Source organism: Chelonia mydas, chromosome 6, assembly GCF_015237465.2.
Source record: "Chelonia mydas isolate rCheMyd1 chromosome 6, rCheMyd1.pri.v2, whole genome shotgun sequence".
NCBI lineage: Eukaryota > Metazoa > Chordata > Testudines > Cheloniidae > Chelonia > Chelonia mydas.
Genome location: NC_051246.2, coordinates 45,937,266 through 46,225,623, shown reverse-complemented (window position 1 = coordinate 46,225,623; position 288,358 = coordinate 45,937,266). Strand labels below are relative to the sequence as shown.

The 288,358-nt window shown below is 41.2% G+C and overlaps 3 protein-coding genes across 7 annotated transcripts; all 3 read right to left on the bottom strand.

Moving 5' to 3' along the window:
• Positions 1–64,748: 64,748 nt before the first annotated feature.
• Positions 64,749–90,754, bottom strand: CCDC34 (coiled-coil domain containing 34). Of its 3 annotated transcripts, none has more exons than XM_037899931.2 (7): positions 90,657–90,754; positions 89,890–90,131; positions 81,627–81,756; positions 77,820–77,927; positions 70,164–70,322; positions 67,597–67,738; positions 64,749–65,686 (listed from the first exon to the last, which is right to left on the bottom strand). In XM_037899931.2, exons 2-7 carry the CDS (start codon positions 90,114–90,116, stop codon positions 65,472–65,474), a joined length of 981 nt encoding a protein of 326 aa, XP_037755859.1. In that variant the 5' UTR covers positions 90,117–90,131; positions 90,657–90,754; the 3' UTR covers positions 64,749–65,471. The 3 variants fall into 3 exon arrangements, with proteins under 3 accessions (XP_037755859.1, XP_043404100.1, XP_037755858.1); XM_043548165.1 differs by lacking the exon at positions 90,657–90,754 and adding an exon at positions 90,590–90,652; XM_037899930.2 differs by lacking the exon at positions 90,657–90,754 and adding an exon at positions 90,584–90,639.
• Positions 90,755–101,594: 10,840 nt separating this feature from the next.
• Positions 101,595–221,174, bottom strand: LGR4 (leucine rich repeat containing G protein-coupled receptor 4). Of its 3 annotated transcripts, none has more exons than XM_027830103.3 (18): positions 220,333–221,174; positions 165,164–165,235; positions 141,992–142,063; positions 139,702–139,773; positions 123,285–123,500; positions 122,249–122,320; positions 120,034–120,102; positions 119,375–119,446; positions 119,211–119,282; positions 118,102–118,170; positions 117,218–117,289; positions 114,971–115,036; positions 112,951–113,022; positions 111,430–111,501; positions 111,021–111,146; positions 108,721–108,842; positions 107,537–107,611; positions 101,595–104,383 (listed from the first exon to the last, which is right to left on the bottom strand). In XM_027830103.3, exons 1-18 carry the CDS (start codon positions 220,515–220,517, stop codon positions 103,107–103,109), a joined length of 2,853 nt encoding a protein of 950 aa, XP_027685904.1. In that variant the 5' UTR covers positions 220,518–221,174; the 3' UTR covers positions 101,595–103,106. The 3 variants fall into 3 exon arrangements, with proteins under 3 accessions (XP_027685904.1, XP_007067979.1, XP_043405509.1); XM_007067917.4 differs by having other exon boundaries at positions 107,537–107,617; positions 220,333–221,173; XM_043549574.1 differs by lacking the exon at positions 220,333–221,174 and adding an exon at positions 208,858–212,576 and having other exon boundaries at positions 107,537–107,617.
• Positions 221,175–238,001: 16,827 nt separating this feature from the next.
• Positions 238,002–257,750, bottom strand: LIN7C (lin-7 homolog C, crumbs cell polarity complex component). The gene is made up of 5 exons (XM_037899928.2): positions 257,587–257,750; positions 246,570–246,688; positions 245,040–245,111; positions 244,502–244,711; positions 238,002–240,783 (listed from the first exon to the last, which is right to left on the bottom strand). The coding sequence occupies exons 1-5, from the start codon at positions 257,621–257,623 to the stop codon at positions 240,628–240,630; spliced, it is 594 nt and encodes a 197-aa protein (XP_037755856.1). The 5' UTR covers positions 257,624–257,750; the 3' UTR covers positions 238,002–240,627.
• Between the last annotated feature and the right edge of the window lie 30,608 nt (positions 257,751–288,358).

Genomic DNA, 288,358 nt, shown 5'->3' with positions numbered 1-288,358 from the left:
CCTACCGCAATGTATGTGGGAGTTCCTGATGGTTGTTTTTTAGATCACTTACACACTAGTTCTTTGTCTTGTAGATGCCTTAATTCCACAGCCTAACACACTGTTCCCTCTTCCCATGAGTCAACCAGTCCACTTCTCTATTACAGGCTATGAAGCTCAATCTTTCTAATTGTCTTATAATTATGGTTATGACTTTGCCATGACAAAAAAAAAAATCATCACAGGAAAGTCAAAGTGAAAATAGCAAAAGTTACAGAAAATAGTGAATAAAATAATAATCCCAGGCCCTATTTGGACTTTGGTGGAAATTGTAGGTAATCAGCACCTCGCAAGCCCCAAAATAAACTTTATTTTTTGCTATTTTTAATGAAAACCGTAGTTAAGAGCTGTCCACCTCTTTACAAATATTGGGTGGGACTTATCAGGATCTAGTGGCAAGAATCACGTATAAAGGAAAGTGTTAGGCAACCTTAATATAAGAGTGACTGCCAGCCCCTACCCCCACCCCCCTGGTTTCTTATGAAATGTAAGCAATAAAACAGGAGGAAGTTAAAAGTTACAATAGGGGCACTGTACCTTTATGAAAACAGGATGGAGGTCTGCTCCAAGAGCCCAACAATGCAAAATAGCGAGCACACCCAACAACTCTTGAAGCCTGTGGGTGTGGGAGTTTTAAGCAATCAGCACCTCACAGGATCAGTCCTCAAGTGAGTACTCTTTATCTTTTGTAACATGCCCTTCTTCTCCCTGCTCCCTGGAGGTGTCAACATAACTAATGTGAGCAACAATAACTCATCTAGAGGGACAGATCAGCTAAACAAAGAAATGAAGCAAAGGGAAAAGAATAAATAGAGCATTGCAGCCCAAAATTGAAATCTTGTAGGTATTTATTTTATACAGATCACCATGCAGAAAATTGTGACTTTTGGAGTTGGGATAAAACTAAAAATTCACTGCATCTGTTCCCCCTCCCTCCCCCGGACAAACCCTGAGTCCCACTTGTAACAAACAGGTAAATGCACGTTATGATACAAACCTCTCACCTCCCTAACTTGTATTTCAGATTCCTGGCATATTCCCAGCAAAAATAGACAGTTTCCTTTCATGGTTACAACAAGGGATGGCAATGCTTAAATGGAACTAATTATAGGCAGAGTCTGTAATACTGCTAAAGTTGCCCAACACTTCCCATTGTAAGGGCCTGTTTTCAGTTGCTTATATCTTTGCTGAACTTTATCTGTCTGGGCTGATATTTCCCATGGCAGGTGTCCACCTCATGCTGAATTTTTTATTTTGTTTTGTTTTTTGTTGAATGATTAAGCTAAAATTGTTCAGCCAATTCTGAGAACAAGCTGAGGGAAAAATACATTGTTCAGCTCATGTTAAAAAAAATCTTACAATCATTTCATTGAGACGCTCTAGCATCTACTCTTTGGATTTGGAATTTGGCAGAAGGTCACTTTGGTATCAAGGCTAATGACTTGCTGTTGCCATGAAAATTTGGCTAAGTAAAAAACTTCTGAATAAAAGCAGTTTGCAAAGCTCAGTAGAGACTTGTTCAACCTTTGCAGAAATTCTCCAAAGATTTCATCTGCACTCGGCATGCTCCGGCCCACAGCTGCATGGGGTGAGTGGGGTTTTCCCTGCAATTATTCTTTCTGATAAGCAGAAGCTGCTGTTGGGCTGTTTACAGGCACTGAGAGTAGTGAGAGTCTCTCTCCTGTGCACTCAATGCCTCCCCTCCAGTGGAGCTCAGGCTGCAAGGAAAAAGAAAAAGCACCCTGATTAATGCAGAGGGATGAGGAGGAAGAAGGGCTGGGAGAGATGTGCCAAGTGGGAGCTGAGTGGGTTGCAGGACCCAGAGAGTGGGGAGGAGCAAAAACGGATGAAAGGCAGGTGCTTATGGGGGCTAGGCAAGGACTGGAGCAGAGTGGAGGGTGGGGAGGAAGGCAGTGGGAGCCTATGTAGGCACAGAAGTGAATGAGGTGAATAGAAACAGAGGGGGAAGGGGACAGAAGCCCAGGGGTGGAGGTGGTGGATAGGAAGAGAGGGACACTGGAATGCGTTACCTAGGGAGGTGGTAGAATCTCCTTCCTTGGAAGTTTTTAAGGTCAGGCTTGACAAAGCCCTGGCTGGGATGATTTGATTGGGGATTGGTCCTGCTTTGAACAGGGGGTTGGACTAGATGACCTCCTGAGGTCCCTTCCAACCCTGATATTCTATGAATCTATGATTCTATGACACAGGAGATGAGGAGGATTGGATTGGAACAGAAGGACAGGGAGGCCAGAGTTCAGTGGGACATACAGGACTGGATAGTAGCAGGGCAGGAGAGATGGGATCCAAAATGGGAGGGCTGGATAGATGCGGGGGTCGGGGGATGAAGGCTGGTTAGACGGGGGTGAGGGCTAGATAGAAGCGGGGAAGGAGGCAAGAGCCAGAGGTGAGGGCTGGATAGCAACAGAGGTTGTAGGGGCAGGAACTATGGGGGAGGGCTGGATAGGAGCAGAAGAGGGCAAAAGCCTAGGGGTAAGGGGTGGTTGGGGCAAAGTGGGAAGAGGGCAGAAGTCAGGGACAGGGTGGTGGGCAGAACAAGGTGGCGAAGTGGGCAGGAGCTGAGCCATGAGAGGTTGTATGTTCATTTTGTGGTTCCCAACATGATCTTGAAATACCTGGGACCAGATTTGCAAGAGTGCCGAGCACTATCACTGCAACTGACGTTGATTGAAGTTGTTCTTTGAACATATAATACGCTATAAAAATGCTAAATACTTTGGAAAATCAGGCATGGGATGTTTAAAGTTACGGATCCAAAATTAGTGGTCACTTTAGGCAATTTCAGCCTTAATTTCTCTGAGCCTCAGTTCCTCATCTGTAAAATGGGGATGAGAATAATAATTTCATTTTACCTCACAGGGGTATTGTGAAGATAGATTAATTCATGTTTGTGAAGCACTCAGTTACTATTGTGATGAGCACCATAAAACTACCTATGAGAATATTAATAATTCTATATTCAGTGAAGGGTTTGAATGGTGTGCTGGAAATAAGGTCTAGAGCCGCATGTTAAATGAGGAGGATAAAGGGAAAGAGTGAATAACTACCCCTTCACTAAATGAGGTAGGGGTCTTGTGGAAAAATAGTATTTGATCACGTAATGAAAGACTGTATCATAATGCGCACTCACAAGGGAATTGGATTAAAGTTGCAGGGACAGCCTTACTTCTGGCATATGCTAACTGTTGGGTGCTTGGTTTTGCAACCTTAATTAACTGTTTGGACGTAATAGTGATATAGAGTGTATTCCATATATAGACACACGCACAGTCACACAGATAAAAAGTGTGGGTGGATGTATAAAGTAAAGGATTGCATGTGCACAAGGGTGGCTGTGATTTTTCTGAAGGGGATAATAAGCCTGCTGTGAATAAATACACTAGTCTTTTGAGTGGCATCTCTGAAAACTGCCAAAACCTGGGATACACATTAAATGTATCTCACCTGTCTCAGACATATTGTACTGTAGTCCCAATCTACTGGTTTAGAAAGTGCCTTTGGGAATGACTAAAACAGTTTTATGCCCTATATGTGAAAACATAGCATGTTGCCACAGATAGTCATCAGTAAATACCTGAAATTTGACTTACAAAGTGCCATCCACATTCCCTAACGTCCCAATTCTGGGTATGTTGTGCATGAGGGAGATATCTAAATAATCACAACCAAGCTTTCAGTTTTTCCTTCTAACTAAAATTAAGCAAAGTCTTGTTTAAAACTGAGATCACAATGTCCACAAAGACTCTTGCGTGTGTTCTTTGATTGGCCTATTGATAATTTGCAGGTCCTTAGATATTGGGTGCAACATACATACTCACAACAGAGCTATCCTACTACTTTAATCATTCAGCAATCTCTGTATATGGAGGGCCTTATTCTACCATACCTATAGATACCTCTCACTCACCTTCTGCCATTCCATGTGCATTGGGGAGCAACCTTGATTACAAATGTCTTGAAAATTATTCTAGACAAAATTAAACTCCACCACTGGGATAAAACATGAGATCATGAACCAGACCAATCTTTCTAATGAACTGACTTAATTCCTTGCTAAACTCTGATTCTTATAGAGTCGAGAACTGCTGTTTTCCAGTTTAGACTTGAGAGAAGTAGGAACTTGACTTTGTTTTTGGAAGTGAATGCTGTTGGCATGGCATTTCCATCATTATTCTAAAAATAGAATCTACACGTGGGTAGCTAACCAAGATATTTTTCCCCCAAAACAAAATAATAATGTTTGGTTTGGACTCAATACACTTTTGAATGCAGAGCATATATTGATTCCAACTCATACTCTAAATTCATCCCTGTATGTTGTTAGCAGAACTGATACATAACTATGCACAAAAGGTGGTAGTATTTGCCCCTTCTCTCAAAATGAAATTAGCAACATAAAAAAAAAGTTGGGTAATTTTCAAAAATTCCTGTCTTATATGAGAGAGAAAGTTTCAGTAATTTCTGGAACTTGTTATGGACAGTTCATGAAACAATGCCAACAGATTTTGCACTGGCTTGGTTGCAATTTGCAGTCACACTAAATGTGATGGCCCGGGTGCAGATATGCTAATTTTCTGCTTGGCTTTTTACTTGGTTTGAGAGTCCATGTCATCTATTTTTGTCCTCTTTCTTTTTCTTTCTTGATACCCTTTCCCATTTACGTGGGGTCAGAGATATTCACAATCCTTCACTACAGATTCATAGATCTTGGAGTTCTAGTCCTTTTCTCTTCAAACTTCTATTGACGGAGTTGTTCCATCGTATCCTCAGTCTTCCACAGCCTTTTTTTGCTATCCTTTTTCCTCCCATGCTTTCTTTGCTGGTCATTGTTCTCCCATTCTTATCACATGTCCAACCTACCTCAAACATGCACTCTTCCTGCCTATTTATCACAGAGAGCCCCAATTTCATCTCACCCCTAATTTCTTCCATGCACACCCTGTCTACCCTCTGCTTGCCTGTTATTCTCCTCAATATATTATTTTCTAATACCTGTATTTTCTTTTCTTCCATCACCTTAAGACCCACTGTTTCTAAACCACAGAGCAAGTGGGGACAAACATATACAGCATGTATTTTTCCTTTCAGTGTGTTACTTAATTGCCAGTCCCACAGTACTCCTGTCACCATTTTCACTGCTGCCCATGCAGCACTGGGTTCTTCTTTTCATTTCTCCAAATCTCTCTCTGATGGCACTAAGTATACTTCCCAAGTACACAAATTATTTCTTCTGTTTCAGCTTCTCACCTGAAACTTCAATCAATAGCTCTTCTTCCACCTTTCCTATTTGCATAACTTCAGTTTTCTTTGTTTTTACCTTCAAACCATGGTCTTTAAACACAGAACCCCATTCTGATACCATATTTACCTGTTCCTCTTTGCTGTCAGCCAAAAGGCCCAGATCATCAGCATACCTTAATTCTCTCTGTGTCTCCACAGGCTTAGTTCTCTTACTAATTAACTCCATAACTAGGATGAAGAGAAGTGGACTCAACACACTGCCTTGTCTCAATCTCACTGTCACCTCAAAACTCTCTGAAATTCCATATATTGTCATCATCTTAGCTCTTCACCCTCAATACAGATCCTCTATCATCTCCACTTCTTGAAGTCCCCTCCCATCCATCTCACTACTCCAAACACCAGCTCCCACACAACCAAGTTATATGCTTTCTCAAGATCAGTAAATGCTAAAAGGCAATTATGCCCTCCATTTATCATTCTTTCAAACTTCTGTCTCATTACAATTATTGCATCTATAGTACTCCTCTTCTCAAAGCCATGTTGCTCCTCTCCTGTATTTTTGTTCATCTTGCAATTCAGTCTTGCCTCCAAAACTTTCTCAAGGACTTTGAGAGGCTGATTTAACTGGGTGATGCTCTGATAGGTGTTTTGGATCATTTGCATCACCCTTATCCTTCCAAAGAAGCACACTCAATCCCACTCTCCAGTCATCTTGTATGTTCGCTTGATCCCAGCAAATACACAGTAATCTATGAAGCCACTTTATCCCACTATCTCCAAGTGCCTTGATCATACCAACAGTTATCTCATCTTCACCAGTTACTTTACTATTCTTCATCTTATTTGGTGCTTATTCTGCCTCCTCTACTGAGATTGATACCTTTTGAGGCTTCCCCATAATTGCTGGCAGTGCTTATACCCACAACTCTCTTCCCATTTAACAGCACTTGAAAATATTTTTTCCATACTTCCACCACCTCTTAAGGGTTAGTCACCACACTGTTCTCATCCTTCACACAAAGATTTTCTTCATAACTTGTGTTTCATTGCTCCTTTCTTTTGCCAACCCAAAAACCAATTTCCTACCATCCTCTTCCTTCAACCTTCTGTATAATTCCTCTTCACCCTGTACTCTTGCCTTAGCAACTGTCTTCTGGGCCTTTTTTTTTTTTTTTGGTTTTTTTTTTTTTTTGCCTCTTTGTATGAATTTTTGATTGTCTCATTATTAAGACATGCTTTCTAAAACTCTTTGAATAATTCTCTATTTCTTTTTAACTTCTCTTGTACATCAGACTTTTACCACCAGCAGCTTGTTCTCCAAAAGCATCCCATCTTACCATTCTGTCTGCCACATTTTCTCCACTGCCTTAATAAAACATTCTTTAAACTTCCACCATTCTTCCTCTATTGCCTTCACTGTTGTTGGCAAAGCATGAAAGCCTTCCTTTACTTTTTGGCCGAACTCTTCCTTTTTTCCCCCCTTTCATAGCCACCACTGCAATTTCTTCCTCAATTTCATGTTCTTTCCTGTTTTCTCAGGTTGCAGTCAGATTTTAGCTATTAATACCTTATGTAGCTCTCTCATATTCACTCGGTACAACCTTTACATCTTTCACCATTTTCATATGTTCTCATCTTACCAAAATATAATCCACCTGGGCTTTACTTTCCCACTGTAGCATGTCATGAAGTGAGGTTTCTCTTTTTTCAAATACACCACTGGAAACCCATTGAACAAACACCACTCAACCCACATCTCTCTGTCTTGTCTCTTAGTGTAGCCCAGAAGTTATTGGGATGGAGCCAAGGGCTTCTGCACAAATAACCTGAGCCTTCAGTGGGTTCTGCAGCATTCATGAGTTTTAGGGGAATAGCTGCTTTCTGTGTTCTGAATGGCCAGGGCTAACTCTTGCAACAAAACTCTGTGAAGAAATCCCTGAATATTATTCCTCTGCCCAGAGCCTCCTCCTACAGGTACTTTCATGGAGTGGAGTATAGGAAGGGAGTGATCTAGACCATATTAAATAGAGATTGAAAGGTCTTTCAGATAATATTGTCCATCCCTCTTCTAGAGTAGGGTGATGACCCCAGCCTAAAGTTTTCCTGTGCTTTAGTTTTGTCCCATTGTTTATAGCTGTATCTCGGTAGACTCTCTCAAACAATCACTCTCCCTTTTTGACTTGACTTCCAAGTTCCTCAGATACTTGGGGAGTGTTCTCAGTAGTTCTTCAGCCAAGCTATTCACACTGAATTCTTTTCTCATAATTAGTCCTCTGATACCAGTCCTCTTAGTCATATTTATTGCCCATCTCTGAATTCCCTCCACATTTGCCAACATTTTTCTGAGCTGCACAGAGGTAAAATCATAGAATATCAGGGTTGGAAGGGACCTCAGGAGGTCATCAAGTCCAACCCCCTGCTCTAAGCAGGACCAATCCCCAATTAAATCATCCCAGCCAGGGCTTTGTCAAGCCTGACCTTAAAAACTTCTAAGGAAGGAGATTCTACCACCTCCCTAGGTAACGCATTCCAGTCTTTCACCACCTTCCTAGTGAAAAAGTTTTTCCTAATATCCAACCTAAACCTCCCCCACTGCAACTTGAGACCATTACTCCTTGTCCTGTCCTCTTCTACCACTGAGAATAGTCTAGAACCATCCTCTCTGGAACCACCTCTCAGGTAGCTGAAAGCAGCTATCAAATCCCCCCTCATTCTTCTCTTCTGCAGACTAAACAATCCCAGTTCCCTCAGCCTCTCCTCATAAGTCATGTGTTCCAGACCCCTAATCATTTTTGTTGCCCTTCGCTGGACTCTCTCCAATTTATCCACATCCTTCCTGTAGTGTGGGGCCCAAAACTGGACACAGTACTCCAGATGAGGCCTCACCAATGTCGAATAGAGGGGGACGATCATGTCCCTCGATCTGCTCGCTATGCCCCTACTTATACATCCCAAAATGCCATTGGCCTTCTTGGCAACAAGGGCACACTGTTGACTCATATCCAGCTTCTCGTCCACTGTCACCCCTAGGTCCTTTTCCGCAGAACTGCTGCCTAGCCTTTCAGTCCCTAGTTTGTAGCGGTGCATTGGGTTCTTCCGTCCTAAGTGCAGGACCCTGCACTTATCCTTATTGAACCTCATCAGATTTCTTTTGGCCCAATCCTCCAATTTGTCTAGGTCCCTCTGTATCCTATCCCTGCCCTCCAGCGTATCTACCACTTCTCCTAGTTTAGTATCATCCACAAATTTGCTGAGAGTGCAATCCACACCCTCCTCCAGATCATTTATGAAGATATTGAACAAAACCGGCCCCAGGACCGACCCCTGGGGCACTCCACTTGACACCGGCTGCCAACTAGACATGGAGCCATTGATCACTACCCGTTGAGCCCGACAATCTAGCCAACTTTCTACCCACCTTATAGTGCATTCATCCAGCTCATACTTCTTTAACTTGCTGACAAGAATACTGTGGGAGACAGTGTCAAAAGCTTTGCTAAAGTCAAGAAACAATACATCCACTGCTTTCCCTTCATCCACAGAACCAGTAAAGGCAAAGGCAGCATAAAGGGTGTGGACTCACCAGTCAAAGACAAAGGGAATAGCTCAGCGGCATGGCATGCTTCTGGATTAGCAGCCCAGTTGTGCACTGCAAGCTCGTATCTAATGTGTTGATAGCCATGACATGTTGGTGACTTTCAGCATTACTGCTTTTCAAATCTCTCCCCTACCTAGTGAATATTTCTGCTTCAGGCCATTTTCTCCCCTTCCTCAGATGTATTAAGTTTTCATTCTTCCATATTTAATCATGCTTTCTTGCTTCTTGCCCATAATTTTTAACCTGTTAGGTAACTTTATATCATTCCTTTGTTTTCACAACTTTCCAGTTTGGTATTAACTGAGAATGTAATTAACGTACCGTTTACCCTCTTTTTCCAGATGAATAATAAATACGAGAGAGGGCCTAATACAAATCTCTATAGCTCTATATACACCTTCCCACAGCTCTATATATTGCTATATAGCATTAGCCTTATTTCACTTTTCTTCAACTACTCTAATCCATGTGACCACAGTCCTAAGCCAATTTGATTTAGGTTTTCAAGGCGCATTTCATGAGGTCATATATCAAATGCTTAACTAAAATGCAGATATTCTGTATGACTTCTACCACATTCCTGTAGTCCACTGATAATACCATCCAGTATGGGCTACTGGAATTTCCTGATGCTTTAGTTCCCTGGACAGTTCTAATAGATTGGGCCTGAGCAAAGCAGCATCTATTCAAAGTTAGAGAATTGGAAAAATTCAGTCTCCAGTGTTTTAGAATGAGTATTAAGGGAAAAGTACATCTGATTTTTAAGAATAAGTATTTGCCACATGCTTCTGAGGACACCAGAGCCATGAGCCACTGTGTTACCTCTCTGCCTCAGTGAGAGTTAGCTTTGCTAGTGATTACACTGTGTGCCAGCTCCCTACCACACCAGTCTGTCTTCTCCACCAGCAAATTCTTCAGGGGTCTCTCTGAAGGTAACAATCACTGATCTCCAGCCCCTGAGCTCTTCTGGGATGTTTCTCTGCAATACACTGCACCTCTCACTGTTTGTTTACAGAAGATATTAAGTGTTACATTACTGTTCATTCACACATCCTTCCCTTCAAACACAGCACTGAATTGGTTTATAGTAAAAGTAAAACAGACTCTTTAAACAAAAGACGTAGTTAAGTAAAACCAAGTAAAAAGGATAAAGATAGAAATGGGTACATGCAAATAAAAGTGAAAATACACATTTAAGAAGAGTAAAACTTAATCTAGAAATATGCAATCTTTGTTCAAGATGGTTTCTCTCACCCACAGTCTCCTCCCCAGCTGTCCACTGGCCGGGACCCATCACAGAGATCAAATCACTTGGTTTCTTTATCTCCTTAATGTAAAGGATAAAGATGGAGTGTCTCTCTGTGTCTCTTATATTCCCAAAGGAATTGTCTTTGCCTTACCAGTCAGGAAGTCCTCCTGGGGATTCAGTCTCCTGTATCTCTCTGGGGCACAGGAGCCATGTTAATTCTCTGTCTCTCAAGTTCAGGTTCAGGATAACCCCCACTGGTTTAGCTTAATGGCTTTGTTTTCTGCTAATATATAATTTGAGGTAAACCCACATTCCTCTGTCTAGGACAGACCTATTTATTACCTTTACCTAGGCTAGGCTGTCTGGTCTTAAACATGTTCTAGTAACATCATACAGAGGGAATTCATAACTTCACATATAAGGTAAACATTTGCATTTTGCAATGATATTAATAACCAGCATGTTATTAGCTTTCACATGATAGATCACAGGGCATATTACGTACAGATATTATTGCAGTAATGTGTAGGGTGTGAATACAGGTACCTAGGGTCACAGTATTCTACTAGCAAAGACCGTATTAAAAAAAACCAAACCACTGAGGACCCAATTCTGATGTCATACTGTGCCTTTGACAGTTACTCCTGATTTACACAAGACACTGACATCTGATCCAAAATTCCTTAAACTCCTTTCTTAAAGCTTCTGTTTTCAAAATCAGTTATCCTGGTAAACAGGCCTTTCTTTTTTTAAAGCCATGCCTTAACTACAGTGGGTATTGCTGGTTTGGCATGGAGCCAAACATCAAACTTTCCTCCTATTGTTCCACCTTATATCCCTAAGGGTGGAGTTACCGTCTCTAACAAACAATTTTTCAGCCATCCATCACTGGGGTGCTGGAGCAAAGCGCCTTTTCAGTTACTGCACCCAACACAAGACCTTGTCTTCATTGTTTGGAAAATTCCAGTTCATGATCTGTACTTTACATAAGTACAAGTTCAACAAAGAACTCTCCGTTTTCTGCTGATCACTGAAAATAGAGATGGAAAGGAAAAAGCCAAGGAAAGGAACCACCAAAATACCATTTTAAAAGACAATATCAATAGGACACAAACATTTCTGATCCCTATATCATTTTATTCATCTCGTTTTACTGGAACAGATGTTTACAAGTTACACCACTGTTCTTTTCTTTTTGAAGGATGATTTTTATTTGTTTATTTTATTTATTTATTTATTTTATCTAATATTGTTTGTGTTTTAGTCAGATACTTTTTGCGGGGCCATATCTTTAGCTAATGTAAATCTGCATAACTCCATTGACTTAATGGAGCTGTGCGAATTTACACCACCTGAGAATCTAGCCCATTGTTCTTGGCCGGGAAGGTGGGGGAAAAGGAGGGTGTTTAAAATGTTTTGCTTCAAACCATAAAAAGTGCTGCATGATGTAGGAGTATATTTTAGCATATGATATGGATCAGTTGGAACAACTACAACCAGTGGAGACCCCCCTCTTTATTTAATACATATATTTGGATATTTCCCACGATTCTGCTACTTTTTCAGACTTCCATCTAAACCAAAATGCATTTGACTTTCCAAACATCAGCTGTCTAGTTTGGGCTTGTTCCCATTACTTCATTTTCTTTTGCACATATAATATATCAACTATGTTAAACAATGAAGACATCCAAGGCTAAGAGGCTTGCTTGCGGGTTATTAAATGGCCATTAATCATTTCCTTACTTTTTGTAAGCTCCATAAATATCTCTCCTGCTGGCTTGAGTCTGAGCAATAGCCAGTTACAGATATGGATGTGAGAGCTGCAATGAAGAGAAAGACTGGAGTGTTAATCAAGAGAGTGTGCCAATCAGAAAGATATTCACATAATGCCAGTGGCAGCCCTACATAGCCTGCTGGAATATATATATTAGGGTAACCTAATTATTTTATATTCCTTTGTCTTATATTTAATGGATAGACAATGACAGAAAGCCAAATAATAGAACAGAAACATGTACACAGAGAAGGATTACAGGCAAAGGAGTGGTGTAAAAGAGTGGACAGATAGACAGACCTCTGGGCTAGGTGATCAGATAAGAAGACCAGTATAGAGAAAATGTATGTCAGTCCACTGACCTTAAGGACTGAGGATGATCCTATAAATGAGGATGATCTTTCCAACCTAGGAATATAAAAATACACACTACAGAGAAACAAAGATGCTTTATACTCTAAGGACCAGATTCTCCCTGGTGTGAATCAGTGCAGTCCCATTGACTCCAAGGGAAGCTGAGGATCTGATCCTTAGTGCTAGGTATGTACAGACTTCACCATGATTAATTACACATCCAGCTATTAATAATATTATGGGTCCAATTCCACAGTCCTTATATTCATGAGGGACAACTGCAAGCTCAGGCCCCAAGTCACAATTTCAGAAGAGTTTTTTAGGCTACTATTTAAATGCTCTGCTTTATTCCCCATCTTTAATTTTTACATCTTTATCTCTGTGGGCCTGATCCTGCTTCCACTGAAGTCAATGACAAAACTCCCATTAACTCCAAGGAGGGAAGGATTGGACCCTCTTTTTGCATTTGCTTATCCTACCATTAGCTTCTAGCAGTACCTAACAATGGAAGCTCTCAAACACTTACTCCTTTTGTTTCTAGAACAGTGTCAGGAAGAAGTAATGAGTGTGAAACAAAACTACAAAACATACCAGAGATGAGATGTTGCAAATTAAAAAACCTGTTATTAAAAAAATAAGTGAGTTTCAACACCACCTAAGGGTTTAGATGCACAATTCCCATGTTCTTCTTCATTTGCTTTGATAAAATGTTGTGTATGTTATTGTGAACTGTCAAATAGCTGCTGCATTCCATCAGGAGGTGTTTGTATTTCAGTGATGGATAAAGTGATTCCTGTATCTATTTTTTAAAAAGAGAATCTAGGGTGAAATCTTGGCTACTCTGAATTCTATGCAAGTTTTGCCACTGACTTAAAAGGGACCAGAATTTTACCCCAGGTTTGTAAAGTGCATTGGCATCCTTTGCAATGAATTATGTTACAAAATTACCACATGAATGCAAGGTATTGTTCATGAAGAGCATTTTCTTCAAATGCACTTTATAACTGAAGTTCATCTTGGCTTGATTTAAAGTACAAGGGCTTGATCCTGCTTTCGTTAATTGCCAATAAACCATGTTGTTTTATTATGATCTCTTGCAGGACACACTATCCCGATCAAGAGTCACATCCATACTGTAGCAGGACCCAGAAAGTTGACCAGATGTAGGAGTGTGATGAAAACAAGTCCAAATAATTTTAAAGCAGAGTGGCTTCCTCCCATTTCAAGCTTTAAGAATACAGTTAACGTAGTATTCCTTACAGGAATTGTTTTGATTTGGGATAGTTAACTCCTTGGAAAGTTGGAGAGACAATGCGGATGAGGTAATATCATTTACTGGACCAACTTCTGTTAATGAGAGAGACAAGCTTTCAAGCTTACACACCACCTCCTGGGGAAAGTTGATGGTTACCACAGGATCAGTCAATTTAGATTCCTGGAAAACTAAAAATATATCTGGTTCAAGAACTTATGGTGGAGAGAGCAATATATGAGAGCTAAACATATGGGGTTAGGGACAGGCTGACCAGGTGTAAAAGAATATGGAGCTCCTTTTTAACACAAAACTATAATAAAATCCTCATTTTCCGTATATTAAGTGGACCCATATGTTCAGGGGTCAAGAAGTGCCAGGAAATAATACTGAGCCCTTGGAGTTTAAATTATATTTATGAAGATCAGCCGGTGTGTTCAGGGAATTTCTTAACATAGCACTTCTCAGCTGCATAGTAAATGTGGACAATATGCATTCCCTTTAATGGGCTTTGTACTCTGCGGCCCTTAAGTCAAAAACAAACTGACCAGCTGAGCTGGTTGAAAACTGAAATTGTTGTGTTGTGGCAAACACAGATGTTTTGACATTTGTTTTTATCCTAAATTGAATTGGAATGTCAAAATATTAAGATTTTTCATCCAACAGAAAGTTTTAGATTTTAAAATTTAGATTTTGAAATGTTGAAATGTTTAATTTTGTGTCAGTTTGACACTGGACGTGTCCACTTGAGCTGCTACAGTGCCTCACTGGAGTTGTAGTCTGGGTGCCTCAGAACCATTATCCTCTAGGGCAGGGCTCCTTGGCCAGACTACATCTCCCATGATGCATCAGAATGCATCATAGTGGCCCAAAAAGTGGGGTAACTGTATTGCATCATGGGAGATGTAGTCTGGCCAGGAAGCCAAGCCCACTGAGGCACCCAAACTTAAAACTCCTTTAGGGCACGATAACAGCTCAGGTGTACACAGATTAATGTCAAACTGACCTGGAATGAACCATTTTTATTTGATTCAAGATGACCCACCCCAAAAAGGCACATTGGTGAATATTTTCAGCAAAATCAAAATTTGAAAGTTTTCAAAGTTTTCATGAAGTTTTTAAGGTCATATTTCCACATGAAAACTTTGATTTTGTGTAAACTGCACTTTCAGTTAAAAAAAAAAAAAAAGAAAGAAAAAAAGAAAAAAAAGAGTGACAAAATTCCTGACCAACCATTTAAAATAACGTAAGAGGCAATATTCTGATCCAGCATCTTCTCAACCATAAAGTGTTTTATGCGATAAACTTGTCAACTTTTAAGTGACAGCTGGAGGTGGGCTAAGCTAGTATTTGAATGGGAGACATCCAAGAATCACTTCAGTGGTGGTGTTCATCAGTAGGTGGTGATTTCTGCAAGGAGCTCTGCCCAGTTAGATCTCTGGCTACAAAATAAATCCAAATATTCAGAAATGGAAAAATACTACACAAGCATCTTTTTATGATGCTTTTCACTTGCAGATCATGAAAATATCATTGCTTTGACTTTACTGAAGCATGCAGCGTCTACATGTAGTTCCTGGTGTAGTCAGGGAGCAAATCAGTATTGATTATAATGCCATCAGGAGATCACTGATGACTCAGTGTGGTGGTTGGAGTCACTGTGCTGCTGGAGAAGATATGAGTCCATAGTCCATTTTGAAAGAAAATCTTAGGTTAGATGTTCAGGCCAAATTCAAGCTTTGGTAACTACCTTCTTCCAACCTAAATCATCCCTGGAGTTGGATAAAATCTTCTTCACTTGCTTTGATAAAATGTTGGGTTGGGTTGCTGTGAGCTGTTAAACAGCTGCTGCAGTCCATCAAGAGGTGGCTGCATTTCAGTGGTGGATAAAGTGATTCTTGTAAGTGGAAGGAAGGAAGGAAGGAAGGAAGGAAATCCTGGCTTTATTGCTGTCTATGGAGTTTTGCCATTGACCTCAAATGGGTCAGGATTTCACTCTAGGTTTCTAAAGTGAAACCTTTGCAATAAAAAATTATGTTACAAATTTCCCACATGAATGTAAGGTGTTGTAAATGAAGAGCACTTTCTTCAAAAGCACTTTAGAACTGAAGTTCACTGTGGGTTAGTTTACAGTACAAGGGCTTGATCAGTACAGTATGACAGTTTGACCGAGTGCTTGATTGGTAGTTTGAAAAGTGTGAATTGGGAGTGCTTTGTTCCAGGTGAGCCTTGAGGGGGCCTGACTGTTATAAAAAGCCAGTCAGCTGCGAACCAGCTGAGCGGCAAACAGCAGAGAGGCTAACAGAGGGAGTTTGCCTGGGAGTTCGCCCGGGGAGAGCCCACTGAGGCTTACATCTTGCCAGTTTCTCTGAGTAGTTACTACAACTCCTGAGGAAGCTGGTAGAAGGAAGGTAATATGGATGGGGAGCATTCAGCTGTTGTGACCTGCACTGGATGTGCCATGTTTGTTTTTCTTCCACAGGACAGAAGCGACTTTGTCTGTACAAAGTGCAAGCTGATCTCCATATTGGAAGAGAAGGTTCAAGGTCTGGAGAAACAAGTATCGACCCTGCGTTGCATAAGAGAAACTGAAGATTTCCTGGACTGATGTCAGGATATGCTTCTACGGGCACAATGTTCTGAAGATTCAGAGCAGGCCGCGCAGCGGGGACAGGAGGACGGTGAAGAAATTTGGCAGCATGTGACCTCCAGAAGAAGAAAGGGGAGCGTCCATGTACCAGCAGCGCAGATACAGGTAAGCAACCGTTTTCATGTTCTCTCCACAGGTACTAATGTGGAGAGTGGACTAGATGATACATCTGAGGGAAGAGAACAGAAGGAGACTCCGCCAATTGGAAGGCATGAGATGCACTGTCCTAGGGATGGGGGTTCCATGACCACCGCTCCCAAGAGGAGGAGGCGGGTGGTGGTGGTCGGGGACTCTCTCCTCAGGGGGACTGAGTCATCTATCTGCCGCCCTGATCGGGAAAACCAAGAAGTCTGCTGCTTGCCAGGAGCTAGGATTCACGATGTGACTGAGAGACTGCCGAGACTCATCAAGCTCTCGGATCGCTACCCCTTCCTGCTTCTCCACGTGGGCACCAATGATTCTGCCAAGAATGACCTTGAATGGATCACTGTGGAGTACGTGGCTCTGGGAAGAAGGATGAAGGAGTTTGAGGCACAAGTGCTGTTCTTGTCCATCCTCCCCGTGGAAGGAAAAGGCCTGGGTAAAGACCGTCAAATCGTGGAAGTCAACGAATGGCTACACAGGTGGTATCAGAGAGAAGGCTTTGGATTCTTTGACCATGGGACGGTGTTCCAAGAAGGAGGAGGGCTAGGCAGAGACAGGCTCCACCTAACGAAGAGAGGGAAGAGCATCTTCGCAAGCATTTAAAGAATCCTTATTGAGGTTACAGGGACAAACCATCCCGATGCGTAGAAAGAATAGTAAATATGGCAGGCGATCAGCTTGGCTTAACAGTGAAATCCTTGCTGATCTTAAACACAAAAAGAAGCTTGCAAGAAGTGGAAGATTGGACAAATGATCAGGGAAGAGTATAAAAATATTGCTCAGGCATGCAGGAGTGAAATCAGGAAGGCCAAATCACACCTGGAGTTGCAGCTAGCAAGAGATGTTAAGAGTAACAAGAAGGGTTTCTTCAGGTATGTTAGCAACAAGAAGAAAATCAAGGAAAGTGTGGGCCCCTTCCTGAATGAGGGAGGCAACCTAGTGACAGAGCATGTGGAAAAAGCTAATGTACTCAATGCTTTTTTTGCCTCTGTCTTCATGAACAAGGTCAGCTCCCAGACTACTGCACTGGGCAGCACAGCATGGGGAGGAAGTGACCAGCCCTCTGTGAAGAAAGAAGTGGTTCGGGACTATTTAGAAAAGCTGGATGAGCACAAGTCCATGGGGCCAGATGCGCTGCATCCGAGAGTGCTATAGGAGTTGGCCGATGTGATTGCAGAGCCATTGGCCATTATCTTTGAAAACTCATGGTGATTGGGGGTGGTCCCGGATGACAGGAAAAAGGCTAATGTAGTGCCCATCTTTAAAAAAGGGAAGAAGGAAGATCCTGGGAACTACAGGCCAGCCAGCCTCACCTCAGTCACTGGAAAAATCATGGAGCAGGTCCTCAAGGAATCAATTCTGAAGCACTTAGAGGAGAGGAAAGTGATCAGGAACAGTCAGCATGAATTCACCAAGGGCAAGTCATGCCTGACTAATCTAATTGCCTTCTGTGATGAGATAACTGGCTCTGTGGATGAGGGGAAAGCAGTGGACGTGTTGTTCCTTGACTTTAGCAAAGCTTTTGACACGGTCTCCCACAGTATTCTTGTCAGCAAGTTAAAGAAGTATGAGCTGGATGAATGGACTATAAGGTGGATAGAAAGCTGGCTAGATTGTCAGGCTCAACGGATAGTGATCAATGGTTCCATGTGTAGTTGGCAGCCGGTATCAAGTGGAGTGCCCCAAGGGCCAGTCCTGGGGCTGGTTTTGTTCAATATCTTCATTAATGATCTGGAGGATGGTGTGGATTGCACCCTCAGCAAGTTTGCAGATGACACTAAACTGGGAGGAGAGGTAGATATGCTGGAGGGTAGGGATAGGATACAGATGGCCTGAGACAAATTAGAGGATTGGGCCAAAAGAAATCTGATGAGGATCAACAAGGACAAATGCAGAGTCCTGCACTTAGGACGGAAGAATCCCATGCACAGCTACAGACTAGGGACGAATGGCTAGACAGCAGTTCTGCAGAAAAGGACCTAGGGATTACAGTGGACGAGAAGCTGGATATGAGTCAACAGTGTGCCCTTCTTGCCAAGAAGGCCAATGGCATTTTGGGATATATAAGTAGGGGCAATGCCAGCAGATCGAGGGACGTGATCATTCCCCTCTATTCGACATTGGTGAGGCCTCATCTGAAGTACTGTGTCCAGTTTTGAGCCCCACACTACAAGAAGGATGTGGAAAAATTGGAAAACGTCCAGCGGAGGGCAACAAAAATGATTAGGGGACTGGAACACATGACTTATGAAGAAAGGCTGAGGGAACTGGGATTGTTTAATCTGCAGAAGAGAAAAATGAGGGGGGATTTGATAGCTGCTTTCAACTACCTGAAAGGGGGTTCCAAAGAGGATGGATCTAGACTGTTCTCAGTGGTAGTAGATGACAGAACAAGGAGTAATGGTCTCAAGTTGCAGTGGGGGAGGTTTAGGTTGGATATTAGGAAAAACTTTTTCACTAGGAGGGTGGTGAAAGACTGGAATGCGTTACCTAGGGAGGTGGTAGAATCTCCTTCCTTAGAAGTTTTTAAGGTCAGGCTTGACAAAGCCCTGGCTGGGATGATTTAGTTGAGGATTGGTCCTGCTTTGAGCAGAGGGTTGGACTAGATGACCTCCTGTGGTCCCTTCCAACCCTGATATTCTATGATTCTATGATCCTGCTCCCACTGAAGTCAATGGCAAAATTCCCATAGACTTTAATAGAAACAGAAACTTGTCTTAAATATGCCCTTTTAAAAAAATTAACACAAAACTAGCTTCTACTGTATTTAGCTCTGTATTCATAATGCACTCATGGCTATGGTATCAAAGTGCCTAAAGCTTTATTTTGAAGGCTTCCACTTAATTTTTAGTATGGGTGAACTAGAATGGTATCTAATATTTACCCAAAAAAAGAGAGTTTGGGAGGTGAATACGTTGCTTTGAGGCAGTTTGGAATTTAACATTTTATACTAGTTGAAGGATAATTGGTACTGGATTAATTCTCTACCATGTGATATTTAGTAACACAACTAAGAAAAACTAAGTAATTAAACATTTCCTTTGCCTGGAGAAGTAAAGCATACACTGTACATTTAAGTCAAAATTTTCAAACTTGGGTGCCTACATTTAGACTCTTAAGTCTATATTTAAGTAGCTAAAAATAAGTGGTCTGATTTTCAGAAGTGCTGAGAACCCACAAACCCCTCTGACATCAGTGGGACTGGCAGTTGCCCAACAACATTGAAAATGAGGTCACTTTTATTTAGATGCCTATATAGGAACTTAGGAGCCTAACTTTAGCCACCCACATTGGGCAATCTTGGCCTAAATGTACAAAGCTACCTGATACTTCTAGAGTAAGTAAATTTATTTGCCTCTTTGTCTTACTGCAGGCCTGATCCAACACCTACTGAGATCAATGACAATCTTTCTACTGGCAATGAAGGAGATCCTGTAAGTGCATAACACTCATTGACATGGGTGAAAATTATACATAAGCAACACAGGGAGAATAAACCTCAAAGTGTTTCACTGAATCATTGTTAGAAACCCTAAGAGGACGTCGTATTAAAACATGGCCTTTGGAAAACAGTGAATAAGAAATCAAACAATGCAACTATCTCCCTTTTAAAATCAAATCTCCAAAGGGTTAATTACAGATCCGGTATAGGACTAACAAAATAAAACAGAAGCATGTGGAAGGCATCAAGCTTACAATTTTCAACATGAGCAGCACTAATAGACCTTTTCTAGTGCCAGGCACAACCCCTGTAATTCTACAAATTAGGCTGAGCCCCGGGGAAATGTGTGCCTGCAGCTGCTACACAGATGTGTGGATGAAAAATGAGGCAGATTCATCCAAATAAAACTGGATGGTTTTGCAGTTAATAAAATTACCACTAATCTAGTGTTAACTGACTGGAGTCCCACATAAAAAAGCCATGCATTTCTTTTTAAGACAAAACATATACAAGGTTGAAAGGCAACGTAACATGAATGGGAAGAGAATTCAATTCTTCTAATTTCCATCTTCTAATTATTGATTCGCTGCTTAACTCCTCTCCTTTGGGAAAGTAAGGAAAGCTGCTGCTTATCATGCTCTTTGGGAATCATGGCCACTTTACAGAAATCCAACTCCTAGCCAGGCAGTGCATGTCTAGTAAGATAAATGCAAACACTTTCCTGAAGTAATTTATTCAAGATCCAAACACAAACATAGATAGATTAGCACTCTTTATCCATGTGTGCTGAACAGAATGTCCCCTGCCAGCCTATGCTGCTAGCTAAGCATAAAGGCCAGTCATTATGCTTTTGATAATGGAAATGATTGCTACACTTTACTGACCACCAGGCAGGGTTTTGTTTTGTTTTTTCTTATAAATTCTGAGCTTTTCACTGGTACACAAGACAAAGCCTTGATCCTGCAGTGCATGCGCGCACACACACACACACACACACACACACACACACACACACACACACACACACACACAGGCTGGAATTTTCAAAGGAGCCATAAGCATCGAAAACCCATTAAATTTCAATAGAATTTCAATGTCTTTTAGGCTCTTTTGAAGAACCCAGTCATGAGGACTGCAGCATGTGACTGTTACACGTACACATTTTTAGCAGGGATTCAAGATAGTGAGTAATCATAGCATCTTTTATTCAGATGGATCCCAAAACAGCTCTCCACACTCTACCAACTGAAAGTGTATATAGGTCAGATAAATGTATACACTGCTGAGGTCCAGGCATCACTAAGATAGAACTAAGAGTTTAGGACATCACGTGAAGAAGACTCCAGTATCCAGTTGTATCTGGAATACTTAGCCCATTCAAATAGGTTATGTTTGAAATTCCCAAACTGAATAGAACATCCCTTCCCTTCTGTAAAGAAGGTAGAATCAAACTAAGACAAGGCAGAAAAAAACAAGACCGGACAATAGTTTAGAAGAAGCAGGGTGGGGATTAAGTTGAGGATGGAGGGGGTAAAGTGATGAGTTCAGAGGTAGCAAGGGAGTTGGAGGACAAAGGGAGCTAGACAGGAGATGAAGTAATGTCTTCTCACTCCCTTTGAAGCATCTGGCACTGGTCACTGTCAGAAGACAGGATGCGGGCCAGATGGACTATTGGTCTGACCAAGTATGGCTGTTCTTATGCTCCTCTTAAGAAACAGGGTGTGGGTATGATTATTTTAATTTTGTTTTCACCTTCTCTGAATACACTGATCTATTCTGTTGAATCAAATCTGATCTTATTTGCACGCCTTGGAGCTTCATCAACATGACTGGTCAAAACAAGCCTCACATGTGTACATCTACACAGCCCAGGACAGTGACTCTCAGTGCCCAGGGCAGCAGACTCAGGTTCACGCTACTGTCCTAAAAGTAGCTTTGTAGACATTGTTTTGGGCCCTGAAGCCCACCTCCCTCCCTAGGTGTCAGAGCCCAAGCTGCAATGTCTACACAGCTATTTTTTTAACTCAGTAGTGTGAGCCCAAGTCTGTCCACCCAGGCTCTGAGATTCACTGCCACTCATTGAATGGACATATCCTTAAAGCTCAAAAGCTATTACCTAGAAGGCTCACTCTTGGTCTTGAAATAATTCTAATGGCCTGCAGACTTATGTTAGGTTGGGATCTTATTAGCTGTCATGAATTAAGCAGTGCCATGCCTGGTATATAGCTGGATGGAAACCTCCAAGAATACCCCAGGGGCTGCAGGGAGAGAGATGGGTGTTTCTGTAGTTGGCACTCCTCCCTGTGAGTTGGTACCGAGTTAATGCTCCTTCAAGCAGTTGGGGGACACTTCTTCTTCTTTCGTATGGCTTGGGTAGGTAGCAACAACTACAAATTTATATCTAAGTTTGATAGCCAGCACATTGCCGCAGCAGTGAGCTGGTGAATGTCCTTCAGGCCCCCGGCAAAAGAACAAAGGGAACATTCAGATATGATGTGCTCTATCGTTTGTGACTGGTGACCATAGTTGCATACAGGTGTTTTCCTCATTTTCCATTTAAAGAGGTTGTGACAGATTCGTCACAGAGACCCCCTTGGGACTGTCACCTGAAGTGCTGAAACTACCTCTGAGCCTGTTTTACTTATCTGTTTGGGACTCCAGAACCCTGTCTTATTGAGCCAGACACACAAGCCTGCTGGAACACAAACCCAAGGTCTAAACCATGTCCCCAAAGCTGCAGGCTTTAACTGAAAACAGCTTAGCAGGTACTCCTGTCTCCAGCATCCAGACACCCAGCTCCCAATGGGATCCAAACCCCAGATAAATCTGTTTTAGTCTGTATAAAGCTTATACAAGGGAAACTCATAAATTGTCCGCCCTTTATAACACTGATAGAGAGTTATGCACAGCTGTTTGCTCCCCCTGGTATTAATTACTTACTCTGGGATAATTAATATGAAAAGTGATTTTAATAAGTATAAAAAGTAGGACTGAAGTGGTTCCAAGTAATAACAGACAGAACAAAGTAAGTTATTTAGATTATTAAGATAATCAAAATCAAACAAAACACGCAAGTCTAAGCCGAATACATTAAGAAACTGAACTCTGAGATGTTCCAATAAGCTTATTTCACAGACTGGACTCCTTCCTAGTGTGGACCCAATCCTTTTCAGACCAAAGTTATAGTTTATGGCCTGGGTCCAGCAATCATTCACACCTCCACAGTTACTGTCCTTTGTTCCAGTTCCTTTCAGGCATCTCTTTGGCGTGGAGAGGCCATCTCTTGAGCCAGCTGAAGACAAAAAGGAGACTCTTCCAGAGCCTTTTAATTCTCTCTCTTGTGGGCAGAAACCTCTTTGTTCTTCTGTGAAAAATCACAGCAACAGGATGGAGTTTGTAGCCACCTGGGCAAGTCACATGTCTGTGAATGATTCAGCTTTTTGCAGGCCGACACCATTGTTTACATGTTAGTTTGAATGTTCCCAGGAAAGCTCAGATGTGGATTGGCATCTCCCAAAGTCCATTGTCAGCTGTTTTCTTGATTGGGCACTTACTTAGAATAGTCCTTTCTCAAGAAGCTGACCAAATGCTTCACTGATGCTACTTAGAATCAAACACACTGAGATACAAGTACATAGCCAATATTCCATAACTTAAAATACAAAAATGATACACACATACAGACAGCATAATCATAACCAGCAAACTACAACCTTTCCATATACACCTTACTTGACCTCCTTTGTACAAGATTTGGTGCAACTATAGAACCTTGGTTGCAACAATGATCTATACGGTCACAGTTCATGTCAATAACATCATAGAGGGTTTGTACACATCTCCCATGAGGTGTCCTGATGTGATTCAATCTGCACCAGTCTTTCCAACATAAATCAAAACCCGGTTCCTCAACAGGATCAACGATGTGCTGCTTGTTTTGAGCAGTCAAAGTGCTGCATGTGACTCTCCATTGAGCCTCAGCATCAAAGTTGGGTGTAAGGTTCCATAGAGGTTCATATGGTTCCATAGAGGGTTGCAGGATTTTAATCTAGTCTTTGGCAGGTTCTGCAGGTCATGGTTCAGTGGGATCCTCATATTTGCATTGACATGTTTAAGAAAGCGAGATGTCTGAGCAGCATTTCTAATCTGTGGAGGCCGGATGTGTGGTAGGACCAGGAGCCAGTCATCTGGAGTAGATTTGAGCATTCCCGACACTATGCACATAGCATTATTGAGTTGAATGTCAAGGAGTTCAGCGTGACTGCTATGAGACCACACTGGTGCAAAATATTCAGCTGCAGAATATACCAAGGCAATTGTTGTGGTTCGTAAGGTCCGTGGACTGGAGCCCCAAGATGTTCCGATTTTCTGATAAGCGCGACACAAGACCTGACCTTATGACACGTGTTCTCGAGGTGTTGTCTAAAGGTCAAACTCCAGTCCAGTGTAACACCAAGATACTTTGGAGTAGCTTCGTGGCTGAAGTTCTCACCACAGAATTGCTCATCAAGTTTGGTATTAGCCATTTTATTGTTCAGTTATTGTTCAGCAAAGCAGTTACCACGTTTGTTTGTTTTGTTTTTTTTTACTAAGCCTAAGTTTCCAGCATTGGAAATAATCAGCCATTGTGCTAGGATCTCAGGTTCGGGTGCAGCTGATGGTATGGAGCTGATGGTAAGCTGAACAGCTAGGGCAATATCATCCGCATAGATGAATTTCCTTGACTCTGTCACTGGTATATCCGTGGTGTATAAATTAAAAAGTACTGGGGCCAGGACAGAGCCCTGAGGGATGCCTGAGTTAAGAGTTCTTGGTCTACTGATCTGGCCATGAAGATATACCTTAAAGTGGTAGTCTCCAGTCATCTCCACCAAGAGGTGGATCTTTGCCGGCACTGAATGTTGCGGAAGACCTTGAAGTGGAGGCCCTGTCTCCAGACTGTGTCGTATGCTGAGGACAGATCAACAAGGGTGATTCCTGTCTTCAACTTACATTGGAATCCTGCCTCAATGTGGCTGGTAAGTGAAGCTACTTGGTCACAGTAGTTCCTCTTCAGGCGAATCCTGCCTGCTCCACTGGAAGGATGTCTTCAATAATATCAGACAGATGGTGGAGCAGCGCCCATTCCATAAGCTTGCTAGTGGTTGAGAAGAGAGAGATGGGGCGGTAGCTGGTTGTGTCCTCTGGGGGTTTCCCAGGCTTCAGTAGGGCAACCACTTTTGCCTGTCGCCAGCTTGTTGGCACTTTTCCGGTTCTATGCACGGCAGTAAAAAGCACCGCCAGCCATTCCCGTCCCCATCTCCCCAGATTCTTGAGAAACTCTGGAGGAATGTCATCAACCCCTGCAGCTTTCCGACTTTTGGTTTCCAACAGTGCAACATTGATCTCCTCAATAGAAAATGGGGAAGAGAGTGGGGATTCCTCTGGGTATTGTTGAAGGTTTCTGTGGAGTTCCCGCTGGACCTCTTGGCATGTAATCTTGTCTGTCGGCATCTTGCTGTTAGAAAGAAGATGAGAGGCAACAGCATTTGCTGTCACCTTTGCTTAGCATTGTGTTACTGGTTGGAATAATTCCAAGTTGCCACAAAAGGGCCCATGCCTTACGGCTCGAATGGGTGAAATCAAGGCTTTCAACGGTCTCTTTCCACCTTTCCAGGTGCACTGAATTCAAGGACTCAAGCAGCGCAGTGGCTTTATCTGGGTTGCCGCTCTTTTCATATTCCCTCAGGAGAGGCTCGGATTCTTTTGTCCAGCAGGGGGTGAAAGTCTTGTGGTGACCACGTGGGATGTACTTCTTAGCAGACGATTTTAGTATGTTTGTAAAATGACTGAAGTTTCTAGGTATCGGTTCGAGCCATGGGATCAGAGATTCTGTTTCTGAAGTGTAGGCGGGCCAGTCAGCCTTGCGGAAACTCCAATGTGGCTTTGGCACAGACTGCAGAAGAGGCACTTCCAGGGCAATCTGGAGGATGATTGGGCGATGTTGGCTATGCGGGAAGTGGCTTAGGATGGTTCTGGTTGTGTCCAGTGGGACACCTGCACTATTACGGGTCACAAAACACAGGTCAGAGTTGTGATCCATTGTCCACCTCGCAGACCAAAAAGATCCAGATTGCTTCGGATCATAGAGCAGGTGGAGGTCTTCAAGGGAGGCCCATTCTGTGATATGCATCCCGGCTGTCTCATTTGAGCAGTATCCCCAGTCTTCATGATGACTGTTAAAGTCACCTATGTAGATGGCCAGTTGAGGAACGGAAGGGAAGATGGGATCAGGCCACATGATGTTAGGTGGCTTGTATATGTTTACTATAATGATGTCTCTAAATCTAACCATGTTGATCTCTCTTCCACTGATCGAGAATTCTTCCAAAACTTCCACATCCTCTAATCCATTTCGCATGTACTCTGCTAGCCCATGTTTTGGATGGTTGACAGCAGCAATTTTGGTATAGCCATAGATTTTATGTCTGTCAGCTTTATCTTCTTCTTTCATGTGTGTTTCTTGGTGGGCCATAATGTCAATGTGATGGTCTTTGAGGATCCTCGAGAGATCATCCGCTTTTTCCCTGGACATCCCTTCTACATTAAGTTGGTATATTCAGAGGACTGGCCCAACTGTTCTCTTTTGGTCCTGGAAAGGGCGATTTGAGGAAGTATAATCATTGCTACGTTCACTGGGAGGTTGGTAAAATGACATCCAGTGGTCAATTGACAACACTGGTATGTTGGTGGATTTGCAGAAAACAAAGCACAAAAAAATCAGCACTTAACAGAAGCACCATGTAAAGATTGTCGCCTTGCTCCCTTGGGGGACACTGGGATGCTAAATGTGACTGCCTTGGGGCTTAGTTGCATGAGTGTAGCTATCCTAACATAGCTACACCACTGCAAGCCCCTAGCATGGTTGCACTGCACCAGAGTGAAATGACCCGCACTAGTACAGGCTTATCCTGGTTTCAGAGATCCCATAGCACCTTTTACTAGTGTCAGATTTTAACTGTGGTGTCCTGGCCACCTCCAAATTTGTATAATTAAATCCTTCCTACCTTCAGTTCCCTGTATTAAGCTGCTGTTGTGCACTGGCATATTCTACCCCAGAGGGGCCACATTCGTTCCATTGATGGGTGAAAGGCAGAGGTGAAAGTAAGCCGGCTGGAGCCCCAGGCCCTTTAAATTGCCTCCAGAGCCCCGCTGCTGGAGCCCTGGGGTGCAGGGCTCCGGCAGCTATTTAAAGGGCCTGGGGCTCCCCTGCTTCTACCTCCCAGGCCCTTTAAATAGCCACTGGAGCCCCACCGCCGCTACTCCTGCACTCCGGCGGCTATTTAAAGGACCAGGGCGGTAGAAGCAGGGGAGCCATGGGCCCTTTAAATAGCCCCCAGAGCCCTGGGGTAGCGGGGGCTCCAGGGGCTATTTAAAGGGCTGCGGCTCCAGCTGCCTCTGCCACCCCAGTCCTTTAAATAGCAGCTGGAGCCCCGCTGCTTCCTCAGGGCTCCCGCGGCTATTTAAAGGGCCAGGGCAGTAGAAGGGGGAGCCCCGGGCCCTTTAAATAGCCCCTGGAGCCCCGGGCTGCTGCTGCTACCCGGGGGGGGAGGGCACTTACCTTACAGGGTGGGCTGTGGCTGGCTCTGACCCCCTCAACTCCACCCCTTCCACCCTAGGCCCCGCCCCTTCCAGGGGCCAGAGCTGGCCCCAGAGTACCGGTAAGTCACGCGACTTACTTTCACCCCTGGTGAAAGTATTCGTATATCACATGTTGGTTGTAAAGCTCTCTGGAATAAATAGAAGACGGGATCATTAATTATTAAACTCTCAAGGAAAGCAAGCCTGAAACCAAAACATTACAAATTCTGACACCTAGCTCATGGGAAATGCATGCACAGCTGAAACCTAAGGCAGTGTTCAGAATGATATTGTAAGAGATGATGCTGTTACTAACCTGAGCCCTGGAGACCACCACAGACACATGTGTATCTGCTTCTGTATGCACTCCACAGCAGGCTTAGGTTTGAAGGAACCTATTATTGTGCTTGTTACCCTACTTTTTATGGCAGACACTTTGGCTTTAAGCTTAGGCCTGGCTGCCACTCCCACTTCTTCTATTTCCTCTCCACAGAAACCACAATCACTAGGCTGACCCAGGCATAAATATGACTCCAAAACACATGGTGCAGCTGTTGATTCTCCACACGCCCAATCCCAGCAGTGCAGGAAGAATGTTGTAGTAGCCACTGCTGGTGTTTCGGCGCTGTCTGCCTCTTTTACGAGAGGAAAGTCTGGAAGGCTAGATGACTTGGGGAAATGGTAATAGGATATAAAACACTGTCTCAAAATCACTTTTCTACATGCTTCTAACTGAGCTTCCCTCTTCCCTTGACATCAGTCCAGGGCTGCAATAATTGCAGAACAAGGCTGGCTGCTTTATTACTATTTGCTTGTAATGTAGTAACATCTAGAAGCCCCAGCCAAAACCAGGACCCAATTGTGGTGGTCACAGTTTTAACACATATTAAGAGACAGCCTCTGCCACCAAAAACTGATCATCTAAATAGAGAAGACTGATGGTGAGATTAAAAATAGAGATAATTTCCTATTATGGGAAATAAGAAACTTGCCCAACATCAGACAAGGAGTCTGTGGAAAAGCCAGGATTTGAATCTGTATCTCCTGCATCCCAGTCCCATGCGTTCATCACAAGCCCCTCCTTCCTTTCAAACCTTTGTATTATGACCTCTACCACAGGTGTCCAGTAGGGTTTGAACCCAAGAACTTCAGCACGAAAACATACGCCTCAAACACTTACACTGAAGAAGTGACTTCATTAGCTTGCAGCAGTAGTGGACTCTTATCCTCTGTGCAAACTAGCCATAGCACAGGGCATATGCTCCATTGGTGCTTCAGCTGAGTGATTTGAGTTAGTTCAATTCCTAAGGTAGCGATATCCACATCACACCTGGCACTCTTATTGGAAGTTTCAGCAAAGACTGAAACTGTACTGGGGCCCAGCCAAAAAATGCAGAGACAGCAGAGCTCAGGTGCAGTCATGAATCAGGCCCTCTATGTCTACACAAGATCCCTAGACAGGACAGAAGGTAACAGCTAAAAACATCATGCCATTTTCTGAGCCAATTCCCCATCAGAATACCCAGTACCACCTTACCAGAATACCAGCCCCAGGGAAAACCCACCAATAGGCTCAACGTCCCAGGGTTATAACACACACTGGGCCAAATTCTGAGAGGCGGTGAGTACTTGTAGCACCTATTGATTTCAGTATGGGTGCTCAGTGCAAAGTTAAGAGAAAGCTCCAACAAAGACATTTATTTTTTTACCACTCCGTAAACAAGACAATACTGGCACTCTAAACAGGTCCCTCTCAAGAGTTCATTCCTACGGTCAGTGCCTTCTCTAGAGAGCTCACACAACTCTCTTCCTAGCCCATATTAAATCAGAGGACCTGACAGCCACAGGGTCCCATTAATCACAACTCCTATGGTATGTAATCTAAAGCAAATCTACACTCGCTTCATTTTAGAGTTTAAGCAAAATAATTAGATATCTGTGCTTCTTTCTAGAAACTGAGAAGAAAGAATGGAATTCCTCTCCCCTTTTTTTTTTCTTTTGAAGGTTAAGAAGAGCTATATCATTTCTTTTACAGTCAATAGGAAGTGATGTCATTTTGCAACAAATGCTGAAGAAAAACTAGGTTGAGTTCTCAGATCTTTCATATAGTCAAGCAGCTCAGGATCATGGTGCAGATGTTATAAAACGAGGACAGTGCTACTTTTGCATCCCAGTTCCCCCTGGAGCCTGTTACATTCTTTTCAGTTTTGTCGAAGATATACTAAATAATAGCTTTCCTCCCATTAGCTACACTGTCTCTCCCCATGTAACTGATTCTGTCCAACAAGTATGGCCCTTAGTGTACAATAGCTCATTTACTGCCGAGCCCAGGCAGTGGCCTGCTGAAAGCACGTAGCAAAATATTTCTTCTGCTCTCTTCCCGGACTTCTTAAACTCTAGGTGACCCAGAGTAAAATCCATTTTAATGGGGCCTCAGTTAAACTACTCAACTGAGTCCTTGTTGAACTGGGCAACATCATGCAGAAATTAAAAGCACACATCTTTGTTTTCTCCTTAGAGTCTGGATTCTTAACTTTACCTTCCTTAGACAGCTAGGAAAGAGGAAATAATTTTATCACCTCTAATCCTCACTTCATAATAGAGCTGCCCAAAGATTATTCAAATAATAATGCCGTTATTCATTAAATAGTATTGCCATTAAATAATGGTTAGTTGTCAGCTTGTCTCATATTCAGTATTCAGCCTATGTCACAGCTGGTCAGATCCTGTTAATCAACTGACTAAATTATTCAACAAATTCCTGTGATATTGGCTGAATAATTTATTTAATGAATAATTTATTCTGATATTGAACCAAATCCAGGTGGCAGCAACTGGGGTTGAGAGATTATTAAACCCTCTCTTCACTCTCGTTTGAACACCAATCATGGCATATTTTAATGTTGTTTTATTACAATGGCTTTCATGCAAGCCGTATCCCAACATGCGTCACAGAGGTGAATGATTCAGTCACAAAGTTAAAGAATATCAGAGGGAGAGAGAAATTCAGAAGTACAAGCAAGGGGGAAGAGATGTTTTAAGCTGAGATGCAGTTTAGAATCAATGAGGAATCTGGGTGGTTGTTCCAGAGAGCAGGAGCCAAGGGGAAGTCACACCGCTGGTGAGGCTGAGGCCTTGTCTACACTAGAAAGTTTTCCAGCTTTAACTACACTGGTGTAGTTAAATAAAATTATCCTAATGCATATGCTGTTACATTGCTATAAAATTGCTTATACCAGTCTAGCTTATGATGGCCTGAAAAACAACAAACTATGTCAATCTAAGGCACAGTTATACCAGTAAAAAGAAAAGGAGTACTTGTGGCACCCTAGAGACTAGCAAATTTATTTGACCATAAGCTTTCATGAGCTACAGCTCACTTCATCGGATGTATGCAGTAGAAAATACAGTGGGGAGATTTATATACGCAGGGAACATGAAACAATGGGTGTTACCATACAGACTGTAATGAGAGTGATCAGGTAAGGTGAGCTATTACCAGCGGGAGAGCTGGGGGTGGGGGAGCGGGAACCTTTTGTAGTGATAATCAAGGTGGGCCATTTCCAGCAGTTAACAAGAACCTCTGAGGAACAGTGTGTGTGTGTGTGGGGATGGCATTGTGTTCTGCACGGCTGAGGTTATGGGGCAAGTGATGCTGCTTTTCCACAATTTCAGCCCGTGCACGTCGGCGGAAGCACTCTGTGTAGAAGTCCACTCTGTTGTTTCGACCTTCAGGAGGAGTCCACCCAGAATCCTTCTTTTTGTAGTCTTGGTAGGAAGGTCTCTGTGAGTTAGTATGTTGTTCAGAGGTGTGTTGGAAATATTCCTTGAGTCAGAGACGTCGAAAATAGGATTCTAGGTCACCACAGAACTGTTTCATGTTCGTGGGGGTGGAGTGGCAGAAGGAGAGGCCCCAAGATAGGGCAGATTCTTCTGCTGGGCTAAGAGTATAGTTGGATAGATTAACAATATTGCTGGGTGAGTTAAGTGAACCACTGTTGTGGCCCCTTGTGGTTTAGTTTAGATAGTTTAGTGTCCTTTTTCTTTTGTAGAGAAGCAAAGTGTGTGTTGTAAATGGCTTGTCTAGTTTTTGTAAAATCCAGCCATGAGGAAGTTTGTGTGGAAGGTTGTTTTTTTATGAGAGTATCCAGTTTTGAGAGCTCATTCTTAATCTTTCCCTGTTTGGTGTAGAGGATGTTGATCAGGTGATTCCGCAGTTTCTTTGAGAGCGTGTGGCACAAACTGTCAGCATAGTCTGTGTGGTATGTAGATTGTAATGGATTTTTTACCTTCAGTCCTTTTGGTATGATGTCCATCTGTTTGCATTTGGAAAGGGAGATGATGTCTGTCTGTATCTGTACGAGTTTTTTCATGAAGTTGATAAATTTCCACTCCATACGGCTAAATTCAGTGCCTTGCATAATGACAGGTTTCAGAGTAGCAGTCGTGTTAGCCTGTATCCATAAAAAGAAAAGGAGAACTTGTGGCACCTTAGAGACTAACACATTTATTTGATCATAAGCTTTTGTGAGCTACAGCTCACTTCATCGGATGCATGCAGTGGAAAATACACATCTACCAATGTGATATATGCCATCATGTGCCAGCAATGCCCCTCTGCCATGTACATTGGTCAAACTGGACACTCTCTACGTAAAAGAATAAATGGACACAAATCAGACGTCAAGAATTATAACATTCAAAAAACAGTCGGAGAACACTTCAGTCTCTTTGGTCACTTGATTACAGACCTAAAAGTGGCAATTCTTCAACAAAAAAACTTCAAAAACAGACTCCAACGAGAGACTGCTGAATTGGAATTAATTTGCAAACTGGTTACAATTAACTTAGGCTTGAATAAAGATTGGGAGTGGATGTGTCATTACACAAAGTAAAACTATTTCCCCACACACACACACACTGTTCCTCAGAGGTTCTTGTCAACTGCTGGAAATGGCCCACCTTGATTATCACTACAAAAGGTTTCCCCCCCGACCCCTTGCTCTCCTGCTGGTAATAGCTCACCTTACCTGATCACTCTTGTTACAGTGTGTATGGTAACACCCATTGTTTCATGTTCTCTGTGTATATAAATCTCCCCACTGTATCTTCCACTGCATGCATCCGATGACGTGAGCTGTAGCTCACGAAAGCTTATGCTCAAATAAATTTGTTAGTCTCTAAAGTGCCACAAGTCCTCCTTTTCTTTTTGCGGATATAGGCTAACACGGCTGCTACTCTGAAACCTGTCATTATGCAAGGCACTGAATTTAGCCATATGGAGTGGAAATTTATCAACTTCATGAAAAAACTCGTACAGATACAGACAGACATCATCTTCCTTTCCAAATGCAAACAGATGGACATCATACCAAAAGGACTGAAGGTGAAAAATCCATTACAATCTACATACCACACAGACTATGCTGACAGTTTGTTCCACACGCTCTCAAAGAAACTGCGGAATCACCTGATCAACATCCTCTACAATAGGGCTTATGCCAGTATATCATTTCGGGGGGAAGGATAGCTCAGTGGTTTGAGGATTGGCCTGCTAAACCCAGGGTTCTGAGCTCAATCCTTGAGGCGGCCATTTCGGGATATGGGGCAAAAATTGGTGATTGGTCCTGCTCTGAGCAGGGGGTTGGACTAGATGACCTCCTGAGGTCCCTTCCAACCCTGATATTCTATGATATCTGTACTGATAAAAAAAATTACCCTCTGATGACATAGCTATATTGTGATACAGCTTTTCTGAGTGAAGAGACAGTGAAAGAAGTAGAAAGACAAGTTCCACGAGGTCAGTTGGAGGACATCCATGAGGATTTTTAAAAACAGGAAGGTCAACATTTAACTGCATTCTCTAATGCGCAGGGAACCATCACCAATTTTCCACAGATTACTGTGAGCTTCATGTTCTATCCATGACCCTTGTGACCCTCCACAGATAGTTAAAGGAGAAAATCTCTCTTCCTGAAAATACAAGAGAGCCTTAACCAGTTCCTCACCCCTTACTTAGACTCAAATCCAATGTGTTTTGTCCATATGATGATAACAAGCATGTCCAAGTTGTTCTTAATACCAGTGGAAAGCAGAAGTTCTCTCTCTGTGCACAGAAGTCCCAGCATCTTTTATTTAATCTCTTATTTCAGCCTGATGTTTTGCTGAGACAAACAAGAGATATTACAGTAGATTAATTTATTGTTTTGTCTAAACTGCGTTTTCCCTGGGCAACTGAGCTAAATCCTGCTCAACCGTATTGCTGATCTAGTAAGTTTGAGGCCAAGCTGTGGGATGAATGTATGTGCGATAGATAAATCCTCTTCAGAAATCTGTAGCATTATTAGGATCATGAGGTCTATCTTCCACAATCAGCTTCCTGTGACTGTGGGGTGTGTAGTACATTGGTGAAAAGCTCTCCTTCCCCTCATCATCTTCTGTAGCTTCTATGAAAATTCTTCAGCCTTTCATCAGTTATTAGACATATTCACATGAGGGGGGTAGATTTGCACGATTGAACTTTAGAATTTCTGTAGACACTAGTCTGTCAGTGGAGTATGAAGAGATTAAATCACTTCTTTTCTATTCATTAGCATGGTCTTTCTTCCAGGGCACCACACCCAATTGCTTACAGGAGGCTGTAGAATTATGGGGTTTAAAGTAATAAATTGCATTGTACGCTGACCAGTCATGCCATGTGGCCCCCCACTCATCTCCTGTGTTTCAAGGAAAGATTAGCAGGTAGATTATGTACCAATTCACAGCTACATAAAACATACTTCCTTTATTCTAAAATGCATATATTTGGCCCCATTTTCAAAAGAATCCAGCTTCCACATAGGCATCTAAATGAAGTGGCCAGATTTTCAAAAGTGCCCAGCAGCTTAGTTTTGAAAATCTGACCACTTTGTTTAGGTGCCTAAATGTCAGGTCAGCTCTTCTGAAAATTTGGCTGCTCTGCATAAGCCCTCAGGCAAATTTTCTATGTATGGACAACAGACACAGAGCTCCCTTTAATAGGACTTGTGAATTTAAACCACCATATATGTTGCTGAAATTTAGTCCTGCTTGGTATCTTTACTGTATGCCCCTGGAGCCACGATCTTAATCACCTTTTACACAGTTATTCTAGATTTGCTGTACAGATTTTACCTAGGGGTCAGAAACTACTTCATAACAACCACCCCAGCAACAAGACAAACACCATTTTGAATGATGAGCTTTAATTGGGGCTTGAAGGGTCAGCATTTTCACCAACAAGGACTCCCTTTCACACTCCTTGTATTTATTTATCAAACTAATTACTGGACTTTGCTTCAACAAAGGGCACTGTGTTCCCCCACTCCTGCCTGTGTTTTGAATCCTGGCCACTATGAAATTTGATGTCATACAGAAACAACTGGCTCCACTTAAGAAAATGCAGGGTTACTGCAACACTAGCTGGGCTGTGTTTTCTGTTTCTTCCCCCCTCTCCACCCCCGCATAACTTAGATTTATTATATTTAGGTTAAACAGCCACAGTCCTTAAAATAAAATAAGACGCTTGTCTCCTTCTACATGCTTTGTCTAAAACTGATCACAGTCCTCCATCTTTGTGAACTTTACAACTTGTTGGATTTTTCTTGAAATGTGTCTTTCTATTCTTAAAAGCCAAAGCCATGAAAAAATAACTGAAACCAAATGCCATGTCATCGGGGCCAACCATAACACATGGGAGCCCTAAAACAACAGGAGAGATACTGCGGTAATGAATGACCTTCTGAACTGTACATATGGGTTGAAGCAGAACAGCCTATATTCATTTCTTAAATGGGGCATACTAATAGTTTATTTGTAATGCAGAAGAACCCAGTTTACAGAGTCATGATTTTAAAACGGCAGGGACTTGCTTTAGGTGCCAGAAATGACATCACCTTTTGGAATAAACTTAAACAGGGTCACAGTTGAACTTTATTAACTTATATGGTCAGAAAGCAAACCTCTTCAGCAGTATGGCAGGCATGTTTAATGGTTCCACTCATCCCCTCTTCCCTCTCTCACATTTTTGCTTCAGAAAGGAAGGTGTATTGACTGACTTGCAACTCTGACCATCTTTGAAAAATGGAGTCATTTTGGCCAGCCTGACTCTACCTGTTCTAGGCTTCCATTTAAACCCACATAAGCAACCCAGTTCCAGCAAAAAATGTCTTCTGCCCTCAACTGTGCTCAAGGCTGTGGACCTAATCCTTACTAGGGAAAACTCCTATTGTTTAAGGGTCTGATCCTCCAGATGGGAGGCAGGTGACTATATCAGGCCAGATGTGTCAATTTGCTTCCAGTGGCTTAAGCAGGAAAATGATATTATTGTTATTGGCAAAGATCACGGTAGCCTTCATTACAGCATGCAAATGATAAAGCAATTAGAAAGCTTACTAATGTGAAACAATGAGGATACAGTAAGAAGGAATGTTGTTGACAAAAATCAACAATTTTAGCCAACAAAAGAATGACAATGTGTCAAAACTATGATCATGGCTTTTTTTTTTGGAAACAGGGAATCAGGCTATGAATTAGATCAATAATAAGGCTCAATAAATGTTACTATAGACTAACAATACTGGGTATGAACACAACCAACAGCTTTCCTTTACACTAAGCACTCAGGGTGAAATTCTGACCCAACTGAAGTCAATAAGAGTTTTGCTATTTTCTTTACCGGGGTTATGATTTCACTCCTTATATAGGATTTGCATCATTATATATTAATTGCTTAAGAGTTTGATACAAAAATCAAACAATGGAAAGTATTCTCTTCACCCAGCACACACACACACACACACGCACAATTGGGCAGATTTGAACCAGCAGAAGCTGACAGACTCGAAAAGTCAATGGCTGAAAGACTCCCAAAGGTGCTCACAACATCTCTGCTACCAGCCAGTCTGCAGCTGAGCATGGGTCTCAGAAGTGAGTGTTGCTGACAGGAGAGAAGATATGACTAGGGCAGCCAAGGGGCAAACTAAGTGCATCTTCCCTGCAGCCTCTGTTGGCAAGGCTCTCAGTCCTAAAATGCCACCTGTAGAAACCCATCTGCCATCCCCAAGAAAGTGAGAGGGCAAGTCCCCTGTGCAGCACTGCAGGCCACACTGACTCAGGAAAGTGCAGCTGAAACCCCACTGTACCAGCACTTATAAGTCTGGCCCCAAACATTTCCCACATTCCATCCACACCCTTTTGCTCTGTAGGTAATGGGTCACTTGTAAATTATACACAGAGGGCCTGATTCCCTTTTACACTAAGGTCCTTTACATCTCTCAGACAGTATAAAGGGGCCTTAACGTGGAGGCCCCTTTACACTGCCAGGGCTGTATAAAGGGGCCTTAGTGTAAATGAAAATCAACCCAAGAAAGAACACCAAAGTTCAAAGGAGCAAAAAGAAAGGACGAAGGGTAAAAAAAAACCCTAATAGGTGCAGGAGTAAAAATGGAAGCACTGTGTATAGGTCAGTGCAGCTAAAGGGCGACAGGAATTTATACAATTCTTCTCTACAGAATATAACAGCTTTCTTTGGCTTGGGATTTTACTTCAACGTACCATTTCCTTCAGCGCCTGGGTGTTGAGGGTCACCGCCAGCCTTAAGTCAAATTACTAGATGGGAGTCAGAGCAACCACCTGACCAGAATAGCCTAGCACAAAAAACCTTTCAAATTGAACTGCAGGCCTCAAGTTTGATTACAGGCTCCATGGGTCTCCTGTGTGGAAGTGAAAGAAATCTCACATGTTACTATGGTTTTGTCAGATACTCATGCTTAGAGGGCCTGATCCAAAACTCACTGAAGTCAAGGACAGGATTCCCATTGACTTGAATGGGCTTTGGATCAGGGCTGTACTGATCAAGCTTTCATTATAAATATACTTTTGCTTTGTTTCATTTTTACTTTCTGGCATCACCATTCAGTAATTTTCATTCTTTTCTTCTGTCTTTTGGGCAAAACCCATGAAGAATTATGGTCAAAACTCACAGCCAACAGCCTGGTTCAGTCTGAAAAGTGGAGTGCTTTTCTACCTCCTAGTACAAATAAGCTGTATGACAGAAAAATATTAACGGGATGATTTCTCTCTTCTAGGCTTTCAAGCATTCTCTGTACCTTATGCCAAACTCTCCTATTCACAGTGCTCCTAATGCATTCAGTATGACTCTGTAAAAGAGAGGAATGACTCAGCAGCAAGAAAAAAAAACAGAGACAGGTGAAAGGTCTCTTCCTTTAGAGTCTGTGATTATAACAATAAAGTGAAATTATTTAATATGACCAAAAGACAAAGGAGAAATCCTCCAGCTTTGGGGGTCTGCCCAATCCTATGAAGCTGTGTGTGGAGCTTGATCTTCACAAAAGCATATTCTCTCCCAGCCCCAATCTGTTCGAGCCCTTCCCCTAAGTACTTGTACAATAAAAACAGAAAAAGTAAGTTGAGGTGATATTAACCTCTTGTTCACTGGGCACCAAGTAATCCCCCTATATCCTGTCATATATTTTTATAAATATATGTAATAAAATAGCTACTTAATTCTTACCAATTATATGTAGTCTATAGCTTCATTCAAAATAACTAGAGTGACTAAGGCCTCTGATTTCAGAACTTCTCATTGTCACCTGCACAAGATTTAAAGATTTCCTTATTTCTAATTTCAGCCAAATCTTTTAGTGTACCTGTATCCCGTATCCCTCTTGTCTCTAGGAACAGCTTCAACTCAGTGCCTCAGAGGTCAGTCACAGAAACAGGGGTGGTTCTGAAAATGTTTTACCTCCTGACCTCACCGCACTCTCAGTCCTTTCTGGTGCTGGAATAGTGCTCAGACAATGGTGAAATTCCTCTTTATGCCCCCAGCATGGTACATCATTACAGATTTTCCACTTTAGAGCACCCATGGTATCTTTGGCTACAGCAGTGTCCTATACTGCAAGATATAACATACACCAGAGTGGTTCAAAGCAGCCTTAGCAAGGACCAGAATGTGATCCTCTATGTTTAAAATAGCTCATCAAGCTCTTTCCCATCACATACTGTACCTACCAGGATGGAAATTAGTATTAAAAAATTATTTATACTTGGTACCTGATCCTGCTGAATACCCTTGCAGCATCATGTCCACCTTTTCTTTTGTTAACTATGCTTCAAGAAATAAACAGGTACCTTAAGAGACTATTAAAAATAGTCTGAGATCATAGTAGCTCATGGGTATGCCAGTGGTATTAGCAATTTTTAGTAAGCTCCTTTTTAAAGCTAGCTCTGCCTGCCTGGTTGACATGTCCATATTTCATGTGGGTTGGCAGAGTTGGCTGTCTATTCTGACCAAAATCAGCTGGGTTTTTTTCTGTAGTTTGTTATTAAACTTCTCAAAAATGGAGCCCAAGCGGGAAACCTACAACAAATAGCCCCACTAAGAGAGGCTGCTGCAGAGCATCTGGTTCTCATAAAATGCAGAGAAGGAGCAAAAGTCTCCTGGCCCTCCCTTACCTGCATCCTACTGCCTCACTAACATAATTTATTCTCAACAAGTCTGTCTTTGTTCCTTGTGAAGAGATTGAGTTGGAGAAATTATTGACAGCTCAGTAATTGGAGATTTTTTTAATCACTCTGTAGAAGTTAAAACATCCCCCCAAGTTTGATACATTAAATGGTGAGAAAGAGGCACTGCTTCCTATTGCTCTTTATATATGTTCAGTAGTGGAGGAGCTATTGTCTGGTCTCTGAGTATCAGGAGTCGGGACTCCTGTCCCGGGTTCTATTTCTGATTCTTCCATTTAGTTGCTGTTTGACCGTGGGCCAGTGCAAATTTTCAAAAGTTTCCATTAATTTTGGGTCCCCAACCTGAGATAGTTGGGAACCTAAAGTTAGACACCTATCTCCATATCTAGGCTCCTGAATAAAAGTAATAAGTCCCTACAACTCAAGTTGATGGGAGCTGCCAGTTTTCAACATCTTTAAAAAACAGGTCAAGTCCCAAAGTGTGGATTTAAGAACCTGCACGCATATGCCCAAGTTTGAATCTGTATACTTGGTCTTTGGCTATAAAAGTAAAATGTTCAGATATGAGATTAGACATTTTCATAGGCATTATACAGATTATATTTCCATATATAACATTTTATCTTATTTAAATTTGGAAAACAAAGCAGGCTTCCTTGCCAGCTACTGAACTCATCTGCTTTTAATTTGTGATACCTCTTTAAAATGTGCAGATGAACTGTTTTGTACGGTACTGTATCCTAGCACCAATATTCAGAACTGCAATGGAAACAAAGGACATTGAGATCAACTCCCCTTTCTTTCTTTTTTTCCTTTCAGCAACAGTTCAAGTTCTTTCAGCATTCAATAAAATATTTTTACCACTGAAAATCTAACGTCTGGGACTCTAATTGGGCAGCGAGCCTTTTGGTCCCCTGCTGTTCACATAGAACTAGGTTAAATCAACGAGATCCATCTTCGTGCTAGTGATGAAAAGAAATAAAAATGCAAAATTGCAGCGTTTGCCTGATTGCTCTGGTAGGTTCAGAGTGTTCAGATATTTTACATATGTCAGTGATACCACCCTCCAATATTGAACATAGCTTAAAAAATACTGCATGACTGTCCAATCTCATATATGGTTTTCATATGTTATAGATATGTATTAAATTGTTTGTTTGAACTGTCTGGATAAATCTAGACTATGAATTCTTTTGGCCAGGGCCACTCAGTTTTGTACCTTGCTTAGGACGCTGATGACTCACCTCAAACAATGTATAAATAAGATATCTAGACCTGTTCAAACACAACTACTGCAAATTCATGAGTCCAGGGCTAGGTACCACACAGTGAGGTTAATTCACAGATACTCCTCTGTGTGGGTTAAGTGTGTTCCTTATACCCAACCCCGCCCTGCTCTACTGTGTGGTAACACAGCTGGGGTCACTCTCTGAGCCTTAGTCACTAGGATCAGTGGAGTTGGGAGGGGGTTAGAATGAGCTCCCCAGGATAAGTGCTGGAAGGCATGCAAACTGGTGCATTTTAAAGGCAAAACATTTGCTCTTCTAAGTATAGTCAGGAGGCAAAGATAAACATCACCACTGACAGAAGATTTTAGAGAGGAATAAGCTTCCCCACATACAGGGAAATCCCACTCATTCCCATCATCACCTTAAGTCCAAACCAATTGTATGAGGAATAAATAAGTTTGGAGCCTTCATTTTCCTATTACATGTTTTCATTTTTATTTTCAATTGACTCGTGTTTTGGAAACACTTTACAAGACAATATCGATATAAATCAGCTCCAAAATGTACAATATATTCACTTCTTCACACTCATGAGCAAAAAGCTATCCATTTTATCCACAGAACATCACCTCTTTTCAGATCATGCACTGACAGATCTTTGAAAAGGATCAAACAAAACACTCACGTTACCTTCTCCAGACCTGGAGCAGAGCTCCATCTAGTTGGAAAACTTGTCCCTTCCACCAATAGAAGTTGGTCCAATGTTACCTCGTCTACCTTGTCTCTTTCATATCCTGGGACCAACACAGCTAAAACAACACTGCAAACAACTAAATATCTACCGACATGAGAAGAGTTAAACCAAAGCAAGAAAGCAATAACCATAGGAGATCATTGGGAGCCTATTCCCAGGCATTTTATCACTCGCTCATGAACACTTGGTGCCAACTACAGTATGTTTTTAGGAGGAACAAATCTAAAGCCATTTTCTTACTCAATGATATTTCTAGCCATGTTTTCTCAGATTGAAAAGACGAGAAATATGTAGCACAATAACCCAATCTAAATATTAGACAATATTAGACTTTTGCTTCCACTTTGTATGACAAATGGGATACATTTTGCAAAATCTTCATCAATAACTAGCAACTACTGCTTCATATTTTCACCAAAAACAGTGCAATTTCTTATAGCAATTTTCAGATTCAAAGTATTCCAAAACCCTGTTAGAAATGCAACATTAGCATAGGTGGTGGGTGCCAGGTGGAATTCCAGTCATCCTTAAACAGGAGGCATTTATTAGGAGGAAACAATGAAACTATACATAACAACCATGTTGCCTACTGTCATGATTTTATTGTGCATCTTGAGACATTTGATGTTTTTCTTAGAGCCCTAGCTTCTGGAAGCATTTGACTAGGTGAGAATCTCAGCACCTATTCTCTCACTCTCTTTTTTCATTATTATTATTATTTATAGAGAAATAGTTATAGAGAAAAGCTAGCCCTCATAATGACTCAAAAACCAGAAGGCAAAAAAAAAATCATGATTTTTAAGCCAATGTTTTTTTGAAGCCTGATTCCTGAATGCTTGGGGTTCGCATTATTTATTGTAATAAACAAATAGGCTTCCACACAACTTGTGTTTCAGTTTTGTCTTCCCTTTTTACCAAGAGCCACACACAGTCTACCAGGAACTGCCCATTGTCTGGAATGGAACATACCACAGAGTTATCTAGTTGCAGAATAATATACTGCAAGTACACAGATCATTGCAATATGTAAATAAACCTAAGTATGATTGTAGCTGAGCATTGGGGTCTAGAATACTATGGTTACACAATATTCTTTTCAAATTGCACCATGCAATCCTTAGCTTTCATGTGGACAAGAAATAAGCAACAAGGACTTGTGCTGAAAGGGACCACGGCTGGATCTCTAACACTGTAATTCATGCTAGCACTGTATTTCAGGCTCAGTGCTAGATATAAAGCCCAAATTCTGCTACAGAAGATAACCATTAACTGGGCACTAATGACATGCTTCTGCAGAATAGTCTTCTCCTACAGCTTGCCTGAAATGGCTACTCCATTCTTCAGTGTCTCTGAATTTTGTTGCATGCCTCGGTCAGGAATGTTCTTTCACTTGGCTTTTTGTTTATATATTCTTCTTGTTGTTTAGCTGAACCTGGCTTCCTTCAAGCCCCTGCTGCTCAAGGATTCAGAGCAATGGTGTTCATTTATGTTTAAGTCAGTACACGAGTATTAAATAGATGATTAGAGGCCCCATCCTCATAGCCCAGATTTGTTTAAACTGAACACAAAAATTAACGTTCAGACAGGGTGGCAATATACCCGACACAGGGCACCTAAAGCCTCCATTCCTCACAGGAAAGAAGTGTTTTCCCAGCCTCAATGGTCATAAAGAGACATAGCAAAAATCCAGACTTTGGGCTTCATTATGATGAAAAGATCAAATTCACTAGTTTCACGTTGGGTCTGTCACACACAGTTCACGCAAGCTACACACTTCAGCAACAGATACACCAAATCATCAGCCACATCAAGGTGCCAATAAAATATTCAACATGCAACAGGATAATTAATCCACAGGTCATAGAAACAGCATCCTCTGTGCACTACAAGCAAGACTAGAGGAACAGGAAGGATTCATGTTAAATCTGCAACGATTAAATATAACCTAATATTGCCAACCCCACATGTTCAAAAATCAGGAGGATTTTTTTAAATGATAATTTTTGGGTTCTTTCTTTTTGTTTCCGAGCTTTTGAGGTGCACTCAGGTACGTTTTCAAGCTTTTCTCTGTAACTATGAGGGCTAGAAACTTACCTTTTTAAAAAAATGAAAGCTGAGATTCTCATGTAACCGTTTGACTCCAGGAGATGGGGCTTTATGAAAAACACCAAATATTGCAAAGTTCACAATAAAATCACAACACTGGCAACCACTGAGAATCATCCAAGCTCTCCATTATTGAAAATTGGGTTATATTCTCTGATTTACATTATTTGCACAGACAAGTCCCTCTTTTATCTATTTATCCCAGTAAATTCCACCTTCCTGTTCAGGTACATAGGAATTTTTCTGTAGATGGCTTCCATGTAGAAAGCATATCCTTTGGCCACAAAACTGTTTCGAAAATATTTTTCCCCAAGGACAAAAAAACTTGAAGCAACATCTTTAAATCTCTCCACTCCACTGGATACCAAACCCTGCTTAACGTTCAGAACAAGCAATCCCAGGAAGGACTTTGTGGGGATCTCTGCCTTATCAGGACTCCCTGATGGGAGAACCCTTCCCTGCTCATTCCTGCACATCAGGCAAAAAGGTCTAGCAGTGCTCAGTTGAGGTGAAGCCTGCCCCCTCACAGCAATGGCCTGAGCCTTGGTTCAGCAATAGGGGTTTGTGACATTCCCCAGGATGCAACCTGGACTGTGTCCCCTTAGTTTACTACTCTGGGATGCTTTTTACACAGCTTTGCTAGTGAACTGGTGCTCAACACTTTCTGAAAACCAGGCCGCTTTAAGATGTGTCAAGCTGGGCACCCAGAAATGGAGGCACTCACAACCCCTAGCTATGTTTGAAAACATTGATTGGTATGGCCAATGCTAGATGTTGCACAAAGCAACTGCCTTGAAATCCAGGACATGGACTTCACTTTACATTAGTTTTTCATCCTTCCCCTCCCTCTGCCAGTAGCAGGACGAACTTGCCTTTCCAAAAAAGCTGGATTTTAAACTACGCCTCAGGTTGCAGTGAGTCAGGTTTTCATACTGTGTTGGTGGTGTTAGGTTTTGTTTGTTTTTTGTTTTTTTCTCTTTCCCTGTCTTGTGGTTTCTTTTCTTTTTGATTTCCTTATGGGATTTTTTTTGGAATTTAAAACAGACAAGTTATCACGATTTTCTCTGGGGTGGGGAGAGCGTGTGGGTAGGAAACTTGAATAAATAATACCTCCATACATACTACATGTTTGTGCAGAAATTACACTTTACAATTGGTTATGGTTTGCCTTGTAATGCCAAAGATTCTTTTTTAAAAAAAAAAAAAGAGGAGACAAGCCCTTTTGGCTTAGAGCACCAGTTCCAAACATTCCTTGGCCTGTTTATGCTCAACAATGAATCAGAAGTATCTTTCCCTATATGTTGTTTCAGTCTTTTAAAAGCCTTGATTGCCAAATTCAAACTAGCTACCTAGCAATACGTCTCTTAAAACTCATTTTTTTTGGAATTATGAACACATATTTCACAGCAAAAGTTAGAAACACAATTAAAGTTCAACCGTGAAGAAGCATTCAATGATCTGGTGTCAGAAATATAAAGGGAAAGGTAACCACCTTTCTGTATACAGTGCTATAAAATCCCTCCTGGCCAGAGGCAACATCCTGTCACCTGTAAAGGGTTAAGAAGCTCAGCTAACCTGGCTGGCACCTGACCCAAAGGACCAATAAGGAGACAAGATACTTTCAAAGCTTGGGAAGGGCGGGGGGGAAGGTTTTTGTTTGTGCTCTTTGTTTAGGTGGTTGATCTCTCTTGGGACTGAGAGAGGCCAGACAGAAATCCATCTTCTCCAACCCATCCTAATCCAAGTCTCCAATATTGCAACCAGCATAGGTAACCCGGCAAGGTGGATTAGTTTATCTTTTGTTTTATGTGAATTTTCCCTGTGTTAAGAGGGAGGTTTATTCCTGTTTTCTGTAACTTTAAGATTTTGCCCAGAGGAGGATCCTCTGTGTTTTGAATCTGAACACCCTGTGAAGTATTTTCCATCCTGATTTTACAGAGATGATTTTTAGCTTTGTTTTAAAAAAAATAAAATAAAATAAAATAAAATCCTTCTTTTAAGAACCTGACTGATTTTTCCATTGTTCCAAGATCCAGGGGTTTGGGTCTTTGATGATTTTGTAACAAATTGGTTAGGATATTATTCTCAAGCCTCCCCAGGAAAGGGGAAGGGCTATTTTGGGGGAAGGTATCTCCAAATGGTCTCTTTCCCTGTTCTTTGTTTAAAACGCTTGGTGGTGGCAGCATACTGTTCAAGGACAAGGCAAAGTTTGTACCTTTGGGAAGTTTTTAACCTAAGCTGGTAAGAATAAGCTTAGGGGGTCTTTCATGCGGGTCCCCACATCTGTACCCTAGAGTTCAGAGTGGGGAAGGAACCCTGACATCTGGTTACTACTAATAATCTGTAATGGCATCTGTGTAAATGTGAGAGTGTACTTCTCACGGTAACATCACTGGAGTTGAAGCAGGTAAGGGAACTCTCTAGGTTACAAGAAACCTAACAAATTGGCCTTTATATTTGAAATTCTCCCTCATCACTCTACTGTTTAACATTCTGAACCCATTATCTGCTCTATCCACTGTGTGGCTTATGTGGTAACCAAAAAAGCGTAGATTTATAAAAGCCACCATCTTTCAGAAATAACTAGGTTCCAGTGTCATCAGCCAATGAGAGCTTGTTTTGTTGATTCAATGCTTCTGTCTTATATTTCACTGGTTGAATTCCTAATCTGTCTATCATCTGACAGTGTGTAGTTCCTGAATTAGCAGGAACTTTCACATTCTATCTTGCGCTCGTAGTTCATAATTTTCTCTTATGAAAATTGTGTTTTTAATTCATTATTCCAAACACACACTTCCAATCAATGAAGAGTAAAATTCTAGAGCTATGGTTAATTTATTCAGTTCTGTATTTTTATTGATATTGGATTTTGCATTAAAGCCATTCTATTTATTATGAGAAAAGAAAATATTAATGCCATTAGAATACTCTGAACTAAAATAGTCCCTTTCATGATGATAAAGCACCTGACAAATATTCAGCCCTAATATCTGGAAGCAAATCCAATTTGTTTCTTCTGTTTTGTGGGCACAAGTTTCTATTGGCACATTTTACAATGTTTAACTATTTAAACTACCAAATTGTGTGAAATTGGTTTTTAAAAAATAGGTTTGTAGCTCATAGGAAGCCAAGTTGTGCATAGTAGATCTGTGGACTGTTTGCATACCAATTATATGTGGGTGCAAAACCTCAGAGATGAAGCTGGAAATCCTTCTGGAAACCATTGCTTAAGTCTTAGAATATCTCTGTAATAGGCGTTATTATTCTTCTCACTTAAAAATGGGTCAGCTTTGGCACAGGGAGTTTAGGCGACCTGTCCAGTGGCAGAGCTGAAAATACAAGCCAGGAATTCTAGAGCCAAGGTCCATGATTTAATCACAAGACAACATTCTTTACCAATTACATTATTCTCTGGAAGTTAATTAAAAAGTACATTCTGTAGTGCGGCAGATTTAGCTTCACAAGCACGAAGCCCAGACACAAGAGTTATTTCTTGAGATGGTCACGCAAACAAGTTTCATAACCACATGCAGTGCTCATGCTTCTTTATTTTCCTCCCCATTTGTTCTGTTTGAGAAACAGAAGCAACATTAAAGCATTGCCAACTGTTTTATTAAAATATATTTTTAGACATTTTTTAAAACTCCTGGAAAAGTAATGTTCCTAGTGTTTACACAATAAAAATTCAGAGTCATATGTACCCTTCAAAAAGGTCATTAAATAAACCAAAACCACGTGTGTCCTGGTACTAGGGGCAGGGGAGAGAAACCTTGATAAACTTTGTTGTAGGCCCAGCTGTTAGAAGAGTCTTTTCTCTATGGTTTGGTTAGGGATTTTTTGAAGGTTGAGCAGTTCAATATTTTAACTGACCATTGTCAATTAGGGCTGCCCAGAGATGTATGTTTGTGTTTAGCGAAAAATGTTGAGGTTTTGAGATTTGTTTCTGTTCAAAACTGCATTAATGTAGGACTCACCAGTGACTGCCTGTAGTCCTTCCTTTACCCTAGCCACCTATCCTGCAACGCAGCCAACCAGAAGGCCCCAATCCCTCAAAACCCACCCACTTTGTACTTGTACAATCATTAGATTGTACACAATTAGCAGTCAATTCAAATTCCACACCTCACCACCAGCAGGCACAAAATCTGAAACTGATCATTCCAACCACCTTGCAGAAAGGGCGCCAGACATGATGGACCCTGGTCATGCTCTTTTAAAGACATAAATAACTTTTTCTCCTCCTGCTAGTAGCCCAATGTGCAGCAAAGCACCCGATGGACTAAGGTCTAAGGTAAGGCTAGTAGCTACAGTGGAAGGTTCTCCATTGTGCTATTGCATTCTTACAACTGCACCATATTGTTTCTTTGTAAATCAGTCAGATTTAATTTAGATAATGGTGTGATCGCTCTAGCAACTGTTAACACTCTGACATTGCTGAGTTACTCATTAATGCAGTGTTTACATTAATCCTAGGACACACAAACTTACATTGTTTAAATTCATTACTTATGAAAGCCAAACATCACCTTCTATTGAATGCACACACAATAGCAACTAGTACTATAACTTTCCAGCTGTAGTAACCACTAATCATAATTTGGCACTAATGATGCTGCAGTCATTCTGGCTGTGACTTCAATCCGAGAGAAAAATCAAGGTATCAGTTCATGTAATTATATCCCCATCATTAACTTAATTCAGTCTTCCATTGATTTGACACCACAGTGTATAAATTCTGAAATTTAAAATCTGTAAGCCTCCCACCTTTTTGAGTCATCCATCTTGTAAATTTGACATATTCATGTATTTGCTTACAATCCAATGTGCAAACTTTTGCTTGACTTGCTGCTTTGTTATATCTTCAAGTGAACATTTAAGTCCAAATATGAAAAAAAAAATTATATACATAGGGGAAATTTTGCAAATGCAAACGTTTACAATTACATAGGATGGTAGATGTCTAACTCATATTTCAAAGCAGAATTAATTACAATCGCAAAAAATGTGGGCACAATTTATATGTACAAAACAGAGGCCATTCTAGCAGCAAATCTGTCCCAAAGCCAGCAAAGCAGGAGCGTACCCATAGTCCTATTGAAGTCAATGAGACTATTCATGTGCTTAAGTGATTTACTAGATCAGGGCCTTAGTTTCCATTTTCTTTAATTGGCATAACACTCATTATTTTGCTCAAGGGAACTCAGACTTGGATTCTCACTTATATTTTGTCCAGCCTCCTGTAATTATATAAAGAATGGAATCATCCATATTTACAAAGAAGAATCTCTTCCTTCAAGTGTATTCAGGACCAAATTTGCTTTAATAAGTTGACTGATTACATACAGAAATTCATACGCAATTATTAAACATTACTTGTTAAGGGCCAGATTCTGACAATCTTATAGACACTGAATGAAATTGTGGCTCCACTGAAGTCAACAGCAAAACTCCCACTGATTTCAACAAGGTCAGGATGTCAAGTATCTTGTATTGCCTTTCTCTGCCTTTTGTGGGACTACTCCCAGGATTAGGATGTCGTAGCCTGCCTGCAAGTTTGGCTTATGAATAATACTTTGTTCTTCTATAGCATTTTTCAAAGTACTTTACAACAGTTGGACTTATTCAACCTTCAGGCAACCGGATGAAACTCCATTATTAAAGACCCTTGTGCAGTCATGCTACCATATTCTGCAGCTAATGAGCAATTTTCAAGAGTAACCAAATAAAAGACAGAGTAATGCATTGGCTTCAGTGGCGTTTGTACCCACTTACAGCAGGATTGAATGTGAGCCCCGTAATTAGGTATCCCCATTTCACAGATACGGAAAAAAAAAAAAAAAAGAGAGAAGTAACAGGACTTGGCCAAGGACACAAAGAGTCAGTGTCCAACATCTTGAAAATTATATATGACCTTAAAAAGAAAAGGAGTACTTGTGGCACCTTAGAGACTAACCAATTTATTTGAGCATAAGCTTTCGTGAGCTACAGCTCACTTCATCGGATGCATACTGTGGAAAGTATAGAAGATCTTATTATATACACACAAAAAGCATGAAAAAATACCTCCTCCCACCCCACTCTCCTGCTGGTAATAACTTACCTAAAGTGACCACTCTCCTTACAATGTGTATGATAATCAAGGTGGGCCATTTCCAGCACAAATCCAGGTTCTCTCACCCCCCCGCCCCACACACACACAAACTCACTCTCCTGCTGTTGTCATATGACCTTAACAAACTTAACGTCAGCAATTCTAGACAAACAAGTAGGTGGGAAAGAGTAAAGGAAGAAGAGGCCTCACATATGGTTATTTTAGTAGCATGTAAATGAAGATGCACACTCCCAGATTGAGCGAGTGCTTCTAAGGGTTCTGCACAATATCTTGCTATGAGATTCCAGGAGCAGAGAACTTTGGAGGGCTGTTAATGAGAAAACACACAACATTCTTTAAAATTATACCAGAGTTTTCTGATTTTATCTTTTTAAAACTTGAGAAAAATGTAGTGAAAAAAAAATTATTTTTCACAGCAGCATGAAATTATAGCTTTCTTCAGTGTACAATCTTAAATTATGCTACAAGGCCAAAGCGTTTTTCTCTGTGGTTTGTATCCTGTTGGAATCAATCCAAGCAATACTTTTCTTCTCAGCTCAGCAAAACCATTATGTTGATTGAATTGAAGCCAACATGCACACTCATGACCTATCTTGCCATAACCTTATTCATAATTTAGTTGGAACAGAACTGAATTTATAACAATATTGATAAACTAGTGCAAGGGCTTTACTTGTAAAACTTCTATTTTCAGGGATTTATAAACCCATTTAAAGTTGTCTCTTTCCAGATTAAACATGTTGTGCGGATTCTTAAAAAATGATAAATTTTCACCCAGAAAATTTGGGGGAGGAAAAACTATATTAAGTCAAACCCTTGTGGTGGGAGAGAAGAGAAAATAAATGTAATGGCTTTTTGATTTTTTTGCATACTGATAAAACCAGAAAGCTGCCAGGTCTTTTAATGCCTACTTTTCAGCTCAATTATTTCAGCTGAGGAATCTGTTTCCAAAGGGTTCAGAATAGCAGCCGTGTTAGTCTGTATTCGCAAAAAGAAAAGGAGTACTTGTGGCACCTTAAAGACTAACCAATTTATTTGAGCATAAGCTTTCGTGAGCTGTAGCTGTAGCTCACGAAAGCTTATGCTCAAATAAATTGGTCAGTCTCTAAGGTGCCACAAGTACTCCTTTTCTTTTTTCCAAAGGGTGCTACTGTACATTTCAACAATCTCAGGTGTATTGAATGAGATCGGCCTGTACCAAAATCTCCTACCCATACACATTCAAATTTCATACATCTCTTCCACTCATGTACACTCTAGAATTGCCTGGATCCAGGATACAACTCCATTTATATTAGTGGAAGAACCCAAAGGAGCAATTTGTTCCATGTTATGTCAATAGGAATTTTGCCATTGACTTCAATGAGAGCAGGATTGAACCCTGAATCTGTTTAGGGAACTGCTAACATATTTCCTATCAACCCATATTCCTGCTTCAGTATATGAGCGATGATGTACTGCTACAGAAGAGTAAACAGTATAGTGAATGCAAGATATTTCTTACAATGTTACACAAGAATTCAAACAGATTGAAACAGATGGTTTTACTAACATCCAGGTGCTATTTCCATAAAATTGCATGGAGAAAAAGCTGCCATTTGGGGTGTATCCCACAGAGTTACATCAATGTCCTAATCAAGATCTGTCTATTAATACAGTTTCAACATCGACTTCAGTGTAAATACCACCTCTTCCCTTAATATGAATGGGGCAGAATTCTACTAGGCCATACAGATGGCAAACAATGTAGCACAGAGACAGTTCTTCCACAAGGTATCTTAGGGGTGAGGAGACACCATTATATCAATGAGTACACTGATCCACCAGCTATCCCTCATATGGGTGCAGCCTAGTGCAGCCCTGAAACTTCATGCAGAGTTTCCTTCTGCCAAGCTCACCTACTCATGCTTGTTAAAAAGAACAAGCACTGACCCTTAATGCGTATGTGTGGAATGCAGATTTCTCCTAACTCTTTATAGCCAAACTAACGTCAGATACACAGCAGGGAATTTTTCAAGACACGAGAGAAGAATCTGGCTTTATAAAACTCACTCGCAACGAACCAAAAGTTTCTCACACCTAAAAATATGAAAACCTACACAAAACATTAAGAGAACATTCTAACAGGTCAGGTCAGTGACATTGTTAGGGCTCCTTACTCCCTTGCAGGAGACCTGGGCTAGACCCCTCAGTTTATTTATTTATTTTTAAATGTTAGTGTGGGTTGCAAAGGAAAGTCTTAATCAGCATTATGTAAAAAGCCTAGCAATTCTCACCCTATGGGTTCTATAACATACATTAAAAAGGCAGAGGGTTGTATTTGCTCAACAGACAAACATTCATTAACATATGGATTAAATACACACCCACACACACACACACGTTAATTAATTTTAGCCGATTTGTTCTGTTTATTACAGTGGTGTCTATGGGCCAACAGGGAACAGTGCCTTCTGGTGAGAGTATGGCCCATATAACCCAATTACAGTAAACATGAATCGTATCAGAGCAACCTATGTGCACAGACTATATCATCAGCTAGTGTACGTACATATATACTTTGCTCATACAAAACAGAGAGGAGCTCAGAGGGAGATGATTGCACTTCCCAGATTCAGGGCTACTTGGCCCCGCAGGAGTATCCCTAATTTATGTCACCTTTCCCCTGGAACGCCGACACAATGCCCTTTCCTCCCCTTTTGCTGGAGATGAAGATGGGAAAGATGCAGAGGAGGTAGTAGAGCAGTCTCTGCCAGCTTTACACCTGGGGAGAGCTCCCCTGTCGGGGAGACATTCTCCACTGGCTGTCTCTGAGGCCACTTTGCACCATACCTCAGTGAACTGGCAAATGCAGCCCGGCAGTGAAATGGTTATTCTACTTCCTAATGTTAGAAAGTTGTAATTGTTAGCCTTTATAAATGCACAGGGCTAAATTCAGAGAGAAGAAGAATCAGAAGCGAGCACACATGCCTGCAGTGAGAGCTCCATGTTTGTAAATGAATGTGTAGATAAGTAGTTGATCTGTCCCTATAACAACCTGTGAGGTAGTGAGTGTGTGCACCCAACTGCAGGTAGACGTCAGCATTTAAAAAAAAGTGTCACAGTTGTATTTAGGGTGCATACTATTAGAGTTGGCATTTGTAACAGTGATATACTTTGTACCATATGCCGATTAAAATTAGGTGAGATTTAAAATAGTAAAGGAATTATATTTTACAAATAGTAAGAGGAAGAAAGCGATTAGCAACTAGGATCGTTGCTTGAGGATTACACAAGTTTAAGAACAGATCATATCTGACTGAATACAAAGACCACATAAGGGGTTTTTACTTCATTCTCCCCCAGACTAATAGGTTTAAATTATATCTTGAGCATAAGTATAGTGCCATGTATCTATATCCCATTAATATCACTAATTGCAATATTTAGTGTGGCTTTTTTATTTCATATAAGGTGCTTTATGGGAGGCAGAGTGTTAGATTGTTAGTGACTACCTTCCTTTTGATTCTCGTCTTTCTTTCCATTATAGATTAAGTGTGACACACTGTACCTCAGAATGGCACCCTGGAATTCCCATATTCACCACTGTTACATGAACATGATACGTTGTGTACAAAGTATGCCTTGTAAGATATCATTTTAAAGTCTTAACCTGTTGAACACAAATATCCTGTTGGATTGTATGTGCTATCATTGTATGTGCAACAGCCATCCCAGAAGACTTCTTGGAGAGAACACATTGACGATAGAGACTACTTAACCAACGGGGACTGCCTGATCCCCAAATCAAAAGATCTTTCCAGCAAGCTGGAAGAAACTATACAATAGAGGAAGTGACATCATGACTTGGCCTCTCCCCCCAAACCTCAACACCTGAAAACGCATCTGGAGGACAAAGACTTTGAACTGGGGAGGGTGTTCTCAACTGGAAAAGAGTCCCAGTCTGTGTACTGAGGAACTATACCATCTGTCAGGGAAAGATATTGCAGGATTCAAATCCTGTTTAGTTTGTAGAACTCAGACAAGAAATAAAAGTAAATTTGTAAAGTAACCAACTTTGATCTCTACATTTGCTACTTATAACCACAAATTATCTTTTGAACTGCTGCTGAGCCATTCGGTCCCTAGTCTGTAGCGGTGCATGGGATTCTTCCATCCTAAGTGCAGGACTCTGCACTTGTCCTTGTTGAACCTCATCAGATTTCTTTTGGCCCAATCCCCTAATTTGTCTAGGGCCCTCTGTATCCTATCCCTACCCTTCAGCATATCTACCTCTCCTCCCCGTTTAGTGTCATCTGCAAACTTGCTGAGGGCGCAATCCACACCATCCTCCAGATCATTTATGAAGATATTGAACAAAACCGGCCCCAGGACCGACCCTTGGGGCACTCCACTTGATACCGGCTGCCAACTAGACATGGAGCCTTGATCACTACCCGTTGAGCCCGACAATCTAGCCAACTTTCTATCCACCTTATAGTCCATTCATCCAGCTCATATTTCTTTAACTTGCTGGCAAGAATACTGTGGGAGACCGTGTCAAAAGCTTTGCTAAAGTCAAGGAACAACACGTCCACTGCTTTCCCCTCATCCACAGAGCCAGTTATCTTGTCATAGAAGGCAATTAGATTAGTCAGGCATGACTTGCCCTTGGTGAATCCATGCTGACTGTTCCTGATCACTTTCCTCTCCAGCCCAATGGACTTGTGCTCGTCCAGCTTTTCTAAATAGTCCCAAACCACTTCTTTCTCCACAGAGGGCTGGTCACCATGGCATAAAGGGGTAGACTGCGTCCCCAAGGATAACTATAGGCATTTCAACATCCCCAATGGTTATTTTCTGGTCTGGAAAGTAAGTCCCTTGCTGAAGCTGTTGAAACAGACCAGAGTTCCTGAAGATGCAAGCGTCATGTACCTTTCCTGGCCATTTCACGTTGATGTTGGTGAAACGTCCCTTGTGATCCACCAGTGCTTGCAGCACCACTGAAAAGTACCCCTTCCGGTTTATGTACTTGCTGCCTTGGTGCTCCGGTGCCAAGATAGAGATATGGGTTCCGTCTATCGCCCCATCACAGTTAGGGAATCTCATTGCAGCAAAGCCATCCACTATGACCTGCACATTTCCCAGAGTCACTACCCTTGCTATTAGCAGCTCAGTGATAGCATTGGCTACTTGTATCACAGCAGCCCCACAGTAGATTTGCCCACTCCAAATTGATTCCCGACTTACCGGTAGCTGTCTGGCGTTTCAAGCTTCCACAGGGCTATCGCCACTCGCTTCTCAACTGTGAGGGCTGCTCTCATCTTGGTATTCTTGCGCTTCAGGACAGGGAAAAGCAAGTCAAAGTTCCATGAAAGTGCCCTTACGCATGCGAAAGTTTCGCAGCCACTGGGAATCATCCCAGACCTGCAACACTATGTGGTCCCACCACTCTGTGCTTGTTTCCCGGGCCCAGAATCGGCATTCCACTCCATGAACCTGCCCAATTGACACTATGATGTGCACATTGCAGGGGCCCGTGCTTTGTGAGAAGTCTATGTCCATGTCCTCATCACTCTTGTCACCACGCTGCAGTCACCTCCTCCTCACTTGGTTTCGCTTTTTTTGCAGGTTATGGTTCTGCATATCCTGCTGGATAACGTGCGCGGTGTTTATAGTGCTCATAATTGCCGCGGTGATCTGAGCAGGCTCCATGTTCCCAGTGCTATGGCGTCTGCGCTGAAAAAAGGCGCGAAACGATTGTCTGCCATTGCTCTGACAGAGGGAGGGGCGACTGACAACATGGCTTACAGGGAATTAAAGTCAACAAAGGGGGGGTTTTGCATCAAGGAGAAACAGAATGGCCCCCTCAAGGATAGAACTCAAAACCCTGAGTTTAGCAGGCCGTTGATTTCATGGAGGGAGGGAGGGAGGGAGGAAAAAAGGAATACAAAACAAATCTGGTCTATTTCTTGTTTTGATCCACTTCATCTATCTTTATACACCTTGCTGGCAGCAGACGGTGCAGTATGACTGCTGGCCATCGTCATCTCCTGGGTGCTCGGCAGAAGACGGTGCAGTAGGACTGCTGGCCATCATTGTCTCCTGGCTGCTCATTAGAAGACAGTGCAGTAGGACTGCCAGCAGGACTGAATCGCCATGAGATGAAACTTAAAAGGGAAATGACCTGGCTGAGTCACTCCCATGTTTGCCCAAGCGCCCCTGACTGACCTCACCGAGGTCGGCTAAAAGAGCACCCTGGAGTACGGCAACGATGGCTACCAGTCATACCACACTGTCGGCTGCCAAAAGGCAATGAGCTGCTGTTGTGTAGCAATGCAGTACTGCGTCTGCCAGCACCCAGGAGACATACGGTGACGGTGAGCTGAGTAGGCTCCATGCTTGCTGTGGTATGGTGTCTGCACGGGTAACCCAGGAAAAAAGGCATGAAATGATTGTCTGCCATTGCTTTCACGGAGGGAGGGAGGGAGGGAAGGGGGTGCCTGACGATATGTACCCAGAACCACAGGCGACAATGTTTTTGCCCCATCAGGCATTGGGATTTCTACCCAGAATTCAAAGGGTGGCGGAGACTGCAGGATAGTTACCCACAGTACAGTGCCTCGGTACTGTGGACGCACTCCGCCGACTAAATGCACTTAGAGCATTTGTGTGGGGACACACACAATTGACTGTATAAAAATGCTTTCTACAAAACCGACTTCTATAAATTCGACCTAATTTCATAGTGTAGACATAGCCTTAGACAGCTCTTTACTTACAAGAAGTGTTTCTCACCTGGGCAGATCTGAGCCTTGAGTAGGAGATCAACTAACGCAACTAGCACATGTATCTTACCCAAGGGACAAGAAGTCTTAGAAATGTAGATACCATGAGACTCGTCTCACCTCAACTTTTCATTAATTGTAACCACAGAAGATAAGACACAGCACAATAGGCTACTCCAGTGTTTTTGTAAGAGAAGCAGACTGCCTGTCCATAGGGGAGGCACTGATTGTCTTCATCAATGTTAGGCCCAGCACCTCCTGGCTCCTCATTGACACACTTTTTATAGCACAAATTAATAAGCATTAATTAACTACAACATATGAACTTGCATTTTTCAGTCTGAACAATGAGTCAAGAGCATTTCTATTCACGATTTTTTTTTTTAAAAGCCATACAGACCAAACTGATAGTTGAGCCAAGTTTCAAGCTCACACGAAATCCATAAAATGCAGTTCCACTTATACAACATTCCTTATATTCAAGCAGGATTAGCAGTGCATAACTATAAATTCAAAAACTTTGGGTTTTTTTTTTTTTTTTAAAAGCACTCAGATTGGTCCTAAATCTGCACCTATTAAAATCAATGGGAGTTTTGGGAACAAAGTTAGGCCAGTGCTGACTGAGTGCTTTTGAAAAATTCCATCCTTCAGTTAAAATTGAAAGCAAAATAATCATGTTTCTTGACTTCCCTGGTCTAATTTTATTCTTCATAAGGGGGTTCATTTTGTTTGCTTGGGATTTTTTAATATTTCTTTGTGCATATGAACACATCAAATCATATGAGCATAAGACACTACATAAGCACATTTTAACATGGCATATAAAGAAATAAATTGCATATGAAATCTGAAACTCAGTTTTACAGAACTCCCATATATTATCCCTGATTCACCTCTCACACTAGTTTCGCACTAGTCTAACACCATTGACTTCTGTGGACTTACACACTTATAATTGGAAAATCAGGTCCAATGTGCTCACAAGCCGGCCTGCTGAGAAAGAGGAGGTTACTCACCCTGTGCAGTAACTGACGTTCTTCGAGAGGGGTGTCCCTGTGGGTGCTCCACTTCAGGTCAAGGTGTGTCCCAGAGCCTTTGATCGGAGATTTCTACAGCAGTACCCCTACGGGCTGTGCATGCGCTGTGCCTGCCTCTCAAGCAGTCAGTGTTCTAATAGCGTGTGCACAGCCCGCGCTCCTAAGTTCCTTCTCTACAACGGAGTGTTACAAATTCTGAAGTAGAGGGGAGGAGGGCAGGCAGTGGAGCATCCACAAGGACACTCATCTCCAAGAATGCCAGTTACTTCACCGGGTGAGTAACCTCCTCTTCTTCGAGAGAGATATCCCTGTGGGTGCTCCACTTCAGGTGACTGAAAAGCTGTATCCCTTAGGGTGGTAGGGACTTCAGATGAGGCAAGAAGGCTGTTGACAAGACAGCTCTACCCAATCTGGTGTCAGACGCTGCAGTGTGATTGGCAAAGGTAAGGTTCGATGCCCAGGTAGCTGCTTTGCATATGTCAGACAGTGGGACACTATGGAGAAAGGCCGTGGAGGTGGAGACAGCTCTGGTAGAGTGTGTTCTAATTGATGTAGGAGGGTGTATTTGCCTGAGTTGGTAACAAAGGCGTATGCAGTCAGCAATCCATTTGGAAAGTCTCTGTGTAGAGATAGCGCTCACAAGGAAATGCTGAGTAGAAGAAACAAAGTCTGGGGTTTTTTTGAAATGGTTTGTTCTATCCAGGTAAAAGGATAATGCTCTGTGAACATCAAGAGTGTGCACTGCTGTTTCAAAGGCGTTAGCATGAGGTTTTGGGAAAAATGTTGGGAGGTGTATAGGCTCATTGAGATGAAAGTGTATCTTAGGTAAGAATTTTGGATGTGTGTGGAGTGTGACTTTGTCGCAGAAGAACGTGGTATATGGAGGGTCCACCATAAGCGCCCCCATTTCTCCTACTTGTCTGGCAGACATGATTGCTATGAGGAAGGTGGTCTTCATGGATAGGTGAAGAAGGGAGCAGGTAGCCATCGGTTCAAAGGGTTTATCCATCAGGGCTTTGAGGACTAGGTGTAAATCGCAAGGTGCAGCAGGCGGTGTCACATCTGGGTATAATGTCTGGATACCTTTCAGGAACCTTTTGGTGATTGGATGGGCAAAGACTGTAACGTTGTCAATCTTATGGTGGAAGGCGGTGACTGCCGCGAGGTGGACCTTGAGTGAGCTCATAGAGAGGCCAGATATTTTAAGATGTAACAGGTAATCCAGTATCAGTGGGAGTGAAGCAGAAACTGGAGAGGTCTGTTTGCCAGCGCACCAAGATGTGAACTACTTCCATTTATGCAGGTAGGTAGTGCACGTGTTGTGCGTTCTCCTGTGTAGCGAGACAGTGCGCACTCAGTCCGAACATGTTAACGCCTCATTACAGAGCCATTGATCAGCCAGGCCCTCAGGTGGAGACGTTGTACGTCGGGGTGAAATAGTTGTCCCCGGCGTTGATAGGAGGTTGCTGAGTGGGGGAAGTGGAATGGGTGACTTGACCGACAGGCGCAGGAGGAAGGGGTACCACGGTTGTCTTGACCATGCTGGGGCTACGAGAATGATGTTGGCTCTGTCTGTTCATATCTTCTGAATGACTGTGTAATAGAGGCATTGGTGGGAAGGCATACGTAAGAGTTTCAGTCCAAGGGAGCATAAAGGCGTCTCCCCCGAGTGTTTTCCCAGGCCTGCTCTGGAGCAGAATGTTAGGCATTTTTTGTTTGTTGCTGGGGCAAACATATCCAGTTGGGGATAACCCCAGGTCTGGAAAATGTTGGAAAGAATGGTGTCATTGAGTTCCCACTTGTGCTGTATGGGGAAGGATCGGCTGAGCTTGTCTGCGGTGGTATTCTGAGAACCTGGCAGGTATGAGGCAGAGATACGTATATTGTGTTGAAGGCACCAGTTCCAAAGTTTTACCGCCTCTGTGCGGAGGGAGTTGGACCGGGCTCCCCCATGTCTATTGACATAAAACATGCACGCGATGTTGTCGGTCATGATTTGAATTCAACGGTTTTGGATGATGGGAAGGAAATGGAGGCAGGCATTGCATACGGCCCTGAGCTCTAGCAAATTTATGTCAAGCTTGGTTGCCGAAGCAGACCAGAGTGTTTCTGAAGCGGTCCTGAGTGGTGAGGTGGCCCATGTGTGCTTCCCATCCTGCGAGGGATGCATCTGTGGTGATGGTAATTGAAGGGGGATCTTGTCAGAAGGGAATCCCTGTGCAGAGGTTGATGGGAGAGGTCCACCACAGAAGTGAGTCCTTGACTTTCTGGGGCATAGTTAGTAACTTGTTTAGCCTGTGCTTGTTTGGTTTGTATACCGTGGCTAGCCAACCCTGAAGGCATTGCATGTACAGGTGAGCATCTGCGACCACAAATGTGCAACTGGCCATATGTCCTAAGAGCTGCAGGGAGTCTCTGACTACAGTCTGTGGGCTGGCACATAATGGGGTAATAAGGTGGCCCATTGTGTGGAATCTGTCCTGGGGAAGAGATGCAAGACCAGTGGTGGAATCGAGGTGGGCACCAATGAAGTCGATTGTTGGGTAGGTTGTAAGGTAGATTTGTTTTTGTTTATTTGCAGGCGCAAGGTGCGGAAGCAGTGAAGGGTTGCAAGAGTTGCGTGGTTCACTTCTAACTGAGTGGGAGACTTGAAGAGGCAATCATCCAGTAAGGAAATATGAGGATCCCTTTTTTTCTGAGATGTGCTATTACAACTGCTAGCACCTTGGAGAAGACACGTGGTATGGTGGAGAGGCCAAATGGGAGTACTCTGTAGTAGTGGTGCGCTCCAACAGCAAACATTAGGAAACGTTGATGGGCAGGGTGGATAGAGACATGAAAATATGCATCTTGGAGATCAAGGGTTGAAAAACCACTCTCCTTGCTCCAGCATCGGAATTATTATTGGGAGAGTAACCATCCAGAATTTCTGTTTCTTGATGAACTTGTTCAAACATCGAAGATCGAGGATAGGGTGCCAACCGCCGTTTTTCTTTTCCGTCAAGAAGTAGTGGGAGTAAAACCCTTTTCCTCTGCGTTGAGGGGGTACCTCCTCTATTACTCCGAGATGTAGGAGATGTTGTACCTCCTGACAGAACAGTTGTTCGTGAGGGGTGTCCCTGAAGAGGGACGGTGTGGGAGGGAGGCAAGGAGAGGAAGGGGATGGCATAACCCGATCTGATAATTTCCAGGACGCATCTGTCCAGGGTGATGGTTTTCTAGTTGGCTGGGAACGGATGCAAATGGTGTCCAAAGAAATGGTTGGTTGGAGTTGGCGCTGGAGAGGGTGCGAGGTTTTCTATACCCTGGACCAAGACTTCAAATTGTTTATTTGGGTTAGGAGGGTGGGTCGCCGTTGCTTGCAGAGGGCGAAGTCATCGGTTCGTGGGCTTATGTCGCTGTTGTTGTTGGGTCTCACATGGTCTTAAAGGTAGATGTTGCGCAAAGGTATGGTAACATGGTCATTGGCATGGCTGATATCTATATTGTCTTTTCTTTGAGGCAGGTGTTTGGATGCCTAAGGATTGGAATGTGGCCTGGGAGTCCTTTATGGAGTGAAGGACCTCATTGGTCGTAGAGGCAAAGAGCTTGTCTCCATCAAAGGGAAGATCTTCGACTGTATTCTGTATCTCCTTTGGAAAGGAGGAAGTAGTAAACCATGAGGCCCACCGCATGACGATGGCCGTGGCTGTGGATCTGGCCACTGCGTCCGCAGCATCGAGGGTGGCTTGAAGAGCTGTCCTGGAGATCAATTGGCCCTCGAACACTACTGCTTTAAAGTGTTGTCGTTTATTGTCCGACACATCATCAATAAATTGCATTACCTTAGCATAATTTTTGTGGTCATATTTTGCTAAGAGCGCCGCATAGTTCGCTACTCTAAATTGCAAAGTGGAAGAAGAATACACTTCGCGGCCCAAGGAGTCCAGTCTCTTGTTATCTTTGTCCGATGGAGTGGACCGGAAGTGCTAATATTTGTTTTTCCGATTGGCCACGTTGACCACTAGCGAATTAGGTGAGGGGTGCATAAATAGAAACTCAGAATCCTTAGATGGGACAAAATATTTGCGGTCCAGTCTCTTGTTAGTGGGGGTTATTGTGGGTGGGGTCTGCCAAATAGTTTTAGCAGGTTCCATAATGGCCCCAATAATTGGTAGGGCTATTCTGGAGAAGATCGTAGCTTGCAGGATGTCCTTAAGCTCGTGGTGTATTTCAGGTACCTCCTCCAGGGTAATCTTGAGCTCCTTTACTACTCTCAAACAACTCTTGAAAGTGAATGAGCTCATCAGTAGTGGGCGGTGGTGGTGGGGTACCATGGCGTCTTGTGCTGTTATGGCCGTAGAGGTGTGCGGTGCAGTATCCTCTGCAGGGGTGGCGACCACTTCAGGTCTTATCTGGGTTTCAGTGTAAACCGGCAGTGTGGAGGGTCTGACAGCTTTCCTCCTGGGAGCCTGCAGAACACCTGAGTATGGCGTGTTGTAGGTCCATGAGCCCCAGTGTGGCCATTGCCCTGGCGGGGTGGTGGGGGGGGCATAGGTAGTCCCATCCAGGGATTGCCATACCAGTGTGGATAGCCATGAGGATATGGAGATCATGCTGTAATGCATCTCCCAGTTGCAGGTAACTGAATCTGGGGAGAGTATTGAGAGGAAAGCATCTGTTCATCGTATTCCTCTTCCTCCCACACTTCACTGGAGGGGCTTGAAGTAGTAGAGGAGTACTGAAGGTAGGATGCTAAAGGTCTCGGTGAGAGACTGGCGCCGAGGAGAGTCAGGAGCATGAGTCACCCTTAATTCCTCTGGCTATAAAAACTGTGGTGGAGTTGACTGACCAGGAGTCAGTGCCGGTGTAGGAGCCCCGGAGGTAGGCACAGCAAGGGAGGCTGGAAAGCTCAGGGCGGTTGGTGCTGAGAGCAGCTGCTGGAAAAGTGGAGCCACAAGATCAAAGGATGGTGCAACAGCCACTTGTACTGTCGGCACCGTAGTAACAGAGGTGGCCGAAAGAGAGCTGAAGAGGCGGGCAACTGGAAGCCCTGAGCCTCGGCACTGTGTAGTGGGGCAGCCGACTCATGGTCGGTACCCGAGATGCCTGCCGCATTGAAGGTGCTGAGCCAGAGTTAGCAGAGACCGGACAGCCAGTTTTAATTTTTTCCCCGAGGAACGGCTGCTGAGGGGAGAGGAAGCTAGCTGTTTTTTTGCTTTCTCTTTGCCTCTGGAGGGTGTCACAGAGGTTTGCTGGCCAAGGTCAGACGCAGGTCTTAGGGAGTTTTCCAGGAGCAACATTTTAAGTCTGAGCTCCCTGTCCTTGAGAGTTCGCACTTTCAATTTGTTACAGTGGACACATTTTGGGGGTACATGAGACTCCCCCAAACAGCGTACACACTGTGAATGCCCGTCAGAGATGGGGATGGCATCCTTACAGGAGATGCTTCTCTTGAAGCCTGGGGAACCAGGCATGTCCGAAACCACAGAGGGTCATCCCCCACCCCCACACCTCCACAAATAAATAAATGTAACAGTTAATGTAACTTATCTAAGTAGTAACTCAAATGACAGACTAAACTGAGAAACAAACAAACTAGCTAATCTCAGAGAGCACTGCTGAACTCCGTCTCTAGCCAGGGACGGTAGAGAAGGAACTTAGGAGCGCGGGCTGTGCACGCGCTATTAGAACACTGACAGCTCGAGAGGCAGGCACAGCGCATGCACAGCCCGTAGGGGTACTGCTGTAGAAATCTCCAGTCGAAGGCACTGGGACGCACCTTGACCTGAAGTGGAGCACCCACAGGGACATCTCTCGAAAAAGAATACTAAGTTTAGTCATAGATCTGTATTGATATTATTAATAATGCTGTTACACAAGGGAAACAGAATTTTTAAAATCTTAGAGGCATGTTCTTTTTAGCTGCCTGGTTAAAAATGGAGTTGGTAAAATAAACCACTGCTGATTTATCAGAAAGAAATATTTTATTTTTAGAAAAATTATTGGGAGGCAGGATAGTCTAGTGCAGAGGTTTCCAAACTTTTCTTATTGTGTATCCCCTTCTGGATCTATCAGCTGCCTGGGTAACCTTACCCTTCTCATCACAGATACTTTGTGTGTTCTTCTTAACACTACCTTCTTAACACCATCTGTTCATATTTCACAGTTACATACAGATGAAGTTATAGTGTGATGTATACAAGCGAAAAAACCACATAAGTTCTGAGCTCAGTTAAACTGGACAGCTGGTGGGCAACTGAACCTGCTCTATATGGTGATTGTACATGAGGGCTTTAGTCAGCATCTCTGTGTTCTCATTGGTACATCTTAAAGTAAATTAACCACCATATTTTATATAACAGTTTTAAAGCTTTGTCTGAGTAGCCTATTATGAAAATGCAATAAATAATAAATAAAATCCACCATTTTACACTTTCTCCCACATACCCCTCAGAGGTACATGTACCACAGTTTGGGAGCCCCTGGTCTAGTGGGCAGAGGTCTGGGCTGGGAGTCAGTCCTGTCTCAGACTCTGTCTGACTTTGGATAAATCACTTCACCTTCTCTGAGCCTTTGTTTCCTTTCTTTTATCTGGTTTGTCAATTTAGATGATAAACCCTCAGGGCAAGGACAGGCTCGTACCATGTGTACAGTGCCTAGCACAAGGGTGCCCCCCCAATCCTCCAGATGCCACGGTAATACAAATATATGTTTCCAGTGTTGTTGTAGCCATGTTGGTCCCAGGATACTAGAGAGACAAGGTAATATCTTTTATTGGACACAATCTAATCCTCAGTTGCCCATTTCATTTCAAATGACCGCCTACAACATGCATTACCCATTATCCTTAACGATCCGTCCCAACATGTATTTAGCTCAGATACTCTGATTTCTTTCCCCAGACTTGAAGAACTCTGTGAAGCTCAAAATATTATCCCTTCCACAAACAGAAACTGTTTCAATAAAAGGTATTACCCTTACCCATCTTGTCTCTCCCATACAAAAAACAGCATTTATTCCCTAAAATAAAAAAGTCATTGCACTCTATAGCAATTCATTTTTAAAATTTTGATTTTTTGTAAAGAAAAACTTATGTCCACGATTCTATTTAAGTTTCACAGACAAATTAAATGGGTTTTCAGGAAAACTTTCCACACTGTTTAAAAAATAAATGAACAAGAAGTAGTTTGTGAACATTTGTTTTAGACATCATACAAAGAAACAAGTTTACACATGTTAAATCATTTGACAAACTGTAACAAAATATCTATTTGCTCTAGCAACAGCTTACTGTCCTAAAGCATGTATCTTTCACAAAGCCATCAGACACCACTCTTTAAGGCTATGGCAACACTAGAAAGCTTACAGTGGTGCAGCTGCACTGCTGTAAGCCCTGTAGTGCAGCCACTCAAAGCCAACAGGAGAGAGCTCTCCTGTCAACTTAATTAATCCACTCCCAATGAGTGGCAGGGCTCTCCTGCCAACATAGTGCTGTCCACACCAGCGCTTAGTCGATGTAACTTATGTCACTGGGGGGCAGGGCACTATTCACACCCCTGAGCACCGTAAGCTATACCGATATAAGTGGCAGTGTAGACATTGCCGACAGTGGAATGCAGCATCTTAGGCTGTTGGCATTATCTAGAAAATATTATCTTACAAGTATACTGTATAAACTAATTTCTTTAAAAGGCAAAAAAACCCAAAACCTCTCAGTTCATTGTAAACTACAACTTGTGTGTTCTCCAAATAAAAGTTTAACAAAGCTTTCTTTCCCTCCATCAGCTAGAAAGGAGCTGAAGTTGACTACTATTCTTACAATTACTATCCACAAAGAATAATTTTACTTTAAAAGAAGCAGAATTATTATGTGGGGGTAGCGCAATCGTTTTATTTTTGGCAATCAAAGAGTCTAGATAAGTATAACTCATAATACATTTACTGGTTAACACAACACTGAATTTGTAATATGTGTAATGGGTCCCATGTTGGTTCTGTAATACTTACTGTTTAGTTTGTAAATAAGTACTGGTATATTTCCTACTGTAGCATAAAGTTTTTGAGTCTGGGAAATGAAGTTTCGTTCCATTCCCCCTTATCTCCCCCCCCCCCCCCCCGCCTACTCCTCCCCCAATAAACCACCTGTCAAAATTTGCTGCACCTGGCATGTTTAAAACAATGAGCATAATAGCCCAGCTAACCACTGAAAACACATTTTAAACAAAAAAACCACCCCACCACACCCTCTATGAAGACTCTCAAAAACTAATCACTAATGTTTTATTGATATCAAAGAGTGGTTTCAATATAACTGGCTACATATATATTTTTTAAAAATAAACTAAAAAAACTGGTTCACAAATTTTTTAAAGATAGTTTTCTAAGTGTTAAAATAACTGAGTTTAAAAGTCTTTGGAAAAGATACTCCTTAGCTAACATTAAATGATCATAACTATTAAAAGATGATAAAATTTTGTCTTTCAACACTGTATTTTTAACATTTAAAGAAACACTTAACCAAGAAATAACTTTTGAACTTTAAAACCTAGTTTAATCAAGCTAATAAACAAAGTTATTTTGCTTCCTACACTATCTTTGTTTTCTGTGCAATGATCCAATACAAAGATTGTTCTTGGGCTTATGGATTACCATAGATGAGGATCTATATGACTGACTGGATATAGGTCTCTTAGATTTTTTCACTGTAACATTCTTGTCTTCCTTAGGAGGTGGCACATGAATTGGTTTCCAGGGAATAGGGTTACAATAGGCTGGAGCTGGATATGAATTTCCATCAGGGTATCCTAAAATATTTAGAAAACACAAACAATTAGAAAAAGAAGAAATATTTATACTGAAAACACAACAAAAAATTGAAGTGTACTGGATAACTTTTGGATTAACCAGAGGCATTTCCTGACTAGCAATTTTTTCTTGGGCTACATTAAATAACTTGATTATAAACAGTATCATTTAGAATAGCTTTAAGATCTTTAAGGGAACATGGCATGTAACAGTTTAGCACAATTTATCAGTCTCTACTGATGGCTATCAGTCATCCACTCCTGAATTCACGCAGTCAGTACATCCCCCGTTTGTATTTTTAAAGAACAGCAACATATATATGTCAAATACTGTATAACGAGAACAATGCTTGTCAAGGCAAACATTAAAGGAGCATGTACACGGTTAGGAAGTTACCATTTGGTATTATTTTCAAACTTAATTTATAAGTGTTTCCCACAGCCTTGTCTCTGGAATTCACCTTTCTATTTCAATCTTTGCTTAACTGTTACCCTTCTTCAAACAAGTGAAAAAACATTCACTATCTGCAATTAATGATCTATGTGCCAAACCATGAAGCCTGAACCATGACAACAGGAATGTATTACCCTTACAATGGCAAGCCACTTTGTCTGTAATGAAATTTCAACACATACTTCACCAGGGTGGTCAAAACAAAGTCTGGAACATGTTCTATTGTGTGAACTAAACTGGGTATAGAATTATTTTTAATAAATCACTTAGACAAGGGATGGCAGCTGTCAGCAAGTTATGAGGTTCCAACACAAAGCTTGAAAGCAGTATGTATTACCATCTAAAAATCAGACTTAGCCAAAAGAGCAACTGGTTGTGTGTCTGGTGTGTGAGCTGTTTTGTGTTCAGATCTTAGAGACCGGTAGTCTCCCTGTCAAAAAATATTTTAAGTTTTAAAATATATCATCAGTGATTTATAATTTAAGGAAAAATGCACACAATTAAGAAAAAGGAAGTATATATTCAATATCCATTAAGGCCTCACATTTATAATACAACATGCCCATTTGTAACAGTTTTCCATTTTGTCCTTCCTCCTGCCCCCACAACCCCACAGAAACTGAAGACAGAGGCCCAGGAAACTCCATGTTGTGATCATCATGGACATTCCTCTTATACTTCCCTCAGAGCAGGAAGACAATGAAGAATAGGGCTGTGGAGGTGGACAAGAGCATGGGCTCCATGTGGATCTCCGGACTTGGAAAGAAGGGCTGGCTGTGCATGGGGATGACCTGCCAGGTTTCTGCCAGACCTCCTTTAGGAGTTATACTCCCACTGGCTCCACCACCTCCACAAAACACCCTTCTCTGAGAAGACTGCATATGCAGTGAGAACATTAAGCTGCTTTTTGCACCATTAACTTTGGGAGGTTGTCCACATAGGATATCTGCCCAGCAGAGCATGCTGGACTGTGGTGATGCCACTCAATGCCTCACAGTCCATCTAGGAACCATGAAGTGGGCACAAAGGGGTACCATCAGGAAGGTTCTCTCAATAAGAAGCCTCAAACTTTTCCTTTTCTGATTTTCATCCCATTACCCTTAATTGTGTCCCACTCTCTTCTCCTTTCTCCATCTCTCATGACATCACTGAATTCCACTATCCAAAGTGGATGAAAATGCACAGTAAACAAAAACAAAAAACCCCACAAGATCCTTGTTGTCTAATAATTCTGAATGAGTATAAAATGCATATTTCAATACAGCCCTCATAGTGCAAAAACGTATTACATTTGCAATATATCTATCTACTCACTAATGTGACAATATTAGATTCAGGATGAGAATGTCAAATTAAACTTCCATTTAAATAAACTGGAAAAAAGACACTATGAAGCCTGACATTGCCACAATATTTAAATAGACATCATGGTATGTGTCTAGTACAAAGTACAAACCTGAAAGTTTCCCATTGGTATAGCCATAACTGTGTAAAACTGGGCGGGGTTTATTTCTGGCATGCTGTAGCCACTCTCTAAAAATCTTCTCTGATTTCTCTTTTTTCTCCTGTAATTCAGCTACCCTTTTTTGTTCCTTTTCCTAAAAGTGAAGAAAATAAAATGTCCAGAGACAGAATTCTGTAGAAAATATGCAAAAGTTCTTTACTACTACAAGTCATTTCCCTACAACCAAACTTCTATCATAATGTCCAGCAGCTACTCGTAACAGATCACTTCACTTTTAAAAGGTTTCAAGTTTTTTGGCTAATGAAGTTATGTGTATTTTGTCATGATTTGCAACAGCATCAGTGTTTGCTACTTAGTCACATTCAGGATAAAACTGTCGTCGTTGTGTAGAAAGATATCTGTTGTGTATTCATTTGCCGTAGCACAGTCAACAAGCAAATACCCTAAGGTTCAGAGACTGAAAAAATGATAATTTCCCAGATGATATGGTCAATGTTAAGTAGCTTTTGTGCAAGTTAAATACTTGTGCAAGTGAAACCTATAGAACATGTCTGCTTTATGACTGTTGTCCAAAAATAAACTTGATCATTGAATGAATATGCACATACACACAAAAACTACTATTTCTATGCAGCTGCTAATAAATCATTGTCCCATGGATATCATTTGGGGTGGGCAAGTGCAAAGGAGGAAAATATGCCATCCAACAAGGCTCACTGTGGTAGAAAGACTAATTTGCTCCATCATTCAGCTGCATAAAATAATTTAACATGAGACCTAGGCCTTGTACTCCCATCCAATTAGAAGTCTCTAATATTTAAAATGATTTAGTATCAAATTACTATTCAGTCTGGGTTCACCGATGACCAAGATACAACAGTAAACATAGCAGTACTGCAAATGGATTGACTTTATTTGTCCACCCCAAAGACAATGAGCAAGTCTTTACTCTAACATGTTAAAGAATGGAAACATTTACCATCAAGTGAGCCAGGGTGAGATCTTTACCTTCCTTCAACTCCTTTACACTGGGTAAAAGGGTTCAGCACTGTAAAGAGATCTTAAAAGCCCATAAGCAGCTGGGGGAGGATTTCCCCCAACGTAAGTATTGTAGAAGAAAGCCATAAACTACCTTCTCAGGACCTTTTTACAAACCCTAGTGTAGCGCGGCATAACTCACAGCACCACAGATATTCTGGATAGTACTGCAGCCCAGAGAGGCTCCCAAACTTAGATCAGTCCCCAGCAATATTTAAGTTACTCCAAGGTACTCTCTAACACCTGGAGAAGTCCAGGATTAGGACAGTGCAAAGATGGCTTCCTACAAGTTCCTTGCTGTGCCTCTGTGTTAAGCCGCTAAGAATCTCACCCACAGCTGCATAGGTTGCTGCCATAAATAGGTCTAGAAGAAATTACTTGGTAGGCAGAGGGTTTACAAGTTTGTTATAATAAAAAACCCACCGCACTCACTAAGTCAAGTGCCTTTTGTTTAAGTATAAATCAAATTTTTATAAACAAATTATTTTTCTCCTTCTTGCTATGAGCTTTCAGTTTTCTCAAGTATCTCTGACATCAATCCTGCAAATCACTAAAAGATTAACTGGAATATTACAAGTTTGCAAAAGTACTTGGCTCTGAAATGGTTATAAAAATCTCCCCCCAAAATACAAAGCATATCAGTGGATCACACTAGATAGCTATTTGCTGGTATTTGCAGTCTGTAGCTTTGCACCTTATTAAAAATGACAGAACCACAAAGCTCTGCCAGCCTTAAGATGTACTCAAGGAGACGGTTGTCCCTGAAAGTAAGGGTGACACCATCTTCCTGAAGGTAGCTTGACTTCATTCCTGCTGGGAACAACTGGAGATGGTGGCCATTTCAAAGAGGGCCCTTTTTTTGTTTGTTTTTTGTTGTTGCTGTTTTTCTAATAAAGATAGTGACAGCTCAGTTGCATTGTTCCCAGTGAGAATAATAGGAAATTGCTGACATTTTGAAAGAGGGCATTTCTTTGTGGAATTTTCTGTAGAAGAACATTTATCAGGCCCTGCTGAAGGAGAAATTTTCAGTTACAAAGAGTGGCAAGAAAATGACCATTTTTCCTTTAAAAAAAAAAAAAAGTCTTGAAACTTTGCCAATGCACAAGATTTCAATGAGTTTTAATTATGTGGGAAGTTGGATGGGGCTGCATTATTAAGATCATTCAGGTCATAAAAGTGCTCTGACACAGGCTATAAAATTTCTTAAAGAACCAATTTTTTAAATTAAGTCAACTAATTAACAGCTTTATTTATAAATTCTCAGAAAATTCATTCAGTGCCAAAGACTAAGTGTTGTAATTTCAAGAATATGTTGTATTAAAGTAGTTAAATTCCTGCTTTAAACTGAAACTCATCTCAGTCTTAAGTGTGGAACCACAAGAAGGGCTTCCATAGTGTGTGTATGCGCATATATACATATGCGCATAAATTTTTTTTTACTAATGTTAATTTAATCAAAACAAGGCCACTCCATGTGTAACAGGCTTAACAAGCTGGTATCAAAGATGAATGATTTCTACCTCCTCTTTCTTCTTCTTCTCAGACTCTTCAGCTCTTTTCTTCTTTAGCCATTCTTTATACTTTCCTTTAGCTTTTTCCTGCAATTGGATTCTCTCTAGATCTCTCACTGCTTTTTCTGCCATCTTTTTGATGAGCTTTCGTTCCTTTTCCCTTCTTTCCTACATGAAACAGGTCAAAGAAACAGTCTTTTCAGTATTTTCAAAAGGTCATTATTGGCTCCTCATTATAACGAAAAGTGGTTAGATAACTGTATAGGAATTAACTCCAAGGAGAATTGGTACAAGCTGGAGAAATCACTGTTGCAACAGTTTAGAATTTTGGTTTGAGAAAAGCAGCTGGACATCACCTTTTGGAGATAAAATAGTGTTAAAGCATAAGGTTGGCATAAAATATAAGTGAAATCCAACTTCAACACTCACTGTAATATTTTATGTTTACTATAAAAGAAAACTAAACAAATAAGACACACATTCCAAACATAACATTACACTGAATAATAAATAAAGAATAAATGGCACATTTAAAACTGTATAATAGTTATTAATGAAGTAGCAATTTTATAAGTGAATCTCCTAGACCCAAATCTTTACCATTTTGACTTGGAGCCACAGAGATTTGTGGTTTGTTTGAACCCGAAATGCCAGAGTGTGAACTGATGTGGAAATCTAATTTCTTTTTTAAAGAACATGGCTCTAATGAGAACAGACTGATATTTCATGACACTTCATGATTTTTCATATGCAAAATTTACTTGTGAACCAGACTGACAATTGATAAGAAATCTATATTCCTTCTAAGGGATCATGAGTTTAAAGAGAGAGAGGCATTCTTTGGTCTGTAAACTGAAGATCGGATTGATCAATGTTAGAAGTATCCATGTATGAAACAGTGAAGGGAAATTTACTTCCCTTGTAATGCTCCTTCTCTGGAGAGACTTTTACTGGATTCTTACTCCCTTCCCACCTCCCCTTAAAGTTTGCAGATTTGGGAGGTTAACACTGATGGGTGATTGTCAGAAACATAAAGGGAAGGGTAACCACCTTTAAATCCCTCCTGGCCAGAGGAAAAACCCTTTCACCTGTAAAGGGTTAAGAAGCTAAGATAACCTCACTGGCACCTGACCAAAATGACCAATGGGGAGACAAGATACTTTCAAAGCTGGAGGGGGGGGAACAAAGGGTCTGTCTGTCTGTGTGATGCTTTTGCCGGGAACAGAGCAGGAATGCAGGTCAGAACTCCTGTAAAAAGTTAGTAAGTAATCTAGCTAGAAATGCATTAGATTTCCTTTTGTTTAATGGCTGGTAAAATAGGCTGTGCTGAATGGAATGTATATTCCTGTTTTTGTGTCTTTTTGTAACTAAAGGTTTTGCCTAGAGGGATTCTCTGTGTTTTGAATCTGATTACCCTGTAAGCTATTTACCATCCTGATTTTACAGAGGTGATTCTTTTACCTTTTCTTACATTAAAATTCTTCTTTTAAGAACCTGATTGCTTTTTCATTGTTCTTAAGATCCAAGGGTTTGGCTCTGTGTTCACCTGTACCAATTGGTGAGGATTTTTATCAAACCTTCCACAGGAAAGGGGGCGTAGTGCTTGGGGAGGTATATTGGGGGAAGACTTCTCCAAATGGGCTCTTTCCCTGTTCTTTGTTTAACACGCTTGGTGGTGGCAGCATAGGGGTCAAGCATAAGACAAAAAGTTTGTACCTTGGGGAAGTTTTTAACCTAAGCTGGTAAGAATAAGCTTAGGGGTTCTTTCATGCAAGTCCCCACATCTGTACCCTAGAGTTCAGAGTGGGGAAGGAACCTTAACAGTGATAAAGAAATAATTAGGAAACTGCATGCTAAAGAGGTCATGAGCCATTGAACAAGATTTAACAGGTTTCCCCATTGAAAATGAATGCAAAGTGCCACAAAGGCAGTATCAGCCTCCAAACTCTTCAGTGTCTGACTTCATATAATCAGCTTTACACATGAAGCACTAGGCCCAAGGATAAGCCATCTACTTTCCCTATCTTATTGCCATAAACATTGACTCTCACTCATCCGAGAGGAGTATTGCGCAAGATGGCATGAAGTTAACTAATGAAAGCATATCAATTACTGAACACTTTATGTTGCATAAGTATCTGATTAAACATCTGATTAAAAGTGTGCTGCTGTGAGTCAATATTCATCAACAAAGTCTAGGTCCAATGTATTTAAATGTAAATGAAAAGTTTAAGTTAAATACAGAGTATGATGGGAAACAGAGAGAATATATAACTTGTTCATACTTGGTGTTGTCAGATTCCTGTCACAGTTTCCTTGGATTCAGGTTTGTGATCAGAGTGTGTCTGTTCAAACTGCTGGGGGGGGGGGGGGGGGGGGGGAGGAGGGGCATGAAAGGTATTTGGTGTGGGTGTCAGACTCATAAAATCCCAGGGGGGTAGGTGCATTTCTTAAATCCCTTCCTCTGCTCCTCGATGAGAACCATCATAACAGAGTCCCCATAAAACCTAGCATCACACACACACCTTAAGCCCTTCCTCCACCAAAAATGATGAATATCAAAAACTAACTAAAAACTATCCTAACACTAAAAATGAACACCATTAGAAATTAATTAAAATCTATCTAGAGATAAAGTCTGACCAATTCAGACCTGAGTACTGCCTGCAGTTATTACACTGTCTATGGAAGTAAGAAAGGAACTGAAGTGGTTAGGGCTGCACCTCTCTTATGTAACAATAAGGACTGGAAAGTTCAGTGTTACAAAACAATAATGCTGCCCCCGCAAGAGATACTGCTTTGTAAAATGTTCTAGAAACACACCATTGATCCCAGTGGGAATATGCAGAGGCCACCTCAAAGAAGTTAAAAACTATTTAAAATATCACTTCTTATACATAAATCAGAAAGTAAAACAAAGAGGAAAAGTGTGTGTTACACACACAGAGATCATGCTCTCAGGTGCTAATTTATGCTTGGTCATAGCAGAATTGATTTGAGAATCTAATCCTTTTGGACAATTTCTGAACATAGTTTTCTCCTCATATTATAAAAAGATGGTTAGCTATGAATGAGAACTTACTCACTAAGTCTTTGTTGATACACATGAACTCCCCAACACAGGCTGGTACTCTCATCTCTGTTGACACAACAAGATCCCTGGAAGGAACTATCCACCAAAGGAGGTGTTCTTGAACTTCCTGAAGCAGTGCCAACCCTATTTGCAGGATACCCCTCCCATAACTGTTAGTTAATCAAGTCTGCGCCTGGTAAGTCACAAACGCAAAATGCCATCTTCTATGCAAGTCACAAAGAAGAATGGAGTCTCTGCATTTATGGAGTGCTTTTCATCTTCAACACACAAATCACTAAAGTGGGTTCATTAATCCTCCAAATAGTCCTGACAGGTAGAACAACAATGGAAATAAACAGTGTACATAGTTGTTAAATCACTACATGCTATTTAAAGAATCTAAAAGTTGGATGTTGGACAGTGACTTCTTAATACATTATATCGACTGTTACAATTTAAGTGAGGGTTGATTTAAGAACAGCGGCATAAACTTGAATGAAAAAAGCTGACAATTATTATAGCAATTTAGAAGCCAATACAATTTACACACACACACTTTATATAAGTTTACCATATCCTTGCTTGAAACTAAATTGAGTCCCAAATTCACTTCATAAAACATGCCTTACTTCTGCAAGTTTTAATAATTTCCTTATATGGATGGTGCAATACGTTCTGAACAAACAGTGGTCTGAGCTACATTGGTTTCAAGCCAAAATAAATTATTCTCTATGCCAGCAAACTTTACCCTTTTAAAAGTTGTTAGAATTATCAGAAAGAATAAAGTTAATAGATTCATAACCTTTAAGATTAAGGAAAAACTTTTTAATAAAAGGGAATTTAAGACCCATGAAAAGGGCCCAACTCAAGTTCTCTATTTACAAAAACAAATTAGATAAAACACAAATAACTGTACAGCAAGGCAAGTTTCCCCACAAATTAACTCTGACGAGGAGAGATAAGACAGTAGTTTGTTTTCCACACCCTGTCAAGTCTTAGGCCTCTCTAATGAGATGGCAAACAAGAATGTCTTAAAAAATGCACATGTCCACTAAGTACTGCCTTCAGAGAGCTCCATGTGAGACTGGGGGTTATATACAGTACTGGACTTGACAAACGCATACCTAACATAAACCAGAAAGAAACTGTAGCAAAAAGTGCTCTCTAATTACCTGCATCAGATTTTAATGGCTCTGTTAACCTATTTCCAATTCCTGTGCCACTCAGTTCCCCCTAAAGTAAAGGCTATTTTAACACTGAAATGGCTTGTTGAGTGTGTACAATCATAACTAATCTGCTTATACATGGAAATCCACAATACCTTATGGTATTTTTATACATAAATCAGAAAGTAAAACAAGAGGAAAAGTGTGTCTGTTACACACACAGAGATCATGCTATTCTCCATTTCAATCAAATGTTTCCACTGGATTCAAAATAGTATTCTGTTGGTTTTTGAGGCTAGTGTGTTTTGATCTGTGTTCTTTTGACTTTGTAAGCAGCAGAGACATACTACAGCTTAACCAACACAAGTTAAATAGATAATCTGTCTGCCCACAAATGACTCAGTACTAACTTGACAGAAAAACAAGTCTCCATTTTAGCTCGATGGAGAGTTTTAGACCCACCCACTGGCCAAGCCCAGAGGGGATCTCAAAGCCCAGGCTCCAACCCAAGCGTTTATACTGCAATTTTATAGCCCAGAAAGCCCCAGTCACCTGACCAGCACCAGCCATGGCCAAGCCGCAGGTCTTTTATCACAGTATCCTACGAGTACTGTATACTAAGCATTTGTTCCTACTGAAATACAAAATTTCATGTCAATATAAATATCTTTCACAACTGAACACAGTGCTTTTTGACAGCTCAGTGCCATAAAGCGTTATTTTTAAACCCACAAACTACCTCTAAAAATTGCAAATTATGTTTACACAGAAGCATGCCAACTGGTGAAGTTAACTTTATTTATTTTCCTATAGTAATTTAAACAAGATGACTAAGAATGTATAGAAGTCTCCATTGAGTAAGGTATTATATATCATTTTAAAACAGGAAAAAAAAATCCCTCACTGCCAGCTAGCAAAAGTCTCCAAATTTCACCTTCTAGCCATTTCACACCTGGGACATCATAACTGATATTTAATATATATGTATTGTATATTAAAATGCAAGAATAAAAACAAACTGTGGTTCTTCGAGATGTGTTATATACATGTATTCCACTTCTGGAGTGTATGTGCTCCATGTGCCTGAGATCAGAATCTTTTGTCCAGCAGTGTCCATTGGGGCGACGCATATGCCACAAGTCCTTCATGCCCAGTACTGAGGGCACAAAGCGGGAGACCAGGCCCAACTAGTTCCTTCACCAACACAAAATTCAGATGTTCTAGGATTCCGTGGTAGCAGGAAAGGAGGACAGGTATTGCAATGTATGTTGACAACACATATTAGAGAGCCACAGTTACAGTAAGGTAAGTAAGTTTTCTTCTAGTCATTGTCAAAATGTATTCTACTTCTGGTGACTCACAAGCACTAACCGGATGTGAAGTAGGTGGGTGTTTGAAGTCTATTTAAAAGATTTCAGGACAGAGGCATCAGACCTCAGTGCCTCACAAAGATATAGACCAGGGGTAGGCACCGATGGCATGCGTGCCAAAGGCAGCACACGAGCTGATTTTCAGTGGCACTCACACTGCCCGGGTCCTGGCCATTGGTCCCGGGGCTCTGCATTTTAATTTAAATTTTAAATGAAGCTTCTTAAACATTTTAAAAACCTTATTTAATTTACATACAATAGTTTAGTTATATATTATAGACTTATAGAAAGAGACCTTCTAAAAACATTAAAATGTATTAATGGCACACGAAACCTTAAATTAGAGTGAATAAATGAAGACTCGACACACCACTTCTGAAAGGTTGCCGACCCCTCATATAGACCAACCCCCACACAGAGCTTTCTCATGCATGTCACAGAAGCTGCCTGAGCCCTTGTGGAGTAAACCCTAATCTGTGCTGGGGAATCTAAACTGGCCTGCTTATAACAGAACTTGATGCAGTTAGACATCAACTTAGTCTCTGGGTTAAAAAAAAAAAAACAAAAACAAAACAATCTGACACTTTAACCTGTCTGTAAATGCCACAATCTTGAAGAGTCTCTAAGTAGAAAGGACATCTAGAGAATGTAGTCTAGCCTCTCCTTGACTGGAGTGTAATAAAGGAAAAAAGTTTGACAAATGATTCATCTAAATGAAAATCAGACTACTTTTAGTAAAAATCTGGGTGGGGGCTTAAGGGTGACTTTATATCCTTAGGTAATATGGCCACAAGTGCTTATATTTCCCTTCTTCTCCAGGATGATGTGACTGCCACCAAAAAAGCCATTTTCATGGATAAGTGATGAAAGGAGCGAGTTGCCAAGAACTCAAGAGTGTGTCCCTCATTAAAAGCACCAGGACTACATTAAAGGTCCCCATGTAGGAGCAGGCTGGGGGAAGAATGCTTCTGGCAGCCTACCTATTGTTGCTTGGGGAGGTGAAGTTCTGACAGCAATAGAAAAACCCCTCTGTTGCTGTAGTCCGCGTCCATGCTATGCGTGTTAAACGGCTATGCCACTGTAGTAGTGTAGACAAGCCATAAATCCTGGTACTGTGGAAAGTTTACTCCCGGAGTCAGAGAAAAAAAAAAATCACACTTAAAATTGCCAACAGGTACACTATACTACACATTACTAATCCTAACATTATTTACCTAAAAAACGTATACACAAAAGTTTTGGAAACATGTTGAAACATGGACATTGCAGTGGCGCCATCTTGCAGCCATGGGCAGCGAGAAGGGACTGTGGGATGGATGGGCCTGATCTGCCCTTTATACCTTCTGTACGGGGCCTCTGGCCATAAGCACATCCACAATGGATGCTGAAGACAATTTAATGGACAAAGACAAAAATATATTTTTAAACTCAGCACTGGCCATACCTGTGGATACCCAGAAGTCCAGAAAAATAAAGTTTAATTACTGGTCACTGGACAAGCTAATAACTCCATCACAAATGGACTTACTGTTGATTCACTTCAAGATTCAGGTCAGGTATAAGTGGCCTCCTATAAATTCCTATAAATTCCACGAGGCAGAACAAACATATGATTTGCCTGGTTGCCCTGATACTTATCTAAATCTTTCTTGGCTCTGCTCTACTAGCTGCACCATATATTGCATATAATTAACGCATATGCTCTCCCGAAGTTCTTTTGTAATGGGGTCCTAGGCACTCAGCAAGTGAGACACTTCACCAAAAAAACAAAACACAGGGACATAGCAGGGTAATGTGCCAGAACAGTCAGGTTAGCCATTAATCTTCTGAGTTTTCAATTACAAATTTCCCTTATCAATTACAGCAAGAGTGAGCCACAGAACATTTTGGGGTACAGTCTTGAACTTCAGGGGGTGTGGCTTTTTTAAGTTTCCTATTAAAATGTGTGCTCACTTAGAGAAAGAAATATGGATGCTTGAAGAGTCTGAGAAAAAAAAAGGACCAATTTAATTAAATTACTGGATATTGGAGTATTTTGAATTAATGCAGTATTTACCTCTTCATTCTTTTGCTGCACCCATTCCTTGTGTTTCTCTTCAGCAATCTTTTTTTTCCTTTCAAGCTCCTGCTTTTCTTTTCTTTTCTCCAGTTGTAAATTCATTTCCTAATTAAAACAAATTTACATACATAAGTTATTTTCAAATATAAGCCAAAGTCATTTGAAATGTATAAAATTCAGATTTAACGAAATCATTAAGCTCCAGTGATTCCCAGAACTAGCTTATCATAAAGAATCTCAGTTCCTTTTATATAATATATAAATTTAAAGTGACAAGCAATTCTTTAAAAAAAAAAAAAAAAGAATTTTTTTTTTTGTAAGGAGGTGCAGAAAATAGTTTTTCAGATATGCACATTATTGGTTGACCATAAGACACTAGTCACTGCTAAGCACCACTTTCTGAAATCAATTCTTTCATATGTATGCCTTGGCACCATTGAAAGTCACTGGTACCAGTTCAAGAGTTCTAGTGATTTTTTCCCCAGTAGAAACTGCTTCAAATTTCTTGCAGTTACAAAGGCTGTCAAATATATAATTTCTACATGACCAATTCCGTAATGTTTACAGAAGACATAGGGCCAATGTAAATCTGCACAAAAATGCACCAGCAGTGGATGGCCTAACGCAGACAGGGTGCTGGTTGATGCTAACATTTTAAACATCATTTCAGTTACAGCTGTTCTGAGCAGAATTAGGTGGGTTAGAATTTAAAACAGCCGTGACAGCCCATTTACACTAGCACTTTCAAAGCTGCTAATGTTGGTGGTGTTAAATATGGTAGGAAATTCCTGAAAGTTTTCCATAGTTCAGAGAGGGTTAAAAGTCAGGGAGGAGGGAGAGCAACCAAAGAAGGAAAAATCCTTGAGGAATATTTCAGTTTCTATGAGCTGAAAATGTTTCCATTAATTTAGAGTCAAACAGCAAAATGAACTCTGCTATCTCAGCTTATTTAACTGCCTCTTCACCCATCTGCACACATTGTGGCAGGACTTTCCTACATAAAAAGGAACATACATGGTAAACCTAACTGCAAAAACCAAGGCCATTCAGAGGTAGATGGCATGTCGCTCAGCAGTTGTGCGTTTCTATCAGTGATAGCATTACAGGAATGTAAGGGCCTCGTGGAAGCCCAAAGCCCACTGAAGTTACTGGAAGGATTTGTTCATTTCAATAGGCTTTGGATCAAGCCCATACTCATGCGGAAGTAGGTGTTCTGAGTCTCTCTCCTCAGGACACAAGTTGGTGGTAGTTACTCATATCCTGCCAGGAGGGCTGAGTAGGAGTAGTGTGGGGACAGGTTGTGGGTGGAAAAGGAGGTTTATAATCAAGTCCAAAGAGTTTATTCTGCAGTCAGATTGTAACAAGTCAGATCAAGAGGTGTGAACAAGATTTCAGTGTAAATTTGTCAAGTCTATTGTCATCGCCAGAAAGGCTAGAATGAAACTTCATGTTTTTAAATGAATTGTTTATATTATGGAAAATATAACAGAGTCTGTATTATTCTTTCAATATAGTTATTTCCCCAACACAAATTTTTATGGTCCATATATTACAATCAATTTTCAAGTGAGAATTTCAATTTCCAGTGGCAATTCTTGGGTTTGAAGTTAATACAGATAAAAAATAATTTGCCCTTAACTTTTGTAAGAGCCCCAAAGAAAAAACACAATATAGTCATTGTTTAAAAAAATTAATTAGCGATGTATTTTAACAAGAGCCAGGCAATTACCACCTCATTAAGGACCCGAGGAATCTGCGCTGCAGGCATGTTCCTCTGTTAGAGTGATACCCAAAAGAGTCCTAGGACAGCGGTTATCAACCAGGGGTCCACACAGCCCCTGGGGGAGCCATAAGGCCACTCGGCGGAAGCCCAGCTCCCTGCGGGACTAAAGCCCTGGTGCCCCCCCGGGGGTCCTGGAGTTTTTATATCATGCTGGGGGGGGGCCTCAGAAAGAAAAAGGCTGAGAACCTCTGTCCTAGAAGATATATGCTGAAAGAAACATCCATTCCAAATCACTTTCTACATATTCCCTTTGTTTAGGATAGTTTTAATGTAACTCATTCTAGAAAAGAAAAGAAAAAAAAACACGGAAGCTTCTCAGGATCTTAGTCTAACACTATTAAAAAAATCTAATGTGAGATTTTAAAAACAGATGTGCTTTTCTCTTCTTACAAAAGAAGTTTTTATCAGAATCATTGCAAGTGTCAGGAAAGTGAAGATTCCTAATGTCTAATATTTATAGAACTATTTTAAATTAATTAAATTCAGAATTTTGTTTTTTCCCGTGCTATTGTTTTCTTTGTTGCTATGTACTATTTTTACCAGGTCACTAATTTTTAAAATCCATTTAAAACACAGTGAGACATTCCAAGTTGTGTACTATATAAACATTCCATTGTTTCAAGCATATAGAAGTAAACTACTTTGGTTCTGATCCAGTCTTGATGAGTAAAGGTTATATATGAATCACAGTTTTCCCACATACTACCAGAAATTAGCTTGGATCAAAATTTTGGGGGGTGGGGGGGTGGGGGGGGGCGAAATGGAGTGGGGAGAAGAGATGAGTGCCAACTTAAAATCTAAAAGGAAGTCCAAAATATGTGCTGAATGTTAGGGAAGTTAGAACACATTCCTGGAGTTTACCAAGTGATTTTAGGTTTCCATTGACCTTTAACACAACATAAAACATAGAACACTTCTCTAGAGCTTTCCAGCTGAAGACTGCAAGTACTTCACAAACACCAATGAGTTAAGCCTCAAAAAACCATCTGTGGTGAATGTTATACTCATTTTACAAAAAGAAAAAGGAGTACTTGTGGCACCTTCGAGACTAACCAATTTATTTGAGCATAAGCTTTCGTGAGCTACAGCTCACTTCATCGGATGCATACTTTCCACAGTATGCATCCGATGAAGTGAGCTGTAGCTCACGAAAGCTTATGCTCAAATAAATTGGTTAGTCTCGAAGGTGCCACAAGTACTCCTTTTTCTTTTTGCGAATACAGACTAACATGGGTGTTACTCTGAAACCACTCATTTTACAGATGGAGAAAATGTAGCACAGAGAGGTTGACATTTGCTCAAGGTACGTGACTAGCCAGTGGCACAGGTTAGAAATGAACCCAGTGATCCAGCTTTGATTCTATTGCTTTAACCATTATGATATGCTTCCCCAACGTGATTGTAAATGCTAATAAAGCTTAACCAACAGGACTGCACATACACCAATTAGGAAAAGGTGGCTCACTTAATTCTGCCACAGTCCTACTATTCAGGAGTAGGTTATTTATAAGAAAACAACAGATGGATAAAGGAAAAGAAATTCTGGGGTGGGAAGCACTTATTGTGAATATTCTGGGAAGAGGTATCAAACAGTTGTATAACAACATACCTAGGTGGCTGTCAACAACATGCCTCATGTCTAACCATGTACCTTGGCGTTCCTATACACAACACACGCCCTGTCGTGTTTTATTGCTTAAATGCAGGCATATGTAACCATGAGGAAAATCAAGGTACCAATTACACAGATATGTTTTAATCCTTTAAACCTGAACCATTACCAGTTGGATAAGCAAAATATATACACCACATTTCCAATTAAGCATAACATTTAGCAAAAGAGAAATGCATGGGACATGAATCACACTGGTTTACCCAAACACAAAAGCTAAGCATGTCTAAAGACATTAAAGATAAAGAACAAATGTATCTTGTTTTCACAATAAATAGAAAAAAACTCTGCAATTCAGTGTCTGTTAATCTGCTGTCAAATCTAAGGGAAAACAGCCAGAAATATTCACCTCTAAAGCTCTGGCTTGTAAGCGGACACGTAGCTCTTTCTCTTTGCAAATGAACCATTCTTCCCATGGTGAGAGATTATCTGTTGGAGGTGACTGCTTTTTCTTTTCTGTTACATTACAGCTTTCAGCACTGCAGAATTAAAAGTGAGAAATATAAAGGGAAGAATGTTTGGTGGATACTATTTTCAAATCAAATTGATTTCAAAATTAACTAGTGCAACTGACATTAAATAATGACATGTATTTATACCGTGGGTATTCATGACAACCATGAAATAAACTCCTTTACTTCCACAACTCTGTGATAACCTGTAGACCCAAGTGATAAATTGTATTTTTTGGCACTTTTGATTATCTCACTTTACTCTGCCTATTAGCCCATCTTCTTAAGGACTAATTTTAATGTTCCAAACTATGGTGCAGATTCAAACAGCTACCATTTAACAATAAAACAAAAACCTGTTCAAGTGTTTCCTTCCTTCTCCTGAAGTAGGGAAAAGCAGGGAGTTAAAATTACATTTGGTATATTCCATCAGTAACAAGTCCAGTATCTCACATCGCTTCACAGCTAGTAACAGATTTTCATGTCCCTTCAGATCCTGGTTTCATAGTACCAAGGCACCTGAACTTTGAGGAGACACACAAACAGTCCTAATAGAAAGGATTTTTTTTTAAAAAAAATCCTTTCTAAAACCTTTAATAGTTTATTAGAACGTATTTGGGATGCTTCATATAACTCATTCATGTTTACTTCCCCACTCATGAGTAAGGTAGCCATCCCAACCTCATGCCAATAAAACCTTTATGATAATACCATCATATAAACACGCTAGCTCATGTGTGAAAATATATGTATGTTAGGTTCCATTTTGATCAAAACTAACTTATAAAATACCAGTGGGCTCATCTGTGAGTTTTCTACATATTTTTCTAATTAATGTGACTGATCCTCAGCTGGTGTCAATCAGTCTAGCTCTGTTGAAGTCAGTGGAGCATGTTTATTTACAACAGCTGATGATCTAGCCCTCTCTTTGGATTCACATTTACTTTGTTTCTAGCATGAAACATGGGAGAATAAAGGCAGAATTACATAAACTAGGATGCATAAATATTGAATAGTACAAGAATGCAAAAAAGTGATCATATAATCATAGAATGTTAGTTCAATAGTACCGGTGCTTTAAATCAACTGAATACTTCTCAAAAAGTCTCTTCCATTCATACATACAAGTCTCTTCCACACATTTGAAAACTTACAGTAACACTATAAGTTTATAAAGAGCTTTGTGTTTTTTTATAAAATAGAAAATATGTAACTGTCTCCCAATTATACAGAAACTTCTCTTCTTTCAGCCAATAAAAAGGGAAAATACCCCTCCCTCCAGCAATTTATGCCAGATTTCTTCGGTGTCTTGCAGTCACTTACCTATATTCTTAACATTACTACTGTGAGCAGTCCCGCTGATTTATTAGAATGGACATCCAGAAATGCATGCTATAGTAACATTATAAAATAAATTTACTCTATTTAAATAAAGTATAAACATAGCATTCCCCCCCCCCCCCCAATATAAAACGCACTGAAGGTTCAGCTACTTCAGTACTTGTTCTTCATATCTAACAGAATCCTGCCTCATTTATCATCATTAATAATCAAATGGTAAACATAAATATCATTCACAGACAATACTAAACTGAGAATTGTTGTAAACATTAGTGAAAGCAGAGAAATATTATAAAGGGAACAGAGTGATTAAACATACGGGTAGAAAATAATGAGAGATTTAACTTGAAAAATGCACGCTAATACAATTGGAAGAAAATCTAAAATTTAACTATTCAGTTGAGGGGGGCAACCTGAGGAGTCATAGTGAAAGAGACCAGGATAATAGTGGCTGTCATTTGATATAGCAGGAAGAGAGTCCAACAAAATTCTGTGCAGACACATTCTGTGGAAGGTGGCAGGGACAATTCTTCAATATAGGATTCTGGTTAGACTGCACCTGCATTATTGCACTCAATATCAGAAAAAGACTGAAAAATTAGAGGAAGTTTAGAGAGGAGCTACAAAACTGAGGTGTCATTAGAGAAGGTTTTAGAACAAATTAATAAACTAAATAGTAATAATTCACCAAGACCAGATGCTATTCACCCAAGAGTTCTGAATGAACTCAAATGTGAAATTGCAGAACTACTAACTGTAGTTTGTAACCTATCATTTAAATCAGCTTCTGTACCAAATGACTGGAGAATAGCTTATGTAACACCAATTTTTGAAAGGGGCTCCAGTGGTGATCCCAGCAATTACAGGTGGTAAGCCTGACTTCAGTACCAGGCAAACTGGTTGAAACTATAGTAAAGAACAAAATTGTCAGACACATAGATGAACATAAATTGTTGGCGGAAGAGTCAACATGTTTTTTGTAAAAGGGAAATCATGCCTCATCAATCTACTAGAATTCTTTGAGGGGGTCAACAAGCATGTAGACAAGGGGGATCCAGTGGATATAGTGTACTTAGATTTCCAGAAAGCCTTTGACAAGATCCCTCACCAAAGGGTCTTAAGTAAAGTAAGCTGCCATGGGATAAGAGGGAAGGTGCTCTCATGGATTGGTAACTGGTTGAAAGACAGGAAACAAAGGGTAGGAATAAATGGTCAGTTTTCAGAATGGAAAGAGGTAAATAGTGGTGTCCCCAAAGGGTCTGTACCGGGCCCAGTCCTATTCAATATATTCATAAATGATCTGGAAAAAGGAGTAAACAATGAAGTGGCAAAATTTGCAGATGATACAAAACTACTCAAGATAGTTAAGTCCCAAGCAGACTGCGAAGAGCTACAAAGGAATCTCACAAAACTGGGTGACTGGCCAACAAAATAGCAAATGAAATTCAATGTTGATAAACGCAAAGTAATGCATTGGAAAACATAATCCCAACTATACATATAAAATGATGGGGTCTAAATTAGCTGTTACCACTCAAGAAAAATCTTGGAGTCATTGTGGATAGTTCTCTGAAAACATCCACTCAATATGCAACAGCAATCAAAAAAGCGAACAGAATGTTGGGAATCATTAAGAAAGGGATAGATAGATAAAGATAATAAGTCAGAAAATATCATATTGCCTCTATATAAATCCATGGTACACTCACATCTTGAATACTGAGTGCAGATGTGGTCGCCTCATCTCAAAAATGATATATTGAAATTGTAAGAGATTCAGAAAAGGGCAACAAAAATGATTAAGGCTATGGAACAGCTGCCGTAACAGGAGAGATAAATAAGACTGGGACTTTTCAGCTTGGAAAAGAGACGACTAAGTGGTGGATATGATACAGGTCTAGAAAATCATGACTGATGTAGAGAAAGTAAATAAGGAAGTGTTATTTACTCATTCTCATAACACAAAAAACTAGGGGTCACCAAATAAAATTAATAGGCAGCAGGTTTAAAAACCAAACAAAAGGAAGTGTTTTTTCACACAACACAGTGTCAACCTGTGGAACTCCTTGCCAGAGGATGTTGTGAAGGCCAAGACTATAACAGGATTCAAAAAAGAACTAGATAAGTTCATGATCCATCAATGGCTATTAGCCAGGATGGGCAAGGAGAGCATCCCTAGCCTCTGTTTGACAGACGCTGGGATTACCTGTTCTGTTCATTCCCTCTGGGGCACGTGGCATTGGCCACTGTCGGAAGAAAGGATACTGAGCTAGATGGACCTTTGGTCTGACCCAGTATGGCCGTTCTTATGTTACAGGAAAAGTAACATGAAGGAAAGATATAGCTTTTGTGAATTAAGGAAATAGATATAAGTATTTAAAGGGTTTAAAAACCAAAACAAAAATTATTTAGGGTGGTAAAAGGGAGACTAACTATGAGTAAATCAGATCAAGTTAAGCACAGGAAAATATAGGCTGAATATGATCATGAGCCATTATACTGGTAGAATAGGACTTTCAAAAGATCTCAAAGGCATTAGCCTAATTCTACTCCTATTGACTTCAACCCCCCGTAGTCTCCCAGGAGATGGGGTGGAAGCCATATCTGGGATATTAAGACTATTATAGACCGGATAAAACATATTGGCTGAAAGACGGGAAGTTTCTCTATAGCCTAGAAAAATACGTAGAAAACTCACAGATGAACCCACTGGAATTTTATAAGTTAGTTTTGATCATAAGCAAGAATAGTTTGGCAAGCACTTTTGCACTGGCAGGACAGAGTCTTTTCCATCTTTTAGATTCACAAACAAAGAATTCCCAAAACTTCAGCCACTAATGTATCAAATCCAGAGCAATTTTGGGTAGTGTATTTTGTTAAATCACAGAGCTTTTGCCTGAAAACATCAGGCTCATCTTACAAAAACACCCTTTAACAAATTGTTGTAATGGAATCTGAAACAGGGATGCGGTAATCTTAAAATTCAATGATTTTTATTTTATATTGCCACCTAAACATGCTGTACTCTGTACTGTCTACCAGTTGCGATTCATTATCAGCTAATGATTTTGTGATACGGATGAGCTGAATACTGCTTGCCGATGTCTGAATAACGTAAACGTTTGGTAGAAAGTCATAGGCCCACTTTCTGAAGTAACAGAACAGTGGTTTTCAACCTGTGGTCTGCAGGCCTATGGGGGTCGGCAGAATTATGTGAAAGGGGTATGCGAACGGTGATTATGAATAAAGTCTCAGATCCCAGAAAAGGCATTCCATTTTCTCTGATCAAAAGTATGTGAATATCCCCACCTATAGGTCAAAACCTGGAAATGTTGTCGTTACTATAAAAGTCCATAGTTTAGCGCCTTTTCTCACATTGCATCAAATGCCATGCTGAGCATGTGCAACTTTTATAGTTGAATTCTATTCAGCCAGTTTTCAGTGTAAGAGTTCTATGGTTGGGGTCCATGGACCACAGGTTGAATTTCCAAAATTTATATTAGATTAATTCCCTAACTCAAGTTATATGTATTGAGTCAGAAGAACTGAAATTTGATTAAATAAAAGTCACTAAGCTTTCTATAACAGTACATTCACTAAGTCAGTATATCAGAGTAAATCTATCAAGATGCATGCAGAGTGTAAGTGGCCCAGGATCATAGGTGGAGCTAGCAGTAACACCTATAACTAAGGTTGCCTAACATTTTCCATTATAAGACCATTTTCAGTTGTTTATAAAACTTTGCCAAGCTTTAATTGTTTCAGCTGAAATTTCCAATGATGAGTGTCTGCCCCCCTTTTTTTAAAAAAAATTCAAAACAAAGATTCACCTGTTAAAGAAATTGAGATTAGAGAAAAATACATTGTTTTACCAATGTTTAAAGATTCTTAAACGTTTCATTCAGAAGTTCCAGAGCCACCATGCTTTGGAGCAGAGATTTGAAATTTGGCCAAGTTGGCAGGAGGCTAAAGAGGTACCTTTTGCAGTTCCTGTGATAATACACCCAAATTTCGTGGAGTTGTAAGTGTCTGAAAATTGTCATATATACATGCTCAGTAGAGGTATGTTAGAGTTTGGCAGCAAAATTATGCAAAAGTTCTGTCAGTAGCAAGTATACTCTATCCCCAGGGAGCTAACCAAGCATATTCCAGAATGGGACTGAACAGGGACTGTGATGGGATGTCTCTGCCCCACACTAACAAGCAGAAGTTGAGGACACAGACAGACCCTTTATGGCAACAAGAGGGTTAAAGAAGCTTGTGGATCCAGCTGACCCCACCCTGCTATATTTGCAGCTATCAGGCATGGAAAGGGGAACTAAAAGAGGGAGAGCTAGGCCACTCCAGGGCTGACCAGGAAGGAGAGAAGAACTATGCTACTTCTTTGACAAGGGAAGCCTGGGTCCAGCCAAGAGCCTAAGGCAGCTTGCTTCCTGGGTGAACCATTTGGTGGATAGGATGACTAAGATCAGGAAGACCAATCAAAAGGGATTAGATACTGTCATAAACATAAAGGGAAGGGTAAACACCTTTAAATCTCTCCTGGCCAGAGGAAAAACCATTTCACCTGTAAAGGGTTAAGAAGCTAAGATAACCTCACTGGCACCTGACCAAAATGACCAATGAGGAGACAAGATATCTTCAAAGCTGGAGGGGGGGGAAACAAAGAGTTCTCTCTGTCTGTGTGTTGCTTTTGCCGGGAACAGAGCAGGAATGCAGGTCAGAACTCCTGTAAAAAGTTAGTAAGTAATCTAGCTAGAAATGCGTTAGATTTCCTTTTGTTTAATGGCTGTAAAATAGGCTGTGCTGAATGGAATGTATATTCCTGTTTTTGTGTCTTTTTGTAACTAAAGGTTTTGCCTAGAGGGATTCTCTATGTTTTGAATCTGATTACCCTGTAAGCTATTTACCATCCTGATTTTACAGAGGTGATTCTTTTACTTTGATTAAAATTCTTCTTTTAAGAACCTGATTGCTTTTTCATTGTTCTTAAGATCCAAGGGTTTGGGTCTGTGTTCACCTACACAAATTGGTGAGGATTTTTATCAAGCCTTCCCCAGGAAAGGGGGTGTAGGGCTTGGGGGGATTTTGGGGGGAAAGACGTTTCCAAGTGGGCTTTTTCCCCATTATTTTTGTTAGACACTTGGTGGTGGCAGCAATAAGGTCCAGGGACAAAAGGTAAAATAGTTTGTACCTTGGGGAAGTTTTAACCTAAGCTGGTAAAAATAAGCCTAGGGGGTTTTTCATGCAGGTCCCCACATTTGTACCCTAGAGTTCAGAGTGGGGAAGGAACCTTGACAGATGCCCAGAAACAAGGTCTGAAGCAGACAAGCAAGAGTCCTTTCAAAAAACCTACAGATGACACTGATTCTGAAGCTTAGGGGTTCTTAAGTTTTTGGACTCTGACACCCTAGAAGGGGCAAGAGCATGCCACAGCCAGAGAGCTAAGGGGCACCAAGCTCCATAATCTGCAAGGGGTGACACACAGGGACCCACAGTGGGGTGAGTCATGCTCTGACCAGCCACAAAAGGGTGCTGCTCAGACAACGTGGTTACAAGGACTTTTTCTGCATCGGCATTCACAGCTACCAGGGATTGCTGTAGTAATGGAGCATCAGAACTGAGACCTATAAAACGGTTTCTTTTGCGCTCTCAGTATTCCCCCAGCTGGTGTTCAGGCAGCATGGAGGAAGAGACAGTAGCTTGACATGAAGGCTGAGGAACAGAGTCCTTGGACAAGCTGGTGGGTGGGTAGTGAAAAGAGGAACAAGGACAGGAGTAAAGTGAAACAGGGACCTGACAACTTCCCTCAGGGCTCTAAAGATGCCTGGAAGGGGGACTGGGCCAAGCTTTATCAAGTAAAGTGCTATGTTTACCATTCTTTTTGGCTCAGTCCTCTTGAACCTGGAGAAGTTTTCCTGGAGTCATCATCTTATAGATAAAGCAGGATGAAAGTTCTATGCAGAAATTCATAATAATGAGATGTTTAATGCTTCCTTGCCAAGTACTTTATATTTTCATCTCTCAAGTGGAAATGCTTATTGGTATCCAAGCAAGCTTTTGAGACCCATGCATAAGAGCTGAAGAGACTCATTTATTTGAAAGAGAGTCCCAAATTTTACAGAACCATGCTGTCTAGCACACACATTTTGACTAGTGTCTTGCTAACTGTGCCTATTCTTAGCCAAGGTGTAGATATGGTATGCTTTTCATTGGAAAGTGTCCTGGCTGCTAGGTCTTCTCAGCCACCTTTTGAGGAATGCATCAGATTATTCAACACAACCCTGTTCCCAACCATTGGAGTGGGGAGAGGAAAGAAAAACAGATGGGGAGGGAAGAATTATTTGAAGAAAGGGAGCAATTAAAGAACGAGAAATGGGAAGTCCAAAACCCTGGAAGCCAACGCTGGTACAATTAATACACCTCAAATCCCTATGTTGAAGTAATTTTATGTATTTGAGAGAAAATAACTTCTAACCCTCAACGCACATTTGAAAAGTAGGCAAGTATTATCGTTCCCTTTTAACAGAGAAGGAAACTGAGGCACATAGAGATTAACAACATTTTCAAATCTTGGATGTTTACAGTCCCAAATCCATTGTCTAGGCACCTACAGTAGTGATCTGATATTCAGAAATGGAAAAACCGAGGACCCGAGATTCCCACTGACCTGAACAAAATGGAAATTATAACTTCTCACTACCTCAAAGTTAGATTGCCTTCATTAGGTGACCACATAAGTATTTAGCTGTCTAACTACCTACTGGGCCCTTCTATTTTAGCAAAGACAGCCAGGGAATGGGAGTGCATGAAGATTACCTATTGTGTTTATTCCTCTTGAAGGTTCTTTTCCCCCTAGCTGATGGTGCCGCTTCCTCCCTATCCTCCTCCTCCTCCTCATTGCAGCTCTGAAAGCTCTGATGGTAAATGGGGGAGAGCAAGGAATAAGTGGAGGAGCTCAAAGGCTGCTCATCCTCAGAGGTGGTTGGGGACGAAGGGGTGGAGCAGGCCACCCTACTCCTACTCCTGGGCCGAGCACTGAGCATGGAGGCAATAAGTACCTGTCAGGAGAAATTAACAGGATAAGGGCAGTACCCTTTCATAGGTTTCTCACCAATGCATCTTACCCTCAAGCTACGCCCCCACCATTAGCCAAAATCCTCAGCCCTTCCATCCTCATCTCCTACTCTGCCAAGCCACAGGCCCCCACCACCCTCTTCCCCCAGCTTCCAACCCACAGGCCCCCCACAACCCCTTAGCCCCCAGCTTCCAACCCACAGGCCACCCCCCCAGACCCCACCCCCTTTCCCCAGCTTCCGACCCACAGGCCCCCCACAACTCCTTAGCCCCCAGACCCCGCCCCCAGCTTCCAACCCACAGGCCACCACCCCCATACCCAGCCCCCCCCCCTTCTAGGCCCGCCCCCAGCTTCCAACCCCTCTGCCCCGCCTCCAGCTTCCAACCCACAGGCCTTCGCCATCCCCGGCCTCTCAAACCACCCCCCAGCCCATACTCCTGCCTCCAGTCCCATCAGCGCCCTCCCCGAGCCCCGCCATAGTCGCGAGGCGAGGACAGGGCCGCTCTACCTAGTTGCCGCTTTGAAACTCGCAGCGTCGGCTCCGCGCTCCCATGGACCCCCGGGGCACCGCCCGCTCCGCCAATCACCGCCCGCAGCGGGTTCCATGGCAACAGGGACGCTTTGACCCTGCGCGACGTCTCCTGCCGCCCTACTTCCCGCCAGCCAATCCCCTTCTCCCGCAGCTCCCCTCCCCCTCCCCCGCGCTGCCTCCTCCCAGCCGTGGTGCCTCCCGGGTGGGCACTGACCCGTGCCAGCGGCAGCCCCCCCGTCCCCATGCGCGCAGGGGCAGGTCGCTCTGTCACGGCGGGGCTGGGTTAGTGGGGACGGAGGCTGGGGCGTGACTGAGCGAGACCAGACACGAGAAGGGCTCAGCATCGTTGCCAGCCCCGCTGGGCGACGAGGGTGCAGGGGGCTCATAACCCGAGCCCAGACAGAACTAGAACTAGGGGCTGGAACCGGACCGGAAACCCCGTGGAAAGTTTTTCCCCACTGCGACAAGAATTAGCCCTTGGAACAGCTGCTGAGGCTTGATGAAATTCTCTTCCCTGTGTTATGCGGGAGGTCCAATTAAATGACCATAATGATCTCGTCAAGCCTTAAAATCCATGACATTATACCCAGCAGTGATCTGACACGGTGCCTGAGATGTAACTCGGTCCTCAAGTACTGCAGTCACCTAGACACCAAAGTCCTGTTTTTAGGCACCAGGGTACACCACAAAACTCAGCTCAGTAGCCATCCAACCAGGCAGGTACCTAAGCTGCCTTGGCACCTAAATTTTTTGCTGCTGGGCATATGCACTGCAGCCTTGCTCTAAGTGCCTGGGCACCTGCTCCTGCTCGATCAGACGTTCTACTGCCTCCTCATATGCAGCTGCCTGCCACCCAAGTCCTGGAGCAATTCACAAATTGCCCACATGTGGGGCCCTAATCCAGTATCTGCCCTCTGAGCATAGCTACCAGATCAGGCCCTTCACCTTACAAGTGGCAGGTCCCTCTTCAAATTCCTTCACCCCTTACATGCTGTGTGAGAACTGTATCCACCAGGCTGAAAGTTATAAGGGAGCTGTTTTCTTTCGGGCCCTACATGAGACTGATGCAGCTGAACACATCTTCATCGACCACTGGCAGAGCTAGGCACCTAGGGGGCAGGGCTTCCTGTGATTTTCTAGGCACTTAAAAGCTAGGTACTTTGACACTCAATATTGCAATGCGTAAGTCCTTTTGTGGATCCCACCCTCTAAGTAGAAGGGTAGGTATTAAATATGTACAAATCACTTTATCCACCACTGAAATGCAGCCAAATCTGGACTGGAATGCTACATCCACTTAACAGCAAACAGCTTTTAATGACAAATGCCCTGATCTTGAAAAAGCTTACTTCACATGTGCATAAATGTTTGCAGGAATAGGGCCGAAGATAGTATTAATCCGAAATAGGGGGAATTTAGAAAAAGTAATTTTCAAAATTAAGAGTTTGACAAAGATACAGGAGTTATGCTGCCAGGATTTACTCCCTCTACCTCTACACAGTCCTGGAATGTGTTCTAGTAGATGCTCCCCTTGTATATCAATTTGTCTGAAGAATCCCACTGGAGTTGGTGGTGCGATTTTGTATATTCAGCGTGACCTGACCCCGTCTCATGACTACCTACAACTGGCAATTGTAAAGCCTGAGATTTTCCTCGAGTCACCCCATCATTATGCTTAGCTTTCCCTTTGCCTTTTGAAAAATAGTTGGCATGTCAAATACATTTTTATATCAGGAAAATAAAACCACTGCTTTCTCAAAAGGAATCTAGACTATAATGAAAACTGTCCCCTTTGGGCCTATCTGGACAGGACCCCTCTCTCTTGCTTCTTTAGTCTATTTCAATGAAAATTCCAGGTTGCAATGCATTTGGACTTTCAACTCATACCGCTTCCAGCCACATCATTTTAAATTCTGAGATTTTGGGGTAGTTGTGAAATCCCTTAGAAGCCCAATTCTTAAACCAAAACCCTTCCTGCCTGAAGATTCCCATCACTGCCCGGCACAGAACTCTCCAAGGGGGCCCGGATTACCTCAGAGGCAACTCATCTCCCTTCCACATTGGCATGGGCAGATCAGGGCACAGAGAACCCCCTCCATGTATGGATCTGTGGAACCTGAACTGTTTTCTCTCTCTTTTAAATGTTCATACCCCTTTCTAGTGTCATTTGATCTCAAAATGAAAGAGAAGGTGCAGGAAAAAAATGAAGTAATTCCTTACCAATTTCTTTAGACATATTTCTGCATTAGTACTGCTTTGCCATGTGCTTGCCAGAGAATTGGAAACTGAGTAACAGTTGCAGGATAATGGTATTCTTTGCAGTCTGTTTAGTCCACGGGTGATACAAAAGAGCCAGAATCTTCAGCTGATGTAAATCAGCACAGCTCTGCTGAAGTCAGTGATGATCTGGTCCAAGATATTCATTATGGGTGGGGCAGAGTTGAATGGCCTAATAGTGATGGTTCCAAGGGTACCCAGGACTGAAAGTCGCCTTGTTAGGTACCTGCCTTCAGTAAGAGGGAGATTTAACTGGGTGTCAGCAACCTAACACCACCAGCCTTTTACCCACCAAAAACATCTCCTCTGGACTCTGCCAGCCCTTAGTTTTCTTTGCAGGTTAACAATATAGTTACATCCCATTCCCCAAGCCCCTTTGAAGTGTCCTTGTGACAGGGGACACTTCACCTCTTGTGAGTGTCTCCGGTGGGCAGGGTGTGATACTGCACTCTTACCTGGTCCTGGCACCGGTTGTAGGTTGTTGATCCTGCTAGGTGGGTCTTGGGTGCTTTTCCCTTAATTTGCTCATAAAACTTACCTCCATTGTCTTAATGCAGAGCTGCAATTAAATCTCATGCTTCAGGGCTACAGCCAGCATTCTGCAGGGATCAGGAAGGAATCTTTTCCCCCAAAGCACAATTGACCAGATGTATTGTGGATTGTGCTTTGGTGTTTTTTCACCTTCCTCTGAAGCATCAGAGATTTGCCACAGCTGGAGATGGGACATTGGACAGGGTGGGCCACTTGTCTGAAATGGTGGTGAGAATTCTCTTTTTTAGAAGCTTGGCTGATATATCTTGCTCACAAGTCAGGATCAAACTGGTTGCCCAGTTTGGGATTGTGAAGGAATTTTCCTTCAAGTCAGATTGGCTAGGACCTTGGGGGGTTTTTCCACCATCTGCTGCAGCATGCGGTGAGAATCACATGCTAGGATCATCCAGACATTTTACCTTATCTATTCTCTGCCATTGCAGGGGACTTGGGTATTGGTGGCACCTTGGTCTCTCCTGTTCTCTGCCTATGGCACACAGCAGTTTAGACTCCTGAGGACTGAAATGCTTTAGTCTACCTAAAGTCATTGGGCTCAATATAGAGATATTTGGTGAAATTTAATGGCCTGTGATATAAAAGGTGGCCAGACTAGAATCATAGAAGATTAGGGTTGAAACAGACCTCAGGAGGTCATTTAGTCCAACCCCCTGCTCAAAGAAGGACGAACACCAACTAAATCATCCCAGCCAAGGCTTTGTCAAGCCATGCCTTAAAAACCTCTAAGGATGGAGATTCCACCACCTCCCTAGATAACCCCAGTGCTTCACCACCCTCCTAGTGAAATAGTATTTCCTAATATCCAACCTAGACCTCGCACACTGCAACTTGACACCATTGCTTCTTGTTCTATTTTCTACACCACTGAGAACAGCCGAGCTCCATCCTCTTTAGAGCCCCCCACTTCAGGTAGTTGAAGGTTGCTATCAAATCCCCCCTCACTCTTCTCTTCTGCAGACTAAATAACACCAGTTCCCTCAGCCTCTCCTCGTAAGTCATGTGCCCCAGCCCCCTAATCATTTTCGTTGCCCTCTGCTGGACTCTCTCCACTTTGTCCACATCCCTTCTGTAGTAGGGGGACCAAAACTGGACACAATACTCCACATGTGGCCTCACCAATGCCGATTAGAGGGGAATAATCATTTCCCTTGATCTGCTGGCAATGCTCCTACTAATACAGCCCAATATGCCATTGGCCTTCTTGACAATGAGCGCACACTGCTGAATCATATCCAGCTTCTGGTCCACTGTAATCCCCAAGTCCTTTTCTGCAGAACTGCTGCTCAGCCAGTCAGTCTGCAGCCTGTAGCAGTGCATGGGATTCTTCCTTCCTAAGTGCAGGACTCTGCACTTGTCCTTATTGAACCTCATCAGATTTCTTTTGGCCCAATCCTCCAATTTGTCTAGGTCACTCTGGACCCTATCCCTACCCTCCAGCATATCCACCTCTCCTCCCAGTTTAGTGTCATCTGTGAACTTGCTGAGGGTGCAATTAATCCCATCATCCAGATAATTTATAAAGATGTTGAACAAAACGGGCCCCAGGACTGACCCCTGGGGCACTCCGCTTGATACCAGCTGCCAATCACTACCCATTGAGCCCGACAATCTAGTCAGCTTTCTAGCCACCTTATTGTCCATTCTTCCAATCCATACTTTTTTAACTTGCTGGCAAGAATACTGTGGGAGACCATATCAAAAGGTTTGCTAAAGTCAAGATATATCACATCCATTGCTTTCCCCATATCCACAGAGCCAGTTATCTCATCATAGAAGGCAATCAGGTTGGTCAGGCATGACTTGACCTTGGTGAATCCATGTTGACTGTTCCCGATCACCTTGCTCTCCTCCAAGTGCTTCAAAATGGATTCCTTGAGGACCTGCTCCATGATCTTGCTGGGGACTGAAATGAGGCTGACCGGTCTATAGTTCCCCGGGTTCTCTTTCTTCCCTTTTTAAAATATGGGCACTATATTTGCCTTTTTCCAATCGTCCGGGACCTCCCCCAGCTGCCACGAATTTTCAAACATAATGGCCAATGGCTCTGCAATCACATCAGCCAACTCCCTCAACACCCTTGGATGCACTAGATCTGGACACATGGACTTGTGCACGTCCAGCTTTTCTAAATAGTCCTTAACCTTTCCCTAACCTGTTCTTTCACCACTGAGGGCTGCTCACCTCCTCCCCATAATGTGTTTGCCAGTGCAGCAGTCTGGGAGCTGACCTTGTCTGTGAAGACCCAGGCAAAAAAAGCACTGAATACTTCAGCTTTTTCTACATCCTCTGTCACTATGTTGCCTCAACAATTCTGTAAGGGTCCCACACTTTCCCTGACCACCTTGTTGCTAACATACCTGTAGAAACCCTTCTTGTTACTCTTCACATCCCTTGCTTGCTTCAACTCCAATTGTGCCTTGGCCTTCCTGATTGGACCCCTGCATTCTCTAGCAATATTTTTATACTCCTCCCTAGTCATCTGTTCAAATTTTCACTTCTCGTAAGCTTCCTTTTTGAGTTTAAGCTCACTGAAGATTTCACTATTAAGCCAGGCTGGTCGCCTGCCATATTTGCTATTCTTTCTGCACTTTGGAATGGTTTGTTCCTGTGCCCTCAATAAGGCTTCTTTAAAATACAGCCAGCTCTCCTGGACTCCTTGCCCCCTCATATTAGCTTTCCAAGGAAAAACCCTTCTCTGTGCTGTATCAAGTATCTACACTCAGGCACTACAGCGCTGTTGCATCTGTGATGTAGACATACCTTAAATCCCTGTTCCAGGAGGCATTCACTAAGGAGACATCTCTTTTGGTGATTTGATTATGCTATGTCTTTCTGTTGACTAGTGGGCTTTGGCTCAAACCCTCTAAGATCAGGCTACTTATTAGTTACATATCTTTTCTACTGCTTATTTTTTAAAACTATTTACAAATTTTTAATTACAACTACCCAAAGTTACCCCTAGAAAAACTGAAAAAGTCCTTATTAGATACTAGAAAATATATGCTACTAAATAATCGTACACAAAATAACAATTAAGAAAAAAACCCTCCTATAAATAAGGGAAGAAAGGGGGAAAAAAGCCAACTAAAATATTTATGAACAACAGCATTTATTACCATGTTGACATTTGGAATGATAATAAAGATATTTAGATTGTTATAAAAAATAAAACCTTTCATTATATTCTTATTCTCTTAATAGCATAAAAATTTAAAAATAGGATAAGTAGGCATTAATCTCATTCCTAGAAGATCATGATGATTTACACACAGCAGAAGTAGTCAATTTAGACTAAAAATTTCTTTTGGCGGAGTTTCAGATGTATTAATCTTTATTTAAATGTGCAATTTTGCAGATTAAAAAAACATGTTCTCTGTATACCACTTCAAGACTCAGATGTTACAGCATTCATATTTTCTTTCTGTGGATCTGTCTGATGTGAAAAATCTAGAAATATAAAGACTTCCCAATTCACCAAAATCTTGTTTCTGAATTCTCATGCAAGTTAACAAAAATGGAGGGAAAAGATATCATCATAGTTCATCATATTTCACCAGAAGCAGCATCAAATTAAAATAATGTAGACAACTTATTCGTAGCTGTATCTAATAAAAGGAAACATTAAATTCATATTTTATATTTTTTTCCATAGAGTCTCAATACCAGGAAGTATGTCTAAATCTTGAAAATCTTCTTTTAATACCACATCTAAAAATTTTAGATTCTGTATATTCCATTTTTTTGACTGTCCATATATTTTGGTGTAAAATTATGCTGCCTAATCTGTTCATTTTCACCACCCTCAGACAAATCCACAGATTTAGTGTTTGGTCTTTAAATCTGCAGAGTTTCCAGCAAACGGAGGAACAGCAGTCCTTTGAGCCAGGGAGAAAGCCACCTGGCCTCATACCCAAGCAGACCAGGCTCTGATGGGCCCACCCTGCAAGTGTCTACCTTTGTGAAGATGTATTGGCTGCTTTTAGTTCTTTTTGGTCATATTTTTTCAGAGGCTGTGGAGTTTTGGGGACCTTAATTATAGCGTGTTTTAGCATCTCCTCATATCTGGTATATTTAAAACTTCTTTCCACTGCAATGGGAGTAGCCTAAAGATGGGGAGAATTTCTTTCTTCTGTGGGAAAATTCTGAAGGAATCTGTATGGAATATTCAGAGTGAAATCCATGGCAAGACTCCCATTGACTTCAGTGGGTCAGGATTTCACCCCGAGGGTACGTCTACACTGCAGTAAAAAAAAATCCATGGCATCAAGTCTAAGAGCCCAGGTCAATTGACTTGTACTTGGGCTGCGGGGCTAAAAATTGCAGTGTAGGCATTCAGGCTTAGGCTGGATCCTGGCTCTGAGAGCCACCCCCCTTGTGGGCTCCAGCCCGAGTCCCAATGTCTATGCTGAAATTTTTAGCTGCACAGTCTGAGTCCAAGTTGGCTGACCCCCAGTTGTCGCCATGCCCCAGGTCTTTTATTACAATGTAGATGTACCCTCAGTCTATATGCTCATGCCAAATTAGTCTCATTGTTTTTAGCATTATTTACAGGTCACTATCAATCAGTCAACCTTGTGGCCCTTTTTTCCCTTTGCAACAAGTCTTCACTTGAATGATCATCTAATTGGAGTAAAAACGCTAATTAACAATACGATTCCTTTTTTTAGAACCGATCAGATGGTTAGATTGAGCATTTCAGAGGAAAATGCAGGTAGTGCCTTGTGGCTTTGCAACCCAATGAAACACCATATTTTGATATAGTAGAACTCTGCTTATCTCCCCAGAAACAAGATAGTCTGCTCTATCCCCAACTCAAAACAAAGATTTTATAGTAAATGCAGCAGTATACTTCATTTACAAAATCTATTACCTCTCATTTCATATTATAAAATACCTTTAATACATTAAAACAAACTCATCCATATCTAAGTTGTTATGGTATGTGAATGCCACTACAATTTACAAAAAACAATATGATGCAATATCTTCTCTTTTCAATTTTTTTCATTCTCTCAATTAATTGTATAAAATTCAGTCATTAGCAACAGGTGTCCCAATCTTTAGTGGAAATTAATAAGATTCTACTGTATATAACAGTGACTAAAAAAACCTCCAGCCAAAAAAGAAATCGAAACTTGGAAGCTAGCAGTAAGAGATCAAAAGCACCTAGATAATTAACAATATATAATTAAATTGAGAGTATGATATTTGAGATATGGATAAGCTTCTGAAGAAAACTAGACATGTTTTGATTAATTAAAAAGTACTAGCCTGCAAATTAGAACAGAAGGCTGGTAAAAAAACTGTTCAATAAAAGTCAAAAGAAAGTGAAAGAAGTTAGACATAAAAGGATTTGTATGCAATTTTGAAAAACCTATTTATAATTACAAAATTGAACACAGGAGATTCAGCTGGAACGGTGCAGCTTGAACTGAAAACTTAAGGGATGTAATTGACAACTTGAGACTTTTATGTAGAAAAATGTACATCACTTAAATTGCAAAAATGGCCCTACATCAGATTAAGAAAACAACATTTGTACATGATAGATTTAATTCTGCAGGTTAAACTAGTGTTTGAGTTTAATTTTTTTTAAAAGCATAATACAAAACCCCATTTTTGTTTTTGATCGATGTTAATATTTTAAATGTTCTTATAAAAGCATGGGCTTGCAGACGTTACTTGTGTAAAACTTCCACTGAAGGAATAACTGCATGAAGTCTGCAGGAATGGACTCCCAATTACAGATTTTAAACTCCAGGTGATCACTCATGCACAACAGCATACTGCCAAAATATTTTAAGTAGCTGATTTCAGTAAGCATCCAAAATGGGAATGCCTATTTTTTGTGCCTTTTAATACATTTCTTTTTAAAACAAATAAAACTAACTAAAAAGTGAACATAAAAAGTTATTTCTAAGTGGAGACCTTATTACATAAAAGATTTAGCAGTTTCCGTCTTCAGTATCCTATGACAGTCTAAACAAAGGTACCCCCCACCAGCAGGAGACAAGAAAAATAGCCAAAGTTCTCATAGTGTCACTACACCTATAGAATGTGATGGATAGATGACCCGGCTCAATTGTTTTCCTGCATCTAGCATATTTGGTAAGTTCTTTCTGGCAGGCTAGGTTCCATTTTCTTTGTGGGACTTCTCTCCAGCGCTTGTATTTGGCAGGATTTAGAAAAAAGCTCATCCTTATCCTTGCTGTGTGGATGGTTTCCGTCTGTCTTAAAGTAACGGGAAGGGTTAGAAAATTAGGTGATCTGTTTGTTCTGTTTCCTGCAGAAACCAAGAAGGGTTTAATTTCGTAGGATTTCAATTACTTTAAGTTCAAAACTGCAGTCAGGAAACTATTGTTATCAGAAGAAAAGAGGTTCAGCCTTCAGTGAACATTAATTCTGTAAGTAAAGTTTTACTTGACTGAAAAAAAGTTACTCGCTAAAACTATGTAAGACACCTGTGTGTCCTTATTATATTCACTTCTTCATATCATTATGGGGGATAGGGGAGCCACAAGATGACGCTTTTGGAAGGTGGATGCTGACAGCTGTATTCTTTGTTGGTGATTTTTCCTGTACCTACCCTGTGGTTGTTCTAGCATTGAGGACTACTACTTCAACTAACTTGTGAGGCATAGGACATTGTTGGCAGACCTTTCCTAGCATTTAACTGGATTTCTCCAAGTTCTCCTGTGCAAGCCCACACCTGCCACCTTTATCTTGTGTTGGTGGAGTTGGGCCCCAGCTCAGTTTTGCACCCTCTTTCTCAAGGAAGTGGCTTCAGGGGACTATTGCTTGTATTACGCACCCCCGCCCTTCTATTTCTATCTGATGGTAGAAAGAACCTAACTCATGTTGGCTAGCTTTGGAAGAAACTGGGAGGAATACAATTAACAAGCACCCATTAAGTCACAGTCACAATTAACAAGCACATTACAAACCAATATTTTCCAGGGTTGAAAATGGAAACATTAACGTATCAACTGAACAGTATCTGACAATTTTACTAACACTTTAAAGAAAGGTATCAATATTTAATAAAGACTGATTTAAAAAAAAAACACTTTGTTGCTCTATACCCTATTTCAGAGGTTCTCAAACTGGGGGTCTCGAACCCTCAGGGGGTCGCGAGGTTATTACATGGGGGGTCGAGAGCTGTCAGCCTCCACGCCAAACCCTGCTTTGTCTCCAGCATTTATCATGGTGTTAAATTTATAAAAAAGTGTTTTTAATGTATAAGGGGGGGTCGCACTCAGAGGCTTGTTATGTGAAAGGGGTCACTAGTACAAAAATTTGAGAACCACTGCCCTATTGGAAGCTTGATAGTTTTTCTTTCCCTACTGACTGTATTTTTCCATTTGAAACTTATTTTCCTCTTTTCAAATAGAGCTGAAAGTAGCTACATATACATCAAACAGTTATTTAACTGCTGCTACATTGCCAACAGAAGGAATGTTAAACAGATTGTGCATCTCTCACATAATAGTGCCTCAAAAAAAGTGCATCTTGGCAATGAAATGATGGGTTTTAGAAAAAAATATTTAGCATCTGGATGACCTTCCAAGTCATACTAAAAATGTACAGGTACCTTTGGGCTTAAACTCTGTACTTCACAATGAGGAGTGCTTTGTAAACACCCAGAGAAGTGTTTGGCTTTTTTAACTTACTGCAAGTCTACAGCATTAAGTTTAGTTCATAAATTCACATTTAAACCAGCAACTCTGTTGTTCTGTTGGCACATCTCTTTCCAAAACTCCAACCATATGTAATGCACTGTATCTGACACCGTATTTATGAGCATAATTTCCCATGCTGATTTTGTGCATCTGGAACATTTCCAAGATCTTAAGCATTTTTAAGAAGTGTCATTTCTAGAAATATCCATGTACACTTTATCTGCTTTTACTGAGACACTCCATGCCAACTTAAGATGAAATATTTATGAGTATAACTATAAGAAAGCTAAAACTCTGGGATGGTTTACTTCTCTCTGCTTTTGTTTGTTTTTACTTGATTAGTTTGGCTTACAAAAATTACAGCATACAGTAAATGAAACCCTCCCAATATTTTGTACAAACTACATGATTTGATATACAAGGATTCTGTTTTATTACAGTGACAATGTACAACCATGTCTATTTACAATGCAAAAAAGTATATAAACCACAATTACTGGCAGCCACTATAGTTTAGGAGGTAGCTTTAATTAACAAAATGAACTGAAGCCATATTTCCCATCATGTGTTCTATCAAATAATTTACAATACAAAGATAAAAATTCATTATATGCACAGTATGTACAGTTTAATTCTCAAAACAGCAATCTAGCTTAAATCTTAACAAGAACATTTCCAGAGTAACTGGTACGGCAGTGGATTTGCTATTGATTCAGCATATTGTTCAAGAAACTTCTATAATTACTTTGATCATGCATTCATAACTTCATGTTGATCAAACTTCAAACTAAGTATAGATAAAAGGATAATTGATGGTAATTAAGCGATATATGGGCTTAGATGCTTAAGAAAAAATTTAAATTACCGGTAATTTACCAATTCACATGAAAATTAGTCCGTCTCACCACACTGTACTTTACTCGGAGAAAAATAATTGGCAGAGATGCAGAAGTTTCTATATTGAAAACTGCTTTTCATTGCCACCCCTTCTGGTAAAGTCTCAAGATGATCAGAGACATCATTGTGTGTATAAGCACTGTTGCAAACAGTGAATAGGGCTGGAAAATATTTTAGCTCCTCTCTCTCTTTCTAAATAAGCATGCTAACCTCACACACAGACAGCACTGACGATATACACTGTCTAGCCCATGGAAATTCCTTCTGGTAGTATGATCTTACATAATACTGAAGAATGGTACTATGGTTTTCACCTGAAGCAGTGTGTCTTCACTGAAAACCATGTTCAGTTCTACCGACAACTGTTAATATTCTTATTTCATACAGTCTGCAGATCTTGAGGGATGACAAAAGATTTTTTTAAATAAAAATAGTTATCTTATTAAGATCAAATCTTAGTTTGAAATATAAAAAACAAAAACGTTATACCTATATTGCTCTCACAGTTCTGTATGGGAGACTTAGTCCCTTCTTTTGGCCCTGCAGTAAGTCATCCTGAGATTAATGCTGAAAATACTATACAAAGCTAGCAACAATTTTTTCTTAATTATAGAAAATCACATTTAAAAATTATTTCTTAATATTAACAGCTGTCCCTTATATTGTGCTTAACCAGAAAAATTGACAGAACTTGCCTCACATAACAGTAGAAGCAAAATACAATGGGAGTTCAACATGGAAACAGACCTTTAGCACATAAAAACTGTATAAAAGAAACCACTATTGCTTGGAAAGAATAAAAATATTGGTTACAAGTTTTGGTTTACCAATTATTTACAGTTGGCAACTTCCCCACCCCCCCCCCCCAAATGTATGGCTCAAGAAATTTACTGCCCACTTCCCTTCTTTACAAGTGACACCACACAATGATTACAAAAGTGCTTCCTGGTTGAAAGGTCAGAACAGGTATGGTCTATGAAACATTGTACTTCTTCCTTATGAGAACAGCTTACAGCAAAGCCTTTCAGTCTTTAATTCTTGGTATATTGTAGGCATAACGAACCAAAGGGAATCCTCTGCTTTGATAGAAACATGCGCGACCACAGGCCTGCACTTGGTCTGAACTGTCCGACACAAAAGAGTCGTCCTCATCCGCATAATCAGAATGGGCAGACTGCGTGCCACAGTCTGACCAATACCCATCTGGCCGTTGGCAAGGCACCACTGCCAGTGTGGGACAACTGTGTGATTTTATTAAGTGTTTGCATGGTACAGGTTTGGATAAAAGAAGTGATTCACAACATTCACACATAGTAAGGTTACCCTGCAAATGTGAATACATGCCACAGTCATAGTAGAAATCCTGTGACACACAGCCACCTTGTGTATTGACAGCAATTGCCACTGCTCCATTTTTTTTGGTGATACGCCGTCTGAGTAATTTCCAGTCTTCCTTGAACATTGGGTTGAAAAAAACGTACAGGACTGGATTCAGACAAGCAGGTAATGGGAAAAATATTAGAGTAACAGACTTCATTATTTCAGGGCTGATAGAGATTGCAGTTATCAGTGGTGCAAATGAGAAAAATGCAACAGGACAGAAAAAGATGCAGTTGGTGAAGATTAGCCAAGCGACATGCTTAATCATGCTGGATTGTGTGTTTTCTGAGAGGTCCTCTTTTTCCAAGTTGCAGTAAAGTTTAGTATAAATAATAGCCATTAGCAAAAATGCTAATGAGTTTAGTAGCACTAAAGTTACTGTAAACCCTAGTGAAGGTGTTTCTCCAGTGGGGAAGGGCAAGCAGAGGGGTGAGGCTGAATACTCCCCTTTATGGAAAAGTGGTAAGCATCCAGCTACCATAGCACACAGGAAAGCAAAAATTGCAGCAATTTGGAATTGTTTTAGGTGATTGCTTTTCCCATTTTTAATTATCTCTTTTGCAGAGAAGCTTCGTTCAATAGCTGCCAACATCAGGAAAAAAATGGCACTTTCTGATGAAAAGACTGCAAGAAACCCAGCAACTTTACAACCACGGCCAGTCTCCCACCATATGCCAAAGTCAGCAAATCTTCCCCAAGAGATCGCATCCAGGAAAGTTAATATACCGGTATAGATGCCCATAAATAAATTAGAGACAGAAATCAGGCCTATAAACAGTTTGGAGGAAGACAATGGAGTACAAGATGCAAATATCGTTAACATGACAAGCAGGTTGAAGAACAAGGCAACCAAAAAAATAAACCAGACAGTAAGTCGAATCATCCAACTTCCCAGTAAATATTCACAGGGCTTAAAAGCACCTAGAAGAAACACAACAAAAAGGACAAGGGAATAAGAAAAATAAAATAGCATTGAAAATCTTGCATAATTAAGCACTATTACAAGCACAGAACTCATTATTTCTAGAATAACAGCACTCATCTGAAATCCTAAATAGGTCAGTTGAAAGTAAACTGTGCTGCTGAAGCTATTTACGAATTAATTAAGCCTAAAGAGATAATTACTAGGAAGAATGGTCATTCAGGAATAGTTTGTGTAAACAAAATAATTAATTAAACCCTAATTGTCTTTCTGCTACTCAACAGAGTTTTTATTAGGGTCACCTAAATAACTTTTATTTTTACCTCCATACTTTTTATAAACACACTGGTACAAAGAAATAGAAACACTTTACTGTTCATATTAATCCTGAAAAATTTGCCCCACTCCTTTTTTTTAAAAAAAAACAAAAACCAAGTTCCCATAATATGCGGTTCACAAACAGTCCCTTTGGAATAGCTCTGGGTTACTTTAAGTTGTCAATGTTTCTTCTTTTAAAAAAAAAAGTTACAAGGAAACACTTTTCTAAAAAGCCTGCAAACTCAATTTATTTACTTAAACAGGGGCAGGATTTCACCACAAGTTTTCTGTTCTCAGCCCTGCCAGTGACACACTGTGTTACCTTGGGGAAGTCACAGAAGAAAATTATACTCTACATTTTTTGCCATGGAGATGAAGAAATGAGAGATAAATCAACTTAAACCATAAATCTGTCACAAGAAAGGGACTGATCTTAAGCAGCACCATTGCTCCCACACTCCCTTAAATCCCCTCCAGATGAACTCCTATAGGAGATCACATGGATGTCATGAAGGTTATTTAATGAATCTATCTAGTGCATTTTGAAAGTCAATGATAAGATGTGCACGCTCTCTCTCTCTATTTATTTATTTACCTATATATCTACATATGCAAAGTAATACTCTTGGGAGTCCTCAAAAACGTTGTGATAGGCCTTGGCCCTTGCTGTGTCCCAAGCACTGAAAGCTATACTAAACGTTGTAAGTGGCAATCCCTCTTGCATATGAGGAATCTCAGACGGCCCCAGCTCTATGCCACGTGCCAGTGGCCATTGGGTGCAGTGAGACTTCTAGGGCAAGGAGGAGCCTGGGGAGAAGGTGCTACCATCTTGAGCTGGGTAAAAGCTGCTGGAGGCTGATCCAGCCAGCACAAGATAACCCCAATTCAGAGCGTCAAGGGCCACAAATGGCCCCAGGACCACACAGTAGATACAGTCTACTCCAAACTCTGAGTGAAAGAGTTATTGTGGAAAACCATCAAAAGGTCAGTGCTAAAATCCCTCAAGGTCTTAACTGCCTTTTTGAACTCTGTTTCAGAACCCAGTAGAATTTAATCTTGCCTCTAGTTTATAGCCAAGACAAATGTTCTTCTGCATTAAGGAAAATCAGTTTACATAATGGTACAGTTGGATCATTAGCTAATAGACCAACCAAAACAGATGACAAATTTCACTTTCTTGCAGGCATTCCCAAGTAGTAGATTCCTCACTGAATAATTATTTTCAAACCATATTTTTTTCATATCACATGAACATACTAATGTTAATCAGAATACTACTTTAAAGCAAAAACTGCATACTATTTAGGAAAATAAAAAGGGAACAAACAGTGTTTACGGAAAGGGAATTCAATATTTCCAAAACCAAATTGCAAATCATTTTCTAACAGCTGTAGGATATGCTAGCGGCTATCTCTACCACTTAGACAGAAAAAATCCCCTTCAGCCGTCAACCACCTTCATCCATTGCCTTCTCTGCCACCTCATGCTTCTCATTCCCCAAGGAAAAGTCTTCCTTTTCCCAGTCTCAGTGCAAGCACATGGGTAATGTGGGGAGGGAGGAGTTGTCGATGCTTCTTATTGCTGGCTCCATTAGTTAAGTGACTGGCAATCTATTCTCTGCAGCGAGGCAAAGTGAGGAGTGGACCTGGCGTATGAACAGTGATTCTGAATTTACACAGAGGGCAGGTGTCCTCGAGATCAGAGCAACATCTTGAACTGGGAAGAGATTATGAGCTGGGGGGGCTGGAGGTATGCAGTAAGCTTAAAAAACAAGTAGCTGTGCTTAGCTCCTTAAAGAGCCGAAGCATCACCAGCATGGGCAAAATGAGAGAGCTAAAGGCTGTAAAGCTTTTACCAGAGCACATGAATTAGAATTCCTGTGAGCAACCTAATAATCTAAAAGCAAACAAGCAGAAAGCAGCACAGGTTAAATTCATTCCTAATGTAACTGCTGAGTTCAGTGCAGCTACACCAATGATGAATTTTTCCCTATAATCATAAACTGCTTTTCCTGTGACCCAGGAAATCTCTCTAACACTCCACATATGAAAACAGAAGCTGGCACAAAAGGCAAAAGCCAGTCTGGTGAATCCGAATAATGGATTCAAAATATTGCCATGAGAGGCAGAGATAAAATAGGTGCAGACCCCTCTCCATCTTGTGGCAATTGCCTTGACAGTACGCCTCTGTGCAGGGAAGCAGGGGGATGGGAGGGGAACGGGAAGGTGGCAGGTACATGGCAGGAGCCATATTAGCTGGCTGGAACAATGTGCAATGGTTCTCAGCAGGTCTGCAGTGGGCAGGGGCTTACTCGGTAGTATGTCTGAGCCTTCTGGGTGACCTGGCAAGGAAGGAATAGCAGCTATGGAGAAGGAAGATAGGTGGGCAGGAAGAGTAGCAATGGAAGCTGTCTGTGTCTGTGGGGTGTTTCTTTGTAATATCAGAGAATTTCAGCAACTCCACAAGCACTGTAACCCTTTATAGTTGGAGCAGTTCGGATGCACTACTAATGTGGAGGGTTGGTCCAAAGCATTAAAGGACAATAAATACTGTCAACTCTAAATATAAAGGTTAAGACTCTGTGTGCACTGAGCTTGGGAACCGCACATGGACTTTTCCCAACACGGCTCTCTACTACAGTGCTAAATTGGGCCAAATCCTGTGGTATTTACTTACCCAAAGATACCACTGACATCAGTGGGAGTTTCACCAAGCACTGCAGGACTGTGTATACACAGGGACCATGAGGCATTAGAGACATAATTCAATAGACAGCAAAAGCACAATGAAAGGCTAGAAGTTCAGAGTATAACTAAAGTGGCTGTTTTAATTACCTGTTGTGGGTGTACAATGAATAATTGTCTGACCCAGTTCTTCATTCTCATCAGTGTTTGGAACATCTGCATCTGCTGTAGCTGAGTAAAAGCAGGAATTTTAGTCCCGAAGTAGCATGAGTTTGATTTTTTCTAATATTTTTTAACCAGATACTACTTTTTTTTAAAACCACCCAATTGAGCATGAAAGTATTTTTAAATCATAAAGCAATTAACTCCTTTCTCTGGGGATTATATATGCTCAATGCTATTTTAAATATCTATCTATCTATATTCCACTCCCCGCCCTCCAAACACTCAGACTATTTAGATTCTATTTTGTTCTGAGGGACTTGAGGAACTCTGCGAAAATCCCCAAGACAAATCCCATGGATGCTAGGAGTTCAAGAAAGGAAGGGAAGGAGCAGGCCACTTACTCCCTTCCTCCTGGTGTTGCTCCACCCCTACAATAATCCCATTACATCTTGTTTCTCACCTCTTTTATCCCCTTCCCTGTACAGTATTACTGGGCCCCTAAGATGAATGATATGTGGGAGAAAGAGTTGGGAGATGCACTCCCACCAGCAATCCCTCTCCTCTCTTTCCCCTCCACATTCAGCACTCCCTACTACAACATACAGGCAAGGGTTCTTGCCATGCAGCAATCCTTAGTGCCCACAATGACTTGTGGGATCTGGCTGGCTCCTGGAAAAGAAATACAGATGGACTTTGGGTCCCAGGAGTAAGAAAGGTTGAGAACTACTGCTTAAAGCCAAGGCAGCCCCAGCCTCCATATTGAGAGGAGAACGTGGAAACCTGAAACCAGGGATTGAAAGCTCACAGTTAAGACCCTGTCTCTAAAGGGAGATGGAGATGCTAAGACCAGCGGAATATTTCTTAGAGAGAGCTCTGAGGAGCAAGTGAATAGCAAGATAACTGACCCTGCCAATTTAGAACAATGGAAGAAGAAACATTTATTTTCTAACTGAAACAGGGAAAAGCCTATGTTATCCAACAAGATTCATCTCACCTGTTTGGAAATAGGAATTGGATCATATAGAACCAACTATTTTGTAGCGGGTTCTCATATAATAAAAAGTTTTTAAATGAGTTTCTACATCTGTTTGTTGGAGAACATAATTATCTCCCTGGTCGGGCCTAACTTACGCAATGCAGCGGAACACCTAGTACAATGGAGCACTCACCTCTATCATGATCTATCAACACACTATGATCGTGGTAGCTGGAATCTTCCATGTTAGAATTCAAATAAGAGTCACAACCCCAAAATGCGCAGCACTGGTAGGCATATGGAACAGACAGAGACCTGAAATACAGGCAAAACAATGAACAATATTAGCTGGCAGCATCTATATTCTTTTTAAAAGTGGGATGCCTCAAAGCTAAAACTGTTCAAGAGCAGCTTCTTTTTGACACATTCATTAATAAAGACCAACTTCAAACTGGAACCAGTTATGAGAGTTTCTGAAGAGCTTTTACTTTAGGATACTAAAACTGACTAGAGATGGGCAAAGAAAGGGTGTTCTTAATTTTGCAAAAGAAACACTAAAGCAGAGGTGGTTTGGATCAGGATTCCATTTCATCCAAGCCCTCAGTCTGTGGTGAAGGTAAAGAAACATTCCTCTGGGTTTGGCTCAACTCTATCTTATGCAAAGCAAGTTGCTACTAGTATTCATGTTATCACTTGTATACATAGAAATGAAAACTAATCAAGCTGGCTGAAGAGTAACTTTGTTGCGCAAGTAAGTTAATTCCCAGGTGACCATGTTATTCAGCATGCATCTGTCATCCTTATTGTTCATTTTGTTTAAATGAAATCCTTCACAGTGTAAGTCAGGATTTCCTGGTATGCACCTTCCTTTCTGCCAGTAATGGGACATGCTAAAAAATCAGTGCAAAAAAGGACGGGAGGGGCTGGCCACATATAGCGTTCAGCACTAATCGTTTGCTGTAAAAATCTATGCAAAAGCAGTGGCCTCATAGAGCTTTATCTGAATTAGCCAACCTGATTGCTAACGATGTACCCAATTGTTCTGCTTCTTCTCAATCAATGGAACAGATTATATTGCTAACATTGAAGGTTATTTTTCTTTCAAGATAAAAGAAAATTAAGGTGGAGGGGTGGGGGGAATAGTACAATAAACCACACTTATAGGAAATGGGGCACTGAAGAGATTTAGAAAAGGGGTGCATATTCAAAGAACCACCACAAGATTAGTCAGGTAGGTTGCACTTTGATTTCTGAAGCATGGTCTCTGTACTCTAAAACAGTGGTGCTTCCTCACCACTCTGGTAATTCCTACATATGGAAAGTGGAATTTTACAAGTATTGTTTCGTGGTCTCTGTGTGTATATAATGTCTTCTGCAGTTTCCACAGTATGCATCCGACGAAGCGAGCTGTAGCTCACGAAAGCTCATGCTCAAATAAATTGGTTAGTCTCTAAGGTGCCACAAGTACTCCTTTTCTTTTTGCGAATACAGACTAATACGGCTGTTACTCTGAAACCTGTCAAAATATGGTAACTCTTACCAGTCTAGAATGCCCCTGTGCTAATCAATATTAAGCAATGTACATAGGTATACAGTATTTTGAGATGGGCATACTTCTAATTACCCTTACAACAAAATCTCACAAAACCGATGTCATTCTGAGTCAAGGCTATAATAGAAATCCTACAAGAACTGTATTGTGCCTGGACACTATTTATATGCTCATCTTGGAGAAGTGTCAGAACAGAGAATGCCATGCTACGGTAGTTTTCAGCTTGTGGATCAAAAAAGCTGAGTCTCTTGTTAACACATGACTGAATATCACGAACTTCTGGGATTGAATCCTAGACGTCTCTGACTCTTTCCTCTGGTCTTGGGCAAGTAAGTGTCTTTGCCTCAAATTGTCCCATCTGTAACAATTCTTACCTGCCTCAGAGGGGTCATAAGAATTATGTTTCTATAGATCTTTGAAAATGAAAAAATCTACATAATAGTCTGATCCAAAGCCCACCAAAGTCAATGAGAGTGTTTCCATTGATTTCAACAAGCTTTTGGATCAAACCCTAAATGCCTACTGTCGTTATTGTGCTGGGCCTCACAGAATAACCAGCATTTGTATAAAGGGTTGGGGTGGTGGAATCATAAAGCCAGCTCCCATCTTCCAGATTCTAGGAAGTTGACATGCTCAGTCACTAGCAAATGGGTCTTCACAGGTGTCCAGAACTCCATCCATACAACTACTCCAATTCAGAAATAAGGGGTGGGGTGGAAGTGTGTCAAGGATTCCAAAAACAACAGGTGAGAGGAGCCTTATGGAATAAGAATGGTCAAGATCCCCCCAACTTACTACAAAACTCCGGCACAAGTGAGCTTACTTAACAGGAACACAGTGGCCTTAACTGAGTTGACTTGACTTGTGTCACATTGTTTGTTCATATGAATGCTATTTTAAACGTTCACCTGAACAGTCTGTAGTTTTATCTACCAACATACCGGAGCTTCACAAAGTCCTTTGCTGCCAATGCGTCTTTCAGCTCAGAGTTGCCTGCAAGTTTAAGCTGGTTTAGTCCATTCAGTCCTTCAGTTGGAAATGAAGTCAGCTCGTTGAAACTTAAGTCTCTGAAAGGTGAGTATTAAAATTGTTACACACAATAAGTCTGAAGATCCCATGGAGCGTTTCATATGAGTATGGATCTGCTCTAGTGTTTTTTGGCTAACAGTCAACAGCTGTCCTCCACACAAGAGAGAGGAGTGCCTCATTTCATTGCTGTGTGCGTGTAGTTTGGGGATCTATAGGGATGAAAAGTGATATGAAATGCAAACACACATCAGGTTGGAGTGAGAAAATTTTTACCATTTCAGCAATTTAGGGCTGGTTTATTGCACAAAATGGCCTACTTACAGATTAGTTATAGCACCAAGTGTAGTAAATGCCTCCTTGTGAACCTGCTGGATCAAGTTTCTACTGAGATCACTGCAATTAATAAAAAATGCCATTTAGTTAGCAATTTCACTGAAATTTCAGAATAACCATTGTTTGGGAGCTCGGCAAGTGGCAGTCACATTATACCTCTCACAGGAAAGCCAAGTAATCTGTATAGTTTAACAACATTTTGGTATCTCCGTGACATTTTCCATATAGAATCATGTATATATGGGCTTAATCCTGCTAGGTGCTGAGCATCTGGAGAGAGGTGAGAACACAAGCTCTTTGGGACAAGAATGTGTCTTATTTTATATCTGTACAACACAATGGGACTCTGACTGGAGCTTTGGAGTGTTACTGTAATGTAAATAAGATGGAGAGAGCAGTGAGTTTTCACATGCAGGATCAAGGCTGGAGGCCTTACACTGTAGGGACTAACTGCTGCTATTATTTACTTAATAGCAGCTGTGAATTTCTGGGATCTCATATCTCCCTTTTATTAGCCCCTCAATAAGCAATGTACACTTTCGTATTATCCACCACATTTTAAGTCCTAATGTTTACCAATAAATTGTTTCATATTATAAATCTGCCAACATCAAGTAAAACACAGACAGTAATGCTCCAGTAAAAACATTAACACGACAGAGAACAGCCAAAAAAATTTCCCAAGAAATTTAACCTTGATAGTTCTCAAACACCTTACTATTTGTCCACTCAAAAGCAGGCATGCCAAACCCATGGGAAAAAAAAAAATGCAGAAATTGGGCTTGTTTTTGGCTTAATTGGCTTGTGAGTTGCTTGTTGGCTAGTTTTTGGCTTTTAGCTTGTTTGGCTTGTAGCAGCTTGTTGCTTCATTTTTTTTGATCGGCTCCCGACAAGTAGGGGCAAGGGACAAGCAGGCGTGGGGGGAAGAGAGTCAGGGGTGCACAGTGGGCATACCACAATCTCTGACTGCACACCGAAGGGATCTAGTCACAGAGCGTTGGGGTTCTTAGAGACTGGCTTGTTTTGGCCTCATTTTGAAATGGGATTAGCTTGATTTTTGGCTTACTGTGAAAGTCAGGTGCTTATTTATTGCATGAAAGTTGGCAACTGTGTTCATGTTTACTACTTTAGGTCTGGGAGAATAACATTTGCCCTACTTTACTTACGCTGCTTTCTGCAATTTACTTCAGGTAAAAATAGTTAACTTAATTATAAAAATAACAAGAACCACTTTTTACCAAACTTGGCATGCAAAATATATATTTTCTTGCAATGTATTTATATGAATATATAAATATTAAGTACAGAAAAAGAGTAAAACTGGTGCCTAATAAAAACAGTAATTATCATATAGATCACGGTTAGCTTTGTCTTGGGATATAGAACATCTAGCCTATTAATACAAGACAGATTATTACCTTCAAACCCCCATATTTAATTATGAATCATAATTTATGTTCCATAGGATTCAGAAAGTAAAAATAAGTAAATAAAAATATATATACTTACAGGATGCGTAGGGAAGTTAGTCCCTGAAAGGTGTCTTCTTTGATTTCCTGGATTTGATTATGTTGTAAGGAACTGGAATGCGGGGGGAAAAAAAAAAGTTATTTGGAAGCTAATTTCTGCCAAAATGAGGGATATTTGGCTTTTGTTTTTTCCTTCATCTATTTGTATATTATCCTCTACTGCTTTCCCCAGTCTGTTGCGCTACAGATCTAAGCAAATCAGAACAATGGGAATAAGATAAGATACTAATCAATACCATTGACTGATGAAATTATTTTTCTGATCATCCCTCTATTTTGAGCCCACTGTTTAAATAACTGTTCTCCACTTCACCATAATAGGCATGGCTATTTTCTCTTGAAAGGTTAATTCAATATTTGGAGCCCCCTTATGGAGTTTCTAGCTCATTTTATTCACAACCCATTTGGCAGAGGTGAACACTGACAAAGTGAGGTTTGAACTACCTCCAAGCCATAAGTGTCACTTTGTGACACAGATGCACCCTGGCATTTAAAACAAACCTACTCACTTCCAGGTTGAGATGATTTAGGCCAAGCTCCAACCCAGAGTAAACTACTTCTTAAAATATGGATTTATAAAAGGAAAACACTGAGAGACCCTTCATTATGCAAGAGCTAAGGGGCAGGTTATATTTCCAATTCATTCTCTTCCTATGTGCCCACCTGACAGTCAACATTCATTGAGGGGCTCCTGCATTCTAGGCCATAGATCTGAACTCTAAGGAACATTTTGAAAGCAAGGTAGCTTTAGCAGAGGGCAGCTGGCCCCAGAATTTGCTGCCCTTGGTAGAAAACTTGATCTCTTCTGCACTGACAGTCAGGGCACAGGACAAGATTAATCTGTTTACTCCACCTGCTTGCCGGTGGATGAAATATCAACACTTTTCTCTAAGGACAGCAGGGGATGGTGCATTTTTATGCTGCCTTCAACCACAGGACTGTTTCTGGCAGTGGAAGAAAGTGGTGGAGATTGGAGGGTCGTTATTTAAAAAAAAAGATCAATTTTTGAATCAGGTAAATTTATCCTTATTAAAAATCAAATTATGTGGTCTCATAAATTGAGCAGGCACTTTACAATGTACAACATATTCCCTGCCCTGAAGAACTCACAATCTGAGGGCCTAAACCTGCAAGGTGCCTACTACCTTCAACTCTCAGTTATTTCAGTGGAAGCTGAAACACTCAGCATGTTCCACGATTGGACTCTGACAAGAGAGCACATGACAAGAGAATGAGGCAAGAAGGAGGGCAGGCTGGCTGGCTACTTGTAAAAAGTAGGTTTTATGCGGGAGATAATGGGGTCTTGACAGGCTAGGATTTGGAGACAGAGTCAAGACTAGAGGGTTACACATTGGAAGGTGCAAAGCTGAGAGTGAAAGAAAGACGAACGGCACAAGAAGAAAAGAAGACTGGGAGAGCACCCGGGGTAGAAACGGGAGCAGAGACATAAGCAGGGGAAAATATCATATTGGGCCTGGAAGGAGAGGATGAGGAGCTTTATCTGATGTGGTAAAACACCGGAAAAACAATGAAGAGATTTGAGAAGGAAAAGTGTTTCTTGGACAGGAAGAGGACTTTTAACAGTGCCATGTTGGATAGATAGAGAGGACTGAGAAAACTTGGGAGGGGAGTGGTGAGATGTAGGGAAGAGAAGGTTACAGTAACCCAGGGATTAAGAAGTAGGGATACCAAGGATGAGGAGTGCCTATTTATAAATATGACAAGCTTGCTATGAAAAGCAGAATTACCGAGTCTTTCATTCTTTTTGTGTCTAAATAGGAAGAAATGTTAAACTCTGACTATGTGAGTGAACTCAACGGCTGAAATTCTCTGGCCTATGTTATACAGGGAGTCAGACTCATTGTAAGATTCTCTTCTGGCCCTAAAAATCGATGACATTTTCTTACTGTCAAACGTTAAGTACAAGAACTCATTACTGGAAGCTGTAGACTCAGTACACTAAGGGTTATTAAGGATAATTAACATACATTTCTACTTACATTTCTTCCAAGGAACTGCAGCCCTTAAAACTCGAAAGCTCTTTTATGTTATTATAAGACAAGTCCCTTGAAATAGACAATGGGAAGAATGTGGTTAGTTTAACTCTTCTCTATTTGAAAAGTTACTTTACTCCAACCATAAATTCAATAAAAATCATCCTGCATACAAACCATCCTGCTACCACAGTTCTAGAGAAAAACTGAAGACATTTTAAAGACACACAAAAGTCAGGGGATTTACAGCTATGCTCTCCTCAGCAACCGGCCCCCATTATGTATACTGGCTCTACATATTACAGACAAAAAGCCATGAAAAACAACGTAAAGGTTGCAAAGTCAAGCTTCAAAAGTGAGGAAATGCCAGAATCAAGGTTGCTCATAAAGCATCCCTGAATCCTAGCTCCGTGTTTTAAACACAAGAGAACATTCTCTCTGCTGTTGTAACATTGGCAAAACCATCTATTTTTCACTCTCACTCTCTTAAATGGCTAAACCATTTTTACTTAAGACTTTTCAGAAATATTCAGCCCGAGACAGACAGCAAGCATGAAAAAGAAATTCAGCCCAAATGGCTAAAGTTTGGCAAAATTATAAACAACTGAAACTATATAATGGAAAGAGTCAGGCGAGTATTAAATGTAGGTGTTGCTATTAGCTCCGCATATAAAATAGTGCACAAAACATGGCCAACTAACCCATGCAGTGGGAAAATAACTACTGTATAAATCCCCTCAATTTTGATAGTTCAAAATTAAAGGTGCATATTTTCCACAAGAAACTGAAGGGATGTGGATGTAATTCAGATCTGTTGAAAGGGTGCAGCTCACTCCCCATCCAAAGCTGGGAAAGTTTTCAGATTTTTTGGGGGTTGGGGGGAATGGGACAGAAAGGGGCAAGAAAGGGGACTGGAAACAGCCAAACTACCATTAAACTACAGATTCAAAAAGCCAATGGTTGACAGAAAAAGCACAAAGCTCTGCTGTCTTTCCCTTCTATAAAACAGAAGACATATACCCCCCCCCCCCCCCCGGCGTCTTTTTCAGTGAAAAGAATTTATCTTTTGCGATCATCTTTTCCCTACTCCCTCCAAAACCTATCCTCTTTCTTAAATACATTTTTATTTTCTAATTTGCCCTCTACCCATCATTTACTTTTACCTTCTGAGTGCATGCTTCCCCTCTCTCTCATGCACTTTATCATTCTTTCCCTCTACCTCCACTTTCTATTCTCCATTGGTCTCCTCTCCTCCACCACAGTAATTACGAGTAATTACCACTCTTTACTCTCTGTGATACATGGGGTGCGGGTGGGGTGGGGGGGGGGAGGAGTAGCAGCTCCCTTTGATGGACACCCAGCCAGCCAGTTAGCTGTAAAATCCCTCTTGGTAGCTGTTTTCTGCTTGCTTTACATGTAAAGGGTTAACAAGTCTCCCAGGTAAAGAAAAAAGAAAAAAGCAGAGCAGCCATGCTATAAACAGCTTAAACCAGGTATGATCAGAAATTATCAGATCATGCCTAGAACTACTTATCTGAACTACAAATATGTAAGTAGATCAGAATGTTTAGTTAGACGCAATTATGGTTATTTCTTTTATTTCTTATTGGCTTGTGAACTCCTCTGTGCTAACGCCAGATGCTTTGTTTGCTTGTAACCTTTAAGCTGAACCCCGAAGAAAGCTATTTTGGGTGCTTCATTTTTGGAATTGCTCTTTTAAAATCTAGCAAAAGCCTCAGTTCCAAAATGTATTTTCTTTCTTTTTGTTTTTAATAAAATTTACCTTTTTTAAGAACAGGATTGGATTTTTGGCGTCCTAAGAGGTTTGTGTATGTTGTTTGATTAGCTGGCAGCCACAGCTAATTTCCTTTGTTTTCTCACACTCTCCAAATGTGGATGATGAGTGTGGTCTGGAGAGTGAGTGGGTGGCACAATGAAATGTGAAGACATTCCCATGCAAATGCTGTTACACTGATATCCTTACAGCGGTACACCACCATAGGGAAGAAACACCAGGTACTTCAATAAATGCACTGCTGTTTCAAGGATTTGATTTGGTACATCAACATACTACTCTGCAGCACCAGGACTCCAGAGGACTCAAAGAGGGATCAGACATTTGAACAATTTTGGGGGCTACCAATGTTGACAGAGTGACTTTGAGCAATGATACTTTCTTTAAATATAGTGCAATAGTTCTCTATCAAATTATTTTTACTATTGGTAAAACAGGAGCAGGAAATATTCACTTACAAAGTCCGAAGCATCTTTTGTTCTTGGCATAGGTTAATGGGAATGCTGCTTATCTTGGTGCCTGTAAGAGTCCTGTGTTAAAAACAAACAAAAACACACATACATGTTTGAATGCTCAAACAGTACAAAGTAAGTCTCAGAAATGTAGGACTGTAAGGGACCATCAGAGGTCTTCTAGTCCAAGACCATGCACTGGGACAGGACCAAGTAAACTTCGACCCCCTCTGACAGGTGTTTATCTAACCTGTTTTTCAAAACCTTCAATGATGGGGATTCCACAACCTCCTTTGGTAACCTATTCCAATACTTACCTACCCTTATAGTCAGAAAGTTTTTCCTAATATCTAACCTAAATCTCCCTTGCTGCAGATGGGGTTACATTACTTCTTGTCCAACCTTCAGTGAATTGTGGAAAACAATTTATCACCATCTTCTTTATAACAGCCCTTAACATATTTGAAGATTTATAAGGTCCCTCCTCCTCAGTCTTCTTTTCTCAAAACTAAATATGCTCATTTATTTTAATCTTTCCTCAGAAGTCACGTTTTCTAAACCTTTTATCATTTTTGTTGTGTTCCTCTGGACTCTCTCCAACATATCCACATCTTTACAACATGAGGCACCCAGAATTGGGCACTGTACTCCAGCTGAGGCCTCACAAGTAAATATATTCAAAATTGTGAGGCACTCCATTACTTTGGTAATAGCAGTCATATAATTACCTAAAATAGTTAGGCAGGAATAGAATCCAGATCTCCTGGCTTCCAGCCCCGTTCACTAACCCACACTTCTACCATTGGAAGTTAATTTCTAATACTAATTGTTCCAAGAAGAGACAGAACAAGAAATTAATTTATTGGCAGTGTTTGGTAGAAGATACTTACAAGCTCTCCAGATTACTGGTTCCTGTCAAATTAGGAAACCACTGCACCATGCTGGCACCCCGAATGACCCTAAATAAACAAGATCATCTGTAAATTATATTATGGAAATTGTGAGAGATGGGGGGGGGAGTAGAGGGAGGAAGGGGACAATTCTTTTATACTGTTATGAAAGCTTTCATGAGAAAGTTGCATACTAATAAATTGATTGCCTCAATGAATTTTGTTTACACCATAGGTCTAAAGACACTTGTTGAATACAACTAAAGTAAAAATATGCTTAATCAAATGCTATGAAAGCACGTGATATTGCTCAGTGGGTTTGACATTCTGTCAGAATCATGCTTGGAATTCAGAACACTGCTAACGTGCTAATTTTCTGCAGATGGTGCTGTGATCCAACTTCCATGGCTGCTCCATTCCAACAAATAAGATCAGCGCTGATTTTTAAATATGTGCCATTTGAAGGATCAGCATGAAGGAGGCATCATAGCAGTTCTGCAAATATCAGCCCCCATTTAACATACTAAAACGTATTAGTCTTTGATTAGGAGAGTCTGGGATTGGCACCCAAGTGGGATCCCGCATTTGTACCTAAGCAGGATCCATCCACTTGAAAGTGCCACTTAGATATACATTCTGAATATAGTATAAAGTATGCAGTTTACTATAAAATCTTTTGATTGTGGCTCAAATCTTGAAGTTTTTAAGTCAGTTTTTACTTATTCATTACTCAGAACTCCCAGACTAGAAATCTTTTTTGAACTGTGCATGTACTTGCCTGCAAACGCATTCCCAATGTCCATCCATATTCAGAAATATACATAGGCTCCACTGGCTTCAGTGGGAATTTGTCTGGGCAAGGACCTGAGCATTTGGCTTTAGGTTACTTTTTTTATGCGAGTTAGCCAGGAGAACAAAAGATTTTAAGACTATCCAACAGACTCTCAAACTACTGGACATTTCAAGAACAAAGAGCAAAGTTTACTAAAACTAAGTGCAAATAAAAATTGTGCATGAAGTAACATCTGACCAGCAAAATCAGTTATTCTAGGGGCACAGACATGCTATTTCACTTCAGATATTCTTTTATAAATTGAGAAAGTACTTACAAGGAGTGCAGATCTGATAAATTCTGAAATGCTGAGTTCCCCACAAAAGAGAGAGGATTATCATACAAATGTCTGAGGAATTAAAAACAGATTTCAGTCTCCCATCAGTTCATACCATCACTGTCTGGTAATCAGATTACAAATACACACATAATAATACTTACATAGTTCTTAGAAGGGGATTTCCCCCAAATGCACCATTGGGGATTATGGAAATGTAATTACTGTGAAATCCCCTAAAAATATATTGACAAAAGAGAAATAAATCTTAAAATATAGCATCATTAGAGTTGATCAACCGTCATTTTGCTTGTGCTCAAATAATACACAAACTCAGAGCTCAATCCTGCGAACAGTTGCACCAAAGTCAAATGGGACTACACACAATTGCAGGAGTAATTCTGAAGGATCAGACCTTTGTCTACTATATAGCAGTAGTTAAAATGGAAAATTTTGGGGAGAAAGCTACACTCTGCATAAATCTGTGATAAATGTTTTTTTTAAAAAGCATAATGATCAGTAATTACATAATTTTGCTACTGGAGACCGCAAAACAGTGTCAGAATAGCTGATGGTTAAGATCTATGTTAATGGCTATCCTAAATAATTTGCTTATTTTTAATCACTCCAAAAATAATAGGCTCTCTCACTAACTGCTGATTACGCTCTCCTGTAATTAGAGCATTGCTTAGCATAACCTAATCCATTTCAGATTACTGGGTAATGAGACAAGAGAGGCATTCCTAACCTTGGAGTTAGGATTACTTTTTTATTTAAGAAAAGGATAAAGAAAATGGGTAGAATAAGATGTAGTAATACTCACAGCTCCTTTAGGCTTGGAAGTGCTTTAATGGCTTCAGGGAATTCTACCATGTTGTTATAATTTAAATCCCTAGAAGAAACAGCAGCATCAGCAAACACTCAGTGCTGGCTACATGTTTTCACACTGGACACCTCATGTTAAATTGCTTGATCTCTCTCTCTCTCTCTCTCCATATAGTGAAGCTATATACTTCTTTAGACAATGATTTATCTTAATGATGATTTTATCCTTCAGAAGCCTTTAAAACGAAAATATAGTCTTTTAAAACACCCAAAAAAGTGCAGGTCTGAATGACAATTTTGCATAGCCTATTCAGAAAATCTCTTAGGTTTTATAAAATATACACCAATATCAGCCACGAGAGACTAGCAGGAGCTACAGACCTTGTAGTAAAGACAACTATTATAATTGAACAAAAGAAGAGGTACAGTCAAATAAATCCTAATATACAAATACTTGTTACATTAGCAAAGTGGATTTGTTGGAAATGTTTACTGTTCAGCTACACCAGAGGTGGGCAAACTATGGCCCGCAGGCCACATTTGGCCTGTGGGACCATCCTGCCTGGCCCCTGAGCTCCCGCTAGGGAGGCTAGCCTGCGGCCCCTCACCCGCTGGTCCCCCCACCCCCGCAGGCTCAGTGCACTGCGCCACCAGCACTCTGGCCCGCCGCTCCTGTCAGGCGGCGTGGGTGGTGTGGCTGCGAGCTCCTACTACTCTGACCGGCATGGGGCGGGGGGGGGGGGGGGGGGGGATTTGGATAAGGGGCAGGGAGTCCTGAGGGCAGTCAGGGGACATGGAGCGGGGGGGGTTGGATAGGCGTGGGAGTCCCAGGGCAGGGGGCTGTCAGGGGGCGGGGGTGTGGATAGAGGTTGGGGCAGTCAGGGGACAGGGGGGTTGGAGAGGGGGTGGGATCCCGGGGAGGGGCGGGGGTATGGATAGGGGGCGGGGCAGTCAGGGGACAGGGAGCAGGGGAGGTTGGATGGGGCGGAGGTTCTGGGTGGTGGGGGGTGTCAAGGGATGGGGAACGGCGTCAAGGGATGGGGAGCGGCGGGGGGGGTGGGGATAAGGGTCGGGGCAGTCAGGGGACGGGGGTCCTGGTAGGGAGCGGTCAGGGGACAAGAAGCAGGGGGCGGTCGGATGGGTTGGGGATTCTGAGGGGGGTGGGAAGTGGGAGGAGGCAGATAGGGGGCAGGGGCCAGGCTGTTTGGGGAGGCACAGCCTTCCCTACCCGGCCCTCCATACAGTTTCACAACGCCGATGTGGCCCTCAGGCCAAAAAGTTGGCCCATCCCTGAGCTACACAATAAAATAATCACAGTTGCTCTGTCACCATTCCAGCTCAAGAGCCAGTCAAGCTCTCAGTTTTATGCTGGCTGTTTGTTTCACAAAAATGCACAAGGAAATGTCAACGGGCAAAATTGTGCAGCTCTTCCTCAGACTACATTCTTATTGATTTTTTTTCTGAGAAGGACTGGGCTCAAAGAGTGTACTTTTCTTCCAGCTGAGAAGTAAAAGATTTATTTAAAAAAACCAAAAACCCTAGAACTGGTTTCTATCTTTAAAAGATTATCAAATTACAAATTTACCCTGATAACTGACTGTTCTAAATATTAAATAAAGATTTACAGGGTTTCTGGAGCAAGTAAAGTTCCAATACTCCTCCAAACCCTCACAAAGTAGGAGTAAAATTCCACCACCTCCTTTTAACTAGTGGGAGCTGTCACTGGTTCAGTGGGGCCAGGATTTCATGATAGATATTTTTTGCATTCTTTAAATGTAACAAATTTTTGTGTTAGTGAAATATTGCTTACTAGACATTCACGAAGCAAGCTGAAAGGAAATCTGCAGTCCATGCAATATCATACAAAACACTTAAATGGCTATACATTTTGCTTCTGAGCCCTCTATCTTAAACTCAAGATTATTTTATCCATTGACATTCAAGCATATCTCACTATTACACAAAGACAGAAGTAATTAGTATTGTCAAAGACAATTGGCAACATATTTTTGCAATATGTTTTAAATGAGTTTATTGCTAAAAGTAAGTTGAGGTAACAAGTATTTATTAACTATAACACTAATTATAAACATAGGGATATCTGAACAATTTTTTCCAAGTCTTTTGTCAGAAGTGCTAGTTTCCATAACTAGTCTGGGTACAGAGATTTCTACAAACACAGACCAATACATTAACACAGAAAAAGTACTTACAAAGTTTCTAGGTTGTCTAATCCATCAAAACAATGTTTTCCTATTGTTTTTATTTTATTGTTATGAAGATGCCTAAAGAGACAACAAAATCAGTTTCAAAATAATCAGTTTCTCATGGATAAGTTATAAAATTAACATACATTTGACTATTTGATATTACAATAGCAGGATGTTTTAGAAAAACCATTAAAGGGTGAGAGGAAGTGATACTTTACAAAAGAATGCCCCTATTACCAGACAAGAGATGTCACAATCTAGGATGAGAGCAAGATATTGGATATAATCAGAATTACCTACCTGAGACCCCATTCAGCACTCCTGATTCTGACAAAACTGCAATTAATTTCCAGGTGTTGAAGTGGGGCCTTCAGATTATAGCTAAGGCTTTTAAACAGTCTTCAAGCAAAATGGTGCAAACAATTACAGCAGTTCCAAAACAAAAACAAAAACCACCTCCACAAAAAAAAGTCATGAAAGTTTAATTATTATTTTTTGCTGGCTTTTTGAAACTGACAGAGCTTTTTGAAAACGGAAAACTTCCAAAGAGCTCTACAGTTAGTTGAGAAACCCCCAAAAGTGTGATGAAAATTTGAATTAAACAAATAAATTCAAAACGTTTGGACCAGCTCTACTGTTAACACCAGTCCCAGGCACATTTAAGACTACATAAAGCATTAGAAATATATCCCATAAGGAACAAACCTGTTGAAGAGGATATTTCCATCTCTAAAAACTACAATGCCTTCTTTTGCCAACATTTTTCAGTTGTCAGTTTTCAAGAATGAGTACGCTACCAAAAAGAGATGCAATCAAAAATCATGGAGCAATCTCAGTCATGGCATTTTTGATTTTCTGGTAGCAGACCTGTCTAATACAGATGATAATTGTACCAGTTTGTGGTGTTTCTGGGTTACAAACTATTAGCCACCTGAAGTGAAACAGAACAGAACGCACTTCTCATTGCAACCCTAGCTGAATCAGGTCCACACTTGGAGGATCAAACTGAATTGTAAAGTGAAATGCTGCTAATACTCACAGAACGACGAGACTTGAAAGGTTTGTAAACGCAAAGTCAGGAATGTGTGTTATTTTGTTGAGAGCCAGAGTTAAGGCCTGCAGAGAAGGAAGATTGCTGAGTGGATGAATGGGAACTTCTGTCAAGCTGTTGTCATCCAGCCACAGGTGACGTAGCTGGACGAGACCCTCAAAACTGTCTTCTGGGACTGCAGTAATATGGTTAGCATCTAAACGCCTAAATGGAAACAAAAATAATTGAAATTAGTGAAGTTCACAAGCCTTTGTTAAGTACGAGTATGGATTAAAACACACGAACATATTTAAAAACTCAAATAGTTTTACTGGAAGAATTCATCATCTGAAAGCTTTGAGAAGCTGCTGAAAGGGGCCTGAACTTTTTTTTGTCTAAATAAACACCTCAGATCATTCAAATAGCAAAATTATTCTTTTCCTGTCCATATTTAACAAAGTAAAATAATTCTTAAAATTACAATCATCTTTATAAAAATCTGAATGGATAACTATTTTACAGAAGACTCCACTATGAACAGCAGTACACATTACTGGAACAAATTTACAAAGAGATGGTTTTAATGCATTAAACCACATTATCTTGACTGAAATTCTCTCTGTAGGTACACTGTAAATAGTATTAGATACTATTAGTGTGTTGCTTTCTGTTATTACTGTACTACTCACGTGACTGATGTCAGAGAATTATTAAAAATATATTATTGAACCTCATGTCAGAACAATGAATCACATTAACAAATAAAGGATTGTATCACCAACTAAACTCAAAGATTTCCCTCTTTCTGGCAGAGCATCCTTTCCAACATACTCTGGGGAAAAAAAAACAGCAGCAGAGGGTAACACTATCAGTGTTATCTGTACAGGATTAGCTTTGCCATCATATTTTTCCCAAATTAATTCTGATCATGGATATTAGCAGCAATAATGCATCCTCATGTAGAAAATGACTCATCTCTCTTTCAAAAAGAGTAGCAAAGGACTTGTAGCAATTAGTTTTTGCTTTAATTACTAACCCAGCTAAGCTATCGAGTTACACAACATTTCTTTAGGTTTCAGGGAATTTAAAATGAGGACTTCACACCTGGAAAACCTAGGTGGCTGAATGTCTGCCATCAGTTTCAGGCTCCAGATCTGAAAGTACTCACGACAGAAGGTGTAGTTTTTACTAGCAGAATCCAACTGAAAGATCTTTCCAATAAAAGTTAACAAAATGGTACTACTCCTTGCCTGATACCTTGAGCCTGATAGACTTTGCTTGCAAACAGACTTCGTATTCTTTTCCTGCACAAAACTACACTCTCTACCAACTTATTTTCCCATTTTCTATCCAATGGCTACATTCACTTTGAGAGTTATATTTTAATACTGTTTCAGTATTTAGCATGCTCTCTATTCCAGTGGTTCTCAACCTTTCCAGAGTACTGTACCCCTTGCAGGAGTCTGATTTGTCTTGCGTACATCCCAAGTTTCACCTCACTTAAAAACAACTTAATGAGCAGTAGGTGAACCCTGGCCTCAGGAAGGCTAACCCCTGGCCCGGACCACCCCTTCTGCCCGAGGTCCCCTCCCCACTGGAGCCAAGAGTCCCCCTCATCCCTGGACGCCGGGTGGGTGGGCAGCACATGCCTCTCCCCCCTCCCCCCCAACCCAGAGCAAAGGCCAGCCCCATTATGCTCCTAGCCCCAGCTGGCCACAGGCAGCCGGGGGGACGGGGACGACATGGAGAGGGTGGGAAGAGCTTCCCAGGAAACACGCAGCCCAGGAAATAGGAAGCACAAGGGCACAGCCCAGGAAACAGGAAAGGGCCTGGGGGCAGAGTGTGGGTGGGGCCACGCAAGGCTGTATGGGGAGGCACAGCCTCCCCCTGCCTTCAATACCCACCGCCCATGCTACTGGCTTACAAAATCAGACATAAAAATACAAAAAAGTGTCACAGCACACTATTACTGAAAAATTGCTTATGTTCTCATTTTTACCATATAATTATAAAATAAATCAACTGGAAATAAATATTGTACTTACATTTCAGTGTATGGTATATAGAGCAGTACAAACAAGTCATATGAAATTTTAGTTTGTACTGACTTCACTAGTGCTTTTTATGTAGCCTGTTGTAAAACTAGACAAATATCTAGATGAGTTGACATACCCCCTGGAAGACCTTTGCGTGTACCCTTGGTTGGGAACCACAGATCTATGCAACAAATCAGCAACAAATTCTTATCTTATCATACAAATGTAGGGCTTGAAGGGACCACAAGAACTCATCAAGTCCAGCCCCCAGCACTCAGGGAGGACTAAGTAATCCTAGACCACCCCTGATAGGTGTTGGTCCAACTTGTTCTTAAAACCTCCAATGAAGGTGATTCCACAACCTCCCTTGCAAGCCTGTTTCAGAACTTAACTACCTTTCTAGTTAGAAAGTTTTTCCTAATATCTAACCTAAATCTCCCTTGCTGCAGATTGACCCCATTACTTCTTGTCCTACCTTCAGTGGACATGGAGAACAATTCATCATGCCCAGTTATTTTAACCTTTCCTCACACGTCAGGTTTTCTAAACCTTTTATCATTTTGATGGTTCTCTGCTGGACTCTCTCCACTTTCGTCCACATCTTTCCTAAAGTGCAGAACCCATTGGACATAGTACTCCAGCTGAGGCTCACCTACATCAAGCAGAACAGGGACAATTACCTCCCTTGCTTTAAATACAACACTACTGTTAAATGCACCCCAGAATATTAGCCTTTTCGCAATTGCATCACATTGCTGACTTATATCAATTTGTGATCCACTATAACTCCCAGATCCTTTTCAGCAGTACTACTGCCTAGTCGGTTATTCCCCATTTTGTAGTTGTGCATTCAACTTTTCCTTCCTAAGTGAAGTACTTTGCACTTATCTTTATTGAATTTCATCTTGTTGAATTCAGAGCAACTCTCAATTTGTCAGGGTCCTTCTGAATTCTAATCCTGTCTTCCAAAGTGCTTGCAACCCCTCCCATGGTGTCATCTGCAAATTTTATAAGCCTACTCTCCAATCCATTATTGAAGTTATTAATGAAAATATTGAATAGTACCGGCCCCAGGACTGACCCCTGCATGGCCACACTAGTTTGACAGGCCTTCCAATCTGCCAGCAAAACATTGATAACTATCCTTTGGAAATGGTCTAACAATCAGTTGTGCACCCACCTTATAGTAATTTAATCTAGACCACATTTCCCTAGTTTGCTTATTCAAAGGAAGTTTGGTGTTCAAACAGTTCAAATCTTTAAGACTTTTTGGGAAAAACAGCAGAAGTTGAATTCCTGTTTAATAATAAAAGCTATGAAATGCAGCAAAGTAAGCCACAAGCACACGGGCACAGAAAGTGGAAAATTTAAATGTTCTGAAGCCCAAGTTTTGTTTTGTTTTGTTTGGTTTGGTTTTGGTTTTAAGATGAGCAAGGTGCCATTACCTCTAAAGCTATACATCAAAGAGTTAATTCCTATAGTGCATACACTGGCAACTGCATATCATTGGCCAGCCCTATGAGCTGGCAGGTGTGTACACCCTTATTTGTGAATACTTTTAGCCTGTGCTGAGACTAGAACATTTCAGAGAAATTAAATGACTGGTGATAAAAAAGCCTACAGCTCCCTTAGGGGAAAAAAAAAATCAACTAGAAATTACCTGTGTGTCTTTCTCCACCTCCGAAAGTCACACACCTCCCTGAAGATCAAAAGAATTATTTTCCAATGGAATAAACATCTCCAGCTCATTTCTTCAACAAATGCCCTTGTTCTTTTTTCGCAAATCAACATACTTTTGAGACACATGCCTCTCGGTCCTTGTGATTACTCATAGACAGCTCTCCTGTTTCTGCTGCAGGGAGTTGTGTATTTTCAGAGTCTCTTTTCTAAATGTGTTCACCAAGTTACATTTGCTCAGGCATATTCGACTGTAAAATGTCTCAGTGAGCTGTCAACTCTACAGCTAAAGGGCTGAAAAAGGACGGAGCCACGCAATGTTACGGTTATGATGTAAGCCAACTACAGCACTGAAATTCAGAGTAAAAGATGACCGATACTTCATCCCTAATTATCTCTGCTAAATTCTATCACAACATGGATGGCATTGGGCTTAATGTGCAGCAAGGGAGATGTAGATCAGATATTAGGAAAATGTTTCTAATTGTAAAGTAGTTAAGTTCTGGAACAAGTTTCCAAGGGAAGCTGGGGAATCCCCATCATTGGAGGTTTTTAGAAACAGGTTGGGCCAAGACCTGCCAGGGATGGTCTAGGTTTACTTGATCCATCTCGGGGGGGGGGGAGGGGGGAGAGAGGAGGAGAGAGGGACTGGATGAGGTGACCTTTCGAGTCCCCTTCCACCCCTACACTTCTACAAATCTATGCTCAGACACTGTTCTGAGATTCAGCAAGGCTTAGAACCTGAGCTCCAAATGGGATCAGCCACTGGTTTGAGTATTTTACTATTCCCACATCAGTGATGTTCAACCCCTGGCACTCAAGCCACAAATGACTGTTCTAGGCCCCAAGGAAGAAAAAATGGTTCTGACTAGTCCCTTGCATCCAAAAATTTTGAAGAGGGTAAGCAGAGGGGAAAAAACCTCCCTCAATTCTCTCTGATAGAAAGATGTGAAAGGTGACATGGGAAGTGTGTTATGGAGTCACAGGGAGTAAGAAAAATAATCATTGTGTCATGCTGTTAACACCATATCAACATCACGGGTGAGCATTGAGTATTGATGCAAGGTCACAAAGTCAGCACCGCAAAGCAGTGTTAGAACATTTTTCTATGATTATTTTGCACCTCTCAGCAACTCTCCAGTTACAAAGTGACTTTCCATTTCTTTAACACTGAGTGTCATTACCCTAGGTTTTTCAGAGGTCCCAGGGGCTGACTGACAAAACACTTTGGAAATATAAGTATTATGCCTAGACTTTTCATAGAAATTCATTTTTATAGTATTAGGGATAAACCTATGCCATAATACTTTGTAAAATGATATTAAAGAACCAATCTGGATATTTTTATGGTTACACAAAATGGATGGATCAAGCTGCAGCTGTGCCACTGTAGCACATAGTGTAGACATTACCTGCCCTATGCCAACCGGAGAGCTTCTCCCATTGGCGTAGGTAATCCACCTCCCCGAGAGGTGCTAGCTAGGTGGACCGAAGAATTCTTCAACCTAGCACTGTCTTTGCCAGTAGTCAGGTCAGCATAGCTACGTCTCTCAGAGGCGTGGATTTTTCACACAATGAGAGATGTAGTTATACCGATGTAAGTTCCTAGTGTAGACCAGGCCCCAAAGTGTTACATTTCTGTTTTTGTTTTATGGCGCTCAGAACTTAACTAGATTTTAATAGTTGTGCTACTTTTTGTTTCCCAGACTCGGATCTTCTATGCCAGTTTAGTCTAAATCTATCTTTTCCCCCTTCAAATGACAAATTCTTACCTAAAGTACTCTCAAACAGGGCTACAATGCAGCTATTGAATCTGAACATGCATTTTTTTTTAATTAACTTGTGCTATAAATGTTGGTATATCTTTAGGATCAAACTGAAAAGAAAAATTAAAAAAACAAACCCCTAAATATTTGGTAACTACTATATAATATTCTTGCTAAAGAGAACAGTCAATATTCTTGCTTTTTGGAAGATGGGATAGGGAAATGTTTACTCACACTAAATAGCAGAAAGGGGCCAATATTCCTCAATGGACTATAGGTTTACAAAAATTGTCTTTTTTGTCCATTAAAACATTAAAGATAAAACTTCATGTTGTTTAAATTACAGCTTGCAGCATACACTTAAATTCTTTAATCTTTTAGAAGCCACTCCAATTCCAGCTTCCCTATAGGCATTGGCTTGCGAGAGGCCTACTTTAAATTCTAGTTTATAAATTCAGAGTTTATTTGCTGAGCTGTCATCTTTACTATTATTACTTGTCAGGTTCCATACTCACATAAGCTCAAACTGCACAAATGGGGAGGGAGGGAAAGAGAGAGGGAGAGTAGCAGAGAAACCCAGGTGTCCTGTATTTCTCATAAGAGCATAACATTAAAATTAGATTTAAAAGATAAAACAAACCTGTAAGCTTAACAGCTTTCAACTACCATACTGGCTTTGTTTAGAACTAAGCTGTCAAAAAACACAAGGAGCGGCTGTTTTATCCTTTCCAGATATTTCTTACTCTCTGAGAAGTGGAGACCAAGCTGGTGGTTTTGAATTATCTTTTTATTGCAACTACCGCCTGCCAAGTTATGGTTTTGAATCAAACACATTTAAATTGCTTATAAAAACTCTCTAACACAATCTGCTGAGGATGCATCAATCATGGAGGGTGCAACGCAATTCTGGGATAAACATGACACATGGACCACAACTTTCCTGAACTCAACAGGAAACAACCTTTAGTACAAACACAGATAACCCCTAAATAAAGAGGCAAATGCAGTGGCTTTCTGTTGCACAGGGAGCCCAACAAAACGTAAAACAAAGCACCATGAGGTTGCCTGTACGGTCCCTTTGGAACAAGCCAAGCTTCCTCAATTGCAGCCTTAGAAACCAACCCTACAGTAAAAGGCTCCTCACAATCAGCACTGACAGCTTGATAAGACAGTGGCTTTTTGAGACATACAATGGTAGAGTGTAAACCATCAAGGGCAGGTCTACACTACAAGTTTACATCGGCACAGCTTCATCGATACAGCTGCGCTGCTGCAGCTCATCTGGTGAAGATGCTTTAAGCCGACAGGACAGAGCTCTCCTACTGACATAGGGGGGCTAAGGTCGGTATAACCATGTTGATCAGGGGTGTGGATTTTTCATACTCCTGAACAATGTAGTTATACCGAAGTAGGTAGGCAGTATAAACTAAGCCCTAACTAAATACAACCACACAAGAATTAGCAGTTCCCCAATAACGCTGTAACAGCAGCAGATTACTGTAACATACATTAAGCACACAATGAAAGGTCACACAGCAGGAGCATTCTAACAGAAATGCTCTCCAGCTGAGGGTTCTGGGGAGCACTTCGTATCAGAGCCAGGGGAGGAGCTCAATAGGTTAAAGCCCATTGGTCATCTGTCCAAACGGTGATGCCCTGGGATAGGCCTATTTCTTCCTGTAGCAGGAGTATCCCATATTTGGGACTTCTCCTGTGACAGCCTGTGAGCCTTCCACTGCCTGCCTAGTCCATTCTGTGTTGTTTCCCCAACCTGTTCCTTTCCTTCATTAACTTCTGAAACGTGACAGGAAGGAGAAGTCATGCACTCACAAAAGGAGAGCTTCATGCTCAGTTTAATTTGTGTTCCTCCCCCCACCCCCGACTGATGCTCAGTTCATAGCTGCAAGCCTGCGTGATTGTCAGAGCAGGGAGCACTAACAATTAGAGTGACAGTGATTGATTGAGAGGCACAAGATGGCACTTTGCAGGTGTGCATGATGCCAGCAGGATTGGAAGGAGGTGAAAAACTGAGGGACAAATGTAAAGCAAGACAGGAGGGGAGGGCAAAAAGCATAGCATGAGGGGGAAAAAAACAAAATCCAAGTCTTCCTCCAGTTCTGTAGTCTCCCTTCCAGCACTGAGCAACTCTCCATCCAGCCTGTAACTGGTATTTGGCAGCTCTATTTTATCTCTTAAAGAACAATCAATCAGATGGCCCATCATCCCGGTTGGCTTCAGATCTCCCTTAACAGACCCGGGCCACAGAACCCCAGCAAAATCCACCAGGCCAAAATGGCCAACAGATCAAAAATCTCATAAGCATGATTTTGGTAATGTTAATGATAAATGTATTCCCAGCAATTGGCCAAACCCCTCCCTCACACACATTTTGTTTGTGTTGTTTCCTATAAGAGGGAAGAAATTTGTTTAGAACTAAGCTCTCAAAAACACAAGGAGCTGCTGTTTTCCTTTCCAGGTAGTGTTTTCAATCACACTACTCCCTCCCCATTCTTCAGTTTACATGGTTCTGGAAATGTAACAGTATTATACTAACAGGGAAAGTTAAATGTTGATATTAATAGAAGGCAATCACTACTGAGTGTACACTTGTGTTAAACTACTTTTGGTCAATTGCAATCAGTAATGAACTTTGCTCCTTTCAAGTGCTACTTCAAAAACCACAAGGAAAATCACTCAAACAACTCTGGAGTAGATTTTAGATTTTCAAAGTGAAGTACTGTTAAGCCTGGATACAATGGAAATTCTGTTAGAATGTAGGACAACTAAATCCACTGTGTTAAGAAAAAGCACTTTAAAAAAATATTCTAACAAAATGACTTCACAAGTACCATTTGCTCATTACATCCAGCAGCTGCTTGCTATATCTCAAGTACTAAGGGACACAAATACATGGATTTGCTAAAGTATGGAGATTTCAGCAAATATCCAAGTATTTCATAAGCTAATTTATTCAATAGACAAGTTTGGTTTGTCAGGTAGGTTTTTCCATATGTATGATCTCGGAATACCACCATCTGACACATTTAAAATTTGCTGCAAGTTATCTCGACATGTTGGAGTTGTGTTGGATGTTAATCTTTCACCCACATGTCTTGTAAATAGAACCATAAAACAACTGATAGGCCAATCAGAATGACTACTACTGAGGTGAACAGTCAACTGTCTTCTGCAGTCATAGCTTAAAAAAAAAAAAAAGCTCATGCATTCAGTTTCTAAATCACTGACTCCCTGATTCTTCACTCAAACATTTAGAAAGTAAGTAAACCCAATCAGTAGATAAGGTACAAAATTTGAAGGGATTCCTGAAGCTAAAAAACACCCCACAATTCAGATTAAAGTGAAACCAGCTCCTGAAGGTATACACACTGTATGGAAACCTCACTCAACAATTCTGTAAAGTCCATGAAGGAATACATTTAAACAGCCGCATATTAAACCATCATTTATTTCCTTTAGCACACAGCTCAAAATAGCACTCAAACATTTACTATTCTTAACAAATGTAGGGATGGAGAAGCAAATTCAGTGTATCTGAACTTGTATTTCTTTTGCTGGTCAAGAAGTATAAACATGCTGAATATTCTCTGTTCCCCACCACCTTCCTTCTAGCCTGTCAGCACAATTCTAGTTTAATATACATTTACACTTATAAGCAGATAATCTTTAACCCTTCAGTAATAGTGGAGAAACAACAAAATAGAATTGAAAACTTCATGGGGAAAAAATGCCCCCAGATTAGTTAGTTTAAAAAAAAAAAAAAAAAGGACTGCATCAAGCACAGTGATGCTGATTACCTTAAAATAGTTATTGGTGCTCACTGATATATCCCTTAAATCCATCATTCTTTAAATCCATCCGATTATCCCAAGAGATAATGCTATAATTTTGCATTCAAAGATCTTTGATCCAGAATCATTATAGTAATGATATAATTAGTAAAACTCCAGTTTTACTCGTGCATTTTCAGTCTTCATTCATTTTTAAGACGTTCCCTCTTCAAACTATCACGTCTAGTGAAGTCTACTAAAATACAGTTGCGTGTAGCAGCATGCGTTTTGTCAGAGTAGACAAATTAACCAGAACCTAGCTCTATTACCCACAACAAGAACACTATCAGCCTTTTTTATCCAGAGTATCCATTAAGCTAGAATGATTCACTGCAAACATAGGTTATCCCATTTTACCAGGTTAGCCATCCCCTCACAAGCAGTTCCAAACTGCTAGCAGTTTAGATTACACTGATTTTGTATCTCTGCAGTTCACCCTCCCATATGGACGCATGAGGATTTTATTCCCCCCAACCTAATCAAAATATTAATTCATAAAGATAACTTACAAAATAATGCATTAGTCTAGTCTTGGGTCACAGCAACTTGAGCCAGGTCTCCACTAGGACTGCTGTGCGAGTATAGCCTTACTATAATGAATGGCACAGCGTTCCTACTACACTTGTGTAAGTATAGCTTATTCCAGTCCAGAACAAAATAAACTACTGGTAAAATTGTAGTTTTGATGGTGCAACTGAATCTACACTGAGGGCTTTTGCTGGCACAGCTATATTAGTTAGGAAGCATACTTCATCACTACCTTTGCCAGCAGAAGTTTGTTGTATAGACCCAAGCCAGTGAAAATATTTTGTGTGCACGTGCGTATATCCGTATGTACATGTGTGTAAATTATATGTATAGTGAGAAAAGCAAACTTTAATAACTAAGACTGCATTAAATATCACCTCTTAAAATGTTTTAATGCAAACAAATCTACCCTTCTTAATTAAAAAGCCAGTGAAATTGACAACTTGGCATGGCAGGAAAGACTACAGTATGATTACATAGTAATACAGGGAACATTTCATCTTTGGCTTGCTTAGATCACCAACGCAGTGAATTATGAGTACTGACATTGTAGTCACTACATGAGAGGTTGTTTCCTACCACTGATATTTTGGAATTGAAGTTTTTGATTTAAAAGATGTATTTTCATTTCAAGTCAGATGAAGGAGCCAAGAGGAGATGGGAATTCATTTACTTCCGAAAGCAATTTATTGGGCTTCCTCTAATATGTTGGATATTTAAACATAAAACACCCCCACCACACCTTTCCCTACCCAATCTTCCTGCTGCTTGTACCTGACAAGTCATAATTCTCTGTTTATGATGCAACATTGTTACGTTGCTGGAGGAATGACGGCCATGTCAAAATTCAGCATTATCACTACAGGAACAAACAAGAGAAGAGAAACAGAGGTCTTTTAACGCAGATTTTTGGGGACAGATTCTGTCATCTTATGTCCATGAGTCATTGGGACAACCTGGAATAAGGTACTATCCAACATGAGTAATGGTAGTAGAATGTGTCACTTTAACAGGAAGAAAAGAAGGACTTGTGGCACCTTAGAGGCTAACAAATTTATTTGAGCATAAGCTTTTGTGAGCTACAGCTACAGCTCTGATGAAAGGTTTCAGAGTAGCAGCCGTGTTAGTCTGTATTCGCAAAAGGAAAAGGAGTACTTGTGGCACCTTAGAGACTAACATATTTATTTGAGCATAAGCTTTCGTGAGCTACAGCTCACTTCATCGGATGCATGCAGTGGAAAATACAGTGGGGAGATTTATATACACAGAGAACATGAAACAATGGGTGTTACCATACACACTGTAACAAGAGAGATCAGGTAAGGTGAGCTATTACCAGCAGACGTCAAGAATTATAACATTCAAAAACCAGTCTGAGAACACTTCAGTCTCTTTGATCACTCGATTACAGACCTAAAAGTGGCAATTCTTCAACAAAAAAATTTCAAAAAAAGACTCCAACGAGAGACTGCTGAATTGGAATTAATTTGCAAACTGGATACAATTAACTTAGGCTTGAATAAAGACTGGGAGTGGATGGGTCATTACACAAAGTAAAACTATTTCCCCATGTTTATTCCCCCCCACTGTTCCTCACACGTTCTTGTCAACTGCTGGAAATGGCCCACCTGGATTATCACTACAAAAGGTTCCCCCCCCATCCCCCCGCTCTCCTGCTGGTAATAGCTCACCTTACCTGATCACTCTTGCTACAGTGTGTATGGTAACACCCATTGTTTCATGTTCTCTGTGTACATAAAATCTCCCCACTGTATTTTCCACTGCATGCATCCGATGAAGTGAGCTGTAGCTCACGAAAGCTTATGCTCAAATAAATTTGTTAGTCTCTAAGGTGCCACAAGTACTCCTTTTCTTTTTGCGGATAAAGACTTACACGGCTGCTACTATGAAACCTTTAAGAGGAAGTAAACCAGGAAATAATGGCATTTTAAAAGTGATTTAAGTTTTAACACACACACATTTGAATATTTTTTCACACTTCTCACTAACTTAATATGTAAAAATGTTATAAAGACGATAAGCAAAATTCCTTTATTAGCTACAGCACATTGCAATGCTTTCAGCTACTATAGAATACTATAATTATTCACATATATATAGGGGAAGGCCACAGAAGGAGTCTATCACTGCCGGAAGAATAACAGGAGTTCCTGTACTGCAGTTATGCAAAGTCATCAGTACAATGCACTTCTTTCTCTGATACTCTGATTGCTACTGGCTAAGATTTTTAAAGCCAACTCATGGATTTAGACTCCCAAATCCCATTAAAATGAATGGGAACTAAGTGTCCAAATCCTTTAGGCAGCTTTGAGAATCTCAGCCACAGTGTTTATAGAGTTGAATGTTAGGATCTTGAGGGAAAAATGGAAATATGGTAGAACCAGAAAGCAGCAGGTGTGAGGTTGCAGGGACTGAGCTCCATATGCAGACAGCTCTTTTCCTGTAATTGAAGGACAAATGATAGAGTAGTTCTGTTAACCCATCTTGAACATGCCTCTTGTCCCTCCACTTAGCACACCTGAACTCTTCCACTACAAATAACTCCATGCAAAACAGTGAAGCAGGAGCTTCTACTTAATGATACTTTAAAAATATTGAAATATTTGAGAAGAACTTTAACGTTCTGTTCAAAACATTAAAGATGGCCAGTTTAATTTTCCTTTCAGGAAAATGATATCTGTCAATGCTGTCTGGGTTTTTTAGAACAGCAAAATCTGTTAAGCAAAAACTGGGTCTCTATTCCCTGCTGGCCTACTGAGCCAAGCCCTTCACTTCACTCCTATGTGGAATAATGGGGTAATACAACTTTATAATACATTATAATACATTATAAAGTCCTTGGATAAAAAGATTATTCTATTTTGCATACCTAAATGAGGCATATCAAGGCTCATTATATAATTTTAGCATGTCAGGGTTTCAACACAGTTAGGGGACCTGAGGAGAAATCCTCTGCTATGACTCCAACCTTGGAAGAGAGTTGGTAAAAGTTGCTTTAAATTTTGGACTGGCTGGGGGCTGGCATGGCCTTTGGCATAAATCATAGTAGTACAGGGGTTGCTCTAATTTACAGCAGCATCCCAAGGACCCCCTACAATTTGTATTACAGCCCAAAAATCAGCAAGTGCTATAGAGATACCCACCCTCCTGTCTCAACATGCCTCTGATGCTGTGGCTTGTGAGGTAGGCATGTAGGGCTGCCTACGGTGGCTCTGTGCAGGCCCCATACCAGGCAATTCTCCATTGGTTCCCAATAGCCACTGTAAGCTGCTGGAGCTGTGTATATGGGTCAGAGTGGAAGAGAGACTCTCCCTTCGGTTTCCATCTTTGGCACCTCCACTGACTCCTTTTATGACCTTAAGCAAGTCTAACTTCTCCGCATCCATTTCTAATCTCAGATGGGAACAAGGTCACTTTTCTACCTGTATAAGCTATGGATGCCAAACATTGTAAGTGACAAGCATATACTGTTAATATTTGGCAGTAAGTCAAAAAGCAATTAATTAATTGGGCTCCACATTTGACAGGTTCCTGTTCTAGCAACACCAGGTATAATTTCGATAAGAAAAAACAAATTGGTACATTTTGTCTTGGTAATTTACTTGAGAGCCATGTTTTTGCTCAAAGACATCATTGCATCTTGCAATGTGAAAACACATCATTGCAGATAAAGCATTCTGAGGTGTTTCCATTCACTGTAACCCTTCATTTTGGTAAACTGCACTCTTCATAAATAATGACTATATTCTAGCTTTCTTCAGGAAGAGAGACTTGGGAAAATAGCCAATATCAACAGAAAATATAGAGTTGCCATTGTGTATTCAGAACCACACTGGCTACTGTCCAGCTATCACACAAACATTAAGAATTGTAAAGCTTCTGTAATTATTTTATTTATTTTCAACCAGGTACATTTACGGGAATCATGAACACATACAACGTGGCAACTATCTATGCAGCCTGCATCTTCATGCAATAAAACAAAAGCTATACAGCTATGCAGGAACCGCAAACCAAATGGTTATCAGGATATTCTGAAATGTTAAGGAAAGAATAATTTGTGTCTTCACCAAGAAAAAAATCTCCCTTAAAGCTTCCTTCACAGCAAGTTGTGGGCCTGCCAAGAGACAACCCATTAATTGATGTTTAAACATGTAGTTTTTCAATGGAGATTATATAAATAAATAAAAGTCAGCAGCAATTTTCTAGCATGCATCATGCAAACAGCTAGCTGTTTTATACAAAGATCATCGCAGCTGCGTGGCCCGAGATTTTTTTTTAGGGCAAATTCCTATGTCAAAGGTCATCTTATTAATACAGAAGCACACTCATATCAATGTTTTTATATTTTCTGACATGGAAATTATGTGCCCAATCCTGCCCACTGTGAACTCTGTGACTTGAGGGTTTGCAGGATCAATCCCTAATTTATTGTTGTTCTATTATAAATGGAAACTTTAGTATCCATGAAAGAGAGAGAATATTCTAAGGTCCAGCACAATTTGCCTTACATGTTTTTTCCACATACACATCTACTAATGCACCTGTCTCAAACTAAAACATCACCACAGTGTTGATATCAAGTGGCTGCCAATTGTAACAAGCTGTGGTGTTTGTATGGAGTGAAACAGAAATCTAATTTGAATCCATCTCTCTAGAGAAAAAAATAGTCTGAAAAGTGACTGCTAACATGTCATTGTGGGGTTCCAACATTTATGCTCAATGACATCCAGATGCTTAATACATTTTCTAACTGATAGTCCTGTAAACTCAACTTGGGATCTGAAAAGGGGGAAAAATAGGGTTGGTTTTTTTTGTTAACGTCCTCCTCTTCAAACTCTTCAACATTCACATCACCTATAACTCATCCGTCCCCAATACAGCTGCTAGGGTGACTTTCACTTCATTCATTTAATTTTAATAAACACATTATAAAGAATGGCTCTGGATTAATTTGTTCATTCACTGCTGTTGCCTTGGGTTTTTCTTCTTTCCTTTTAATCACAAATTGTTATCAAAACCATCAACCGCTGGGTTAAATAATCTAAGGCTTAATCAGAGGACTGTTTAATCAGAAGTGCTGTACGTACTTGAAAACAAAAGCATATTCAGTACAGATCAAAAGTATAGATTCCAGACCGTGAGACTATTAATGGATATAATCTTTTCTGCAACACCAGCAGAATATTGATACCAAGAAAAAAGAACTTGCTACTCGATAAGGAGCACATCACAACAATGAAGCATTATTTGAAGTGTTTTCTTCTTAGCATGGGGCATCCCTAGACACCAGCGTGTAGTCCTTTTAAATTCAGGCAGATAACATACACTGGAGTATAATCTCTCCAGAGATATGTACAGTAGTTCCCCATGAAAATTAAAGTGGTTCACTTGCATGTATCAAGAAAAGGCTGCATAACTGATGGGGATGGGGGATAGCACGTATCAGCCCTACTCTTGGATCCACAAAGGCTGGATGGTCTATAGACTGACCCACCACCAGCTGTTGAGAAGTGCCTATGTTGTATTCTGCTGTGCTCAAGCTCTGCCCACAACCCCAACCACCTTTCGTGTGTGTAGCATCCAAGAAGCAGCAGAACAGCAGGGGGCAGGAGGTGCAGAGAGGCTGCATAAGTCAATGCCACACACTTGCACGCTGTAACCCACTGCTCCACAGCAGCGCATGCTGTAGCCAATCCTTAGGACTGTCTGGGGCAGTTTCTTTTGGTTTCCAGAGAAGGGGGGGAAAGGCAGGGGCGTAGCAGAGCACAGCCCACAGGATCACAACTATGAGACTGCAGTGCCCAAGGTCCCTGCTTATGGAGTGGGGAAGCAGCTGTGCAAAACTTGTAACTGGTGCTCCATGACCAACTGCAGAGTTGGAGGGGAGAGGACCTTTGTGCAGAAAACCAGGAATTTTGGCATGCGAAGAACAGAAAGTAGATAGGGAGAGGGCAGAAAAACATTCACCTTGTTCAGAGGTGCAACTGACCATCAAGATCTGATCAAAATGCCCTGCAAGAGGAGCCAAACCACCAAAAGCCACAAGATAATAAAAGTCCCTGTACGATACTTTGTGGGTGACTGGAAATAATGGTGGGGATTTCCTTAGCAGCCTACAGGATTTAAATGAATTCCATTAAAATGAATGCTATGAAAATCTCAACCAATCAGCAAATGCGTCCTCCCCAACCATGAAAGACTCGCAAACTTCTGCACAATTCTTTAAGTTGCTTAATACCTTAGGACATGCTGGACCATCCAATGTGGACCTTCCATATCTGCACTGTATTTACATTCTTTCTTATGGATGGATTTATGAAATTATTCTTTTCAGAGATAACATTGCGAAATTCCTTTCTATGTTTGATTGAAATTTCTGCTCCACTTCAAATTAACATATTAAGCCCACAAGCATTATTTTACATAAATCATTGCATTTCAATGTATTCTAGAATGCAGCAAATATGTATATAGGGTTGTGGAGGCAGGGGCAGAAGCGGAAGAGAGAGAGAGAGAGGGAAGAGGAATAAAAAAAAAACAAACTTACAGGGATTGTAAACCACTTAGTCCTCTAATGGCCTCATTAGGTACAGTCTTCAGCTGATTGTTCTGTAGGGTTCTGTAGAAAAATCTTTGTTAGTGAAAGATTTTCACAATAATCTTTAAAGTATCTTCTATTTGACATAAGAGATCATATTCCTCGTTAGTGGACTTTTTGCACAAGAAAACGCATTTTGGAATTCTCAAGACAAAATACTCAACGATAATTTTAAAATAATCGTGAAAATGTCTTGCTTCAGCTACTTACACAATCACTCCATTAATTAAACAATCTACATCAATGGGCCAGATTTCTTGAATATAATGGGCCAAAATCATCTCTGATATAAACTGTTGCAATTCCCCTTGACTTCATTGGGAGCTGCAACAATTTACATTGGAGCTCAATTTGCTCCAATAAATGGCATTTTATTATCTACCAGTGCTTGCATTTTCATGGTTGTTTCTACTGATTCCTCTATTTCTAGAAAAATGGCACCAAAGTATAATTTATTTTAATAATTGCATTTGCATAGTGTGCTGATTATAAAGCATTTCTGGGCACACAGAAATGTTAGTGAATAATGTCAGCAAAAAAATACAAAATGGTAGAGAGTCAGCAACGAACTATTCAGGAATCCACCCTGTTCTCTACCGCCATGTAACCCTTCACCATTCTCTATAGCCTCACCCATACTTATCTTTGCCCCTCCATTTGTTCTATAATGGAACCATACTGTGGGATGTACATTGTTGATTTTATAGAGAGATTTCTAAAGAAAGGTAGTGACAGGCTACATTAAGTTATATCAATTCTATAAGTTACCTTATAAGACAATGTTTTGGTTGCGGTGAAGAATATTTTTTATCAATAGCATTTTAATGGTTGATCTGTTTGCTGTTATGAAATGGGTCAATAGATGGTTTCTGTAAGTGTAACTATGCAAGTACATTAACAGTCAACTAATATACTTAGGTTTAAATTTTGTAAGAATTGACAAAAATGTTGGATGCCCAGCTTCAGATCATAGGCACTGACTCGGTGGGTGCTCTGAGGCTAGAGAACCCACAGGGAAAAAATGGAGGGTGCAGAGCACCCCCAGTAGGCGCCCCTGCTCCTCCACCAATCAGAGCCTCCCCCTCCCTACCTCTCCACGCCTCCCATGATCAGCTCTTTCACGGCATGCAGGAGGTGCTGGGTGGGAGGGGCATGACACACTCAGGGGAGGGGGTGGAACAGAGCAGGAAGAGGAGGGGCAAGGCCTTGTGGAAAGGGGTGGAGTGGGGGCGGGGCCTGGGACAGAGCCAGGGATCAAGTGCCCCCTGCCACATTGGAAAGTGCTGGCGCCTGTACTTGAGATACCTTATAGGGCCTGATTTTGAGTACCTTCCCTGCATTTACCTTACAAAACCGCCTGTAGCAGTGTTGCAGATGAGGAGTTTCTCAGTCCTCCCCTCTTACTCCTGGGCCTACGCTTCTTTCCTCACTGAAGATTTCCCTTTCTTCCCCTCAGGGGCCTTCTTTCATCCTCTTTGTATCCCTGCTCTATTGGGCCAGTCTTCGTAAAAACGCACCCCGTTACCCAAGCGCTAAAATTTCAGCACAGAGATTTGTTTCATTTTTAAAATCTGGTTTATAACAGGAAGCTAGTTCAGCCTTAACTGTAGAGCAGCATCTGTAGTGGATATTCTCATTTGTTGGGGACAAATAGGGCACAGCAAGAGTGGCACTGCCTCGCTTAGAAATCCCTCTACTGGTCAATTTCAGTTACAGGAGTGCACTACACTGGCAATGTTATATTCTTTTCTGAGGGAGTTGGAATGGCACCCCAAAACTATTTAGGCTCTCGTACTACATACATTACAGTAGCATCTGAACTCCTGACGGGATAGAAGGAGAAAAGCCTAGGTGGCTTCCTCTGAACCCTCTTGGGTCCATTGTTTCTCTCTCTTTTGGATAGCCAGAGAGGAAGGAGAAAAAGAAACACCCTGTGGTCTAACAGTTAGTATTTTTCTACCACAAGACATATCTGGGAGTCAAACACTATTACTCCAATAAAATGTAATAATTACAGTTTAATCCAGGTGACAACTGTTTTTATTATTGAATGCACATCGTCTTCAAGGTTAGCACTCCCAAGGGATTATGGAAAAAATAACAAAGCAGTAAAGATTTTCATGTTACTGTACTGTCTGAACAAAAAATTCTGTTTCTGTCCAGCCTATCAGTAAACATGCTGACTGTGCAAGAAGAAAGTACACAGCAAGCTGTGAAGCTCTAAAATTTGATTACTTACAGCACTTTGAGTTCTTTCAACCCAGACAAGGCCTTCGTATGGATAAAAGAAAGGTCATTGCCAGCCAGTCGTCTGGAAAAAAATTGTAATAATAATTCAGACTCTGAAAATACAGTATATTTACCACTGTCTAATAGATGAAACCATCAATGCATCAAAACTTGCATCAGATTATACCATATCTGCGATCCTCACATTTACCACCATTCACTCACAATTACACATTTTCAGTAAAGCATAATGCATTAAAATCACTTATCTGGACCCAAATTTGTGATCAACCCATGTAATCATATACTTTCCTCTTACTTTTACTATAGTTATCGGATTAATGCAATACATGAAGAAGCAGCTCTCAGAAAGTAGAGAGCGCTCACACAGACTCTTTCCAACTTGAGATTTTCCTTTATAATAATTTAAGAACATGTTTATATTCCCACCCAGCCACCCTTGCTCAAAAAACAAAGTCTGGTATCACCCCAAGAACATAATCCTGTAAACAAAATCAGAAGGCCTCCTCATTCTTCAGCCCCTTATTTATAGCAATTAAAGGAGAGACTGAAAATGTAAAACTAACACACCAATGGATGAGTTAAGATTCTTCTTATGAACCTGGGTTTGAAAAATGAGTTAACTGCTATCAATGTGTTCCTGAGGCTTCCAGCATAGTCTAGGTGAAAAGAATACTCAGTTATCCACGTTTTTAATCTAGCCACCAGCTTCTAAGAAACTATGCAGTCAAGCAGCAAGAGTTAGTTGCTAGACAGAAGGATGTGGAAAAAGGTTTGTGCTGAACATCTTAAAATTCAGATGACGTTCACTACTAGATTTGGGGCGACAGTCTGGGTCCACTGAAGTCAATCACAAAGCTCTCATTGATTTCAATGGGGCCAAGTCTCTCCTAGATACTAATGCAATCCACCTTAACAAACTAACATTAATAATCACTATAATAAGTATAGAAGTTTCTTCAGAACACAAGGTGAAAAAAAAACACTCAAGCAACAGAATTTCAGCTACTTATTTTTCCCCTTGTATTTTCTTAAAGCCTTTGGCCAACTTCCAGATGGGTACTTGCTACGTGGTCTAACTTTGCTGAGCTCCTAATATTTGCGACACTAGATATTTTATTAAGGTAAAAGATAAAATGCAGGCCACCTGGTAATCCCTAGCTGCCAAAGAATGAGAACATTACAATAAAAGGATCATGTCAGCCAAAATATTAGCTTCCTTATTTGCTTTATTATCTAAATTGAGATCTGAAGACATCAGTGTAGATTATACAATGGAAACATACAATGGGATCATTTGTACAAAACAATAATTGTTTCTGACTACTATCACTCACTCTTTGTAAAAAAAAAAAAAAGTTAACAGCAGATTACAAATGATCATCTCTGTTCCAGAGAATTGTAAATTGATCCAGCATCAAGGGGAAAACATTAGCATATTGTTTCTAAAGGGGAGATTACAGTAATAGCAACAAACCCATCAACCTGATTAATAGGTAGCAGGTTTAAAACTAACAAAAGGAAGTATTTCTTCACATAATGCTCAGTAAACCTATAGAACTCATGGTCATGGGATGTGGTGAAGGCCAAAAGTATAACCGAGTTTCAAAAAGAATTAGATAAATTCATGGAAGATAGGTCCATCCATAGCTGCTCATCAAGATGGTCAGGAATGTAATCCCATACTCTAGCTATCCCTAACTCTCCAACTGCCAGAAGCTGGGACTGGACAACAGAGGATGGATCACTTGAAATTGCCGTGTTCGGTTCACTCTTTCTGAAGCATCTGGCATTGTCAGAGACTGTACAGTGGGCTAGGTGGACCACTGGTCTGACCCAATGTGGCCGTTCTTATGTTTCTTCACTCCAGTCTTAGAGTCGTAAAAAAGTAACAAAATTACTATTTTGTTCATCTCATCTTTGTAATCTCTCACTGTGTGTAACAGATCATCCTAGACATTAATTCTGTCTGCTATGGAAATCTGCCATAATAAACTGCTGCATATTAATTAGCTTCCAGTCCACCTGACAACAATAATATTTTTGTATATAAACAAATGGAGGAGTGACTGTCCTTCGTGAACAGGAAGGCGATGATGTAACAAGTGTTATCCGTGCCCATGTACTAGCAAGCCAAAGAAAAAGGGAGTTTATTATTTTTGTGAATTTGTTCCACAGATGTCACTTGGGACTCTGGTGGCATGAATAAACCCCCCAGGTCGAAGGTTTGACAACATGGTTTAGGTAGTCATGGTCAGAATCCATCAGAAGAATTGCAGCTGTAGACCTTGATACTCCAAAGATTGAAGCAAGAGTGTAAAAAGCATGCAAGAAAAGAAGCCTTACTGAAATAAATGGAACTATTCAAGTCACAAAGACTTAGCAGGATTGGAATTTTAATATGCATAGTTCAGGCACACTACTTTTTTTAAAAATTACAGTAGCACCTAAAAACCCCAATCAAGGCCATGGCCCCATTGTGCTAGGTGCTGTACATGTTTTCCAGATTCAAAAAAACCTTACTCTTTCCCACACTCTCAAATACAACAAACTGCAGAGGTACAAGTATGCAGTGTTGCCAACTCTGTATTATTGGTAGCATTACTCTAGCACCTAGAAACCCTAGTCATGGACCAGGACCCCATTGTGTCAGGCACTGTGCAAACATGGAACAAAAAGATGGTCCCTGCCCCCAAACTGCTTACAATGCAAGTATAAGACAAGAGAAAACTCTCTTGTAATTTTATGGCAAGTCACATTGTCACCGTGTGTTGTTCTTAAAGCCCTGTTTCTTGGAGACAGGTAAATACACAGGACACTCAGCTTTTTTTGTTTGTTTTTGTTAAAATCAGTTTCTAGCCCTCCGGCTACAGAGGGTACAGAGAAAAATTGAGGACATGCCCCAAGTGCAGTCTAAAGGTTTTGATACCAGAAGGCCAAAAAACCTAAAAATATATTTTTTTAAATCTCATGATTTTTTATTTTTTAGAATTCAAACAACTGAAAAACTTGCATGGCAATGAAAAACAAATAAGTTCAATGCTATGTTTCCCAGCCAGTTGCTGTAAATGGTTTGTATTAAATTTAGATTTTACATTTTTTTTCTTGAAAAAGTATGCATGTCTTTCTTTTTAATGATTTCCTAAAAAATGCACTGAGAACTAATATGTATAAAACGTGTTGGCTCCCTGCAAAGTGTATGAGTACTTATGAACCTGCATTTTCCCAGTTAGCTCCAAAACACAGCTATTTATTAAAAGAAAATGCAAACTGATTTTTAAAAATCAAAACAGAAACTCTTACACAAACAGAAACAAACTGAACATATAGCCCCAAGTTATATCAGCAGTTACTGATATTGATAATCTAGCATTTATTCAAAAAAACACCATTCCCCACAAATTTATGAACAGCAGCAGTTGCTTTGGGATTTGGTCAAACATCTGCTACAATATTTTTTATTAAAAAAAAAAATAAGTTGAACACCAATACCATCCACTGTCACGGAAGCAACATATTGTGCACGAGAAACAAGATGCAACGAAGCAAAAGCAAGGCTTGCGTGACTTTAAATAGGAATACTTAGTCTACCTTAAGGCAACTCCTGTTTATTCAGCCTGTTGCAACCAACCAACAGAAAAACTGCAATCCATTACATTTCCGTTTAGCTTAAGTCTGGCAACCTTCCAGGAAACAGGATGCAACTGGCCAAGTGTGCAAAGGCTGTACTAATCAGTTTTCCAAATATACATTTATCATGCGTGTACTAGCCTTGGGGACCATGGCTTCTCATCAGGAGGTTCCAACTACGGTTACCCAGTCGGCTAAGACTAAAATATTATGCACCATTTTAACAAACTTTCTTCTGCTGAAGCGATCAGGATGGGGATATTTTTCTTCATAGAATAAGGTTTCGTTCAAAACCAGTCAAAGAGAAATGGGGGGGGGGTCCCACATCTTCACTTATTTTGCATATGTGCTGTAACTGAAAAGCCCAAAGTCAGATTCTCAACGTTATTCTTAACACATGTTAGAGAAGGAATTAATGGAAGATCAACAGATTGTTTGAGCCATGCCCAGGGTTTTTTGGTAGAAGATTACAAACTAAATTAAAAACACACACAAACAGGCTCAGTTTACACTTTTAACTTCTATTGGCATAGCTATGTTGTGTCAGAGTGTTGACTGGTTGTAGGAAGGCCGGAGACCAGTCAAGAGATTCATCTCCCTACCCGTATCTATCATCGGGGTTTAAGATCGCACAAAATAAAAACCAACAAGGCAGTGCAGGAGTAAAACACAGGTACGTTTATTAGACCAACAACAGTTAAACAAGGTAAGTAAATGGGGTATACTTTAAAGGACTCCCAACACAGGTTAGTAAGGTAAATAGGTAAAGGTGGCACTACAACTACACTGACTGTGACCAAAAAGGGTTTTCTCCCTCCCTAAGACAGGTCCCAGGTGAGGGGTATGGAAGACTTAAAAGGACCCTACCATTTCTTGCAACTTGCGTCTGGAGCCTCATGACACAGATCAGGTCTGGAACCAATCAGGTCGCTCAACATGGAGAAGAGTGGACCTCAGGCAACAGGCAAGCGATAACTCTGCTTGATGCTGGTGATTCTTCTTTCTCCCTCCCTGCGTCATCGTAGGTGCAAGTAAGATCCCGATGACAGAGTGGCCCCTAGCAGCTCACTCTTGCGTTCAACCCTCTCACAACCCTAAGGCGCTGTGCTCTGGCTTACGCACCTAAGTAGTCCAGCACTCAGCCACTCAGATGGGCAGCCCCGTCCTTCTGGCGTGCTAGCTCTTATAATCCCTGCTGTTCCTGGTCAGATGACATGTCACATGGCTACTTGGTTTCCCACCTTTTCAGTAGAAAGGGTGGGAAACTATACCTGAAGGGCGGGAAGAAGGGCAGCCAAGATGGATTCCCAGTTGTTGTTGCCAGAAAATCAAGATGGGCGTATGGGTATTAATGCCAAAACAGAAATTTCCCCCCGACAGTGGGTATGAAAAAGACCACATGAACAGCGGACGTAGCTACAGCAACAAAAACCCCAGTGTAGACTCAGCTACGCCGACAGAAGAGTGGCATAGGTAACATTGTTCGTAGAGGTGGTATTCCTAAGCAGGCAGAAAAACAGGTTTTTTTTGGTTTATGCTGCATCTACACTAGAGGGCTATGCTAGCATAGCTGTGTCAGCTCAGGCTCTGTAGCGTAGTCATGGCCTATCTACCATCTATTTGTATGTCAGTTTGTCTCTAAGGGAAAAATCAGAGCTTTACCAAGGGAGAGATGTCTCAAAACTAGGGAGGTAGTGTTGCCAGACCAGTCCAGAACATTGCTCCTGGATGTTGGAAGCAAATGGATGATGTTGGGGGCTGTGGTCGGTGGGGTGAGGTCGGTGGGATGTATGTCAGGACTGCTGGGATGGGGAGGGGGCAGGAATCTTCAGCATAAGTGGGAGTTGGTAGAAAACCACTATAAACCTGCTCTGATCAGCTAGTTAAATTAGCTTTATGGAGTGGCCCAAACATAGCTGAAGCATACCAGTTAATCCTGCCCTTAGTTGAAGTTTGTAGAGACTATTTATGTTGCAAAAACAATATTTTACATGCACCGTCAATGGGCTTTTTGACTAACTATATGTGTACTTCAGATGTGCCTTGCTCAGGGGCGGCTCTACCAATTTTGCCGCCCCAAGCAGTAGCCACCGAATTGCCGCTGCGGGACACTCCATTCTAAATTCCGCCCAGAAAACCTGCTTGCAAAGCTGGTGCCTGGAGCCTGCCCTGGCCTTGCTACAAAGTCTGGCACATAAAAGCTGGGTTATGAGTGTTTTATCTTGATATAGTATGCATACTTATCACTAACAAATACAGTCGCATAATTGCTATTGCACAGATTTTCAATGAAATAAAATTTACTGGAAGACGGTTAGGTGATGAATATGAGTGCTTTATCGTGTGTGATGTCATCATACAAGAAAGTCTCCAAAAATTTCTTCACACATGACAGAATTACCAACTTCAGGTCACGTCTGCAGGGCTCCTGCACTATAAAAAATACATCATTGCTTAGTACCCCTGAAAATTCTTTAAAAGAAAAAGGGTGGGAGCTAAATTTTGCTGTAAAAAAAAATGTACAATATTTACCCAGTCCAGTGAGGTGTTGAGTGCCTCCTCCCTGCAATGGAAGCGGATGACAACTCCACACCTCAAAGGAGTTCTCTTTATCTTGAAGGACTGGTCCCTAAATATCTATAGTTTAACACAGAAATCAAACTCTTTTCTCCAGTTCGTCAAGAATAGTCTTCAAGGGCTAGATTTTGACTAGCCCCAAAACAGCCAACCAAGGGAGTAAAGAGTCCCTTCCTAGGATAATTACATTAAGGCTACTTAGCTCTTGCCGTGAGTGCTGGGGGGGAATGCAGGGGTTGTGCATCAGATGTCCCCTCCCAGGAAACAGACTGGATGGGCTCTAGGCACAGCTATTATTCCATTGTCCTCCTGCCAGGCTTGGCAACAACACAGGCCGGCTCCATGGTGGGGCCAGGGGGAGGCAGGCCTACACCCTCAAATGGACTGTAGCAAATTCCTCCATCCTGATAACAACAGAGGGGCCCTGGGAAGAATCAGGCCTCTCAGAGGTCCAGTAGTTCGTGAGGCTCTTCCTGAAGCAGCACAGCTTATGCCCTTTCCAAAGGGCTGCACTAAAATGCACAATCTAGCCTAGAGTTGTTTTTTTGGTATCCTCTTAATTTCTTTGGCAAAAGACTGATGAAAAATACAGTTATGCTGCTGAGTGATGAAGCAGAAGGAAATCAGCTATCAAAAGATCTTGATTAAATACAAATATTTATACCATAAACGACAGTGCAGGGAATGGTACAGCTGCTAAAAATCTCAGTAACATTACTTTCCCGTACAACCTTGCAAATATTTTGCAGATTATTCTGGCTGTCATCGCTTCTGGCTCTAAATACGCTTTCACCTTTCATTTTCTGAAATTTTTTAAAATTGAGTTTGGCTATTTCATGTGCCACTCTGAGCTGAAAAATTAAGCATCTTGATGTATGGAGGAAGGTTTGTAATCATGCTATGAAAGAATCATCGCTATGAAAGGATCACTAAGAATTTCCTGTTCAACACATTGTCCCATGGTCTGTTCTCCTGACATCAAAATACAGTGAATTAGACACTTCCAAACTCTCCAGAATATCACACTTAGTGATTCTGCTAAGAACACAGATATATGGAGTTAGCCCAATGGTGTCGTCTTAAGTGTTTGCCAATGTCATAATACACAAAGTTAATTAATTGTCTCTTACTTCTCAGGCAGGAAGGGGTAGGAGCATTGCAAGGACTCAACCTGAGGTGAGAACTAAGTAGTGTCTTGCATTGTTCAGAAAAATCACTCCAGCAAATAACTCCTTGGCCGGAGTGAGTGGAACTTTAAGTAAAATTGTGTGCATGAATAACTTGGAGGCTCCAGCATGGAAATATCTGCCCCCAAAGCCTGGGAAAAAGATTAAAAAGAAAATGGATGGGAGAGTCCCCAGGCCAGCCACTGAGGGGAAGGGCATGGACAGACAAGGACAGCTCCTGTGAGTCAAGCTGTTAATAAGTCAAGCAGACTGCTTGCTACAGAGAATTCAGTTGATAATGGCTAGTGTTTAATGCAGCTAATAAGCAAGAAGGGCTGCTCCCAATTGCCTTAAAGATACTTTTGAAGATGAAGGAATGTGGCAGGGTTACACCAGGCATTTTGATAACCTCATCTCTTACTATCAAAGTCACCCCGAGAGTACTGACTCAAGATGTCAACACTTCAAAGAATGACATTGAGAGCACAGAAATGCTGACGTGCTGGTACTGCACCATCAATTCAAGACATGCTATTTGGGAAGTAACACTACTATACAGGTTACAAAGGCTTGGTCTACACTTAAAAATTAGATTGACCTAGCTAGGCGCTCAGGGTTGTGAAAAATGTTGCATCTTGAGCGCCATTGCTAGGTTGACCTAACTCCTGGTGTAGACATGGCTAGGCTGACGGAAAAATTCTTCCATCAACCTAGCTACTGCCTGTCAGACAGATAAACTACATTGATGGAAAAACCCCTTCTGTTGACGTGGGAAGCACCCACATGACGGCACTATAGCTGCAGTACCGTAGTTGTGCTGCTGTAGTGTAGACATGGCCCTAACGCCACTAGCTCCTGCAGGTATATGGCATGCAAGCGAAAGTATACTGGTGGAAAGATACCTATGTATCAACTGACGAAAGTATACTTCCTCTGTGTTCATCACAGGCATCCTATTGGGGTGCTACGTCGATGGAACTGCTACTTATAACCTGCACTAAAGGAACTGCTGCATTAGACTGTACAGCTCAGAGTTGTAAGAGTAAAACAAATTACATTTAACTACTTAATGATGTTAGATAATAATAGGAATGAAAGAGAACCTGTATTACCATAGTGCCTAGGAGCCACAAATAGGGCAGTGCTTCCAAGGAATAAAATATTGAGGGAGAAAAAACCTTTGCATTTATATGACTATCAAGAACCACTTTGTTATGATTATCTAAGCTCGCTGGTTGACTAGTGCGCTCAGAATAATTCAGTCATTCATAGTATCCCATTGTTGTAAAATTGAACAAATTCAGGAAGTGGCCAATTGCCCAAAAGGGTTGGATTTTTGGGCAGTAGTAGGTAAGATAAATGAATGTCTCTCTCGTAGGATGGCACAGCATTTTTTGTTAGTCACAACATGCATACTTGGTAGGAGTCCAGTACCATCGATTATTTTACATGGCATAGCCAGTGACCTCAAGTCCAAATGCACCTTATTTGTATTATGAAAAGAGGATTCAGAATGGCTGGGGAATACCCTCCATGACATCATCTTCCGAGAGTTTGATGCCAGACATAGCACACTGAACCAAAGCACTTCTGGAGGCTGCAAATTCCTGAGTCCTCTCTCTTTTGGTAAGTTAAATGGTGCAATTATGAGACAGTCTGACAACCCTGCTACCGAATTGTTGGGACACGTTAACCACTGGTGTAATTCTACCAAAGTCAACGGAATGGTCTCAGGGATAGCATTTGACCCATCATTCAATTAAAAATTGATTAAAAACATCACTCAGTCTTCTCTCTTATTCTTGATTGGATGCAACATGAACCCCTAGGAAGCCTTCTGTTCTTGTTTTTCAACTCAGATGGTGGTGAGCCTCAAGATATTTGAGCAGAGAATTAGGTCCCCTCCTCTCCCTGTGAAAAGCGTCATGCACAAATGTTTGCTGTAATTTTCTCTCTGCAGTTTTCTGGGATAATTCCCACCCTAGCTGTGTCTCTTGTCTTTGTAATAGCTTGTTGGCTTTTGTATGTCTGTCACGGGTTTGCTATATAAATGCATATGAGGTAGTGTGCATTGCCTGCCATCACCCACTGGAAACTGGTATTCCTTGCGGCAAGTTAGAATATTGGTGAGGAATGCAACACCCATTTGTTGTAAGATTAATAAGTAATGTGTCCTTTTCTTAACTTTAATTATTGTATTTTGGCAGCACGCCTAGGGATTCCAGTCAGGAATCAGGGCCCTACTGTACTACATGCTCTACAGACAGATACCATAAGATGTATGTTGGTGTATTAGCTCTGATTGTGAAGCAGCTTTGCAAGCAAGATCCAAAGTAACCTTCCTGATCTCTTGCATCTTAATTTATCACAGGTCCTCTACACCTTGTGTGATAAATTGGGGGGTGGGGGGGGGGAAGCTCCCTTTTGTGGACACCCAGCCAGCCAGTTAGCTATAAAATTCCTCTTAGTAGCTGTTCTCTACTTGCTTTACCTGTAAAGGGTTAAAAAGTCCACAGGTAAAAGGAAAGGAGTGGGCACCCGGCCAAAAGAGCCAATGGGAAGGCTAGAACTTTTTAAAATTGGGAAAAAAATTCAGTTTGTTCTGTTCTGTTCTGTTGTTGCTCTCTGGAGAGAAGGGACAGAGCAGAGACAGGGCTGGGACTATGCTGTAAAAAGCTTTTTGTCAGGTATGGAAATCATCAGATCATACCTAAACCCTACTCATAAATCAGAAAATGTCTAGAAATGTTAGGTTTATTTCTGTTTATTTCTTATTGGCTTGTGGACTCCTCTGTGCTAACCCCAAATGCTTTTTGTTTTGCTTATAACCTTTAAACTGGACCTCAGGAAGGTTATTCTTGATGAATAATTTTTGTAAGGGGGTTTTTAAATCTAGCAAAAGCCTAAAGTCCAGATGTATTTTCTTTCTTTTTGTTTTTAATAAAATTTACATTTTTTAAGAACAGGATTGGAATTTTGGTGTCCTAAGAGGTTTGTACACATGTTGTTTAATTAGCTGGGGGCAACAGCTAATTTCTTTTGTTTTCTTTCTCAGCTCTTCCCCGGAGTGGGGGTGAAAGGGCTTGAGGGTACCCCACAGGAAGGAATTCCCAAAGGCACCTTCCTGGGTTCCGAGGGGTACTGCATTTGGGTGGTGGCAGTATCTACCCATCCAAGGTCAGAGAGGAGCTGTAACCTTGGGAGTTTAATACAAGCCTAGAGTGGTCAGTATTAAATTTTAGAATCCTTGCGGGCCCCCACCTTCTGCACTCCAAGTGCCAGAGTGGGTATCAGCCTTGACATCTTCTCTATGGACTCCTTTTCTTTGTTCCCTCACCCAACTCCCATCTTGTGCTTGCATTTTTGCTGACACCCTGTACCCCCTCTCGGACACTACTTCTGGCACCATGTAATTATTGCTACTACTGTCTCCCCACCCCTGTCCCTCAGGTCCAGCTCCTCAGGCCTCCTCATGCTGCTTGAGTTTTGCTTCTTGCCCCCATAACAGCAGTCCCCAGCTGGACCTGGGGCACAGAAACACTTGCTGTGCAGCAGTCCTACTAGTGAACTACGCATCAGCCCCATTCAGCCCTAATAAGACTGCCTCAGATGTCCCTCAGCCCCAGCACAGCATCTGCCTTGAGTGGAATTCGATTTTCCTGTCAAATGAAGATGTACCTAGAGAGTGCTGCCCTCTGCTTTCCTTCAGCTGGTGAACGGTCCCTTGGGGACCGGAGTCATCTGGAGCAGAATAAAGCAGTTCCTAATCTGTTCTAACCCACACTAGGGATGTGTAGATAATCAGGGATCCATTGCCAACTCCCTGATGGCCCCCTCATGGTGTGTGTGTGTGTGTGTGTGTGTGTACACCAAGGCACAGAAAGAAGTTATATAAAGGGTATGCAGTTAGAACCAGTACCACAATCACAACAGTATAAACCATCAAATTTTGAGGGGCCACTTCTCATTCTGAACCCCTTTTTTCTGGTATTAATATTTTTCTATAAATAAATGATCCCTGAGATAAAGACTCTTTCATCGTTCTTGTTCTCAAGACATTTAAAATGGCTTTTCAATGGACTATACAATGAAAAGCTTGAGAATTAATGTGCTAAATTCTGTCCTCATATCATAGATTCATAGAAATGTAGGACTGGAAGGGACCTAGTACAACCCCCTGCACTAAGACAGGACAAAGCATTACCTAGACATTCCTGACAGGTGTTTGTCTAACCTGTTCTTAAAAAGGATTGAGATTCCACAAACTCCCAGTGGAAGACTTATCCAAGGGCAGATTTTGGCCCATTATCTTTGGTTTGGTTTTAAATAAAGGAATGTTGCTTTTGAAGAAGGCAAACGTTTCAGTCTACAAAAAGGTGCATTCAAGTTCTACTTACAAGTGACATCTATATTTTGGCCAGACTTCCTTAAGAGGATAGCCCACAGAAAATATGTAAACTACTACCTTTTTAAATGGCAAAGTACACAACCGTCAGCAAAAATTACGCAATCTGAACTGTCAGAACAAGTTGTCATAGCAATTCAGTCATTTATCCTCCAGCACAAAACACAAACTACACCCACGTAAGAAAATAGTGTGTTATGTCCTTTAAAAATAGGTGACTAGTAGCTTACAGTGGTAAGTTACAGCACTGTAAACACTTTGGACTTCCCAAACATCACTGATTTTGAAGCAAGAAGAAAAAGAGCATATTTTAATAAATGCCTCATTTTCCGATTTTCTTTCCACTTTCTATTTTTGCATTACAGTCTAAATATGAACTTTCCTTAGCTCTTCCCCAGTCTGGCTGAAGACTATCCTTGGTGAGGGAGAGGGGGACCTTAAAGCATTAAAAATGCCCTTGATGAAGGATGATTAGGGTGGAGATGGCAAGTTCTTTGAAATGTCTCATTCTCCCCACTGCCATATCTTCGGTCCTCCCTGGGTTTGGTTTCAGCCATCTACTCTTCATTTGTGTGCTGATGGTTTCCAAGCACTCCGTTAGTTGGGAAATGGTGCTGATAGTGATGACAAAATATAGAGGTGGGTACGATGTGTGTATTTGTGGCACCTGACCCTCTGTTGCAAGTCCACCAAAACAATTTCAGATAGAGATTGAATGGGATTGAGAATGAATCTTATGGAACTTCATATGTGAGGGCATAGTTGCATATCATAGTTCTCCAGGAAGGGTCTGAACTAGGTGACCTGTAGACTTCTCCCAGGTGCAAATCCAGGATTTTGAATCAGGATCCTCTCCAATTACATCAGGGATTGGTAACATTTGGCATGCAGGCCGTCAGGGAAGGGCGGCCAGCCCCTTCCTCGGCTCGCGCCGGTTCCCACAGCCCCCATGGGCCTGGAGCAGCGATCAGCGGCCATTGGGAGCTGCGATTGGCTGAACCTGCAGATGCTGCAGGTAAACAAACCGGCCCAGCCAGCCAGGGGCTTTCCCTGGCAGGCCGTGTGCCAAAAGTTGCCGATCCCTGGATTACATCATTATCTTTGGGTGGGAGTAAGGGAAACATTTAGGAGGACAAAATGTGCCCATAAAAAATACCTCAGAGAAACTGATTTAGTACTTAAAATAAATGTATCCTCTCTCTAACTGTTATATTGGTCTTAATTTCACATATAGTATGGCAAGTGGGTGGAGAGGGAGGTGAATTGAATTTAGCTCCATATCATTTCTTTGTGTGCAAGCTTACTGTCAAAGACTAAAAAGCTGCATTCAGACCTAGGCAATCTTTCTTAAAGAGGATGTGCACAGGGAGTATGTGGCTACTGCCCATATACAGAGAGTGCCATTTCTACTCTGACTTATCAGTGGCTTTTGTAGAGCTGGGTCTGACTGCTCATGGGTTCATAAGAAGCTAACTATTTTTGTGCGTGTGCGCTCACAAATCAAGTTGTCTCCTACTCCATCCCCAGTAACAGAATGGGGGCAGACTGTACCACACGTTGGTTTTTTGGGACCCACAGCTGTAGAGAATTAGACTAGGAGCTTCTGAGGCTACCACAAAGCCTCAAGAAATTTCTTATCTAGCTTATGCTTCAGGGCAGCCCCATCCTGTTGGCTCAGGAAACCAACTAAATCCAGTATCATAAGGGGGTCTTCCGCTTAACAACACATAGTGCTACCTCTAGGACACTGAGCTGAGCCAGATAGTTTTCAAATAATGCCAAAGAGGTATTTGTGTGCTGAAGACTCAGTTAGTCATACAAAAGAGATGAGCATAAGAAAGGATCTTGAAAGAGGGAATTCAAAAAGACCATGCTGCAGAGTAACTAGTTTAGGTAATACTAGGGGCCTAATACACAGTCACTTGGAGGTTGAAATTAACTTGTCAAAACAAAAACCATAAAGAAATTTTAAAAAGACTTTCCCACCCTCCCAAAATAATACAGTTTACTGAGCTCACTAGCATTTTCTCCTGAAAAAAGGAAAACATAGGAGTTATGAGCTTTGTTAGAGGTTTCTAGAATACAAAAATCCTCTTCTTACATTGGCAGGGTTGGAGTTCAGCTAGAACACATTCATTTAAGGCTCATTTAGACAGGAAGTGATTAATTAACAGAGGTCGGCCAACATGTTTTTTACCACCACCTAGGGTGGACAAAGCCAGTGATGTTTAGAAACTTAGTTAGCTGGTCGTGGTTGATCCTACTGGGGAATCTTTGCCCAAGGGTTTGCCTTGACTAGAATTTAAAGGTATGTGTGAGACACATTGCAAGACTCTAGGCTAGACAAGGCAATGTATACATTTACCATGTGCTAGCTGATCAAGCTGAAGCCTGGGCTATATCCCCAGGTGTGTCTTTAGACTTGCCAATGCTACAAACTTCTTTGTCTTCATTAGGACGTGACTACAAGTTAGCTAACACACACATCTTTTTTCCTAGTGAAGACAAGGCCTTATTTTTGCAGACTTGACAGGCTCTTTGTCTCTGGCTTCCCATTCTGAATTCTGGGACCCTATATCTTTATGTTAGTGAGGGAAGAATTATTCATCTTTTTATTATCACCACTTTAAACACCCAAGTGCTCAATACCACTTTAAAAAGGGTGTGCTAATGCTATTCTAAACCACCCCATTTAAAAGTCACATTTGCTTACGTTCAGATGAAACACATCTTCCACCTGGGGCCCAGAAGGATGCCTCTTCCAGCCCAGGCTTCTTCTCATACTAGCAGAGCTCAGCCCTGGTGGCCTTGATATAAACGCCACACACTATTATTTGTAAAACCAAACTAATAACCAAAAAGGGAGGAGACTGCAGCTTAGTGCTGATGAAGAAATAGGAACAAAAGGGGCATCTAAATTACACAATGCAATCGATATTATGAATGCAAACAGCTGTGAAATTTCAGCCAGGTGGTCATCTTCAGCTACAGCCAAGAGGAAAAATTAACCTTAGTCTTTTCCTTTGCAGATACTCCCTGACTGCAACCCTAAGGCGAAACACCACACACCTCATTTTCTACTGTCAGCATGCATTTTAATTAGTTCTTTTGTTCCCAAAACAAACACCGTCTATTAAATGCAATGCTCAGAAAATTCTAAAGCAGAAACAAGATGGTTAATTCGACCAAGAGCATTTAGTGCAGTAAATTGCACAGAGGCAATTAAACATTCAAGCAGTTCTTCATTCTCCCTCCCCTGGTAAATTACTGTTACTTTTATATCTCTTGCTCCATTTGCCCATCTCAAAACAAGAGGTCAGCCTTCCTCCCTACTCTTACAAAAAGGAGAAAGGCCTCACGTGTCCTATTCTAATAATTCACCAACAGCTTCAATGCATCAACCAATTCCCTTAACCCCTACATATTTTATAACTGGAGAAGTCTTAGTCTAATTTGGCCTTTATGGATACAAATTTAAGAGTTGCTCCATAAAAGATTTTGTATTCCTTAGCTAACTTGGTACTGGTGATGAAGCTGGTTATATTTCACAGTATATGGACTGGTCATGAATACTATTTGTCGAGGAGCATATGTACACAAGTGCATGGGGAAAAATTAGCGGGTGCTCCGCACCCACCGGCAGCCAAGCTCCCCCCCCCCCTCCCTCCGAGCGTGCCATGTCCCCGCTCCTCCTCCCCCTCCCTCCCAGCGCTTCCCACCGCCTTCCGCCTAACAGCTGTTTGGCAGCACTTAGGACTTTCCAGGAGGGAGGGGAAGGAGACAGAGAAGAGGCAGGGCAGGTTCAGGGACTTGGGGGAGGGGTGTGGAATGGAGGTGGGGACTTTGGGGAAGGGGTGGAATGAGGGTGGGGCGAGGGCAGTGCGGGGCAGGAGGGGTCGAGCACCCACCGGGTAGAGGGGAAGTCAGTGCCTACGCACAACTATAATGTCACTGTCCATTGTTTTCCCCAATAGTTGTATTATTGAACATGATATACTTCTCAATATTTTCACATTCACAGGTCAGTGATCTAATGGTTACCACATGCAACCTGGAGACAGAGATCCCAGGTTATATTCTCAGCTCTGCACCAACTCACCATGGGTATGTCTTCATTGCAATGTGAGAACATGCTTTAGCCCAGGCTCAAGCCTAACCCCCCCACCCCCGCAACTTGCATCTACACTCCAACCGCACTAACCCAGGACTTGGACCGAGACTCCCAGAACCTTGCAGGGCTGGAGGGGCTGAGCTCAAGTTAAGCTGGGACCCAGGGCCTGAGCCCTATTATTTTGCAGTGTAGACGCAGCCCCACTTGATTTGGGTCCCAGGAGTCTGCCGGAAATATCCTACAGTTCCATGGGACAACTTCCTTAGTCCTCTCTATCCCAACAATCTGCAAAACATTCTATGGAAAACAGAAGCTGCCATCCTCCCTTTGCAAATGGCAGCTGCTCAGGTCAGTGTTAACCCATTCTCTTCTGATCTCCGATCTGCAAGCACACTATCAGAGAGAATCCTAGGCTTGCAATGGAGAGCAAACCGAGCAAGTTGCAAAGTGAGCTGCTTCAAACTTCTTGTAACATGCAGAGCCAACAGTAAAGTGTTCCCAGTGCACCATGGTCCTAGGGCTAGAGCAGCCACATTTTCAGAGTGCGGGGAATGCTAGGGACTCGGCTGTGGTTACTTTGACTCGGGTTTGCACACCACAGTGTGGACACCAGAGGCCTAGGTTTGAGCACAGATTAGAAAAAGGGTTAAAGTACAATCTAGACTCTCAAAGCCAGGGTTTCCCAACATGGGTCAGCTGACACAAGTCCCACTAATTCGGGGCTTACACTGCAGTGTAGACATACAACATGTGTCCTTGGTGAAGACATTTAAGCTGTTTCTGCCTTAGTATATATATATATCTACAAAATATATATTATATGGCCAGAGCTGCTCACAGCCTGGCTGTGTTGGGTTCACAATGGTTTTATGGAATAGCACCCTGCAATTTGGTCAGGATGAGACTAGAAGCAAAATAATCCCTTTAGGACTGCCTTGGAGGTTCAAGTCTAACAAATTTCAACCTTTAAGGAGCAATATCTCCCACCACTTACTGGATCTCTCATTTTGTCCCCACCCATAACCTCAAAAGCCCCGGTATCTCTCAACTCTTCAAGAAGTCTCAGTGCTCCTTGCTGGACAAAATGGTTCCCCCGCTTGCTCTTTGGAGAGTTCATGAATTTTGCAGCGGAGAGAGCATTCTCCCAATACATTAAGGCAATGTTTAGAATACACACCTCCAAGCTACAGTTGAGTGGATTTAGAGCACGTTTCATATACAGGACCAAATGCTATTTTGACCCAGCAAAACAAAAAAATTAATAAATTACTATGGCAAATATGGACATGAGGCACTGAAACTCCCCAGAGAGAAGCAGCAGGACAATCGGCTTAAATTAACTATTCCCTACCAGGGGCACTTACTTCTCCCCTACCAGCCCTCATGTACGGATAAGGAACTGGTGTGTTGGATCTTATCACTTAAAATTACACACCCACCCAGGGTAAATAAGGAGCCAGAGGTTTAAAAAGCTGAAAGTGGAAATGAAAACAAACTAAAGGTCATAAAGTCAAGGAGACATTCTGTTTTGAATAAGTTAAGCCTCTGCATTCACACTATAAAGTTATCTGCAGTTACATATCCTGAAAATGAAAAGCCTTTTGAAGAACTGTTGGTTAGAGTACTTGGGTTAATCTGGTAAGTCATGCAACAAACAAAGTCAGTGGAAATCACATGGCTAAAACCCTGCACGCCACAGTAAAGAGGGGGTTAAATATCAGAAGGAATAACAAATCACTTAGAAATGCATCAGGACATCATTAAGCCCGATTTTTCAGTTAAGAATTCGTATTAGCAAACGGTTTATGCTTTTCAAAAACACTGTAGTATCTAGCTGCATTGCTCTTGTAGCCGTCTATAAATACTTTATAAGTTTGGTTAGGAAACTGCGGCCAAATTCTTCCAGGATTTTAAGTTTCCATATCAAGTTCAGGGATGTAGCATGTTAATGTTAACATTTTGTAGAGAATATACCTCATTAACTGCTGTGGCAAAAGCCTTGGTGGTCTGCTCCTCAGCGACTTTGACCGCTGCAGTTTCAGTCACTTGCAAATTACTTCCAGATGAGTATCAGTTACAGCGAGATAGAGAAGTTTTACAACAACGTTTATAAATATTGCAAGAATCCTCAAGGCATATGATAAAGTGCACTGTGAGCTTCTCTGCAGTAAATGTATGGGGCGGGGGGGTGAACAGCAGCAGGTACAGCACATATACCCAGAGGCTGATTTTCAGCTGAGAATTAGTTGGGCCTACCCTATTCGTACCTGCGATTATTTGCATGTAGGATGTCATTTAATCATCAAATACCAATGGACTGGGCTTGCAGATCAGATACTTAGTGATGTTGACTGCACCTTTAATTAGGAGATAAGCTTTTACATACCTAGCACTAAGCGTCTTCTTTTAATTTTGTTAATAGTCATCTTATCATTTAAAAAAGGATCCTGTTTAAAATCTGACAGGCCTTCAAACTATCCACTTCCCTAACGCAACGAAAATAGTTCCTTCAAATGAACCTTACTCCTTTTGTTATTCCCCCAGCAAGGCTCAGGGTCCTAAATTATGCATCTATCTGCCTCCATTGAGGCATCATAAAATCCTGTGACATTATTTGGCAATTTACTAGATTGTGAGATGGTGGGATAAACCGAGGTGTTGCAAAACCGAGGAAGCAGAAGGCAGGCAGCGGCAGGTGGGGCAAAAGCACTGTCTTTTTGGAACAGCAGGAGGAAATTTGCAGGGGAAGTCTCCTGCATGGAGAGCTTTTGAAGCCCTGTAATAGTTGTGCTCTATTCCTGTATGATTTAGGAGCTGTGCAGCAGGAGGCAGCAGCTGCCATCCAGAGCTCCTAAGACCGATTAGAGTAGAGCTCCATTCCTCCATGGCTTAGGAGCTGCACAGATGGGGGATTACCTGCCATCTGGGGACCCCGACTTCTGCAGAAGTGCAGTTGTTGCCTCCTGCACGCCTCCACTCTACTTCCTCTATGGCAGTGCTGCGCCCGGTTTTGTCACTAGTGCCCATGGAAATTTTCCACTCTCCAAACTGGCCACTTGGTCCTCTTGCTCCAACCATCCTAAAATGGCAGGGGGCAAGCTGAGGACCTAAAAAAATGCCTTTTTGTTTGGATTTATCTGGCACAATGGGGTCCTGCTCATTAAGTATTTAAAGTATTTATGAAGCACCTTTCAAATCAAAAGAATGAATGCCCATATCAAAAAGGAGAGGGCCCTCACCATTCCTCTCTGCGAGGAGGTGCAAAGATGGGTTTTTGGGTCAGTTTTAAGAAGGTCATTCCTAAGTACTGAGTTATCAAAGAAAAGGTGCATCTCACACCTAGAGTTCATCAGGCTTTGCCTCTGCCGCTCCTCCTGTGGCAAGGAGTCCCACAGGGTAACAGTTCAGTTTTCATTCAACAAGGCTCTCTAAGATCTTGCTGGTTTTGTTTTTGAAGTGGACCTCTTTTCCACAGCGAGCTGCACTTGGTCCTAGAAGCACGTTTAGACCTTCCAGTGGATTAGTTAGATTGCTCCACAAACCAGTTCAGCTGTCAGTTATCAGCTAGCACAACTGCGTATGAAATAAAGAATCTTTTATGGCTTACAGCATTTGCCTACAGGTGGGCCTCAGCACTACATGGACTGGTGTGGAACATATTTTGTGCCATTGGTACTCCTGTAAGCTGTTTTCTTGCTTCATTTTACATAGGTCATCAGAGAACCACAGGGACCTGCAAGACAAGTGGTTATTTTGGGACTAGTTCATTGGTGGTTTCAGTCAGCAGTTGGGTAATATTTCAGTAATTCATCAACATCTACATTTATTAGATGAGGAGCTTGTCCCTTTCAAGATCTTCTGGTCACAGAAAATGTCCAGGTGGCTCTGAGGGAAGAATCAGTTCACTGAAGGGGCAAGAATGGGTCCCTCTTGGTGGTGGCCCTTCCAGGAGTATGGTATGCTGTCAGTGCTTCTAAGTTCTGGGTCAGGCATGCATCTAGCTGCACGTGCAGTCTGAGACGGCCTGGGCAAAACCCTGGTCAGTCATGGCTCATAGCATATCTTGGGCTATTATGTCAGATTATTTTTCTACATGGAATTTGAAGTCTCCCAGGACAATGAATCTCAGCTGAAGCTTGACTAATTCTTCTAGAAATGTGGCTAAATTCTTGTCAGATGAGTAAGTCTGATATATAAGTTAGAAGAGTCTTCATGATTTGTTGCCACTGCAGTCACATTCCAGCTGAACAGACTCAAATATTTTTATTTTGGAGATAGACTCTTGCTTGTTATCGTAAACTGGATGAAATTATGATCACACAGCATCCACTCTTGGCCACTCTAAACCCACGATGTATTAGGTATCTCACAGAGACTGGCTGGGGCTTCTGCCGGGGTTTGGCTTCATCATCAAACCCAATTTTTATGATGCATGCCAGGTCAGGAACCTTGTGATCAGTTCATAGATGATTCTCACATTAACGAACAACCTTGCATTCACCTGTACAAGTCTAAGGTAACTGGTTGTCAGCTGATGCAATTCTACCAGTCACTGTGGCATCTGAGAGGTGCAGAATATGCAGCAGTTGCCTGTTCGGTGTTGATCACCTTGGGGCTTTTTTCCTTGGGTGGAGTCTTCTCGTATCAGTGATAGATTAGACTGAATAGGTTGGGCAGGTTTTAGTTTCAGTGCTTCTGGGGATTGCAGATGCTGCACTCTTCATTCCCATGGTACAGTAATGGTGAGGGGTGCTTTCTGGGACAGGGATAGAGTGGTAATATAGCTAAAATGGTTGCTGCTTGTGGAGTGGGGGTGCGCATCTCCCCCTGCCCCATTGCCATGCAAAGCAAGGAACAGAATAGCCTTAAAAAAACAACCTCAGCTCTTGGGCCTACGTGACTCGCACATAAAAAGGACTCTAGGATTGTTTCTTTTGCAACAAAGATATGAATGTGTCAGAAATAATGTTTGACAAATACCAATTTAATTCTAATTTTTTGAGTTGTTTATTTGGATACATCAAATAACCATGCTAGCAAGGATTTAAAACATCCAGATGTTCAGAACTACAGCCTAGTTTAAAGCCAGGTCTGATTGGTTTTATCCCCTCCCAAATTCCAGCTTTACAGTTTGCAATGAGATACATTGTAGAGTATGGTTCTTGAGCAATAAAGCACAAGTATATGGTGGCTGAAGGCTCTGCCTTTTTGTCTCCTTACTTCATGACACACCCCAAGGTTTATGGAGATTACATAATGAAGTGCACACCCACCCAGTTAGGTTTTATTGCTTCATTACTTATAGGGAAAAACTGAAGGATCCCACAGTCTGTGTGAAGGCGGGTTTTTTGGTTTTTAAATTTAGTGTGAAATATGAACAGGCGAGGAATTTGAGAAAGAACCCTGGACAGAAAACAAAACAAATAAGATACACTGGAAACTTAAACACACAAAACCCAGAAACACATTTACATCTATTATAAAGCACTTAGGGAGGGGTCAGACAATCTAAATCCTGAGCCAGCTGAGCCTTCCTAACCCTGTAATTTTGCATGTAGTCGGCACCTCCTGCCATGGCACAAACTTTTCTTAAACTGTTCCATTTTCAGTGTAGCACTGCTACATTTTAAAAGTTACGGTGTGGGAGAGAACACGGTCTGGAATCTTGAAAGCAACTATATTACTTCACTAAACAGTTCTAGATTTTATTGACGTAGGGGTGTCCAGAGCCTGATGGGAGAGGACAGTTCTTCTGAGTACATTAATATAAGGAATCTCATTTACAATTAGCCTGGGATGAAGAAACTCATCTTTGCTTCACAGACCTATTGACCTGAACCAGAATCATGTACAAGACACAGTGAAAATCTTGGGGTCACGTGTACTTTTACAGTGATATCAAAATGCACTGCATCACCGTCTCCACATTTTTGCACAATACCTCAATCCTACCAGGGAAAACGTGTGATGCAACAGTTGGAGTAGGACACTGGGAGCCAAAGGATCTGCAATCTATTCCTAGCTCTGCTACTGACTCACTGTGTTATATGTTCTTGTACAAATGGCTTTTCCTCTGTGTGCCTTACATTCCTCATCTGTGAAGTAAGGATAATACTTCCTTACCTCACAAGGCCTTTTTCTAAATGGGGAAAATGAGCTGTGTTTGAAAAATGTATTTAAAACATTTTAACCAAGGGGATTTTAGTTAACACATTTTGAAATTCAATTTCCTTTCCCAGTCTAGACAAAATCGCTGACAAGGTTAACAACATTTATCATCTCAAAGCACTTTTAAAGACTGAAATTATTAAGCAACTCATAATCAAGGGGGCAACAGAAATTTCACTTGTACATTGCTTTTTATTAGAACACCTCAAAGCTCTTTGCAAAAGGTGGGTAGCATTATCCCCCTTTAACAGATGGAGAAACCAAGACACATAGTGGCTAAGTGCAATTTATTACTGTTATTGAAGTGGTAATTCTGACTAAGATAAAGGCTCGTCCCTCTTCCTGTTGAAACACAAAAATTATTAGAAATATTTAGACCTTTAAAATAGAATCTACATCATAACTTTTTTGCTTCATTTTTACGGGGGGCTTCAGCTGCTGCTCAGAATCCTAAATTAAGGCCCCAATTCAGCAGAGTACTTCCGTGAGTGAATAGTCCCATTCAAGTCAACAGGAATACTAATGTGCATAAAGTTAGGATCATGCTTGAGAGACTTACTGAACTGGGGCCTAATGATGAGGCTGGATGTGAAGTAGCTGAGCGATGTGTGGAGGGGGGAAGACGCACTGCTAAAACTAAGAACGAATTATAAAAAAGAGGCTGTAAACACAAGGCCTCTATTTCTTTTCAAATACATCCTGACCTCACCATGCTGCCTCTGTCACCTATAGCAGTAATGGGAGTTAATTGCACAGTAACTGAAACAATGTATTTATGGAAGCTGTGCAATAACTATACTGTAACTCCATTGGAAACAATGGCAATTACACTTCTCCTATGTTATCTTTGGATAACACTATAATTAGTATGTGTCACCACTGTAGTCATGATTAAAATAATTACTGTAAAAAGTCTCTCATTACTAGCATTAACCACTCTGGCTTCCAAACATATATAAGTCTTTTTTTAAAGGTATAATTGCTCTCTCTGTTCACAGCTCATCCTAACACCACAATTTGCTTTCCCACCCATTTTCAGGTTAACTGCACAACCACCCCACAGCACTGTAAAAACAGCCCTGACTTTACATGCGAAATACTTACAGCTCTTCAAGATAAGGAAAGTTCTTAAATGCATCCTCTGGTAGCTTTGTGATATTGTTCATACTGATATCCCTGGGAAAGAAGAACACACAAATGGGTCAAATGATAAGCAATGTTACAATTTAGAACATGAAGTAAATTTAAATAGATCAGCTGCTGAGACAATAGAAAAAGCTTTTTCCAGTGTAATGTTGTGGTATCTGTAGGAGTTTGCAGGCTAAACTTTCACAGTGTGGTGATCTAAAAATATAGAGCATCATGAAGGATTGATACCAAAGGCTTTCTTCTGACAACCAGAAGGGGGAAAATATATCTTGAAGTTACAAAAGAGAGGAGGGGACAGCCTATTAGAAACCTATTTTCTCCAGTCCTGATTTTACTGACTCCTTACACACACACTCTTGATGCATGTAACTAAAACCGCTCTGAAACCACCGCCTGTAAAAAATATGACCACCCAGTGTTCAAATATTCATAGCGTAATGTCTGTTGTTTTTTTTTAAATAAATAAACACATGCACTGAGACTTGATAAAATAAAGACCTTCAGGCAAGTGTGGCTTTTGGAGCAGCTGAAAAGAATAGCAGAAACATGCCCCAGCTCTACCGCAGTCATATTTTCTGCAAAACCTATAAAAGTCCTTGAGGTAATAGTTTTAAGTATAATTCATTTTTAGCCCATAAGCACATGCATGCAAGCAGCAAGTGCTTACATGATCGGTATGCAGACCAATTCTTTCTTGTTTTTATATTGGCAGTAAGTGGCAAACTAAACTCTACCAACCTCAACTCACGCTGAGTAGCACTTTGCTCCATGAGTAGTGGAGTGAATAGGAAAAAAACCACCACACATTAGTTGCATGCCTATCATAAAATCAGTGGGACTACTCGTGAAGTAAGGTACTACTCAACCTGAGTAAAAGCGAGAGAACATGGCCAGAATCAAGAATTTGATTTGATACGTATTAGTTTAAACTAACAGCTGCCAAATTTAATTTTTATTATTTAACCTTTTTATTTTTTACTTCCCACTTTTACTGCCCTTCAATTTTAATTTTTTTTTTTAAAAAGTGTAAAGACGACTTAATACCACAGCTGCAACATTCTTCCACTCTCCCTTGCATCATCGGTCTTCCAAATCAGAGCAAAGCCTCACTCTGGCATCAAGCTTGAGAAAACTTTCTTTCCTTATGGAATGCACAGCAACACCTATCACCTAAACAATGCAAGTTACATGCCTTCTTATTTCCAGAAAATGTGCGGAAGACATAGTCGGCCTAGAACCACCAGATGTTCCTGCATCTGAGTACAGACAGAAGTGCGTCTCATATCAACAATACACACACAAGTACATCTCTCCTTTAGCGAATAAACACATGGATGTCATTTATTTTTTCTTGTCATTCCACACACCCTATTTGCAATTAAAACCAGACCAGAGAATAGTCTGTTATTTCAACCACTGGGAATGGTATCTGTTTGGTACCGAAGGGCTATAGTCAGAAAAAAAAAAATTGCCAGGATCTTCTATATCTATATTAGACTTGTTTAGTTTGAGATCCTGGCTCCATAAAAGTCCAGCCTGTCCAGATGAGCATTTGTTCTGAAGCAGAATCCTATGATGGAATAAAACCAGAAACACTGACAAAGCCAGAAGTTGAAGGGCTCATCAGCCAGGGGAGTAAGAACTACAGGCCATGAGCAGTTGCGGAATTCTACAAGCATGTGTTTATAGCCTGCACCATCGTTACTTTTGAAACTCTCCACCTGAAAAGCAGAGCCACTACTTCTGGAAATAAAACAGCTGAGCTCACTCAGATACCACCCTACAGAAGAGTGTGGCACAAATCCCTTATCAGCCATTTCGTGGCAGCAAAAGAAAAGTATTCTGCTGAAGAATCAAAAGCAGTTTCCACGGCCAGAGCCAACTCTTTCACTGTTTTTCTCAATAGGAGACTTGGCACTAACTTTAACAGGTGCAGGCTCCTAAGGAGCAAAGGAAGTCTCCAGAGTCTCTGAGGGCTGGCAGGCACAAAGGTCATTTCATGAGGGAATAAACCTCCAAGATGCTTGCGCCCTGCCTTGTGCCAGAATAGGAGATGAAAACATGTCAGCTTCCATATAATGTACATTAAAATATACCCTCAATATACCAAGTAGCTTTTTCCTGAAAACACTACAAGTAATGTCCATGTTATTCGTGCAACTGTCAGGCCACAACATCTAGTCATAGTTCATAAAGGAAAATAGTAGCTCTATTTATACTAAACATCCAAGTATGTTACAAGGCCAATAGGCCTGCTGAAATCACACATTGGTTATTGAAAAACTATCCTATTTTTTGCCACAGAGAAAGAGATCAAGCTGGCACTTGATGGAATTTATATCAGGCTTTCTTTGCTCACCCAATGGATAAATAACCAGTTGCTGGTTTGCTGCTCCCCAGCTCCTTAACTTCCACACACATACGCACAGAGCACTACCAGAATGATAGCAAATAATTCTCATATACACTGTGCAACATCGCATTTACCAGCAATTGCCTCTTTCACCAAGATGTTTGCCCAGGTCTGATTTCACCTGGGCAAATCAAGAATTACCCCACTGCAACTGACAGAATTACACCAGTGTAAATCAAGAATACAGGAGACCAGAATAAGATATAACACAAACCCAGCTGTGAAAGTGACTAAAACATGAACCCCAGTCCAGACTCCCTCATTAAATTCAGGGAGTCAAATGAGAGGTGCTTTATTGGCGAGCTCTACAGTCTGTTTATAAAGGTGCTTTGTATCTCAGCAACAGCTTGGGTACCATGGGATGTTGCAGTTGCTGTGGGTGTACATTTTTCTTCTTGTGTAGAAAAGTAAATAAAAGTATCAGATACATGAATTGTCAGCTGTCTGCTCCACAGGAGGCTGCAACTTTTACTCTCCTCCTCCCCTGCATTTTTCAAATTGCCATGAATGCATGCATTTCACACACCCAGGCTAGGCCATTCCTTTTCCAGATGACTCCACATCCCTTTCCAGTGCTTAACTAAATAAGCATTTATGAATTTGGCAAAAGAAAAGGGGAAGGAGGGGAGACCCAGAGGAATCACCAGTGGATAACAAGTTATACAAGACCACCACAATTCATGTTATTTTGGTAGGGTCTCCTAAAACAATATCCATGCAACATAGCTCTTGAAATTATTATTAATAGTTTCATAATTTGGGATGGCAGTAATAATGTTTAGATAGTGCATATTATCCAAAATGCCCTTTATATACATACAGACACACACACAAGTCATTTCATTCATGATTTGAATACAGCCACTTCTGAGGTAAAATGTGACAGCTGTTTAACAGTGCATGGTAACACTAAACAGTTTAAGATAGGAACAGGACACCGTATCCAGTTGAAACCAATAGTCTCAACAAAGTAGAGGACAGAATGAAAATTTTTACAGCTATAAGGGCCTGATTTTCAGAAGTGTCAAGAACTCATGACTCCAACTGAGTCAAGACTACTGGGATTTAAATTCTCGTAGTTTTTTCCACCAAACCTCCAAAATATGTTATATACTGAAGTCTACTTTTAATGAAACTCCATTCATAGCAAAGCAGAAAGACTCAGATTGCTTCGACACATTAGAATATGGAAACTTCTGCTCCTATATTATGGAGTCAATCTCCAGTCAGAGCAAAGTTGTTCTATGGAAAAACAACTGATTTTACAACACAGAGTTTCCTTGCGTTTTCAAGTTGCTAATACGACAATGTTCATATTGGAATTTACGTCTGTGTTACATGTGCCATCTTAGCTCATGAACATGGTATAACCAGTTTCTTAAAGGATTAGATTTCTGGTGAGTACTCCAAATGCTTTCCTGCAGAAGAACAATGCTTAACAGCAAGCTGAAACACAGATATCAACATATAAAAGCAATTAATAACGTTTTGGACAGAAAAAATAGGACTAAATTTTATCTCCCAAATGAATACAAAGTCAACAGAATTTTAGTTATAGAAGAAAAATTTTCTGCAACAAAAAAGGACTCTGTGTATACACTGCAGTCAACAGATGTTTTTATCTGCTTATATGGAAATAATAAGTCACTGAGTTTAAAAACAAGAATTCACAAGCAGTATTTGTAATATCAATATCTATGCTGCAAGTGTGAAGTCAGAAGATTCAATCACATTTGTTAATGCTCTTTTAATTAGCAAGGACATTATTTAAAATTACTTACTCCTGTGGGAAAGCTGTATCAACACCACAAAAATTAGTGCTGAAGTAATGTCACACAATTGGAGGCATAAAAAAATGGAAAATAGACTGAATCAAGTGAGGTTTTTTTGTTATTCAGATATTATTAAAATATGGTACTCCTCAAATGTCATGGAACAAATCAATCCAAAGAGAATCTAGGAGGCTGCATGTTTAATGAAGATTAAATGTCAACATTTGAATCCTACAAAGAAAGCCTTATGGAATGACCCCATAACCTACATGTTTCTTTTGCAAGGTCGGAGCCTTAGTCAATGGTACGTTAACAACTTTAGACCAAAAACAAAACAAAAAAGACAATTCTGGTAATACCAGAAGTAATATTAGAAAGTGTTACTCTTATCTGTAACTCTGCTGTCTAGTGAGATAAGTACTTGGTAATACGATTATTACCATACACTAAACTGATCACGTCAGCACCAGTTGTCCCATGCCATATTTCAGCACAAGTACAGCAATATGCTTTAATTCATTCTGGGACTAAGTTATTACATGCAGAAATAAAACCCCCTTTCCCTTGAATAGTGCATCATTGAAAACCTTTTGATCTCTATATGGAAAAAAAATCAATTGCGCTAAATTAAATGGTATACTAAAAATTGAGAGTGGGAAATAAATGTCTGGAGAGGTTTATCTTAAATTACTTGTTCTTTTACTAAACTTGAGAACAATTAACAGTATAATCAATCATTTAGAGCAATATGGCAGAACAATACATCAAAATTAATTCATACCCAGCCCGTAAGTTGGGCTTCCCTGGGGATTCATATAAGAGAGTGAGCGCACGTGCAAGCAATATTCCCTTTAATCCCCTGTCGGAGTGGATCATTTCCATGAGGGGAGAAAGTAGAAAAAAGAGATGATGTTTTGGCCTGGATCCTGGAAATGGTAAAAACGGCCTCCCTCCCTAGGAGGCCTGGTGGCCTTAAGAGTGTGGGAAGAGCTAGGGTTGCTCATACTTGCTCTTCCCTACACTTGACATCGGTGCTGCTGCTGAGCATTACTGCCGTATTCCAGTCCACAGGCCAGCTGTCCCAATGAGCTTTAGACCTGGTCTACACACACAGTTGTAGTGGTTTAACGTAAATCTGTTTTTAAAACCAACTTACTTAGGAGATTACAAAAGGCAGGGTGAACGGATTTAAATCAAGGCAATTTAAATTATGATTTATATCACCAAGTGAAAAGCCTTGAATTAAATCATCAATTTTAATCAACTTTTCCAATTGTAAAAAGAAAAGGAGTACTTGTGGCACCTTAGAGACTAACAAATTTATTTGAGCATAAGCTTGCGTGAGCTACAGCTCAATTCATCGGATGCAACAAATGCATCCGATGAAGTGAGCTGTAGCTCACGAAAGCTTATGCTCAAATAAATTTGTTAGTCTCTAAGGTGCCACAAGTACTCCTTCTCTTTTTGCAGATACAGACTAACACGGCTGCTTCTCTGAAACAAGTCAGGCCTGATTCACATCATCTTGGATGGCATGAGAGAGCTATAGCTACAAAATACAAATGACCAGAAACCATCGTTCTCCTCACAGTTGTGATGCAACGTGATCCACTAAGTCACGGAGAGGCCTAACCTTTGGGGACACACCCAGAAACTAGACTTGTTTGGTGAGAGTTTTCCCAGAGATACTTAGCACAGGACTGAAGACAAAATCATTTATAGTAACAATTCCTATTTCATTTATAAATCCATCACCCCATCCTATTCCCCTCCCTTTTTGTTCTTTCATAATGTCTTTTAAGCAGATGTTAAAACAAAGCCAGTACACTAAAAGCACGTCTACACTTACCTCTGGAGTGATCGATCCAGCGGGTGGTCGATTTATCGCGTCTAGTGAAGACGCAAAAAATTGACTGCCGAGCGCTTTCCCATCGACTCCGATATTCTACCGGAGTGAGAAGCGTAGGCGGAGTTGATTGGGAAGTGTCAGCAGTCGACCTCCCGCAGTGAAGACACCACAGTAAGTAGCTCTAAGTACATTGACTTCAGCTATGTTATTAACATAGCTGAAGTCGTGTAACTTAGACCGACTTAACTCACAACCCTCGCCCCCCAGTGTAGACCAGGCCTAAGATTCCTTGAATTTGTCAGTAAAACTCAGAGTTCCTTTAAACTGAACCCTTTGTGTTGGGTCTGGTCTCCTTAATACCTGATTTTTACAAGCCACATCTGAATGTGAAATGAGGAGAATGGAGTTTAAGCATAATTTAGCATTTTCTGTCTTTAGTCAGCTTCAGCATGTTCCCTTCAGGATATTCTGACACTGCATATGAATATTGCCTTTGTTGTTTTGTTTAATATTAATCTTAATGAAGCCATCCCTCCCCTTGCACTTGCTATGAGAATGTAAATATATTTAATATACTTTAAAAAAAATCTAAACACTGATCAGTTAGAACATTAGCAGCTGTGAAAATCTGCCTGTATTTAAAAGAGATATGGGGGGGGAGGGGGAGAACAAATGCACTTGCTGTATGCAGTTAGCAGCCTGCAACATTGGATCTCCTCTCTCAGTGCTGAAGAGAGAGACTTGAGAATTAAGCTTCGCCTACGCAACTCGCAGCAGTGAAACAAAAGCCTTGATTTGCGAGACAACGTATTGCACTAGATGAACTTTATAACAGTGCCCTTGTGCAAAATACACATTGTTAAAGAAATCTGGGCTGTTAATATAGACAGGAAGTAATCAGAAAATCCTTGGATAAGGGGTCCATGCCCTCCCACACAGCTGCATCTGTGCCTCCCTGTACTCTGACAAGGGCTCTTGCAGCTCTCTTCTCTATGGCCTCCCAAGACAAGCTTTCCCAGACTCCAAGATGAGCAGAAACACAGTAGCCTGATGCCTCACATATAGCTGGAAGCAAAATCATATCATGCCCGTCCTACAAACGATTCCCATTCCATTCAGGATCCAGACCATTTCTAAAAACCCTGTGCAGACTTAACGATAGCCTATCAAATTGCTCAGCAAATATCAGCCTTCTCTCCGCTCCTTCACAGAATCTCCCCGCTGTTAAATTGTTTGTCTAGTGCCTCAGAGTCATCATTACGTTTCACATTTCAAATGTCAGAACATGGACCAGCACTCCCCCTGCAACTTATCAGTGAAAATTACCACATCCCAGCTGAAGGAATCTTCCCATTCACTCAGCACTGGGGGAGTGGATGTATGGTGGGGAGTTCTGCCTGAGTAATTTCACACAGGGACCCTGCACTAGTGCTTTCTATTCCCAATGTTTTCCTCCACAAGGATTTATTCTAGCCTATTATTGACTGCACTGAGCTAGGTGGCATAGATACTTTACTGCAACAGTTTTACACTGCATTTAAAAAACATGCTGATTTACTTCAAATACTGCAGCTTGCAAGAATGTGCAGGAGTTTGAAGACATGAAATGCCCAGCTATGAAAAAGGAGAACTGGATCCTAGCCAGAGAGTCAGCACTAACCAATTGCCTAGAGGAAATCAGAAAGACTTCAATCTTTAAAGCCCCTCATGCTTTATGAATGGCTAACCTCTCCCTTTCACCTCTCCAGCTTGTCTCCACCTTTTGTGAAGTTTAAAAAGGTGGGGGAGGGGGAAGTGGCTATTGAAGGAAAGAAGATCATCATGTTTCAACAAGGCACCTTTAAAACCCTGTAAAACGCTCCCTCTGAGCAAGCTTAACCTGTTTGCTGAAAGATAATAGCATGTAATACTGTAGGCTCCACTGAGTCTTTTCCAAGATCTGGGCCCTCTGCCACCGAATTATTTAATCATAACACTTACAAAATAACTTAGGCAGAGTTATCTACATTGGAATAAAGTCCTCTTCATTGTACAAAAACCATTAGGTAAGGCAGTATCTCTGTTAGCAAAGGCCTACTTACACAAGGAACAGCCTCTAAAAATTCCCCACATTTGCTGCTGCTATTTCAGCAATAATGGGACCCCTAGTATGGATAGGTTGCCTATGTGTTTAAACACGTCACAGAACCTTGCCAAGTGCAGCTCTAAATCAATCTGGGGGGAAGAAGTAGACGTGGTATATCTTGACTTTAATAAGGCTTTTGATACTGTCTCACATGACTTTCTCATAAACAAACTGGGGAAATACAACCTAGATGGAGCTGCATAACTGGTTGGAAAACTGTTCCCAGAGAGTAGTTATCAGTGGTTCACAGTCATGCTGAAAGGGCCTATCGAATGGGGTCCTGTAGGGATCTGTTCTAGGTCTGATTCTGTTCAATATCTTCATCAAATGATTTAGATAATGACATAGAAAGTACACATATAAAGTTTGTGGACAGGACCAAACTGGCACGGGTTGCAAGTGTTTGGAGGATAAGATTAAAATTCAAAATGATCTGGACAAACTGGAGAAATGGTCTGAAGTAAACAGGATGAAATTTAATAAGGACAAATGCAAAGTACTCCACTTAGGAAGGAACAAATCAGTTGCACACACACAAAATGGGGAAGGACTGCCTAGGAAGGAGTACTGCAGAAAGGGGTCTGGGGGTCATAGTGGACTACAAATTAAATATGAATCAAAAAAAGCAAACATCTTTCTGGGATGTATTAGCAGAAATGTTGTAAGCAAGACAAGAAATAATTCTTCCACTCTACCCCATACTGATTAGGCCTCAACAGGAGTATTGTGTACCATTCTGGGCGTCACATTTCAGGAAAGATGTAGACAAACTGGAGAAAGTCTAGAGGAGAGCAACAAAAATGATAGAAGATCTAGAAAACATGACCTATGAGGGAAGATTGAAAAAATTGGGTTTGTTTAGTCTGGAGAAGAGAAGACTGAGAGGGGACATGATAACAGTTTTCAAGTACATAAAAGTTGTTACAAGGAGGAGGGAGAAAAATTGTTGTTCTTAACCTCTGAGGACAGGACAAGAAGCAATGGGCTTAAATTGCAACAAGGGTGATTTAGGTTGGACATGAGGAAAAACTTCCTAACTGTCAGGGTGATTAAACACTGGAATAAATAGGGAGGTTGTTGGAGATTTTTATGACCAGGTTAGACAAACACCAGTCAGGGATGGACTCTAGATAATACTTAGTCCTGCCATGAGTGCAGGGGACTGGACCAGATGATCTCTCAAGGTCCCCTCCAGTCCTATAATTCTATGAACAGTTAGCAGCCCATCTACACTAGCACTCCCAATGTTGAAAATGCTGATTGAGATCAACCCATGTTGCCAATGGTGGGAAATTATTGGAGAATATTTCTAGTGTAGACTTGGCCAATGTTTTGATATTACTTCTCAGGTTAACTAAAATCAGAAAGATATGGGACTACATTGTGCTGGTACTGGGGATACAAAACCTTTCCCTTTTAGGTCACTGGTTTGAATGCAGCCCAGGACAGGACAACAGTAACCAACATAACTCTCAAATGCATCTCCCTTTGAGGATATCACTCATGGTCCCCAAATTACCTATGTTCCACGAACAGTACCTGGTGTCTCACTTTTATTATGGTTAATTGTTTTCCGTTTGTTTGTTTTTTTTTACACAGCAGACAAAGAATGACCACTAAGATTACACAAAGAGTCATTCCCACATTTTAAGTTTCTTGCATGAAATCTGTGTGTGCACACCTCATTACAGATCTTTAATATACTGAGTCTCTGCAGGTTCAAAAGAATGATGAACAAAGGCTTTGCGGTGGCTGAAACGGGTCTTGTGGTCTCAGTTCAACTCCTAGTAAGAAAAGTTCACATTACTGAACCCACAACTTTCAATCAACTGCAGTCTTAGCAGTGGACAAAGTGAACTTTTTTTTTATTATTTGTATTACCATAGCAACGAAGATCCCTAGTTATTGGCTAGGATCCCATTTGCTGGTGTTGTACAAACTAGATCTCAATCCTAGAACTACCCTCCCATCTATCTGTCCCTCTGGAGTGTAGCAGAAGGGCATAGGGACAGCACAGGAAAGCTTGCACTGACATGGTGTTGCACTTTATTCGTGTTCTCTGCATAAAGAAAGGATCTGTTAGCCTCTAGGACCATCAACAAAGCAATGTTCGCAAACCTTAAATTCACTCAGTTGGAAAAAAATGGAGGCAGACTTGGTATCTTCCAGATAACAGAGACCAACAATTATCTTAGAGAGTCACATTACTTCTCTTCTAAAGCTACTATTTTATACTGTAATTGTATGGGCTGTGAAGCAACACAGTACAGTAGTGTAACAAACTTGCGGACATATTCTACAGAAGGATGCCAATCCCAATGCGTAAAATCATGAACAGGAGGCAAGGAAATATCAGGCAGGGGGAACTCTGCATCATAAGCTTGCACTTAGAAGCTTTTGTTGGTTTGCATTTTAAAAACTGAAATAGTATTTTACTCTGATCAACAAGAGAGGCCCTATTGTAGGGGGCACTGCAAATACATTTATTAAATAATTACACTGCTTGCCCTTTTGTAACAAGAAAGTCAAATAAAAATTAAAAAAAGATGTTCTGGCAAGATAACCATTTGAATTCATACTCTTAAACTTCACTGATAAACATCAGTGAAAAATGTATCACTAGTATACTAAAATATAAAACTAAGTTTTAAATCATTCCAGATATTCTTGCTTATGTCCATTTGTCCTTCTGGTAAGCCACTTTGTTAATCTACTGTAGGTACCATTATATAGCTCCCCATTATCACAGTACCTGAGCACCTCACAGTGTTTACTGTATTTATCCTCACACCATCTCTGAAGTAGGGAAGTGCTATTAACAGATGGGAGACTGAAGCACAGAGAAACTAAGACTTGGCCTACACTAGGAAATTAGGACAGTATAACCACGGTGCTTAGGGGTGTGAAAAATCCTTTGAGTAATGCAATTAAACTAAACTAACCTCCAGTGTAGACAGAGCTATGTTGACAGGAGAATTCTCCTGTAGACTTAGCTACTGCCTCTCAGGGAGGTAGAGTACCTAGGTCAATGGAAGAAGCCCTCCTGTCAGCATAGGTAGCGCCTTCACTGAAGCGCAACAGCTGCAGCATTTTAAGTATAGACAAGCCCTAAGTGACAGTCACACAGGAAGTCTGTGGTAAGAGTCAGGAAATGAATCATGGTATCCCAAATCCTAGGCTAGCACCCTAACCATTGTACCATCCTTCCTCGGTTTGTTAATATGATGTTCAGCTTTTTGGTAAAAGCAAGGCAGGTAGTTATTGAAAAGCTTTAAAGCATGGGTATTCAACTTAGGGTTAGGGATTTCAGCTTCACTCGTTTTCTTTATGGCTGGGTGGGGGTGTACGTGAATTGGGAGGGGGCATTCTTTAAACAAGTTTAAACTCAAGACACTACATAAAATAATTTTATATCAATAGTTTATTAATATATAGTGCATGACCACCTACAGGAACATAATATCTGCTTGTCAAAACGACAGGTTTTTTTTACTAAAATTACACAATTCCCACCCTACCCCATACTTCCATTTTTGGGGGTGGGGTAGAAAGGGTAAAGGAGATTGTTTTTAAGTAAATAGTCCATTCATGAATTTATGAATGATTGACAATTGTGTATAACAAAAACCAACACCACCTTTGCCAGCGGGGTTTATTAAACCAAGCACAAGAGAGCAGAAACATAAAAAGAAGAAATGCACCTCTAACCATAAGTGGTCTATATAGGTGTATAATATATAGGTGTAATTTTCATTGAGACCCTAACAGGCATAAGGACAATATTTCCATGTTTTTTGGTTTAGTTTACTTACGTCCTCTCCATAAAATTCTTTCAACATCAACTGCAAACTTAAACAGCTGTTAGGTTAAGCATTGGCACAGAAACAAAAAAAAATTCCTTTTTGTATCCATTTTCCACTTGATGTTGACAATAAGCACCTTACATGCAGAGATTCATTCACATTTTTCATTCATGGGAACATTTTGGAATGCTTGGGACATGTTTTCTTTTCCATAAATACCTGTGAGGCACTTGTGAGATAGGAAATACCCAAACATTTAAACTTTCGTTCAAATCTGCCATGATGCTCTAAATGCTTCATATTAAATATTAGGCCACCACATTGTTACAGTCCCACAACAGCAAATACATTTGCCACTTCTCAAGCACTTCTATCTTTCTTGCAATCACAGGGGCTTATTACGTATTACATTAGTTCTGGATGCCTAGTACGGTGCAAACACATTGTGACGGGTCCGATCACAGAAACCCCCTTGGGACTGTCACCTGATGTGCCGAGATTACCTCTGAGCCAGTTTTCTCTGCCAGTTTGGGCCTCCAGAACCCTGCCTCGTTGAGCCAGACACGCCAGGGTCTGAACCACATGCCCCAAAAGTGCAGACTTAACTGAAAACAGCTTAAGAAGTGCTCCTGTCTCCAGCACCCAGATACCCAGCTCCCAATGGGATCCAAACCCCAAATGAATCTGTTTTACTCTGTATAAAGCATATGCAGGGTAAACTCATAAATTGTGCACCCTCTGTAACACTGATAGAGAGAGAGAGAGAGAGAGATATACACACAGCTGTTTGCTCCCCCAGGTATTAGTCACTTACTCTGGGTTTAACAATAAGCAAACGTGATTTTAGTAAATATAAAAAGTTGGATTTAAGTGGTTCCAAGTAATAACAGATAAAACAAAACATGCAAGGCTAAGCCTAATACATTAAGAAACTGAACACAGGTAAATCTCACCCTCAGAGATGTTCCAATAAGCTTCTTTCACAGACTAGACTCCTTCCTAGTCTGGGCCCAATCCTTTCCCCTGGTGCAGTCTCTGACTCACTTGGTAACTAGAGGATTTCTCATGACTGCAGCCTCCTTTGTTCTGTTCTACCCTCTTTTATAGCTTTGGCCCAAGGTGGGAATCCTTTGTCTCTCTGAATCCCCACCCCCCCTTCTAAATGGAAAAGCACCAGATTTAAGATGAATTTCAGTATTAGGTGACATGGACACACGTCACTGTAAGATCTCATTCTTCATTACCCACAGGCTGGCCCCCAGGTCCACAAGAAGGCTTGTAGGTAAATAAACCACGTACAGCCAACTGTCCTACTCAATGGGTTCCATCAAGATTCTAAACTACCATTAATAGACCACACTTTGCATAATTACAATAGGACCTCAGAGTTAACTTCATATTTCTAGTTTTAGATACAAGAATGATACATTCATACAAATAGGATGAACAAACTCAGATTATAAGCTTTGTAACGATACCTTACAAAAAGACCTTTTACATGAAGCATGTTCCAGTTATATTATATTTCAAACTCATTAGCATATTTTCATAAAATCATATGGAGTACCACGTGACACACATAACGAGACATTCCCTACCTAGAAGAACTTTCAGTCTAAATGAATGAGACAGAGGAAACAGAAGCACACAGAGAGATGAAGTGACTCGCCCAACATCACCCAGCAGGTCAGTGGCAGAGTGAAGAGTACAACCTAGCTCTCCTGTTCCGTATCCCATCCACTAGACCAAACTACCTCCCAGGATGTTCCTTTTACAGACACACAAGCAATGAATGTAGATGGTTAACTAGGATTGAGTTATAAAAGACTGAAATGCAAGGTTTAGTAAAAGGGCGGGATAGAACAGAGGAACGCTTGGACAACTGTCAGGTTGAATACAGCCCATTGTAGCCTATCACACCTCAGAGACTGTTAACTGAGAATTCTTTATTCAATATAATTAATACACAACCCACAGATGTGGCAACACCATATTGGTACCAACGGAAATAAGTTACACTCGGATAGCTATTCAACATGCAACACGTTTCTACACCCTTCCCAGTAGGCCATGACTCATTTGGCATATGTCAGCGCTCTTGTGTGTTTTACATGCTTTCAAAGAGAACCCACCAGTTCTCAGAACAGCAGCAAGTCCTAATTTTTTTAGGGGAATTGTGACACTCTTCTCAAGAAGTTCTAAGAAATAGAACACAAGCTTCCTATATAGCAATATAAGCTACAATTCAGCAACACCTCAAGCACATGCTGAAGTCTATCACATTCAGCAAAGCATTAAAGTGAATGCTTAAATTCCACTGACTTCAATGGGACATTAGGCCCTGATTCAGGAAAGCACTGTACATAACATTACCACTAGGATAGCCCCAAAGGCTATGGGTTTTTTGTTTTGTTTTTTTCCCCCGCAGACAAGTCTGTTCCTGCAACAGCAGTCAGTAACTATTTGTTAGTAGTTATTTTTCTTCTCCTCATTCCCATGTCACGCCATCCTGTTTTTCTTCCAACATGTCGTCTTAGCTTTCTTTCAGACACAGTAACTAGCTCTAATGTACCCTATTCATATGCCAATCAAGCCATCACCAAGATCTTAGAGAACAATACTTGTATCCAAAGACTTATTTTGAATTAGTTTTTGAGTCACTGCATGCAAGCCATTAAGCAATCACAAATACTGTTAATGTTCTACATTAACAAATGGTGTGGAATTAATTGAGAAAAAAATCAACTGAATTATTGTACAGATCATAGCATGGAAGAGAAATCCAGTGTAAGTCAACATGCTCTCCAGGCAGACAAGGTAGGCGAGGTAATATCTTTTACTGGACCAACTTCTGTTGGTGAGAGTTCTGAAGAGACCAGAAGAAGAGCTTTATGTGGCTTGAAAGCTTGTCTTTCTCCCCAACAGAAGTTGATCCAATAAAAAATATTACCTCTCTCTCTCTCTAATATCCTGGGACCGACGTGGCTACAGCTACATTGCATGTTCTCAGCAGTAAGTTTAAGAGCCATAGTTTTGTGCATTATACCAAGCTGCTTGTTAGAAGTAGATCACAGGGTGAAGGGCAAATTTACAGTAGACTTCAGAAATAAACAACATCTCTTTCAATGTGAAAGCATTTCCTTTACATAGTTAAAGATTATTTACAATAGAAAGGACCGTGATGCATTGTTCATGATTTTATAATTAATTATTATTTTTATTACAGTAGTGCTTAGAGGCTCCAATCCAGATCAGGGCCTCTCTGTGCTAGGCACCCAAAGAAAGTAGTAATCCTGTTCTGAAAAGCTTACAGTCAGACTAGACAGCCAAAGGTTGGGAGAAAAGAATTCTCCATATGAGAGCTACGCCTACATCAGTTAAATGACTTGTGCAAGGTCACACAAGAAGTCTATGGCAGAAATGAGAATCAAGCCCAGATCTCCTGTGTCCCAGTCCTTCCATTTAAGCTCAAGAACAAACTTCATCTCAAATCTTGCCTTCCCCAATTCAATAAAGATCCTTAGTATGCTGGCTTTCAGTGCAATGCACCAAAGCTATTCTCTGGTTTTAACCACAATTAACGCTTTTTACAAACTAAAATGAGTAACACCATTAGATAACCCACGTGATTTAAAACAAGGGAGCAATTTATAAACAAAATCTATTTGTAAACAAAACCTATTTGACCCACAGCTGCATTAGATGACACTTGCTGCTCTTATTAATCAGAGATAATTCCTTTGATGGTTAAAAATTGTTATGTACTAACAAAGTCTATAAAAGAGTCACTTCAAAGTAGCTCAGCGAGAGACTCAATTTATCCTGCAATTAGCAAGGTGGCTTTTGAGGGGTCAAATGTGAGTAATACAATCTCATTAATAGAAGAGTGTAGTGGGATACTTCTAAAAATCAGTGTGAATAAGCTTATTTTACATTCAAATGGTTACCAATGCTATTATGAGAGGTACCAATACATCACAGTACAGCTCCTATGCTGTGCAAAATGTTCTTACTTCTGTAAATTGGTGTGAGAAAGAGAATGGGGGTCACATTCTATGACCCTACTGAAGTGTCAGTTTGAAACATTACTACCCAAGGACCCAATCCCGTATTTCATGGTATGAAGAGCTCCTATGTTGTCAGTGGGGCTCCCTGCAGGTTTAAGACCGTCTACAATCAAGGCCTAAGAACGAAGGGTGCCTCAAATGTGAGAGGTGGAGCCTAGGCTCCACATTTTACCTCCTGTTAAAAGGAGGTTAAAAAAAAAATTCAGTCGTGTTAAATATCTTCTCAATTATGGAATATGAATCAAGTTAAAGTGTGTGTGTGTGTGTGTAAAATTTGAAAATCCCCCTTCTTGTGTTATCAATCAAGCCTGAAGTCTGTTAAAAGAGATGGAATATTAAAATTCTAAAAACGTTCATTCCACCATTTATCCTACCGGTTTGCTTTTTGCACTTCATTCAGCTTGCAAATGAACACACACTACACTTGGTCTCTATTGTTTCTAGTCAGGTTCACGTTCAGGCTCTCATGCACGAGCACAGGGGAAGAGTGTGTAGATTACAAACACTGTAAAGGGACTGTTTGGATCTAAATATAAAAAATCTGCTGATTTTTTTAAATGTCATTAGACATTTCTATTGATATTGAGCTCTCTTTGTGCACTCACGTGCATGTTTGTTTGTTTTTTTTTTTTTTTTGAAGTCCTACTTGACAAAAATCCCAATTCATTGTCTGGGATATCAGCTCCCTGGGACAGGTGCTGAAAACGTGGGAGTGTCCCAATCAAACCAGGGCTGCCAACAGGTGTGCCTAAGCTCTCTGTGTTCCTTTAATTTGCGTGCAAGAGGTTATTTGTAACAGCAGTTGAACATCAGCGGAAGTTTTTTACTCCATAGGTCTTGCTCAGATAAATCCCTGAAATCGAGTCATATCACCAGGGAAGGGGAGAATGGGATAACACTTAATGCTTACATATTTAAGGCCTTGTCTTGCTCACCATGAAGTCAGCAGCAAAACTTCATAAGGGATTTTTGTGGATCAAACCCTGAGTTTCTTCCTCTGTAAGGTTAAAACCAAGTCTCTATCCAAATGAAAATAAGTAGGAAACAATTATATATTATGAGTTGGTCGTCCTCGTCTCAGTCTCATCCTTGAAATAAATGTTGCTTAAATTACTCTATATTCCCTTTTCTGAGGCAGCAAAGTGGAACCAGGTTAAATCTTGGAGAATTTTAATTCAAAGCACATTTTTACTACTAAACGAGACGAGACATGAAACCAAATAAGTCATCCAACCGAGACCCTGACACTGTGGTTACTTAAAAAATCTCAATTATTTTCTGCCTATCAAAATCTTGTGGGTGCTCATTGTTAAAATATTGGCAAGAACATCTCCATGCTTAGCTATACAAGAATAAGGAACTTTTCTTTTTTTTAAAAACTACACACTCAGGTACTTAATTCCGTTCCTGTTTTAAATACATAATTAAACAAAGCATATATTGAACAGTTCCAAGGGCAGTTATAAATAACAAGTTGCCTAAAAAAGTGTGTGTGCGTGTGTGTGTGTGTGTGTGTAGACCCTGAGTTTATCCTTTGGGTATCTCTGAATCCTTGGATATCACTACGTAGTCGGAGTATTTACCACCATAAATACACAGAAGTTGAACACTCCTCTTAAAGGAGCAATGGTCTCCGGATTAAAGCACCGGACAGGGTTACGGGCATCTGGGTTCAGATCCTTGATCACTCTGACATCTTGGACAAATAGTTTTGTTTCTCTGTGCCTCCATTTCCCCCTACCTGTAAAAAGAAATGAATCTTTCCCTATCCCACTGAGGATCTTGTTAACGTCTGGGAAGGCCTTACATAATAAGGTGACAGGTGCTGCACAGGCACGAACTTTCCAAAGTGCTGGGGGGTGCTTGACCCCCGGCTCTGCCCCAGGCCCCGCCCCCACTCCATTCCTTCCCCCAAGGTCCCACCCCACCTCTTCCCAAACCCACCCCCACCCAGCCTCTTCCCGACCAGCTCCACCCCCTCCCCTGAACATGCCGCATCCTCATTCCTCCCTCTTCCCCCGCCCCCGAGCCTCCTGAATGGCAATGGTAACAGCTGATTGCAGTGGGCAGGAGGCATGGGGAGGGAGGTGGAGGCGCTGATATGCGGGGCCTGCTGGCAGGCGGGAGACACTGGGGGGGAGGAGCTGATAGGGGAGCTGCCAGAGGGTGCTCAGCACCCATCTTTCCCCCTCCTCCCATGCGCTCCAGCCCTGGAGCACCCATGGAGTTGGCGCCTATGAGGTGCTAGATGATTAGACTAGCAGAATATTGTGTGCTACTGTATGCTTTTGTTATAAATAGCATCTGCTATATTTTCACCCTGTTGCAAAAAGGGACATTAAAAACAACTACAACCCAAATCTCATCAAATGCCAAGTTTAGTAAGTAAGTATTTTCAATTTTGACCATTTTCATCCAGTTTATTTTGGTCTTGTTGGCCCCACCCAATGTTTAGAAAGTAACATGAGCCTGAAATGGTTGGGGTAAGACTTAAATTTTGCAAAGCCAATGCAAAATAAATAAATAAATAAAAAGTTGGCATATAAACACACCCACTGATATAGTTAAGCCAGAACACACAATGTAAACACTTCCATCAGTCCAAGCATACATACAGTAGCTTTTATGTTTAAATATGTTTTCTTGTTTGCATCTAAGTTATTTATTTTGAAGTAACTAGGAATTATTTCTGGCAAAAGAAACTGCTGTTGCAATACAGCATTATAATTATCTATATATTGTGGGAAAACAAAAAGCATACTCCAGCTTTCTACTGTCAAAATAGATTTCATGGCAGCACCCGGCATTGCCGCTACAGAACAGAACACTGTTTTACATAGCAGCTTCCAAGGCATCTCACAGTGTCTGACTAAGTATAAACTACATTATTTTAATAAGATGTGAAATAGAGGTCTTGAAAACATCTGATCACCAATGATTCCATAGCACTTTTATTAAAGAGCAAAGTTTTGTCCAGGATATTGGAATTGTTAAGTCTGTCTGCTGACATGTCTTCTGAAGATTTCATTTTCTTTCTTAAATTGTTGTACAGTGTTGCTGCGTGCAGTTATATAGCTCTGTGTTTCACCCTAGAAATGGTGCAATTCAGTGCAGTGATGAAGAGGGGGCTGTATATTGATAGGAAAGATGTCAGTGATTAATTCACAACAAAAATAAAAAGGTATCAGGAAATCTGGATTCTGTCCCCAGCTCTCTCATGAACTGCCTATAATTTTCAGGGTGGCATTGATTTTAACTATATTTTTCTCCTTGGACTCTTATGTGAACTATGGCCAAACCCTGTGCATGCATGAAAATTTGGGTTGAGCCTCCAGCTTACCTTGCTCACATTGCCAAGCTTAAGAAAGCCAAGGCAAAAGAACTAGCCACCAAGCTGGGCTAAATGTTCTGGACTTACATTTTTCTGAACATAAAAAATAGTATCTAAAACGGTGGGGGGGAAAAAAAAACCACCCCTAACCCCAGACATGAATTAGAATGAAAGACATGCAAAATATTTTCCAGGACACCTAAATTCCCTCCTACTCTTGAGTAGACACATGGGACCTTCAACTTCCACCTCAACAAGAGCCTATAGACGGGGCACAACAAGGGATTTCAAATGAACAGCCTGCAACTGATGAAACAATTTACAATAGTCCCCACCATCCAGCATTGCTCTGGAAGCATTGGTATTACAAGTTTACATCACAGGATAGAACTCTATGACCATCTGTTTACACGTCCTATGTTGGCTGTTTCATTAAAAGCTTTGGATTTCATGGTTCTGTAATGCAGCCATTTTAATTTCCATGATGGCAAGACTTGGCTCAACAGATTCTCAATCACTATTTAAAACTTCTGTATAGACCTCAACTCGATAGAGCACTTTCTTATGTTATAAAAGCATTCTATCTTGCTCCTGCCTAAATACCTAAATATTGCGCTAACATTCCTCTGAAGTTGAATTTTACAGGCGTTATTGCCTTGTCATCAACAAATACAACTCTTTCCTCCTGGTTGAAGTTATTTAACATGGAAGAGTTATTTTCATGCTGCATTAGCTATGTTCCTTATGGAGAGTTGATACGCACCAGCCCAGTGACAACAGCGAGAGCTGAATCAGGCCGCCAGCTATATCATTTCAAATGCAACTTCTAATTTCAACAGGAGGGGTTTTTATTCAGGATAATCAGGTTGCAGACCTGTCAGCTGTAGCCTGTTCTCATTCAAGCATTTCCACCCCAATGGGCTGAAGCTCTGGTGTCATGGCCATGTTTAGGGGCAACACGACCAATTCTTGCTCACTCTCCCGCTCTTACCTCTCAATAGATGGCAGCAGTCAGCCAGTGATACCACTCCTAAGGACATTATTGGTTGGCTTGCTAAATCCTAGGAGGACATCCAATTAGTAAGTATGTTGTTGGGCTACGGCTTTTAAAAAAAAAAAAAAAAAAAAAAGGCCAGTTGCATGAAGGAAGTACTACTTCCTCTCATGCTGAAGAGACCGTCTCCCCTTCTACTCCCAACACATCTCCACCAAAATGGACACATACAGCTTCACAGGACTGTTCATCTGTGTAAAGTTAGTCACGTGTATAAGTATTTGCAGAATCATGGCCCTAGCTTGGCACTGCTGCTGACACCAGCCAACAGGTGGCGGCACAACAAAGTTCCTCAGAAAACGTAAACTTCGTGAGGATGTCGAGAGTTTGAAATAAGGCAAGTTATGTTTACCTATCCCTACAGTAAATGCTATTTATTTCTAGACATTAAGTGCAAAGCTTCTATATATAACACACACACACGATCTAAAAATCACTACTGAAATGGTACTTAAACTGTATAATTAAACTTATTTGAAATGAATTGAGTACACGTGTCCTCAATACTTAAGTTACCTTACATTCCATTTGCACGTTCACCTTCGGTTTTTAAATATGTGACAGTTTCGGGGGGTGGGGGAATCTAACCTTGATCTTTTTGTCATCTGTACAGAATTTCCCTTTTGCTCCCATGATACGGGCAGGTCTAGCTCTTCCAAGTTTTTCACACCATAAGTAGATGTACTCCATCTCCCATAACAGCATTTTCAAGGGAAGAAAGGGACAAGCAACTAGATACAGAGCCCACCTCCAGTTTTGTGAGAGTCGGAGCTAGACCTCAGATGAGGAGTGGAAGGGTAGATATAGCAGCGGTGTGGAATGAACCAGATTTGGAAGGATCAGCCAGATTTAACCTTGCTTTGGAGGGACCATCTCCAATGATAGATAGGTCAGTCCGTGCACTCTGCTGCCAAGAAGGATGCCAGACAACTGAAGTAGGCACAACCATTAGGAACTGGATTGAGAGCAAAGTTCATTTCATATAGGCCACATTACCTCAGACAGACAGTAGTGGTACTTTCGCTACCACTGACCAAAGCCTGTACAGCTCTGCATTCCATTCCCTATCACCACAAGAAAGACAGCCCTCTTGCACTTAATATTCATAGGCAGCTTCTATAACTGGTATCCATCTGTCTTAGAAACATAACAGGAACTGGCAAGAGCAGCCAGACCCGCATATTTGGGGATGTGGGGCAGTAACAAACCTTCTATTTAAAATTTTCTTCATATAGGTTCTTTTTCCCATATGCCATAAATTGAAAGCGCACACACTTTGCTGTATGGCTTGAAATGTTGCCTCTGCGACAACAATGAATACTCAGTACTCCCCAGGATGTTAGGGCAGACCCCTCTTCTCTAGCAGAGGAAGAGCTTTTGTCACAGAGCTGTACTAAGATCAGGCCATGGCCTTTTCTACGCTTTAAAAGCCTATAGAAAGCACTAACGACCCCAAAACAAAATTACCGTGCTGCCTGATATGCCAGCCACAGCCAACTCAGGAGCTTGTCCAGTGCACCCAGCTATGTTAGATAATCTTTAGAGATGGAGCCTGACTCAAACAAACCTTCAGCGGTGGGAAGTAGGGGAAAGGAGGACTGTACACCAGATTCCAAAAACAAAATGCAGAACTGGGTCTTATCTCTTTGAAGAGCCAAACCAAAGTTAGACACAAACACACTGAACTTTCAGTAGGGAGAAGAGAAATAGACGGAAATCTAGAGGCAAATTTATTTTGCAGCTCAAACCTATAACTAACCCCAGCACTATTCACGTATATGGACAACAGACAGAAAATCAGCTGGCACAGTTTGAGCCTGCAGCCACAAAAGGGTTAATGAATACTGCACATTTATTTAAAAACCACAGTTAAAATTAGCCATGATTGGAAAAATCACACACACACACCCAGTGTACATTGCTAGTGTGGGGAAATCCAACCATTTTACCCGACTCCATTCCAAACCAGTACATTCACAGTACCTTCCAATAAATATCTACACAAGTAGTTGGGGGGTAGAAATCTGTTTTCTTTCATACAGTTCCACAAAAGTAACTGTCATCACAGCCATCCTTGTGACAGAAAAGTTCATATTTGCCTGCAGTTAAATCTGTCTGCAGCTGCCCTGTGGAAAAAACAGCCAATAATTGGCTTCTTTCACCTCTGTTAACCACGAACAAAAGTGTCATTCAGTTTCAAAACGGACAAAATGCACCAATAGATGGTCAGCTAGCTGAGCCAATGGGGTGGAATAACAATAACCCTGTAGCATTTTCTTTTTCCTTTTGTTTAGTCTTTCAAAGCCCTTAATTAAGACTTGCACAAAGCACCCCTACAGGCTTTTTTCAATGGGACATTACACGCCTGTTTTCTTGTATTTAAAAAAAAAAAAGTAACAGGGATTTCTGAAACACATTAAGCAGTATACACAATTTCCATGTATTCACAACGGAAATACTGTAACATTTTAGCTCTTAATATTATAGCCATTAACCAAAATTCAAGTTCACTTTCTCCCCCTCTTTGCAATACAATTTTTTTTAAATGCATGTATCCATAAACTGGAAATAACCAGAATCGTTCCTTCAACTCCATCAAAGGCCAGCACTCCCAAACTGAAAGCAACAGGAATGCATGTTGATGAAACATCCTGAGGCATCCTGAAGCAGACAGCTGAGAAAGTATTTGGTAATCCAGGGAACTAATTTGTTGAGACTGAACGCAATACTGCAGCATTGTCTAAAAATCAGTGGTTTTGAATGCTGGGTATGAAATGATATTTTTAAAGGGAATTCTTATACAATGAATATGCTTGAAGCTAAACTGTATCTGTAAATGTATTACCATTAACCTAATGTAATAAAAGCAATATTTTTACATAAACAAAACATTTCAGGACTGTGTCTATTTTCAGTAGGAAGGATGTCTTGGCTTAACAGAGATTCATGTTAAGATTATTTGCAGTTAAAAACACAAAACATTAGAACAGACAGACAATCACAACTTTGTTTTTTTATACTATGTAGCTTCCTATTTATAGAGAAAGAAACCAAAAACAAAATGCATTTGGATGAAAATAAAAATAGTTAGAAGATTACAATGAAATATAATCCTCACAGTCCCAGACTAGTCTGGCAAACCCACATTAGTCTCTACCCTCCTTCCCATTCTTAAAAATCCTCTGAGTGACAGGTTAATGTGATAGCTTTCTTTCTGTAGGTCACAGTGTGGGGAGGTGGGGGGGATGAGAGGGGGTCAGGTAGAACAAATACCTAACAAAGCCATCATCCTGGGGAGTTACTGCCAAACCTTCAAATGTAATGTGGTCTCTATTCTCTTGTAAATGTGCTTATTCTGTGTAAACCAGCACATGGGCAGCTTCCTTTCAGGGGACTGGCTGAGCAATAGAAGATGCAGTCAAAACTACCAAAATGATTATTAAAGGACATTTTTCACATCAAGGAATCGCAGGCTAGTTTGAGGTGTTGGTGATCGGTTATATGCTTACTCACTAGCAGCAATACACCAACAGTATTTTTTATAAATTGACACACACAAAAAGTTGGGGAAGAAAACAAAAACAATTTCCTGATTAACATCAATTTAAACCAACTAGAAAAGTAATAGTTTTAAACCTCTCTCTTCTCAGAATTTCACAACTGTACCCAGCAGTAGCACCTTAAAGTTTCATTGTATCTAAGTTTAAAAAAAAAAAAAAAAAAAAAGGTTGAATTTGCCTAAGTATAAATACATTTCATAGGTACAAATCAAGAATTTTAAAAAATAAGTGCCTAAAGGCTGGGCTCCTGAGACTGTATTTAGACATTTAATGAAGGGTCTTGACTTTCAAAAGTGCTAATCTTTCAGCAGCTCCCACTGACTTCTGGAAAAAATCAGACCACCTGTTTGGGTGCCTAAATACCAGAGCCTATGCTAATCAGGTTCTTATACTGCACCAGTCATCATGGTAACCAAGCACCTTTCAATAATGCATCAATCAACATGAGTTATCGGTCCCAAATGTTAAAGAAAGAAGAGGAATATTTGTAGGACTTGAATTTAAAGCCTAACTTTAGGCACACATTTTTGAAAATCTTGTCCATAAGCTTTTATTAGAATCCATTCTATAACTAACCTTGCTACAGTTTCAATGCCCAAGCAAAAGTTTGCTCGAGTTATACTACATTTATGGCAGATATCTGCATTTCTGTAGTTAGACTCAAAGAGGAGATGGTTAACAGGGAAGAGCAAGATTTAACTATCTGTTCAGGATGAAGTTAATCCACTGCCACACAAAGTGCATTTAACAAATAAGTGATAAGTCAAATATTATATAGTGTTAAGTGATAAAATGTCTTAAGTAACTTTGATATAACATGCTTCAAAACACAGCCCCCACCAGAAATGTTCAAAGGGTGTACAGTACATGTATATGTAGAATTCTGACTGTGAATCCTAAGTGCTCTTGCAATACAATTAAAAATAAATAAATGGCAGTTCGAAGTATCATAACACATAACAATTAAGAGAGTGGGCTGTCTCTCACTATATGTACGTGTACACTACCCAGTCACAACGAAATGCCCGTCACAGCTGGGGCCAGGTCTACACCAGGGGCATGTTGCTGGTATAGCTATGACCGTATACTATACTGGCAATGCACTCCTAATGTGCATGCAGCTTACGCAGGCAACACTGTGGACTTTTGCTGGTATAACTTATTTCATTCCCTCCCCTGAGCAACATAAGCTATGCCAGCAAAAGCACAGCTTTGCTAGTATAATTGCACCTCCACTATGAGCTTTTGCCAGCACAGCTGTGTCGGTCTTCATCACACCTTGACAACCTAGCTATGCCAGCAAGAACTTGTAGTGTAAACCTGGCCTTGGATTTCTGGGTGCTGCTTTAATATGAATAAATAAGAACAACAAATAGGCAATGTCTACACTACAAACTTTGGTGAATGCAATTTTATGACAGCGTACAGCCAGAAAAGTCTGCATATTGCTCATGCATGCCAACACTTGGCTGCTTGTTTCAGCATTGTATGTACTCACCAGGAGTGCTTGCATCAATGTAAAGTGCAGTGCACCACAGGTAAGTATCCCAGTATACCATGTACACTCTCCAGCACAATGCCTTTTGGGACATTTTCACAGTGTTTTGTGGGATAGTAACAATTTGCACAGGGATTTCTGGGAGCTAGGGGTCAAGTTCCCAGTAGGGATACTTTTCCACAGTTAGACAAGCACTAGTGGATCACTGGTTATACTTCACTGACATCAGTCTGGGTTAGTTGAGGAAGGTACATGATGCTCGCATCTTTAAGGACACAGGACTATTCAGAAAGCAGGGACATTCTTTCCCGAGAGGTGATTTACATGGGTGACGAGGAAACGACCATGGTGATTCTGGAGGACCCTGCCTACCTCTTGCTTCCCTAGCTCATGAAGCCATACACTGTCCATCCAGACAGTGCCAAGGAAAAACTTCTGCTGCAGGCTCAGCAGGTGCAGAATTACTTTGGTACATTGGAGGGTGATTTCAGTAGACTGAAGGGTCACTGGCATTGTTTACTCACTAGATTAGATCTCAGTGAGAAAAACATCCAATGGTTATGGCCGCATGTTGTGCCCTGCATACTACAGGTGAGGCAAAGAGAGAAAAGCTGCCACCAAGGTGGAGGGGTAAGGTGCAGTGGCTGTCTGCTGAATTTGACTAGCCAGACTGCAGTGCTATTAGAAGATTCCAGTGTGAAGCTATGTGTTTGAGGGATGCTTTAAAGGTTTATTTTCACAGTCAGCCACAGTAGTAGCTCTGATGTCTGTCTTGTGTAATTTAAATCATGTATTTTTTGATTTTTGCCGACTGGTCTCAATTCTGTTGTGCCTGCTACAAATTATAATTACTGCTGGGCTTGCAGCTTTTCCTGACACTATGAACACTGTGGTGCTTGCTGTACATTTATAAAGACAGCTAGGTGTTTTCCCTCATGCAAGGAGTTCTGCAGGGCTTGGTTTCCATTTATAAGTAGTTTGATTTCTTGATTGCTGCTTTGCATTCTGTAATATTTATTGTGAACTAAAAAAAAAAAAAAAAAAAAGATAGTTTGACTCTCCAAAAATACAACTTTATTGAGTGCAAGAAATCAGGGCACCAAATCAAAGTGCAAACACACACACATACTATGTTATACAAACTTTCAACAGAACTTGAAGTGAAACATAAAATACCTATTGAAAAGTAAACACATGTCCATTTGCATAAACAAAAAGGTAGTTCAATGTAGACCACAGTGACCTGTGAAAACCACAGACTGGTGTATGTGAAGCTGTGGTTTTCCTGGCTGAACCCTGGCATGGAATGATAGGAGTCTGAGATACCACGTATACGGTAAGAGGTGTAGGGAGCAGTGACCATGGAGTTCTCCACGGACTGAAAAGGCTGACAAGTCCAGGATTTGTAGACCAGGTCAACTAGTGTCTGCAGCATTTGGGTTTGCTGCCTGAGAAGATCCATTATGTCCTAGTGCATTTCCTGCTCCTTGTCCTGCTGGGGGTACCTGGGCCTTTTGCCTATACTCTGTCTTTCTCCATGCTCTTGCATATTGGCCCTACAAGCCCTTTGCTCACGGTCTGATGCAGCACCGGCTTGCAGGATCTCGCAGAGGCTATCCTCCCTAGGCCTCTTCCTTCTCCTCCTCATCAGGAGCAGGCATTCTGCAGGTGTGTATGGAGTGCCCCTCAAAGCCACCACACCAGCAGCTGCTGATTAAAAAAAAAAAAAAAAAAGAAAGATACAGATGGACCATTAGATTTACAGTCCCATCAGAAAGAAAAATACATTGAAAAATTCCCTTCTCTTATTCCTATACATATTTTTAAGAAGAAATGCTTATTGGCACTTCAGCTTTGGCGTGCCTTGACACAGCACCAATCTCCAGTTCCAACCATGGTGATCACAGCTGGAAGTGGGGAGAGAGGATATTCTGTTGTATGAAGCTACAAAATTCCAGCCCCTATTCCAAGGGCATGAATACAGGGCAATGGGAGTGAATACTGGCACTGTTTTTCAAAGACAGTAGTGATTTTGACTGATGTCTCACTCCTGAAGGTCACAAAGGCACAGAGAACACAGTTGCTACTAGCACCCTGAAACCATCTGCACCCGCATGTCACTAGCTGATTTCCTGCGATGGTGCCAGCTGAACCCATTGCTGAGTGGCAGGGGAAAGTGTCCTTTCATGGAGGAAAAAGGGCACTCATCCCTAGAAACCTTCAGGAGAGGACTGCAGAATATCTCCATAAACGTTTCATTGAGATCTCTCAGGAGAGATAAAAGGAACATCCCTATTCGCATAAACAAGCTTCCCCACCCCCCATCCCAGCAAGGGAATGAAACAGCAGATGCTGACTCTACGACTATGTGAGCACAGGACACTGAACCAACGTGGATTGTGCAATCATACTGCCATAGTACTGGTTAAGGAATTTTTTTTGAATTTACTTCCTCATTTTTATTTTCTACAGAATACCAGTCAAACCCCTTGTCTTCTACACTTGATAATGGGCCAAGCGCCATCTTGAAATGGTGGGGAGAAGATAGGGAAGAATTAAAGGCAAATAAAACATTGCAAGGAAAGTTGTGTGTACACACTTACCTGAGCTTTCCCTTTCATCAGCGGGCTCACTTGCACTTGCCTGGCAGGAGTGGCTACACTCCTGCAGGGTTTCAAACAGGTCACGGCTCATGGCATGGTTGGAGTCCCCTGCCATGTCTCCTTCCTCTTCCTCACTGTTTACAGCAGGAGTCTCCATCTCACACTCCTCCAAAGTATACACAGTGACCCACAGCATGCTGGTGGATTCACCACCAAATATGACATGCAGTTCATTGTAAAATCAGCAGTCTGTAGGGCAGCACCAGACTTCTTGCTGCCCTCCCTTGCCTTGTGTTTCTCCTTTGCAAAGTTCCTTCACTTTCACATGGCACTGCTGTTGATCCCTATCATACCCTTTCACATGCATCCCTTGTGCAATCTACTCGTAGATGTCCATGTACCTATGGCAGTTCCTCTGCTGTGCTTGCACACTCTCTTTCCCCCATCAGCCAAGGAGATCAGATACCTTCCATCTACCCCAGGCAGGAATGTGTCTAATACCTGTAACGTATTCATGGCGCCAGCATGGTTGATAACACAGTGAGCAGTTGAGCAGCTCTGGGTGCTCACCAAGGAGGGCAACCAAAAAATGGCATTTCCAAAACAGGCAGAGTTTGATTGGTTGGGGGGGGGGGGGGGGGGGAGTGGAGTGGGAGCTTCCAGACTCTGGGACCCCTACGTAGTGGAACTTAATTTTGAGCAAAGAGGTCACTGTCACAGAGACAGGAGCACAGCTGCTGGAGGACTCTTCAGGTCAATACAGCTTGCACCGTGTATACACCTGCACTGCGTCGACCAAAGTAGGTTGACCACAGTTCTACTCCATTCAGGGAGGTGTACTGGGAAGCTTATGTTGGCCAAAGACAAACTGAGCATAGACACATGCATTTAATTGGTCAACACAAGGACACTTATATCAACCTAACTTTTGTAGTGTAGTCCAGGCCATAGTTTGACCCAGCTTCTTGCTGCAAGATTTGGCTACAGTTGGCAAATAGGCTACCATCATTGTGTTTTGGAAAGCAACAACATTTACCACACCTTTAAAATTTGTGCCAGTAGCCAACCACCAGATCTGCACTTGAGAAGCATAACAATAAAGAACAGTTAGTGCACTTTACTGGATTCTTAAAAAAAAGAACAGTATGTAAGTCTGACAACTTCAACACAAACCCTCAACCAAAACAGTGGACAGCCTTCACCTGTGGTTATAAATCAAGCAGTGTCAAAGAAGCACTTTTTATTGCCTTTATTTCAAAGGTAAGGCTGCCCCTTCATTTTAACACTGCTGTAATTTATATGATGGCTGTAAGACAATTGACACCTTAAAACTAATGAATTTTCATGGCTAGACAGTCAAAAAAACAACTTCTTTCGTACAAGTATTGATGTGAAGAAGATATACAGTGACTATTCAACTCTGTTCTCTTAGGAATGGACTTTAAGGCTTGACAAGTTTAATCAGGTATATAGTAGCAGTACTTCATATGTACATACCCATTGCATATGTGTGAGGAAAAAAAGCCCAAACTAACCCACAAAAGATAGTCACTGAAATTACATTTTTATTTTTACTACAAATATGCTGTATTTGAAAGGTGATCTGCAAACAGGGATGTCATTTCAGAAAAATTCTTCAGAGGGGCAAAACTGTATCACCATATAGAACACTAGATATGATTACGTTCTATCCTGCAAAGTCTTGGAGGACAGGTGCGGGGCAAAGAGTGGAAGACAAAATGGAGCATATGAACCTATGAAAAATCAGGGGAGAGGAACCAAGGTCTGAGGAGTGGCAAATGCCCCCCCATACTCTATAGCAAGTAATGCCCCTGACTGCAAAGAGTGAGGAAAAAGGCCTTGTGAACAAATTTTTGTTTCTTTGGCTCTCTTTTTACATCAGAATTGTTCATTCAAGTTAACTCTCGAAATGTAAGACCCTAGTCGAGACAGGGCACCAGCAGTTTTTAACTCAGTGCAGTGAGTTGAGATAAAACACAGAAATATATTTAAAATAAAAAGGCAAGATTCACACACAACTGTATACCTTCAAGAAATAGGGGTTGCAGAAAAGTACCAAATCTCTATTAGTGATAAAAATTGCAAGATTTGGCAACCCCAGAATTATGCAGCTAACATATCATGATTAGATCATCCATTCATAAAACTGTATAGGGAAGAGTTACACATTGATTATGCAGGGCTAATTATATCCAGGGATCAGCCACTGGTTTGAATGTAGTCTAGATGTACAAATGCCACACAATATTTATTGTGCTGTCAAGCAAATTTTGCTAGGCATTACTGACTCAGCCTCCCAACCGCGAACTTTAATAATAAAATTCCAAAAACTTATGAACTGTAAGTGATGCACATTAATCTTTTTCATCATAAGGAGAGCTTATAACAGTGGATCTCAACTTTTCCATACTACTGTCCATACTACTGTTTCATGAGTCTGATTTGTCTTGTGTACCCCTAAGTCTTACCTCAGTTAAAAACCTATTTGCTTACAAAATCCGACAAAAATAGAAAAAAAAGTGTCACAGCACATTTATGAAAAAAACTGCTTACTTTCTCATTTTGTCTGTATGAAATTTTAGTTTGTACTGACTCTGCTCGTGCTTTTTATGTAGGCTGTTGTAAAACTAGGCAACTATCTAGATGAGTTGATATGCCCCCTGGAAGACCTAAACGTACCCCTTGTTGAGAACACCGCCTTTATATAGTGTAAATTTTAAAAAAATATTTTGGGGAACCAAATGTAACCATCTTTATTATTTAAAAAACACAAACAAAATAGGCAGGCCCCCTAACATTGGGCAAGCCTTGGATTTGTTATTTTAGCACACTGTATATTCACAGGGCAGAATACAGTCCCAGTGAGTGATTTCTCTGATACTGAACTGATACAGAATTTTGCTGTTTCATGAACAACCAACTTGGCAGTACCGCATTACATTCATCTTCAGGGCCCACAACATCTTGGCACCTGAGGCGGGGAGCTCAAATGACGGCCTCATGCCCCCTCGCTTGGGCCAAAACTTTGAAAGGTCTCAATTCTGCCTTCTTCCTGTTCTACTCCTCTCATGGTATTGCTCTGCTAGCTACCCCAATAAAGGAGAACTAACAACTTAAAATGCCTTGTTCAAAATTTGTAAGTAACACTTAACTTTCAAACACCTGAACAGCAAATGTAACTTTTCTTGTCTGTACAGTAAACATTGGCATTTTTATCTGTTTGAATAATCAAAGTGGTGCTTTCCGTGCCTTCATTGTTGCAAAGATTTGAACTGCTTCCTGCTGAAGGTCCACAGTCTGGGCCAGGTCATGCTCTACTGAGATGGTTGCAAGGCTGACCAGCCTCTCCTATGTCACTGTGGAGCGCAGATGTGTTGTTAACTTCGCCGTGGAGAAGCTGCCTTTTCCACTGGCAACTGTTACAGGAAGTGTTAGAAGTATGCGCAGAGCAACAAAAGCATTTGGAAAGAGGGTGGTCATCTTATTTGTGCACACATATTCCAGAACAGCCTTTCAAGTTGATCCTGCTCAAATGTATCTTGAAAGGGCTTTCAGTTCATCTCCTAAATCACTCGCATTAATATCGTGCATGTCATCATGTGTCAACACTGTCTCTAGTGCCCTGCATTGCTGGTGTAGGTCTTCTTCAGGTATAGTGAGGAGTTTTGGAATATCATACAACATCCCAAATATGCTGCTGTCTTCCTTGAGCTGCATGAAACATTCAACGGACTATATTGCACAGTCTAGCACCTGGTTAAAGAATTCAACTTTGAATTGTTGTTTGAGGTCTCTTCTGGGATTATCCCGTGCCTCGTAATCAAAACGTCGTCTTCTGCGGTGACTCTTGTGTTCTTGAATGGGTGGGAAAATAGCTTCACTGTGAAGTTCCTCTGCCAACTTCCGTGCACTCTTCAGAAGGTTTTGAAATCCTTCATCTGACCGGTAAGTCTGTAGGTATGACTTTGCTTTGTCCAGTTGTTCCATTGCTTCAGATATATCAAAGTCAACACCTTGGAGTCTCTTGCTTACAACATTTATTTCCAAACAGTATGTCATGCCACAAAACTAAGCCACACAGATATTTGAAGTTATGTATGTTTCTGGCGATTTCATTCCTCTCTGCCACTGTTCTCCCATGAACAGTTCCTGTCACAGCATTATCCTCCATAAAGGCAACTATGGCATCATCTATCTTCCCAATTTGGTACTTGATAAGCTTTATCACCTCCACTCAACTTTCCCATTGTGAGGCACTCAGTGGTTTCAGTGTCAGAGAGTGTGGTCCCAGATGTTGCTTCAAAATTTGCCATCGATGAGTTGATGCAGAGAAAAATACATAGATGCTTTGAATTACATTAAAAAATTCAGCAGCCTCATTAGAAGTTGATGCTGCATCACTGACCACCAAGTTCAATTAATGAAAACTGCATCGGACAAAAAAAAAAAAAAAAAAAAAAAAAAAAGCTCGAGGGTTTAACTTTCGGATCCGTGTCTGCACTCCTCTGTTCTTTCCTCTCATGTTGGCACTGTTATTGTAGCCCTGACCTCTCATGTCAGCTATCGCAATTCCTGTATCTTTCAGCTTTTTAAGATGCACATTTGTCATACCAGTTCCTGTAGTATCAATGTCAATAAATTCTAGAAAATGCTGACAGTCACCATTGCAGTGACATTTTCACTGGGTGGTTGTTGTTGTTGTTGTTACAAAATGCAGCATTAAAGTCATTTGTTCTGTATGGCTGATGTCAGGTGTGCAGTCCAGAATAACAGAGTAATATCTTGCTGACTTCAGATCTGCCACAATCATCTGTTTGACTTTTGTTGCCAGTAACTTGTTGATCTCATTTTGAATGGTTTTTCCAAGGTAGTGGTATGTGTACATTTCTTGGGTGGTGACTCTTCTTAGATGATCCTGGAGTACAGCATCAAACTCAGCCATCAGCTCCACAATTTTAAGGAAGTTTCCATTGTTTGGCACATACAGCTGATCTAAAGTGCCACGCAGTGCTAGGTTTTGGGTAGCAAGCATTCTCACAATGGCAATGAGCCTTTTGAGAACATTTTGCCAGTAAAGAGACTGATGAAATCTTCTCTTGATGCGGATCATCCATGGTGGCCTTTAACTTTAGTCTCATCTCAAGCTCTTTCCACCTATGGAATGCCCTCTTATGATTTGCTGCCTTCTCATGCCATGCCAGGTTTCTAGCCAGATTTTTCCAGTCCTTTGTTCCTGTAGAACCCAATGTGGCTGGAACATTAGACTGAAAGAGTTCGCAACAAAAACAGTATGCAGCATTCTGGGTTTTTGAATACATAAGCCCTGGCCTCTCCACTTTGTCACCATTGGGGATTTCACGCCAGTAATGTGTTGGATGGAAACTTCTATTTTCATTGTCTTTGGGGAACATGCAGTTTTTCACTTGCTGTGACCCATGCAGTACAAGGAAGTCCATCAGGCTACTGCTCACGTGGGTCCACAGTCCTGGATCATCTAGACTTAAGGAGCTAAAGTCAGCAGCAGCTGTTTCTTGCGCCTCCACCACTCTTTTCTGAGCTCCACTTTTTTTCAGGAATGCGCATGGTTAATCCATTTGAGAGGGCGATATGGATGCTGCAGTAGCTGCCAGGTCACCTGCACTCTGACTAACTGGAAGATCAGGCATCTCCTCATCACTCACATCCTCACTGGGGCCGGAAGGCACACCGTGAACATTTGTCTATGTATCTCAGGAGAGCTCCTTCCTGCTTAGGTAGAAAAGCTTCCTTTGCTTTCTTTCTTTTTCCGAATGCTGCCCCAGAGGGGCGTTTTCTTCTTTCATTCATGACTGCTGTTTTGTGACAGCTCTCGTAGCTCTCAACACTCAGCTGAACGGGATAAATAAGCAGGCTGGTAGCAGGGCCTGACTGAGGGAAGATATCAGCATCTTAAGGGCCTAAATGGCTCCTAATACTTCATTTTACTACCTGTTCTCCTCAAGTGGGTTCAGGGAAGCAGCAGGAAACAGACAGGAAGCTCCCTGAGAAGCTGGTGTTAATCAGTCCAGGCTCCTGGGGGGTGCTAATGAGGCCCCTCCTCCTCTCTCTCTCTCTCCCTGCAGCTCCTGCTGCTGCTTTCTGTTATTCCCTCTCACCTTTTCTCCTGCCTGCCTGTCTCTTGTGCCCTCCTTCCTCCAGCACAGCACTCCACCATCTCTGTGCATTTAGAGCAGAGAGAATACACATGCACCAGAAGCAGACACAATTTTCTACACTCTGGGTCCTAGTGGCACCCCCTCGTCCCCAGTCTGGCACCCGAGGTGGCCACCTCAGTTCGCCTCATGGTAAGGCCAGCCCTTTTCATCCTGTAACTAGGTAATTCTGTCTTAATATATTCAGGACTAAAAAAAATTAACATTGGAAATTACAATACTGAAGAGGTTTGCAAAATAATGAATTTTTATTGGCTAAGCACAGCCACCAACATTTTTGCTCATAGCCAGTGGCGGATTAGCCACTGGGTCAACAGGGCCCATGCCCAAGGACTCTGCCCAATGGGGGGGGGCCTGGAAAAATGGGCAGCCCAGCTCCCCAACCTGCTCTGCCCAGCCAGCACTCCTGATGGGGAGAGAGGTCGGAGTGCGGGGGCTTGCCCCGCTCTGCCCGCCCAGCGTTCCAGCCAGCCGAGCGGGCAGAATGGGGAAAGCCCCCACGTCCTGACCCCATTTCCCCGGCAGGAGAGGGGCACGCCCTTGTGCCCCAACCCCACTTCCTGGGGCGGTACCCCACTTGCTATGGCCCAGGGCCCCACAAAACCCTAATCCTCCCCTGCTCATAGCACTGCAGCATATTTGCTATAGATTAATAAACCAAAAAGTGTGATACAGGCTAACATTTCACATCCATCTCTAATTTCTTTAGAGAACACAGAAATTCTACAATGCATTAATTCAACACATCTAGCAGAAGTGTTTCAGGCACTGAGGCCTAACATACTATGTCAAAGGTATAAATTATGTTTCCAAGACAGCTTCAGGCACTGCCTTGTTTGGAATTGCTAACTGAGCAACAATGTTTCTCCAAACAAACTAATGTGCAAGAGGCTAAAGGGCAGTGAAGGTAATTATTGGAAGGAAATTTTTGACTAGGCCAAAAGGGAATAATTAAACCTGTGAATGCTAAATCACATCATGGACATTAACAATGAAGTAATCAAATGTAAATGATAGCAAAACCCTATCTACACAACTCTTGAAAGGAAATTAAGGCAGTGGGTAACCTAGACTATGGTTGCTTAAGCAACACAAAAGTAGGATCCCCAAACTTCATTCACTATTCTTTGTAAAATGAAATTGCTGAAGAATAAGTGGTTAAACTGCATTCTGCAATTCTAGATCCAACATAGTTTACTTATTGCTCATTAATCTCTACAGATATCTTTTTCCAGTTAAAAATGGATAAAATGTGACCAAAGCTTTCCAGCATTTAAAATGCACGTTATGCTTTCAGACCACAATTGTATTTTGAGGGTTATTTTGCTTAATTAAATACAATACATGAGAATAAACGCACTGAGTTCTAGTCCACTCCTTCCTCCAATGCCTTGGGCTACAGTGTGGAAACTTAACAAAAGGCACTTGCGCAACTCTGGAGAGATCCTGAAGAATAGCTGGAATAGGAGTCTCGCATTTTAAGTGAGTCAGAGTTCTGGAGCAAAGAGATCTTTAAAAGGTTTAGCAATACACTATCCATAGCAAGTAGTTCATGGTTATTTTCATAGTCCCAGATGCCAGCTTTGGGATAATCGGTAAATATTCTTTTTAAAAACAAGCAATAGGTGCAAAATGTTGCTAATGTACAAGGCAGAAGGAACACGTCTCCATATTTCTAATGTCCTAAGCATCTGATGGGAGTTTCAAGCAAACAGACTATAAGAGTGTTCATAAGGACTATGATCCAAAGCCTACCAAAGTCAATGGCTTTCGATCAAACTTCAGAAGTTATGCAAGGTGTTTATTGAAAAAAGAGACTCTGCAGATGTGTATCATTCAGAAACTGAAAGGTTTAAAACTCTTAGCAGAGAAACTATGGAACTGAATATGTGCAGTAACTGAGTAAGGAAATGGAACAGCTTTAAGGAGTTTGCTAATGGCACAGATTAATGCTCAAGACTGCCTATCTCGCTATATAAAGACAGAACTATAAACCAGGACACTAGGATTGTCTTGTACTCAATGGAGTTCATATTCCATGGGATCTCAGACATGCTCCTGGACAACCAGCAGACAGAGGCAGAAAAATTCTCTGCTCACCATTGTGCTGAGGATGAAGATTTCCCCCACCCCACCCCCAAAAACTGCACTAAGGAGAGAGCACTCAGAAAGAGCCCAAGTGGACTAAAATGTACTCTAAGTCAGTGGTTCTCAAGCAGGGATCCGGGGCCCCTTGGGGGGCTGCAAGCAGGTGTCAGGGGGTCCTCCAAGCAGGGTCAGCATTAGACTAGCTGGGACCCAGGATAGAAAGCCAAAGCCCCACTGCATGGGGATGAAGCCCAGGGCTCTGAGCCCTGCCACCCAGGACTGAAGCCGAAGCCTGAGCAATGTAGCTTCGTGTGGGCCGCTCTGACATGGGCCCCTGGGCAATTGCCCTGCTTGCTCCCTTAACGCTGGCCCTAGCTTTATATGCAGAAAAATAGTACTTGTGACACAGATAGGCCGTGAAGTTTTTATGGCATATTTGGGGGGGGGGGGGGGGGTTACTCAGAAAGAGAAAGGTTGAGAACCCCTGGCCTAAGCAACTGTTTGAGATCAAAGATGGAAGAGGCCTATCACATCACTGAAAACGATCATATTTATAGTGACTATCTCCAGAATTATTACACCACATTGACTCCTCTACGGTCTCAAAATGCAGTAGTTTAAGGGACACCACAATTTGAAATGTAGTCTGTGTAAAAAAAGGTTTAAAAAAAAAATCGCTGTAAATGCTACACCTCCCCTCCAATTTACTGAATTTCATAATCATATTTTCCTTTCTTCTTTTATTAAAGCAATTTCCCAGAAAGACCTAAGCACAAGAAAATGCCTACACAGGATCAGCAGTGTGCCAGAGATCTCTGAAAGATTTAAACATCTGTGCAGGAACTACTGCTGGAACCCCTGTATCTATTCTGTGTCCCTCAAAGAATCCCCAGGGAATATAATAAAGGAGAGGGATAACTTCTCAATAATTATGCAAGTCCTGGATGATTACATAAGGGTGGACAGGCAAATGCAGGAATTTTCAAAGACTGCTGCTTCTCTGAGAATTCAGAAGGGCTTTCAACCAAACAACATTGATACTAATGGTGTCTCCATCTCCACTGTGATTCCAGGTGACCCTGTATACCTACCTTTTGCCTTGTCTAATTAAACCATTCCCAGATTACGCAAACAGATACAGATCCAATGATACGCTCAATAAGTATGGGATATAGTTTTGGCAGACAAAGCAAGGTGGAGAGGTCCACTCATCCACAATGACAACTCATTAACTAACTTAGCTATTATAGCACTGCATGCTGCGTTTTGCAGGCCGCATATGTGAAAGAAAAGGCAATGTCTTCTAAGAATACAAGTGAGGAGACAGCAGGGTTTACAGCAACAGATGTAATTTGGGACAGGCAAGCTGTTCCATCCAACATCAGCATGATGCCCAAATTAGAAGTATTCTGTGCACACCTTTCCAAACCATTAACGGAGATGGAACAGAACTAAATATTACCCCTTTTTTTCCTGTATTAGGAGTCATTTATAACAATCTCTTCATTTGTACAATGAGGGAGTTCACGGAAGAGGGATTACTGCCATATCAGTACCGCATGAAATCACTGACAACTTGTGCTACTAAATGGGATTAAAAGTTATTACGATGCTTTTGATAGTCTGATGCATTTATTTTTCTCTTGCTTTGTTATTTGTATTAGTTATGGTAAGGGAATTTATGGAGACACAAGTTGATCTTTTATATTGATACTGAACGGTATGTTCAATGAACAAATTGCACAGAAAGTACCTTCTATACAAACAAGCTAGCAGGACACCAGTGCCTTCGTATCAGCCTCAGGCCAGCTGGCAGCATGCTGTGAGGAAGGCCTCCTCTGAGACATGCAGGTGACAGAAGGAAAACAAAATCAACGACATTGATCTCTGTGAGAATAACACAAAACTGAGCTCCACAGTGCATGCAGCATTATTTGCACAGGTAAGTGGCCTCTGGGAAATATGACCCCGTGTAGAGTTCAGAAAGTGAATGAGACAGGCCATTTAGGCAGCACCCAGTTTATTGTGAGGTAGTATTGGGAAGACTGTTTGCCTTGTTTGTGCTATTATGCCACTGGTCTCCATGCACATTGGAACTGCATTAGTGGAGATTGCCATGGGGGTTAGCATTGGTTTGCAGCAAGCACCACTGTTAAGTAGTGACACAAACATCCACATATATTTGTATGTGCGTGAGTTAACATGTGTTACAGAAGTGCTTGGAAGAACATGCTGAAGGCTACTGTCCCACAGTTTCTCATGTGGATGAAGGTAGTGACCGTCCAAGCAGACGTTCTTACACAGGATTTGGGGTGCTTGACATGCAAAACCACAGCAATAAATTGTGGCATCAATCTGGATTTATTCTGATGGCCCAATGTCCTGAGGCAGTTTGTAAGAGAGAGAAGCTGACTCTTGATGGTATACATTGATGCTTTAGCTGGAGTTCTAAAAACTGTCCAGAGGCTACTACATCCACTAATTTCCCTCTCAGTGAATCCACACCCTACATATAATGTCTGAAAATCAGGACACTAGACACTATTGGCCTGGAAGTTAGAGGCACATTGACTCCCTTTTACCACATTTTTGGGAGGAAGTGGGTATAAACATGTACGTAAACTAGCTGGAGTTCTTAAAATGAAATATTTCAAGCAAGAGTATGTCAAATCAAAATAAATGATTAATTGACCTGGATATCTAAGGGATTTAGTGTCTCCAGTAAACACTCAACACGGTTACCGTGCCAGCAGATTTGCCCTTGGAACAGACATGACTTTTCTACACCTTACGAGACTCAACACACTAGTTCTGTAAAATATTAACAGTTTGGTCAATATTAGCACTTTAAAAAAAACAAAAAAACAAGTGTTAAAATCAACAGCAGTAAGAAAGTATCAAAAGGTAGGACTGTGTCCAACTCCAAACCTCCAGCTGCCACGTGTCAATAGTAGAATCCCACAGTACTGGAACATAAAAATCTGCATCAGATCCTTCTCTCTCTACCAGATCTTTTCACTCAAAACTTCCATAAAAGACAGTGGGACTTGGGACCAAGTAAGGACAGCAAGATCTGGCCCTATATTAAGAGCAGTTGTTATGCCAGTTTTAAAACAGTTGCTTTTCAAAATATCTTAAAGTAAAAGTTCCAAAAAGTGTTTAAGTCCCATTTTCACGTGACTTGTCTGAAAATGGGACTTAGACAACCATACATTAATCATTTTTTAAACTACAAAGCACTACTCTTCCAGAGTAAAAACAAATTATAAAAAAAGAAAAAACCCACATGGATTTCCCCCCCCCCCCTTCTCACTTATTCTCACTGAGGAATCAACAGAACCATGATCTATTGGAGGAATCAGCAAGAGCAGCACCATTAAATGAACACTAATGTAGACATTATGGGGGAAATGGGCTTTGTACAATTTCAAGAATTCCTAATAATTTAATTTTAAGGCAAATTACAGACAGTGATCTTGACCCTGAAATTTTGAGCTCAATGGGAAGTGTGCACACAGAGAGCCGGCAAGACAAGTCTTGTGCAGACACAGACATTCATGTGTATTGATTTTAGAAATCAGAGACAGAAGAGACAAAATATCATTTAATCCAAGCACTGGAAAATGTCACAGAATTGTTCTCCAAATGATTTACCCTGTGTAATTTTAATAAATCCTTCTAGCAACAGATTTTCATCACTTCTCTTGACAACTTTTAGGCCCACTACCCAAAAAAATCATACAACTGGGACATTTTCCGCCAATATCCAGCCCCCATTTTTCTCTGTTCATACCATTAAGTGCATGTAAGTTCAGCTATCCAAAGGAACTGCCTACAGAACATGAACAGAAGAGCCCACCACTACCTTTGTAGCTATGAGACCAGGTGATCATTCCCTTGTAAACTCTTCAATGGGAGTCCTTGGCACAAAATGGCAGCCCCATCCAGCTGTCAGCCATTTTACTCTTTTAGGAAGCTGAAATTTGACATATAAAATATTGCAATATTTTGGTTACTGAATGGTCTCTGGCTTTCTAGGCTTATAATTAAAACAACCTGCTAAAAAGCCCTTAAAATTAAACTTTTCAGGCAATTAACATGGACTTGAAAGGTTTGAAATTAAAATAAACCTCCACCGCAAAACTTGAAAAGAAGCCACTTCACAGGACATCTTGACGAATTAACCCCTCCAGTTATGCTTGGAAATAGAGTTCCAAGCTCTCCAAGGGAAGCATTCTAGAGGGTGGGGTCCCTGGCCTGGAAGGGGCAGTGATCTGGGTGGGGTGAGGGAAGAGGAAGACTAGCAGGGGGTTTTGTAGGATGCAGCTCAGACAAGACTCCCCAAACTTTCCTGAGAGAATTTGTGTGTGTGTGAACCTCAGCTCATTCAACTTCTAAGGCAAGACTTAACTCAGTGAGTTCAAGGATCAACTCAGATTAATAGAACTATAGGCCCTTTCCTGGTCTGATTTTGGGCTTTTGCTAATTAGAAACCAATATGAATTCTAGATCCTGCAATCATATCACCTGGGAAACAGGACAGCTTCTTTCCTGTTTCTGGGTGCAGGAAAGAAATTCTAAGTACTGGATCTGTCTAAATCTTGCCTAATCTAAGAAGGGTCTAGAAGGGGGACTGGAACCAGCAATCCAAGTGGGATTAGTTTTGGGGTTACAGCATGGGTCTGCACTCCAAAGCTGCAGATTAAAGAGGCTCTTCACCTGTCCATCCTCTACACTGCTAAGCCTGTATTTGGAAAAACAGCAGAATCACCACCATAGTAGGAATTACTTTAAAATCATATTTAAACAATTCAAAATAGTGCACAAGTACAAACAACATGGAAGAAATTATTGGAAGTGATGAGAGGGGTAAATTCCCTGAATCCCCGCTGAACTATTTCACATATTCCAGTGGGCAAGTGTTTTTTTCATTCCTCCCCCAGCCTTACAATGGCTTTTCTTTCCCTTTGGTGATGAAACAGCAGTGTTGTGCCTTGATTTCTTGCTACGCTCCTGACGACTGAGCACTAACCCACTGGCTAGAGTGGAATGCAACAGCAAACTCTCACTTTGTTACCACACAATAGAAACTTTAGAGTCAACACAGTGCGGTGTTTGGTTCGGATGATAGGAAACAATTGGTCCCATTTTGCGGCTTGAAAGGGGACATAATGAATGTAAGGGGAGACAGCCCCCATGACTTGTTCCAGTGGGAACCATGCATCTGTGTTCATATCTTGTGTATCTGCCAAGCAAATACCAAACAAACACTGACAACTACAGTGTCCAAATATTTTAGGAAAATTGTCACTTGGTATCATGTGTCATTAAAGATTAAATGAGACCATGGAGGAGTCTGCTGCTTACCTAAATTATTAATATTGGATTGCTGAAATGGATTTGTTCTACATCTGGGATTCTATTCCCACAGCAACACAGTGTGATGTGAAATAATAGGACTTTGGCAAAAGCACTTTGATTACTAACAGTAAACCTTGTGGTTAAACTTACCAATTTACCATGAAGTTTGAAGCTTGCAGCCCTTTGCCCTTACAGCCCCACGCCCTGTTTGCAAAGACAGGAATGAAATATTCCATATGTTTTCTTTGTCAGTAACAGGGCTATCGAAAGCAGAGCCACATTAGTCTCCCTGCTGAGGGACTGGGTCATGCTATTCATGTGTAACCATGCAGATGTCAAGAAAGTAATGGGAAAATTCTTCAACAAAAAACATTTTCACAGAACGAGGTTATAAAATGCACAACTCCATTTGCAGCATTATTCAATTAAGCTAAATTAAACAGGTTTGGCAGTATTATTAAATTAAACTAAATTAAGCTGAGTAGCTCTGAGGTCACACAATGTTTTATGATTCAGTACCATTTATGTATTATTTAGAAGTCAGAACACAATTTCTTGAAGTTTTATGGGGAGACATTCAGCAGGCTCATTGTTTTTCTATTGTTAGGTTATTCAGTTTTTAAAATAAGATATTTTAAAAGGGAAAGCTTAGCTGAAAAGCCATAGGAACACAGTGTACAGCTGTTTCATTCTTTACGGCCTGATCCTTCAAGGCAATAAGCCCTCCCAGAAGGTGCTTAGCAACTGCAGCCTCACCTTTGGGCTTGTCTTCATGGGGAAAAAGCACAAAATTAAAACAAACAAACAAAAATGTACAAGCTAGCAAGTGCTGTAAACACCACAAAGACACAACCCTGTTATTGCTAGTGCCCTGTGCCTCCCAGGCAGTGCTCAGCCCTATGCTGGGTCTCATGGCGTGAGCCTTCCCCTGCATTTTTATATACACAACACGTAGGAACCAATTACTAATTTAAAAAGGTGAAATTCCACAAGACTTGTAGCACTTTACTTACATGTAGTACCTGAAGATAGGATCGAGTCCCAAGTATTTTAAACTTCAAGTCAGATGATGCAAAGTAGTGGTTTCAAAATGGAAACTAACCTTCACGACGCCGAAATCTTACAGCTCAATTCTCAAAACCAACAAATGACTGGAGTCTGCTTAGAACTAGTAGATCCTACAGACGTCATTATTAATGTAGTTATAACCACTGATTTCTGTCCTTATCAAACACTTCCTGAAACTTAGTTCTTTCTCAGTCATTTGTCCAACTTTGGAGAGCTTCAAAACAAAAAAATACATCACACCTATTTTTCTCCTCGGGAGAGTTCAGAATGTGGGACTGACTGGCTCCTATTTTATAAGAGGAAGGAGTTGCTGCAAGTCAGAGACTTTTTAAGTGGGGGATTTTTGAGGCCTTGAGGACCTTCTTGGAGTCTGTAAGGGAGAGGGTGAGGCACAAGTTGACAGACTGATGTAACCTGATGATGATCCCACATAGATGGTCTTACTGTTTGTAAATCCATACCACATTTATATTGACAGAATGCCATGTTGAAGGATCCCAAAGCACTTTACAGATACGACTCCAGAGATGGGTGTACACAGCAGATGATTAACAGTACACAGTAATTTAGGACAGGGCAAAGACTGAAAGACTACTCCAGTGCAGCACTTCAATAGCATTTCACCCTCACCATTAAAATACAGACAAGATCTGAATTACAAAATTCATCTCGCTACATATTAAAGCATCAAGCTTCCACAATTGTTATGCCATGTTATACTAAAATACTTCTATCTAGTTGTATCAAAAACTGCATTCCATCAGTTAAGTGCAATGAAACGACAAGTTCATATTTTTAACTGTGCATAATACACTGCTCCAATCTCTCAGTATAATATACCTTACTTTTCAGATGTCCTCATTAACATAAGTTTCCTCAAGTAGAAGTCCCAAAAAAAAAAAAAAAAAAAAAAAAGCAGTTTCACTTTATCTCTGTCATTACATGGAGTCCACAATATTTCAAATGTGTCACTCTATGTTTCAACTAATGTTTTCTCAACAGCCAAAATGCATTGAACAAAACACTCCTTTAATGGGTTGGTTTCATTTTCAAAGCTCAACTGACTTTTTGTGGTTTTACTAAGCCCCAGGACACCATATCAGTGTGCAGATATAGGACAATGACACAACTAAGAAAAAATATGACTTATCTATAATTCCAAGTAGACAAATACAAAATACCAGAGGCATGAGATTGACAAAAACAATATCAAGTGATTTTTTTTTTTTTTTTTTTTTTTTTAAGTAAAAGTAAGTTCTTTCACAGATGTCATACTCCAGCCAATTGGAGAAAATATGCCGACACCATAAGCTGTTCAGAAACAACTCCTTTTTGTTTTTTTAAGCATATGTTATAATATTGCTATGCCCCAGTATATAATGTTGTCATTAGTCTGCACAAAAGACCCTTATATACAATAGGGAATATTGATGGACTACACACACAAATTATTGTCACATGCATACAGTAAACAAACAAATACAGAAACATTTTATTTTCCAATCTTTCAGTTGTAATAATGAGCATTAGCAATACAATGTAAAATCATTATAAGTTTGGAGGTGTCTGACATGAAAGTCAACAGGAGTAACAGTAGCTCAGCACCTCTGAAAAATCAGGTCACTTCTTCTGCCAAGCACACCAGCCATCTCAGCATTAGTCTCACCAGGCACTAACGTATGCAGTTAACTACAGGACATTCTACACAAGCTTGATATTGCACCAGCAACAGGAGTTTAGCCATTTACTTCAATGGGAGCCGGATCAAGTCCTGTAACATGCATTCTCAAACATTTCCAGAATGAGGACAACACTAGATCGTGACAGGGACAACCTTCCCTCCCATTCAAAATTGTATGGACAACCTTCCTCTCTCATTCACGGTGACATAGAATCCAGTGGCAGCTAAAGCAATTGCTTACATACCAATAGGAGAGAGATTAGGAAAGCATTTAATCCATTTTTAGCTGACTTGTAATGCAATTTAGCAGCTGGAAATAATGAAGAGCCAACTTCATGGGACCAGATACCCTTCTACAGATCACAGATTGAGAACTTCTCATTAGTAAATAGCAGCAGGGTTGTTGGTTTTTGTTGGGGGGGGGGGGGGGGGGGGGGAGAGGACCAAGCATGCCAAGAGGCAGATATGAAAGATGAGGGTAGGCAGGCTTCACCCGCAAGGTTCAGAGACAGTGTCCAGAGGCAGATGAAGTGCCCAGCCCAGATGCTGGGGAGGTTGCTGGGATTTCTAGAAACGTGCTGCCCCTTAAACTCAAATTGGGGTCTCTCTCTTATACCAGCCTTCTGCTAATAGGTGTCTTAAGTTTGGAGCTCACCTCTTCTCTAACTTCCAGGAGAGAGAAGGAGTTTTCTGTCTCCTCCTTCTGTCAGCCCAGCCTCCTGGGTGTAGAAAGACTGTCTGGATACTCTAGCCTCCCTCTCCCTACACCTCCCCCACAGCAAGGGTGATGAAGGAGAAAATGTTTCTGCTATTCTAGCCCTCCTACAGCCTCTTTCAGGTTCTTTATCTTGTCTATGAACAAATCCAATATCCGAGCTTTTTCCAGGTGGCAGCAGCATAGAATTGACATGATTTTTGACAGTTTCACCGCTGCTTTCAGAGTTCAGAGGGCAAGGTGAAAGCTGCTCAGTCTTGCTAATTTCACTCTGTTGAGGCTTTGGAAAACTATGAGCAGCAGCAGGGGCACTGGAGCTGTCTGAAGACCCTCCACAATACAAATACTGCACCAGCTTACATTTGGTTCCCAGTAAGAAGGCAATCTTCACTGATGAAGGCTAGAAACACTCAGTCTGATTTCCCAAGGGACCAAGAACACAGTAGCTCTCCTTCACCTTACAAGGAGGTAAGAATGCTTTGCCCTTCTGGAATCTAGGCCAGTAACTTTCTCTGTGTTCATATAAAAAACACGGGAAGTGTCTCATGAATGTTTTTTTGAATGCCTGAATTGCATACTCCAGTATTTTTCATGTTAAACACATATTTACTAGTAAAAGCCTATCAAGGGTTAAAGGGAATGATTTACCAGTACACACTTGTTTTAAATTAACGTCCTGAAATTTTTCACACAGCAAACTGATTTCCATGCTCCCTGAAGTCACGGTTCTGAGCCTCTGCTAGTCAGCATCAAACAAGAAATGACATATGGCCGACAATAATGAGCTCAAGGTGCAAAAATAAGTGTCAAGTGCCTGACAAATTAGACACTGTGGTAGGGCATTGATTTTTGGGAAGAAGGAGAGGCACACAAGAGTTCTATTGTCAATTTCACATTTTACACTTTTTTCCCTTAACACCTAAGAATAATAAAAAAATCTCTACCTTCTCATGTAATACCTAGGACTTCATATTTCTTACAGAAGAAAGAAGACACATGAAAAATTCTATACTTTAAATGCCCCAATCTTGCAACCAGATCAGCTTGAGAGACCCTCACTGAATTCAGTGTCACTCTCCACAGCTACAAGGATCAGCTCACCTGGATCCAGTTGCAGGATCTGGGCTGATGTATCCACTCCAGTGTTATTAGCCAGCCCAGACCCACGAAGAGTCTTATACTCTGCATGGGTGCAGAGCTCCGTGGTAGCAGATCAAGATGTATTCTGACAGGGTTTTGTTTCGTTTTATTTTTACAGTCCTTTTAACGCTTCGCTGTTTATGCTGTTTTTAATTTTTGTTAATGAATAATGAAAAATAGATTAGTCAGTTTCATTTCAGTTTCAGTCTTGGTTCTCATCCATTAAAACAATGCTAGAACGCTGAAGGTGGGGAGATGAAAATATTTCTTTTTAAAGCAAAATTGTGTTTTTATTGTTGTCAAAATTATTTGTTATGTGTGTGGTCTGTCTTTTTCTTTAAAAAAGCCTTAAAAAAAAAAAAAAAAAGAAAGAAGGCTTCCAGACATGCCCCTTTTAAAGAAAAAAAAATGAGTCTTTACTATATGAATAAAAGTGGACTTTATCACTTATCACAGTATGTGGCACAGGCAAGTGAAAAATTAAACTGCAAAGCCTTCAAACCTCTAATGAGATAAGGCTTTTCTATCTCAGGAAAATAATTATCCTACATTTTCCAAACTGAAGATCATGCCTGGCCATCCTCGCTTTTCAACATATTCCCTCTGTTAGACAATGTTCATTGCACCTAAGCCGGCTCCTCACCATTCTAATGTAACAGTAATGTTATGGATCAGTTACAAGGCAATGCCTTGTACATGCTACCTACCATTGGTTTAAGCAAAATGCTACATAAAACTTCCAGATGGGAGGGAAGGAGGGGAGAGGGGGAAAAAAAAAAAAAGACATTCAGTTATAAAAACACACAAGTTTTGTTGGATCCAGCAGGACCAGTCAAGTGATTATATATATTCAGGAGGATTATAGTAATTTAGCCGAAAAAGCCCAGTTGGACCAGATTCAGGTGCAACACCTTCTTCGAGATGGGTACAATAACATTACAAATGCAGAGACACCAATTATCAAATAGCTAGACCTTGCTCATTTAAAAAAATTTTTTTTTGATTTTGTGAAGCTGCAGAACAACTGTAGAAAATACAGCATTGAAACGGATTGTTTTTAAAAGCCATTTAACCTGATTTTGGCAAATAGCAAAATTAATATTTCCTTTTTGAAAGTCTACTAGAAAAAAACAACAACATTTTTTTTTTTTTTGTGAAGTGATGGATTTGGGAGAAAGGGAAGACTAAGCAAATATGCACAGTAAGAATAGAGAGCATTTAAAACAAAATTAGGCAGCAATTGTGTTTTTTCTCCATGCAGGGAGGAGAGTAGAGAATAAAAACCAATGCAAACAAACGTGAAATGGGGAAGTCATTTATTTTTTGTCCAAATTTCTTGGTCAAGATATACCCAAGGTCCAGACTCCAGAGAAACATTTTTCACATTGCAACAACAATAATGATAATAATAAGTAAATAAAAAGATTTCACAGTCCATTCAAAGGTGTTTGGAGTTCTGGATTTGGCCCATGATCTGCCTATTGATTACATCAAGATTGTGCCGAATCATGTGAACACTAGAATGCCTATGGTCTTGAAAACATACACACAAAAATTTGAAAAACAGTAAAATTAAAGCAAAGTAACCAATCCCCCCAAAATTGCAAACACGGTCAGGAAATAATTTTGTTTGAAAGAAGTTCTTGGGAAGTAAAGGGAGTGGATTACTTGCAATTTTAAGCTTTCAAAATTTTTCGGCAAATCTTGGAACATAATGCTATGTACCCTAACAATCACTGGCAAGAATAAGGATTATATTTATGCATAGGTAATATACTTTTCATTTTTTAAGACACTAATTAAATACTATATTTTATTATTTAAATGGGCTGGGATTTTTTAAAAAAAATAACTAGTGATTTCAGAAGCCAACTGAGTCACCGAAAAGAGCCTGATTTTCAGGAGATATCAAACACCCACCCTGTGAACATATCAGACCTATTTAAAGTGTCTGAAGTGGGGTATTCACATATCCAAGTTCCCAAAGACCACTAATCATTTCTGAAAAATCTCAGTCAATGTGTCTCCACTCTAGACTTGCACCAGGATTAGACTTGAAAGTATAGTATTTGGGGTTAAGGAATACCAGTAGAAATATAAAAGATGCCCTCAGCGTAACTTGCTTTGACCACAGAGAGAATATTTTCTCTTACATAACATATTGCCAGGTCATTGACAACATCCAAAAGATCAGTAGTGTAGTGCAGGGTAAACTCAGTTTATCCATTTCTCATTTGGGGAATATGGAGTTAAGTTTAGGTTAGTTTATCCACTTCTTTGGTTACCACTACACCACTGAGTAAGATCACGTCAAAGAACAAGAACACATTGCATCAATTTAAAAAAAAACAACAAAACCTCATAGATAGATTAATAGATATTAAGGTCAGAAGGGACCATTATGATCCTCTAGTCTGACGTCCTGCACAATGCAGGCCACAGAATCTCACCCATCCACTCCTGCAATAAACCTCTCACCTATGTCTGAACTATTGAAGTCCTCAGATCATGGTTTAAAGACGTCAAGGTGCAGAGAATCATCCAGCAAGTGACCCGTGCCCCATGCTATAGAGGAAGGACGAAAAACTCCCAGGGCCTCTTCCAATCTGCCCTAGAGGAAAATTCCTTCCCAACCCCAAATACGGCGATCAGCTGAACCCTGAGCATGTGGGCAAGATTCACCAGCCAGATACCCAGGAATGAATTCTCTGTAGTAACTCCGATCCCACTCCATCTAACATTCCATCGGGCCTATTTACCATGAATAATTAAAGATCAATTAATTGCCAAAATCATGTTATCCCATCATACCATCTCCTCCATAAACTTATCGAGTTTAATCTTGAAGCCAGATAGGTCTTTTGCCCCCAACTGCTTCCCTTGGAAGGCTATTCCAAAACTTCACTCCTCTGATGGTTAGAAACCTTCGTCTAATTTCAAGTCTAAACTTCCCGATGGCCACTTTATATCCATTTGTTCTTGTGTCCACATTGGTACTGAGCTTAAATAATTTCTCTCCCTCTCTGGTATCTATCCCTCTGATATATTTATGGAGAGCAATCATATCTCCCCTCAACCTTCTTTTGGTTAGGCTAAACAAGCCAAGCTCCTTGAGTCTCCTTTCATAAGACAGCTTTTCCATTCCTCGGATCACCCTAGTAGCCCTTCTCTATACCTGTTCCAGTTTGAATTAATCCTTCTTAAACATGACAGACCAGAACTGCACACAGTATTCCAGGTGAGGTCTCACCAGTGCCTTGTATAACGGTACTAACACCTCCTTATCTCTACTGGAAATACCTCACCTGATGCATCCCAAGACCGCATTAGCTTTTTTCACCGCCATATCACATTGGCGGCTCATAGTCATCCTGTGGTCAACCAATACTCCAAGGTCCTTCTCCTCCTCCCTTACTTCTAATTGATGCGTCCCCACCTTATTACTAAAATTCTTGTTATTAATCCCTAAATGCATGACCTTGCACTTCTCACTATTAAATTTCATCCTATTACTATTACTCCAGTTTACAAGGTCATCCAGATCCTCCTCATTAGCTTTCATCTTAACATTTCTGCTTTGGCATAATCAACTTGCTAGATAACAGTTATTTTGCAACAAAGCAAAGCCACAAAGCCTATGATCAGGAAAAAAACATGTAGCTGATTGTATAATTCTGACTTCGGGACCCAACTAAATTTTACCCAAAAAATGGCTCCCTACAGTAACTGTATCAACAGTCTCTCTCCTCTCTTGTTCCTCCTGATACCCACTGGATTCACCCGCACCTCATCTACTCTAATCCCCTCTGTTCATATACTTCTACTCCACTCCCTTCTCTGTATTTTTCCCCCCCAGGCTGCCTTGTTCATGGAATATCATCCAAAAAAAAAAAATCCCTGTTCATCAAAATACCAGCCTTCCTCATTCAAATGCATCATCAACAACAAGAACAAGAATAATAATAAACTTCCATGTCACCCAAAAGCCATGAGTTATCCTCTTTTTTTTAAAAAAAAAAACCCCTATCATTATATGTTTAATGGAAACATCCTGCTCTGCTCATACCATAACTGAGAGTATGTCTTCACTAGCAATGTTAAAGCGATGCCCTGGCAGCACTTTAACATGGTTGTGTGGTCGCGGTGCAGGGCTGGGAGAGAGCTCTCTCAGCGCTGTACAAAACAAAACAAAAAAACCAACCACCACCACCCCGACGAGGGGAGTAGCTCCCAGGGCTGGTGCACTGTCTACACTGCCACTTCACAGTGCTGAAACTTGCAGTGCGCAGGAGGGTGTTTTTTCACTCCCCTGCGAGAGAAATCTGCAGCGCTGTAAAGCAGCAGTGTAGACAAGGCCTAAGTAACTAGATGATCTTGTCATTGAAACCCCAGTCCTTCCTTCCTTCATCCCCAACCGCTACCACTGTGTGGCATTCACTGATTTTGTCATACGTAAAATTAGACGGTAGACACTCCATGGCAAGGGACTCAATAAATCCATTAGACTCTGTGAAAAATAATACAGTTTTATGAGTCGTACAATAATAATTAAGTATAGTAAAATAATGGATGAACTGTGAACAAAACATACCAAGAGGAATATCCAGTCTAGGTTACTCAAATTGACCATTGTAAGGTACCAGTACAAGCAGAAATAGGAAGAGACAGGAATGCAAATGGACATCCACTTGTGGTTCTAGTCAAGCTAACCTGATATGGAAGATCAGGGAATACATCAGTATATTTTTATATAGATAGAATGTAATATTAAGATTACACAGTTAAAAGTTATCAAGAAATGCAGTGTAGCTCTAACAATGTTGGTCCCACGATATCAGAGAGGCAGGGTAGGTGAGGAGAGAGACCTACAGAAGTTGGTCCAATAAAAGATATTGGACCACCCCTCCCACCTTGCCTCTCCAACATCAAGAAATGGAAGACTTTACGTTCTTGCAGGGTACAGGGCAGGTGAAGGATATGGCCATTGTTTGTCTAGAGAGACCATTTTCTGCAAGCTTGGGTTAATAAGGCAGCAGCACACCATAATGACAGTTTCTTGGACAAAACAAAAAATGCAAACTTAATTTTGTTTCTAAATGAAAGTTTAGAACTCATAGAATATCAGACTAAGATGATGCTTACCAAGTGTGCTGAATTTTCTATGTCTTATAAAACTATTATTCTGCCTTTCCCCCCATATCCAAAACTTGGGAATAGCTACGCTCCAAAACGGAGACTATTTAAATGCAAAGTTTCAAAAAGCAGCCATTGTTGAGTTCTGTGTTTGAAAAAATCAAAAGCAAGGACAATAACTGGCATGCGCGTGGGGAGCATTTTTAACTCTTGCAGAACAACAGAGCTGAAAGGATTTTGCTCAGACGTAGACTGCCCAAACACCAACACACATTGCAGGATGTATCACATCCCACCTTCAAACAGAAACCAAGTACGGAATACGTCAGCCCCAGAGGTGAATTTCCGGAATCTTATCAGCATACGAAAACAGGGAGTTACAACTGAAAGAGTTTGGCAACTATATCTATAGTGGGTTCTAGTTTTAATGGCTTATAACCACTTCTGGACAATAAAGGCAGTCTCACAGATATACAGGGATGATAGCCTAATAATCGTAACCCCAAAGCACCTTTCTCCCAAGAATCTTAAAGCACTTTACAAAGTTTGGCAAGATCCCATTTTACATATGGAGAAACTAGGGCACAGGGAGCTTATTAGCAAGTCTTAGGGCATGTCTACATAGCCCTGCAGTTCGCACTACTGGGGCGTGAATAGCACTGCGCATCAAAGTGCTGCGCTATAACTCCCCCAAGTGGATACTGCGGGTGCAAACTAACATGTTCACAGTTCACATTCATTTAGTCCTCCTTCAAACAGTACTACACTAATGTTAACGCAAAGTGGGAATCTTTTAGTTTGGCCTGCAGCAATTGGGGGAGTTACAGCACAGTACTTTGCTGCACAAGGCTATTCACGCCGCCATAATCTGAGGCCATGTAGACGTACCCCACGTCTGCACAGTAACAGTGGCAGGGTGAGATCCTGGTCCTCCTGTCTTCCAGTCCCCTGCTCTAATCATGAGAAACACTACCTTTGCAAGAGAAACGCAAGGAAAAAGCCAGTCCCACTATTACATGGTACTACTTTGCGGTCTTACTGTACAATACAAAGTAATTGCTAAATAATATTTATTCACTGAAATATGCAACTTCCTGCTAACTAACAAGTAAAAGATTCATAAGATTTCAGGCTCAATAATCTGCTCTAAGCAACCCAAATGATAAAAATACCTGCACACCTGGTACATGAGAGAAATGGGACATCTTTTGCTAAGGTAGAAACTGATGAACAAGTACTGGGAAACCCTGATAATTCATGCTAAGAACCAGCAGACTCTTTGCATAGTCATGAATAAGAAAGTAAATGAACCAAAACACACAGAAAAATAAAGACAATTTCATCAAAGTGTAGTTCAGTATTGATTTATGAGTATGCATCATAATTTCCTATAATGTGCACTGTAATACATTTTGCAACAGTAGTGAAGCTTTAGTAATACAAAATCTCACTACAGCCCTCTGCTATTAAATCTTTGCTGAGAAATGGGATAAGCCTGGTATGTTTTACTGTGAAACTTAACAGGTTTGTGGATTAGCAAAAGTCTACCATAGTGAAAGCTCCTAATCCCTCTTCAGTCATCTCACTACACAAGGGAAATGTACAATTAAAAGTTTATAATAAAATTACTGAATATTTAACACAGATGCCAACTGGCAAATCTTGCCTAAAGTGCCAACTTTCATGCAGGACTTTAAAGAAACGATCCAAAGAGACAACCTAAGGTTTAGTATGAAAGGAAACTGATTAGCCAAATTCACGAGACTATTAAAACAAGTAAATAAAGCTGTATCAGAGATAAAAGTTTTCTCGTTCCACCTTATAGACGCAATATTTTGAACAAATTAACATTTACTGTGCTTAATTAACAACATCTACCTCCACTACAGACTTGAAATGGTATTTTGGCAGAGGAATGGTGTTGTTTATGGATGGACTACCTAACTTACCTTCCAGAAAAAAAGAGCTTAAAACTTTTGCTGGGAGCAGCACATCTAATTCACTTGCTAGCTAGTTAAATACACTCTGAATTAATATGAGGATGTTGCAAAGGATACAAATACTTGACCTCTTTCCATATTTTAAGGTGGAATTCTGAATTAAGGCAGGAATGTAGTTACCTGCTATATTTACCTCATGTTTAACATTTACCTATTATCGTATTCTTTTTCCTCATTTGTATGCAAACCATCTAATCCTCCTTGGCCTTGCATACCTGAACAACAATTAACATTAACCCTTGAACTTCTCTGCTCCTTTGAGCAATATGATACTGCTACATAATTCCATTTTCAAATGTAACAATTGATTGTTTTTCTCCCTCACCTCCAGCCTTCTCACTTGGCATATTCTGCAGGTAGTCGGTCTCCTGCCATTCTAGATACCTAATCCGCACTTCACTGCCTGAAGTCTATACATCTCTTGTTGTTTCCTTTTTCAGCTTTGGACCTTGCAGAGGCAATGTAAGTAAATGAACCTGCTTAGGAAATGCCAACTGGGGAAAGCCATCTCCTGCTCTTGATTGATACAAACAGACTTGTGGATTTCTTCAACAATTTTTTAGGAAATCCTTCTGTAACCCCAAATGCTTACAACTCAAACATTCAAAGGGAACGCCACAGGTGCTTAGATACCAAGTTGATAAACACACTTTAGAAACACCGAAGACAGAGAGTTCCCACGTAAAAAAAAATTAAATGTACATAGCACTGCTCATTTGTTATTGTTCTTAGATAATGTGGTCTCCACTTCATAAGGCTGGTTTGACAGACAGAAGGGTCAGAGTTTGCTGTACTGAGACCTTAGAGCCTGCAAAATCAAAGTATTTGCTCAGTAACAGTGCCTGGATCAATGGGGTTTTTTGTTTGTTTGTTCTTGTTTTTTGTTTTTGTTTTTTTACTGATTATTCTTGAATCCAGGTGTTTCCTCACCCAGCATGCCCAAATTTGGCAGCACAAGAATATTGTCTCATTGATTCTGCCTTGCTCAGTTGATGGTCTTTGCTTGTTGACTGGGAATGGGCATGCACCAACCAGCACCGTCTCGGGTTCTGTTTGTTTGACACACACTAAAAAGGTGTCTAGGTCCAACTTTTACCCAGCTCTGCGGATACCCGGCCTCAAGATACTAAAAGCCTGTAGGATGAGGACAAGAAAACACGGACACAACGAGGGGTCTATTTCTCGGGGGAAGGGGCTCGATTAAAACAGAGACGATATCTCCTCTCCGCTTCCTCCATCGGAATAAGGTAGTAATAAGGTACGGCCCACCCTTCTCCCACCTACTTGTCAAATGGGATGCAAGGCCAGGGGGAATTAAGATCACCAAAAAGACTGGCGGAAGGGCGGGCTGGGCTCTAAAAAAAAAAAGTCTTTTTTAAAAAAATTCCCGAGTTTGTTTGTTTGTTTTTGAAAGCCCTTGGCATTAACCTAGCCCAACCCCAAGTGCCCAGACGGTCTCTGTACCCTGCCACACTAACAGGTAGGGCAGGCATCTGCCCAGGCCATGCTGCCAACGCACCCACCCGGGAAACCTGTTTGGGAAAGTCTGGAGGCAAAGAGGGACCCCTTCTAGCTCCCCCACCAGTCTCCAGCTTCTTCCCTCCCCCCCCGCCGCACCGCGGCGAAGCCCCTGCTTGTCCCCCGGACTTACAGGGCGTGAGTGAAGGCGCTGAGTCCCTCAGGCAGGGCGGTCAGCCCCCTGCCGGAGCAATCGACTCCTCCGTCCCCATCGCAGCTGCAGGAAGCCGGGCAAGGAGGAGGGGAAGCTCCGCCGCTGGGCCCAGCCGAGCTCCCGAAGCCCCAGGCGAAGAAGCCGAGCAGAGCCAGGCACCGCATTGCGAGCCCCCTCCGGTGCGTGCGGGAGTCTCGCTCCAGGGAGCGGCGAGACTGCCCGGGCTGGACGCTTCGGCTCGGGCCCTTTGCAGAACGAGTCCTCCCCGCGCCCGCGGCAAGGCGCCTCTCCGGCTGCCCTGGCCCCGCGCGGAGCTGAGCTGAGTCCTTGTTCCCGCAGCTCCCTCTCCACCTCTGTGCCCAGCGCAAGCGGCGTGTCTCGCCCTCTCTCCCCCTCTGGCTTCCCCTCAACACCGTGCACAGGGAGCCAGCACTTCAGAGTCTCTCCCTCCTCCCTCCCGCCCCATTGAAAGGCAGCAGCTCCCTTCCCTCTGCGGGGCTCATCTCAAGCTAGCAGGTAACGTGCGCTGGGCTTTGCCTCCGCCGTGGCGCTCTCCCTGTTGTTGTTGCTACTGCTGCCGTGCCTTGCCGTGCCGTGTTGCAATGCCTAGGAAGTGAACCGTGCAGCCATTCTAGCTCCTGCCTGCCTCTCCTGCTCCACTCCCCTGCTTGCCAGGAGCCAGACACACCAGTCCAGCTCCGCAGCCTCCTTTTCCCTTCTAAGGGTTGCACAGTGTCGGGGCTCCGGCGGTTGCTCTATGCAAATCGACTAGGTGCGTGTTGCGGAGAGCGAAGCCGGCGCCCGCATTGGTGCAGAAGAAATCTGTGGCTGATTAATATGCAAAGAGGAGCCTAGCAGCAGCCAACGGGCGAAGGGCGCCCTGGCCTCTTTGGTAAGTGGAGCACTTGGTGGGCGTTACCCCGACAGATGAGTGACAAGGTGGTGGTTCAAGTGGAATCCCTGAGCTGGCTGAATTGGTGATTCAAGGTTGCACCCAAGGCAGCAGAGGTGAAGGTGGTGGGGTGACTGGAAAATGCAAGCTGCGAGGAGTGCGCTGAAACAGAAGTGAATTCATAGAAACTCGAGTCATCTTAATTATGGTAAAGGGAAACATTAAAATTAATATTTTAAACATCGGTTTCCATTTCCTGCATGACAAGGCACTTTATTAAAACCAAAAACTGTTTTTAAATCTGATTTTTTCAATTTTTGTTCAAAAACCATGCATGAGTCCTGTACCACCTGAAGCCCACTCCTCCAAACACTTACTTACCTCAGTAAGCCCTCCTGTGTACGATCCAGGCCTAACTTTACTTCCATGAGCAATCCCATTAATTTTCCCCTGTATAAATACTCATTTTATTATTTGTGTGGGTCTTTCATAGGGCAACAGGATAAAATATTTGCTTTAATATGGAAATGTCATCATAAAACCACAGAAAAATTGGCAGGGAGTTTCAGGGGCAGGTTTAATACCCAAAACTACTTTGAACTCTTCTTTTTTAATTGACTGTATTTTAAGCTTATGGTGTCCTTTTAAATGTTAAGGTACTGGTGTCATTGGGACGTGTAATATAATTGAACACATTACTAGTCTGTGTAATCATGTGTCTATCACTTGTCTTCCATTCTCTATTCCCTTGGTTGGTTGGTTGGTTTCCCTGGCCCGGAATTAAGCCACATTCTGCAATGAGCTCCACATGCAGGGACTTGAGCCTGCATTGAACAATGTGCAGGATTGGCGCCTTAGATCATAAATTCTGAGGGGCAGGGATTATCTCCAATATACAGCACCTCATCCAAAAGAGTCCTGACTCTGCTTAGGCATCCTGAACAAATACAAATAAATCACTATTTTTGTGCAGTTTGTTTTCTCACTTTCTATTTGCATCATGGAAATAAATGAACCCTGTTCACTTTTGCTTATAGCCAATTTCTAGTCAGTTTCACTTTCTAGTTCCCAGACTGCAAGGACTGGGTTACAAACATTGTAAAGAATTTTAAAATAATAAATGTGTCCTTTGGCATAAAAAAAGCATGGTAGCTTGTTTTTATAAAACCTACAAATGTTGGCCAAGTTTGCACTGGCTGGGGTCCTGTATTGTTCATTTCTTACTTCCTTCAAAAACTTCTAAAACCCCATTTATTCTTTCTGTAATAACCATATGTCACTCTGTGTGTGTTCTGCATTGTACTAACTTTTTACATACTGTCTTTTTGCCTTCAGGCTGAGTGGGGATCTGTTACTCGTTTAACTCAATTCACCTATTGTACACCACAATATATATTCACTATATTATTTAAAACAATAATAAAGATTGTGACGGCACTGTAATACCACTTTACTCTTTTCATCCAAAAATCTCAAAGTATTTCACTCACTAATGCCCTGATCCTGTAATGGACACTGGGCAAGTGGACCCTACAACCTTGTGGAGCCCCATTGAAATCACTGGGCTTCTGTGCAGACACAGCCATCTGCCCACAGAGTCCATTGCCTCACAAGACTTCTCTACGGTAGATAAATATCATTATATCCATCTTACAAATCAGGAAACTGAGGCACAAAAGTTAAGTGACTTGCCATGGTCACGTAGCCCCCAGTTCTTGGGCCCAATAAGATACACACAGGTGAACCCCTGTCTCTGCACAAAACTCCATTGATTATATTGGGGATATTTGTGAGTGTCGTAGTCTGCTTCCACATATCTCACTGCTGGATCAAAGCCTTAGGGCCTGATCCAAAGCCCACTGAAGATTCCCATTGACTTCAGTGGGTTTGGCTCTGGCCAAACCCTGGAATCCTGCATTTCAGTTCTGTTCTCTAAATACTAGCTAGACCATACTCACCTTCTTCCAATGCCCCATAATCCCAACAGGGAGATTGAAAGATAGAACTTGCTTACACCATGTATGAGGCAGAGGTTTGGTTAAACCCTGCAATGACTTTTTGGGTGAAGATTATTAATAGATATTTGGTGAGATTAAAACAAATGAAAAAAACCAAGGAGACTTTGAAACATCAGTACACTAAGTAAGCCACACTCTGGGACTCTCATTGAACTGTAGCAGTGACCCTAGGGACATTTGTGCACAGCAAGCCAGTGCATCGTAGATTCACACCATGCTTTGCCACATACTAACTCGCTGTGTAGGAGACCGTCAGTTCTACTACTGCCTCACTGCGTGAGCATGGCCAAGTCACTTAACCTCTGGGGGCCAGATTCTCATTTGCATTCTGGTCCATTTGTGCTACCAGAAGAATGCAAAGGGACTGGAAAGTAGCTGAATTTGGTGCTGCGTGAGGAGCTCTGAGGTGGAACTGAGCCAGCATAGCTAGGCCCTGTGCCACCTCAGCTTTGGTGCAGGAGGTGAGGAGGGAGTGTATCCAACAGGAATGCTCTAACCTTTGCCAGGGCTCTAGGCAGTGCTGAGTCACCCAGTTGTAACTAGCTCCCTGACACCACCTCTCTTGCTGTTGTGGGGTGCACCAACCAGAAAGCTCAGCTCACCCGAGACTCTGAGCCCTTGAGGATTGTTTCCTGTCTGTAAAATGAGAATAACATTTACCTCCCATCCTGTCACTCTTATCCATTTAGAAAGGGTCAAAAAAAAATTTTTTTGGCCCCAAAATGTCCTTTTTTTAAAAAGAAAATGTTCATGAAACATTTTAAATTGTCCATTTTTATGACAAAATTCTGAAAACATTTTCTGCTCTTTTTTTGTTTATGGGCTGTCAGATTTCCCCCTCCCCCTGCAGTGGCAAAATTGAAAAAGGGAAAAAGTGTGCATGGGGAGGGGGAGAATAAATCCTAAACACTTTTAAAAGAATCACATAAATGAAAAATCCTTCCTTTGTGAAACCTGTGGAACAAAAATATTTCACAGTTTTTGAGTTTTGTGTGTGAGAACTACCACTTTTCAATGAACTCTACTCATGTTGAGCAGTTCCTTACTCTGCAAGTAGTCCCACTTTACTCTCCATGCATAAGAGAATAAGGCTCTTAACATCTGCATGGTGTTCTGAAGTTCAACAGAATTGTAATATATTCTTTGTACTGCAGTGAATCTTTCATTTGCAATACCTAGAGAATTATTCATCTGAAAAATGTCAACAAAATATTTCTAGCAAAAGCAAAATAAAGGAACCCAACTTTTGACTCTTTATTTTAGAAACTACTTTAATTTCTCCTTTTCTATACTTTCACATTCCTTCCTTCTGCCACTTTCTTCATCTTCTTTCCTCTCCATCTTACCAAACAATTTTAGTTCCTTCTTCCAACATTATTCCAGGGCCATCTCTCCCCTTTCCTCCTCAGCTCAGCAATCTACCTCAGGTCATCTTGTCCCTTCCACCCAACTCAGTAATTTCCTAATCTGACTACCCTGACAAATGGTTCTGATGCTATTCCCTAAATTCTTACTACTCATCTCAGCAACATAGCATGAGTTCTCTCCTACCATATTTCATCAACACTCCCCCCTCCAAAAGCATTGTTCTAGATCCAGTGCCCATTCTTCCCTTGCACCCATATCAACAACCCACTCAGACTCCCACCTCTCCTTGTTGTTTTTAAGCTGCCAACTATTCTTCTTTTCCCCTCAAAGTAAGTAGCAGAAACTTTTGTGTTGGTTGTAATGGTGGTTTGTGGAGCTAAGGGGGTTACATAGTAAGGTAAGGTTTTTTTCAACAATTAAAGTGTATAGATTCAGTTTAGCAGTTGCCTTGTTAAGTAGCTGAAAATTGTACCCATAGGCTTTGAAAAGCTGCTGCAAAAATGGTTGAGACCAAAGTCTTGCTGTAACAGACTAAGAATTCTGAGGTGCATTTTTGGAAGTAAATCATGAAGCAGCAAACAACGGGCCTACAGACAAGGAGGAAAGAGGGACAGAGACAATGAGTTGGTAAGTCAGGTGAGGGAAATAATAAGAGGTTGGCATTACTTGGGATGACCCACTGAACAGGTTACAAATCCTCGCGGGGAACCCCGATCACTTTCCTGAAACTATCAGAAAGCTGAATAAACCTGCCTCTATGCAAATGAGATCTCTAGGATTTTAGAGTCCAATATGTAAAGAATGTGCCTGTGAAAAGGGTGACCAGACAGCAAGTGTGAAAAATTGGGACAGGGAGTGGGAGGTAATAGGAGCCACATAAGACCCAAAAATTGGGACTGTCCCTATAAAATCAGGACATATGGTCATCCTACCTGTGAAGCATTTGCCAGGAGGTCTCTGAGAAGGCATTAGTGAGAGTTTTGAAGCCATGGAAAATTAAGGAAAAAATGACAAAAATCTTGATATGGGATTTTTTTTGCTTCCCCTACCGCAAACCCACTTCCTGGACTTAACTAAAATTCAGCTTAAAAAAAGCTATTTAATTTGTATTTGGTGGGCGTCTGTAGTCAAATGACAGACAAATTAAAGACATGAAGCAAAGGAGTAAAAATATAAAGCAATCTACACTTTGATAATAAGCATAACATTCCTCAAAAGTAGAATTGTCTCATAAAGGCAGGACAGGATACTGTAAGGCCTACACTACACAAAAATTGCTCTGCATGGCAGGTTTCTTTCTCACTGTTTGTCAAAGAACATGAAACATTATGGAATATGTGTTGTACAGACATCACACCAACAATATAATGCTCCAGATTTCTTTTGCATCATCTATTGATTTTGCTGGTTGGTGTAATGAAAGATGCATAGATTTAATAGCTGCTGTCAGAATAATACAAATTCTTAATGTTCTTCAATTTTGTAGCTTCATGAAAGGTGTTAGATAGCTCCAAAAAGCCTCTGTGCAGAGATGATGGTTTTGAGTTGTGAACACCTGCCTCTAAAACCATTGCCAATTACACACAGCAATTTCACCAACAAACAGACATCATATAGGAACAACTTTCTGGAGTTTCTCCTGTTCAGCACAGTATGGAGGGAGGTGGGAGAAGTGATTGAATTTGTAGGCCATCTATTGTTCCCCTTTATCCTAAGGCTGATGGGGGACTGTTTTGATCTCAGATTTTTCAGCTGGCTGGGGAATTGCGGAATAGCCTGGCCCATACTCACACCCCGGAGAATGGAGCAAGGGAATTGGGAGGTGGAGAGCTGGCTACGATGACTGTAAGTCAATTTTAGTTCCCTTTTCAGCACTAGAGCAGCCCAAATGGAACTTAAAACTTGCACCGAGAATTGGGCTTTTGGTCTCTGCTGGCTCTATTCTAGCCTAGATCTGTAATCTAACAGATGAAGTTCCATAATCTCCTTCCCAATCCAATTTACACTGGACCACTCTTCTTAGAGAGCCATTAAAAATGATTGATTTTTTTTTTTTTAGCAGGGCTTTAAATTAGATTATATAGAGGTCTAACAACAATAGGAAATGCAATTTGTCCAAAAGTTGCTGTATAGAATCTGAAGGGCCATTTGAGTCACTTTATTTCCATTTTCAAGATGAGATACAACTGTACCATTAAGTTGAATGGAGACCATTTTAAACCTCAGTGCGTGGGAAAGGGATGAAGTTGTAGTTTAAAAAAAAAAATTCCCTCCGAAATATGGTCAAGCAAGTATACATTATAGACACTTTTAGCATAGCTCTTTCCAATCACACAACCATATTCTCGAACGTGAGTATGGGAAGTGACCAGAGGATAACAAAAACATACACCAACCTGAACACCCAGAAAAAAAGCTACAACTTACAAGCAACTGAACTAGATCTGGAAATCATGTAAAGAAAAATGAATAGCCCATGAGAGAGAGAAGCTTGACACTAGTTCAAAACTTTGTACGGTTGTCACAAGGTCATTGCAGGCTTCCTCCCTCTTGAGCCTGCGCCCTGTGTTTAGGCTGGTATAATAAAGAATTTTCCATGCCTTCTTTTGCTGGATCACCCAAGTGTCTTTATTTACAGTGTTCATGCAGTTTCCAGATCCCCAAACAGCTAGTGCCCCACAGACTCTCCCCAGGGTCTCCTGGCTTTTGAGGCATCCTTCTTTGGTAAGGAGACAGCAGTACCACCCTCCTGTCTCCTCCCAGGCTAGCCTCCCTCTTGAGGTTTGCCCAGGACTTTTATAGCCCTCTTGTGTCTCAGCCCAGCTGTCAGTACTTAGCTCAGCATGTTCCTCGGAGCCAAGCCTCATTAGGGCTTGCAGCCGGGCTCCCTGCTGAATACCTGTGTTTCTAGCCCTGGCCTCCTGGCCAGAGGGCAGGCTGCAGCCAGCATTTTGGCAGGGCCTTACTCCTGCCCTGCCACAAAGGTGTGTGAAGATCTAAACTCTGATTCAAAGCCAAAATTAAGACACATTTGCAGTCTTGCATAAAATGGCTAAACTGAAAAAACTCCATATACAGAGAGCTCTGTTAGAAGAATGAAAAACTGTCTAAGACAAGGAGAATTCAGAGAGAGAGAGCAATGTCAAGGCATATTTTTAAACCTTTTTGATATGATAAGGGAAAGGATGTCAGAGATCAGCAAGGACACTGACCCTTTCAAAAAAAATCAGTGAGAAGAACAATAACTCGAAGACAGTATGCAGCAGAAGAAAAGGAAAATATGACTTCAGTACTGGACAAAACTGGGGAAAGTATCCGACAATGTATTTTAAAAAGAAAAAAGACAGAAGCATTTTTGTAGGATGTGAATGAGAAATGCATTTAGCAGTATCCACTGCAATAATCCTGTTTGCTTTCATCCTCACCCACTTAATCAACTTTATCTCCTTACAATATCAATCATGTATGCATCTATATTTTACTGTCCAGGTTTTAGCTTCTACTCCATCTTCCTATTGATTCCTCTTTCCACCTTATTCTGTATATTGCTACTGGCCCTATATTAGATGCCAAATTCTTCTGGAGAATAGCTTGTTCTTCATTCCTGCAAAGAGTTTGTGATGGAACCATTAAGTCTTCGCTTCAGCTGGCTTCCCTAGTTTCAGATAAAATATTAGCCATGCTAGGCATAAATCCTTATCAGATCTCAGTTATTTTCCTCACAGTGAACTTTTCTTTTTCATCCTTGCAATGACCACAATTTTTAGTCTTCAGACTACTGTTTCTGAATTCTTTACTGTTTATATTCAGGTATCTTAGGGTTTCTTCAGGGTGTATAGGTTTCACAAAAGTGATTAATGATTAATGCCAGTCTAAAAGGAGACACAAACTCTAGTAATGCATTCATTATTATTCAAAGTTTCAGAAGACCTTCTACAGGAAAGAACTGAAGGGTCTGGGCAAGATTAACTACAACAGTTTGAAACTCAGTGTCTGATCTGCATGAAATTCCAACATTTCAAAACATATTTTGTTTCAACCTTATCAGAATGACATATTGCAGTTTTTTGTGTGAATCATTTCCACACAATAAATTGAAACAAATATTTCATTCTGATAAGGGTCAAATGGAATGCTTCAACCTTATTAAAATATCTCATTTCAGTTTTTTTTCAAAATGAAATTTCTTTGAAATAGACACATTCCATCCTAACCTTTTTGATTTTGACTAATCAGCTTTTTCAGGCAGGAGAACAGCTTGTGAGAAAATTGTCAATCAGTACCAACTGTCACCTTGTAATAAACTTAATCTCTTCACTCTCCTGATCGCAGTTAAATGTTACTCCGCTATTCATATATAGTATACTTGTGAACGGTTCCAACTCCTACGCCTCCATTTTCCAGCATTATTTCTATAGTATCAGTTACTTTTTATCACTTAAATTGTGCGCAAAGGCTTGTATTTTTCAGAAATAGATTCACTGAATCAGATTCTGATCAGTGACCCCCAAAAGCTATCCTTAGATTCCAGTGGAGTTGCTCAGATTTACACTAGAGCAAGATTGAAATCCATCCCTTTTTTCTACTCCAGATTTTTAGAACTGATTAATTTCTCAGGCATTTCTCTGATGACAAGTCCAGAAATCCCCACTGTCTAGTCACTGATGCTTTTGTGACAGTGGAGCTCTCTAGTAACACTGACAATAAAATGACTGGACTGTAGTTATTCAGATCGCTTGTATTTATGGGGTCATAGCCCTGTTGCATATACCATTTTGATGGAAAATTATTTCCTTCATGTATGTGGCAAATAGTTTCTATAGAATATCAGGGTTAGAAGGGACCCCAGGAGGTCATCTAGTCCAACCACTGCTCAAAGCAGGACCAGTCCCCAATTTTTGGCTCAGATCCCTAAATAGCCCCCTCAAGGATTGAACTCACAATCCTGGGTTTAGCAGGCCAATGCTCAAACCACTGAGCTATCCCTCCCCCCATACTCATTTGATACCTTCTGATGGACAGTTAATGCACATCATCTTTTTAGGATTTTGGCTCATGCTGTGCATTTAGGAGGCCCTTCTGCAACTTTTGTTGAAAACTTCAGATGAAGAGACATCTGCTATCAGCAGCTACATCATCTATTACAATTTGACTTTAAAGAAATATACAATTTTCATAATGTTCAGTCAGTAACGTCTTATTTTTGTGTAGAACTAAGTCATCTTTACTCCTGTCTTCCTCTGCACAAGGTGTTCAAACTATTATGCTCAATTTGTCTTGAGAAGATTTTGTTGATCTTTCTTATGGTGTTGCAGAGGTTTAAAATAAATAGGAGTGGTCCATGCTGAAAATATCTAATGTACACTTAACTGGCTATGTTCTTAAAGAATCCCCCCTTTCTTTTCTTTTAAAGGATAACTTACTTCCAAACAATAAATTGTAAAGATTTTACATACCTATTCCTGCATGAAATCAATTGACACTGGAGACAAAAATGACACGATAGCCAAAAGGAAAGAATCTTTAGTTGGTACCAGAAAGTTAGTAGATAATCAAACAAAGCAGGGTGGCAAAAGAAAAAAAGTATTTTTAATCTAGTTCTGACATACAGTCACCAATGGTGAGAGATGGAAGGGGTTGGAGGGCTCATCATCGCTATGACCAGTGGAAAACAAGCACCTGTAACAGTAGAGTATGGTGACACAAAAACTGCCTATCCTTTTTCTTTCTCGGTGTTCTAGAGCAATTTATATATTTTATGTACCTTTGTATAGCCATACAATTTGAAACTTATTGAACCAACTCTCAAAAGGTAGAAATAGACTTTTGAGGGGAAAAAAGTAGCAGGCAGAGGAGTAAAAGACCAAGGAGAATGCCAAAATAATAAGTAATTCTATAAACATTGTCAGCATTCACTATTAACAACTAGATTATTACTGGCAGCCTTTGAAAAATCCACACTGTAGCACTTTGGCAACACCTAGTGGCAAAAGGTAACAAAAGATTGCATATGCTTTGGAGATATATTTTGTTCTGAATGAACTGTTGCTCTGCCAATTCTCTTCTTGCAAGATCCTCAAAGTTATGCTCTAGTTTTTAATAAGAAAAGATTTTTCTTGTTTATGAAATTAACCAACTTTGTTTTATCCTTTGTTCTTTCTAGCAGTTGAGGCACAGTCAAGTAGATCAGCCTAGTAATGAAGACAAGAAATTGCAATTCTTCCATATGGCAATAGTAGAGCAGTGAAAGCAGTGGTGTGGCTACAGTTGGATCTTAAGGTCTCTTATCCAGGCAAGAGCAGAGGGGGTAGGTCATGCGAATGGCTGCAACACCTCCAGAATGAGCATAAATTGGGTAATTGTCCATGAAGCGTCCGACAGTTACACTATGCCACAGTTGCAGTTCAGCAATTCCCTCACTTTTGATCTATGGAGTAAGTATGGGCATCTTCCATATTGGGTTCGGATACAGTTTAGAGCTGGCCATATGCACCATGGGGAAGAGAAGCCCAGCACTTGCAAAATTGAGTCTTCGGTGAGATTTTCGTTCAGTAAATTGGCAGCCGTCCAAGCTTCAGACCATCTTCTGAAACATCCTTAACTTCCACAAGCAGGGTTGTGGCACCAGACCAGAAAGGTTTTCCTGATTTTAATCTGTGGCCAGGGGGATGTTCTAGGTCACGGTGGAGCAATAGTGTGGTATTTACCAAGATCTTTATGTACTCCCTAATTGTCACAGCATCTCATCGGATATTTGCTGGCACAATACTGATAGCCATGGAAGTGGCATTGATGTGAGGGTGCCGTTAATTATATGAAGAGAGGAAATTATTTTGGTGTCCACTAAAATGGTATGTATGCTTCCGCTCCATATTGAGGCATAGCATTCCACTGTGGAATGGACTACGGCTAGTGTCGACATTCAGAGTCTACAGGCATCACTTCCCCAAGATGTTCCTGCAAGCTTCTGTATGATGTTGACCCTGGCCTTCATTTTCCTTTTTGGTTTGTTCAAGGTGGCAATGGAAGCTGAGCACGCAGACCAGAATTATCCCTGCGTATCACGGATTATGATCATGTGTCAATGGTGGCCCACAGAAATTGATGTTTAATGTCATCTCGGCCTGGCTATTATTCAAATGGAAAGCTGAGACTACTGTTTTTGAGGCATTTGGCTTTAACTGCCATGCCTTTAAATAGGTTTCTAGTGTTTTTAGGTCCTGTTCTAGAACCTTTTCTGAGGTTTCAAATGAGGAAGCCTGAGTAACCAGTGTGATGTCATCTGCATACATTAACTTGTGGAAAGATGTTGGTGGAATATCTCTGCTACATAGGTTGAAAAGTCTGTTATTCAGCCTTTGCGGTCTGCTGACAGCCTCACCGAGGTACACCAGGAATCTGTGGTTGCTCAGCATTTCCACAGTGAGCCAAATTGTAGGGCAACAGGGCATGGCTATTGCACGTTTCTACAGAAGTCCTTTTCACCAGACTGTATCATATGCGGAACTAAGATTGATAAGTTCTGTTGCTCTTTTAAGTTGGTGTTGGTAGCTAGCTTCTGTATAGCTGGCCAAAGCAAGGACTTAGTCACAACAGTTTCTGCCTATTCTGGAGCTAGCTTGTTCTTTGGGAACCAACTCCTCCAACAATGGCTTCATTCTGCAAAGTAGAAGCTGCTCCATCAGCTTATAGCAGCCCCTAAGAAGTGCTAGAGGTTGACAACCTTTCACGTTGGCTACTTCTTTTCCTGGTTTAAGAATTGCTATAATTTTTGCTCCTTTCCATTCTTTCAGTATTCTCCCTGAGGGGTGGCTGTTTATAAAGAGAGCAGCTAGCCATTTCCTTGCTCTTGGCCCAAATTCTTTAAGAACTCAGGGAATATGGCACCTGCTGCTTTTCCAGGTTTTATTTGGGTGATGCCACTGTCCACCTTCTCCACTTAGTAGGCACAGAAAATTGGGGAAATGGTTGGTATTGTTTGAGGGCATTATAAAGTTCTTCATGGACTTTACGCCGGTGCTTTTGTCAACTGGGACTTTTGAGTTGTCAATTAGTTGTCTGACTGACTACGGCATCTTGGCTCACCTGCAGGAGTTTGTAAGCTATAGGCACTGCTTCACCAAGGGCATGGAGGAGACATCAGGCCTTTGGGTTTGACTTTGAGAAGTCAAGGGCCAACACAGTGAAATTGCACTGAGAATTTAAAATCTAAATGTTGTAAGGGCGAAATTCTCCCCTGCACATAGGGCTGACACCAGAATTATGTAGCACAAATCAAAATTAAGCCCTTTTTTGAAGATTTAAAATGGAACCTAAGTGGTCCCCGGAGGTGAATTTTACCTCAACAACAAAACCATCATGGTTAAAATCACTCATGGCCTATGTGACCTAAAGAATTCTAGTAGAGTATGAATAAATTTATTCCTAGAGATAGAGGTTTCATATAATATAGAATAATTTTTTGTGCAGTCCATGTATCAGAGATGAGAAGCATAGCATAAAACAGAGCTTTGAAGAAAATGAGTGCATAACTCAGTGAACAGGCAAGACCTCAGTTAAAATAGGTTCTGTGGTGAGAGCAGGTTAAACAATCTTGCCCTTATTTAAGCCCCTGTACAGTAATGAAATTCACACCACTGTAATTACATCAATGTTGTCACACCATTGCAAATCCCTAACAAAGACAAACCATCCAGATTCAATGTGGAATTTACAGTGGTATAACTTAATCCAGTAACATACCAAAAGAGGCTGTACTTATGTAAGACCTGCTTTGCATATCTACATTAGCTGTTTACAACAGTGGAACGACATTGATGTAGCTACATAAGGGCTAATTTCCTTATTGTAGGTTGAATTGAGAGCTACTGAACTTTCATATACTAAAATGTCACACTATTATAGGTATGTAACTCCTCATTATCTGCTGTGTAGCTCTACGTCTTTCCTCTCTTTTGCATTCAACTGCTGTAGTGAAGCAGTGGAAATACAGCAATATTGACCAGTTATAAAAATTCAAACTTTCTGAATTGGCTATTAATGTGAGGTTTCTGAATGGCCACCTTTAGCACTTAAGGTGGGATTTTCAAAAGTACGTAAGGGAGTTTGGTGTCCTACTCCCATTGAAACTCAGTGGGACTTGGGCTTCTAACTGCCATGGATGACTGAAAATCCTGGCCCTGAAAACTCTAGCATTCAGCATTTCTGATAATCAGCCCTTACTCATCTAACATTGGTCATTAAAAACCCAAAAACAAACAAACAAAAAAAACCCCTGAGCTGCTCAGTACAGCTTCCAAGTGTATTACCTTTCCTGTGGACTCCCTTCTGCACCAGACCACCCCTGAGAGGGGGCTCTGAAGGGAGTGGCTGTTCAGAGAAGCACTTAGTAAAGCTCTACCAAATCTGTACTCTATCAAGGAAGGGAGAACTGCAGGAAAGAATACAGAAGCACTGGTTTTGTGCCTGTATCTCAGGCAGTCTCTGAATGCTGAGGGGCCCAAAACACCCATTCATATTTTGGGGAGCTGAGATGGAAAATGACTGGGCCTGTGATTAAATGATTGGGGGAAAACTCCACAAGGGGACAATCTAGTGTTCATTTACTAAATTTATTTTTTGACACTCAGAAACACCCATCTTACTACAAAATACAAATATTAGTATCTGTGATCCCCTTGTCACAGATTTAAGCTTTTTTGCGGGGCGGGAGGAGAAGAGGTAGAGAAACTGACTTTGCTGTGTTTGTACAGTGCACAGTACAGTGGGGTCCAGGTCCATGACTAGGACTCTTAGGTGTTACCGCAATACAAATAATATATCACTAGCCTTAGCCTTTTATCCACCACTCAAACTAGGTGAAAAGCTCAGTAACTTACTACCAGCCCCCAGCCATCCCATCTCCTATACAGATTAGATTCGATTCAGACCACACTACTGTACTGCTCATGCAGAGGAGAACCTGAGCTGTGATTAGATAAGAGCTACACACAGGTGGTTTTGCTTACCACTTAGAGTACACAAGTTAAGGCTCTATACCAGTGGTTCTCAAACTTCATTGCATCGTGACTCCCTTATGATAACAAAAATTACTACATGACCCCAGCAGTGGGGGGAACAAAGACCGAGCCCACCCAAGTCCCGCTGCCCCAGGCTGGGGGGGCCAAACCTGAAGCCCAAAGGTTTCTGCCCTGGGGAGGAAGCATATAACCTTAGCCGTGGGCGATGGGGCTTGCGCTTGCGGGCTTGAGTCCTGGGCGGTGGGCCTTGGGCTTCAGACTTGCTGGGGCCCAGGGCCAACACCAGCCTTGGCAACCCCATTCAAAGGGAGTCCCAACCCACTTTGGGGTCCAACCCACAGTTTGAGAACCCCTGCTCTATATTGTTCATCAAGTTCATTCCCCTCTCCCCAGTCTATTTCATCAAGTGGAAGATGCTGGAACCAAGACACGGAAGAACCCATGGCGGAGAGCTAAGGTTACATGTAAGTCACACAGTGGACAAACCCATCCAGAGTTAGCATGTAATTTAACAGAGAGAGAAAATTACAGCCCCCACACCTTTCGGGCAGATGCCTTTGTCTTCCACTTTATCAAACTGAACTTGCTAGTTTGAGGAGAAAGCGAACTCTAGGAAAGTTAGTGTAAACAAAGGAGAGAATTCACACACACACAAAAAGTTAAAATAATTTTTCAGCATTCTACTGGTTGCCATCATTTTACTACAAAGTGAGATTTTGTGATACTATGAGAATGAAAGTCCAGTACTATTGAGAAAAAAAATCAGCTTTGCTCCTGCTTTTATATTAATATCCCTGATTTGTCTACATGGCAAACATTTACAGCTAGTGTTATAGTTATGCAGGTATATAAAGGTGTATGTATAAAGGGCTTTTTGGAAGACACTGCTCAGTGGAGCACTTTATTTTTCGAATTCATAGCCCATGTTTGCTGACCTTCAGGGTAAACTGCAAAGCTCATATATATATTCCCCTTCCACATTTTTTTTTTGGGGGGTGGGGTGGGGGGAGCACGGGGGCGAGATTTGTGAGAATCTGGCCAGTAGGGAGGGGAAAGGACTGTTGCAGGGCTTAGGTTTTGTTTACATTTTGCTGCTCATCAGAGTACTCCGTTTAGGAAGTAGCGGGCAGGAAGGGGTGGAGGAGTCAAATATTTAAACTGTATATTTACAAGATTGTCAAGGGCATGCTGACCCTAGGATGGGTGGTTTTACAGTAGTATAAATCAAAATAACTTTAAACTATGTTTAGGATCAATTCAGACAACCTTTCATTGGACTGCTAGATTATCATGAGTGTACTGTAGCAGATGTCATTTAACAGCAGGTTCAGAAGTGCCAGTGATAATTCTATTGTAAAATACACTGCTTACCTTCGATACGTGCATCAGTATGCCCAAGGAACATAGTACAGAAATCCATGTTCCTCCATCCAATGGATGGGACCCAGGGACTATGATTCGAACACCTAGGCTTCCTGAATTCAGCACTCCTCATTCCACCTCAAACTGTGGCATTTCATGCCCATGAGGTGTTTGTGGCATGGGCTGAATTAAGATTTTTTTTTTTTAAATTCAAGTCTTAAACAAAGCTCAGGCAAAAATAAGTATAATTTTCAGCAAACACTGTAGAAGTCCCTTTCAATTAATTTTAAATAAATATTAACTATACAACTTTGGTCCATTAAGTATTTTAAAGATCTACAAATCTGTAAGTGTGTGGGTGTGAGCATCTGACAAAACTTGGAATTGGGAGAGAATTACACTAATACTCAATCAGGCCAGCCAACCCAAGATGGCTCTCAGGGAACTAATTTATCCTAGCGATGGTGAATGACACTGATTGAATTCTGCTTAGTTAGGAGTTAAACAAAAATTCTACTTAATAAGGGTGCATTCTGCAAAGCCACACAACAGGATAAGGGTATTGCAATCTAAGGGGTTCACTGTATTTTGTGGTTATATTCTCAAATTTAATGTACATTAATTTAGGTTTTGACAGAGAAAATATATCTATTCCGGGTCTAATCCAATCCACCCTGAAGTCAGTGGGCCTTGAATCAGGTGCTATGTGTTTTGTACAGCTAATTGTTTTGTTTGCTAAAGGTGGGGTATGCTCACATTTAGAAATCTCATGGTTTATGAATATGGATCATAGTTGGGAATGTAATTTTCCACTATGACAAAACTGAAATTACATATTAGCTCAAGAATTCAAGCAGATACAAAGCTGTTTATGCTGCTTTCAAGACATACTACAGAACCCATTTAGCTCCACATGAATTATTCCAGTCTCATAAAAGGCAGGCTTTCAGAGTTCATTCTAGAACAGCCTTAAGCCAAATGTTGGCTATGAATTAGCATGTTACTTTAATAGTAACCTAACTTACATTAAACTGAAAAGTTACTTTCAGTCTTGGTAGGTCAGAGGAAACTAAAACAGCATCTCCTGTCCACATTCTATTATGGATCACTGTGATAGTAATGAATAAATAGATAGATCAGTGAGCAGAGAAGCTATTTTAGCTATTAAGTCTATTTTTCAGATTACAGGCTGCATGACTAAAACATGACTCAACAGGAATAAAGTGATAAGGAAATGTTTATTCAGGAAGTACAATTGACTACAGAATACTTTTGATCTTTCAGCAATCTTCCCCCATTTTTTCCTTGCAACTGTGCTAATCTATGTCCCATTCATGCTATTTTGCGGTTCAGATGAAGACATTATCTTCTCTATTAACAGCCAGAACGTCAACGATACAAGAAGTGAAAATTAAGGACTTGTGTATTTACTTGAATACACAATCCAGTCTAGTAAAACACAATATCCTTTTAATAAATAAGTTTGGACACTAAAAATCAGCATTTTGTTCAGTACTGAAGTATTATATCCCAAGCCAGGCATATTTTATCAAAGAAGATAATGACCCTACAAGGTAGTCATAGCAATTCAGATACTTATCTGAGACAGATGGCAGTAGTACCTCCATAATCACAAGAATTTTTTCCTAGTCCTTCTATTAACTCCAGACAGACGGCAAAATAAGGGAGAAAAGTGAGACCCTCAAATCCTACCCAATCAGCTGTTAAGAGAGCACACCAATCCAACCCAATCAGCTGTTAAGAGAGCCGACCAAAATGTAAACTTGATAGGATTAACTTCCACACATGCATTTTAATTTGCATAGCCGTATTCTCCTGATATGAATACTCTCAGCTCCAGGAGTGATTCTGAATTGCCAGTCACAGGTAGTGAAATTTTGAATAGCCAGTCACAACACACTCTTTCATAAGGCTCACTGGAAGTAGAGTAGCAAATGAGGAAGCAAAAAAAACCTACACACAAAAATGTGTAATTCCACCTCTTTATTTTCTGTGTTCCTAAAATCCAGGGACTCTCAACAGCAACAGATGCATAACATCATCCACAGAAATTATTTCTGTCCTTAACTCATGATGGTGTGCCCAAGTATTGCACGTGTATGGACTGTGTACTAACACAGTGCAGCCCCTGCACCTACTCAGTAGTAGTTAAGAATGTAAGTTTCTTGGTGATTTTTAACCCATCCTTACTTTAAAAATTACAGAGAGTTTTCAGACCATGCAAGACGACAGACTGCTAATGTAATAATTGCAATTTTAGAACAACAGAAAAAGGTAATTTCAATTGTTTTTTTAATTAACCTACCCCCCAACACACACATACAATAGCATGTATGCCAGGCTTCAACCCAAAGAGTTTTGGAACAGTTGATATAGTGAATTTAGAAGCCATAGTTTATAATGGAAATGCTAATGCATTTACCTATAGCAGCTCCAGCTACACTAAAGTAAATATTTCTTTAGGGTAACAAAACACATTGCTTTACCCAGTAACACAAGGTATACAAGTTTTATAATACATATTACTGTCTTTACTTGTACTCATACTTCTCTTTAATATATAAAGCTCTAAAAACAATTCTCTACTATTTTACAATTAAATTAAAACATTTCCATGATTGGCCTAACTACTGATTTTGGTCTAAATATTTTAAACATTAACCATTCCATAAAAATATACAGTTCAAAACATGGTCCCACTAGTAAGACGTAGCCTTCTGAAACAGGCTAACGATACTCAACCATGCAATTCAGTGCTCAATATCATCTAATTGATAAATATTCATATTGCGTTTCAGACTCTACTCTCAAAAATCTTTAAAATATTATCTTTAAAGTCTTACAATGCTTACAAACATCCAGAAAGGGTTCACATTTCTAACTTGCTTGTAGCAACCATGCAAGTGTTATTACTTATACACTGGGCCAGCTAAGCATAAACTTCATGCCATTATTTTTAAAATTTTTAACCTTTTACCATCTTTCATACAGTGGCATTAAGTTTACAACTGACTTCATATTGTTCCATGTGAACACAGATTAGAGATGAGCCAGACACTCAGAACTGCACTTTTCAGTTTAAGCCTCTAAGAACTTACTTGTTTACAGTCAGTAGGATGCACTTAAAGCTGCCTTTCAATTGAACAGACACCCAGTGTACTGTCAAGCTACCTCTAGGTGTATACTAAGAGGTGAAGTCATTACAAGAAAGGGCACAGTCCAGAACTTGGTAGATTCCAAGAAATATGTAGCTGTTCAAAAATGTAATCATCTCAACTGTGCTTAAAAATAACACTGCACCACAACAGAGAGTCATTAGCCACTTCGCATCTGATCTGCAGATTTTCTCGTTCCTACCCCAAAGCAGGTAACACCACATTCTCTATTCATGGTATATTATGATGCTGCTCATTCTGGACTAGGAACTAAAAGAATCAGATTTCTCTAGATTAGAAGTAGCTAATAGTAAATCACGTTTTGTTAAAATACGTTATCAATATTTTTCTTCTTTTGGAATCTTACAGATAATTTTGTGAGGTTTGTTAACTTTTGCAGGTCACTGTAGCCGTCAACCAGGATATCCCACACCACTGTTTAGTCTCGCAAAAGGGAAAATCTTTATTAATTTAAGTATTAACTGCCCCCAATCCTGTGTGACTCATCTCTATAAATGATAGGATTGCAATTGGATAAATTCAAATTCCTGTTAGGACAAATACCTTTTAAAACAAGAAGTGGAAAAGGCAGGGAAATACATATGAAATTCTTTCTGCATTGCATTAAATATATTGTACTTTTTTTCTGAATACGAATAGACATGGATGCAATCAAGATGAATAGCAATCAATATACAATTTTTCTCTAACTGCTCAAAAATTAGTATAAAATAATATAAATTATAGGAATGATTGTTCCAGATTTTTAGATGTCAATTATTAAAAAAATCACTAAGTGAATGTTCATTGTAAATTATTTACAGACGAGGTAACAAAATTTCCAAATTAGTATTTATCATACTGAGTTATGACCTACCACATATGTAAAAACAATGCACTCATCAAAAATTACAAAATCCAGTACTTATTACCAACTACACAATAAGTCATGCTTAGCTTTATGTAGCTGATGTACAGTATGCTTTTAAGAAGAAAAGTGCCAAAAGCTTCATAGGTAAAAGTCTTTGATTTTTAATCAGTAAGCTCAAATTTTTTTTAAGAAGACTTTCATCAATTTTAAAGTAATGCCAAATGAAAATCTTTAGAAAAAAGAATGTTACAAATGTAGAAGTACATCTTATTAAAAATGCATTTAAAAAAGTCTATAAATTTGTCTCACAGTTAAAGATTTATTTGCAAAAGATCTGTAAGAACAACTGGATAGAAATGCTTGTGTAAACTATTTTTTCAAGAAGCATTTGGGTGTTTTAGAACTAAGCAATGTTAGTAATGAAGGCATTTATAAAATTGCAAACAGATTTTTTTTTTAAAGGATAGCATCTTTTATAGTTTAGGGCAGTTCATGTTGTTAGGTCACAAATCAAACTATTAATTGTAAAACCAAGTATAATTTTCTCCATAAATTATAATGTACAGTATTAGTTCTGTTGCCTGCGTTTTGCCGATCTCATTTTTTCAAATCGTGACTCCATCTCTTCCAGGACCTTTGGTGTGTAACGTACAACTAACTTAACCTTTCCTTGAGCTGCTTTCAGCAGTTCTACTGCTTTTTCATGGTGTTCTCCTTCAACGCTCTGTAAAGCATAAACCATTAAATACTACATTAGCAAAGAATACAAGTGTTGCAGAAGATTCTTTAGCTCCTTTGTTACACAAAATATTTCCATTATAATAAAAAACTAGAAGTATGACAGTTTTGAAACTGTAATGCAAGGGGCGCTATCACCCAGTTGAAGACCTGAAGCTTCAACAAGACACCAAACAGACTTTGTGTTTTCTTTTCTAACTAGTGTAAAAAAAAGTAATGTGGAAATGAGTGCCAAGCAACTAATTTATCATGGGAGACAGGGAATAAGCAGACATACTGAGAGTCCCTAGATTTTATGTTTTACACACACAATAAGCACAATAAGAGAAACATTTTAAAACATGGTCCTTTACGTTTTAAAGTCTACATTTAATAGAATTTATGAAATTTTCCCTCCAGACAAATAGTATTTAGCAACTTCTCCCCACCACTGCATCTGTTATAAGATCCAGGCATCATATGTTTTATCATTAGTCAGCAAAAGTTATTTCTCTCAACTTTATTATAGTTATCAAACACAATGACATTACTATCCCAAGCCTACCTCCCACTGCTGCTATTAGAAGCTAGAAGGCAGGTGGTGTACCTGTTGATTGGAGGGTTTCCCCGTTACTATAAAGTTACTTACAAAAAGAAAGACAACAGTTAAAAAAAAAAACACCAAGTTATTTCTCTTCTATTAGATTTAGAAAATGTGCTTGGATATTTTCATTTTTTGTTATTCAGTTGGACGCACAAGTCGTTCTCTTTTTAAAAATCGCATGAGAAGCTTATAAGGATATATGGTGTCAGTAAGAGATTTGAAAAAAAATCAATTGCAAAATAATATGTGAGATTGCTTACAGTTTCTAAACTATGTCTATACAAATATATTTGAATTCTGTTGTAAACGAACAATATACACTAAATGTTACTAGTATAAAAATTCTGGAAATGTCCATTAAAAATATTTTAGTGGACAAGAATCTAGTTTTCAAAATATTCTCTATTAGCTAGGTTCTGGCAAAGGCATAAACATTAAAGCCTTTGCAACAATACACTGAGCCTTGTAAGTGCTAAGTGTGACAGATATTGCAGCCACATGCAGTATCTTTGGTGAGCATATTGCATTAAATTTATTAATATTGTATGTATTATTGTGAGCCAGAGACTGTATGCAACTCTATGAGGAGAGGGTTACCACAGGTCCTTCAGGAACTAAAAGCAATGGGGTGTGTGTGTGTGTGATTACTACAGTTCCTGAGATTGTAAACAGTTTGCATATACTGGTCCAGACTGCATTTTTCCAGAAACAAAGAAAGACCTTTTGGTATAAACGGATGAGCTTGAACTGACTTGGGGTCTTCTTTTTGATTCAACAAACAGGCAGGAACTTGGATCCAGGGGAATTTCAATCCTTGGTCTGAAAGGTTGGAAAGACTTTGGTCTACTGGGGCTCCATAAAACAGATGAGCAATTCCTGGTATGTTTAGTGTGGGGTTTAAATCTATTTATTGTTGGGGATCTTTTTTAATGTTTTCTCTGCAATACTTTTGACCTAAGAATAAATGTATTTTGCATGTTACAGTGCATGGTCACTGGTTAACAAAAAAAACAAAACAAAAAACCAAAGCAAAACAACACTGCCATTGTCATCAGAGAGAAAGCAATGCACAGGGCAGAACCTTACACAGATTAGCTTGCTGGAGGTATCGCAGTGTAAGGCAGGCAACTGTACAGCCTAAAACTTCTCATCAGAAAGGAGAGAGCCATGAATCTCCATCCAAGAAAGGTGACTAGTAGGAGCCTGAAATGGTAAGTGGGCACCCTTGAGGGACCACGGAGGGGGAATACAGGTGCAGTTACTCCTGAAACTGCGACACTAAGTTAATTCTGAATACAGTTATTAAAAACAAGTCTGTTGCATAATATATATATTAAGATGTTAGGAACGTGTTCAGAGGCATGAGAAGAATATTTATTGGTAACATACAACCAACATACCTTGCATGTGCATGCACACACATCCCAGTTTTATTTATTGTTATAAATATATATTTAAATTTATGCCCACTGTCTGTTAAGCAGGGTGGTTTTGGTTTTTTTTTGTTTTTTTGGAGTGTCTGTGTGTGAAGAAGGCAGAAGAAGCCAGTTGAGGCTTGTGGATTCTGGTGCCAGTTCTATACTAGTCTCAGTATATTTTAGAGCAACTTGGGAATTTCTATAAAGATACACTGGCTAGCCCAAGGAACCATGGTACCAACACAGAACAACTGTAGCATTTTGGCCATGACCCCTTCCCATTCCATATGCTGGGGGCTGCAGAACCAGGTGGCTTAAGAGATGACTATGCCTTTTGGGGACATCTAATAGCTCTCCAATTACCTCTGCATCACAAGAGTGGCTATGGTTACAGACTACATGATTGAATTAAAACCTAAGTCATAAAATAAGGTTAGGTATGTACAAGTAGTTACTAGAGCCTGAATTTTAACTAGTACATATAAATTAAGAGTTTTTGAAAGTACAATCAAAACTTGTGTAGTTCACTCAGAACTGTCTGACAGTATCTGAGGAGCAAGAATTGTTCTATAAATATATACACCAAAATAATTTAAAATCCCTTTAGCAGTCTCCTTTTTCTCATCACCCAGAAAGCCGCAGGTTGGTATTTTATGTGTTGTGGCTGAATTTAAAAAAATCAGTGACTGAGTTTAAAGTATATGCTCCTTTTTATAAGAAACTGGAGGAATGGTTTTTAAAATCTCAGCACTTAAGTGAAAAAATCACAGTCCCTGCAAAAATTACTTTATAGCTTGCACTTTGTCATAGTTTTCAGTCTCCAGCAGCATTTTTATCAGGACAATGACAACATCAAAGGACCGTCACATTATCTTGCCTTAGATTGAATGGTTTTGATACTTACCGTACAAGTTGCAAAAATTCACATTATTAAAAGTCTGCAACATCAGGGACACATGTAGCAGAACCACTTTAACACCATTGTAACTAGAGCTGAATGAATAATTGCTTTTTAGGTTTGGTGGCCAAACTAAAGAAATCCCCAAAAAATTGCAAACTAAAACTGATTCCCCCACCCCATTTTTCTTGCTGAAATAAAAAAGCAAAAAAACCTCTCTTTGGTCAGTTCAAAATGGCATTTTGAAATGGTACAGGCTGATTCCAAACAGTTTGTTTCAAAAATTTCAAAACAAACCATTTGACTTTTGAAATTTTTTTTTCAATTTTTATTCAGCTGAAACTATTCACTGGATTTGACCCCAATTTGCAAATAGTTTTGGTTGCACCAAAACAGCATTTTTCAGCAGATTTACTATTTGTTGAAAAAATTATGCCCATCTGTAACTGTAAAACTATTTCATAAGGCAATAATACAGTTTGCTTCAAAACAGAGTACCTACCATCTGACCTTATTTATCTTCCCATGCTCTGAAATATTGCCTCAGGTAATGGTATACTTGTATTACCATTTAGTGAATTCACGTACAATAGCAAAGCATAGTCCAAGAACTCTTGTCGTACTCAAGTTTTTGTCCAATATCCTAGTCTTGCTAATTATGAATCAACTGCAAACAGCAGGATGAAATTTCTATCACTTTGCCAACACTAAAAAAAGGCACCAGGCTTATGCAGACTACAGTCTCTATACACCCTCAAGTGGACACAAGTAGTTACTACAACTGAAAGTTAAAGCCAATTCCTACCACTCCGTTTACAGAAAGAAGCTGGTCTCCACGTTTCAGTCCCCCATGTCTATCAGCTATACCGCCTGGGATAATTCGAGAGATATAGATTGGAGAGTTTTGCTCTTTGCCTCCCATAATGTTGAATCCAAGACCTTCTTCTGTTTTTGGCAGTTCAACAACTCTGGGATGTGAATGACCCTCACTGGCAGCAAATGCAGCAACTGTGGCCTATAAGAAACAAAACTATTTAATTTTTCTTAAAATCAGAATCTTATAAAGTCTCCATCTCTTATAGTCAGAGGTGGTAAGCATTTGAAAAGGTTTTTGAGACAGACAATTAAGTAAATATAATGTGTATCCCAGGTACCAACATCAGAATACGAAAACTAAGGGGCGTTTTGAATAAAATAAAAATGAATGTCATTTTAAATAACAAGTCTTTCATATCTTGTTCATACAACTTAAAGATTAACAGGTCATATCAGGAGGAGACATCTATATCACCCTTTTTGTGACAAACTATTACATTCTATTCTAGTTATAGTAAGACTTTTACCTTTGCTGTAGCATTAGCTCTCACTTCTGGGCTACTGCTGATGTCCACAGTTTCATATACGTGCTCATATACCTTTAGGACAAAGTTATTTAGTAGGTACATAATTTAATGGGAAAAATGAATATATAGGTTTTCTGCTTAGATGGTGTGACAAATAATCTACTGTGTTAGATGTGTGACAAGAGATCAATACTTCTGCTGCTACTCTCAAAATTGCATTTCCTAATTTACAGAGAGAAAGGGTATGTGCCTGAAAGACAATGAATCTGCCCTACTGGTCTCTAGCTGAGACCACGTCTATATATAAAGCACTGTAATGGCACAGCTGTATCGACACAGCTGCACTGCTGCAGCGCATCTGGTGAAGATGCACTACGCTGCCAGGAGAGCTCTCCCATTGGCATAAAAAAACCCACCTTCACGAGCGGCAGAAGCTCTCCTGCAGATATAGTGCTGTGCACACGAGCACTTATGTCAGTGTAACTTATGTCACTCGGGGTGGAATATTCACACCCCTGAACAAGAAGTTTTGTAGACATAGCCTGAGACAGGACTGCGATACTAAGTCACACCTTCCCCTGGGCCTAATGAGTGGGCCATTAAAGCACAGTGAATATTACCATTACAACAAAATAGCACTGCTATCACCGAAACCAAAAGCAATAGCTGGATCTGCAGCTACTCCCACCCATGCCCACACACCAGGAAGAACCATTCCGAGTGCAGGTAAGGGAGTGAGAGCCTTGGGGAGATAATAATTAATACTAGAACAGAATGTTAATCATAAGGCGGAGATAGAAGGGCATTCAGATCTGTACTGACTCAAGAGCTTGTCTTTACTACTAAAAAAAAAAAAAAAAGATGCATTTTTTACCTCAGAGTAACTAATGCACATGAGCTATCCCATAACAATACCATGAAGACACGACACTTTCATTTTACTGCAAAGTAAACTCACTGAGGTCAAACTCTGGCGAATTTACCTTGTGGTAAAACTGAAGTGTCTTGTCTTCACTGTGTCTTTGCCTTGTGACAGCTCATGTGTTAGTTACCCCAAAGTAAAAAATACAGCCCCCTCCCACTCCCCCCGCCTTTTTTTTTTTTTTTTTTTTTTTTAGTAGTGAAGACAAGCCCTCACTTGCACTGTAGGGTACAGATGCTTGTAGCTGACAGGAAAGTCAAACACTCAAGTTCTCTCTTCAAGAAAGGTATGAATTGTTAATTGGCTTTCTGTAACCTAAGCTAATATATCCTTATCTAGGTTACTTTGGGGCAAAATTTAAATCTAAGTATGTTAAGACAATTGTTCATTTTGTTTTAAATCCTTCCCTACTTTTTTTTTTTTAAATAAAGAATTAAGCCCCAAAGTTTGCAGATAACAGATTTGAGGTCAAATTAAAAAGTAATTCAAAACAAACTCGTGCAGCAGCTAGCTTTGTTCCTGCTTAGCAGGTACAACACTACATATATTAGAAGCCGGCATATATCTGGTATTTTTGGTAGCTATTTGTTTATGCCAGGTTAACTTACCTCCCTCACAGCATTACAGAACTCACTTTGAAGGACCCTTTGCAAAGCCTGCAGTTTTTGTGGTGGTACTTCTCCACTCCTCTGCAATTTTTCCAGCAACTCAATAGCTCTGCAGATGTCTGGGGAAAGATAGAATATTGATAATGATGAACACTTGACTTTTACTCAGATAACGTTCTTTTAGTTCATTCATGCACACGCATACACACCACTTTGTAAGTCAGAATTAAGGATGCTTAAATGACAGGTTTCAGAGTAGCAGCCATGTTAGTCTGTATTCGCAAAATGCTTAAATGCGTTTCCTTTAACACAATCACTAAATACTACTGAGAAGACACCAGTTAATGCATCAACATCCAGGCCCTCCCTCCTCCAATGACTCCTTGCATATCTCATCTTCAAGATCCTCATATGTTGAAATCTACTTGTCCCTCTGATCCTTGGAACCCATTCCTAGCTGCCTTTACCACTTTCCATGCCCCATCAATGTGTGCTTTTTATGGTCCCTGTCTCATTCTCCATTCTACTTTGTTTAAAATCAACATTGATCAATATCAGCATTCACACATGGAATGAGGAAGGCAACTACACAGGGTAGAAAAAAAAAAGAATTGAGCAGAAGAGCTGGTATGGGTATACTGGGTAACAGTGCACACTGTTTCAGTTACCCTGATGATTTATCCACTCTCCATCAATAGGGAGACCCACTGCCCAACATAGCTTCCTGGTCACTGCATATTCTGACTTCCTTGACTTCCTGGTTCTACTTGCCTTCCCAGTTACAGCCCCTACAAACCTCTGAGTCTTGTTGCCTCTATGCCTCCCTTCAATCCATATTTATCCACTGTTACAGAATCTACCCATGTTCACACCCTACATACTACTGTAATAATTTTTGTACAAGGCATGTCTTGTAACCATTTCTGACTTTTATGTCTCGTTACTTGCATTCTCTCTCTTTGTAGTTAATAAACTTGTTTTATCTAATCCAGTATGTTCAAGTTGAAGTGCCTGGGTAATGCCATTTGGGGTGACAAGTTATGTGCATATGATTCCCTTAAAGGAATAATGGACTTACAATATTTTGTACTCTCTGGGAGAGGACCAGGCAGTACAGTATAGATTTCTGGTAGAAATATGAGACTGGGGGGTATGTTGGGGGTGACCCTGCAGTATAAGCAGGGCTGGTGAGAGCAAAAGTGTAACCCAAGTGTGGTTGGCAGCCTGCAGTTACACGTAGATGCTCAGGATGTGGCTTGCAAGCTAGAAGGCTATTTGTGAGTGGCCCAGGTGAGAGCTACTTCACCAAGACATTGTAAGGCACCCAAGGTTGCAGGGCAGGGGTTAACACAACTGCTCATTAGTCTGGACTGTACCCTGGTATGTCACACCCACCCATCTCATCCATGATAAATATTGGCAATGGGAGCTCCTGTCTGGCAGATCTGAGATCTACTGTGACAAACCACCAGGGCTTTGCTAGATGGAGGAATTACTTGCATAGCAGAGCTACAAGTTTCACCTGCCAGGCAACTCTGTACAAGCCTCCCGCACTACTTGCCTACATTGTTAAGGCTGAAACATGGTCAGAGGTGGCAAAGAGAATCTTACAGGAAAATTGCCTGAAAAAGCAAAGTTCATTGCTCTGCTTATTTCAGGTGGTGGAATCACCTATGGATTTTCTGAGTAGAGTTCTGGTCCAACTGACTGGGAGTACAGCTGACTAAGCTTAAACACTTCATAGGAAGCAGGTATGGACAGAAGAAGGGAAAACAGCTAAGGTCTGTTACTGGGCGACACTGGCCCTTTAAGAGGAAGCAGGGCCAAAGCTGTGCCATCAGCTCACTTCAACTGGGTTTAAGTGGGGGGAAAGGGGGAGTAGGAGAAAGCTGGTGAGTCAGAGCAGCCTGAGAGCACTGACAGAGAGATAGAGAAGGGCAGGTGAGAGCTGTCTGAGGAGGAACAGAGACCCAGGAAAGAGAAGCAGCAGCAGAGGAGAGCTGGTAGAAAGCCATTGAGAAGAGCGAAAAGTTGATGGTGAGGACTGACCAGAGCTGCGGAAAACCTGCCAAGTTAAAGGAGAGCTTGTCAGAGCTTCCAGAGGTTCCTAGGAAGAACCACCACCAGCCTGGTTAGGAGAAGCTGAGCCCAAAACAAGAGTTGATGCTGGAGAGTGGATCTCAGAGCAGGAATAGGACTCATAAGCAAAGAGGCCTGGATGTGTGGAACATTGTGGGAAGAACTCCTTGCAGCAGGCTTGAGTGGAGGGCTGCAGGAAGCTCAGCTCCAAACAAGGGGGTTGTCATGCAGAAACATTCCCTGAGCTGGGGTATGACTCACAGAAAGGGAGGTTTGGCTGAGTGGAACAGTGTGGGGAGTTCTGTTGCAGGGGCCTGTCTCAGGGCTATGGGATGACACTTATGGGAGAGAAGCAGGTCTTGGAACTCTCAGGCAGAAGACCTGGAGAACAGGGCCCTGGAACAGCAGCTGAATGAACCATGATAAAGTGGTTACTGACTCTCAGATGGGTGACCTGGGAATCATGACCTTTGAATGGGATTGAAGAGCTGATGGACTGCAACCTTCTTTTACTTCAGGGTTTCAGAACGATGGTTTTATCATGAATTCTGTGGACTACTACTGCTATACAGCACCTTTCACTAGGGCCAGAGACAGATAAAAATAGCTCTCTCTCCTTTCTGGGGGCAAGATGCTACACAAAGAAATTCTTATATGGAAGATAGTTCACCTCGCAATGACTTCATAAATATCTGCTTCAATTACCTTTAGTAAATGAAATAGCCAAACAATCATTCATTTTCTGATATAGCTGTAAAACTAATCTGAAAAGTTTTCAAAATAAATCACTGTTTAAAAATGTATATAGTGTGGACCTTCTAAAAATGAAACCTACATCTATATCTGAGTTGTGAAGAATACGTATTAAGATTAGAACAACCAACAAGAATGCACTTTTATGTAGAAAACCATGATTAAATAGAGTCTTCCTGACTAATGATTTAAATCAATTTGATTTAAATCAAATCCACCCTACTTTCACAGGACGCATACACCCTTCCAGTTTTACAAGTACCACAGGGGAGCAAAGATCAGAAGTTTTCCCTCATGCAAATCTACATATACACACAATACATTACAGCTTTATAAACTGTTCGTTCAACCAAAAATGCAATAACTTTTGCACAGGCTTAAAGGAATTTAGTTATAGCGAGAAATTAGGCAGAGAATGATAAAACTTATTTTTAAGGACAGCTGATAGCTCCACTTCTTCCAAACAAAGCTTAAACAGCATAGTGTGAAAGAGTACCTGAAAAGTTAGATTATTCTCTTTGTGACACTGGCAGACCAGATGCCAGCTCTTGCCAATGCTTTAGGCTGCAGCTGAGCACTGACAAAGTCATTGCTGGAAACCAGTCCAGCTCACCTGCGTGTTAGTATGGTTAAGATGAGTATTGGACTTATAACTATCTGTCTGGACTTTATGAATTACTAGTAAATTGCTAAACATATTAATCCTACTTATAATGTCTATATCCCATGCTAGAAGATGATATTTAAGTATTTGCTATATAGTTCAGAACATAACCCACCAAACAAGAAAAAACTTCACCTAGTACTAAATCCCTATGAAAGATGATTTCCTCTTGCCCATCAGGAAGGACTATCAAAACTAAATGGGCCATTGTGAAACATCACAATACAAAATGTTACTAATTGTTCCTGCACAGGCTATGTGCAAAAGGGCTCATCCCATCATCCTGAATTCTGGAAGAAGGAAAAAAGGAGAGTGAACAAGAAAATTTGTCATCTCTTTGCTGTTTGAATTCTGACAGGGCTGGAGCTAGGAAACAGATGCAGAGATCCCCCATGGTCAACCTGGGTTACCCCTAATAGACATTCAGTGCCAACAAATTGGTACAACTCTGTCACCTTTTGGACCCCTAGACTGTAACTAATTTGTGTGTATGTGTGTATATATATGTATATATATATATATTATACACACACACATATACACAGACACACACACAAAGGATTTATTAACTATTCATTTCTTTTTCCTGGTTAATAAATCCTTAGTTTACTTTAGGATTGGTTATAAGCAGTTGTCTTTGGTGTGATATCTAAACTACCTATTAACCTGGGGTAAGTGACTCATCTCTGGGGAGTGGAAGCAACCTGAAATCTTTTGTGATCTTTGGTGTATGGCAACCAACTATCACTAAATCCAACTTGCCTGGGTGACAAGATAGACTGGAGTGCCCAAGGAGACTGTTTGAGACTCCATGGTAAGACTTTACAGTGCTTCAGGGATTCATATTTGTTACTGGGTTGGTGAAATCTAATTACTGCTGTGGGAATTGTGCACCAAAAAATTAAAAATTCTGTGCACAAGTTAAAATTCTGCAAATGTTATTGGTCAAAATAATACTGTATCATCTCACCAGTTTCAATTATTTTGGAAATTTATTTCAAAATACCTGTCAGCAAGAATGTCTGTAACAATACAGACATACACAAAAATTCCCTCAGGAGTAACGAGTTAAAGAAACCCCTACGACAACCCAGTTCCTATTTCTCTGCCTCCTCCCTGACCCCAGCCCAGACACTCACACTCCCTACCCTCCAGAGGCCAGCTGCACATTCCCCCCCCCCGCCGACACTCAGACCCCCGAGCCTCAGAGGCCAGCTGCAGCCCCCCCCCCCCACATCCTGCCCCAGACATTCACACCCTCTACTCCCCAGAGCCCAGCCACCCCCACCGCCAAGACACTCACATCCCGTACCCCACAGAGACCAGGGATCCAGAGCAAGAAACAGTCCTTTGCTGGGTCCCAGGCTTGCACGGAGTTGCCTGCATGCTGTCATCTCCTCCCTTCAGTGCTGGGAACTGTAGCTACTGGGAACCGTCCAGTTCCCTCCTCCTCCCCTCAGCTTTGTCTTTTATTTGCAAGCTGGGCTATGCCAGGTTCAGTGGCCCCTAGTAGCAGCCAATGTCTCTGTAGCCCATTTTGGGGTGGGGGGGATTTCTGCAAAATTCTGCATTGCGCAGTAGCGCAGAATTCCCTCAGGGCTATCTAATTACAGAACACACATCCAATTTGGGGGGTCTGCCCTGCTTTTTGACAATCTGCCCTGAGGTTGGCACTCTCAGTCGTGAACCACTCCAGACAGTGTGATGCTCTTTTAGTGAACATTTAAGGTTGCAGAACAAGACCTATAATGCCTGGAAAATATATATATATATATATATATATATTTTTTTTTAATAAATGCAAAGTTGATTTGGTAAAATTTTTTTCAATATCGAATCAGGCTCTGACGCAATAAAAAATTTCCCACCAGAATCAAACACTGCATAAATAATTACATTATATAACCATAATAGTAGTACTATTACATGTGCTGTGGAGTCTAACATTCCTTTCTGTAGCAAGTCTTCCATTGTTTGCACTTCATGCTGAACTAGACTGAACTGTCCATCCCATCTAAAGCATTTATAATCAGATTACTAATATCTGGATGCCTAATACTCTACTTTGAAACAATTTTTTTTTTTTTTTTTTTGGCCAAATGGATATCATGCTAGGGTTTGACTACCTCCCCTTCATTCTTCAGTTTCTACTATTCAAGACAGGAACCTGATAAAAGGGTTGCTTTTTTTTTTTTTTTTTGGGGGGGGGGGGAAGTTGTTTTTTCTTGCAAAAAGCTCAGAAGACAGACTAGATCTTCTCTGGTAAGGTATTCCACAGTCAAGGAGCTGGAACTGAGAATGCCTTGCCTCCAGCTCCCTGAAATTTCATCCTAGGAACTCAATTTCCATATCCCTCTGAATGAAACTGTGTTGATCAGTCAAAAAAAGGCAATCTCTGAAGGACCCTGGCCCCAGCCCAAAATGCGTTTCAAAGATTAAACTAAGGATGCAAATAGGGAGCCAACAGAGGGTATAGGGCACTGATGTGATGTTCTTTTGCTTATAAGTTCCCCAAAAGAGTGGAGAGACCACACATTGCGTTATATAAGATGGAGTAGGATTTAATTTATGTCTGTAGAATGCTCAGAACCTTCAGACACTAATTTTGAGATCCAGTGTGTCTTTTACACAAGTACAGTGTAAGGGGCAGTACATAACTGTATTGCCCCAAAAGCAGCTCAAGCCTGGTTGATGCATAAATTTTGTACCATTATAATTATTTCATGCACTCAGATTCTAAGGCCAGAAGGGACCATTGTGATCATCTAAATTCATCTCCTGTATAACACAGGCCACAGAACTACCCCAAAATAATTCCCAGAGCAGGGGTAAGTTGATTATTTTTTGTCAAGGTTCAAATTTCTTGGTCAAGATATAGTCAAGTTCCAAACTCCAGAGAAAAATAATAAAAAATAAGAATAATGATGAGTAAATAAAAACATTTCGGGGTCTATTCAAAAGCGTCTGGAGGTCCAGATTTAGCCCGCAGTCTGCCTATTGACTACCCTTATCCTAGAACCTATCTTTTAGAAAAACATCCAATCTTGATTTTAAAATTGCCGGTGATGGAAAATCTACAGCCCTTGGTAAATCGTTTTAATGGTTAATTACCCTCACGTAACAATTCACACCTTATGTCTGGTTTGAATTTGTCTAGCTTCAATTTCTAGACATTGGATCATGTTATACCTTTCTTGGCTAGACTGAAGAGTCCTCTATCATCACATGCCAGCTTCCCAGGTAGGTACTTAAAGTAAGCTACTTATAAATTAATCAAGGCACCCCTTAACTTCTTTTTGTTAAGCTAAATAGATCGAGCTCCTTGCATCTATCACTAAAAGGCATGTTTTCTAATCCTTTAATCATTCTTCTGGCTCTTCCCTGAATCTTCTTCAGTTTAACATCATTCTAGACTTGCGGACACCAGAATTGGACACAATATTCCAGCGCAGGTCACAGCAATGCCAAAGAGGGAGTAAAACAACCTCTCTATTCCTACTTGAGATTCCCATGTTTACGCATCCAAAGATTGCAATGGCCCTTTCGTCCAGTTAGGGGGCGTGATTTTTTAAAACAAAAATAGTTATACAAGTGTAACTGGTATCCAGAGGGTGAATGCTGATATTCCAATATAAGCACTTTCATGCTGGCATATCTTTTTTCATACTAATAGAGTTAATGCAGTACAACTTGTGTATAGACAAGGCCTCATTCCCAATCTCTCCCCAGGTTCTCCTGGTGCTCTGAAGAGGGAGTAAACTGAACTAGGTCTATAACTGGAACAACATGCCTTCCCAAGAGTAGCTGTGTCTCCTCCACTCCGATCCTGCCCTATTCTGCCCCATTCACTCCCACCCACCAGCATGAAGTTGAGGAGGTGGGGGAGATACAACAGTTCTATGGAGCCTTCCTGCACTGCTACCCATGATGTGGTTAACTGGGCACTTTGTGCTCCCTTTCACTGCCACACTAGGTATGCCCCAATTTGGGCCACTATTCAAAACAACAAGAGACTAAATTGGATACTGAACTGACTCAAGAGGGGCTTTAAGGAAAAAACCTCACACACTTGGCTATAATGCCATTAAAGGCAGCAAATTAAAATAATTAACAAAAGCAACCAAACCCACACCACACTATTTAAAGGATGGATTATATTTGCAGCAAGCAGATATACTGATTATCACACGCACTTTAAAAGTGAATTTTTGGTGACTGAGGTAGGAACTAGACTGACAATCCTGGAGGCAAAGTTAACTAGAGCAGAGGTATATTAAAGACAGTAGCAGTGCAAGGTTCTCTACACTATTCTACTAGTGCCACCACTCTAAAAGATAACCTCAAGGTGTGAGAGGTTAGTCGCTCATCCTTGGCCTCCAGTGAAATTGCTAAAAAGGGTGTTGATTGTGATTCAAGCAGGAGAGAAGAGATTTCTTCTATATTTGCCTCTATATGCAGTATCATAGACATGTTGGTCCCAGGATATTAGAGAGACAATGTGGGTGAGGTACTATCTTTTGTTGGACCAACTTCTGTTGCTGAGAGAGAGACAAGCTTTTGAGCTTTCAGCTCTTTTTCAGGTCCTGAAGCTTGTCTCTCTCACCAACAGAAGTTGATCCAATAAAAGATATTACCTCACTCACCCTGTCTCTCTAATATGTGCTTCTGGTTAGCAGATTTAGTCCTGTTGCTAGTAAACGTGTGGTAATTTTTTAAAACATTTTCCCTCATTTCCTAGGTTACACACCAACTCTCTGTAATCAGTTTATTCCCTTACCTTGATAATATCCTTTAATTATCCAAAGTCAACACTACCACAATTAACAGAGGTTGGTTATTTCTGCAAATAGTGCTGCCTGTCAGTAGGTGTCATATATACACACACAACTATACAGTACTCTTTTCCCCCCTCCTTTCTTAAGAGGCAAGACCAATATGCAAGAAAACATAAAACAGTTCTTTTGTTCCACTGATTCCTACTAGATAACTCTGCATAGATTTGTTTGTTTTCATGGATAAAGCACAATGGCAGGGTAATGAGGTGGAGGATGCTGCCGCCCCAGGTTTTACCAAGAGCAGCTAATCCCATTGCAAAACCAGCTGCTCTAATTCGCAAGCTTTGGGGGAGGGGAACCGCTACAAGTGATTTATTTGTGGAACAGGGAGAAGAGAAGAAAATAATCAGAAAGTTTCAAGAGCTGCATTTTGAGGTAGACAACATATCTGAACTAACAATATATGCATTTACTCTCTCACACACAAATATATTAACTTTGAGTTACGACTGTGTATCTCATAACCCGATGCATCCGATGAAGTGAGCTGTAGCTCACGAAAGCTTATGCTCAAATAAATTGGTTAGTCTCTAAGGTGCCACAAGTACTCCTTTTCTTTTTATCTCATAAATGCACACTAGTAAAAAGCAATGAAATAGGCTGTTAAGTTATCCACACTCCTGCTCATTTCCTTTTCTCAACTTTAACTACCTCCTTTCCATCACCCAAATACCACTGCATCCCAAACAATCAATATTCAGCCTAATGCCAACCACTGATTATGCATTAATATGTTCAGAGACTCAATGTGGGGTTGATGTGACTTTCAAAAACTCCACTGTACCTGTACAGGATTTTGTATTGATGTGACAGACATGGTGCTAGACTGAAAATAGTCATTAGAGAAGGGACTTGAACTTAAGTGTCTCTCATTTCAGGTGAGTACCCTGACCATTATGCTACAAACTCTCTCAAACGGTGTCTCTCTCTTGTTGACCCAATGGCTATTAAGTATTTTCTACAAAGTGGAACAGCTTCAAGAGAAGAGATAGACAGCCTCATCCCAGAATCCACCATAGCCCAGTGGTTGGGGTACTCACGTGAGTTAGAGATGGGGGCAAGCCTATGCTCTGACTTGGGGCTTTGAACCAGGGGACCCACATCCCGGGTGAGTGCTCTAAGCACTGGACTATTAGGTATAAGGTGGAGTACAGGCAGAAGCACCACCACCTCCTTCCCCCTGATAAGCTTACAGCTTTCTATGAATCCCACACTTAGACTATGTCTACACTAGAGAGCTTACAGCTGTTGTACCAATGCAGCTACGCTGCTGTAAGATCTCTCCTGTAGCTTCTCTGTGTCAACAGGAGAGCGCTCTTCCATTGACATAATTAAACCACCCCAATAAGCGGCAATAGCTATGTTGGGAGGGGGAGAACCCCCCCCCCCCCCACAGCGCTGTCTATACTGGTGCTTCTGGCAGCGTAACTTATGTCGCTCAGGGGTGTGGTTTTTTCACACCCAAACAACATAAATTATACCAACAAAAGTGGTAGTGTAGACATAGCCGTAGGTATTTAACTCTCCCCATGTACTGTATAGGCCTAGGCACCTAATTCCACTTAACAGCAGGGTGCCTATAAATCAGGTGCTGCAGTGCTCAGGTTGCATCCTAGCCTGGTTGGTCGGGATGAGTGGAAATAATATGAATTGGGGAGGGTGGGAGAGGATAGGAGAGAATTACTTAAAGTTGAATAGATGGTTTATTAGACATTTACATTGTTTATTTCCTTGTTTATTGCCTCTTTCACCCATTCTGACAATCTATCAAGTTTAATTCAAAGTTGAGAAGTTTTCTATGTGTAAAATTCCTACTATCACTATCCCTCACAAGGTGTGTGCAAAACACTATCCAGTAAGACACAAGTCCAGGATGGAGCAGATGGGAAAATTCTAACAAAATTGTAAAGGGAAAAATTTTTTAAAAAGTTTTTTTTCCCCACTGAAAAACCAAACTCAGCCTTGCAGACATTCACTTAAGTGATGAGAGCCAAAAGGAAAATCTGTGTCTAAGCTTATCATCCGCAGGAGCCTGATGAGAAGGAATTAATTTCCTGCCTTGGGGGTAACTAGAGGAACCCCAAAAGAAAAGGAGTACTTGTGGCACCTTACAGACACCTCTGCCTTAGAGGAACCCAGGGACGTGTTGGGGGCGGGGGGGGGGGAGAGAAAAAAGAAGAGACTAATGGTTAAAATGTTTCTGCTGCTCCAACCAGTACTTCTCGCCTCGAAGATGTACAAGGAAAATTCAAAGGCCCCGGGAGGACCCGAGGGAAGGGGGCCACCGAAGCGAGAGCCAGGAGAACACGGCCCCGCTGGGCACGCACTAGAAGACCCCAATGCGCCCAACCCCTGGGGCCGCCGGGCACCTCGGGGCTCGCCCCGCCCGGCCGGCGCAGACGGACGTTGCTCTGGCACCCCAGGGGGACGTGTCACGGAATTGCCGCAGCCGCGGGACGGTGCGGAGAGGGGCCCACCCAGGGCTCCGCCCCCTCGGACCGCGCCCGCCCAACAGCGCGGCCCGGCTCCGCTCCCCGTCAGGAGCCAGCGGGCCGGCGCCGAGCGCTGCCGCTGCGTCACCCGGCGCGGGGAGCCGGGCAGCGCCCCGCACGCCACTCCCGGCCGGTGGGGGTGGCCGCTCTCCCCCGGGGAAACGGCGGCGAGGCTGAGCCGGAGCCGCGCTCACCTCGCTCCAGCCGCACGGACTCCCCCAGCGCCGCCATCTTCTCCTCGCTCGCACCCGGAAGTGACGCGCGCCGCGCGGAAGGCCAAGGCGCGTGGGGGCGACGGGGCCCAGCCGTTGCCTGCAGGGCGGGGTCCCGGGGCTGGTCCCGCGGCGCGATCCTGGTGCGTCTGGGTCCACGCCCCCTCCCCCCCCCCGGCTCCAGGCCCTGCGGCTGCGCGGGCTCGGCTGCGCGGGCTCCGCTCCGCGGAATCCGTCCCAGCGCCGGGGCGGGCAGGAGGCTTCGCAGCTGGGCTGCCCGCGCCGCGCGGCGGCGGCAGCGGGGGGAGGCACCCGGGCGGTGCCTGCTGCTGCGGTGCCACCGCTGTGTCTCGGCGGCCTGGGGGAGCCCTAGCGCACGTCCCCGCGTGCCGTGACTCCCAGGGCAGTGTGCGTGATGTAGTCTGTGTGTGCGCCGCTCCTCTGCCATCCATTTAATCTGTGCGTGGGGCAAGAGCCTTGCGTGGCGCTTGTGTGTTGTTAAAATGGTCTCAGCAAGGGGTACAAGTAGGACAAACTCAGTGCGTGCCTTTCCTTTTGTGTAAATACGCATGGGACTGCCCAGGGGGCATGTAGTTTCCATGTTGTTAATTTAATCTAAGTGCATTATTCTCTGTTTGATTTTTGTTTTGAAAGAATAGTTCTGTTCACTCAAGGACCTTTTTTACAAGGGCATGCTCTCAGTTCTGGGATTCATTATGAGGCTGTCACTTCTCTTATACTGAGGGAGGCTGCTGTGTGTGGTTCACTGAGCCATTTAACATGAATGGAAATCGTTCACTTGCAAAACTCAAACCAAGTGAATGCTTGTGGACATGTTTTGAGTCAGAAAAAAAACGTTTTAGCTGCTGGGATTGTAAAAGTTATAGAACATTTCTGGAATAAAATCCAGATGTTTGTATTTCATAACGTCACTTGAAACTGCTTGTTCTGCTGCCCCAGTAGTGACTAAAATGTTTAGGAGCCTTCAGGTGACATTTGCACAGCCATGTTTATAGACCATGGCAGGTTTTCATAAACATTTCTAAAATTTAAGATATATATATATATTCAATGCATGAAGAGAATATTTTAAATAGCTCTTTAAATATTTTGTCAATTCACACACTCATTATACACCATCCTTCGTATAGTCCCACTATGATGCTTGACTACATTCAAACCTAATGTCATATTATGAAACTAATAAAATCTGAAAAGCATAATTCTGTTGACTTTCCACCAGCATAGTCCTGTAGAACTTTTTGCCTCTGGGGATGTGCAGTGATTTATAGCTTCTGTACAGGTGATATAGAAAAAAGGTGGGTGTCCCTGGATCATTTTTTTTTTAAAATGATGTATGAGGTCAGTCTTAAAAGTTTACTGGTCTTTGTGTACTTGCTTGCTTTTTCTTTTCCATCTGATTATTTACTTTAGAAATTCAGGTCTTGATTACACAGGAAACTCCATGGATGACAGGAAGACTAGTGAGATTATGAAATTACAAGAGATTGAAAGACAAGCAATTGAAGGGAATGAGAAACTTAATCAGATTGCCTAAAACTTTTTAAAATTTGGTTTTCTTAATGCCTGTTTAACTCAAAAGCCTGAAAAACATATGAGAGAATATAAATCTTTGGTAAAAATTCAATAAAATAAAAAGTTGTGACAGCTCACGGTACACATTTGAAAGCTTTAAGGGGTTTTCCAGGAAAACAAGGAAATCCCAGACTTGAATTTCTGATATTTATAAAGAAGAAGCATGGAGGGGAACCCCTCCCCCTGCCCCACAACTTCTACTTTCTGTATAAGCCTCCCTCCATAAGGCCCAAATCCATTTTTTCTTTAGCAAGTAACCTTTAAGCGTGTTGCTATATTTCTGAATGATTTCCAGCATTTTTACAATATGTTGAATGTTATGGAGTTAGTAATTATAAGGAGAAAATGTTTTAATGCATTCTCCTTTTTCAAGAAAATAGTAAAAGTATTTGCATCAAAACTAACCTCTTTTAAATTGATAAGCCTGACACATCCACCATAAGGAGTTTAGCTATTGAGTCTGTGGGGTGGTGCAGTTTGTTCAGGGTGTACACATGACAGGTGGACACTAAGATGTCAGAATTTTGATGACAGACTATCTATGCCACTTTGCCTGCCACCTTGAGGTGGCTGCAAATAAAGCACTGTCCTGGAAAGGGGGGAGGGAGGGAAGGGGAGAATGAATGAAATAAAATGTAATAAAATAAAGTGAAAAATACCAGATCTATCCAATTTAGTAGGATTGTTGATTGCAGGCATGGACAAGTGAAGATCAGATTTGTAAGATCCTCTGCTGTTTCTCTGCTTAACATATGGGCACTTAAAAAAATACAGCTATTGAAAATGTAGTTAAAAGCTTCCTTAGGTATAGATTCAAATATACACCAGTTTCCCCTCACTTCTGTCCAGGGTGGATTGATTTAAATCATTAGTCAGGAAGACTCAATTTAATCATGGATTTTTACATAAAAGTGCATTCTTGTTGGTTGTTACCAACCTGAAGATCCTGCATGTTCAGACATGTTGCTTTCATCATCTTCAACACAGCTTCCTCCTGAAAAGGAACACTTCCCATGATGTTGTTTCACTCGGGCAACGAGGCCTTGCATTTCTTTGTTGCACTGTTTGCATTTTGCACGCATGCCTATCTTACTCACAGGTATTTTAATATTCATTAAAATATTCCCACATTGGTTCTCTTTTATGGCCTGCTGTCATTATAGGTTTTACCTTCTAGTGAGAGAATGGTATGTAGATATCAAATCAATGAAGGCTACACTCAAAAAGACCTCAAGACTTCTGGAATATGCTGCTCAAACAGTTTCACTTTTGTTTCTACTGTCTGTCCCTCCCTTCTCACATTTATCACCAGACTTCTTCTCTTTGTCCAGATCTATTCCGCCCCCAACAATCTTCTATTCATTGAACTTTTTGAAACTTTGTACTTTTAGAGAGAGGTAAGGGATTGACTGTGTACACAAATTTGCAGAGGGACAATAGGGTTGAGGTCTGTTATTTCTCACCTCTATATATTATTTATTTATTTATTTAAAACCATTTTTGCTGTTAACAAGCATGTTATCTCTGGAGACACAAATGCACAGTTTGAGAACTGCAAAACTAAGAATCTCTGATGGTATCTTCTAGACTGAGCACTGAGTCCCATTGGGTAGATAGAAAGATTAACCTAAATAATCTATACAGAAGCCCCTGGAACTAGAGTTACCATACGTCCATATTTTCCTGGACATGTCCGGCTTTTTGGTTCTTAAATCGCCGTTCGGGAGGAATTTTTAAATATCTAAAAACGTCCGGGATTTTGCCATTATTATTTTTCCCCAAAGAAGAGTTGATCATTCAAGAAAGAGAGTGAATGTTGATCACTCGAGAGAGTGCCCACTTTTCCCCCTAGCTCCCAGCACTTGCGCCGCGAAACAGCTGTTTCGCGCGGCTGGGAGGGAGGGGGTTCGCGGCATGCTCAGGGGAGGAGACGGGGCTGGGGATTTGGGGAAGGGGTCCAATGGGGCAGGGAGGGGGCGGAGTTTGGGCGGGGATTTTAAGGAAGGGGTTGGAATGGGGGTGGGGAAGGGGTGGAGTTAGGGCAGGGGTTGGGGGGCACAAGCAAATACCCCCTCTCCCGTGGAGTGTCCTCTTTTTTGAATGTTCAAATATGGTAACCCTACCTGGAACCCCATAAGATTGGGTCCCTAATCCATGAACTATTGGAACTCATTTACAAAACTTCTCTTAAACATTACAAGAATTTATTGTCTCATACTATAGAATTAGAATTTATAATCCCTATTCCATGATGAGATATCTTTGAGCTATAATATATCTTAATTAAAACTAGATAGGTTTTTTCCTCAAAAAGCATTTTATCAAAAAAAATCTGATTTAAATTAAAAAAATCAATTTTTTTTATTTTTTTTAAAAAATCATTGATTTTTATCCACCCTGCTTCTATCTGTGTAATTGCTTGGGTTAGTTATGTTGCAGCAACTCTCCCACTTGAGGCTATACGTTTGAGAAAGGGAAGGCATTTTCCAAAAGTGAGGAATTTTTGTGAACAGAAATGTGTTTGGAATATTTTATCTGCACTTGCAAATGTAGCTACCGTGTTAGAAGCTATTTGGCCTGATTTACAGAGATGCTGAGCGACGTCAATAGGAGCTGCAGGTGCTCAGTACCTACAAAAATCAGAGCATACTATACCTATTAACAGAAAGTGCACTTGAGACAAATGTACTTGGATCACATTTTTTTTAAATTGGAGGCACAAAGTCTGTGTACAAGAGAATGTGCTATTACTTTGATTACATTTGTAAATAGGACAGATTGTACAAGTGGCTAATTAGGTGCCGTGTTCTGACCACCCACTCTGTGCATACAGTTGTGGTAGACGCATGTGCTTTATCATCAATCAGTTAATAGCACTGCAGGTTAACATGGTGCTTTACGCACACACACAAAAATATTCTCTGCCTGAAAGGGTACACAGTCTAAGTTACAGTCCACATCTCTTTTCATGCATGATGAGACCTTCCCCTTTTAAAAATGTAGCCCTTGTGCTTTATTTCAGAAAGCACATTAGCTGTTAATATAAAACTAGCTACAGCATCTGCTATCTTCATAGTTGCTGAAGTGACAGATGCCATCACCACTATGTTTCCTATTGCCCCACAGCATAGAAGGGTCTCATTTGAACAACAGTGGTTGAATTCTTGGAAGTAGTACATCTAGGATCTCATATGTTGAATGCGGGCATTTTCCAATTGGAGTCAGAGGATAGCAGTTGCTGGTGAAGAGCAGCAAATCCAAAATTAGCAGGGATAAAGAAGAATCATTTGTTAACCTCCAGCCCCATAAGCCACTTTCAAACTGTTTTAGATACATTGTCACTTCTGCTCCAGATATAAATAGCGACTAACTATTCCAACTTCCAACACTCAAAGCATTATTCCGCAATCTCCTACTGCATGTCCCAAAAAGTGTTTCCCGAACTGTGGGGGTATCCTGTGTGGGAGTGGTAAAATATGCTTGCAAAGGTGTAGCTGGGAGTATGGAAGATGTACAACATAGAAAGTCTATATATGTATATTATAGGTGTGTATGAAATGATGTTTGGATGACACTATCTGTATCAGTCGAGATTGTGGATGTCTGTGATGAGGGCCTATCTGGGTATGTCTTCTCTGCAGAGGTAACCTGGGTAATTGGCAACTAGGTCCGAGCACCCAGGTTAGTCCAGGTCATGTATCAGTAGCCACACCACAAACCCATATGCGAGTTACTAAGCCTTCACTGGTACTGTGTCCATCATGTGTGTTGCCAAGACATTTGGAGGCACATCTTATTGTTCTTTCATGCTGCAGTAAGATGAGCTGCTCTCTGAATTTTTCCCCAGTGAATTGTGGGAGAACTTGCTTGTCTTTCTGGGTGCTTTTGGGGAACTGTGGGAAGGCATTGGAAAACTATGAGCAATCAAGGGATTTAGCCTGCGGCCTCACAGCCCAAGTGAAAATGGAACCCTGGCTTTAACCCTTATCCCTAGCTATGCCAGCTAGCCCGGGCTGAAAGACAACTACACTTGGATGAGAGGTTTTGATGTAGTGATGGGAGATAGGCTAGGGAAACACCAGGGTAAAAACATGAACTAACTCTGCAATGAAGACATACTCATATTGGAATGTGTATCCACTTAGGGTGACTTTTTTCAGTTTAGCATAAACCCCGTTCCAAACAAACAACAACAAAGCCACTCTTATACCAGAATAATCCCTGTATGGGCACTGTTTTACTGGTATAACTATAGTGGGTTAAATTGAAAATATGAAGTAATTACAAGAAAGTACGAAAAGACTTTTCAGACCTTGTAGTAATCACATTAAGGTACAGTTCTAAGATTTTATAATCACAAAGACCTTTCCAAACTTGCAGCAATGCTGCTTAACGTAGTTCTCTGATGTGTTGGTAGAATTTACTATGTGCCCAAAACACACACACATATTTACATTGATATAAATCTGAAGGATCCTGAAGCACTTTTCAAACTGTTAGCCAATTCTTGCAATGCTAACTTAAAAAAAACACCAGTTGACTTAATATACACACACACACATCCCACCAGCTCTGGGGCGGAGGCTGGCAGCCATCTACCATATAACACACCAATATGGAAATTATGGCCAACAGTGAATACCAGAGCACTTACAAAAAAACAAGTGCCCTGGAATCTTTACTGTCCACACAGAGCAAATAACCTTAACGGTTGTCTTTGGAAGGCTAAATTAACAACGGTAGGACTTTAAACTATGATTCCAGTAAGCGAAGAGAGTCTAAGAATTGGATTTGGACCATTAAGATATCTGTTTTGGCTCAGCACAACCATAATAGTAAAGTTCTATTGCTTAAATACAGCTGAATTTAATCCTTAAAATCTTTGGCAGCTGCATTAGTGTTTCAATTTTTAGCTGTAGCTTGACCCATTGGCAGAGTCCAGAAAGAGTTTCACGGACTGCCACATGCTGATTGCTGTTGTCTCCTGTCAGAGTCCACAGTTTTGTACATGATGTCACACAACATGTTCCATGATTTGTTATCGACACACTTACAGATTGCCAGGCATCATGATACAGAGCAGATTTTTGCTTTGTTACACGTGACAATGTGCATCATGATCAATTTCTTAACACACTGATTGATTTGCTTGTAGGAGTCATTCACCATTTTCATCTGTGTCACACGATGTTTCTCCTGATTAATTTTTTACAGAGTCTGGCTGGCAAAAGTTCACAGAAAGTTTTTGTAGTCACTTCTGGCAAGCATGGAAACATGCAGCAGACATATGGAAGGACCTTGTTCTTCTTCTGCTGTTTAGAATTATGATTTTTTTTCCTGTTTGTGCAGATGAAAAAGCCATTTTTGATAATGCTGACATAAGTAGTAAAACTAGAATTCCAGTTAATTCCCCAAAACAATTTGTTTAGCCCTTTGTATTTCCTTGCTTGATCTTAAAAAAGGAACACACCCAATAGTGTATTACAAGTAGGAGCCCTTTTGGCATATATAAAAGAGGTCTATATATTTTGAAAGTGTGTATGAATTGAGACAGAGCCTAGCCTTGTTGTATAGTATCTTAAGTGCACATTCAGCACACACACACACACAACTGCACTAATTGAGACAACTGTTGTCCCATTACATTGTATACAGGACAACATTCTACTGCTACAAAAAGACAACAGAAGAACAAAACAAAGAAATACCTTAATTTTTAACTCCATTAAAAATAGAGAACACACACTTGATTCTCTGTCCCCATTTGTGTATGGATGATGGTCCAAACTTTAATCATGTTCTATTCTCACGCAGAACTACTGTTGCCTTCAGTACACTGTTTGGAGACATGCAGTGAACAAGGCATTAACTGAACAGTGAGTTTAAAAGGATAGGTTTCAGAGTAGCAGCCATGTTAGTCTGTATTCGCAAAAAGAAAAGGAGTACTTGTGACACCTTAGAGACTAACCAATTTATTTGAGCATAAGCTTTCATGAGCTACAGCTCACTTCATCGGATGCTGTACCTCACGAAAGCTTATGCTCAAATAAATTGGTTAGTCTCTAAGGTGCCACAAGTACTCCTTTTCTTTTTTTAAAAGGATAGTGAAGGAGGTAGCAGTTTACTATCTATCTTGAATGATGTAGGGGTCCTTTGGAAAAGACCAGAATGATATGCTATTATGTATACATAAAGTTAATATTGTATAGGCATCTTTGGCATTTTCTGATTTTGGAGTGCTTCACTGGGCAATCTCTTAGTGTTCTTTTAACAGTTTTGTATGCTATCTTATTTTACTTTAGCAAATGTTAGCTGGACACTCAAGATTTGGAGGTGTAGTTTAAAAAAGAATTAGTATAGGAAAGATTCACAAGTCTTCATTGCCCTGGGGGATTTCTTCACATTCCACCCACACAAGGGTTTGTCAGTTAATCCCTTTGGTAGAAGTGTATCAATTTTTAAAAGCACCCCATGCTTCCATGAGTGCGGAGGACTGCTGCCCAAGGATCATTGCTGGGGATGGGGAAGGTGTCAAAGGAGGAAGTGCTGCTTGTTTCCCCCCTAACTTTGCAAGGTCTCCATGGGACCTAGGCTCCCAGCTGGGAGAATGTAGAATGTGTGAAATGTTTTCCTGGATTCTCCCCACAACAGGGGAGGCCAGCGTAAGTTACAGCAGACATGCTACGGTAACTGCGATTGCTTCCCCACCACAGTTTGGAACCATCAAGACAGAGGTTCTGAGGTCGGGTGCAATTGTGGGAGTGGTGGAAGCCACTGGGGCTGGGAGCTGGTGGAAGCCAGAGGGGCTGGGAGCCTGTGCAGAGGTAAGGAACCTTCTACACAGACAAGGCCCTGTCTCCAGTGGAACTCCTCTTCCACCCCCAGCCAAACCCCGCTGAGTGCAAGTCTTAGAGGATCTGCAAGTTTCGTGTGTGGAACTTTCAGCTCATTGTGCACAGGAGCAAAATAAGAGTTACCAGGAAATTCCAGGAATCATCACTTGTGGAATTTACACTCCCCTATATGGGGAGAAGGTTTTTAACTAAGAAGTACAATAATCCCAAATAGACACATCTAAAGAATGCATATGGGATTCTGTGGAGTTATGTTATTTTATCTATACGACGTATAAAACTCTTCAGGGGAAAAAAAAATCTTCCTTTTCACATTTTCAAAAAAAAAAAAAAAATTTATTGCAATTGGAATAAAAAAAAATACAGCCATCCTGGTAAAACTATCTTTAATTATTTATTAGAGTTAAATGTGATCTCACACCAGAGAATAGATCAGGGGTGGCCAAACTGTGGCTCAAAGGCTGCCTGTGGCTCTTTTACAGTTAAAGTGCAGCTCACAGCATGCTCAGCCCTCCACCCCCATTCTCCACCTACCAGAGTATGTGTGTGGGGAGCTCGGGGCCTCTGCTTTGCAGTGGGGTGGTGGGGTAAGGGCTTCTCTGCCCAGTGGGGAGGGGGGTCTCAGGGCTTCCACCCCACAGGGCACACCTGCCAGGGCTCATGGCTTCAGCAGGAGCAGGGCTGAAGCCCCAAGCCCGGTGGATGCTTCCTGCAGGGCTGAGGCCCCAGCTCTCGAACTTCTGAAGATTGTTGTATGCAGCTCTGCGGGTCGGTCAGTTTGGCCACCTCTGGAAGAGATTACATATGCTTAGGATTTTGATTAAGATATTCTTTATTGAGAAAAGTTAGGGAACCAAATAGCTCAGAATTAAAAAAATATTGCATTGTATATCATTATGCAACACGAATTTTGCTGTTCCTCATCCTTTGAGAATAACTATGCTGAGCAGATGAACTCTTATGATGATCAGCACGGGCCATCATAAAGAATTAGTATCTGTGCAGTACAGGATCTTCTGTATATTTGGACTGGAATTTAATTCCACCTTTTGGCTGTCTTCCCTCTGCACTGAACTTTTCCCAGAGAAAAACAACAACAGAACATTGACATTCTCAAGCTGAGTTTGAGACTTTCCATTGACTTCAAGGGGCTTTGGATCAGGCACAGTCTATTCCTGTATATACATTCAACACATTGTGTTCCAGACACAGGCTATTCCTGTATATACATTCAAATGCAACCATCTGAGGCAAATCTCTACAGGATCAGAAAAGTCTGTAGAAAGCAGTGGTTTGGCTCATGGAATCTGAAAGTGGTACTGTATATATTACTATGTCCTATACGTGACAGGATTTCAACCCAGCTCTGCAGAAGTAACTGAAGGAATCCCATTGACTTCAGTGGGAGTTGGATCAGACCCCAGACGACCAGTCAAATTAAGCAAGATGGTTCCTGCTCAAATCCCATGCAAGTCAGGCAACTCTAACACAATTCAGATATATCTTCAGGGTGCAGGACTGAAGAACAGATGGACTTAACTATATACGGGTAACACATTTCTGGCTTCATTCAGAAATAATTTCAGTGCTTCTGGCCAAAAATAAAGTATAAATACAATTTCTCAAAGCTCTTATTGTTATAAAATGGATACAAACAGCGAATATAATATTAAAATGACACTATCAAACTGTTTAGGCCCAGACTGAAGTCAGCATCTTCCAGGGATCCTGAATGGGACTATCGACATAACTAGATCCTTATTTTTGTTTTAATAATGAAGATAATTCAAAGATATTGATTGGGCCCTCAGCCATCTTGGTGAAGGTTAAGACCAAAGAATGCTTTTAACTGATTGCATTTTTTACAACATATAGAAAAGAAACATTAAATATTTTTAAGTGTGTGACAATTAGTCCCTTTTAGAGATATATAGCGCCCAATCTTAAAATGGTGTAAATCCACATAGCTCCATTGACTTCAGTGGAGCCACACTTTACATATAGCATGCACACCAACTGAGTATCTGGCCCATAGAAAGTAGTACAGCTACAGCAGCAATATGGAGAGCTCAGTTCTGCTTCCATGTGACCAGGAGTTCTGCCACTGATTTCAATGGGAGTAAGACTTGGCCAATATTTGGTCACATATGTAGACACATTATACACATAAGCACAACAGAGCTAATGAGAGTATATATTTGTAGAAGAATGGATTCATGGCTGCTGTGCCTCCATGTGGCTAGGTATAGCAGCTCTCCTGTCTAGAGCCCCCTGTTGACAGTTGATCTGCTCCCAGGGTAGTCAGCCTTTTCTTGTGACTTGACCTTCCATTGAGGTTGGGATTCCTCTCTCCCATCATAACAGAAAGTCCAAATAATTCCAAGACCTCATCAGGTCTCCAGCATCCAATGCTGGGCCCAGTGCTTTTTATCCCCAGGCTCCCACTGCCAGCTTCCAGTTCAGGGATCCTATAACTAACAGCCAAGGTACACTCCACCCAACTCCTTGCTGCTGCCTTTATGGACTCCTTCCTACCATAGCCTTTCCTCAGGCTCTTTCCAAGCTCTTGTGATGAGCCAGGCCTCCTAGGGATTCTCCCTAGTTCCAGTTCCTGCCCTTAGCTGTGTTCCCAATCCACTGCAACCCTCACATTAGGACTCCTGTGAGCAGGTTCCCTGAGGTCTCCCTGCCTGCAAGTCCTACCCTCTGTGTAGCTCCGTCAGGACCACCCTCCTGCTCTTGGGGTCAGCCTCTTCCTGGTTGAGCTCGCTCTTTCCCTGTTACCTGAGGATCTCACAGGATCTTTCCATCAGGGTTCCCTCGATTTGACCAAGTCCATCACAACCTTCACCATCAGCTGCTGCTGCACCCACTACTACCAAGACAGTGGCTTCTGAGTTCTTCCCTTTCACCCTTCAGCCCCATACAGCTCCAGACTTCCTCTTTTTAAACTATAACCATCTAACTTTTTTTCAGAGGAGACTCAATATGAGTTAGAGCTGGCCCACCCTCCAGGTATAGCAAGATGCTTAGCTGAGATCTGCAGCTCTAGTTAACTCCTTTGTCATCTGTGTGGGGTATATACCCCCATCACAATAGGATTAATCCACTTTCTGAACATTGGTAAACTATGTAGCAACCAAGAAAAGGAAAATTGATATTTTTATATCCACACACATTCTATTTTGATTGTTCTACATAGGTTAAAAGTTATAAAAAGGCCCAATTTAAAATGAATTTTAAAGATAAATATTGTATAAAAGTTTATTTTCAAAGGCAGCCCTGGCCAAGGATGCTGCATTTTGGGGTAACCCTTCTAGTACTTGTTGAAGGTGCCTAACTGACAGTACTAGAGGCTGAATGCTGCTTTTGTTAAAGTACCCGATCCCGCCATGTAAACATTTACACTTACATTTACTGCCATGTAAACATTTACACAAGTGCTTATCCTTATATTCAGGTTCAGAAAGTTAACTAGGGGCATAAGTGGTTGCATCATAGGGGGAGCTATCAGTCCAAGTGAAGTGCTGAGTATTTGCAACTCCCACTGAGTTGCACAAGTTTTAGTATCTCAGGTTCAGGCCCTGTGGTTTTGTAGCCATTAGATCAATGAGAATCTTTCCATTGGGCTTGATCCAAAGTCCAGTAAAACCACTTTCAGGAATACCTTTTGTCCTCCTTGCATCAGCTTCAGAGTACGGTCCTTATAACGGAAACTCATATCATAGCAAGGCACAGTCTGTCCCTACTTCTTGCACCACAGAAATCTGCTCAGCCACCACTGGTAGGATATCCACACCATGCTGTTTATGTAGGTTCCCTCCACCAAAACTTTTAAAGCAGACCCATGCAACAGTGTTATCTACAGTATCCCCTGTGCTTTCAGCCCTTTCAGGCCAGCTTAAAAGGAGCAGAGATTTCTCTTTTCCAAGAGCGCTATAAGACAGAGCTCAAAAACACCCTATTTATTCATTCTTTTTCTTTCTCTCTCAATTCTTTCCTGTGCCCTTATCAGTTTTGAGCTCACCCAGCCCCTCCCCCCACTTGATTAGATAATTAACTTCAATTACCCCAATCAGCCTTTTCTGGGGAACTAATTGGTGGCAGAATGATCAGAGTACAATTTCACCTATTAACTCCCTGCACTCTGTCACAACATGTTTACATTTTTATGTGAAGAGGCCCTGGCAAGATTCAGGGATTTTCCATAAGCTTTACTACAGTGCTTGACTTTTGTTGTGACAAAGCTATGGACCCTATCTCCACAAAAAAATATGATAAAAATACTGCTATCTCCATAATTATGTCTTGCATGCTGAGGAGCCCTGAGCAGCATTCTTCTCCTTCCCACACTCCCAGCAGGTTATGGCTATTCAAGAGCAGTGCAGCCAGCTCCCACTCTCAAGAGTCCAAACTTATCACTTCTCCTACTCACCCTGACATTTCTTTTCACCAAGAAACAGAGAAGGCTGTTGCAGTGAACCACAAAAAGAAAATAAAAAGGCCCAGTGGAATTTATACACAAAGAGAGGTCTTAGTTATAAAATTTCAGCAACTGCTTGAACCATCTCTCCAGTGCTCTGCTTTGTTGCCTTGCCACTGTCCACCTGGTTAGGGGATAGGCAATAGGAGAGTTTAGTAGGCAATTAATTCCCTGTCTTCCAGCACCAGGGCATGCCCCTTGCACCAAAGGACTGGATTTTCTTGTTTGCTACATACTCTTTGTGCTGCTTGAGCAGTGCAAAGTGGACCTAAACTAGCCCAAAATGGCCAGTGGAGAATTTGTCCTGCTTAGGGGAGCTCTGAAGGACCTTATGCCAGTGATATAAATTAAAGCTACTCATCAGCTCTCATTTATTCTGAGGCTGGCAGTATGGGATCAAGGAGTAGCCATCACTTCCTTGTGGTTCCCCACTCTCCATTGTATCCAAATGGAGCTTGGGCAGGGTAGAGAATGTAGCCCCTGGTCTTCTAGCAAATTGCCTTCCTGTTCCTACCCTTAAGCCTTTTCTCCTGAAATTGCCAGGGCTTTCCTACCTGCATTCACTCTGTTTACATTTTTTCCTTCCACTGTAATTCCCTTTCCAGTGGGTTGCTGTCCAATTCAATTTTTCCCTGTCTATAAACTTTTGCATGTAGTTTTGTACTGCTGTTCTTCCAAACCACGATGGAGTCTGATAAAAGTTTTCATCTGCAAATCTAGAGAATACTGTCATGCAGACTTTCTGCAGTCATGCTTTGATTCAAACTTACATGAGGAGATTCAAATGCCAAAGGACACATTCCCAGGGGGTGCCATGTGCTTTCTGGTTAAAGGGTTTTCAGGTTAAACAGATACACCAGACAACCCCCAACCACCACTGCCACGCCAGCGAACGTTGGCAATGTTTAGAACTGAACTCAAAGGAGGGAGTTCAAACAGAACAATGAAGACTGAAGATACTAAATCAAAATGGATAAACAGCCATGGTGAAAGAAATTAAATTAAATATGTGACATTGGCAAAAAGATGATGGATTAAATTGCCTGGTATGAGTAGAGCGAATAGCAGCCAGTTAAGGGAAAATGTGCTGTTTGCATGGCTACAGAGCAGACAAAAATGAGAGATCAGTTTTCTACCAACAGATGAGAGGAGCACGATGATCTGACACTGTTGAGCAAGCTCAGTAGGAGGAGTATTTCTTATTCAGACAGAATGTTAAATGCTTTGGCAGGGAGAGAATATTAACAATAAAATGATAAGGATTATTCTTCTGTCATCTCTCATTAACAATTTTGCATGCTCTGGTTTTAAAAATATTGCTAAAGCAAGTGGGTTGACAGTATCGTGATATTTTCTTTTTATTTCTGTTGAAAGACATTGTGATATACATGGGGTATATACATGCCCTTTGAAAGTCAGAGTAGGATATGTGGAATTTGGTTGTTCATAATTTAGGCCTCTACGCTACAAAGGGTTTTCAGGTATAGCTATACCAGTTAACCTAATTAGTGAAAATACAGCTAATACCAACAAAAGACTTCTTTGGCCAATACAGCTTATACCAGTTCCCTGAAATAAATAAGCTATACCAGCAAAAGGAATTTTGAGCCAGTATAATTGTGTCTACATTAGGATTTTTTCCAGAAGAGCTATGTCAGTCCAGACTGTGATTTTTTTCACACTCCTATCTAACATAGCTATGCCAGCAAAACTTTTAAGGATAGACCAGGCCTGAAGCTTAAAAGAATAATTATGTGAGCATCAAATAGATATTCTAAAAAAATCCATACAAGGAATTCAAGAGCCGCAAAGGAATAGTAGCTTTTACCTTAGCCTATAACAAGTTAAGGTCTGATCCCACAAACACTACCGAGTGCAGGGCTTGCTACAGAGATCTGTCCCCTTAATTTCAGTTGACTACAATCTGTCCCCCACAGTGGTCCATATACTACAGCTGTATTCATCTTCAGAAAGATAGGACTGGAGCCTTTAAAGAATGATTATTCACTCAAGCTGAAGTCCACAGATGCCTCTAAAAATCCTCATCGTCAATTGTATTAAAAGACTGATTACTGATCTTAAAGAAACACTGTGACTTTCTCTTCATCCACTGTTAAGAAGAGATTATCAGATAATGCAGCCAGTGCAGTTTCAATCCCATAACCATGGCTATTACCCGGTTTTCCGGGGTCAAAAAAATCCTGGGGTCAAGCGAGTAACTGGACTCAAGGAAATGCCAGAGTTGCTTCACAACAACCATCTCTGTGACCTTCCCCCCAAAAGATTTAACAATACTTCCCGCATCAGGTGTTGATTTCTTGACTAGAGGCTGCACAACAGCTTTTTAAAGAACCACTGGCATCTTGTCCATCCACAGACAAATGCTGACCATTCCTATCAACAAGGGAACCGGTCCTCCCCTGCCAGCCAGGAAGGACAAGTGTTACACTCACAGGCTACAGCCTGGTGCTGCTTCAGCACCTCAAGTGAGCGACATTGACCAAAACTCAAACTCAAAGACACTTCCTGCTCCCCCCCACAATAGTCTGGATCTGGGGAGTTCATGCATATATAATTAGGCCCTTATAAAATTCACCATCCATTTTGGTCAATTTTGTGGTCATAGGAGTTTTAAAAGTTGTAAATTGAATGATTTCAGATATTTAAATCTGAAATTTCAGTACTGTAATTGTTGGGGTCCTGACCCAAAAAGGAGTTTGGGGGGGGGAGTTGCAAGATTATTGTGTGGGGTGGGGGTATCACGGTATTGCCACCCTTACTTCTGCGCTGCTGCTGGTGGCAGCGCTGCCTTCAGTGCTGGGTGGCTGGAGAGCGGTGGCTGCTGGCCAGGAGCCCAGCTCTGAAGACAGCACCACTGCCAGCAGCAGCACAGAAGTAAAGATGGCATGGTGGGGCACTGCCTTCAGAGCTGGACCCCTGGCCAGCAGCCACTGCTCTCCGGCCACCCAGCTCTGAAGGCAGCGCAGATGTAAGGGTTGCAATACCACAACCCTCCTACAATAACCTTGCGACCCCCCCCGTGACCCCTTTTTGTGTCAGGACCCCCCCCAGTTTGAGAAAGACTGGTGAAATCTGTATAGTATAGGGCAAAAGTACCCAAAAGACCAGATTTCGCGGGTGAGACCAGATTTCACGGTCCGTGATGCGTTTTTCATGGCTGTGAATTTGGTAGGGCCCTATATATATAAAATCATACAGGCACTTTAGAGTTTACATATAATAATGTAAAATAATACTTTGCTTTTATATAGCTGCTTTAAGACAGAAAAATCCTGGAGTACTTCATAGTCTACTGGTAGAAAGTTCACATCATCTTCCACTATTTTGCAGTCATCTCAGAGGTGGAAACACACATCCATTCTGTTCCAGTAACACTACACAATAGTATTTTTGAAGGGAACATGAATAACAACGTATCTAGTTGCAATTATGGTACAGAGGGTATTTAAATACTTATGTTTGAATTTAGCCAGTGTACCAGGACTAGTCATCCTAAAAATCACACTAATTGTGGAAAAGTGGGTAATATTAACTTTTACTTAATAGAATCCATATGTCTAATTCAATAGAGTATATGTACAAGTGCAGGATTTGCTAATACATCTGGTTGTATTCCCAACAGTGTGTTCAGAGAACCCCTTACAGAGCTCCAAAGATAACAAGGTGAATAACAAGGTGATGCTGAGATGCATTTTGCAGCAGTGAGTTTGAGGAGCTGCCATTTATTGCCTGTCTGAATCCAGTTACAGTTGTACTCTGGGAAAATATTAATGTGCCTGCATAGTTCATAAGAGGGCCCCTATTCCAATGAAGTGCATGCTTGCCAAATGGTTACTTAACATGGCATCCCCAAATGCATTAGTAATCTTTGCTTATCTTGTTTCGCTTCTAGTCTTGCATAATAACCTAATGACTAAGCGCCATTCCCTACCATCCACTGACTTGTATTCCATATTATTTTATATATTGTGAAAACATTTTCCATTTTATATTCATTCCATGAGGTAATGAATAGACCTGCCTAAAATGATCCAGTAGTTTGTGCAGACTATTATCAGGGAACTCTCACAGCCCAAGGAAAGGCTTAATTTACCTACCTGACATTTCACTTGATGCTTAGGTTTTAGAAGAGAAGATTATATTTGTACAGCTCAGATTCTTACGCTCTTCCTAAGGCTGGACACCACTTTGACAACAGTACAAAGTCTATCTGAGATATTCATCAACTTGTGGAGAGGGGGCACCTGAATAATATGGAAGAGTTGCCTAACTTGTATAAGGAATGGTATATAAACATTTTAGTTATGCATCACGCAAGTCATGGCAGAGAATACAGAGAATCAAAGCATTAAGGGGAAGTTACTAAAAACAGTATCTGGGCATGAGAAAAGAAGAAAGAAATCCTGTTTCACAAGCTATGGAGCCATTCTGGAGCCTCTTTGTGAAGGTAACTTATGGCCTGATGGCTGAGGGAGCCTCTGCAGTCCCTTACACAGCCCCTCTTCCACATGGTGGGGGATGGGAAATAGAGGATCCGCATAGAAGCAAATCCTCTGGCTATGCCTCTCCCTGATTTGCTGATGCTCTGCCACCACATGCCCCTCCAACTCCTACCTCCTTTGATGCACAGTTTGTCATTGTTAATAAAAAAATCAAGGACATTTGCTCCAGAATAATATTAGGCTGGACAAAACGCTAGTTAATATATAATAGGGAACCATCCGGTACTGGCAAAGAGGAAGACTGGATAACCTAACATTTTGTTCTCCATTACTAATTTATAATTCAAAGAGAAATGTCCATTGCTTGCTTTTGGACTTAATGTATGAAGTTAAGAATTATTCAGAAGAAAAGATTATGGGCAGTTTATATTTTTCAAAGGCATTTAAACCTTTTTAATTCAGAAAAATCATCTCTACTTATTTTTCCTGTTATTTTTCATACTTCAAAAAACTCACCAGTATTTATGCAAGGCACAGATTAAATTTTCACACATCAAAGATTGTTTCATAGGAGTCATTTGATGCAATATAATAAGAACCACTTAAGCAAATACTCTGCAGAAGCCACAAACGACTTTAAATAATGAACTTTCTGCCCTTGAAAGGTAAATTATAACAACAAGTGTTCAGAATGAAAAAAAAAAACTTCAAAGGTTAGTCTTTGAACAAAAAACATTTCCTATGTACTGAAAATCATAGAATCATAGGACTGGAAGGGACTTTGGAGGTCATCTAGAGTAGACCATCCCTGACAAGTGCTAGGGAACTGAAAGTGGGATGGTGCTTTATTATGATAATATAAGGTAGCTGGGGGGTTATTTAGGAACTACATCTGGAATAGAAAAGGAGTACTTGTGGCACCTTAGAGACTAACAAATTTATTTAAGCATAAGCTTTCGTGAGCTACAGCTCACTTCATCGGACGCATTCAGTGGAAAATACAGTGGGGAGATTTATATACATAGAGAACATGAAACAATGGGTGTTACCATACACACTGTAAGAAGAGTGATCACTTAAGGTGAGCTATTACCAGCAGGAGAGCGGGGGCCGGGGGGGAACCTTTTGTGGTGATAATCAAGGTGGGTCATTTCCAGCAGTTGACAAGAACGTCTGAGGAACAGTGGGGGGGGGGGGGGGATAAACAAGGGGAAATAGTTTTACTTTGTGTAATGACCCATCCACTCTCAGTCTCTATTCAAGCCTAAATTAACTGTATCCAGTTTGCAAATTAATTCCAATTCAGCAGTCTCTCGCTGGAGTCCGTTTTTGAAGTTTTTTTGTTAAAGAATTGCAACTTTTAGGTCTGTAATCGAGTGACCAAAGAGATTGAAGTGTTCTCCAACTGGTTTTTGAACGTTATAATTCTTGACGTCTGATTTGTTGTCCATTTATTCTTTTACGTAGAGACTGTCCAGTTTGACCAATGTACATGGCAGAGGGGCATTGCTGGCACCCCCCACTGTTCCTCAGATGTTCTTGTCAACTGCTGGAAATGGCCCACCTTGATTATCACTACAAAAGGTTCCTCCCTAACCCCCCCCCCCCCGCTCTCCTGCTAGTAATAGCTCACCTTAAGTGATCACTCTTGTTACAGTGTGTATGGTAACACCCATTGTTTCATGTTCTCTATGTATATAAATCTCTCCACTGTATTTTCCACTGAATGCATCCGATGAAGTGAGCTGTAGCTCACGAAAGCTTATGCTCAAATAAATGTGTTAGTCTCTAAGGTGCCACAAGTACTCCTTTTCTTTTGCGAATACAGACTAACACGGCTGCTACTCTGAAACCTACATCTGGAATGAGGCAAGATGGATGGAGGAAGCATCGTTAGATTTGTTTTATCTGGAAAGCAGCCATATGTAAATACTATAATTAGCTCTGGAAGGTGGAGAGTTGGACTTAACTGTGCTCACAACCACAATTTCATTAGTTCAGTATTTGACATGTTTCCAGGAGAACACCCAGAAGGCATGGGAAACATTTTTTGTTCTTCACCTGATACATTGATGGCATTCCTACTTTCACTAGGATGGCACATTTCAGCTTCCCTGTGAAGATGTCCATCTCCAATGAGCTTTATTTGTCTCAGAGCATGAACAAATGTGCTGGTACTAGTAGGGTTAAAGTAAAGTCCTTTTACTGCATTTGTATAGCTTTTTTTTGGTTGAAACACAATGGAGAAATTTAGGGCAAACTGAACTGTGCTGATAATGATCTCCTATGGTATGTTACATACTATACAGCAGACCAGAAGGAGAGAGGGAAAGTCTTATTACCCTTTATTATTATTATATTCTTTCTATTATCCTAGTTTATCACAACACAATAATTTCAACTTGATTTCCCCTTCCAAAACAGGTCTGAAAAACTGTTACAAGTGAATCTAGCTTTAGTTTAAGGTTTCCAGGGGTGGGTTGCTAAAAAAACAATGATTTTAATTGCATTTTGGCAGCTTTCGATTATATTTTACACTGTTCAACATCTGCACTCTACAGGTGTTTAAACACAGCTTTTTCAGTGACTAAAAGTTTGGCAACATTTGTAGAATAGTTGGACTGCATTAAAATTCTAAAGTTATAGGAACATGATACTGGGCAGCTATAGTGTAATAAATGCATTTTTTGTATTAAAATAGATATTGGAGGATGTACACATGATGGTAACAATTGCTTCATATCCGCATTTTATTTATGAGAGTCCAAAACCCCGAAGTCTTTACTCAAGACCTAATTCTGGCATCTGTACTTCCATTGCATACTTCACTGAAATCTATGGGGCTGCTAGCGTATGAGGTATTACTAAATATGAGGAAGAGCAGCAGAATTAGTCTTCTAGTTTTCCCTGAGTCCTTCCTCAGGCAAACTCCCATTGTTTTCAGTAGGAATATTTCCAGTGTTAGGACTAAGAAGATCAGGATTAATGACAAAGTTGAAGACTTTCATGTGATTTTCTCTCTTTAATTGGAGACAGCTGTGAGAATGCAAAATACACAAGATCTGTAGGAAAGTGTGGTAGAAATGAAGTGGGATACTACCTAGGAGTTTGGCTTGGTAAAGCATTTGTTCATTGCTTGCTTAGAGTTTATTCTTTTGTATCATTGTTTTAAAATAAAGAAAGACATTTACAGAATTATCTGTCTAATCTACATATACCCACACATCTACCTAATGTATCTCTTATGATATTACCTTGGTAGGAGCTTGTCTGATATAAATTACTTAAATAATAGGTGGCATTTTGTTCTCATTACTCCAGGAAAAGCCAGTCAATACAGAGCACATCAATGCATTAATATAAAAGCAGAAGTCAAAGAAAATTTATATTAAATGGAAATTCAGGATCCATTACACTGGACATTACACCTCAATTTCCTGAACTAGACTTGACAAACCACCAGTAAATATCCAGTAGGGAATAGTCTTGCACTGGCTTCATGGACTAGATAATTTAATAGGTCTTTCCCATCTCTAACATCTATGAACATATGAAAATCAATGACAGCCCACTTAGTGAAAATACCTTGCCCTGATCTGCACAGATGCTTGGAGCCTTTTCCCGCTACCTACATTCAAGCACAGTCAAAGAAGTACTGACTGGGCGTTTTGCTTGAATGAGGACTGAGTTAAAACACCATATGGACTCCATGCTTCGGATATTATTTTTGGCATTAAATGTTCTACTTTTAAAAGTGCTTTCTCTGTGCCCCAAATCCACAAGGTTTTCATCACATTTTACTCTGGCAACCCTAGTCCTGCTGCCGACTAACTGAGGTGTTTGAATCACAGCCCCGCCTGGAGGAGTGGGAGGAAGGGGCTCAAAGTACAATAGCATGGAGGGCATTGTACCAGGCCCAGAAAAACAGTGCCTAGGGTTGCCAACTGTCTAATCACACAAACCCGAAACCTGAGGCCACGCCCCTACCCTGCCCCTTCTTATTCCATCGCTGGCTATCCCCCTCCCAGGGGATTGGGGTGCGGAAGAGGGTGTGAGCTCTGGGCTGGGGGGTGGGGTGGGGCCGAAGGGTTCGGAATGTGGGAGGGGGCTCAGGGCTGGGGCATGGGGTTCGGGTGCAGGAGGAGGTGAGGGCTGCAGGCTCTGGGAGGGAGTTTGGGTGTGGGAGGGGGCTCAGGGCTGGGGGGTTGGGTTGCAGGAGGGGGTGCAGGGTGTGGGCTCTGGCCGGGTGGCGCTTATCTCAGGCGGCTCCCAGAAGTGACCAGCATGCCCAGATCCTAGGTTCAAGGGAGGCAGGTGACTCTACGCACTGTCCCTGCCTTCAGGCACCATCCCCACAGCTCCCATTGGCCGCAGTTCCCAGTCAATGGGAACTGCTGAGCCAGCGTTTGGGGCAGTGGCAGCATGCGGAGCCTCCCTGATTGCCTCTGTGCCCAGGAGATGCAGGGTTATGCTGGCTGCTTCCAGGCAGCTAGGGAGCCTGCGCCGCCAACAAGACTTTTGGCTATTAAAATCTCCCGGATTATTTTTTATAGCAACTGGGAGATTGAAGCTGATTCTGGGAGACTCCGAGCCAATCCGGGAGGGTTGGCAACCCTAACTGTGTCTTCCAGAGTTCTGAGAGTGCAAGGGAACACAGTACCGCCATTTCCAGGGCACAGTGTCTAATCCAGGGGTCGGCAACCTATGGCAGGCATGCCAAAGACGGCAAGAAGCCTGCCCACTGCTAAAGGATCCTCCCCCAGCCTAAGAGGGGGACCCACAGGACCTGGAAACTAAATGATTACGGGGGACAACTAATGAAATGACAGGGACAGGAGTGTGGTCAAAGGGTCAAACGAAGGGAACGAGATGGGGACACCGAGCAGAGAACCCCGGACAGCACCCACTGCTCCTCAAACTGCCGGCTACTGCTGCAGGGCAGGCAAGCTCCCCACTACCCCAACTCTTCCCCCAGCATGCTGGGTTCCTGCCCCTCCTCCTCTCCCTCCCTGCCGCTGATTAGCTGATGGCCCTTGTGAGGGAGTGGGAGAAGTAGAGCCACAGCGCACTTGCTGCTCCGGGGAGGAGGCGGAGAAGAGGTGGGAACGGGGCCTTGGGGAAGGGGGGTGGAATCAGGGCATATCCCCTCCACCCCCTGCTGTGAGCTGCTCTGGGCAGGGGGCTGGGAGCACCCCCACGACCCTAGCCCACACTCCCAGCCCTCTGCCCTGACCCCTGCACCCCCTGACACCCCAGCCCCCTGCCCTGACCCCTGCACCCCCTCACACACCCTCAGCCCCCTGCCCTGACTCCTCCATCCCCACACATACCCAGCCCCCCCCACCCCATGCCCTGACTCTTGCACCCCCCACATTTCCACCCCCACCCGGAGCACCAAACGGGAGCTCCTGCACGCCCTCCCCCACATTCCCACCTGCACCCCTCGCAGCAAATGGGAGCTGCCCAGATAAAGACTCCACACCCAAACCTCCTGCCCCAACCCTGAGCTCCCTCCCTCATTCTAGCTCCTGGCCAGACCCTATACCCCAACCCCCAGCCTGCTCCTTCACCCCCAGCCCTGTGCTCAGTGCACTCCCACCCTCAGCTCAGTGCAGAGAGAGAGGAAGAGAATAGGCTAGAACCAGGGAGAAGGTAGGTACCCACTCTACGTGGGCAGGGCCGGGATCCCAGACCGGCAGCGGGCTGTGCAGGACCGGCAGCCGGGACCCTGGCTGGCAGGAGCTGGCGAACGGAATCCCAGACCGGCAGCGGGCTGAATGGCAGCGGGCTGAGCTGCTCAGCCCACTCTGGTCTGGGGTTCTGGCTGCTGGCCCCTCGCCAGCCGGGGTCCCGGCTGCAGGCCCCGCTCAGCCTGCAGCCGGCCTAGGTAAACGGAACCCCAGGCTGGCAGCGGGCTAAGCGGGCCGGTGGCATAAGATCAGCATTTTAATTTAATTTTAAATGAAGTTTCTTAAACATTGTTTACTTTACATAGGACAGTAGTTTAGTTATATAATATATAGACTTATAGAGAGAGACCTTCTAAAAAAGTTAAAATGTATTACTGGCACACGAAACCTTAAATTAAAGTGAATAAATGAAGACTCGGCACACCACTTCTGAAAGGTTGCCGACCCCTGGGCTAATCCCTTCCATATTAGCCAGCAAGGGCAGGGGGAAGTCTGCTCTCCTCACCTATATCAGAGCACTGTGAGGTACTCAAAGGATGTAAGCAATGGATGTGAAGGGTGGGGCGGTTGCACATATACGCTGGTACTAAGCATGATCTTGTCCTGAGTAGGGATTTTCTCTGCATTTGTAAGACTAGATTAACGATAAAAAGTATCTTAGTAATAAGCAAGATAGAATTTGTATGTGAATTTCAACACTGACTTTGCAGTTCCCATTACACATTTGATTCGCTGAAGCTGTTTGCAGGCCCTTCTAGTATGTGGGCTAGGGCTAGCCTACCTATTTTTTGTGCAGTGGGGGTTGCTAGAAAATCACTTTTCCACATCCAAGATTTGATTGCATCATTCATTGCCGAGTTGTCATTTTGTTTAATTCTCCATACAGAGTCCACTCCAGACAACAGCTATCTCTGGCAATTGCCATTCCTTCCCTAAATACAGACCTCTGCAGCAATTTTTCTTTGTGCACTTCTAGAAGATAATGAAAATAATCTTTGCATATTCAATACCTGATCACATTGAATAATGAAATTGATTAAGCAGCATAAAGATAGAGCAAGGAAATGGGCCTGATCCTGCACAGTTCTTGGCAAAAGCTCCCACTGAAGGCCATGTTGTACAATCACTGCAGGACTGGATCCAATGTTTGGTGCTTTTTTTTTTGCTTTTTTCCTCCCCAAAACAATGGGAAAATTGCACAACTTCACATAATATATCAGTTGGGCTGGCAGTAAAGAATTTCAGATAAAGTTATTTAAAAAATGGATTATGTCCATATCTGGTTTAAAAACTCTTACTTATATTCAGTAGCAAAAGAAGAGAGAGAATCTTATAAAGGGCTGAAATGTAACTTATGTTTGTGAAGATAGATTTAACTTACACAGGTAGCAGTTTGGATAAAATGCCAAGGCTATTTTTAATGGAATAAGTATGGTTTATCTGTAAGCCAGAGAGCTCTCTTTTTCAGTTGACCCTTTCCTTTGCAGAAACTTTCCCTCATTAGAGCAAAACTCTGAGTCAGTACTTCTCTGACTGTGTTTGAATGTAGGTGGAGGGAAAAGGCTCCATGCACCTGTGCAAAACTGGGCTAAGAACTGTCCATGAACAGAGAGGAGACATGCTCCTAATTTAGAGGATTTTATCATCTAAGAACCCAATATAGCATCAATATAAAACAACAAAGATGTTCTATCCCATATAAAAGATACCACTCCTGGTGCAAATACTCGTATGTGTGAGTTTAACATTCACTACCTACAATTACTCAAGCATGCAAGCTTAACATTTGCCTTTTGGAAACATCCATGTGAGAAAACTATCCTTTGAATGATTTCAGAAAGCAAGCACAAAAGCGATACAAGTTTGCCCCCGATTGGTTCATATTTACATTTGAATGAATACTCACAGACATATTTGTGTGGTATTTGCCCAGCTAGTTTTCACTTGACTTTCTCAAAGAAGTATGGGAGCGTGGAGGTAGATTTTCTGATTCAGAGAATCTCTTTTAAGAAATTTTTTGTGATGTGCCCTCCCAAAATCTTTTAGGCCAAAGGCCATAATTCAACTGGATATATGTATCTCCGGCTTTTCAGCTATATGCCATTTGTATGATATATTCTATTGGCATAAAAATAGAGTACAGCTCCCTTTAAAACAGCCAGCCATTAGAAAGTATGGAAAACCTCCTTCTTATGTGAGTGGGGCCAAGACAAGGGAGAGGTCCTTACCAAAGTTTGTGTATATGTTATATATAGTTATGCTGTGTGCATGCTAACACTGAAAACATTCAGAGGGTGAGGACCTGAGGCCATGGGTCCCAAATAAAGTAAGTCCAAAATTATTGTTTAGCATTGAAAACAACTGAATTCCTGTTACAAGCCTGCCTGGGTATAAGAAAGAGAACAGATGTTCTAATACTAGGGGCATGTCTACACTGACCGAGGATCGATGATGTGGTGATCAATGCACCAGCTGTCGATTCAACGTAGATTATTCACACACCTGAGCAACGTAGTTATACTGATGTAAGTTATAGTGTAGAACTGGCTTAAGAAGTAATGATATAAAAGTGGCCCTTTAGCAAACTCTTACATGTGTTTAGTCAGAATCATATCTATTCACTTTAGGGACAACTGGCAACCCTACAGAGCCAATAAAGTTCAAAGAGCACAAACTAGATTATTTTCTGGCTCATGCGTCATCCACAGAATTGTTAACTGCGTTCTGATTGCAGAACAACCATATTATCTTCAAATTATATCTTCAGTTAATCCATAGAAAGTGGGAGGGGAGGGGAAAGTGGATTTCTAAGCACCATATTTTACATATACGATAATTCTAGAGCCACTAGGCCATATTTTAGCTGCAATTTTGTGCCTGTATTTATGCGTTGTATCTGTTTCTGTTTGAACAGTATGTGCTTTGAAGCCCGAATTCAATCCCTGCTGTGTAAATGAGCAACTCTCAGAAGAAGAGGTTCAGGCAATCTAACTAATAGAGCCTTACAGACCTTTTATTGCAAAATTAGCAAGCAGAAAAAGAAAAAGGGAGTGTAGATTGTGGCTGTATTTAAGTAGCTCCAAACTGAGTAATAGTAGCAATGATAACACTTAAAGTAATATTTTGTACTTCAATAACAACTCTTCCAGGGATCTCTGAGACATTAATTTATTAAGACTCACAACACCCCTCTGTAGTAGGTAATTATTTTTTTCTGATACCTTCATTAAAAATTTAGAATAATTATTAGCACTGAGTTGAGTTTATACTTAGCTGTCAGGGAAACATCTGATTTAGGTCGTGGCTGGAATATTTTTAAAACTGCTATAAACTGGGCACATCACATTGATTCTACAATGAGCTAGAAACAAGCCTTAAACACAGTCTTGCCAACTCTTGTGGTTTTATTGTGAATCACACTATTTGAGGTTTTTCTTAAAGCCTTAGCTGCTGGAATCATGTTATTACACGACAATCTCAGCTTTTATTGAAAAAGTTTCTAATGCCCCTGGCTGCAGAGCAAATGTGAAAGCTAAAGGCTCCCAAACAAGAAAGCAAGTAAGAAGAACCCCAAATGTTATTATTTTAACAAATCTCATGGATTTTAGCCAATCTCATCATTTTGGGGCTTGCTTCATGAGTTTTGAATGCTTGGTGTTGACAATAATGTAAACAGGGGGTACACGTGGAGTTACTGAAACCCTGGGTAAGTTGCAGTCTGGAGCCAGATATGATAATATTTATATGGTACAATCATTTACCAAAATGAATGATGAGGATTAAATCCTTGGAAAGTGTTTAACTTGGGTGAGCCAGGATTAGTTTAACTGCAGTAGTGTTATTTGTACATGAAATAGCCATTTAATCCAAACACTTCAACCAAGGCCATAACCTTACTGTAATATGGTGGTTTCCTCCCCCATCCATAACCAACATTTCTTTTCAGTCCTCTCGCTGAACTCTATTCCTCCTCCACCTGTTTCCCAAGACAATTTGTTTCTCATTTGAACTTTAGCTGTCAGCCAGATAATGTCAAAAGCAATCACTGCAGAAACAAGCTTTGCAAATAGGATAGTTTTGCTTTGCATAAAAGATAATCTTTGTTGAACATTGCGTGGGAATGTTGATGCAGAACTAGGAGAAATGTGAATACAAAAGCATTCCAGAATGCAGTCTACACAAACCAATTGCCATTTGTCACAGTGGTAATCTGATCGTTACAACACATGCAAAAACTAATAGGGTAAAGTGTCAAGTTGGCACATCAAAGGGCTGTTATTATGGACTTGATCTGCTAATTCTTGCACTGCAGGCAGAAGGGGTGCAAGTTTGTTGAACTCCATTACCACTAAAAGAAAAGGAGTACTTGTGGCACCTTAGAGACTAACCAATTTATTTGAGCATAAGCTTTCGTGAGCTACAGCTCACTTCATCGGATGCATAAAGTGGAAAATACAGTGAGGATGTTTTTATACACACAGGCCATGAAAAAATGGGTGTTTATCACTACAAAAGGTTTTCTCTCCCCCCACCCCACTCTCCTGCTGGTAATAGCTTATCTATAGTGATCACTCTCCTTACAATGTGTATGATAATCAAGGTGGGCCATTTCCAGCACAAATCTAGGGTTTAGCAAGAACGTCTGAGGAACAGTTGTGGGGGGGGGGAGAGGAATAAACAAGGGGAAATAGGTTACTTTTTATAATGACTCAACCACTCCCAGTCTCTGTTCAAGCCTACATTAATTGTATCCAATTTGCAAATTAATTCCAATTCAGCAGTCTCTCGTTCGAGTCTGTTTCTGAAGTTTTTCTGTTGTAATATCGCAACTTTCATGTCTGTAATCGCGTGACCAGAGAGATTGAAGTGTTCTGCGACTGGTTTATGAATGTTATAATTCTTGACATCTGATTTGTGTCCATTTATTCTTTTACGTAGAGACTGTGCAGTTTGACCAATGTACATGGCAAAGGGGCATTGCTGGCAGATGATGGCATATATCACATTGGTAGATGTGCAGGTGAACGAGCCTCTGATAGTGTGGCTGATGTTATTAGGCCCTGTGATGGTGTCCCCTGAATAGATATGTGGGCACAGTTGGCAATGGGCTTTGTTGCAAGGATAGGTTCCTGGGTTAGTGGTTCTGTTGTGTGGTATGTGGTTGCTGGTGAGTATTCGCTTCAGGTTGGGGGGCTGTCTGTAGGCAAGGACTGGCCTGTCTCCCAAGATCTGTGAGAGTGATGGGTCGTCCGTCAGGATAGGTTGTAGATCCTTGATAATGCGTTGGAGGGGTTTTAGTTGGGGGCTGAAGGTGACGGCTAGTGGCATTCTATTATTTTCTTTGTTAGGCCTGTCCTGTAGTAGGTGACTTCTGGGTACTCTTCTGGCTCTGTCAATCTGTTTCTTCACTTCAGCAGGTGGGTATTGTAGTTGTAAGAATGCTTGATAGAGATCTTGTAGGGTTTGTCTCTGTCTGAGGGGTTGGAGCAAATGCGGTTGTATCATAGAGCTTGGCTGTAGACAATGGATCGTGTGGCGTGGTCAGGGTGAAAGCTGGAGGCATGTAGGTAGGAATAGAGGTCAGTAGGTTTCCGGTATAGGGTGGTGTTTATGTGACCATCGCTTATTAGCACTGTAGTATCCAGGAAGTGGATCTCTTGTGTGGACTGGTCCAGGCTGAGGTTGATGGTGGGATGGAAATTGTTGAAATCATGGTGGAATTCCTCAAGGGCTTCTTTTCCATGGGTCCAGATGATGAATCAACTCCATTACCACTGTGAACAAACGCAGCAAATGGGATTAAGCACTGAGCTGTTGATCTTTCATGTCCTGGCATCGTAGGCAGCAGAGAGAGTACAAGGGATGGGGGCAAGGGTGCCACAAGTGGAAAAATACTAGGCCTAACTCTGCATTGAATACAATTTAATTTCCAGTTCTCACATGTCCTCTCCTTTAGTCTCAAGAATGCAAAGTTAAAAAAAAAAGGGGGGGGGGGTGGGCAAAGCAGGGGGATTTTGTGATGGATTTGCCCTGGGGTGCCACCTGCAATTGGATACCACTGAGCCCCCTCCCCCCCCAACCCACCAACCTGGGCTGCCTTTACACTGTACTGCTGTGAGCAGCCTATATTTTCACCAGCACACATACAGGTAGGGACACACCCAGCTGCAGTTACATGCAGATGCTGTGATCATCTTTGCATGGGAAGGCTCCAGCTAAGGAACTTCTCAGCTACTCAGGCATGCACCTCCCTCTAGAGTGTAAACCCAGAATTATACCATTTTGCGCTGCACATGGAACTATACAGCGCAAGCTCATGAAGTTCACCCCCTCTCTCAATGTGGAGAGGAAATATACAACAATCTTCTGCCCCGAGTTATGACTCCCACACACATGGGTTTTAGACAAAGCAAAAGCAAGTTTATTAACTACAAAAGATATAATCACTTAATCTAAGGGGTAGCAAACAGATCAAAACAGATTACCAAGCAAACAAAACATGCAAACTAAGCTTAATATAGAACAGAGATTGCTTATGAATAGCAAATCCTCACTGTAAGTGATGATACAAGCAGGCTGCAGTTTAAGGGGCAATCTGAACTGGCTTACATCTTAGAAACCTCAGGTGTTCTAGTCACAGGCTAAAAATCCCTTTAGCCTGGGTCCAGCACTTCCACCAGTTCAATCTTTGTTCCTCAGATGTTTCAAGGAGTCTCTTGGGTGGGGAGTCGGTGAAGAATCACGATAACGTCACACCCCTGCCTTAAATAGTTTTTGCATATGACGGGAACCTTTTGTTTCAAAGCTTGTTTCCCACGCCAGTCAGTGGAAAAAAATACTGATATTCCAAGATGTAGTCCAGCACCAGGTAACCTGCTCACATGTCCTTGTAGTGTTACAGCAGCCATAACTCAGAGGCTGCCCGTTGCATCCTCAGGAAGGCTCCCCAGTGGGAGATAAGCTTCTTCTAAGGCCTATTGTTTTCTCCGAATGGCTCATTAACCTGAATAGGCCCTTCCCAGACAGCCATCTAGACTAGAGTCTTTTGCCTAGTGGGTGTTCCCCAGGTGTAAACACATTTATAATACAGATACATAGTCAATATTCCTAACTTCAGATACAAAAACAATACATGCATATAAATAGGATAATCATAACTTTTCCAATGACACCCCACATGACTTATCTTGCATAAAATATAATATGATTATGATATAATCATAATGTATCTCCATGAAGAATATGGGGTGCAGTGTCAGAGATGTGTCTGAAGAGACATGGATTCAAGTATGATCTTAAGTGTGCAATGTTGAGGTACACATTATTGCCTCAGTCCTTACTACAGATCTCAAAGAGAAATATCTTGGAAACCTTCATAGCAGCATTCTCTTTGACCCAGAACCAGGTTCCCATGAACTCCTTGTATTTCACATCACATAGCAACTCCCCACACTTGCATGTTCATAATCAAACCCTATTTGTTCTTTGATTTTTCTTGAAAACAGTTTTGTGCCCATGTGTAATATTAGGGGGGCAGGGGAGGGTGGGGTAAATGAAAAAAATAAGAGCTGTTGACATGAGAACACATCAAGACTCAAGACTCCTCTGTCTATGCAAGACTCTGCCACTAATTCACTGTGTGACCTTGGACAAGTTCACTCTTAGCGT

Bases quoted from the DNA above. Each gene is read 5' to 3' on its own strand.
- LIN7C (XM_037899928.2), bottom strand. From the start codon at position 257,623: ATGGCGGCGCTGGGGGAGTCCGTGCGGCTGGAGCGAG. The intron at 244,712-245,039 runs GTAAAAGTCTTA...TGTTTCTTATAG, and splicing joins GAGCTAATGCTACAGCAAAG to GCCACAGTTGCTGCATTTGC. The intron at 240,784-244,501 runs GTAGGAATTGGC...TATGCTTTACAG, and splicing joins TTCTTTCTGTAAACGGAGTG to AGCGTTGAAGGAGAACACCA.
- CCDC34 (XM_037899930.2), bottom strand. The intron at 81,757-89,889 runs GTAATCTTCATG...TTAATTCTGCAG, and splicing joins AAGAGGAATAAACACAATAG to TGCTGAAAGCTGTAATGTAA. The intron at 67,739-70,163 runs GTAGAAATCATT...CTTCACTTTTAG, and splicing joins AGAAGAAGAAGAAAGAGGAG to GAAAAGGAACAAAAAAGGGT.
- LGR4 (XM_007067917.4), bottom strand. From the start codon at position 220,517: ATGCGGTGCCTGGCTCTGCTCGGCTTCTTCGCCTGGGGCTTCGGGAGC. The intron at 139,774-141,991 runs GTAAGTAATCAA...ATTTTTCTACAG, and splicing joins TTGAAAGAACTCAAAGTGCT to AACCCTACAGAACAATCAGC. The intron at 117,290-118,101 runs GTAAGTATCTTC...TTTTTAACACAG, and splicing joins ACCAGTAATCTGGAGAGCTT to GACTCTTACAGGCACCAAGA.